The following is a 260444-nucleotide window of genomic DNA, read 5'->3' as shown; positions in this document are numbered from 1 at the left end:
TGTGTATTCATTCATCTCATACTCACCATCATTTTCTTGTGTATTTACATCCACATATCCTGGAATTTATGTTGAAGCGCAAGAAACCATGGAAACGCAACACTGCCTTAAAGTTTCCTGTAAAAAGGAAATAGGAACAATGTTAGATGTAAAGCTGCAAATTCCCCCAATCTTTTCTTACCAGTGACAGAAATCGAACAAACAGTCGTCGTTTCAGACACGAGTTTCAAAACCAGAAATGAAATACGTCTATACAGACGCAGACTATTGATTAATGATTATTCAATAATAATAATTGTTGCTTGAGAACACAGTCAGTGCATGTTTTTCATTGCAGTAAAACACCATATGAAATGGGTGTAACAGCAGTGTGTGATTTGATCTTGTGTTAATTATCACCTTTGTTCTGCCTGCACCTGAAACCTGTGGTCCAGAGCCCAGACCTTTTTACACATTGTAGGTATAACTAGGTATAACCGCCTGTCCCTCTGACCACACAGCCCTGCCTGTGTTCACCTGCTTCTTCATTTTCTGACCCTACCTGAGAGAGACGACGACGCCCACACACACACACACACACACACACACACACACCATCTCACACCTCAGGAATCCAAAGCTTCTGCCAGCTTTGGAATGTGAACATCCAAACCAGTCAGGTGGGATGCATTCTGACTGACGTGTCACACAGCTCAGCATGCACACGCACACACACACACATAGCCCCCCTTCAGCCACACCCCAGCACCTTTACATGTAAATCTCTTGCAGCATAGTTGCATACAGATGAGCTCGTCTTCCACTCAGATCCAAACTGTGCCCTAATGCTAAAATAACACACACCTAACGTTAATCAGCCAACACCTCCTCAGTGTTAAAGCCATGAACAGACACTCCCAAAGATTATTTGGGTTTTAAAGTGCAACAACAACAACAAAGCTGCAGCAGTAAGAGTCACACAGTTCAGAAAAAAACAACTGCGCAACAACCTATTCCAAACAGACATGCACAATGCATGTATTCATTTAAATATACAGAGAGAAAGAGAGAGAGCTGTGTTATCACATCACTGGTATTTCCGAGGACGTGGTGTCACTGCTGCTGCACACGCATCCTTGCTTTCTAAAGAAATGGAAACGAGTCACATGACTGCGTGGGGACGCCAGGCTCTGTGCTGCAGCAAAGCAGAAATGAACAGCGAGTGACAAACAACCAAAATATTTTAAAAAAATAATAATGAATTAGAGCCGTGTGGCGAATACATGTATGTATGGGTGTATCCTGCTACACAGGGTGTGAGTCTCATGACAGGGTTTGTTTTCACAGCGCCCAGTTGGGACAGCAGTGACACCTCTGCTCATTAGCAATATGTGAAATACATTGTCATGTCCCTTTTTTAATTTTTTGTTTGAATTTTCCTTATTTTGTTCAAGGCCAGAAAGTTGGGCCACAAATTATATAAAAAAGCATACTGTTTATGTTAAGATGGGACTTCACATAAACATAATGGAAGAGGGAGATCTATGTCTGGTTTGTTCAGGTCTCCATCGAGGTCCATATTTGGTTTTCGGCCAAAGCAGTAATTCAAAGTATAAAATTAATGTAATTTGGTTATTATGACTGACCCAAAAACAGACTTAAAATCCACAATATATTCAGATTCAGATGTGCAGCTTCCTTGTCCATACACACATATGCAGGTTCTACAAACACCACACAAACAGAAAAAGTGCTTAAATGTCAAGAGACAAGTCACATCAATAAACCAATAAACAATAATAACCCAATAAATAAAAGATTCCAAATGTTAAAATATTGAAGTTGACCATTATTTAAAAGAAGTACACAGACCTTATTTCATATGAAGGAACAAGAGGACATGTGCGTTTGATGGACACCAGCGCCTAAGAAAAGCCCAGGCAGAGACGTCTCCTCCTCACTGACTCTCTTCAGCTGTGTCAGGCTCGATGAGATGGATCTGCCTGTTAAACACCTGTAAACCTGGAGACAGCCAGGAGAACAGGTTAGGCCACATCAGCACCGCCTCTCTGAGTGCCAACTTTTCTCCTCACAACAAGACACACACACACACACACACACACCTTGACCAACCACAAAATGTGTCACATTGAGCACCCGAAACTTGACAAGGAGAGAGAGAGAGAGGGAGAGAGCGAGAGGGAGAGACATAGCAGAGAGAAACACACCACTCCTTAACAGGACTAACCAGGTTTACAAAGAAACAAATGCGTAGCAACAATGTCTCACACAAAAAAACTCATCCCTTACATTAACTCAACATGACAGGCCGTGGTACATGACCTTCAGTTTATTTTGTCACCGCTGTGAGATTACAGGACCACAGATTTGCCTGATTTGCTCGTTTAAATTCATAAAAGGATTTAATATTTTTGATATTCCACTAGTTTCTCACTAGTTTATATTCATTTGTGGATTTTTAGTCAGTCTGTCCTGCAAATCAATCACCACAGTTAAACAATAAAGTTAGACATGATAATCATGGTTCATGTTTCTGCCACTGAGATGGCCTGTACCTCAGTGGTGGGGGGGTCAGTCAACAGCTTTGGAATCAAGTCTGAGCTTTCTAGTGAGAACAATCCTGCTGTAAATGGTCTGTATTTTGTATGTAGAGATTTTCTCACTCAAAGCTGCTTTACACAACAGTTTGTCTTTCGTACGCATTGACAAGCTGCTGGCACAGCTGTCAGGAGCACTGTGGGGTTAAGTGTCTTGCCCAAGGACACATTGGCATGCAGTACCACTGAGCCACCACTGCAAATCATTCAACACCAAAGTTATGACAACAATAAAGTCAGACATGATAATCATGGTTCATGTATCTACCCCTGAGATTTTCATACCTCAGTGATGTTGGTGTCAGTCAACAGCTTGGGAATCAAGAAGCTATAAAAGTGTGGACCTGTCACAATCAATCAGGTAAAATACAGTGACTGTGGCATGGGCAAGAGGAGAAGGATCCACAGAAACTTTAGATGACAAAATGTGCTTCTATGATCCCTGACAAACACACTGGTTTCATACAGATGACACAAGGCAATCTCTCCAATCTGCTCATTTACGGACATTTATTTTATTGTGTAGATTCTCCAACTTTGCTTTGTTAGGTTTCTTTGCAGAGTAAGTTGTTGCTTGTGCATGAGTAGCTGAAGCAGGGGTCTCAAACCCAGGTGACCTGGGGGTCAATGAACTTCTACTCTGGTCAGGAGGGGAACGGTCAAGTGAAAAAAGTCCAACAATCCACATGAGGATCATGGAGCCTCTGGAGCCAATCCCAGCGTACACCCTCACATTCACACCTCCCTTCAGTTAGAGTATCCAGTTCACCTCTGCATGTTTTTGGATTGTGGGAGGAAATGGGAGAATGCAGAGAAATCCCACTCACACATTCAAACTCCACACAGAAAAGCCCTTGGTGGGACTGGGTCATAAACCTTGGGCTTCCTGCTGTCAGGCAGCAGTGCTAGCCACTACTCCACCATGTGGCCCGGATATCATGATATTCCACCATCACAGTAACAATATTCATGGTGATATGAAGTAAAAGTGTTTCTTCTGATGATGATAGTTGACAGTAAAACATATCTGTGATGCAAACTGATTCCATAAGTGACAGAAAGAGAATATAAAGAATATAACCAAAAATTAAATTAAATTTACAGAGCGAGTCCTCTTTCCACTGGAAGTTTCCTTTTTAAAATTTGTAATTTGTATGTCCTCTTTTTTTTAAATCACATCCGTTACTGAGTAAAAAAAATCTTGGCCTGAATTAAAGGTGAATTGGCACTAATTAAGGTCCCTGAGTGAGTGACATTTGTGACCTTTGACCCATTTTGACTGACACATTGTCAGTCAGTCATCATCTACCGCTTTATCCTCTGCCAGAGGGTAGCGGGGGATGCTGTGCCAATCTCAGCTACATCGGGCGATAGGCGGGGTCACACACAGATAGAGACAAACAACCATTCACTCTCACACTCACTCCTAAGGTCAATTTGGAGTGTCCAATTTACCTATCCCCACATTGCATGTTTTTGGACTGTGGGAGGAAGCCGGAGAACCCGGAGAGAACCCACGCACACACGGGGAGAACATGCAAACTCCATGCAGAAAGGCCCTTGTTCCAACCGGGGCTCGAACCCGGGTCTTCTCGCTGCAAGGCGAGAGTGCTAACCACTACAGCACCGTGTGGCCCCCTGACACATTGTGTGTTTACATATTTTATTTTGTCAGCACTTTCATTTGTAAAGGTTTGCCTTTAATTAAAAACAATTCCTGTGAGGTTTGTGTCCCCTTGTCCTTTTTGCACGACACAAGAAAGAACCCCAACCTTGTTAAAAAAGTAACTAAGTAACTTGTGCACTCTCTCTCTCTCTCTCTGTCTCTCTCTCTGCGCTGTGATTGCTTTCAGTCTCACAGGTTTATGCTCTCTTAAACAAATCATGCAAAAAACAAGTATTCTGCATGCTTTCATTTTAAAATGGCCTTTAACAGAAAACAAACAAGCCCTTGTCTGCAGTCAGTGTTGGAGTCTGAGTCACCAGTGGCCACGCTGAGTCACTTGTGTATTTAAATGACATGCTGATTCATACGTCACCACATTCCTGCATTTATATGACAGCTGCTTACACAGGTTTTAAATGGCTCGGATTTGACTAACATATGTTGACGGTACAGTGTGGAACCTGGAACCTAGCAACGCTCCACCAACCAAAACATCAAATTCTTCCTTCTTCCCATTTCACCGATTAAAGTCTAGTGTACTGTCGCGATGTGTGAGGTCTAATTTGTGTGGTCTGTGATTTAACAGTGTTTCGGTTTCATGTAAACAAGAACATAACAGGAGGTGGGGATACAATTATACAAACACTGGGCTCTTTAATGGAGCACAATATGGCAGTAATGCAATAAATACTACCTCTGCGAGGTAAACAAGCATTTGCACTGTGTCAGAGATGTGTTGCTTTAACCCTATGGTAAGACTCTAATGTATAGTGTTGGTGAACTGAATTCTCTTATAAGGCATCTCAGTTATTTGGGAGATGTCAGACACTCTGCATACCAGGCTATGTGTCACGACCCAACCCATCCCACCAATTAATACAATGTGAGGGTGATACAGGAGTGATTGGGGAGGGTGTTGTCAGTGAACAACAATGGCTTAACAATGAGCAACAGAAACTACACTCAAAGTTTTCAGAATGAGGAGAAGCGATTCAATTCTCGTCTGCTTTTACGTAGATGTGCTGATTTCCAGCATGAAGCAGGCAACAGAGCTCTGTACTGATATTTCAGCAACTGAATAGTCAAACATGGCCCCTCCAAAAGTAACAAGAGACAAATCAATAATACTGTCAAAGTCCCATTTATCATTTTTGGAATGTAGTTCAAAGGGATGTGGTTCAAATCTAGCACGCAATGGCACACCCATCATGTAAAATGACGCAACATGTTTCTGTCAGATTCAACATACAACACATCGCTTTGGAATACCAGTGGACCAGTTTATGGTATTTACAATAGATTGAAAACAAGTTTGGTTAGCATAGCTGCACCCATGCTAGCTTTATAGGGGTAACATTAGTTTCTTTGGATTCAGGTAACCTTTAAAATTGTCTTTGTTTGACGTGTGCGCCTGTAAAATCTCCAGTTTAACGGCCAGATAACGCTTAACTTTGACTCTACCCCTCTACCTCAGCAAGTACACCAGGCACACTACACCAGTCTTGTATAAAGTACTCGAAAGCGATACTTGAGCAAAAGTACAAGTATCTTACCAGAAAATGTCTTTGGTAGAAGTTAAACTCACCGTTTACAATATTACTTGAGTAAAAGTCTTAAAGTACCTGACATTTACTGTACTTAAGTATCAAAAGTAATTTTCTGATATGAAATGAACTTAAGTATTAAAAGTAAAAGTTAACAAAGTGAGCAATTACAACCCATTAATTGTGGCTTCTTAACAATAAAAGCATAATAATAGGTACAGGAGAACAACTTCAAACAAATGAATGGCGACAAACTTTCTCTCTCTCAACCTCCCTGTGTCTGCTTGTATTTTCAAAACTTTTGTAGAGTTTGTGGAGGTTTTGGAGTCTCTGGAGCTTCTAGACGTCCAGAGTGTACAACAGAAACCCAGAGACCCGCAGACCAGAACCTCGGTGTCAGACACGATAAACAACAAGTCGCTGGTGTGTTTTAAGTCCACTTGGAGCCGAAATCTGCGGCTAGCAGCTGAGCGGCTAACAGCTGGTGCTGCTAAAAACAACTAGCGACAACAAACTGGCATTACATCATCAACTCAACTTTTATTTTGTAGTAACGAAGATGGTTAAGGAAATGTATCGGAGTAAAAGTACACATTTTATTTTGGAAATGTAGTGGAGTAAAAGTAAACGTCAGAAATATAAATAACGAAGTAAAGTACAGATATGTGAAAATTCTACTTAAGTACAGTAACAAAGTATTTGTACTTCGTTACATTACAGCACTGCACTACACGTAAATGTGAATGCACAAAATGGAGGGGTAGAGCTCGTGGTGCGTTCCATTTGTAGTCGGAATTTGGAATCTCTAGGGTTATGTGTAAGGAGCGGCCCCTGAACTCAGATTTCCAGCATAGTTGTCATATTTGTTTCACAGAAAATCGGTCATACACATAGTACTGTTGAATGTTTTTATCTGTAACCATGTAGAGCAGGGCTCTTCAACGTCTCTCAGGCCAAGGAACCAACACTGATGGAGAGATGGAGCAGGGACCAGCTACTATATGGTATAAAATTGTTTTTTTAACTAAACTGGGCCTAGTGTCATGTGTAAACATACCTTGGTGACATGATACCAATGCTAATATCAACAATGTCTGTCAATTGTCATTTGCGTCTCAACTAAAACCCTATACTGTACACTCCCACTTCCAGCTTCCTAGTTCCAATGTAAATGGGACAGTTTCCCCTTAACCTTGGCCCTTAACCTTAGCCCTACCCCTCTACCTCAACAAGAATCAAGGACACACTACACCTTCACTTGAGCACACAAGATAGAGGTAGGTCTATGTGGTACAGGCTCCGGAGGAAATGAAATGGAAATGATCAGAAAGTCTTACAACCTGATGACATCAAATCTACACTAGACACTAAGTGTACACTATCTACACTATATTTTGATGAGTTTGTTTTACTTTGAAAACTGCTCACTCTCACACACCAAAGTCCATTGAGAATATTGCTGGCAGAGAAAAAATAAATACTCTTCATAATGATTATGTATGAAATTAATTTACAAAGACAAAGACTAAGCATATTTTCACTACAGTTTTAGTTTATTTAGTTTTATAAACACACAATTCAGTTTCAGTTAACGAAAATGTTTAGTCAGTTTTGGTTATTTTGTCAGTTTTGGTTCACTATAATGACCTCGGAGCATGCATGACAGGTTCCAAGCACAGAGGCCGTGCACAGGACGGTCAGTTCTGACTCCTCAACAAACCTGAGCTATCACTGTAACCCTACAAAGCTCAACATCACTGTTGCACCACCAACCCCACCCCCCACCCCCACCCCCAGGCTGCAGCCTCACAGAGAGAGACAACTCTGTAGGAATCCTATTGATATGTATGTTTCCACATGTCCAATGATAGGTAAATGAATTCGGACAATTTGTGGGTACAGTTTCTGTCCTGCCAGTTCTGTTGGCAGATGGTTTTAGTTGACGTGGAAGAATGTACCGTCATAACCTCACTGACTGCTTCATGTAGCATTTGCAGGACCGATTGTAAGTAGGGGAAATATCTGTGATATAATGTGGCCTTCATACACCTTTATTCTCTTTATTCTCTCTGACCTTCCATCACATCCTCAGGACAAAGTATTAGATCAGTTTTCCCAAACATACAGTGATAATTACGTGGTGAAATGTTGAGTCTGTCAAGACTGATCCAAATATCACCTATCAACCCCGAGGACAACACAGGATAAGACTTGACTTCATTAAATAACGTTTAACATGATTTAATTCCATGTTTTCTGTGGTAGAGCGAGTCGTCTTTCAACTGGAAGGTCATTGGTTCAATTCCCAGCTCCACTAGCATTTTTTCCAGATACTGACTCTCTCCAACACATGCAGATAGGTTTATTGGACTCAAAATTGATTGTAGGCGTGAATGTTAGTGTGAATGATTGTTTGTTTCCGGACAGTCAAACTGTGATAGGCTGGTCCAGAATTTTAACTAATTCAGTCACAAATAACCTAATTCAGAGGTGGGTTGAGGACACATGTAACCACATTCCTGAGCATGAATGCAATTCATCCTCAGTTAACATCCTTAGCTAACGGCCTTAGCTAACATCCTCAGCTAACATCCTCAGCTAACGTACTTAGCTAAAGTCCTCAGCTAACGTCCTCAGTTAACGTCCTCAGCTAACGTCCTTATCTAACGTCCTCAGCTAACGTCCTTATCTAACGTCCTCAGCTTACGTCCTCAGCTAACGTTTTCAGCTAACGTCCTCAGCTAACGTCCTTAGCTAACGTCCTTAGCTAAAGTCCTCATCTAACGTCCTCTGACCCTCAGTTTTTATTTTTCACTATACATTTATTTATTTACAGCTACCAATACAACATTAGCAGCGGTCATCCTATAGTTTCACTTTCTTAAGAAAATCTTATTTCAAGTTACAGCAGCATATAGAGCTTTGTGTCGCTCAGTTTCCTCTCATCACTTTTATATCTCTCTTTCTCACTCACACACACATGCCGACATGAGTCAGACTTGTTAAAAGCCTAATTTAGTTCTCACACAGTGACATGACACATAAATTACATAAATAATGGGCTGGGGAAGCCAGATCCAGTGTCATGTGGTCACAGGAGATACATCCAGGATGCATTTAAATGTCAGATGTGAACAGTCATGGATTTCCACATGTGTTTGGTTTAGTGAGGGTGTTAACGTTCTTTTGCTAAAACATGTACTGTGTTATGAATGTGAAACTAAAGCCACTGAATCTAAATTAGTTGAATGGAAGGACGTATTGGGCAGGAGGATTTAACTTCATGTGCATCAGTCCAGTTAATTCTGAATATCTAAACTTTGGAAACTACTCATTTAAAAAAGGAACTCATGACTACTGGAGCTAAAAAGACTAAACTGGTGAATTGTAATCCAAAAATCAGAAAAAAGGACATTTAGCAACGTGTTACCATTCACCAGTGTGTACTGTGCTCACTGCAACAAACAATACCAACAGCTGTGAGAGAAAACATCAGCGATAGAGATACGTCTGCCCTGCCCTAATAATAAAATGTTAGGTTAACTTCAAAGGATCATTGAACTTTCTGCCTCACAGGCACAATCTGAACAGAACGACTTAGAAATGATCAAATGAGTTTACATAATGAAAATCTGTAAAATATAACTTTTATTAGGGCATAATTCTCATAAGACAAGTCACAGACAACACTTATGTAATGAGTAGTACAGACATCTTACTTAGAAACATCAAATGTAGATATACAGGCCTACATGTAATCTAATGTTGATGGGCATAAATTGTGTTCTTGTGCCCCAAGAATGATTAAAAAACAAGACACAAAAAAAGGTCAGATATATATATATGCATATATGCAACATGTCAACAAGAACAGAGGCCTGACATGAACTCTCTCTGGAATAATTTGCTCTCAGCTCCTATGGTTCTTTTTTATGATAAATAGATCCTGCCTACTGCAGCAGTAATATTTGGTGGTCAAAGGTCATTGTGTCTTCATCGAATATGTATTATAATGTTGTTGGACATAGATTGTGTTCTGTTACTGTGATAATGACAAAAAACTAATACACAAAAAGGTCAGATGTGGAACCCATATGTGCATATTGTCTCCTTGTTGCATTTACTGTTATCTGAAATGACCGGGGCTTAGCTGATATCTTTAAATAAAATGTTTATTTCCCAGGATTCCTGGGAAAATTGTCTCATTTTCCTAATTTTTGGGAAAATATTGATCCCTAATCAGGACCCAAGGGCACAGGAATAAAGGATGGAATGAGTTAAAGTGACTCATTCAAACAGTTGCATGTACCAGTTTTATTAGTTAATTAGAAACATTGTGATTTAAATGATATTGCAGTGTCATCTGCATAGCAACATTTTGACCAAACCCAGTATGAAGCACAAGTACAGACACTTCTTGCAGGTGTAAATAGAGACAAAGGTGTGATAGAAGCTGATGAAGGAGTGGCCCTGAGACTGTTGCAGACGCCCTGCACCGCTCTGTCTGCTGCCTGCAGTTCACAGAAATCAGCCAGGTGTTCGCGCTGCGAGCCAGAGGTTGCAGGTGATTTTTGTTCATACACGTCTGTTAGCCGAGGGCAGCCATTTCTACAATCAGAGAGAAAACTCTCCGATTTATGTTTCATTTACTGCCTCCGCATCACGTCTCAACTTGTGCCTTTTAATGAATACCTGTGAAACTGTATCGGGCTCCGTCGCATACACACACACACACACACACACACACCTGCTCCACTGTTACAACAGCACACATGTTGTTCGCATGAGTCAACTTTGCTGGTATGTTGTGGCTTTTGCAGCAGAGGATGTTATTGTCCAGCCATTGAGCCTCCTCCTCCTCCTACTCCTCCTCCTCCTCCTAACAAAGCTGCTTAAACTGAAATACGTTGTTTATCCACAGTGACCTGCAGCCTCTTGTTTACTCCATACTTGTCTTGTGCACTTGTCTCTGTTGATGGGTGAGCGCTCAGACGCCGTCTTTCCAGTTGTTGCGTCGCAGTGGTCCTCGCCGTGAGGAAAGGCATGTGGAGCATGTGGAGGAAAGAGAGCTTTCAAGCACTGAAACTGTCGCCGCTTCATTCATCCCTTCATTCAGGCCCTGAAAGTGTGCCAAGGGTCACATGCCTCCTGTTTGGTTTTCTTGTGACTAATTCTGAAACGCAGCAGTGCATCTAACACACTGCTGTGCACAGGAAACACGTGGGGGATATTTCAGTGTGTTTCTGATGCTGTGGTGATGATATCGTGGTGCTCTTACTCAGTAACATGGGCCCAAACACAGGTGGGGCCACCATGGAAACACAATAAGACTCATACTGTCAACACATGTGTGAAATACAGTTCAGTCAATCAAAAAACAGTCTGTGAGTCTGTGTGTTCACACTGATCATAATTCAGATATGTTGCCTGACCAAATTACACGCAATGCAAGGAATGCAAAGGTGTGCTACACGCGATAGATGCTGTGAACACCCAATAAAACAGTCAGAGCGATGAACATCAGTCAGAGTGTCGGAGATGGTGAGGCTGCCTGAAACAAGAAGAGGAGATAAAACACAAAGATGGGCTATTTTTGTAGTTATTGTTGAGGGAATCGTTGCTACTAAGGTTCTGTAGAACAGTGAAGAAGGCCCTGGAATCTGTGACAATGGAAAAGACAGACAGACAGACATTTGGAAAGGCTGGGGCGGTTCGTCCATAGAGGGCGCTAGGGCGAAGAAGAAGATAGGAATCATCTAAACATTTAAATAAACAAGCTACACATTATACAGTCCTCCCGACTACCGTGTGTAATCTGCATTTAAATGTAGTTTAAAAACGTTCTCTCACTCATTTCTTACTCTCACAAATCTTTACCATAGACTCTCACTTTAGTGGTGCATGCACACAGGAACGCCCTTCCAATGCAAAAGATAGTGCTCCAAAGAGTTTTAGAGGCCACATATGAATGGCAGCCAGTCGTGCACTGTTTTTACCACATCACTCACCACAGGTCTGTGATGACTTTGTCAAGGGGAACAGAGGCAACCTCAAGACTAAAGACCTTTAATGATATTTCATCAGAATCATCTGATTGACTGAATAATCTGCTCTCAGCGTAAACATTGTGGTTTTACACCAGAATCTGATTTGCTTCTTACTGGCAAGAAATGAACACAATAGTTCTGTGGCTCTGTGTTTATAATAAATAACATTCAATATTCAAATTCATTGTGTCTTCATAAAGCGTCTCGTTTTTAATAAATCATGTGTTAATGTGCAAATGATGGCAAATTTTCAAACATGAAACAAATTTGTTTTTAAATGTGTAACTACCACTTATTTCTAATGCGATTTCCAGTTAATAATAATGTTATAGTGTGGTAATAAGGAGATGACATTACCATCATTCCATGTTGTTTCCAAAGTAAGACCCAGGTAATATTCACTTGGCACATAGCATTATTATAAACTACCATTATTGTCATATTTTCACACGAAAATGTTTAGGATCAAAATATGGAAATGACCATTTTATATTTTATTTTAAGGTAAATATTGATATTATGTTTAATACAAGAACTTGTTACCTGGTTGTTAAGTTTCTGTTTTAAAGTTTAAAGTTGTGTCATCATAAATACTAGATTCCCTCCAAAGTCATACATGGCCTTGATGTTTTACATTAAATCCATCACAATGCAAATGCCACCGTATATACTGTATATACTGTATATACTGTGCAGTGACAACGTTTTGAACAAGGTACATACATATGTGACCAGCTCCACAGAAAAGACCTGTAGCTACCAGGACAGGAAAGGCAACATGTGTAGACAGACAGCAGAGATAACAGCTGAGAGATTGGACAGGCAGATGACAGAAGAATTTACAATGATCACTTTGTCTCATAAAGACATAAGGAAATTTGTTTTGTAACACATATTTTCAGTTCATTAAAAAAAAAAAAAAATGAATTTGTCAGTTGAAGACACAGAGAGCAGCTGTCGACTCAATTCTGAGAAGTTATGAAGTCAAAAAATAACATTTAAAATACAAAATAATCTGAGCTGACATAGGGCGATAGGCGGGGTCACACCCTGGACAGTGCACCTTTCTACATGTGTATGTATATACGTATATATATATATGTATATATATATATATATACATATGCATGAAAAATATATTAATCTTAATTGTGAGTATGATGTTTGGTTTATTTTAATAAATAACTTTTTTTTTTAAAAAGAGTAGATAGAGTAAATATTTGTGAAAACATTTGTTTATTTATAGAAATTATGTTAATGTTATTACCAGAGCTGAATCAGTATCACCAGTCGCTGAAAGGGTAATTCCAACACGCAGAATTCTGCTAAATATTTTTTATATAATCTACTCAATCTTAAACACCCATGATCTTCTGTGGAAAGGAAATTCCACCTGTGGCCTGGTTGGTTAAATGAACCACAACCTGAACTCACACACTAACACACACACACACACCTACACACACACACACACACACATACACACAGTGTTGCTCAACAGCTTGATCAGCAAACCCTGATGAAGATGATTATTCCTACAGTGAGTTGTGTGAGGGATATTCATGACTCTTGGTCAGTTTTCATTCAGTCATATTTATCATAATCATAGAGCCATTGCTTGTTGTTGTTCAGACTGAGCTGGTGTCGTAATATATATTAATAATAATAATAATAATTGTGTTCATTCCTTGCCAGTAAGCAGCCAATCAGAGCCTGGTGTGAACCACCAGAGCAGATTATTGCAGAGATCATTTCTGTCATTCATGATTTACCGCTTTATCCACATGGGCACATACCATCCATCCACTCTCACACCTGTGTAAAAAAAATAGTGTGAATGTGTGAACATTCACCATCACCATGTGTGTGTGTGTGTGTGAAAAAATGACTACTTCCTAAGAAATGAGAGACGGAACTTCAATTGTGAAACCTCCAAAATGGCAATTTTGCAACCGTACACTCAGAAGCGTCACCTGCAACCAGGCTCTTATTGGACAACACCAGCTGTCAATCACAGGCGCATCATTTACAAAGTTGACATCATCTGTTGAAGAAAACCTGGAGCTAACAACTGACAGCTTTAGATTATCATGTTTAAGCTCATTTTCCAGTAGATGTCCATTCAAGCTGACTTTTGTTTGCAACCAGTGCAGTTGACCCCTAGTGGCTATTCAATGAATTGTGGCATGTGGCATGTGGCATGTGCATGGATGTATAACCAGGGCCTTAAGGCACAACCTATCCCTGCACACATGAGTGTAAGTACAGAGGAGCTGTGGAACAATGTGGCAAAACAGCTGTTCGGGTTACAGTTCCATAGAGCTGTCTGTCAGCATAGTAGTGACCAGTGAAAGTATTACACAAGTGAATTGTAAGAAATGTAAGAATTTATTTGTTACTTCATATAACAATCCTGAAGTATTCCTTTAAAATGTCCCTTATGGAGAAGCTTTATTACAGAAACTCTGGTAGGAAAAAAAATCCCGAAGAGCGATACTGTGAGAGATTCTTTTTGGATCGTCTTCAATGTGACATTGTTTTAACGAAACCAAAAAAAAGAAAAGCTTCAGTCGGAGCGACTGTTCTCTGCCATGTGATCATGTCATATGTTCAGAGAGGGGAATGTTGTGGAGCCGCATTCTTGGCACGCTGTTGTGCAGAGCACAGATTTCATGTCGTACTGTTCACACAGACCTTTAAAGGGCTAGTATGTGATGGAGCAGGATTTAATCAGGGTCACAGAGTCACTTACACCTCAGAGGGTTTACAGTGGACAAATCTTACAAGAAATCAATCCCCATCTTCCTGTGTCATGTGACTTCGCCATGGAAGAATTGTTATGTATTGTTGTTGTTGTGGCGTTATAATTTCATAATAACCTTTCAACATAATGTTGATCAAATTAACTTGAGACAGAGAGGGAAAGACAACTTGTCTGGGCGCCGTGGTACAACTGCACACAGGTCCCTGTGCCACGTCTGTGGAAAGTAGCTTTGCGTACATGTCAACAGGGGTTTGTGTGTTCATGTGTGTCATTGTGTATTGTCTGTGCAGACTCACAATAGCAGTGTGGACCACAGTGGAAACTGGCAAATGACCAAATTTACGTTACCCAAACCCTATTGGACAGGAAGAGTATGACGTGGCCCTCAGGTGGACACATCACTATAGCACCAGCTATACAACTGCTTATGCTGCAAAGAAACCCCTCTTCAGTAATGGCCTAGATTCCTGCGTACTGCTGCTTTAATTGCAGTCAAGCAATTAATTGTGGAACACAACAGTCAACCATTGCCAAAAATAACTGTCATGTCTTTAATTATCAAAGATCTTTTTTCTCACTGGTCTGAAGAGGCTGGGAATCGTCTCGCTTATAATGTTGAATATCATCTTCATACACATGCCTGGTCTGTCACTGTTATATTTCTTTATTTCACAAGATCGAATAATAAATGAAGCAGATAATCATGTCATTGTCTCTTCAATGAAGAAACATACCTGTGCCATTACCATAGCAGCCAGTGAGGCCACTGCCCCTTGAGCAATAATGAGGCAGTGTGTTTGAAAAGTGACTTAGGTATTTCTGGTATCTGGATCAGCTCAGGTATTCTGGCCCACAGCGACATTGTGCAACAATCACAGGAATACAATTCCCAACATAACACTTCCATCTTCTTTGAGGACACATGTAGACTGGGGCAATTATCACTGTCATTAAATATAGAACCAGAGGAAGCACTTCCATTGAAGTTCAACATTCATTCTATTGCAAAATAGACAATCATGTTTCTGGATTACTGTAAAATATCATATCTTCTGTATCCAGGTTGAGGCAGTGAGTCATTGTGCTCTCCTTATGGATCAATCATAACAGAGACCTTCATTGTCTGAGTCTTTATATTTATTTAATTTGAGTTAATGATGTCAAACCTCTGCCAAGGTTGCTCTGGTTCCCACAGTCAGGTTATCAATTGTTCTGAATGCTCATCAATCTTTTTTTCCTTGGGCCATAACCTACAGTTCATCTTCAGAAAATGTCATCAAAATCATTCAATGATTACATTTGTGTACTTTAATAATTCCTGTATGGCAGTGGTCAGCAATTGGTGGTCCACGGACCAAAACTGGTCGGTCAGCATCAGTATTTGGCCTTGGAGATGATTTCACAGTTCTGATTATTTAAAAGGTTTCACACAGAATTCAGAGCTGTCATTCTCCAAAAAAAAAGAACTATAACAAGTTGGTAATTGAAGACAATGTCCACATTATTACCAGGTGACTATTGTTAATTAAGACAGCTCACCAAAATGGGTTTTTGTCTTGTTATTTTGTCTTTCTTATTTTAGAAGGAAAAAAGTTCTGTAGGAAAATGTCTGGTTTTGTCTGATGAATATTGATGATATATTTTGTCCTGATATTCAAAGGTTTAGAAAACATTTGTCCCTAGGTCAAACATAGTTGTCGACCCCTGTTGTAGGGACATTCCTCTCTGCATTCAACCATCCTCTACTAGGAACCTTCCTAGAATTAGGAGCAGTGGGGGACTGGATACCTTGCTCAGGGGTATCCTGTTTGGTCACTGCAGCAATGACAAAAATGTGACTGTGGATACATAATAATGATGTAACTTTTTGTTATGAACATTCAATATATATTGTATATATTAAAAAAAGAAATAATGGATAGAGGCTTCTGTAGTGCTGTCAAACGATTAAAATATTAATCGCATTAATGTCATAGTTAACTCGCAATTAATCGCACATTTGTATCTATTGATTTATTTTTTGTCCCATTATTTTTTTCTCATTTTAATGCTTTAGTTCTTCCTCTTATTGTGAGAGCCGCACAATAATAAGAGAGGCTGTGTATCACCTGCAGTGTGAATAAAGAGCCGTTCTTCAACGCAGAAGAGTCCCGTGGTCTAATGTGTCCACTCAAAACCTCAAAAACGTTAGCCTACGACTCTCTCAGGCGGGCTCGCGTGCCTGTTGTTTTGTTTCCCGTCTAGATAGATCCAGTGTGGTGTTGTAGTTTTTCTTACGTTACTAGTTGTTGCAACAGCATATGAAAAAACGACAAAGTTTGCTAGGCCAAAAAGAACATTAATCTTGTGATAAAAAAATGTACGCCAATAAAATGGGTTTGTGTTTACGCCGTTAATAACGCGTTTAACTGACAGCACGGATTCTTCTTGAATACAATGTTCTTGTAAATGTTCAATCATAAATGCATATAATAATAAGGGTAGGTGTCCCCACACAGGACAGCTCTGCCGAGTGTGCTTCCATTCCCTTTGCATTTGACCAGTTCATTATTTAAAGAAAATGTCAGTTTAGACAGACATTTCCAACAAGAAAAGGAAGTGTGTATACCACTTCCTGTCCTGCACCAAAGTCCATAAAGAAGTAGAAGTGTGTCATGTGTCCCTGTGAGCGAAAATCACTGATTTTTCTCTATGGACCTTTGGTGTGGGGGAGTGAGCAGTTTACTTGAGATTCAAGTCAGAAAAAGGCTCAGATAAAGTTTCAGACATATTCAGAGACTTTTTATTATTATTTTATTGTTGAGTTGTTGATTTTCATTGTGTCCCCACTGGCAGCCATGTTGTCAGTCTGTCTGAAGGGGGCACTCACGCTTCATTTCATTCAGCCTCACTTCAAAAAAATACTGTGTAATACCTTTAATACTGTTAAAATGGCACTACTTAAGATTGTCCTCAGAGCGATTTAAGATAATGATCGGTGAAATCTTATCAGTTGACATTAAAAAGCCTTTGCTCACCACGACAAAGATATTCATCGCAACAAGCCGTCAGTCTTCTGTTCACATTCCTCCGCTCGCATGCAGGTCGTGCTTTTTAAGTAAACACTCAAGCATGCATTGCACATTCTTTGTTGCATTACACTACGTGACATGAAGCCAAACAATGTACAAAGTTACACAAACACACACACACACACACACACTTGTGTGTAATATAGTAAACCAGAGACTGAACGGCGGTGACACTCGGATCAGACGACAGGTGACTTTATTTAAAAATAACACATTAAGAAACAAAAGTGGATGAGAAATCTGTCGACATACATGGTATGTTAAAAAGCTTCACTCCCACACAGACAGTTGTGTGAAACATTCAAAGAATCCATCAGCAGCTGCTGATTAAGTTCATGTCTGTTGTTGCGCTGACCAGCATGTCTTTGACTGGAGACATGGGCTTTGGCGTTCCTTCCTTACAGCTCGTTATCTTGTGGTTATCTCTGAAAAACAAAGGATCAACAAATGTTTCATCAACACTGAGTTTACATAAGCATACAGGTCCTGGTTTGATTGAGTCTATATCTTTAAATGGTTGCTGTCAATACAAAAACAGCTCATAATCAACTTTCAGTATAGAAATAAACAGTATTCACACCAGCCCTTCGAAATTTAATCCTATTCCGTTTGCTCGGAAAGTCCGGTTCATTTGGGGAGGTGTGACTGTGCAACTGAACTCTGATCTGCACCAAAGAAGTGAACTCTGGTCCGTCTGAAAACATAGGAAAACGTGCGTGTGTGTGGAATGAAAGCTGGGAGAAATGTGTGAGTCCATTGTTGCAGTGTATATGTGTCGTATGTTCACATAAAACGATAGGATTTGCTGTAGCTCCATGTTTTCCTCTTATGTGGAGGAAACAGAAGTTGTCCTGCATTAACCGACAGACGAGCGAGTTTTCTTGTTTGTTGTCGTATTGTCTTCTCCTTCAGTAATTCTTGATGCAGCGCCGCCTCAGGCGAGGAGGGGAATACGTTATTCAAAAGGTTTGGGTTGCATCACTGAAGTATGAAAGCAAACACTGAATGTTGTAACCCCCGAGTCCCCAATCGTACCGAGTCCAGCGGAGACAAATAGGTGTGAAAACGACCTAAGTGTGCCTGAAGACCTGCGCTGGTCATTATAATGATGTACTTCTTGGATTTGTTTTGTGTAAGTTAAGTGTTTTTTGTTCTCTTGTACTTTTTGAAGCTGAAGTTCTTCCAGAGGCCGCTGATGGTGGACTGGACACAAGGGCTGTTCTCATTATTAGGGGAGGAGACCTTCTTCCCTGATCCCACAGATTTCTTCCTCAGCCCGCTGGCTCTGGCTGGACCCAACGTCAACACCTTTGCTGCTCGGTCTTGGCTCTTGGACTCTAGTTTGGACAGACCAGAAACCTCCAGGCACAAAGAAAATGTTTGGATTAAACCACATATGAGTCATATGAACTTCATTCATAATCAACTGTAATTCTGACCTCTGTGTGTCTAGTGCATTAGGATCAAACTATGAAAATGTCAGTAAATATAAATTGAGTAAGAATGTAAGTTTACAAATTATTGTTCTCAGAAACTTAGGCTTTGTGTTACTATATTTTGGCTATTAACCGACTGCCCAGGTGTGCGGGCGTGTGTGTGTGTGTGAGGTTTATATTAGGTATCTAAACCCAGATAAATCCCCACGTCTGATTGGCTGTGACTCACCTTTGATCCTAGACTGGCAGCTCTTTTATCCAAGTGTGTGGGACGACTCTGCTGTGCCTCAGAATTCATTTCCTGAGGAAGCACAGGAAACACACACATGTAAGAACACAAAGCCAAGCTGCCTAAACGGCTTTCTGCACACATACTCATAAACAATGAATCTCTGAGGATAATGATGATGTATGTGTGTGTGTATGTGAAGGCTGATATGACTACATGAGCATGTATTTATAAACATAAGGGAGATGTGTACACACGGATGTGAGGTCTTTCTTCTGGGAGGAGGGGAAGCTATAGGTGGAAACTTCCTCCTCTTGGTAGGACGAGTCATATGGTTGGGACTGGGAGAAGTAGGCACTGTCCTGAGAAGGAGGGGAGTCTGGAAGGTTGTCCTGCGAGTTTCCATTAGTGGTGGATGGACATGAGGGTGTGTGCGTCTTTGGAGAGGAGGGAAAACTCTCTTTTTTATACTGAAATTGTTGGAGGGCAAAGAGTCCTGAGGTTGACTTGGGCGTGTTTGATCGTTCTGTAGAAGCAGAGCTGCTGGAACAGTGGAACAATCTGAGGCCCCGACTGGCTGAACCTGGGGACGTGCGGGGTGATGGAGGGGGGCTGGGGGTTTCCACAGATGGAAGATCAGGACCATCACTGTCATTGTTCGGAGTGCTGGGAGAGTTCTTATCCTCCGTGGTACTGACAGATGTGGACTCTACACCGTGACTCAAGTCCTCCTGAGCACAAGCCTTAGTGCTCTGACTGGCTGACGAGCCGGAGCTGCTGAAGAATCTACATGTGGGGACAAACACAGCTATTAGCCTTAATAATAGCGTGAGCCTTAAAACGATAGGTCAGGTTCTTTGACGTGTGGTTGTAGTAGTAGGTACTGACATATACAGTATGACGCTTTTCCAATATACAGTTCTAGCACTACTCGGCTCGACTCGTCTCAACTGTGACTTCCGACACAAGAATCAAACCGAACTGAAGATCAGTTAAAAAGAGTTAAAAATCACGCAAACATGCGTTCATCGAGTGCGGCGTATTTAGCGGCAGCATTGCCCGAAAGCCAGCGATCGTGAGCCAAATCACAACCCGTTCAGTCGTATTTCAGATCAGTGACTGTGTCAGACGGAGTCTGTGCTCCGGTCACGCAGGAAGTACTGAACGGTTTTGTGAACACATCAACAAATCTATTATGTTTATCTATGGTGACCCTGCCCACTTTGAGGAGGTACTATGAAATTATGGAAAAAGATGAGCAGTGCTAAAACTGTATAATGGAAAAGGGCCAACAGTGCTAAGTATGTACTGAGAACCAGCCTGAGACATTGAGGCTTGTAAAAATATAAAAATGTAACCAAGTACAAAAAAAACCAACAAATGACTGGAACTTCACAAAAGACTCACATAAAAGACACATACAAGCTTATGTCGAGGATATTTTAAGAATATGTGTAGTGCTTTATTTCACGGCTAGACGGTATTTTCCAATAACACATTTGCAAATCGCTCACTTCCTGCACCAAAGCCCACAGAGAAAATCAGCAATTTAACGTCATAGCACACAGAAGTGGTTGATCAACTGCTGCCTCCATCATTAAGTTCAAATGTGTTATTTTGTGATTTCTGTGTTAAAACTCACAAACTAAAACTGCTGATTTTCTCTATGGACTTTGGTCCTGGAGGGTGAGCAATATAGTATTACAAACTTAAGCGGGCACCGTTCTTATAAGTTGAGCCTTTTTATAAAAGTGGCTAAAATCATTTTTATTTTAACAGTCATGTTTTCAGAGAGAGCGATTATTCGTGTCTTGGTCTGGTTCTCAGTGCAGGGGGCTCACACCGCTGAGCAGGGCATTCAACCACACTTTAAAACCACCACTACCTCTGTGGTGACCACGGGGTGAAGAAAAACAAGCATTAGATGGTGGTTGAATGTGTGCAATGTCACCTGCTACATGTGGCCTGGTCGTCCTCCTCGGCTTCCTGGTTCCTCCTCTGCAGCAGCGTGGCAAAGCGGTTGCGTGGTTTGGAGTGACAGGTTACTTTGGCTCTGTTAGGCTGCTGGTCAGTCTTAAATCGTTTCTGTGAGGATGAAGACGATGAGGAGGAGGAGGAGGAGGAGTACTGCTGCAACATGTTCAGCTCTGATACACCAGGGTCTATGGGAGAAAAGTACAGTGTGCTAATGATTAAAAAAAAAATAAACATACGCACATTATAATATTGTATGTTTATTTCTTTTTGGCATAAAAGGTTTTTTTCATGATATGTTAAACATACTGTAGCTACATTCTCTAAAATTGTTCTGTATTATCCACCTCAGGGTTCAACAAATGATCAATTAAAACAACTTTCAATCCAATACTCCTTTATTTACGTAATCAATTCATTGGTTTATATTTTGTTTTATTTATCAGCTTCTTAAGTCAAATCAAGTCAACTTTATTGTCAATTTCTGCTGTACATTCATGCCATACAGAGGAATCAAAATAGCTACAGTGTTGTACAACAACGTAGAAAAATAAACAGTATGTACATTATAAACATTATGGACATTATCTTGTGGAATATATATGCATAGAGCAGCAGTATATCAGAATCTTTTTTTTACTTTTCTGCAAAACAGAAAGCATTTTCATTTACAGTTAATTGTTTTTTTAAGAAACATATTGACTGATTAACCAATAGCTGCTATAATCCTAATAGAATTAGTCATTTTGTGACTTCAGTTTTTGAAATCTTTCATTCACATTTACACAAGTCAGTGGTTCTTTTCAAACTTTTTTCTGAAGGTCTTTACAAGCCACTGGCACACACATGCCCCCGTCTCCCAACAAGTTTATGTGTAATTCTGCTAATAATTACTAACCAACCAACAAATATATAGGACTGAAACACAACCTCATTGGTGGTTGTGTCAAATATTAAAGTAATATTTAAAATATTATTTGATAAAATCTTTCAAAGCAAAAGTAAAATCTAGTTACATAAAAAAAAGACATGTTTTCAGTTTTCTTGATTAGTTGTGTGGTCGATAACATTTTGAAAAATATTGATCAGTGTTTCCCAAACCTGGAGATGATTTTACCAAATGTTTTACGTTCACAAATCATAATTAATTAGCTTTCATTATTTCTTTGTTATACAGAGCAAAGAAATTTTTTTTAAGCAAAAAAAACCCAGAACAAATCTGGGATTCATTTAATAGTCGATTAGTTTTTGCAGCCTTAGTTTGTGGTGTGTTTATTATCTACTGAGAAGGTAAAACTGTGCGTGTGTGTGTGTGTGTGTGTGTGTGTGTGTGTGTGTGTGTGTGTGTATCAGATTACATTACAGATGACATGAGCTCACCTTCTCTTGCTCTTTTCACCTGCAGCTCTCTGCAGGGCAGCCTCAGACCTTCCAGGCTGACGACTCTCTCCTTCCCCCTGGTGGTGGATGGTCTGTCTGGAGACTCATGAGAACAGGACGGGGCAGCAGGGGCCGGTTTGGAGCCGACACGCCAGATACTTGGCGCAGATGGCGCAGATGACGCTGGTGAATCATTCCAGCCCCGACTGCGATGCTTAGACTGCTGACAAGAACATCATTGTAAATAAATGCAAAAATTATTTGGATCACTGGGATTCTTTTAAGTGCTTATGAATGGTCACCTGTGGAATAGGTTTGTCTGGGTTGAAGTTGTCAATCCTCTCCATCGTGTTGATGTCAAGGTTTCCCAAGGCCATCTGAAAGCCTTTGTCATCTCCAACATTACTGAGTTCAACACAGTCAAGGGTAGAACTGCGATACATAGATCTTGAACAGGACAGTTAGGGTTTTTTTGTGTGGTTGAATGAGGTACTGACACATAGCTGGCAACTTGTGTTGTCCTCCGTCGGTGACAACACAAGGAAAAACTGATTTTAGCCACAAAAGCCACAAAAAGGTTAACTTAACAAAAGTGCTTACATAAAAAATTATGCTGGCTTACGTCAACGATATCTAGAGAATACATTTACTGCTTTATCACACTGTTGGAGGCCTTTTCAACAAGAAAGTGAAGTTTTTGTCTCTTTGACTCCCTGCACCAAAATACATAAAATGACTTATCAAACTTAAGCTTCCAATCAGAAAAGACCATCTAACGTTGAGATAGAGTAGCAAATACTGCATGGTCTTAAAATAACGACTTAATCTGTCTTAGATTTTATTAAGCAAGCTTTTTGTTTTTAAGTGGCTAAAGTCTCTTTTGCTTTGTGCAGCCATGTTTTCACTGAGAGTGTGCCTGCCTGTGCCGGGTTGGTTCTCGGTGCAGGGGGCACACACAGAGCAGGTAGCTCCCACTATGTGTCAGTACCTCAACACAACCCCACTACACTAAAAAACACCAGATGTGGGGTTCTACATTTTGCTAATTTTAAAATCAGAGGTGACAGTCACACTTTATCAGGTGTGACTCAGATCAGGAGGATACAGTCCAGCATAGGTGAGAGTAGCCGGGTCAATGTGCTCCGCGTACGGGTTGAGGGGTACGACCTTCCTCCTGATGGGATCGAAGACCAGCTGGTAGAGGAAGGTGTTGTTGGCTCGTATGAAGCCTTCAATGTAATCTTCAGGAATGACTAGGTTTGATTTCAGGTACTGACCCATTTTTCTGATCACCTGACACAGAGAATTTTAAAAATTCAGAAACACTTACGTGTGGTTTTAAATACATACCTACTGTATACATTCATAGCATTTTTTAATATTGTTTATTACCTGTACTGTCTTTGCTGTTGTGACAACATAAATGTCACCACTGTGGGACTAATAAGGAGCATCTTGTCTATAAAGATTTAAAATGAATGCACATTTGGTTTCTAAAACAACAACATTTGTCCATTTATCTTTAATTGCACCACACATGACACACATGCTGACACACAAACACAGAGACATCCAGTCAGACTGGTTAAAAACATTTGGTCTTTGCAGACAGAATTGTTGTTCCTGTGTACAAATGAATTTTAATTATGAATGGCTCTATTGCCATGTTGTTTGATCCCACCGTTTGAAGCACCTGTAGAAGTCAAAGGACAAAAAAGGATTATCCTCAGTTGGTCTCACCTTGAGGATATCAGGGTCTGTGGCGAGCCGAAGCAGCTTGCAGGCCTTTCCTAGGCCGATGCCGTACAGGGAGGCCAGATAGTCGCAGCCAGAGAGGATGCACATGTATCGAAACTTCTCCTCTGTGAAGATGTTCCCCAGGCTGCGACAGCGGCCCAGGTTACTTTGGTCTATTTCCAAACCATTGCCCTGCTTGTCCATTTTGAGGATCACCTATGATTGTGATACAAACAGATGAGTTGGGTAAATGATTTTTGTTTGTTTAACACATGGTTTGCTGCATATCAGTGACTATAATTAACCATGTTTCTCTCACTCCCGCTGATTCACCAGCAACCAAGTAACACCACTCTTCTATACACAACCTATGCAATCATGTTTCCCCTCTGTCCAGTCCAGGCTGTAAGTAATTAGACCTTCTTCACATATCTTTGGACCTCATGTTGAGATTTTCAGTGAAAAGCCACAGTTTGAGCCACTGAAAATAAACAATAATGTATAAAAATGCTCATAATTCCTCAGTGGTCAATGCGATTCTTCAATTACTCAAGTTAAAGCTGAAAGTCCACGCTTCGTCACATCTTGTTTCATTTCAAATTCATTGTGGTGGTGTACAGAGACAAAATGACATGTGTGTCTTAGTCAGCTCCCACTCCAGTCATTTCATTAGGTGTTCTGTGTAAAATGGCTGCATAAAGACATACAACTTAAATAATCTGATTTAAATAAAGACAAGTGTCCATTATTTTGAGTCAATTTGAATGAAGCTCAGAGCTCGTAGAACAAAATCACTGCAACTGTCCAAGTACTTACGCTGTGAAATGTACGTATAGTTAATACTGACAGTACTGTGTATATTGAGCAGGAAGTGTACTGTGTATGTGGGTCTGAGGATTCCTACCTTTTTACAGCCAAACGCCAACAGGTCAGAATCTTCCGTGATGACAGCCTGTGCTAAACCAGATTTGGTGAGGTAAGCTAACTGAGCATCAGCTTCATATGGAGCCACCAGGCAGTCCACGCCCTTAGCCCTGGCAGTCTGGTGTGAAACGTAAACAAATAACAACAAGGCAATCAGAGAGGGCAGACTTCACACACACACACGCAGACACAGACAGAGCCACGAAAAACAATACTTCATTCCCACCCCGTGTGTTGAAGTAAAGTAAGCAAGTGTCACACATACACACCTCACACATAACTGTGTATTCACTTACTGTATTAAAACCGTGAGTGAGTGAGTGAGTGAGTGAGTTGGTCTCAGATCCAGGTAAAAATGACAAACAGCATTGAGGCTCACCTTAATGAGATTATGAGCCATGGCTGGTGTGATGTTCACACATCGGTTAAAACAGTCTCTGGCCTCTGATAATTTGCCTTCCCGCAGCAGCTGTCTGCCTTTTTGGAGGTTAGTTTCTCTGCGCCTGAAAGGAAGAAGAGAATTATCGTGTGTTCCATTTGTAGTTGGAGGTTTCCACGGTAAAAGGTACTGAGCATGGATTTCCCTGTCAGGCTTATCCTGTAATTCTGATACAAGCTGCTTCTATTCCATTGCAATATACTTCTTACTATGAGGAGTTACCATCCCATGACTGTGAATTTTGAGATCAGCTTAGCTTTTCCTCTACAGTTTCCCAGCTTAAAGCTCTTTCCTGAACAGGAATGCACCTTGAACTCCAGATTTCTAACTCAAACACGTTGAACCGTTTCCCAAAGACATGTTTCCACGCAGTTTGTGTGTGCAAAATACCACGTAGAGCATTGTACTTCTAACAATGGCTAGCCCCACATACGTTTCTGTTTCCGACTTCTCAACTGGAACACAGTAAACTCCAACACACGTGGAACATAGCATTAATAAAACAGTCAGTCAAAAACAAACAAGGAGAGACAAATAATTGGCAACACAGTTAGCAGCAAATAGAAGATCAGGACAACTCTGATGCTGTTGTTGAGAATTATTAAATGCCTTAGGGTCATTAGTGTTGACTATGATGGAGGTTTGTGGGACAGTGTTTTGCCTTGTTCTTTTTTTTAATCTCACCTGTCTGCACGTCTGTACTTCCTCTCTACACCTTCATACTCACAGTGTTGTTTTGCTGCTGTTTAGGAATGCGGTACTTCAAAACAATCCAAGCATTGTCTGAGCGTGTTTCTGACCAGGTATGAAACACACTGGCTTATTGTGTTTGCCGCAGCCTCGAAGGATTGCTCGTAAATTAATCATAATGTAGCTGCACTTTCTCTGCTGCTGCAACAATCTGCAGACATTTATTTATTTTCATTATCCTTTTCCTCAATGGTGGCTCCAAGTGCTTATCAAGAACAAGATCAAAGATTCCTTTAGTGTTACATGTCATTAGGCTTGGACAGAAGAATAACATTCTTGAGCTCGGAGCCAAGTTTCAGCTCCTCGTCACAGCAGCAATGACAGGGTTTCTGCAGGTTTCTACAGGTTCAAGTTAAAGAGATAGTTCAGGTTTTTTTGTGGTGTGGTTGTGTGGGGTACTGACACATTACCATTCTGGCCATAACTGAGAAGCCTTTTGTTGTGTTTATATATAAACACAACTTATAACTTGAAAATGTAAACAATGTGAGACTCACATTTTATATGCCATACTATCTGCATTTAGTAAAACAATGTGAGACTGCATTTCATATGTATATTAATCTAGATTATCCCCAGAACAAGTGAATTTAGAATATGAGGACATTTTTATATTCATGTTTGAGGCCCCGCCTGCAACACCTCTAATGCCCACTTTTTATGACGCACTGGTCTATTCGGTTTTCTCTAGACTTGTAGAAACACAACACAGTATACCACACATGCTATACAGTGGGTATTTAGTGCTGGTTTGAGAAATCCCATTCTGTGCTGACATCCTTGATTTATATCATGACATATATCGACATCAGATTCTATAAAAAAAGCATATTGTGATTTTTTTGTCCCGTATCGCTTCTAGGATATGTTGGGTCAAAATGTCCAAAGCATGTCATGTAGAAGTACTCACTCTCTGCGAGACTTTTCCACTTCTTTTTTAGACGGTAGGTTGCGGCCGTCAAACACCAGCACTGGTTTGACTCCAAAAGCCAACAGCATGTCCACTAATTTCATGCAGTACCACACATACCTGGGTTTGGGAAGAATTATAATTTCCAGTATCAGATGGGGACATTCATAGACTCAGATTACAGGACAGAAACATATCTTCTCATTCATTTAAAATAATGAACATGCTCACTGGTCAGTTGGTTCCCCTTTGGCGAGTTTCTCAGCACAGGAAAAAGCTCCTTTGTGCAGCCAACAGTATGTGTCCACAGCCACTGTCTGGCCTCTGAACTTTTTCACACTGATGGGCTCTGATGCATCTTTAAGGAACTGAAGAAGTCCAGAGATTCCCATTTCAGCTGCAGCTCCAGATAACACCACACCTGTGAAAGAATTAAGAAAATAAGACTAATTTTAAGAACATATAATAATCACAATTCTTATATTGACTTAAATTTGCATTAAAATATACAGCAGGTACAAAAAACTGAGCTAAAGAACTACAGAAGTGTGACAAACATAAAGTTAAGACTGAAATTACATGACAAGTAAATAAATCATGCTAATATCTATTTCTTTGCTCAGTATAACAAATAAATCATTAAAACTGATTAATTTTGAAAACTAAAGATTTGGGAACATCATCATTTCCACGTTTGGTAAACACTGATCAACATTTAGACAAAACTACGCAAGAGAAAATAATGCCAGATTCGTCGATTATGAAATGAATCGTTAGTTGCAGCTCTAAAATAAAAATAAAAATAATGACAGCTAATTCCTTAAATGTCTGGGTACACGTTGGTTCACAGGAAGAGATCAATCATCGTTCTTATCAGTAACCCCTGGAATGAAACAGAAAACAAAGGTATGTATCCGGCTGTAATGTAATGATGTAATCATATATGCTGTAAAAAACAAAACCCGGCAATGAGTGTTTAGGCTAGTTTAAGGCTACAATGTGGATGTGAAAGCAGCTCTTCGTTGTTAATGGACAGTTGTCACACTCATTAATAAGACCGAATAAGAATTCATTAAATTGAATTAGATACACTTTATTTGCGTCTGGCACAAGACAGGCCCAACATCTAACCGCTAACAGTTGTCTACAGTTAAGATTTTTCTGAAACTAAATTAATTATTGGGGAACAACTTACGCCGAATTTACTATTTAACCTTAATTGAGATGTCAAAATCATCTACTTGGATTTCAAGCCTTTTAACGTTAATTACCAAGCAGTTTGATGTTAAATTGTTATGTTTCAATATAGGATTCTGTATGTAGAATAGATACAGAGGTACCCGTATCGACAGCTTACACTAATGTTTTTTTACAGTGGAATACACAATTTCGTACTCTTATAAACAGCTATCAGCTAAAGCAGCTTCTATATGACAGACTTCGACTGTAGAAAGAACACCGTCTTCTTTCGTGTAACGCAAAGAAACGAAAGCTGCACACAGTGGTTGTAATATAGGTCACTTTACAGAGGCAACATAGCAAACGTCAAAAAACACACAAAGTGAGTCAAAACTTACGTATTTTACCCACGTTGATTTATCCACACTGCGGGGAAATTGCCAACAAAAATGCTGCAGTACATTTAGATTTAGCGGCAAACGGAGTGATTCAGTATAACCTGCTGGTATTGGTCAACTTGGCAGAGGGGGCGGGATTAAGTAGTCTTCTTCTACTGTCGTTTTGTGTTGCTGGCACAAAAACAACTTTTAAAAGAATTGCTGCCACCTACTGGAAGGAAGAGACGGCAGCGGAGGGGGAATGGACAGGATTCAAAATTCAAGATTTCTTTATTGTCATGTGCTAAATAACAATGAAACATACCAGTAATAAAAACATTTTTTTGAATGTGTTCATTTATACTTAATAGTGAAAATCAATCCTATTAATAGTGGAACACAAATCAGAGATTTAGGCAAAAAGTAGGCAGAAGTATGGGAAGATTTTAGCGCACATTGTACGCTGTGGGGGAAAAAAGACACAGATGTAAATGGGTTGGTGGTGGAAGAAGTCGTTGAGAGCGAGGGTCTACCTAATTACCTAAATGAAACAGTAGGTATTAGCATTTTCTGATCTAGTCAACATTTGGGAGTGATCACTATCCCATAATAATCTAAGTAGGTAAAATACAGGTGTCAGGATCCCACGATGGAAATTAGGCAAATAAATAGCACTTTATAATAAGGATACATTAATTAACATTTGTATATAATGTTAATGTGGTTAATTCATGTTTAAATCAAACATTTAATTGGGTTATTCAGGTTAAATAATGTATGAATTCATACACTATTTAAGGATTTTTAAAGCTACTGGTAACATCAGTTTACACAGTAACCGTTAACTGTTTAAGGTAAGTACTGAATAAGCATTACTTAATTATAACTAAGCATTTATTAACTATTGTTAACCTTTATTAATGCTCCTTGCGACCCTTATTGTAAAGTGGCTGGGTAACCATTAATCATGTTTGTTTGTAAGTCTATTTTTATCCTCTCTGTCAGGATCCACTCCATAGACTTTCTGTCAAACCTACATTATTAATTGTAATAAATGCAAAGAACAAAGAAAATAATTAAGAAAACCTTCATGTCACTTTGTAAATATTCTGTGTCAGACATCAGAGGAAGTTCAGAGACAGTTTAAAAATCCAATCCAATCCAATCCACTTTGTTTATAGAGCACATTTAAGAACAACACAGTTGCCCAAGATACTGTACAATAACATTAAAATGACACAAAACACAGGTAAAAATTAATAAACAGCTGATAATTGTATTTATTGGTAAGTACAAAAGAACAAACATAGTGGTTTCAAAAACAACACAACAAATATAACATCCATAGAGGGTTATTGTGTTACAAAGTTGTAGAATTGTAATAAATTAATTGTTTTAAATTTTTTTCTTAGGGCTTCTTAATTTTGAGATTGTGTTGAGGTATACGACGTCCTGATGAGATTTTTTAAAAGTGCTATGTCTGGGCAATGTCTTTGAATAAGCAAATGAATTGTTTATTATTCGATAGTTTACCTACTAATGTATTTGCCAGATTTGTATTGCGAAATAAAGTTATTTCAAAAACTACTGGCCACAGAACCCGGAATTAAACACGGAAGCTGGACGCGTCGGCAGACATTTTTCCCTTCAGTATCCTGTTGTTATTATCCACCCATGGCAGCAGCAGCAGCAGCAGACGGAATGACAACACAATGACAGTTTGAAGTGCTTGTTTTAATGCAATTTCTCTCTGGACCCGAGGCAGTGACAGTAGATTAAGAATGCAGTTCCCTCCCAACAATGGAGACTTCACGTTCGTCTCCTCGACAGAGGCTGAAGGTAGGCTAAAACAATGCTAATGCTAAGACAACACCGCAGCTAGCAGGCCTGAAAGCAGCTAAACACGGTTTACGTGTCTGCTTTTGAGTCATGATGGAGCTCGAAGGTTTCAGGATATAAACACAGTCGGTCAGCAAGAATAACACTACTTAGTGTTGTTATTCAAAGCAGCCGTGGTGTGTGTTATTATAGAAATCACATATTAATAGCCAACATGTTTGACTTGATATTGTGACGAGGTGCTTTAATAGTAAAATAGAAAAGTTTATTTTTTTTTAGTAGTTTAGTAGTTTAGTAGTGTGTTTCATAGGGCATTTTATAAACAGTCTTTTATTAGTACAGATAAGGTTAAAAACAGACGTGGCACAGTTTTATTTACATATTTACGCGAACAGGCAAAGGTCATGAGATGTGTACCAATGTTTAAAGTAAACATGATTGATATGGGAAAACATCAACAATCAACAAACAATCGTTCTTTGTGTTCCTTTTAATGTGATTCAGAATAGCTGAAAAAGAAGATTAGCAAAATCGTGTTTAAAAAGTTTACACAGCAATAGTTCATTATTTTGTTTTGCCTCCCTCTGCATCAGTAACAGCTTTCAGTCTTTGGGGAACTACAATCAACATTCTGACATTTTTGGGCCAAACAACTATTGATTTAATTGAGAAAATAGTCAAGAGATTAATGGTCGTAAAAAGAATTAGTTACTTAAAGTTTGTAGCCAGATTTTTAATAAAGAGAAGTATCTATTTATTGTGGTCTATTAAAGTCAGGGCCAATTATCTATGATTGAGTCTGACTTTTAGGAATTAAGTTTGGTTCAATTTCAGTTGCACTAACTTGTTTACATTTATTTTAAAAGTCTGGTTTAAGTCAGACCAACACAATCATTTATTTTTTCTAATTTCATGTACATATTAAACATGGTAATGTCAAATGACCTCACACAATGCTGCTTAAGCTTATCTAGCTCCACATGACTTTCTCTGTGTTTCTCAGTACAGTTGTCTTTTTATCCCTTGTCACCTTCTAACATTCCTGAGCTGCACACAGGAAACACAGCCAGAATACGGACTAAAGTGCAGATAAATTATTAAAATGTGATGAATGAATTTTCTTTACAGAACTCAGCGGCACCATATCGGCCCCAGACATCAAACTAAACATGCAAAGTGATGGCAGTAAAGACCCATATGCCACCACTTTCCTGAGGCAACGAGGCTATGGATGGCTGCTGGAGGTGGAGGAGGACGACAGCGAGGAGATCAAACCTCTTCTGTGAGTCAGTGTTCCAGAGCTTTGGTTTTTCTTTACAAACCTGACTTGGTTTGTTGTTTCATGTAACTAAGGATGTTTAGAATAATTTTTTGAAATAGAAAAATCCATGTCTTCTTCTTTTGTGTAAGAAAAGCTACCATTATTTGCTGTGTATTAATGGGAGTCTCTCCTCCTGTGAGCTTATTGAGCACCAAATTTAATTTAAGTATGGTTATAATTAATATAATATAATATATATACTGTATTCATGTAGTGTTTCCTGTAGGATGTTTTTAGCAGTGGGGACAGGACTGAAAAAAGTTTGTTTATTCACATCAGGCATGATGTGAATAGGCAATATGAATGGGGGAGGGTCTTAAAATAATAATAACATTGGGTCTTAAATAATAATAACATTGTGGTCATAACATCCATAACCTTCTCTGAGGCCAGTCCATCTTATTTTTTAGGTGTGATTGAGCACAGGTATTTATCAGTGATGTAGTGTTGTCTACTGTAGTGAGTATGCCGCCCCCTAGTTACCTAGTTACACTTTAATAGCCTAGCTGTTTAAAAGTTGAGAAAAAGACTATCAAACTGATGTCGGTATCAGTAGATGCTCAAGGTTGTGATACATGTATAGGTCAGGACAAGACAAATGGTATCGCATCATCCCTAATTCATGCAAAAGGTCTAAACAGTTGTGTTGGGAATGTTATGGACATTTCTTTCAGAAGAGAATATGATGCAGAAAATTGAATTCTTCTTGTTGCTGTTTTATACAGCTCTTATGTAAAAATGATTTAAATCCAACCAGTCTGTATGTAAGACTTTAGTCATCATCATAGCATATGTGTGTGTTGGAGCAGGGAGGAGTTGGACATCGACCTGAAGGACATCTACTACAAGATCCGCTGTGTGCTGATGCCAGTGCCATCACTGGGCTATAACCGGCAGGTGGTCAGAGACAACCCAGACTTCTGGGGCCCACTGGCCGTAGTGCTGCTCTTCTCCATGATATCCATCTATGGCCAGTTCAGGGTGAGCAGAACCTAAAAAAGTATAGCTGTGTTTTCAAAATTGCCATTAACAATACTAAATATCAGGACTCTTCAGAATGAAGTCATGCATCCAACTGTGCTGCAAATGTTTCATAATAAAAGGCAAGGCAAGTTTATTTTTATAGTGCCATTCTTACACAAGGCAATTCATTGTGCTTTACAGAAGCAAGTAAATACATTGGAAATTAAAACAAAATCAATAAAAAAAAAAAATCAAGTATAGAAATAAAAAAAATGTAAAACATTAAAAAAATTGAAATCAAGCACAAGAATTTTTCATCTGTTCTGTGTTTGCCCTCCCTTATTTGTCCTTGATGTGGTCACGGGCAGGCCAAGTGGAAAGGGAACTTGGCTTGTAGCTTGGCCGGTTCAAGTCCCCACCAGGTCAAAAGGGTAACCCAAGGTACCCAACCCCATTGCTATCGGGTGCAACTCAGTGTGGCTGCCCACTGCTCCTAATTTTAGGATGGGTCAAATGCAGAGAAATAATAATTTCCCTAAGGGGATTAATAAAGTATATGTGAAAAGGAAATAAGTCACAGGGCTTACACTCCCTCTCAGCTCAAGACTCGACAAGTGCTCTTAACCTGTACTTCCCATTTCATCTAATCAGTGCACCTTTAAGTCAGAGAAACACTGAAAAGACAAAGCATCATAAAAGCCTTTTAGACAAAAATAAATGGATTCAGGAAAGTGAAACTGAAACACAGTGCTTTTGCTTTGAAATGGCTACTGTTGGTGACACTGGATACAGATACAGTGGTCCAAAATAATTGTTTCCTGCTCAGGCAAACCGTGAAACCCTGCATTCCATTTATTTATTTATTTTTATTTATTTTTATTTTGGAGCTCTCTGTATACATACATACATACATACATACATACATACATATCAAAAGAAATATATGGGTTCAAAACTTGCATTAATTTTTATCTAAAAAAAAAAAGTCTCTTTCGAGAGCTGTCCCTTTCATTTTACCTGAAGTGATAAACTGAACAAACAAAACAATGTCACACATATTTATTCATCTTTGAAGATACTTTTCTTATATATACACTTCTTATACATACAGTTTCTGTAAGAGGTGACTAGTAATGATGGTAACATCAAATTGGGTCTCCGTGTCTGATTGAATAAAAATAAATCTCAACTGTTCACATGATAGATGATATTGATGGTATACGTTTATCACAGTTGATGCTGGACTTATTTTTCAGGTTGTGTCTTGGATTATCACCATCTGGATATTTGGCTCACTGACCATCTTCCTGCTGGCCCGTGTTCTTGGTGGTGAGGTAAGTGCAGCCTCTCTAAATATCCTCACACCTGACTGTTAACATGTTATTGTACAACATCAACATTTTTTGTTTTTTCTTTTTTGTCAGGTGTCATACGGCCAGGTTCTTGGAGTGATTGGATATTCCCTTCTTCCTCTCATCGTCATAGCTCCTCTGCTTTTGGTGATCAGGGTGTTTGAAATTGTCTCTACACTAATCAAAGTGAGTCAAAGACCACACAGTAGTAGTGAAGAGAGATAATGATGTTGATGAATGATGTTGATGGGATGGCTCATTTGCCCTATTGTTGTAAATGCTAGTGTGACATGGAGCTTCCCTCCTGTCTGCCAGTTGTTAGCTGAAGAGCAGAGGAGGTTGCAACCAGAAGCAAAGCTTCCTTCGATCTTGGATTTTTTTTCTGTGTGTTCCACAACTGAATCAAACCAGAAAACACTTAAATCAATTATAAACGTCTTAATATGTATTTGTCTATGATATAAATAGTAAATTGTAGTCCTATGTGTTGCTCCTTCACCCCCCTCTCCATATATCCACTAAATGTGGTTTTTCTGTTTTTTTTTTTCCCCCCCAAATACTTTAAAGTGTAACTAAACCCTAAACCACCTTTTTCATATGTAGACCAGTGTATTTAGTGTAAAGTATCGAAATTACAAATCATAAAATTGAATCATTCAGATATTGCCATTGGCTTTCTTTGTCTACTCTTTCATCACATTTTTATCTAATCAGCACCAGGCTTGTTGTCCCAGGCTCCTCCCCCTTCATAAATGCCCGAACCTGTTGCTTCGATTGAGAGGCTGGTCTCACTGAGCATCTCATGCAGCTGCAACTCAGTGTCAGATTTCACTACCAGACCACACCCCCTGCACTTCTCCCCCCCTCTCTCCCTCCCTCTCTCAGCCCATTTTTGACATTTTTCAAAATCAGGTATTTGGTGGAGTTAGCCTCAGAAGATGGGTTTTAAGTTTAAATGTGTTATTTTGTGACGCTGCTGTGTGAAATTCTTTCTTTGATTTTCTTTAAGGACAGGAGACAAAACCTTACAAACTTTATTTTACAGTTATATTGGCTGTTTAACAGATAAAGCAGGGAACTTGTGCATAAAATGGTGTAGACTGAAGCTAACAGTACATTGTCTTGCTTTTATGTTGCAGCTGTTGGGAGTCTTCTGGGCTGCTTACAGCGCTGCGTCACTGCTTGTCGGAGATGAGTTCAAAACCAAGAAGCCTCTTCTCATATACCCAATTTTCCTTTTGTACATCTACTTCCTTTCACTTTATACCGGTGTGTGACTGGATGAATTGGAACTGTGGACCTTCAAATGGACAGTGACTCTGGGACATTGGGGTAAAATGTCAAACAATGGAACCGGGATTTTTAAAAAACAAACAAACCTTTATTTCCTTCTTTTTTTAAATTCCAGATGACGGGGTGCTGGGAATATATATAATATATATATATCAATGTATATAGATTTGTCCCTTTTTGTCTTTGGTCAATAAAATGCTTATGTTATTACAGCATCAACTTTGGTATGCTAATCTCTCACTCATCTCTGTCCTGCATTTGTTTTAGTAGTTGTAAAACTGAAAATAATCACAGAGCTACGTATTAATGTCATGGTTTATTGTTTGCTTTCTCACAGTCATGTTGCCAAATATTTATGTTTATGTTCATGATAAAGAAAGAGAATGTGAACAAAGGCAGAACTACATGCACAGATTGTTGAGGATAATGTTCTTTACTGTTACGTGTACTGTAATGAACCATTAATGAGAAATGTCCATCAATGCTTTTCTTTCTTAATTTTCCTAATTCAGAAGCCGATGAACTGGGGCAGTTAGAGTGACATGAACTAGGGATGCACGATATCAGTATTGGCTGATAATGGTTTTGAAATATGTTATCAGACATCCGCAAGCACGCCATGCTCCCCGATTTGAATAATGACAAAAGCAGTAGGCTGAAAAAGCTCCTCCCTTCTTGACTTCTATGCTGGCGCCCTCTACAGTTATTATTTTTTGTGTTTATTTATCTTGCACAAGAAAGAAAAATGTATTTCAACATCTGCTGTGACGTGAGCATGCAAAATATGGTGTTAATTTCACAACGGAACAGACTAAATGACCTCGTATACTGTATATCGGTATTGGTTATCAGTCCAAGCACTCCCAATATGTCAGATATTGGCAAAAAGTCCAATATCGTGCATCACTAATTTATGAACCAACCATCTGCTAAATGTGGTACCTTGTTTCCCTAATTCTTGTTTGTCTCTGGTTCCATCTAGAAGTATATAATCAGTTGTTCAAAAATGACAGTAAATGTGTAGTCTGGTATTTACTGACTCATTCCTGCAACACAGATACACATGCTAACACTGTGTTGAGAAAGTGTTGAGTTGGTCTCAGTCGGCTGGATTCACTCAGAATGTCATTAAAAATAATGTTTTGCACACACACACACACATACTGTCTATAGTTTTGGCGCTAATGCTCAGTAATAGCATGTAGCATTAGCATGCTTCATGGAAATGCTGTGTATGTTTTAATTCTCTCATGCTGATTTCAACTTTCAGTGTATACAGCTATGTGAAATACAAATGTTAGCATACCAACATGGTTATTAGTCATAATTTGAACCTGTTATATTAATAACACTTAAATATGGAGTTCTGTATTTTCCAAGGCTGCTTTAAATGTAGATTGTTCCTCATGCTAGGTTTGTTTAGCCAAGAAATTACTATAAGGAAATGGATATACTATAAGTTTAGAGGTGTCCAAGAAAAAAATATAGCTTTGACAGTTTTATCAATAGCACCAACATGTCAAGATGGAAGGATGAAGAGTGACTTATAACCACACAGTTCAACCGCAGTTCACTATGCATCACACGAGAAGTAGCAAAAAAACACAAGATATGAAGTGAATATATCAAATCACTCACAACAAAAATTAAAAGTTACAATGCTCTTTAAGCAGCTTATGTAGGGTCTTTTTAGATTTGACTTATTAATATGGAACAAAAACGGTTGCACTTCTAGATCCTGTCAACAACCTTCATTGGCGATAAGGGGCCTAGAGTCCAAAACCTGATTGAAACACCTGAATTCAATGACAGGTGTGGACAAATAGTCTATGTTCAATTAATGAATCACATCTTGTTTAAACATAAAAATGTACTGAGTGCTTGAAACCTGAAATGATGACAGTGTGAGAGGCTGAAAGAAGATGCAAATTAAAGGTTTTTTTTGTCACCTATTAAGGATTTACGGTAAGTAGTAAACTATGGATATCACTATTGAAGGTTGAGTTGACTTTTGCTTCGTTCCATTCACATTGGAAGTCAGAGGTCGGAAGTGGGAGTGAGGTCACCCCCGAGTTCACCGTGTTTCGATTGAGATTTTGGAAAGAAACGTATGGATGCCAATACCAGTCAATAACAACCCTCTTTGTGGTGTTTTGTGCATAAACAGTGTAGCAACATGTCTATGGTTAAGAATTAAGCAGCCGTTTTTGAATCCTATGATGGGTTTGTTGAGGTTGCTCCAAGTTTTGGAGTTCGAAATCCGAGTTAAGGGGGCGTTCCTGTTAAAGAAACACCCCCTGACCCCCTGAATTCCAGGTTCTGGCTACAACTGGAAATCACCAGTGGTGTGCACAGACATTTGGAAGGGCAGGGGCAAAAATGAAAAGGGCACTTATGGCGCACCAGTGGGACAGGCACCACTAGTACAGTATATCATTTCCCACATTCTCACACAGATCTACAGGGACATCATCACTGAGGTGGTCATTTTCTATACAGCACTGAGTATAATTTCCTCTAAGGAAATCCATTGGGACACTGTCATGTCAGGAGCAGAAGTTGTGATCCTCACTGTGCATGCCACTGGATCTCTATTTCCTGTGTCACCTCTAATCCAAGAAGTCTCTAATCCAAGAAAGTCTACAGTGACATTTGGAGAACAATGACGTGTATGAATGACAATCTACACACACTTTAACAACAGATGATGATGCATTCAAAGTATGTCTTTGAGTTCCTCCTTTGAGTTTTGGCGCTGTATCACCGCCCACAGTTAACTTTCTCCACCTGTGACCTAAGGCTTCATTCCCTTTGTGTGCTGCATGGGAGAAGAGTGTGATGCAACAGAGGAAGATATGTGTTTGGTATGCAGACTGTCAGGTCTGAGCAGACTTGATTTTCTCAGGTGGATGTGATAACACAGCTGGAATTAGGGATGGGCATGCTATTTGAATATTGTAGAGAATATTTGTCAAAAAATATGGTTTGACAAATAAGCACTAGTGAAAGTAATGCAGGGTTCACTGTATGTTGAGCTATGTGGAGCAGTTAATGAGATGCATTCAAAGACCCTGGTCAATTCCCTCACTTCTGCAAAGACACATGCAGTCAGTCCATTGATGAAATTCTTGCTTCTGCTGCCTCCTTGTGGTAGTAGATGAACCACAAATTAGGAAGTCACTGGAATGCACTGAAAAAAATTGGAAAGAAATTTCCAGTGCATTTTTAATATAATAACACAATCGCATGATCAACTTTTTCGCAATCAAACAAATAATTGAGTATTCTTGCTCAATTTAGGCCGAGGCTAAAAACCAGGGGTGGCCGCGCTTACACCGTCAGAGCGCCTCGGCTTTGGAACGGCCTGCCCGAGGACATAAGGCTTGCGAACTCAGTATCATCTTTTAAATCTCTTCTTAAAACTCATTTTTATAGACTTGCTTTTATGTGATGCCGTCTTTATCTTTTGATCTCTTTTTATTTATCTCTTTTTATCTAGAGTGTTAACCAGTGTTTATCCTTTCATCTCACTGCTTTCTTCCTTTCTGTGTATTTTTATTATGTATGTAAAAGCACTTTGTATATTGCTGTTTTTAAAGGTGTTATACAAATAAAGCTTTACTTACTTACTACTACTACTTACTTACTTACTTATTCTACCTGGAATATGAACTACTTACTATATAAGTACTTATATTTATATACATAAAACACCTTATTTATTTTTTTTATTAATCATAGTTAGTCAAAAAGTTGGATACATGTATAGACATTTACAGTAAGATAAAAGACATTTCCCATCAAAAACTCATAAGTGACAAAAATTCAATGCTATGTGTTGGTTTATTATCTGCTGCCAAGCAACGAAATTTCGTTGCCAGTTTTCACTGCTGTGTATTCTGTGCAATGACAATAAAAGGAAGTCTAAGTCTAAGTCTAAGTCTAACTAGCATGTAGTATGTACCCACAGAGCAATTCTGTTCTCCTGGGACTAAGAGAGGAACTGAGAGACCACATATCACATATTCATTACATCTGCCACAAACATTCCCTCAGACTCATGGATGCCCTGATTACAAACTGGATTTTAACCTTGTGAGATAGGGGAGAGTACTAACACTGAGCAGCCTTGACAGAGGTCTACTTTCTCTATTTGATCAATAATTTCATAATAACCTCTCAGCATAACGTCAACAGAGTGATCTGTGAGAGAGACCGACACTTGTGTAACTCCTCTGGTTTGTGTTTACGGCCTTTGCTCATTCTGTTCCATCATGCGAGGCTGTGACCAATCACAGTGCAGTTCAGAGAAAGACGGGGTGCTCCTATTGGCTGTTCCACTGCATCTGCTTTGCATACAGATCTCTTTGTGCAATAATGAGCTTTCCATTTAAGTGTGATTAACAGTGTTTGTATGTGGCACCACTCATCTTGGAATCCCATGTCAGGGTTGATGAGGTTGCTTTGAGTTCCCGAGATAGTAATCCATTTCAATTTCATAATTATTTGGAATTATTTATGATTGACAGAGGTTTCCTTTATGTGTCTGCATTTTGATGGGGGCGCCCCCTATTGACGAGCTGCCACTGGTAAACTCACCTAACAGCACACGCTACAGTGATGTAACCAGTGTATTCTTCTATAACCTTTTCACAATTGTTTACAAAAACATCATCTTTCTAACAGATATTTTCTCCTCTGGTTAAACACATGTATTACAACCATTGAGAAACAGCACAATGAAAGCTACCGTGTGTGAAAAACACTTAATATATCAACAGTTTATACAGTTAGAAATGCCATTTATCCCAAACTACAGGCATATACTGTAGTGGCTTTATTATGTACAAGTGAATCTGTGTATCATTCGTTCAGTCGATTTTCATAATGAAAGGAAACATGAAAAAATGGTTCGTGAGAAAGGTGTTTCCATAAAACATCTTGTGCAATTTAAGATTTCAGACTTCAGACTTAAGGGGACCTGTTGCAGTGAGAATCTGAGATAAAGAGATTGCCTGAGGTCATTTGTGATATAATACTGGAGAACCTGCTGATTACGCTGTCTGAGACCTCACAGGAAGTAACAATAGAGGTTTCATGATTATTTCCTTTTAATGTCAGAAAAAAGCATGAACTCATCACACACTGCAATACTAGATGTTTGAAAACACTGCCACCTTATGGACAGAGCTAGAAATAACAAGACTAGTTCACTCACTAACTCACTCACTCACTCACTCACTCACTCACTCACTCACTCACTCATCTTCTACTGCTTTATCCTCCACATGGGGGTTGAGGGGGACGCAGGTGCCAATCTCAGTTGACATAGGGCAAAGGGCCAAGTGTCCAATTTACCACTATTGCACAAACTATTAAGAAAAGCAAAACAACTTTTTTTGTTTGTTGTTGTTTTAAATATTTTTTTAATTAAATGAGTAATTAATATTAAGTTCATTTGAACAATGCATGTGTGTGTGTGTGTGTTCTTTTGATTGAGGACATTTTGGGAAAGTGAGGACATTTTTGCTGGTTGTCATATCTTTAAAGGGCTTTTTCAGGGTTAATTCGGTTTAGGTTGATTTAAAGGTTAGGATTAGGCTAAGATTTAGCAGAAGACACTTAGTTGTGAGGATTGAGGTTAGAGGAAGAGTTGAAACCATTAGTTTACAAACACTATATAAAAAGACACATATGCTTTTTTTCTCACTGTCTGACATGAAATCAGACAATCACTTTTCCTGTTTTAGGTCCGTTAGGATTACCAAAATTATTTCTATTTGCTAAATGCCAAAATAATGAGAGAAGGAGTTTTTTAGACAATTTTTTATTACTTTCTTCAAAGTCAGAAGTTTACATACACTGAGATTATTAAGCCTTTAAACAATTTTGGAAAGCCCAAATGAAGATGTCATGTCTTTGGAAGCTTCTGATAGGTTTATTGACAACATTTGAGTTAATTAGAGACACACCTGTGGAAGTATTTTAAGGCAAACCTGAAACACACTGCTTCTTTGTGTAACATCATGGGAAATTCAAAGGAATCAGCCAAGATATCAGGAAGAGAATTGTGGACTTGCACAAGTCTGGTTCATCCTTGGGTGCAATTTCCAGATGCCTGAAGGTGCCACGTTCATCTGTTCAAACAATTATACATAAGTATAAACACCATGGGAATGTCCAGCCATCATACCGCTCAGGAAGGACACGGGTTCTGTGTCCCAGAGATAAACGTGCTTTGGTCCGAAATGTGCATATGAACCCAATAACAAAAGCAAAAGACATTGTGAAGATGCTGGCTGAAGCTGGTAAGAGTGTGTCATTATCCACAGTGAAACGAGTACTCTACCGACATGGGCTGAAAGGCCACTCTGCCAGGAAGAAGCCATTACTCCAAAAGAAACATAAAAAAGACAGATTACAGTTTGCAAATGCACACAGGGACAAAGACCTTAATATTTGGAGACATGTCCTGTGGTCTGACGAAACTAAAATTGAACTGTTTGGCCATAATGACCATCATTACATTTGGAGGAAAAAGGGGGAAGCTTGCAAGCCTGAGAACACCATCCCAACTGTGAAATACGGGGGTGGCAGCATCATGTTGTGGGGTTGTTTTGCTGCAGGAGGGACTGGTGCACTTCACCAAATAGATGGCATCATGAGGGAAGAACATTATGTGGAAATATTGAAGCAGCATCTCAAGACATCAGCCAGGAAGTTGAAGCTGAATTAGGTACTTCATGTGTCTGGTATAATTCATACAGTATGTTTAATGTTAATTTGGTTAGTAAAATTATTGCAGATCTGCTGCATCTGTACCTGGATATGAACATTTACCATCAGGATGAAGATATGGTATAGGATAAATCGGTAGATAATGGATGGATGGATTTCTTTAAGTTTAGGATGCCTTTGATGAGTTTTTAATGATGCTTCATTGTTTTCTTGTTGCATAATTTTTGACATAGTGGTGATGGGATTTATAAACTCTTGTCAAAAGCAAGCTCCCTCTTGAGGCAAAAGTTTCAGTCAAGCAGCTGATTATGGATTACTGTAAAGCAGTTGGTGTAGTGGTTAGCACTCTTGCCTTTGCAGCAAGAAGAGCCGGGTTCAAGCCCCAGTTGGAACAAGGGTCTTTCTGCATAGAGTTTGCATGTTCTCCCCGTGTGTGTGGGTCTTTGCCGGGTTCTGTCCAGAGTGTACCCTGCCTATCGCTCTATCAGCTGAGATTGGCGCGACCCTCCTGTGAAGGATAAAGCGGTAGCAAATGGATGGATTACACTGCATGTGGTGCGTCCTTCCCTTATCCCTCCTCAATTTTCTTCAATTATTCATGAACATAGCTACATTTCTTTATAAATCTCTCTTCAATAATTTGGATAAGTTAGTCCTATGATTTGTTTGGGGTAAGATCTTTTGGCCTCAGTCTTGCTGCACATATACAAAATGCTGCTGCTTGTCTTTGGACAGGTGCACATAAATAAGAGTGCATATATTTTTATTGTTTCTTTTGTATTTTGAGCTTTTCTTTTAATTATTTTTACTTATTTTAATGTTGTTTGTTGTTTGCCTGTAGTATGTGCAAACACTAACCATGCTCTGTAGCCCATACTATACTGTATTTTATGGTTATCATCATGTTAAAGGGAGTGCTTCAAATACTTGTCCATAGAAATGGATCAAAGTCATTGCATTTACCACCAAAGCAAGAAAAGATGGCTGATCATTTTCAAATGGAAGGACAAAGGAAAATGTGGGCTACAGAGGTGGGTACTTTTTGATGGTTTGATCCTGATTTTGTGCCTAAAAAAATTAAAAATATTTTTTGTTTCTTTAAGTCAAGCAGTCACCATCACTATTGCTATTTCACAGGTAACTCAACAATAATTTAAATACATTTCTAAGGAGTTTTTAAGCATACATTTCATTTATAGTTTAATATTTCTGAGGGAAATTTTTCCTTTTCGATAATCTATGACCATGAGCATTCTATATGATGAACCAGCGGCATTGTGTTTACCATTTATTGTTGCATTATTTTGTGCAAGAAATATGGTCCATATTACTATTTTGTGATTTAGGTGTAAGTGTGCTATTGACATTGTTTCCCGTTAGCTGGGTAAGTGGAATGTTTTCTACTTCATAATGTTAGTTGTCTGTGGAACAAATAAAATGAATCTGTAATTAAAATCTTCACTATAGTAATAGTGTGATTGCCAAATGACACATATTGCTGTGAGAAATATATAGTCTGTTTTTCAGTTTTAGGGTTAAAATATAACTAGAATGCGTACATTTCCACATACGATGTAGCTGGGAATGAGTATGTGTGTGTACATTTCTTCACGTTAAGTCATGCTGTTGCCTTTGATCTGTGCGTGATCTATCTGCATTAGATTTGCCCTCTCAATTCATTTTCTATTTTAAGACAAATTGCAGTAAACATTTTTTTAAAGTTTAAAACTCAGAAAAAAAATAGTCGTTAAAGTATGAATTGTTGAAATCGGCTAGGAGATTTTGACTTCATTATAATAATAATAATAATGATGAAGATGATAATAGTCAAGTTGCTATTCTAGTCTGTAAGCGTTAAATACAGAAATCGACTGTGTGGAGTAATGATTTAAAGTGTGTAGTAACTCGTCAGGAAGAATTGCGACCTCTCTTGCTGTCTTTGTTGCAGAGATATTCTGTGTTCCCATTATTTTGACCACGCGTTAATTCTCAGTTGTACTTGTTGTTATCGCGAGAAGTGGCGTGGAGATACGCTCGCTGCGTCTACCTATCGACAGCCCAGCCTGGAATTCCTTAGTGCTGATGGTGAATAGCCACCGCTGCGGTGACGGGCGGAGGAGAAGCAGCCGCAGAAGGAGTCAGGGGTGGCTGAAGAGCGATAGATCGGATTCGGTCTTTCAGATTTGACAGTATTACGTGTATCGTCGGATCATTATAAACCCCAGGGAGGAAGGGAAAGGAAAAATAAGGAAAGATGGCGGCCGCGGCCTCGCCGGGCTCCGGCTCGTCCACCTCCTCAGACTGGATTGTACTGAGAGACGGCTGCCTGCGCTGCGACGAGGAGGGCCTGCGAAGCCTTTCCTACCACCCGGCCCTCAACGCTATCTTGGCCGTTACCAGCCGCGGAAGCATCAAAGTTATTGACGGCACTTCGGGGGCCATTCTCCAGGCTTCAGCGCTACACAGTAAGCACCGGAGCCCACTGTCAAGCACTGACACCCAATAGTTTCAGTTGTGACAAACCAGCCGCTGGCTGTCAACACACTCAAAAACACGACACACGCCGAGTCTGCAGGCCCAGAGCTAGTTCAGCTGTTTGTCCGCCACTATTGCGTTAGTTAGTCTGCTCTGCGTATGGATAGTAACAATACATCCGTCAGATGTTGAAGTGTGTAATTGAGTGATGCTTGAGCGCTTCTGTTTGCTAATGTTTACCACTGCTGCTACATGACATATCCAATATATAAGCTAACAGTAAGCTAGTTAACTTAGCACAATGCTAGTTCGCCGGGAAACCTTCCCGGTCAGTTATCTGTTATTCTAGTGGTCAGTCACGACAGCGTTACGTTGTTGGTAGTGCACAGATAAATTGGACATTTTAAGCACCACGCATGCTGCTGTTTAGTTAAATGTAACATATCGTGACAGCGTGAACCGATGTGGTAACACCGGAGCTAGCTAACTAGCTAGCGGCTCCTGTAGTGACTTAATTCGAGCGCTCCGTCTGTCATTTGGAAGTACGGGTGCGATGCTGAAAGTAAGGTGACATGCTGATGCAGAGGTGCTGTCGTGGTGTTCTTGTACTCTTAATATGGTTAATTCAGTAATTCAAGTGAGCAGCGTGACACTTGTGTTGTATGTCAACACAATGTTATGTCACAACGTAGTGACAGGACATTAGAGTTTCTGTAAAAGACAGGAAGTAGCTTCTCAAGCTGTTCTCGACTCTCACAGCATCGATCATGGTCCTGTTACAACTAGTAGTGTAGTAATAGTGTTTATTGAAACTGCCTTCCGAAGCAATATTGGCCATTTCACTAAATTTGTAAACACAAATGTAAACTACCCAGCTCTCTTTACATTTCAACAATTGTATTTAAAAAAAAATCCTGAACATCACCTTAAAAAATCTAACACTATCTTCTTTGGATAATAACCTTTATTCCCAATTTAGCCTTTACTTTTTGAGTTATGCTGCTCACAAACTGACAAACACGGCTAAAAACACAACTTCCTTAGTGGAGGTTATAACAAGGGATGGTTTTTTGTGTCTGATTTTAGACCAATGTCACATCTTTGGACTATCAACCAATACCAATAAAAGGGTTGGGCATTTCTAGCAAACATGAGTTGCTATTCCTTTTTTTTTAGCTAAAAGGAATAGCTGTAGTTATTGCTATTCAGTGGTATTGTTTTTGGAATTTTCTAAACCCCAATGATGAGAGCTAGTTAAAGTAATGCAGAGTTCACATTGTGTTAAGCTAACAGGAGCAGCTATCAAGATGCATACACAGACCCTGGTAAATGTTGTCACTTTTGCAGGATCTACAGCGTGTTGAGCTTAGAGGAGCAGCTTCAAGATGTAGTCAAGAAACCTCATCTCACAACTTCTCCAAACACACATGCAGTACACTTACTACCTTGTGGTAATAGGTGCACCACAAATTAGGTAGTCGTTGGAGTAGAAATATTGGTTTTTTATAAATGCAATCATTGATAAAACATTTATTTTGTGTCTTTAAATAAACACTAACTGATCTACTTTTCATAAACAAGCAAATATCGAATGATTGAATGGTCATTCCCATTCCTAAACCATATTATTTTGATTGTCTCTTATAAACAACTATGTTGTGAATAAGACAGTTATGCTGATGCATATATCCAAGCAATTAGTAGCCAAACTATATGGTGGACTTTTGCAGCTCGCTCACTCGTATCCTTGTCATGGCGGTGGTGGCGTACATTTCTCTTTACAGCATGTTGCCGTGTGAAGCATTTGTGACATATTTTGGGTTCATGGATCATATCAGATTTAGCTGTTTCTTCCTCCAGTATCTGATCTAGTGATCAGACTCTCTGTGTTACTGTTTGCTGAGTATAGTATCAGCTCGTCCTTGGTAATAACATGACACCTTTAACCATGTTCTAAGAAGGCACTTTAGCAAGTGTACTTTGTAATCTGCTGGGGTAGCAATAATATGGCTGATGACTGGAACACAATCAATAAATTGATCAGGGAGACATGACCCACTATTGGCTTGACTCCAGACATCACAGAGCATAGAATCAGGAAGACCCTCCACAGCAGTGTGTCATAACATGATCATCCTTCATACAGTTTATTTTTTAAGAGGATCCTTTCGCCCCATTGCCCCTGTGCTGTGTTTCAGCCAGTCATTTGTACATGCAGCATTTCAACTTTTCTTTATGAGCAATGATTCATTGTATTGTCCTGTTTTTATGTTTTGCCATGCATGTGTATGATGGCAAACCTGTTTTTCCTGCTGGGGATAAATAAAGTTGATGCTTTCACACTCTTAAATTTGTGTGAGCAGCTGATGTGTAGACCTTGTGGAGGAAGTTTCACACTGACCATTATCAGTAAATTAAACTAACACCGACCATGGTTTTGTTGCAGTTTTTCTTTCTCCATATGAAGCATCAATGGTGATCATGGCTAACTTCACAACTAGAGCTCTAGTTTCTTTCAGTATGGGTGTTGACTGTAAACAGTATTACTACACTACACTCTCATACACAACAGTGCTATGTTACACTTTGAATAAAGTGCAAAACATTTCAAGCTTTTTTGAAAGTATGATTTTTAAAAAAGTAAGATGCATCTTTGATTGATGAAAACACTTTCAACATGTACATTACTAATGTATCTGTGCAGTGAAGCCACTTCTCTGGAAACTCTCATCCTCCATCATTGCTCTTTTTCAGTATGTCTCTACAGCATTGTGTCAGTTTACTTTTCATTTCGGTACTCTACAATGTTCTGGTCAAGGTGATTTCCAGATGTGGCACTTTGCTGTCTCAGAATCTGTTAAATTGTACATGGCTTCTCCAGGTAAAAAAACCTCATTATAGGATATTTACTATTCTCTGTACATTACTGCAAATGCTGCTCAAATATAAATCTGTCAGTCAGAGAAAGTTTGCTGTGTGTGCTCCACTTCCTCTTCCCACTGTGCTCTCAAATTAAAGCAACTTGGTCTGTCAAATAACACTTTAGTATGGGAAAAGTTAAACTGATTCTGACTGCATCAGAAAAAAACATTTATATGTTATTACTCAAGTAACAAATTATATAAAATATACATTGCATATAATTTTTAAATTCTAGAGATGGTGGTGCATTCAGATGCAGTGGCACCACTGTGTTTCCTATAATGATGCACCAACCACAATACCAAACTGACATTGTTGCAACCCCAGTTTTACTACCACACTGTACAACAAACTCGGTACCTTCGTCACATGCTTTGAAACAAGCAAAAACATTGTGACAAATGTTAATTTCAGAAGAAAGGTGAGTGAGCAGGCTGTCATGTAGCTAAACCACTTCTTTACATGTTTGTTTAACAAGTGGTTTGATACTGGAGCGTTTATGTTTATATTCTATACAAACACTGACGAACAGCAACATTTGGGGTCTCTGCACCCCTCTGCAGTGAGTAGACCAGTATGGGTGTGTGGTATTGCATTTAGGAGAGGACAGAACTCGACCATTATACATGGACTTGCATACATGCTGTACAAACATTGAACTGAAAAGCGATGTTTGCTGTCTTTGGTCCCCACAAACGCAAGTAGACCAGTATGAGTGCATGAGAGTGTACAGCGGCTCCCGCCCAGCATTTCAGAGCAGAGAATGTTGCTGAATTTTACATGATTTGAACAACCTTTTAAATCATTATTGTTAGTTAAACATTTTCCTATTGGATGACAAAGTCAAAAGAGATATTTTTTTTATCACTTTACATGGTCTTTAAGGTTTTTTTGAGGTGTCGTATGAGGTACCAACAAACAAAATGTCTGTCCTGATTGTACTGGGCGCAACCCCTGTGTGAGAACCCCACTGAGACACTGAGGCTAGATCTCACAGAAAACAGGGCTGCCAGCAGGAACACAAGGAAACACTACTTTTTTTTTATTACATGTAACAAAAGACTCACCTAATAAAATCTATGTTAGCTTTAGTCTGTGGTATCTTTAAGGAAATGTTTGCTGCTTAACTTGCGTTGGACAACCGTTTTCATTTGGAAACTGAAGTTTCTGTCGCTTTTTGTGTTGTAAACAGCTGCTGCTGTTTGTGTTAGAGGTGGCTAGTCATGTCAGTCTTGTTAAAGCTTACCATCTGTGTTTATATTGGTCCCACGAAAGCCTTGCTGTCTTGACCACCAGGGTGGTGCTTTTGCTGAAAAACTGTTCATTGATTTACAATTAGGGATGCAACTATTAACTGTGGTTAAAAACATTAGGTTACTTTTATGTAACCATAACTGCACAGCCCAAGTTCCACTTTCAAAACTGACATTTTAGTTAAATTCTTTTCTATGAACAGCAGTAGCACGGTGATGAAAATGACACGTTACTGCAGGTGGAACTTAAGTCTGATGAATCAGCTTAGGGTGCTGTGCGGCAACAAGATCAATAGTGTAACTGTGAACTACTGTGGACACTGGTAAAGTGACACAGTATGGGCAGCCCATGTCTAAGAGGAAAGGAACAGTGGACAAATGTAACACCTAATAGAATTTTGAATTTCCAAGAGATGTTTGGTAAATTCATTAAAATGTATTTATTTAAATCATATTCAAAGAAATCCTTGCTTGAAATTTTTTTGCTTATTTGACCCCAAAAAAATCTCCCTCAAAGCTTTGACAGTCACTGATTTATGGTGTCCAATTAGTCTCATCCCCAATTTACATGTTTTTGTACTGTGGGAAGAAGTAGGAGCACTGTGTGACCTACTTGACCTTCTGCTGTAAGGCGTTAATGGTAACCACTGCATCACTATGTAGCCCATTTTACTATCCATATCTATAATGATATTTACAACACAAAGGAACTGTGTTATTCCACATTCAATGCAGAGAACAGCATTAAACCAAAAGCACCTTATAGGCATCTTGCTCTTGCTGTGCCGTTATGACGATGACCAAGCAAGACATGCTAGGGACATTAGAGTTGTCTGTTCTGTTGCCCCTTTATATAGAACAAATGTTTGGATTTGATTTACTTGGTGCAAGATATGAGGTGAAACACAATGAGTAACTGAGGTTACCCTAAAGTACCACACTGAACCAAAGATTAATGTAACATGTCATGTTTTTTCAGACAGGAATTAATTGCCAGCCTTTCCTCCTTCAAAGCGCCTGACACTGTGCTCTGTTCTTCTCTGTGTCTCTTCCAGCTAAACCTGGTGGTCGTGTCAGGTGTCAGTACTTCCCTGCAGTGGACAAGGTGCTTTTTGTGGATGACTATGCAGTGGGATGCAGGAAGGACCTGAATGGCATCTTGCTCCTAGACACAGCTCTCCAGCCTCCAGTGACCAAGCCGGAGGATATGGTTCAGCTTGAGCTGCCGGTCACAGAGGTAAGAGGAGAGCCACACTCAGTACACTTAGATGATATTAGAAAAAAGTAGGGCTGTAAAGTCCCGGCCGACTGGTCGGTTAATCAGTCGATACGTTCTGGTTAGACTCAAATTCTGATAAGTCGACTTTTTGCCGTGTTAATTTCATACAGTCTTTGGTTCATTTGATTTCACCTGGAGGAATGTACCAAGTACCAAGTGCTAATGGTGGTGTTTTCAGAGCATCCACAGATCACAGCATGTCTTCAGAAAACACCCCCCTTGTTTTCAGTATTTTGGATTAGCCCAACCCACAGGAGACGGAAAGACTACAGAAAGTCCAGTGGTTTTATTTAATGTTGAGCTACAGTCAGTCCTCCTCTAACATCCATGTCAAAGACATCGGCAGTGTGGCAGGATTTTACAAAAATAGATGGCGATAAAAATGTCAAATGCAAAGTTTGCCAGCAACAGTTTGTATATCACAGCTCGACTACAAACATATCATATAAAAACGGTAAGCTAACTTGTCTTTGTTATGTTGCTCCGTCTGTTTTGAGTACATGAACATATCAGAATTGGCATATTTCAGTGTTTTAGTCCTCCTCGACTAGTCGATTTTGAGTCGAAATTTCAGGGCTTCAGTCGACCATGAATTTCTTTGGTTGATTACAGCCCTAGAAAAAAGCCAATTATTGTGTTAGTCTGACTAAAACTGGACTTTTAAAATGCATATCTATACATTAGTATGACTGAACTTGTATTAAATCGTATCTGTCAGAGTTTAGAGATCTAAACTGCGACTCCTAATTGCATGATCGGTGTATAATTGAAGGTATACATTTCATGCAGTATTTTCCCTACTGTTATATTAGGGGGATGCACACAAACAGTGTAACAATGTTGGTTAAATAGTAAACAGTACTGTGTGTACAACTGATTTACTGTGAAGCAAATATGACAGAACTGCTATAAACAGTGAAAGTATCAGTGTTTTAATGGTGGCAGCCGTCTTGGAATCCTGTGTTAGGGTTCCTACCATCCATTTTTAAGTTAATGGATGGTAGGAAGACTTGGAATGACATACTAACAGCTAGCCCCATGCCAAACTGGAAACTGCCTTATACTAACAAGCTGAAAGCTGGTGTATCACCACCTAGTGGAGCGGAGGCAGAATCAATGAATCGATTCCCCTCCAGTGTTTGTAAACACGGACAAGGACAGTTGTCCAACAGGGACACCACAGGAAGCACCTTATCAATGGTTAATGTCACCTGATACTGTTTGTGATTTGTGTTTGACCTGGATAGATGTGTAAGCCTTTTGTTCTGCAACCAGTGTGTCCAATGAAATTCAAGTTAAAGCCCTATGATTCCAGTCATTGAGCTGGTGACAATAATCCATGCTCATTCACTGCAGTTTGATAACTGCACTAGTAATTATAACATTTACAAAAGAACCAATGTTTCCCCAAATAATTAAATCATTCTATGATTGTAGCGTAAGAAGAGGCAAGCAGCAACACACACAACAGACCAGAAGTTATCATTTCTTATGTTATTATGAAAATTGTTAAGAAGAATTGCTATTTTGTGCTTGCTCTCTTCATTCAGCCTATAGGTCTCTCAACCACTGCACTGTTCTCTCTCTTTTCATTGAGCTTTTTAAAAATGTAATGACTTTGTTATAAGTTTTAATAAATCAATAAGCCTTTGAAAATATTTTTGAAATGTGGAATCTATGGTCTTCTTTCGGCTTCTCCCTTTAAGGGTCACCACAGCAGATCATCTGCCTCCATCTTGTCCTCTCTCTTGTGTCCTCTTCTGTTAATACAACTGTCCTCATGTCCTCCTTCATAACGTCCATGAACCTTCTCTGTGGTTGTCCTCTTTTCCTCCTGCCCGGTAGCTCCATCTTCAACATCCTTTGTCCAGTATAATCACTATCCCTCCTCTGCATGTGACCAAACCATCGCAACCTTACCTCTCTTACTTCATTTCCAATCTGTTCAACCTGAGCTGTGCCTTGAATATGCTAATTTCTAAACCTGTCCATCCTGGTCACTCTCAAGGAAAATCTCAACATCTTCAGCTCTGCCAGCTCTTCACGTCCTCTCTTTTAGACAGTGTAGTCTCTAATTCATACAGCGTAACAGGTCTCACTGCTTGTGAGTCTAGTTGAATCTTGTAGAAAGAAAAAAACTTCCTGTCCACATCTTGGAACAAAGTTTTAACTGAATGTCTGTGTTTGTGTCTGTCTTTCAGGCCCAGCAGATGTTGTCAGCCTGTCAGGAAAAGATTGACGTGTCCAACACAGAGGGCTATGAACTCTTTATCACTCAGCTCAAAGAAGGCCTGAAGAATACCTCACACGAGACGGCAGCCAATCACAAAGTGGCCAAGGTTAGTGTGACTGCGGTTTACGGCTGCTCCTACTGTATTTTACTGTTGCACACTGTATCAACAGTTGTCTACCATTAGTTCAAATATTTGGTATGTCATCATGAAGAATGTGGGAATTTGAAGTGCATCTCACCCTGTGGTTATATAGAGTGTTTGAATCATTTGTTGTACTTATTCTCTTCTCCCTCAGCGTTGTTACTTTTCTCTATTATGATTTAGCCTAAATATTTTAGGGTACTGTACCCAGTTTGAATAACCACAGGTCAAGGACTGGGGTACCTATGAGCAAGGTACCCAATTCCCATTGCTCTCCAGTGATTGGGTTAGTTGGATTCTCTAAAATGACCCAATCCCAAGCCCAGAAAAATGGGAGGGTTGCGTCAGGAAGGGCATCCGGCGTAAGCTCTGTATTTTTTAACTCAAAACCAAACCAAATCTGTCATTAAATAAGTATGTTGTTGTCAATATGGGTATATGTTGAATTATTATTGACACTGAGCTTGTGATTATTAAAATTAGTGGTACTGACTACATTTTGGAGGTCACATGCCTTAAAAACAATGTTTTTTTGGTCAGGATTAATTTATTTATTCTGACACAAATTAATGGGATAAATGTTGTATAACCTGACCAGTTGGGGGAGTCAAACAGCATGTAATGTGGTGATTGTGTTTTTGCTGGATGATGACTGAACTACATTATACAGTATTTTAGTGATTTTAAGACACTGGGCCCTATCTTCTTTATTTAACCTGTAAAAACAAGACACACCAAATATTATACAATATTTATTGTCAAAATTAAACAACAATCTCTTGAATAAAGATGGGAAATAACCTCAATATATTCTAGTCCTTGGCATTAAGTAGAGTTGAAAGCAGATTTAGTTTGGTCTATAGGACTATTGCCTGGGTATTATTACTGCAAATACTTACAATACTACAGTAATAGATGCCATATGCATGTTTATAGCTGCAGATATTAGACCATAGCCTACTCAGCTAGAGAAGAAAATCCACATTATTGTATTCATCCATTTTTTTAAGTTATTGTGTCTCTTTACATTGGCTGCTTCACTATTTATGGAACAAATAATGATGAAAGAGTAATTTGACTTTGTTACTGGTAAAAACACGTAAAAGATGCTAATACCTGTGCAATGTTGCTGAAAGTAAGTAGTAGTTATTTATAATATAAATATTTCTTTCCCTCCACAAAAAACAACAAAACGTGACTGTGTTACAAAGGAGAATTTTGAGCATGGTACCTTATTTAAAACTGCCACTGTTCTGTCAATCCACTATAGCTTCAGCATGGTTGTGTCTCTTTCTCTTTGATATCTTCAAATCCATGTCTCCTCTTTTAGTGGGCAACAGTGACCTTCCATCTCCCCCACCATGTGTTGAAGCTGGTAGCCAGCGCCATCGTCAGTGAGCTGAAGAAAATCAACCAGAACATAGCTGCCTTGTCTGTGGCCTCATCCATCTTGGACAGGCTCTCCTATCTCTTGTCAAGTGCCAGGCCTGAGCTTGGGGTTGGACCTGGACGCTCTGTAGATAGGTGAGCAAGCAAAACTGACCTCACACATATCAAGGTCCCTGCTCTTCTGTTCATGTTTCTTAAAGGTCACATCTGGAATTTGTTTTCCGAAACTTTTCTTAATCTTATTTGTTGAAATCCTCTTCACGTCCTAAAAGCCATCAATAAATAAAGTTGCCTGAAACAGCTCATGCAATAACCTCAAAGTCTCCTTCATACTCAAACAAACTCAGGCTTTGTGAACCCACTGAAGAACACGATTCCCACTGATTCTGCCTTGTGGTGTTTTTTTCACCGCTGCATGAGTTGTGATGTTGCAAACCCACGGTGAATCTGTTGCAGTGTTACTATTTTGTATGTTTTACCTATTTTGTGACCTTCAGAAGTGATAGCACAGTTACCCACATTCACTGATTGGTTATTATCAGCCCCAACATGGCGCTTACTTATAGTTTAAATTTCACCTGGTTGATGGTCTGATTAAAATAAAAAAATAAAAACTCGCTCTTAAGTTTTACCTTTGTTGTTTCCCATTAGTAATACTCTCCAAAATGACACAAGCGACTGCAGAGGATAGAATTGGCCTATTGTTTGCACCTACGTGTCCATGCCCAGTGAATCTCAATGGTCACATCATATACGTTTTTTTGGTTTATTGATTGGATGCAGATTACTACTGAGATTAAGCTACAATGTTTGTCTGGGTGCAGATTGTTTTTTGTCTGTAAATGGCATTTTTTTTTAAAACAGTTACAGTGACATTTGCTCCTTTTAAAATTATAGCAATACTGAGGAAAGAAAATAAGGAATACAATTAAGTAATAATAATAAATAAATAAATTATCCAGCGTAATCTTAGTGCCGATTCCAGGTTTAATGGCAGGGTTTGTGCCAGGAAGGGCTTCAAGTGTAAAAATCTGTCAAATCAAATATGTGTGGATTTGACCCCTGGAGAGGGAGAAGAATTACAAGAAATATGTGCTTAGGAAGAGGTATAACCTTATGAGTTCTATAACAATAAATATGACTGACTGAGTAATTAAAAAAGAAGTGTGAATGTAATGTATATACAGAAAAACTGAAGTAAAGTGAACTGAAACATAAACTGTTCAAAGCTGTCCAACTGACATTTATCATTATCATGATAAACGGAATAATTGCACATGATTTATTGCACTTGGATTATTATAACAAGGGTTATTGCAGTCAGTTAAGAGTGTTTGACACCCGGAGGGATGAATTAAACAGTCTGATGGCAGGAATGATTTCCTGTGGTACCCATAAATGGTGGAATATGTACTGCTGTGTTTACGTTTCATTATTAAAAGTGTTCTAAAACGTGATCAACTATATGACAGGCTTGTTCAGAATCAGATGATTATCACGGGTTGTCTGACACGATTTTCTTCTCATACATTCCTATAGCAGCATGGTGCATTAAAACCAGTGGAAGCTCAAAGAGAATAGGTTTTCTTTCACTGCAGAGAGCGGGATGCCGATTGGATAGTTGCTGTTTGGTGTTTATAAATAACTGGGCCTGAAATGAGCTTCCCCTGTTTCAAGGACCAGCAACTGCTGCTGCTCTGTACTGCATCATGTTGGACTGAGTCGGTCACTGAATGTGCTTCTGTGTTGGACAAGCACATCATTGAGGGGGTGGGAGGTGGTTTCCAGGATAGCTACATTTTTTATTTTTTTAAAACAGATGAACTGACAGCATGTTAAATCTGAAAATATGTTGTTTTAACAATGAGGTGTTTTCTGCTCTGCAGATCGTTGATGTACAGTGAGGCCAACAGGAGGGAGACCTTTACATCGTGGCCACATGCTGGTTACAGGTGGGCTCAGCCTGACCCAATGGCTCAAGCAGGTTTTTACCACCAGGTAAGTGAGGCCTGTCTGACTTACCCCACCTCCCCAACGGCATTTTATTTTCTATATAGCACCAGATCACAACAGTAGTCATTTAAGGTTACCTTTCCTACAGAACAGGTCTATAATTTGTCCTTTTATTAAACAAACTAAACACCTTTATAGGGCTGTAAAGTCCCAGTCGACTGGTCGATTAATCAGTCGATACGTTCTGGTTCGACTCAAATTCTGATAAGTCCACTTTTTGCCGTGTTCATTTCTCACAGTCTATGGTTAATTTGATTTCAACTGGAGGAATATACCAGGTGCTAATGGGGGTGTTTTCAGAGAACACTCCCCTTGTTTTCAGTATTTTGGATTACCCCAACCCACAGGAGACAGAAAGACTACAGAATGTCCAGTGGTTTTATTTAATGTTGAGCTACAGTCAGTCCTCCTCTAACATCCATGTCAAAGACAACGGCAGTGTGGCAGCATTTTACAAAAATAGGTGGCGATTTAAAAAAAAAAAAAAAAAAAAAAAAAAAAAGTCAAATGCAAAGTTTGCCAGCAACAGTTGTATATCACAGCTCGACTACAAACATATCATATATAAAAACGGTAATCAAACTTGTCTTTGTTATGTTGCTCCGTCTCTTTTGAGTACATGATCATATCTGAATTGGCATATTTCAGTGTTTTAGTCTAATAATCATTGATTTGTTTTATAACTGCAGGCACACTTGCCCGCAACAACGGCAGCGATCTGTTTGTGTCTCAGCCGCGAAGCTGAGCTCCTATGTTCAGTGTCGCTCTGTCAAATCATCTAAATATTCCTCAACAGTTGATATCGCACTGATATCAATGTAGTATGGTATAGTGTATAGCAGGGGTCGGCAACCTTTGTGACATGGAGTGCCAGTTTGAAATTTTCTCCTGCTCCAGGTCCAAGTAACACACACACTCAGTTGCGTCGCTTGAGCACTCACACACTCGGATTCGCCGCTACATCTCTCTCGCTCGACCACTCACGCAAGCGCGTGCACGCACACACACACACACACACACACACACACACACACACACACACACACACACACACACACACACACAGCTGCATCCCTAAAGGACACACATTCAACTGTACCTCTCTCTCACTGGAGAACTCATTCATGCTCATGCATAAAAAAATACCATTGTATACTGTAAAACGTTGATAATTTGAAAAAAATACCGCAATATAATTTTTTGGTTAGCACTAACTATTTGGTAACTAAATAGTTAACCCGCCCCCCCAACAAAAAAAGAGTTGTAAACCCAGGGGAAACGTTTGCTCTCACACACGTTCACAATATTTAATAATGCATGCAGTCGGAGGGCTACATGTTGGAACAGTACAAAATGATGGTGTTTCTGGCAACTGGTATCAAATAGTAAGTAACCATGGCGATGATGACTCTTGTTCAAAGTTCTTCATTGTCATGGCTACAATCCGGAGTTGTTCTAAGTTTAGAGAATTGGAGAGTAAAAGAGGGGAGAGAGAGTCCTCAAACTGTTTATATCCTTTCTGGTATGTGAAGTCACCGTAGTTCCCTGATACTTGGGGAAATGAGAGTGAGTTCTGTTTGTGCTCTTTTTCAATCCACAGTCTCACCATTAGATAGCACAAGTTTTTACTTGAACCTCATCTCCTGGCTAAGTCTACTGTTTTGACTGGTCAAATTGATTTGCTTAATTATTAATTAATGTAGGATTTCAACCTTCAAATAATATCTCCATGATTATTAACAGGGTGAATGTCACCTCTGTCAATGCCTGAGCAGGTCTGCTTCGCCTGAGTAGGCACTATGTAACTTCTGATTTCAGGTCCATGCCACAAAAAGAACTTCTCTGTTATTGTGTACTTCTCTGTTAAGGTGGAGGAGTTTCATTTTGAACTTAAAAACTTGTTTGAGTTCAAAACATACAGCCTTGTTTGTCAGACTGTTTGAAATGATTCCAGCATGGACTAACAGAGGCTGGTCTGAGCACAGCTTGGCCTTAGATAGGCCCATTTTGAAGATCTGAATGTCTTGAAGGAATAATGTGTTCGATAATATTAATTTTGACTTGATGTCTGTAAAAAGTGACATCCCTAATGTGAATGAATAGTGAGGGTCACCTCTGATTTATTAATCAATTCATATGCAAGAGTTGTAATTGTGAGTGTCAGTGAACCTGCCATCTTTCCACAGCCTGCCTCAACAGGGGACGACAGAGCCATGTGTTTCACCTGCAGTGTGTGTCTGGTCTGTTGGGAACCTACAGATGAGCCATGGCAAGTCATGTGATTTATTGTGCCATACTGCTGCAAGTGTAGTGCAATAAATATGTATAGTATATAGCTGCAAGTGTTTAATGTGTTACCATTCTATACATGTCTGTAACACCTCACCGTTCTCCGCTAAATCCAGGTCAGAACACGAGAGACATTCTCCGAACTGTCCATTTGTAAAGGGTGAGCACACACAGAACGTTCCACTGTCAGTGACACTAGCGACCAGCCCCGCCCACTTTCCCAACAGCCCCGACAGTTCAGACAAGATCGCCTGCTATGGCTTTGGGAGCTGCCCGCAGTTCCTCGCTGCCGCTACTAAGAGGGGCAAGATGTGCATCTGGGACGTCTCCAAAATGATGACGGTAAGATCACTTAACTGTAGATGCATGAAAAAAAGTGTCATGTGTCATAGTGTGTCACATACAAAGATGCTGGTGTCGGGTGTCAAAATTTGAGTTGACCCCAGATTAAAGTGTGTGATTGTGTGTGTTCAACAGGTGCACTTGAAGTTTGATATCAACCCATACGACCCTGCCATTCTGAGGCAGCTGATCCTGTGTGGTGGTGAGCAAAGCCAGCAGACGCTGACAGAGTCTCGGAGACCAACTCTGGCCTGGTTGGAGGAGTCTTCTTCCTGCTCTGACCTGCCCAAGCTAGAGGGAGACAGGTGAAATACACACGATCACAATCACACTCGCAGCCAGTATACACGTCAGAAGTGTGATTCAGCGTGAATCTGCACTTTTGGTGTCTCTCTGTCCAAACAGTGATTTGTTTGCTTTGATAAAGGTGTCACTAATAAATTGTCCTTACAATGTGACTCTTAAAAGGATATGTATTGTTGAATGGTGTTTGTATGAGGCACTTATTAATATATATAGTCAGCTCTGACTGTGCTTTTCACACTCCCTGGGTTGAGAACCAGTCCTAGACATGGCTCAATCACATTAAAACATATTTATCTGGAGCTTGTGTGTACAGCTGATCACAGGAGAGAACACGGGGTGGCGTGGGTTCCTTGTGACCTTGGATTTGGAAACGTCCCGGAGTCAAAGGATCGTTTATCAAATGGCTACAGCAAAAACAGTGCGGGTGATTGCATCATACTGTGGCCCAGTCACTCAATCACTCACTCTGTGGGAAAGTTATGATAAAAATAATAGTTCACTGTATTTATATTGCACTTTTTTTTGTTCCAACGGGCTTAACAATCAAATCAAACCTAATCAAATAATTCAGGGCATTGAGAAAAGAAAGAAAGAACCAAAGATGTGCAGCATCTGCCTCGACTGGTTGGGGTGAAGAAATGGGGGACAGATGAAGAGGTTTACAATGACATAGTAAACAAGGATGAAAAGGATCAAATAATAGGCAATGCCATAAGTAAGTTAAAGTAGGCTAAGCTTTGTACATTAAAACCAAAAGTGTAAGTAAGAAATGGGGACAGAGGAGAGATGGGGGACAACAAGGGGGGTGAGAGAAGAGTGAAGGAGCAACAGAATAGAGACAAGAGGACAGTGGATTAGAACACATAGGAATGACACAGAAAAAGGGTAGGACAATGGAACGATTAAATAAGTAAGTTAACATAACATAAGAGAATACAAATGACCAATTGTAGGCTGGTACAGAAAAACAAATAAGGTTAAAGGTAAAAAAAAATTGTAAAATGTTTGACGGAGTAGAAGTGGGGGACAAAAAGGGGGAGGAGAGAAAAAGATGTAAGTCTTTGCTTGTCATTTCATTTTACTCATGTTCTTCTTTTCCTCTAGCGATGACCAGTTGGAGGATTCAGATAGTGAAGAGCATTCCCGTTCAGAGTCAGTAACAGGTATGAGCCCCTGCTATTTTAACTGTGTAATGTAATATTTGGTGGTTCACTATCACCATCACTAAGGTGTGAAAACTCTGACCCATTTTCTCCCACTTCTCTTCCAGGCCAGCCATCTCAGTGGGAGAGCATGGATGTGAGTCTAGGGGTGACGGCGCTGAGTGTTGTCCAGCAGCCAGAGAAGCTCCAGTGGGAGGTGGTTGCAAGTGTGTTAGAGGATACGGTCAAGGACCTGGAGGAGCTGGGAGCCAACCCCTCACTTAACCAGACCAAGGCCCACAGCCAGGCCAAAGCAAAGGACAAGGTCACTGACCACCACAACATTCCCTTCCCCTGCCTGTTAGCTGGAGGCCTGCTCAGCTATCGCTCAGCATCCAGCACCCCGATGGCTGGACCCCCACCCACAGCTCCATCCACAACCCGCAGGACCACAGATGGATCTTTAAGAACTCAGGGCCCTGAGCCCTTCCACTCTGGGCCTGTACAGGACCAGGGTCCAATGGACATAGAGAACAACAATCCTCAGACTGCAGCTGTGCAGCAAGGCTTCTCTAATCTAACAGGTTCTCAAACTCCCAGCCCCTCTTCTCTGCAGGCTATACACAGGACTATACCCGTGCTGCTGCTGTACAGCATCAGAGAGGTGGATGACAAGTCCTCAGGGCAGGTGTTTGCCCAAATGAACAACCTTATGAGCAAGGGGCTTCACGAGGAGGGCTTCACTGTTCCACAGATAATAGAGATGGAGTTTGACACGCACGAGCAGCTTCTTCTCCAGGATCCCCCAATCACCTATATTCAGCAGTTTGCTGATGCAGCAAATAATCTGGCAGGGTTAGATGGTCATGCGGACAAATGGAGCACACTGGCTGCATCTAGCGTCTCCAGCCCACCCCGACCTGGAGCACTGGTGCAGTGCTTGAGACTGCCCAAACAGCTGGAGGACGAGAATCTTTATGTGGACTCGATCACTCCCTGTTGGGACAGTGTGCACCTTCTGGTCATCTTGCAGCCGTGTGGTGCTGAATCTCTTAGTGCCACCAACCAGGTGGAGGCGCTCAACAATCTCAATCGCCTGCACTCAGCGCTCTGCAGTCAGCGCAAAGGTGAACTCTTACACCCAGTGGCCAATGGGTTAGAAGGCCACCACCCAGGGGAGTCTCTGCCTCAGACACCCCTTATTCTTCCACCAGGAGACCAGCAGCAGCAGAGGTCCTCCAGTGGAGGGAGTGGAGGGGGCTATCTTGCACTCTACAAGCTCAACTACTCCACCCGTATCGTCACCTTGGATGAGGACCCTGTAAAGGTGCAGCAGATCTGGGACCCCTGTGATGCAATCACCTCTCATATACTGCTTCCTCCAGATGTGCTGGACAGCAGGGAAGATGAGAGTGAAGAAGCCTCTGATGAAGCTCTCCCCTCAGCTCCCAAAAATGGCTTGTCTAGGTTTGGAACGGGCTCTGCAGGTTCTGCTGGCTCTGGAACTGGGACTGCATGTGGAGCAGCCACAACCAGCAGCAGTGCTACTGTCACCAATCCTGCCACCTCCGCCTCCAGCCCCAAAGACTGCAGTCGGTTAGAGGTGGCAGGTCTTGGACACCTGGTGGTGACCACACGAGCTGGGTACATTATGATACTGGACCTGTCCACGTTGGAGGTCCTGGCCAAGGTGGAGCCGCCTAAGAAAGAGGGGTCGGCAGAGGAAACGGACCCCTTTGTTTCAGTTACCTATTGCTCTGGGACCGATCGCCTTTGTGCCTGCACCAAAGGTAGGTGACTTATTCCTGGGCCTGTTTACCTGTAGACAACAACACTCATGACTCTTAAATAGACAGGTCAGCTTTGACTTGACTATTGACTATTTTCTCGATTCATCTCGAGATGTTCTGGTACGATTTTTTTCCCTCCCGATGTGCTGTGTGTATCGGCCGCTACCGAGTATGGATACCAGTGTGTTAGAAAATATCATATCACGCCTGCATGATTGTGATATGATCATCATTGTGGTAAGGCCTGGCTCAGGTTAAACCCTCTGTAAAACATGAATGAATACAGCAAATGGAAACCATTTTTTTTTTTTTTTTTAAATAGAACACTATAAAACAGTAGTGCAACTTAACTAAATAAATCTAGGAATAATTATAAAAAAAAATTGTGCAGCCACAACATTGTAAAATAAAAAAGGCGTTTAAATAGATTGTAAATAGTAGTGAAACAGCAAATTAACTGAAATAAATTCCTTTGATAAAACTTAAAAGTGACGCAACAATATTTTGAAATAAAAGGCAGGCATTTAAATGTTTAAATAGAACGTTATAAAAAAGTTGTGTGACATTAAACTTAGCAAAGACATGGGGCACACGTCGGAGCTCCAAATGCCCCTGGTAAAGAGTGCCTGCACGTCTTTCAGCATACATGGAATTAAACGTGACATGTCTTCAAATATTTGATTAAGTTGCTGGTGTTGCTGCCCCTCCAAATTGCTTCTTTGCACATGTTGCATGTCGCAGTCTTACTGGTGGGAGCATCCAGTGTGAAATACTGCCAAACCGCCAACGTGATGAGCTAACGTTAGCTCCTTGTCTACAGGTGTCAGATGATCAATTCTTCTTCACGGCTCTAAAAAAGCAGCTGCCAATGGCAGCACAGCGCAACTGTTTTAAGAGTGGTGAAGAAGAACTGTGTCAGAACTAACGGAGCTCTAATAAATTACGTGGTATCGGATCAGTGCCTGGGCTCCGGTACTCGCCGATACTGATGCCAGCATTTTCGGCAGTATCGGAGGCATTTCCGAAACTGGTATCAGAATCTGATCAACTCCAGATTCATCATTTGGTTCGTAAAATGTCAGAAAATGTTGATCAGTGTTTACCACTGATTTTGTCGATGGAGTTTGGTGCGGGTGAGCAATTACAAAGCAACACAAACTTAGTTGGAAAATGCTGTCTAACTGCGATTTAAAGGTAACATAGAGTGAGCCTTTTAATACTTCAGTGACTCCAGGAAGATATTCTGCAGGTTTTAATTTTTTCTCTGCTCTCCTCTGAAGGTGGAGAACTTCATTTCCTTCAAATTGGAGGTGTGTGTGACGATGGAGACGATGGAGACATGTTTATTGATGGCCCCCTTTCTAAAGGGGCTGAACTGCTGCTTGAGGGAGCCAAGCCTTCCTCCAACCCTTCTAGCCCAGGGATCACAGGTACAACTCGCACAAGACACTCATGTCATGTATTCTTTACATGGAGTTCAATGCATCACACAACCGTTCACTCGCCCAACTGTGCAGGAGTGGACCTCCTGGTGGACCAACCACTGACTACAGAGAGCCTGATGTCGCTGGTCGAGCTGACGCGCTTCGAAACCCTGACCCCCCGTTTCTCAGCCACAGTACCGCCATGTTGGGTGGAGGTGCAACAGGAGCAGCAGCAGCGGCGCCACCCGCAGCACCTTCACCAGCAACACCATGGAGATGCAGCCCAGCACACACGCACCTGGAAGCTTCAGAGTGATAGGTAACATTTTTTAGTAGTGGGGAGGGTGTGGGTCACATAAAGACTGAAGAAAAACAAAATAAAAAGCCCCTTGAATTGAACATCGTAGCAGTTGGTGATGTGATTTGTATTCTCTCTGCAGCTCCAGCTGGGACGAGCATTTGTTTGAGCTTGTGCTCCCGAAAGCCTGTATGGTGGGCCATGTGGATTTCAAGTTTGTGCTGAATAACAACATCGTGAACATTCCTCAGATCCAGGTCACTTTACTGAAGAACAAAGCTCCTGGGCTGGGCAAAGTCAATGGTGAGGACACTCCTGTGTGTCATCTGTTCCCTTAAATGAAAATATGTATATGAAACTGTAGATTGTTCTCTTCATCACACTGTTTAAACAGAGATTTCCTCCTACGTTTAAAAGAAATGAGGAGAACCTGTGTTTGAATGTTATTTCTCCTGTCTTTAACAGAGACGTCAGTGGACAGACAGATCTCTTTCCCCCTCTCTAATGTGCTCCATGCAAATGGGGAAAAGAATGGCCAGCCTGCACTGCATGACTTTGCAGAGGACATTCAGTTTATGGACATAGAGGAGACATCAGGTAAAGATTGCAGTCTGTTCACTTTAGATCAGATTAGATTAGGGATGGGCATCTCAAGCAAAAATGCTACAGGATTAATTGTTGAATATTCAAAACTCCAACGCATGAGATCCAGTGAAAATAATGCAGGGTTTGTATGTTGAGCTAAGAGGAACAGCTTTGAGATGCATTCAAGTAACCTTGTAAATGTCATCACTTCTGCAAACACAAATACAGTCCACTGACCAAATATATGACATGGCTGTCTGCAGGGACACAAGTAAAAACAGATTTCAGCCAGTTAACAAAAGGCTCATGGAATGAAAATATATGCCTGCTTAACTGCACACTATCTAAAGATCATACTGACCACTTATCACATGAGGGCACACAGTTGTTTGATAAGTTTCTGTAACTAACGTAACGTCACAAAATAACAAATTTGAAATTCCTGGTGAAGTTAACAGTGGATCGACAAATCCTTTGTGCTACCATGTTGGAGTGTGAGCAGCAGTTTACAATTCCACAAAAACTTGAGTCTTCAGTTTTTTTTTCCTATAGACATAATTCCCATAAAGTATTCCTTGTAATTTCAGCAAGTAGATTTTTGATTATCAGCATTCAGTAGTACCTTCTTTATATTTAATGTATTGGGCATAGTGTGGACATCATGCATTTAGATCAGATCCAGTGACTTGTAAGAGACCAGAATGCACCTCAGCTGACATAGGGCAAAAGGCGGGGTACACCCTGGACAATAAGAGTGTCCAATTTACCTAATCCCCATATTGCATGTTTTTGGACTGTGAGAGGCAACTGGAGAACCTGGAGATAACCATGCACACACAGGGAGAACATGCAAACTCCAGGCAGAAAACGTATTGAACCAATTAGGATAAAATAGTTTCTCTGTGTGGATTGCGTTTCTGTTTGATAACCGTTTCAGTTATATTTGGCTGTCCATTGTGTTTTATATCTGCATGATTTGCCTGATGTGGATACATAGCAAAACAAATCATTTAGTCAGTGGTAGAAGTTCGCTTCTCATGTTCCCAGTAATCTACAATTTGAGATTTGTGATAGACTATGACAGAACCCATCTGACTGACACGAAGCCTTGAAGCAAATGTTCAGCCAGGTCTTTATTTAACAGATGACTTTGTCATTTTGTTTTTCATAACAAACAGCCCAGTGTTCAGTGGATCTGGTGATCTAAAATCTTCACTGAAGTTTTTTGTGATGCTGCAATTTATTAATTATAAGATAATTCAAGCACAGCTTGACTCAATGTTCCCAAAAAAAAAAATGAATGATTTTACAACTACTAACTAGAAAACAACGGCCTACTTTTAATTTCATTCTCTCTTTCAGGACAGAAGTTTTATAAAGTGTTAAATGTGTATTTTTGTCGTAGGCTCCATGTTGTGTCCATTTCTAGAGGATCACAAGGAGGACATCCTATGTGGTCCCGTGTGGCTGGCCAGTGGCCTGGACCTCTCTGGTCATGCAGGCATGCTGAGCCTCACCAGCCCCAAACTGGTCAAAGGTTAGTGTACTTGTATCTTCACATGTGTGTGAGAGTAGCTGTCACAGCTTAGCAGGTAGATGATGTTCACAATCATCCAAGTAGTTCAGTGTTGTGTTGTTCCCCTGTCCCCTGCAGGCATGGCAGGAGGGAAGTACCGCTCATTCCTGGTTCACATTAAAGCAGTGAGTGATAAGAGTATGGAGGAGAATCCCAGGCCTTTGGTTCGAATGCCCAGTGCCAAGCCTCAGGGCACCAAAGGCCACTCGCTGTCCACCCTGCTGCAACGGGCACAGGCCTCCAAGGTATACATTCACACACTGTAGTTTTGTGGTGTTGTTTCATGTGTGGTTTTGAATGCAGCAATATGTCTTCAAAAAGCCAAAATGATCACATTCCTCTGCTGGTCAGTGACTGTCACAGGCTACCTGTAGCTGCCTGAATATCACACACAACTGAGCTCACCTACAGTCAGAGCAGCTTCTGGATACCCACACACACTATTGGGGAATGAGTTGTCAAAAGCTATTGGAGCAGGGGCGTTCCTCTTTTCACCTCCTCTCTAACAGCACACTTGTAACATCATGTAACATCAACAGCATGTATTATTTTTAGTGAAGCCACTGTAATTGACTTTTAGACTTGTTAGTTATAGTAATTGTAATATAATGTAAACATTTTATTTTAAGTCAGTTTTAGTTCACAAAAAAATATTTTTTAAATTATAAAATATTAAAATTTTATTTTAGGATAAAATGACCTGTCAATAACCTGACAAATGACAGCTCATATAAGTAATAAAATGATTATTCTGCCATTAATTTCAGTGTTGTATAGGAATGTTAAACAGAGTCAGTAGTTATGTTTACGTGGACACAAGTATTTAGAATAAAAGCCTGGTCATGTAAATATGTTCATCTGAAAACTTGATGTGCTTCAGCCGGAAACAAATTTCATTCCAACTGAGGAGGCGGTATATGCCCATCGTCATTCTGACTGGTTTTCATATAAAACAGTTGCCAAATATTAGATTTTTTTTACTCATTATTAACAAAAAAATAAGATGTAGCCCATCAACTCAAAAAATACCAACAGCACCAAAACAAAATGGTGGAGGTGGGGGTGGTCAGAGTTGTAATTGTCCCTCAACTTAATTAATCTTGTGTGCATTTGTTTCCACATGATGTGTCATTGTTCCTCTCCATCCATCTCCAGGACCTGTTTACTCCAGCTTTTCTTAAATGTCCTTAAACTAGGCTGATTTCTTTAAAATGTCTTATCAATTGTTTATTTCTATGCGCTAATGGGTGGTTGTTTCACATCTAACCATTTTTTTGTAATTTGTGTAAATGCAGATATTTATTGCCTTTCTTTGTTATTTCTGATGGAATTATACCCAAGTATAAAGATTGGCTCTTTCGGCATTTTTAAGTGAAGCTTTTTTATAATCTTATTCTTTGACATTTCTTCTAAACGTTTTTCAACACTGGGAAAAAATACAATATATGATTTTCTGCGTGTTCTGCAGTATTAATCTAGTTATTCTAGTACTGATTCACTCACTGGTTAATTCTTGATGTGTGTGTAGGAGAAGGTTTCTACAGTGAAAACCGAGACACCGACTCCTTCAAAGAAAGTGGAGAACATGCGCGGCTGTGACCTGCTGCAAGAAGTTTCAGTCACAATCAGAAGGTTCAAAAAGACGTCGATACCCAAAGAAAGGTCCGATCACTGATCACTTATGTGACATAAAATTATTTTGTTTCTACTGCACACACTGTGGAACTAACTGTCTCTGTGGTGCCGTGCTTTTCAGGGTCCAACGCTGTGCCACGCTGCAGTTCCCAGACTTTCATGAGAAGCTGCTGGACGGGCTGTGTCGGCATTTAGAAGGCAGTCTGGCCTCTGAACATAACCAGAGCCTTATCTTGGACATCCTCTGCTGGCTTGCTGGGGTTTTCTCCAACGGACCCTGCAGGTAAAATGGAGCAACACAGAGTATCATCCAGGACTTGCATTGCTTCCACTTTTAATGTTCTATGTAGATGAATAACATAAATGTTCATCTATCTAGCTTAAGGGAAGGAAAGGAGGGGCTGCTGGCAAAAACCCGGACACGGCTAACGGATATTGTGCGGGTGTGTTTCTTTGAGGCCGGTCGGAGCATAGCACACAAGTGTGCTCGCTTTCTTGCACTTTGTATCAGGCAAGTAACACAATGGATTTCAGCAGTGATGCTTTACAACCCTGAAACTTCTCTTTAACCCACACCTGTAATTTGCAAAGTTTGAAATGTGTGCAATTAATAAAATGAATCATAATGTAATGAGAACTGTGGTTTATGTCTCGCTGCAGCAATGGAAAAGGAGACCCAAATCAACAGGGCTTCAGCGTGAGTCTGCTCAAGTCTCTGCTCGACAATATGCCTTACTTGCCTGCAGCAGCAACAGGTGGTAAGTAACCGAACAGCAAAACGCACAGCACCTTTGCTTCCTTTATTTTTCCTCCATGACTCTACTGTTTTCATTTTAGTTGTAGACAAAGAAGGTTTTTCATTGAGTTCCATAGTAGTTGTGCCGTTCTGTGTGCTGTGGATTCTAGGGATGCACAATGCTGATATATCGGTAGTGCTTGCGCCGATAACCGATATAGATATATGTACATTTGTACGTAACTGCAGAGGTCATTTAGTCTCTTCTGTAGTGAAATTAACCTAATGTTCCATACTCATGTCACAGCAGATGTACATTTTCTTCATTTTACATAATAAATAATGGTTGGAGAGTACACCAGCATAGAAGTCAATGAGGTAATGTGTTGCGTGTTTACTGATATCCAAAAACACGTTTTAAAGCCAATAACAGCTGATAATACACATAATATCATGCATCATAAAGAATGATCTACACTTTTCCACAATGTATCTCCAACTGTAGAACTCATCATCCCTCTGTGTGGTAAACTTTTAAGAATTTCTGGAATCATATCTGCTCGTCTGTCTTGAGAAGAACTTTAGTTAACTGTCCCCAAGTGACTTAGATTTAGTCCTGAACATTGTTTGGAATAATTGGTAAGAAACCAAATCATCAAATGTCAAAACATGGGATTTTTGTAACCTGCATATGTGCAAATGAGTAAATATTTAACAGTCATCCCAGATACCATATCACAATATGACAATATCCTAAATCTAAGACCATATCTTGTCTCATGTGACAATATAGATATAATCTCGATATATTTTGCCAAGCTCTATATAAAGAGACAATTGGTCAACATCAAAGTTTTCAGTATCTCCATTTCACTTTCAGCAGCATAGAAAAGTTCTCAGAGCAAAATACATTTGTATCATCTTTAAAAATGACAGAATGTTGCATCTCGGCAACATGACACGAGTTTCAGACAAATCACTTCATGTCTGGTAGTCCACAGATGACCTCCCTAAATCCGGACACACGATCTTTAATCTGTTTTCCACATAATTCTTCATTTAAAAGGAAGTGACACATGTAAAGAAAGCTCCACGTCTCCCTGTCCTGTCTGCTTTCAGGCTCTGTGTTCTGGTACTTTGTGCTGTTGAACTATGTGAAGGAGGAGGACTTGGCGGGCTGCAGCACTGCCTGCGCCTCTCTGCTCACTGCCATCTCTCGGCAGTTGCAGGACCGCCTCACTCCACTGGAGGCACTGCTGCAGACCAGGTATCTCAACAATTAGAATTTCAAGAAGAGTGGCATGTCTGCTCTGTAGATCCATTGACATATTTTTCATAATGATGTTGTGGGAGGCTTCTAATAAGACAATATTCAATGTCTCTGCAGGTATGGACTGTACAGCTCTCCATTTGACCCAGTGCTCTTTGACCTGGAGGTCAGTGGTTCCTCTTGTAAGAATGCCTTCAACAGCAGCATCGGGGTCCAGTCGGATGAGATTGACCTTTCTGACATCTTGTCAGGTATGAATGTTATTATGCAGATTTTTAAACGATGCTCACTGTTGACATATTTCCGTAGTTTATAACTATGTCCTTATGATGCATGCAGAGATGTCCCGTTCTTTGCTACACACGCATAACATGGCTTGCACACTGTGGTTTTCTTGTCAACAACGTAAATGTTGTTCTGGGAAGGTGATGACTTGTTGTGCTGTTTATTGATGCACTGTGTAAATAAGAAGAAGTCAAAACTGGAATATGAATTGTTTTAAGTTAAGTTTGGCAGTGAATAAACACGTCCCCTCTCCAAATGTGTTCATTAGGTTACAAAGGATTGGAAGGTAGCCAAAAGACTTGATCAGTGACAGCAGATTTAATTCTGACTTCTTATTTTTTTGCAGATTTCTCAAAAATAATAGCTACATAGTGCCAAGTTACTGAGATGTACTGTTGCCATGCTGTTCAGTGGCAAAGAAAAAACATATGTTTGAAGCATACATCAGCTCAGCTCAGGTGTTCAGGTTTTGTGTTGTGTGTCCTTAAGGAAACGGGAAAGTGAGCAGCTGTGCGGCAGCAGAGGGCAGCTTCACAGCGTTAACTGGACTCCTGGAGGTGGAACCTTTGCACTTTACCTGTATCTCCACCAGTGACGGCACACGTGTGGAACGGGATGATGCAAGCATGTTTACTGGTAAACGATGTCTTCCACTGAACACATTTTTTATTGCTTATGATTTCACTCTTCGCACTGGTCATGGTCTGAACCTGTTCTCTTTGTCCCAGTGAGTACATTTGGCGTGACCCCAACGGTTGGTGGCCTGTCGACAGGACCGGTCGGTGAGGCATCGACAGCTTTGAGTTCAGCGGCCCAGGTGGCGCTCCAGTCTCTATCCCATGCCATGGTGTCAGCGGAGCAGCAGCTGCAGGTCCTGCAGGAGAAACAGCAGCAGCTGCTGAAGCTGCAGCAGCAGGTGAAAGAGAATTTGACACATACTCCTTTTTGCACTACAGGAGGTTATCTATGGAAACATGATGATACTGGGGTTGCTAGATTGGAGGTGTTTTTTAGGGCTGCAATTTAAGATTATTTTCATGACAGTGAATGTTATGTTCTCAATTGAGTAATTGTTTGGTTCATAAAATGTCAGAAAATATTGAAATCTGTTTTTCAAACTTCAAAACGATGATGTTCTCAAATGCCTTGTTTTTCCATAAACCAAAATGATTTAGTTTAATGATTTCTTTGTTAGTATGAAGCAAATGGAGCAGAAAAATATTCATGTTTAAGAGGGTGAAAAATCAGAGAATTTGTAAAAAAATAGTTTCCAAATGTGGGATTTTGTTAACATTGGGTTTGCATTATCACAATAACCATACTTATTAATGATGGTTATAGCTCTTTTCTGTTAAAACATTATCATGATAGAAGAACGTATCCACAACTCTTGGCTGCTAAAGTTTAGGGTATTTCTAGCCTTTGTTTCTCGTGGTGTGTAAGGAGTCTCTATTTGTGTTGACGACAGAAGGCCAAGCTAGAGGCTAAACTGCATCAGACGACCTCTGCAGCCGCTGCCGCCTCGGGAGTGGGACCCATCCACAACTCTGTGCCTTCCAACGCCTCCTCCACTCCCGGTTTCTTCCTTCACCCGTCAGACGTCATTCCCCCAACACCTAAGACCACGCCCCTCTTCATGACCCCTCCTCTCACACCACCAAACGAGGCCGTGTCGGCAGCCTTCAGCGCCGAGTTGGCTCACCTGTTTCCTGGCTCCATGATGGATACTGGGCCTGTCAACCTGGCTGCACACAAGAACTCACAGAAAGCCAAGCCGGTTAGTAATCTGCAGATTGATGCTCGCTTCCTTAGTTTTGCAAGATGGCATATAAAATATTAAACCACAGGAATAAGCCAGCGCACATATTTTTTGAATAATATGAGGTCTCTCTGTGCAGTTTTTCCACATCCACTGTGGCCCAGGCATTAGGGTTATCTTTATTATTATTAATTATCTGCTACTTTACTATGACTACAGCTCCAGTTTCAGTTTCATGTTTGTTTTTGTCCACAAGTCTTTTACTTTGAGACTTAAAGTATTTGCAGGACTACCAGACGCAGAGCTTCATACTTAATCGTCCTGGTATTTAGTTATTAGTATTTAGAGTATACAGACATGTTAAAAATGATATTATTAATTGCCAATTTTATAGGCCCTTTGTAAACAGACATGCCTTGAGGTTGTCATGCACTGTACAAGCATCCAGCCTGGCCTTGTTAGGCTGTTAAGTTCCTTCCTTTTTAACACTGAGAAGTTAAGTTTAGGCAAATTTAGATATGTCTTTGGCTTCCACTGTGATCTCAAATTATGTATCTGTTGGCAGTGTGGTGGTGATTAGGTAGTGAATACCAGAATAAGCCAGTGTTTCTGCAACTTAATTTTTTCCTCTTGTACAATAAAAGTTTAAATATCTTTTTTTTTTTTATTATAATGCTTTTCCTCTTTTCTCTGCAGAGTCCCATTGGCAGTGGTCTGGCTCTGGCCATTTCCCAGGCGTCTCACTTCTTGCAGCCTCCTCCACACCAGTCCATCATCATAGAGCGGATGCATTCTGGTACGTCTCACGACAGTATTTTATATTTATCACCCAGCTGGTAATTGTAAGTATCTACTCACAGCTAAATGTTTGGGAAAGTTGAATTTACATTGTACATAAAATCACGTTGTTACATTTTTTACAATTCATTAAGAAGCACAAAAATAACATTTATCTAAACATGAACTTCTTATATCTCTCCTTTCCTCCCAGGAGCTCGCCGCTTTGTCACGCTGGACTTTGGTCGCCCTGTCCTGCTGACAGATGTCCTGATCCCAACCTGTGGTGACCTGGCCTCTCTGTCCATTGACATCTGGACACTGGGTGAGGAGGTGGACGGCCGCAGGCTGGTGGTTGCCACCGACATCAGCACCCACTCTCTTATCCTTCACGACTTGCTGCCTCCTCCCGTCTGCAGATTTATGAAGGTTAGCAGAATGACTGACATGTCGCTTTTATTCCTCTGTACTTTAAGTAATTTACCACTAATTTTCTTTTTCCTTCAACCACCAGATCACTGTGATTGGTCGCTATGGCAGCACCAATGCTCGGGCAAAGATCCCTCTGGGCTTCTACTATGGTCACACTTACATCCTGCCATGGGAGAGCGAGCTTAAATTGATGCACGATCCCCTGCGGGGAGAGAGTGAGGCGGCCAGTCAGCCAGATGTAGATCAGCACTTGACCATGATGGTGGCGCTGCAGGAGGACATCCAATGCAGGTGAGATGTGGAGTTGGTATATCTGATATATATATATATATTATATATTAGAGCCCGAGCACCGACTGAAATGTGTCAGAGGAGGGACTTGACTTACCAATCCCCCTCCTGTTCCTGTTTACCAGGTACAATCTGGCCTGCCATCGACTGGAGACCCTCCTGCAGAACATCGACCTGCCTCCTCTCAACAGCGCCAACAACGCCCAGTATTTCTTACGAAAACCTGACAAGGTGGTGGAGGAGGACCAGCGTGTTTTCTCAGCCTACCAGGACTGCATCCAGCTACAGCTGCAACTCAACCTAGCTCACCATGCTGTCCAACGTCTACGTGTGTCTCTGGGCGCCAGCCGCCAGTCTCTCCCCACAGCTGGAGCTGTAGAGGCCCAGGAACTGGTTCACAACTCGTCCACAGAGCAGCTAAGGACAATCATCCGATACCTGCTGGACACACTGCTCAGCCTGTTGCACTCTAACAATGGTGAGCAGGGAATGGGTCACTTTAGTCAAACCTGTTAAAGATGGACAATCCTAAATCACACAGCCAACTGATGTTTTAATTCTGTCATACCTGTATGCTTTCAGGCCACTCTGTGCCCTCCGTGCTGCAGAGTACCTTCCATGCTCAGGCCTGTGAGGAGCTCTTCAAGCACCTTTGCATCAGCGGGACGCCTAAAATCCGTCTTCACGCTGGCCTGCTCCTGGTGCAGCTTTGTGGAGGCGAGCGCTGGTGGGGCCAGTTCCTCTCAAATGTCCTGCAGGAGCTGTACAACTCTGAGCAACTGCTTATCTTCCCTCAGGACAGGTAAATGCTGTCCCAGTTCTGACTTTGAAAGATGCAAAACGAGGTACCTGCATGTCAGACCAAAAGTAACATGACGTGTGTCGACCATTTCCCATAGTGAGACACTCACTAATGCTGCTCGGAGAACCTAAAGTTCATAATTTTCTCAATGTTGTTTCATTTACAATAATCTCCATTGCTCTTCGTCTCAGGGTGTTCATGCTCTTGTCCTGCATCGGCCAAAGATCTCTGAGTAACAGTGGTGTGTTGGAGGGTCTCCTCAACCTCCTGGACAACCTGCTCTGTCCTCTGCAGCAGCCACAAGCGGCAATGATGCGCAGGACTGAAGGTAAAGAAGCCATCACTGTTGTAGAACTTGTCAGATCAGTGACATGTTGGACATCTGAAGCTGGGAGTCACGTCTTTGTGACTGTGTGTTTTACTTGCATTGATTTATATTTTTGGCAAATTAAATTACAGGGTTTGTTAATGTGTGTGTGTGTGTGTGTGTTTGTTCCAGGTGTTTTGGATATTCCAATGATCAGCTGGGTGGTTATGCTGGTGTCGAGATTATTGGACTATGTAGCCAGTATAGAAGATGAAGCCTCAGGAAAGAAGCACCTTGGTGGGAAGGACCGGGAGAGAAGTTTGACAGGTAAAATGACAGGATTTCCCTTTTTATTTCAGTGAAACCTGCAAGTCTGGCAGAGTTTGATACAGTAAAGTTTTGTTTATTCCTTGCAACAAGTCATAATCCACAGACATAAAGCACTGACACAGACTGCCTTCTGTCCAATTACACAGACTTTTACACCATAGTCTCACGTCATATCTATGCCAAAGAGACCTTAATAATAATAGTCAGAAGTTAGATTCAGCAGTTAATGTCCTCGATAGCCTTAGTTTGTCTTCCTCAAGGTTTGAACCCAACCATAGCTGCTTCTCCTCAAAGTGCCATAATAACTTGACTTTGTGCCGTCTATGGATATTTGGGCTACATTCTTTTACTGAGTAAATAAATGTGAGACACATACTTAACAAATGCATGACTCCACCATCAGAACTGCTTTTTAAAGTGTTGAATAAAAGGAAAGCATGTCTCATAGTATGCTGCTGAGATTGCATTCAGGTTATAGTTAAATTCTGGACAGTGCATTTGAAATGGTAAAATAATATTTGTAAATATAAGTGAACACATTAGTTTATAATGAAAGAAAGAAATCCCCTTGTCTCTAAATAATCGGTCACTGCATCTGTCTAACAGACAAATAAATAAAAAAGATAAACAATAAAACACTGTGACGCTCCGTAACAGAACCCACTCATCAACCGTCATTATGTCTAATGCAATACTACACAAGCCTGTACCTGTAAACAAAAGCCCAGCAAAATCACAGACTCTCATACTGATGTGCTTCGTTTTTACTTTTTCAATACAAAGTTCTACACTCCATGCGTCACAAAATATAACAAAGCCTTTAAGAGATCAAAAGACGTATAATGAAAGTGAAAAAGTAAAAAGAACATCTCACACGTAGTTACTGCACTGCTCCAGTATTCCACCTTCATTAGCAATCTAATGGAGCCATGCAGTGAGGTTTGATAAGAGTGATTTATTTTATAATGCACATCTTAAATTTAGTTTTATTATGAAAAACAAATATATTTGTTATCACTCGCTGCCTGCCCGAGTTTAGTTCTCACCCGAGAATTTATTATGTACATTTTTTCACTCGCTACCCAGCCTTTTTGCGGGTCACCCGTCAGGTACCCGACCCGGTGCGGGACTCTGGTTAGAGGTTGCTCTTCATTTGTTTATTTGAATAGTTTAAATGTTAGGAGCCTTTGTTTGTTGTTATTGAGCAGTATGCATTTCTCTGCTTTTATAGTTCTAATCTATTTTGAGGGTATGTAGAGGTACAAGTGTGATGTCTAGCAACCTTTTACAAGATCTTGACTGTAATGTGCTTCCCTTCTCGACTACCTTAGTTTTATGCATTCAGCACTTCTATTCGAGGAATTTGAAAACATCTTACTTAAAGGGATAGTGTGGTTGCATGAAGTACGGACAAATCATTTGACTGTGCTTAAATCTATCACTGAAAACACAGCAGCCAGTAGGAACACAAGGAAAGACACATTTTAACAATAGGCTCGCCTAATAAAATCTACACTTAAGTCTACAGTATATAGTATAAACAATATGTTTGTTGTTAGACTTTCCAAAAACAAAATGGTGTTTGTGTCACTTTGTAAAGCACTGTTGCAACGATTGAAGCAGTTACTGAATAAAAACAACGCTGTTAGTAACGCTGTTTAACTGAACTATCCCTTTAATGGTTCAAGTTCAGGTTCATTCACCAGCTTCCAGTGACTGAATGTTGATTTTGTGGCTTCTGTCTTTAAAGGTATTCAGTGGAGCTTCATCAATAATAGCCTACAGTCTCAGAACCCCAGCAGGTCGTCTAAAAGCAGCAGCAGTCTGGACCGACTCTACTCACGCAAGATCCGCAAGCAGCTCGTCCACCACAAACAGGTAAATGTGTCTCACTCCATCACTAGGTTGACTGTCAAATGACAAAATAATACATGAAAGAAAACACTTTCCTCATCTTCGTTTGACATAGTGGCCTCCTCACAGTTCAAGGAGCAGGTGCCTCCGCAGTGCCTTTATTTAATGTGCCCTTTTCATTGTAGCAGTTAAATCTATTGAAAGCAAAACAGAAAGCTTTGGTGGAGCAGATCGAGAAGGAGAAGATCCAGAGCAACAAAGGCTCCTCCTACAAACTGTTGGTTGAGCAGGCCAAGCTCAAACAAGCGACATCTAAGGTGAGTGGCTCATCAAATGCTGCTGCTGCAGCACAAAGCCCACAAAAGGCTCATCTAACAGAGCACAATGTCCCTCCTTTTTCTTTTCCAGCACTTTAAAGACCTGATCCGCCTGCGGCGGACACCTGAATGGCCCCGCTCCACGCTGGACACCGAGTCTCCAACAGCCAAAGAAGCTCCTGAAGTAGAACCTCTGCCCTTCACTCTCTCCCATGAGCGCTGCATCTCTGTGGTGCAGAAGCTGGCCCTCTTCCTCCTCTCCATGGACTTCACCTGCCACGCTGATCTGCTGCTCTTTGTCTGCAAGGTATTAACCTGTCTCTTCTAAATACCGTAAATAAATACCGTAGACTGACTAGACTAACTTTTTTATAATAAATAAATTCTTTCCTTTCCTCCATCAGGTTCTTGCTCGGATAGCCAATGCCACAAGACCCACAATCCACTTGTGTGAGGTGGTGTCCGAGCAGCAGCTGGAGCGACTGCTTCTCCTCCTCGTGGGGACAGATTTTAACCGAGGGGACATCTCTTGGGGCGGAGCATGGGCACAGTATTCCCTCACGTGTATGTTACAGGACATCCTGGCAGGTTTGTGTAGTTCCTTAATCTGTTAGACCCTGATAAACACTGTTGGACTCCTTTAGGTCTTATGGAAGAATATTAAATCTATAGCCGTGCCGTATATCCACTGCAGCAGCTTTCTGCAGGGACCAGGGCCTTAATGGAAGTTTTTGCTTAAGAGTAATTCACGGAAAGTTTAGGAACTTTTGATGTGTCAGAGTTCTCTCTGTGATTAGAGTGTGTCTGTTTACAACAACACAATGTGTTTGTGTGTGTTGTTCAAAAATGAAGATTCCTGTTAGTGACCCTTACTCTGGCGGCATGTTACATATCTCTCTCTCACTCTCTTTTTCCTTCGGTTTATTGAGTTTTAAGTGACACAGGTATTAACAGTATAACCTTGTCAGTATTAGAAACATGTCAAATATAAGATACTGAGAAAAAAATAAAACAAGAAGAAAAAGGTCATCTCAACGTACAAAAAGAATGAGCAACTTTCAGAATCCACCAAAAGTATGTAAGTCACTGAGGGATGGCTCGTCTCTTCATCTCTATTATTTCAAGGAACATTTATTTTCCCTCCGTAATTCTGTCTTTCCAGAAAACTTGCCATAATCAAAGGCCAGAGTCCTTTTATGACTATGAACAAAATTTAAAGAACTTTTAAAAACTGCGATGAAGGGAGCAGCGAATGAGACTGAGCAGAAGAACTTTGATGTGTGTATTTTTTCCTGTTGAGGGCAGTGTTGCACCTCTTGGTGAAAAACGTGCAGGAAATGATTAGAAGAATAAGAAGAGAGGACAAGAAATACATTGCTAAGGAACTCTGAACTCTGGGGGGCAGCATTGCACCTCTCAGTGTACAGCCTGCAGGAAATTATTAGAAGGTAACACAGAGGCAACATTACTGATTCTTACTGCCATAGAACTGTGTGATTGGTGTGAAGAACAAGAAGAGAAAAGACAAAAGTGTCACAACATTGTGAAACAAGCAGGTCCTGTACATATTTCTCTATAAATTCTGGGATGTATGTCCCTCTGTCGCCAGGTTCCAGTGATGCACCTATAGTTTCACTGATTGGTCAGAATAAATGTGGTGACAGTGTCACTCAACCTGGGACAATCATTTTCCAGTGTTTCAAAGAAAATAATGTTGCTGAAGTGATAAACCTGTTGATGTTAGGAGTGAACCTGTAGCCAGTTATGTTGATGGCATTTCATTGTGGATCTGTTAGAACAGTCTATCTCGGGCACACATGTTCAACGTATGGCCCCAGACTGAAAACCAGTCTCATCTGGCCCACAACGTCCTCACAGGTTCCCTTAAGTCTGCTCAAGTGACAGATCAACGCTGTGATATTAGCGGTTGACCGAATCAGAGCTGAGATGAGAAACCGCCTCAGAAACGGATAAGTTGCCTCTGAATGTCTTTGTCTGATATGGGGAGACATGAAGAGATAATGTGCACTGTACAAAGTCAACCATTTATTACGGCCTTCTAGCGTCATAGAAAACAGAGGCTTAATTTTTATGCTTAAGCCTATGATTATATTTTCAGTTTATAACCCGGCTTGTGTCGGGTTATAAACTGCACAATTTTCGCACAATTTTGAAAGCGAATCATGACCCATGGAATCCACACACCTCTAGTGCACATGCTTGATTATAAATGTGGCCTCACACACTATATTCAGTATATTCTGAAGCAAATAATGACATGTCCCTTGTTGTGTCTCAGGAGAAATGCTGTCCCCAGGCTCTCTGGACGTCATGGATGAGGTGGGGGCTGACGAGGCTGGAGCGTCGTCCTCCTCAGCAGGGGCGGAGTCTGATGACTCCCAGCCTCAGGCCACACCCATCCCCCTGGTAGAGAGCATTGACGAGGCCCTGGTGCCTGATATCATCGCAGGTACTACTGGGACTTCCTCAGTATTTCAAAGTGCGTGGGTAGCCCCGTCCTCTCTTCACACTTCCCACAACACCACACAAGATATGCAGCCACTCTTTCCATCATCACAATGTCTCTACCAATTGTCTGGTAAAATCTTCTACCTCTTTTTTTTTTTTAAATAGCTACACATTGTGCTTATTGGAGTCATGTGTTTACTGTAGACTGTGGCATTTGGCAAACATGTTATTTCAAGGAATATTTGTGTTTTGCATTGTGACACTGCTTTCAATACTTGTTTAGTGTAGTGACATGGCATTAAAATTGCCCAGTAAAGTGCTAAAGAAAGGCTTTCTTGCTTGCATATTTTTCTAATGTGCTTGCTTGGCAATATTAAAGCTGTTTTCATTATCCAAAGGTGCTCCACCTCTGTCATCTTTGGAAAAAGATAAAGACATAGACTTTGACTTGCTACAAGACCTGATGGATGTTGATATTGATCCTTTAGATATTGATTTGGAAAAAGATCCACTCGCTGCCAAAGTGTTTAAGGTATGTTTATATTTGTCTTCTTCTTTGTTCTTTGCTCTTCTCCCCTGGTTACGGTCACACATACATGAATGCAGGGAATGGCTGAGGGAATGTATCAAAGTATGTATATAGCTGGACTGTTTGTCCACATGCTAAGCACTATAAGACAGGAAGATTTTACACTTCACACATTCACAGAACAAATCAGGTTTTCTGACAGTCAGGTACCACTTACTTTTGAGTTTGTCGTTTATGGTACTGATGCACATTCCTTACTGTAATCACCAGTATCCTGACTCACTGTTAGCCACAAAGCATCCCTTTCGTGGAACACTAAATAATCTTGTCTGACATCATAATATCCGCATTTCTCTCCTCAGGAAGTGTATGTTTACAGCGTATCCCAACTCCTACACTTGTGTATGTGTGACCAGGCTCTGAGCTGTTTATTACCTGTGTTTGAAAGTAAAGTCAATAAATGCAATCATAGAAAATAATGAGTAAGACTGAAATCACAGTTGTAAAGTTTTAATAGATATTTGTACTAAAAAACATCTTGAAAATGACAATCGTAATAATGTGTTGATAAGGAGGTACTATTACGATAACACCAGGTTATTTTCAAAGTAATATCTTGATAATAGCTTGGTGAGATTAGATTTACTGTAAACTATTACTTGGTGATTGCTATAGAAATAAGATGTTATTATCACAAAATATTACCATGCTTTACCCCATATTGTTACTGTACTGCAATGTAAAGAAAATATTATTAACTGAAAACTGTATTTTCTCATATATATGTATATGTATATATGTGTATATATATGTATATTTATTGTTACGACCAGGCCTAGGGGGGCCTATATTGTGGTAACAATATATATATGTACACTACCGTTCAAAAGTTTGGGGTCACCCAAACAATTTTGTGTTTTCCATCAAAAGTCACACTTATTCACCACCATACGTTGTGAAATGAATAGAAAATAGAGTCAAGACATTGACAAGGTTAGAAATAATGATTTGTATTTGAAATACGATTTTTTTTCCATCAAACTTTGCTTTCGTCAAAGAATCCTCCATTTGCAGCAATTACAGCATTGCAGACCTTTGGCATTCTAGCTGTTAATTTGTTGAGGTAATCTGGAGAAATTGCACCCCACGCTTCCAGAAGCAGCTCCCACAAGTTGGATTGGTTGGATGGGCACTTCTTGCGTACCATACGGTCAAGCTGCTCCCACAACAGCTCAATGGGGTTCAGATCTGGTGACTGCGCTGGCCACTCCATTACCGATAGAATACCAGCTGCCTGCTTCTGCTCTAAATAGTTCTTGCACAATTTGGAGGTGTGTTTAGGGTCATTGTCTTGTTGTAGGATGAAATTGGCTCCAATCAAGCGCTGTCCACTGGGTATGGCATGGCGTTGCAAAATGGAGTGATAGCCTTTCTTATTCAGAATCCCTTTTACCCTGTACAAATCTCCCACCTTACCAGCACCAAAGCAACCCCAGACCATCACATTACCTCCACCATGCTTAACAGATGGCGTCAGGCATTCTTCCAGCATCTTTTCATTTGTTCTGTGTCTCACAAACGTTCGTCTTTGTGATCCAAACACCTCAAACTTGGATTCATCCGTCCACAACACTTTTTTCCAGTCTTCCTCTGTCCAATGTCTGTGTTCTTTTGCCCATCTTAATCTTTTTCTTTTATTGGCCAGTCTCGGATATGGCTTTTTCTTTGCCACTCTGCCCTGAAGCCCAGAATCCCGCAGCCGCCTCTTCACTGTAGATGTTGACACTGGTGTTTTGCGGGTACTATTTAATGAAGATGCCAGTTGGGGACCTGTGAGGCGTCTGTTTCTCAAACTAGAGACTCTAATGTACTTATCTTCTTGCTCAGTTGTGCAACGCGGCCTCCCACTTCTTTTTCTACTCTGGTTAGAGCCTGTTTGTGCTGTCCTCTGAAGGGAGTAGTACACACCGTTGTAGGAAATCTTCAATTTCTTAGCAATTTCTCGCATGGAATAGCCTTCATTTCTAAGAACAAGAATAGACTGTCGAGTTTCAGATGAAAGTTCTCTTTTTCTGGCCATTTTGAGCGTTTAATTGACCCCACAAATGTGATGCTCCAGAAACTCAATCTGCTCAAAGGAAGGTCAGTTTTGTAGCTTCTGTAACGAGCTAAACTGTTTTTAGATGTCTGAACATGATTGCACAAGGGTTTTCTAATCATCAATTAGCCTTCTGAGCCAATGAGCAAACACATTGTACCATTAGAACACTGGAGTGATAGTTGCTGGAAATGGGCCTCCATACACCTATGTAGATATTGCACCAAAAACCAGGCATTTGCAGCTAGAATAGTCATTTACCACATTAGCAATGTATAGAGTGTATTTCTTTAAAGTTAAGACTACTTTAAAGTTATCTTCATTGAAAAGTACAGTGCTTTTCCTTCAAAAATAAGGACATTTCAATGTGACCCCAAACTTTTGAACGGTAGTGTATATATGTCTTAATAGTTTTTTGTAATGGTGCAAAAGCATGAATGAAAAGCTAACAAGGAGCTTTGTTAGTGAAGTGAAAGTCTCTGCTCTTAAACAGTGAGCAACTAAATGTGTATTTCCCATCCCTTCTTCTCATGTGCTCTCAGCCTATAAGTAGCACCTGGTATGATTACTGGGGTGCTGATTATGGCACGTACGGGTACAACCCGTATATTGGTGGGGTTGGTATCCCTGTGGCCAAACCCCCAGTTGCTGCTGAGAAGCCTGGGTCCCAGAGTCTGTCGGTGTCCGTGTCACAGGGTGAGCAAAAGCTGAAACGTGGGCCAAACATACAGTAGAATACCTCAGTATTTGGTTTCTTTGCATATAACATTGGACATTTTTGCCATCGTGTTTTACAGCTCTGGATGCCCGACTCGAAGTGGGCCTTGAGCAGCAGGCAGAACTGATGCTCAAAATGATGGCAACTCTACAGGCTGACTCCATCCTACAAGCCCTGACCTCAAGCTCCACCACAGGTGACCATACAAACACCAAATAACACGAGAGGGATGTTAGAATTTGTTTGCAACACACCTGACATGCACAGGATGTTGTCTGCAGTGTTTCAGTCCCTTTGTTGCTGCAGTTTCTAATATTTGTGTGTGGTTTGCTGTGTGACTTTCAGTGAGCCAGGCCTCCAGTGGCACTGATGACTCCCTCCTGAGGGCCCTCCATGGAGGAGGCTCTCCTCCAGGCAGCAGCCTCATGATCCAGCCCTCGTCCATCCCCATGCTGAGTGCCTGCTTTAACAAGCTCTTCTCCATGCTGCAGGTCCATCACGTACAGGTCAGAACACACTTCTTGAAAAACTTAATGTACATTGATTGAACAATGTTAAAACTGGTTCTAATGTTGTGGCTCATCTGCAAATGAAAGAATGTGTGAATGTCTTTCATGTAAAATGCATTTACATATTAAAATACATATAAGTAAAAGAGAAAAAAAAAGAGAAAATTATTAACCAGCAACAAGTTGAACAAACAACCCGTCCTCAATGTCCTCTGAAAGTTTAATTTCTCTTTAAATTCATTACCTGCTTGTGTCATTTTGAGATCTATTTACAACACAATCTGAAGCCCTGTATCCAATGAAAACATTACAAATGGATTTTAAAAATGAAACCTGGTCTATTCAGTGTTTTTACTCATTTTAATTGTCACAGGAGGTGTCGGCACATGAATGACTTCCACATTTACTTTGTAAACTTAACTCTGTGTCATTGTATAACGTCTGTATAACGGAGGACAAAGTGATTTGGCAAACTTTTAAAACATTCTACCATCTCTCTCTTAGCTGGAGTCTCTGCTGCAGCTGTGGTTAACGCTCAGTCTGAACACGTGTTCTGGCAGCAGTGAAGAGAGCGGCTCCGACATCTTTATGTTCAACGCCAGCCGAGTGCCCACTATCCCGCTCAACCAAGGTCAGGACTCGTCCACACACTCTGGTGAACATGTAGAAGCTGAGTGTTATTGTTCTCACATTGTGTTTTCCTGTGTGTGTCTCCAGCATCCATCAGCAGTTTCCTGACAGTGCTGGCGTGGTATCCCAACACCTCCCTGAGAACTTGGTGTCTGGTGCTGCACTCTCTCACTCTGATGACCAACATGCCAGCCTGTGGTCAGTATCACACTCTCACTGGTTTCCTTCTGTTTATCAGTAGCTGTGATAAACAGGGCTTCTTTCCACGACGACATAGGTCTTCTTTACACCTGGCATTAAAATGCATTTTCTGTGATTAGATTGCAATAGGATAGTGTCTGACCACTTATAAATACAGGTGTAACTACACCCTAGGATGGATTGTTATCAGATCTGTGAAACCACTTCCAGAGGTGGTCCGATGTGTAACCGCTCCACCAACAACTACTGAGCAGAGGTGCTTGCAGCTAACGTGACCACGGCAACAGAAAAGCACACTCTCCTCTGCGATAGTCTGGTTTCCGCTTGTTAAAGTTGACTTCTTCCCCTGCTTCAAAAAGCAAAGAAGAGTCCATACAATAACTCAACTTGATGCGTGGCTAACGTTGTTGCTGATATGGAGATGCATGTTAATACCGGGTGTACGTGCATGTGGTGAACAGCTATCTCATCGCTCTCTGATTACAGAAAATGCAGGTGTAAAGGGGGCCATAGATAAGTCAGCAGGTTGATAAAGTAACAGCTAAAAGGGCATTTCTACTCAATAAAAAATATTATCTATAAATGCACATATTTGCTGACTTCTTGTACATTATTATGCCACTATTAATCACACTAGAGATATGATTAATATTAACCTTTTTATCTTAATAAGGCCTGCAAAGATTCGATTAATGATCGATTACTAAATTAATTAACTTTCTGATATTTTTTTTTTTTTTCTGGTTTCTTTGCTCCATATTAGAAATAAAGAAATAATTGAAACTGAATTTTAGTTTGTGGACAAAAGAATTTGAGATTTCAAGGTCAGGGAAACATTTTTTTTGCAACAAGCAACTAACAGATGAATTGAGAAAATAATTGTGAGTAGGGCTGCAAATAACGATCATTTTCTTTATCGATAAATCTGTCCATTATTTTCTCGATTATCGAGTAGTTGTTTGGTCAATAAAATGTTGTGGTACACTTCAGTCCTCCTTTTCCTCTCAGAGAAACACTTTCTCCTCCATGCATGAGCCTTGTTTTCCATATCTAATCAGGAGGAGGATCAGTCTGTGTCCCTCAGTATGAAATATAATGTTTATTAATCATATCATAGCTGCCATGAATTGAAGTTAAAGAATAGATTTATTGGATGGTATATTACAAGAATAAAAGATCTTAAATCCATCATGAATTGTGCCTCAAGAAATTAGGGCTGACACGTCCAGAGTGACCTTATTTTTTGGTGGTTGTTTAAAATTCAGATTTTGCTACCTAACTGCTCATGGTTCAGTTCATTTTTCATTAGATGAAAGCTTCCCTGAATTAAACATCCAGTGCCTTTTCTCAAAATTTCATTACTACATGTCCAGACAAGGACAAGAGTGATGGATGACCAATGTCAAGAACAATTTTATGTCTCTGTAAGGTGATTTCCAATGTGTAATACCATCACTTAAAGAAACACAAGATGGGAAATTAGAAGAAGTCACACATTGGTGTTGGGACATTGGTGTCTGTATGTATAATTTGCTTAAATGCTTTTGTTTTTTGGCTCTGATGAGTTTTGTGTTTAAACTTCCAGCCTCCAGTAACGGGATGAGCTCTCAGGAAAGCACAGCTCAGCAGATGGTCTCTGATTCCACCCTGGTTCACGTCCTGGTCCGCTTCCTCTCCGGTAGCAGTACCAACGGCACGAGCCAACACACTTCTCAGGTGGGACCCACTGCCACCCAGGCCATGCATGAGTTCCTGAGCCGCCTGCAGGTCCACCTGTCCTCCACCTGTCCACAAATGTTCAGCGAGTTCTTGCTCAAACTTATGCACATCCTGTCCACTGAGAGGTACGTTTTAACTACTGCGGGATCATGTGTGATGTTGTTTGCCATGTATAAGCATATTTAACCATTTTGAAAATAATCAGGACTGGCACTTCAAGGGTTTAATGAAGTGTGGTTGTATGAGGTACTCTGTTATTGGAAACATAGCTGTTATAATGGAAACAAGGAAAACATATTAAGTCAGTTAACAAAAGGCAAGTTTTTTTTGACTCTGTGTTTGACATGTAAAAAGACCTGGGACCAAGGGCCATTGTTTTGAGTTTGCGTGTGTGGGTTTTCTCCAGGTTCTCCGGTTTCCTCCCACAGTCTGAAAACATGCAGAGTTAAATTGAACGCTACAGGTGTGAATGTGAGAGTGAGTGGTTGTCCGTCTCTGTATGTTGGCCCTGTGATAGACTCATGTGGAGGATAAAACTGTAGACAATTAATGAAAGAATGAACATTTGCCATGTTATCTATCCATCTCTGAAGTTTGAATGTCGCTCACTTTCCCCACACACAACTTCATTCTTCTTTATTCTCAACCTCATTCTTTAATCCTTTTGGATTCTTCCTCTCTCTCAAAATGCCTCTCATCTCCTCGTCCTTGTCAGAAAGGGCTGTCTTACTGTGAGATAAATCAATAAAAATATTTTAAGATTATATTAGGCTCAAGCTGGCATAGATTTTATTGGGTGACCCCTTTGTTAAGTGGCCCCTTGTGTTAACATGTTAACACAAGGCATGTTAAGTGGCCCCTTTGTTAACATGTTTTTCCTTGTGTTCCTGCTGGCAGTCGTGTTTTCACCAATAGTGAGCCTCCATATAATAATCTCAGGGTGGGTGTCAGGGAAGGCTGTGCTTGGCACAGCACTTAAAAATAGATAGAATAATAAATCCTCGGAAACTAACCGTTCATTTTGAATCCTCAGGGGTCCGTTCCAGTCAGGCCAGGGTCCTCTGGATGCCCAGGTGAAGCTGCTGGAGTTTACTCTGGAGCAAAACTTCGAGGTGGTGTCAGTGGCCACCATCTCCTCTGTCATCGAGTCCATCACCTTCTTGGTTCATCACTACATCACCTGCTCTGATAAGGTGGTGTCCCGCAGCGGCTCCGACAGCTCCGTCGGCGCCCGCGCTTGTTTCGGTGGCCTGTTCGCCCACGTCATTCGTCCCGGCGATGCCAAGGCTGTCTGTGGTGAGACAACACGAGACCAACTGATGTTCGACCTCCTCAAGCTAGTCAACGTGCTGGTGCAGCTGCCTCTGTCCGGAGACAGAGAGTTCAGCGGGCGGCTGCCGCCCGCCTGTAGTAGTGCAGCTGACAGCAGCGTGTCTGACGAGGAGAAGGTGTGCGGTAGCAAAGAAAGTGCGAGTGGTGGGTCCTCGTCCAGTCAGGGTCCTCCTGCCGGTGTGGCTGACCTGGTGCTAGCCAATCAGCAGATAATGAGCCAAATCTTATCAGCACTGGGCCAGTGCAACAGCAGTGCCATGGCCATGATCATAGGTAAGACAAAGTCACTTTCTGTGCAGAGTTTTAGCTCAGAAGTTTAATTTTCAGCTCATTGTTTTCTGAGGATGAAGCTACACAACTGCTTATCTTTACAGACGGCACTAAAAGGAAATGAATTTGAATTTACATTTATCATGTGTGCACAATCACAACTCCAACTTGACTAGTATGAGCATTTTGCATAATTTGAGGTTTGAACTCACAACGCAGTGGTGTAGTCTATGTGCTACGCAGGTATACGCCTTATACTCACTACAAAAGGACCAGGATTTCTGTATAGCTACTTAAAAATGCACAACAATATTTACCAAGTCTGTGTCACAACCTCACCACCTGACCCTGGTGAAGAGTGTGTCCCATCCCTGAAGAGCTACTTACCAAGTGATCTATCGATGGCTTCACACTATGACTTCAAAAACCAAGTCAGATTACAAATTATTGTCATAATTCAGCTGTCAAAGGTCCACTGTAGAGATGCGGGAAATATTGATTCAGTGAAAATATTGAGATATTCTGCATGGAGATATATCGCTTTTGATTTTAGCATATTATTATTTTTTTTACGATGTTACAAATAAACATTAAACTTTAATGGCTTGCACAAAAAATATCAACATTTCAGTCCACGAGAAGTGCTCACACTCACTAGAGCTGTTGTTTGAATATGGCGCAATATATGATCATGAAAATGCAACATTGTGTCTCGCAATTCCCGCCTTTAATGGTGAGAATGCAGTGTGAAAAATTGAGGATTTCTCCACTAAACCATCTATTTCCAAAGTGTGTCAGGGAACTATGGTGGCCCTCATTTACCAGAAAGAATGTTAACTTTTTTCCTACAACACTGCTGCTTCCTCCTCCTCCTCTGTTGTTTTATATATATTTATTCATTTTGGGAGAACTGTTCTTTTTTGTTTGTCAACTTCAATTGCAAAACACATAGCTGCTTGTGCAGGTGTAGAAATATGGCAACGCAAAATGAAATAAGCAGCCCACAACAAGACTTTCCAAGTGATTTTGACCAGTATCAACCAGTATCGGACTGATACTGAGTATCGTATTGGCTCATCCCTAGACCTGGACCTAGTTTTGTTTTCACTCATGGAATGTTTAGATTTCATCCTAAGAATAATAAAAATCCTATCTGGCTAAACAAGAGAGCCTGAGCACCGGTCAGTGCTTGAACCCTAAATATTTGGGGCATGAGTGTTTGCGTTAAATGACTTGTGCTCTCAGCTGACAGAGCTCTCTGTTCTCCAGGAGCCAGCGGTCTCCACCTGACCAAACATGAGAACTTTCATGGGGGCCTGGATGCCATCTCCGTAGGTGATGGCCTCTTCACCATCCTCACCACCCTCAGCAAGAGGGCCACCTCCGTCCAGGTCATGTTACAGCCCATCCTCACGTACATGGCCTGTGGATACATGGGTCGACAGGTGAGCATCAAACTCTCATGTTAATGCATGTGCCTTGCTCCCCCAAAACATAAATAATCCCAATCTAAATCTACATTGTTTTGTAGGGGTCTCTTTCCACATGTCAGCTGTCGGAGCCTCTTTTGTGGTTCATCCTCCGAGTGTTGGACACCAGTGAGGCTCTCAAGGCCTTCCACGACATGGGTAGGTTCATACACAGTATGTCATTGTGCTTCTTTCTGTAGCGGCGTAAACAAATGACACTTGACTGCAGATTTTACTTTTACAACCTATTTATTGAATGGCTTAAAATGGCTTTTTAAAGGCTGAATGTAAAGTCAAAAATAAAATAAATAAATACTCACTCCTAAATGAATGTAGAGGAATCACTGTGCTATGTGTATGACTGATTTAATGTGGAACAAAATGCAACATAAGTGCTGTTAACAGTCAAAGTAGCAGTGTTTGTATGGTGACATTTTGGAATTCTAATTCTAGCAATGTCACATGACCTCGGAAATTTCCAGGTTCCAACTGCAAATGGAACTGACCATTACTCATGCTGCAATTTGTCTAGCAATCCTACTTACTGCAGCTTTAATAAAGCTCTGTTAACTTCCATTTTTTCCTGACAATAACAGCTACTCTCTGGTTCCTGAATGGAAAACATGTCATGTGAATGTTTCAGCGGTGACATGACACGTCTCATCTCACTCTTAGAAAGCTTACATTTTAACATACTTCAACTTCTTTGTCCCAAACCAGGGGGTGTGCAGTTGATCTGCAACAACATGGTGACCAGCACCCGGGCTATTGTGAACACAGCACGCAGCATGGTGTCCACTATCATGAAGTTCTTGGATTCAGGCCCTGGGAAAGCAGCAGATGGCAACCTCAAAGCCAGAGTGATGACCTCCGAGCCAGACAATGCTGAGGGACTCCACAACTTTGCTCCTCTAGGTGCTTTAACTTACCTCTAGCTTAGTCTATTTCATCCTACAGTAATAAATGACATGAAGTGTTTCTTAATGTGTCCATCCCTTCAATAGGCACCATCACATCCAGTAGCCCCACTGCACAGCCAGCAGAGGTCCTCCTCCAGGCCACTCCCCCCCACCGTCGCGCCCGCTCAGCAGCCTGGTCCTACATCTTCCTGCCAGAGGAAGCCTGGTGTGACCTCACCATTCACCTTCCTGCTGCTGTGCTGCTGAAGGAGCTCCACATTCAGCCACACCTTGCCTCTCTAGCCAGTGAGTAACCAGTATATACACACTACTGCTTGGTGTAAGCAGCACAGTTTGAGACAGGAAAGGAGTTTAGGTGAATCAGGGAAAGTTTTAGATGGATGGATGGATGCACCAAGTAAATGTAAAAACACATAAGTAGTTAAAATGTTGAAAATGATCATGTTTGCTTTATTGGGAGCAGACACTAAGATGTAATGTGATTGTTTATCAGCCACGACACCCGAGTTCCACCACATTTCACTCTGAGCTCACCTCCATCACCAGTGGTTGTGTTGCTCACAAAGCAGTGGAGCTGCAATCTTGCGCAGAGTTCCAAAGAGAACTAGTTGGAGGAAGTTCATACACCAAACTTGTGATTCATTCTAGTAGAGATATACATCATAAAGTGATCATACAGGGAACTGCTATGTAGGAACTGGGTGTAAGGTCCCAACCATAGCTGTCACAGTCAATAATCGGAACACGTTTGTATTTAGAGATGTAATTTTTACTGTCTCCCTTTCTACCAACCAGCCTGCCCGTCGTCTGTCTCTGTGGAAATCAGTGCTGACGGGGTCAACATGCTGCCACTCTCCACACCAGTCATCACCAGTGGCCTGACATACATAAAGATCCAGCTGGTGAAGGCAGAGGTCGCCTCGGCAGTTTGCCTGAGGTTGCACCGGCCTCGGGATGCCAGCACATTGGGTCTGTCTCAGATTAAACTCTTGGGACTCACAGCATTTGGTAACACCTCCTCTGCAACGGTCAACAACCCCTTCCTGCCCTCTGAAGACCAGGTCTCTAAAACCAGGTACCACCGGCTGATCCCAGATTGAAATTCTAACCATTTGTATGACATGTTGGTATTGTTTTCACCTCTTACTTCCTTTTTTTTACTTCTGCCCGTGTAGCATCGGATGGCTGCGTCTTCTGCACCATTGCCTGACGCATGTCAGTGACCTGGAGGCCATGATGGCCAGTGCTGCAGCGCCCACCGCCAACCTGCTGCAGACCTGCGCTGCACTGCTCATGTCACCTTACTGTGGCATGCACTCGCCCAACATCGAAGCCGTGCTGGTGAAGATCGGCTTGCAGTCGACTCGCATTGGATTAAAACTCATCGACATTCTGCTGAGGAACTGTGCTGCCTCTGGCACGGACCCTGCCAGTAAGTTGCACACTGCAGCAGCATTTTGCTCTCAATCTACACAAATGTTGGCATTGTGCTGAGAACCACAAATAATAAATAGTGGTCTGTGGTGGTGACACATTAATACAGCTCCAGCCTCTACACATTGGACACACAAGATATAGAAGAGCCATACAGACACCATTTGTCCACAGTTACAAACTACACGACTTCTTCCGGCAGGTCACATGGCAGCGCCACAGATGCACGTGTTAGGAAGCAACCTCACAGCCTCTGACAGGAGAATATGCAGAAATCACACATTTCAGAATCACAAACGTTACGTTACTGTTTGTGATTTATAATGTCTTCTGGTTATTGTAAAGTAATACTGCTAAAACACACGCCACCTTTTGCCACAGGAGTGTGCTCAAGTGACACAAATAAAACAGTCCTTTCATGCATAGCATAACATATTTTGACCCCTGAAATTAAATATCCAAATACAGATTACTGTATAAACCTAGGAATTCATTTTGAATAACTTAAACAAACAATAACAATCCTGTTACATATGTGAACAAACTAGGTTCCATTCACTTTAACCTCATGCATCATCTCATGAAGAAAGAGAAAACAGCAGTGAGAGTTTGAAGAGTGGATAGAACTGTGAAAGAGAAAGTATGAGCACAGGAGTTAGATAGATAGATAGATAGATAGATAGATAGATAGATAGATAGATAGATACTTTATTCATCTCACAGAGAAATTCACAGTTCAGCTGGCCTCGGAGTTGTCAGTTTGTCAATATCTGCAGCCTGACCATTTATTGTCACCACTTCTTACCTACTAAATATGTGTGTCACTTTATCTCACCATTAGACATTCTATTAATTTCTATATTTAACTTTTGTCTCTGTCTGTATAGATTTGAACAGTCCTCTGCTGTTTGGGCGACTGAATGGTCTCTCTTCAGACTCCACCATTGACATTCTGTACCAGCTGGGCACCACACAGGACTCAGGAACCAAAGACAGGTACACAAACACCCTGATTTTACCTGGACTCAAGCTTAATCTCATTAACGGAACGAGAAACTGTTTTCTTTCAAGGGTATATTCCAGACATACCCCTGTACTGACAGTAAAAAGTATCCCAACACTCTCCTTGACATCTTTTACTCTGACTTTAGATGCTGTCGTCTCTGCTTTTTAGTCCTTGTAATAAGTTATATAACCAAGCGTGCTCTGAATTATAACCCTCCAGGATCCAGGCTCTCCTCCAGTGGGTCCATGACTCTTCACGGGTGGCAGCACACAAAATGAGTGGCCCCACAGGATACACTGGAATACATGGCGCCAGTTCTTCCTCTGCTTCTCTGAGGGAGTATGGCCTCCTCATGCCTTCACCCTCACACCTCCACTGTGTGGCAGCCATTCTGTGGCACAGCTATGAGCTGCCTGTGGACTATGACCTGCCTGCACTGCTCAACAGAGAGCTCTTTGAGTAAGTGCATACAAACAGACACAACACTAAGATCTCACTTCCTCACTCATTACACAAATACGCTTGTATAGCAATTCTCTTAAAAAATGAACAGGAGGATATTGTTCTTAGAGAGTGTGGTCCAGGCCAGGATGCATTTGTGTCCACATGTCACAGAGCACCTTCAAATACGTTCTAAGTGATCAGATTTCAAATGGGTCATCACAGGGTGTAATCCTGTGTAGTTGGAACCAGGAATCTCTGAGGTCATGGGGGCTTTCCTCACACAGGACTCACTAGTGATCTTGGATTTCCATCTTGGAAACTTGGAGCAACCCCCCCCAACCCTGACATGGGATTCCAAGGCTGCCACCATAATAAATACATACATAGCACTTTTGTCGTTCACAAAGCAGTTTTTAATTTAGAACAATAGACATGTTTGTAGAGCATTGTTATCGATTGGTATTGCTAACAATGGCTAGCCCCAGGTAAGTTTGCATTTCTGACTTTTCAACTGGAACGTGGTTCCGCATTTTGATTGAAATGGAACACAGCATTACAGCATGGGATAGATGTTAATACCAGGTCCGAACATGGTCTTTGATGGCAATTAGGGCAACAGTCAACTGTCAAGTATAATCAGTTAATCAAATCTTTTGGATTATTCTATCATCATTTCTCATCCATGAAATTCAATTTTCTTCTGTAAGATGTCAATAAGTATTTCCCCAACTTTATAATGAGGACATCCTTTTTGTCCATGAACTAAAATGTTATGTTAAATCATGTTGAGCTCTCATGAATATAGAATAATACACATCCTTTGTGGCATAAATCGAGTTGATGGGCAAAGAGACTAAAACGAGTTGCCTTTTTCAGCGTCAGTCTCACATTTGAATCAGGACAATTTACAAGAAAGTCGACCTCAATCTTATAATGTTACTCCTCGTCACAATTTTTATTACTACTCAAAGCTGAATGGAAAGTTGAGAATAATTTAAACCCCACAGGAGGATAACTTAAACATGCACACACACACACACACAGTTATTAAATGTTGAGCCTTGTGAAGAACAGTCAGTCATGTATCTCAATGATGTCTCTGAAAAAAATCCTGAGTGTGATGAGGGAAGCAAAGAGCTCCAGCAGACGCAGTCAATCATCTTCTGGGTACAATAAATGTTTTTATTGGTCCATGAGGATTAGCTGAGCTGTTGCTTAGGTTAATTGTCTGGAGCAGCCATACGACCTTGTCTAATGTATTGCCTGCTCACTCTGGGACACAGAGTTGGAACAGCCTGTTTCAAGGTGAGACTTATTCAGCTACAAGCAGCTGTGTGGTAATATTTCATGATATTTTAACTCATGATATGCAGCTCTTAAATATTGTTTATTGAAATATGAATATTAATGAATGTATGAGTGAGTTCACTTGCTTAATTCTTACTTAACATGGCGTCATTGTGCTGTGTTTACATTTTCTTTCTTAAAAGCACTTGAAACATTTGATAATAATATTTACTGAACTTGTAAGAAAAGTTAAAGTTAATTATTCACCGGAGCGCAAACAAGTAATTAATTTAATAATTGATTTATCTGTCAGACAATGTCAGACAATGTTAGAAAAAACTTGATGATGATTAAATGTGTTGTTTTGTCCACAAATCAAAATGATTCAGTTCTAATGATTTTTGTTTTATGAAGCAAAAAAAAAACACACACACACTGAAACCTATTATTTGTTTATCAAAATAGTTTGCATTTAATTTATTAATGGATTAATAATCGATTAATCGTTGCAGCCCTATTCTCCACCTCATTGATCATAAATGTAAAAAAAAATAATAAAATATATATATATATATATATATATATATATATATATATATATATATATATATATATATATATAAAAACAAGGTCTTCAAAGCCTTAAGGATTTTAAATACAAAATCGATTTCAAACTTCTTATGTAAAACCCCCTTAAATATTGCACACTAGTTCTTTTTGTACAGTAAGTTAGTATTATTACTTCCTTATATTATATTACTGCTTAGTATATAGTAATTATTGCTTAGATTCCACAACTTGTCCACTTCAGCCTTTTAAAGGTAAACATCACAAATTGTTGACTAATTGCTGTCGTTTTTTGCTCCTCCCTCCAGGCTGCTGTATAACTGGTCCATGTCATTGCCGTGTAACATAGTGTTGAAAAAGGCTGTGGACAGCCTGCTGTGCTCCATGTGTCACATCCACCCCAGCTACTTCTCCCTGCTCATGTCCTGGATGGGGGTCGTCTCGGTGTCTAATGCCAGCCACTCTCAGGCCCAGCACTGCCGCCTCTCCATGACCGACGACGGCAAAAAGCAGCACGACGCCAACACCAGTGCCTCAGGACTTACAGACGACTCCAAGCAGACGAGATGCCCCACCAATCTGTCGGAGTCACAGCTGACGACACTGGCTGCCGCCTCTCAGTCTCCTGGAGCTATAGAGCAACTGCTGGATTCAGGCCTACCATCGCTCCTAGTTCGCAGCTTGGCCCAGTTCTGTGTTGGCCTCCTGGCCAGCGCTGACCTCCCTCTGCCTGCTGCTCAGGCTGAGCGTAGACACCACCACTACCACTCACCCTCCTCCTCTTCTGCTTCACAAAGTCGGCCGCCTCTGGCTCCAGAGCTGGCCGCACCGGTGCTGCGCTTCCTCATAGAAGTAGGCAACAGTCACGCTATGAAAGACTGGTTAGGTGGGCCCGAGGTCAACCCTCTGTGGACGGCGCTGCTTTTCCTTCTGTGCCACTCTAGTGCCAGTGCTGGCACCAGCGCAGGCTGTCAGCCTCTGAGCTCTGGATCTGCTGCGGCTGCCTCTTCATCCCAGCCACAACATTCCGGGTCACGCTTCTCTCTGGCATCTTCTGGACAAGCTGGAGGTCTGACCACCCAGCAGAGGACGGCTCTGGAGAACGCCACGGTGGCCTTCTTCCTCCAGTGTATCTCCTGCCACCCGAACAACCAGCGGCTCATGGCACAGGTCTCTTTGCGCATACCACCACTTGCTGTGTTTGAGACACATTTTCAGAATTGTTTTTGATCTAGAACACAGCCACAGATTACTTCTATTTCAGTTACTGTTAAGACACACGTGTAGGCTTATTTATCTACAATTTAAGAACCTTGTGACTAGGGATGCGCTGATACCACTTTAATCTTATTATTTTAATCTCTAAACTATTTTGTTTAAGTTTTATAAGTAGTATTCGCCTCTCTTTGACTGTGAACAAACTACATTAGATACTATTGCCAAACATTTACAGTCCCCTGAGGACAATTCCATTATTTTTGTTGTAGAACATTTGGGTTTGACACCTGTTCAGCTCACTTGAAGATACAAAAAGTTGTGTCAGGTGCAGCACTATAGGTGTAGTTTTAAAAATATGAGTACACAAGGGCAGCATCAGAGCCGATACCTGATATTGGTGCATACCTAATTGTGTTCATCAGTCTCTGTTTTCTGGCTTCAGGTTCTCTGTGAGCTCTTCCAGTCTGCACCCCAGCGAGGCAACGTGCCGATCTCTGGAAACATCTCAGGCTTCATTCGACGACTTTTCCTGCAGCTCATGCTTGAGGATGAGAAAGTCACTGTCTTCCTCCAGTCTCCCTGTCCGGTGGGTGACTCTTTTAAACCCATTCACGAGCAGTTCTCTTGATGCGTGGATTGTTTTGTTGTGGGTCATGTGCTCATGTTTACTTGTGTTTAGTAGAAATTTCCCAACTTCAACTTCTGTTTTTTGATACATTTATGGGGATGTTGTTTGTCATGAACAATGTCCACCTCACTCGGAAATGTAATTCATCTTCACTTTCAAGTTTTTTTTGACATGATAAATCTCATTTCCAGAAACCTCTAGATGATGAATAACATCCTCAGAAATCCAAATGAAATCATATTATCGCATTATTTTTCTCGCATACTTGACTGACTATAAGTTAACACAATTATAAAACTGCACCAGTCCTTAATGACTGACGCAGCCACAAGGGGGCAGTGCGGCAATACGAAATGTTGGTGCTCTGTTGTTGCCGTTAATGCTATATTTTCTGTGCTGTAGAAATCAGTCGGAACTAATATAAGACAAGTTAGTCACTGCTTACAAGTATGTATGTTTTTTTTTGCTTCAGATCAGATAATATAGATGATATTGATTCATATCTGCAGATCAGATTAACTGATTGTGGGCTGCACCCAAAGTTAATTTTCATTATTGATTAATTAACGTTTTCTACTTTTTGCAGTCATTTTGGTCAGTAAAATGTCAAAGAATTGTTGATCACTCTCAAAATGACGATTATCTCAAAACGCAAAGAAAACAGAACATATTCGCTTTTAAGAAGCTAACTATCAAACCATGGTGATTAACTTGATAATCAATGCATAATTGATTCATTTTGTTGACTAATTTTTGTCCCATAACGATTGTTCTCAGTTATACAAAGGACGCATCAATGCCACAAGCCACATGATCCAACATCCCATGTATGGAGCAGGCCACAAGTACCGCACCCTCCACCTGCCCATCTCCACCACACTGGCTGAAGTACTGGACCGGGTGTCCGGTAAGTTTCTACACATTGTTTCTCATATTATTGAGCATGTTAGCTCATGTGCAACCACGAATTGTGTCAATTGTGTCATTGCGCTGTGTTTACGTCTTTCTGCAACTCCTGTGACTGTATACAAGCGGCATGCTATGATATCATTTTTCCATTTTCATGGTATACGACAGTATTTTTTATGCATAAGCATTAATGAGTGCTCCAGGAAGATTGTGTGTGTGTGTGTGTGTGTGTGTGCCCCAGCTGAGCGAGAGGTCGAGTGATCATCCTGGGTTTCCACTGAATGCGTCTCCATCAAGGCACTGGCAGTGATAAGCATCCAGTTTAGCCGAGTGGCACGTCTGAGTGTGCGTCTGTGGACATAACTACATGCATTCTCTCAGACGTGTTTTATGCTCAGGTGCTGGAGTAATTTACTACTACTACCACAGTCACACATATACCCGCACTTACATATAATTGTTTGTTTAATTCAAACGGCCATCAATCTCGGTTAGAGACACCCTCGGTAACTCATTGTGGTACACCTATATTCATGTATGGTGGGTTCCATTTACATCGGAATTTGGAACTGGGAGCCATGTGACCCCCGAATTCTCTACATTTCAGCTAAAAAGTCGGAAACGCAACACCAGTTAATAACAATGCTGTACGTGGTGTTCTGCACACACAAACAGGTTATGGTTAAACCTCACCGTGTATGTTCTGATTTATTGTGAAATAAATACCACAGAAGTGCTATTAACTGTGACAGTTGCTCCAAGTTGCAGAGTTGGAAATCTGAATGGAACGCCACATTATCTTAGCCTAGCAGTTAGCTTAGCAGTGACGGCAACTCGCCCTCCCTCTCATTCCGTCCATGAAGTCAAAGATAGCTGTGAAAGTGAACAATATAAACTCCTCATAGCCACTGTTACACAATGTCACATCGAAGGAGGATATTAGAGAGGGAGGAGTGGAACACTTGTCACGTGGACAAGGAGGAGCAGACGTTTAGTTCTCTCTGAGATTACTTGCATTTACATAGAGCTGAAAGATGACTGTATTATGGCAAATAGGAGATGTGTCCAGCAAAAGGCAGCATCACTTTACATGATGCAAATACAACAAATAAAAACTGGGCTGTGACCACACAGTACTCGCTGTCTCCATGACAACAACTTGTCGAAATCACTTACACCAAGATGGGAGCCCTGGTGAGAGAAAAAAACAAGATTGAAAGTGAACTTTTTCTGCTGGAGTTCAGTTTTTGATTTGGACTCATAAAACAAACAAACACTTCTATTAGTGTTATAAACTTGTGGGCGCACAGAAATCTAAATAATACATCCACACAGAAACCCACTATTGAATGTGAACCCGCAAGTGTTGGCAATGAATTACAAGTAGATTTTCCTCAATTCAAACGGGTCACGACTCAAACACTGTGCTATAACTCCTAAACAACTAAATCCTAGTTATGGAATGATTAGAAATGTGATGAGCATTTGGCTCTAATTGTGTCTTTTAAACTGGAAAATGGTGCTTCTTCTGCATTGTTTTTAAAGGACGGCTCCATGGAAATGAGCTTTGTTAGTTGTTAATATGGACAAATAAAACATCAGTAAATAGATAAAAAAATAAAAAAAGGGATTAGGTTGAAATTAGTTGTTTGCCTTCTGATGCTGTGAGCTGCAGTTTTACATATAAGTGTGTGGTGGCCTGTGTTCATGATTAATGGCTATTGTGACCTTGAACAACTGATAGAAGGCCTGATACATTACTGCTTTTGTGTGTGTGTGTGTTTTAGTGACCATGCTATTACTAATGTTGTAGGGACATTAGTGTTTACATAGTCATAATGGGACTCATCTTCTCATGGCCAAACACAGGAACTCTCTCTAGAGTCCGGCAACATTCATACTTATATCATATATCATGACTAATTGTGAAATATGAAAAAGATCCAAAAAATAATATTTGTGGTGTATCTGTCATCACAAGCAAGTGATGAAATTTACCATGGTCTTTGAATGCATCTCATTAGCTGCCCCTGTTAGCTCAACACACTGAACCCGGAATTACTCTGACTTGCTCTCATGCGCTGGACTTTAGAATATTAGACAATTAATACCATTGAATATTCAAATGCTCTTTTTGCTGGAAATGCTCATCCCTGTTTCATACTTTTCAAATAAAAATGATCTGTGTACAAATGAGTATTTCAGCTTCACATCAGAATTAATCAGCAAGGATTTTTTTTTAAATTAGATTGACAAAGAGGTAAAACTGAAACGGAAAATACATCTCACAGAGCTAGATTGTTGAGTCGTGACTAATAAGAGCCTGTCAAGCAGTGAATGCAGGTACATCTGAATGCATTGTTTTTAAACTTTTTCCATTTTTGGGATTGTAATACCCTGAGGTGGTGCTGACACCAGGCATATTTGGAGCAGAGTTGATGTGTTTTTAAAAATCATATAATAATAAAGAAAAGAGGAAAGTGCTGAGTCAGCATTACCAGCTAATAAAAAATGGAGCAGTAGGATGTAATCCAAGTCTCACAGAGTTGTGCGTGCGTGTGTGTGGGGGTGTGTGTATGAGAGAGAGCGCGATTCTCCGCAATTTCCTCAAGAATTATCCACTTTTAACGAAACAGGTTTTGGAATAAAATCTCACTCATTAGATCACTGGCACTGATTTATTTTGTGTTTTGTTCGTCCACACAGACACACCCAGCATTACAGCCAAGCTGATCAATGAGCAGAAGGAGGACAAGGAGAAGAAGAACCACGAGGAGAGGGAGAAGATGAAAGCAGACAGTGGCTTCCAGGACAACTACAGTGTTGTTGTGGCCTCAGGTACTCATCCCGGCTAGTCACGATGCAATTGAAGGAAACATTCATTAATACAGATAGTTCCCTCATTAATTTTCCTAAGTCACAGTGAGTGTTGTTTTGGTCCTCAACACAGAGGAAGCAAGAGCATGCAAGAGCAAGCATTTTCAAAAAAGAAAAATAAGAATTTCAAAGCAAGGTTTATCAAAGCTTCCCAATTAAAACTTTTTTTTTTAATTTGACAAATAAACAACAGATGCTGTGACAGTTGCATTTGCTGGGACATAAAACAAAATGTCCACTTATTTGTCATTAACAGTGAAATTGTGACGGCAGATGTCAGTTGAACAGATAAAAGAGAAAACTACACAGGTTTTAACAACAAAGTCTGATTTCAGGCATTGGGCTGTACAAGTCCATATGTGGACAAAGAATAAAAGTAGGGACGCACTGATCCGCTTTTCCACCTCCGGTATCTGAGGTTTAGAATACCAATGCTGAAAAACAGCACGGAATTTTCATAACAAATGGTATTTCTGGGATCATTCTTTTGTGCAAGGCTACAGCAGACTTGACTTAAACATTTCCTGTTTTTTAAAAACATATAAACAGATAAAAATGTACTGAATGGCTTATTTATTTAATAAATGTGCACCAGTACAGCAATCTTAAATAAACCAATAGCTTCACAAGCTTGATTGACATTCAAAATAAACAGTCAGTTCTTTGTTGATGGTTTAGTTTAGTACAAAAATGATTTTAACATCCAACACAAAAGCAGCTGAATAAACCAATAGCTTCTAGATAGAAGTCTCTCATTCACAACGAGATGCAGTGTATGTGCAACGCAGCCAAGGCTACGCACTCTCATGTTCTCCATCGCCTTTGTCCCGCAGAATCACATGAACTTTGCTCAAAGGAATTTGCCACTTGTCAAACATTCCATTAGGGTAACTGCAATCGCATCATTGGTGTGTGACCCACGGAAGTTTCACAATCAGAATCTGCTTTATTGGCCAAGTATGTGAACACATACAAGGAATTTGACTCCGGTTTTATCCTTAGCACACGCTGTGCAGTAAAACATGAACATACATAAACATCAACATAACATAACATACATTCAACTGGAAAGAACAAGGACAACAAAGAACAATAATCTAAAAAGAGTGGTATAAGTGAATATATATATATATATATATATTACAGTATTTACAGGAAGAGAATATAAAGTGCAAAATAGTGAATAAATATAAACTCTGTTGGTAGTTAATGACACTGGGTGGCTGATCAAGTGTTCCATCAGTCGTGTGAAAAAGTTGTGTTTGAAAAGAATGTTTGCTCCTTTGTCTTGCTGTTAGTCAGCCTTTTATAACTAGAATCTGAAATGTGTGTCCCTTTTGTAAACCTCTCACTCAATAGGTTCAGGTGACTTTATTTATACCCTGTAGCAGTAAAAAGGAGAAAGACATCCATAGTACACACAGACCTTGAAACTGCTTAAAACCACAAAACACATGGACACAGACAAGTACACACAAGTATTATAACAGAATAAAAAGTCAGCCATCCAATAAGTAAGTAAAGAAACAATAAACAAATAAATTACTAAGATTTAAAAAAGCAATTGCAGCAGGATTGAAGCTGTTTCTACATATATATATATACAGTCAACAGAGAAAGGTTCAGAAGGTCCTTTCTTCTTCTCCTCCTCCTCCATCTTTGCTCCTGTGACCCAACAAGCTATAAACCAAGACTGGCTTTCAAGACACTGTGTTACAGCGTAAAAAACCCCAAAACAATCCCTGTTTCAGATTAGGAATGACGGGATACCACTTTTAAATGTCCGATAGCAATTTCAATCAGATCCAGTCATTTTAGGCCTTTAAAACATGGAGCTCTTACCAACACAGTTGAGCCATTTCAAGCCATTTTAAAGACATAATTCCCCAACTCTATAAAAAAGTATCCCATAAAGAAGAAATAAGCAGCCCACAACATGACTCGGCTAAAATGCTGATGCTGTTTTATTTACATTTTTAAAGCCTGTGCATAGTGAAGCATGTCATATGTAGGATTTTTGGATGGTATCTGATTTTACATTATTGCAGGCCCGATATCTGACAACTATTGGACCAATACTGAGTATCATATTTCAGCTAAAACCACATTGACTTTGTGTGTAATCTCATTGGGCAGAATTAACCTCTGACCTAGATACACAGTCTGTGACATTGGGCAGGTGATAAATGTGAGCTACTGTGGGATGTCCTTTGACATCTTGAGAATCATTGGTCTATTATTTTTAGCGTCTAATTCCAATTTCATGTTTTCATGACGACGTTTCCCATCAGGCTTGAAGTCTCAATCCAAACGGGCTCTTTCTACCCCTCCCCGACCTCCTTCAAGGAGGGGTCGTGTCATGAGTGACAAGCTGACTGCTTCATCCGGTGTGGACCCATCAGCCAAAACCATCAGTGTGCCTGTCTTCCACCTCTACCACAAGCTGCTTCCAGGTACGACACAAGCAAAGTTAACACGCGTGTGTGTGTGTGTGTGTGTGTGTGTGTGTGTGTGGTGTTTGTTTGCTGTCAAAACACACAGCAGAGACAGGTTTCTCCAAAAAAAGTGATATTTTCTGTTTGCCCTGTCTCAGGTCAACCCCTTCCACCCGAGATGACCCTGGCTCAGCTGCTCACGCTCCTGTACGACCGCAAGCAGCCACAAGGCTACCAGTCCATCAACCTGACGGTCAAACTGGGCTCTAAGGTCATCTCTGACCCTGGCCTTTCCAAGACTGACTCCTTCAAGAGGCTGCGCACTGAGAAAGGTACACATGGTAAACATGGAATTCAACTCGATTCTAAGATTTCAAACCTGACTTCCTGTCATCTATAACCTCTGTATTTAACCCATCCTTTTTACACACATGCCACAGTGGCCAGCACTTATTTGCTCCCAGGAACAATGGGGGATTGGGTGCCTTGGCACTTCACACGATTTGATATGGAACCTTCCGGTTATGAGCCCAGTTTCTTTCTTCTTGGCCATGGGTTGCCTCAAAATGCCATGATTTGAATCTTTTTGCTATTTTGTGTATTTCATTTCATAAAATATCCATTTATTTTTAGATTGAACTGCAGCATGTAATATGCACAGTCCAAACATACACCTGTTTTATACCAGTTATGTTGCGTATGACATATATTTATAACACACTGTGCACTGTGCTATCCAGTGAGATAATACAATGTGTACTGTTGTAAAGGACCTTTATTCAGTTCATGTTGTTCATGGGAGCATAGTGCTGACCCTCGTAAAGCCAGAACAGCACGACCAGTCCACTTTAATGTGTGATTCTGCTGGCTGGTGCGTCTGGTCGAGGTCACATTCATTTTTAACATCACTGTCTTGTTTTAAATATCTCAGCACTCTTGAAACCTGACCTGTTCAGATACCTGTTGTCCATCAGTCATGTCCTATTCACAGTCCATGACTTTCAATTACAGATGTTTGAGCGATTCAGGAGCACAGATGATGTACTTTGAGATGTTTTTTTTTGTCTTTTGCAAGAAATATGGTACAACCACATCACGATTAAAGCAGATAGTATTTCAGAGATTTAATGGATTAATATTCAGTTGAATTCAGTTTTATTTGTATATGACCAAATCACAACATACATTATCTCAAGGCTCTGTACATAGTAGGGCTGAAACTTTTACAATATTACAGGGTTCTCACCAGGATTTTTTTCACAGCATAGGGGAGGACTTAGTGCGGCACAGCAAGCACCCCATGCCTAAGTATTGTAGGGGGTCCCGGGGCATTCCCCCCTGGAAAATTGTGAAATTTATAACCCTCTGTAACACTATTTCTGCATTTCAAGGGCCACATTTTATGAAGTAAAGCTATAATTTCGACGGCACCGATTCAAAAAAAAAAAAAAAAGAAGAAGAAAAAACAACAGAAAAGCCCCCCCTAGGCGTCAGTGGAGAGAAAAAGACTCCCTTTTAACAGGAAGAAAAAACTCTGACAGAACCATACTCAAAGATGTGCAACACCTGCCTCGACTGGTTGGGGTGAAAGGGGAGGAGAGGTGGGGGAGAGACCAGGAGCAGATGTAAAACAGTTGAATCAGGTTATCAGTTTAAACAGGACAGTTCTGAATCAGTGATGACATGTTTATAGAACTACACTGTCATTTGGACAAGCAACAGCAGAGATTGTTGATAAAGAATTATACTGATATCAACTTTAATTATAGCATGATAATAATAATAGTGATATATGATTGATGATGATGAGGTTGGGGAAAGAGAGAGAGAGAGAAGACAGACACAAACTAGGGAGAGAAAGAACAAGGTTAATGGCATATAAACTGTGTTATGTTCATGTATGCGTCTTGGCTGCATTGTGTGACTGCTGCATCAAGCTCCTTTGTTGAGTGTTCACCCCTAAAATAGCTTTAAAAATATTATAATCACCTTTTCCATCTATCCAGATTCTGCCTAGACACTAAAACTACTGATAGGTGTTACTGAACTGAAATACGGCTGAGTGGTCTGGGATTCGGCTCACAATCCTCAGCTTTCAGTAGTTGACGGAGTACACCAGACTCCTTGCTAAATTTTGGAGGTTAACGCATGTATTCAGGATTTGAAGCCTTTTAACTGATCTACAGTTGAGTATTGTACAGTTTGATTCTTTTGTTGGACGTCGCTCTCTGACCAATCTCTGGCCGGCAGTCTGGTGTCACATCTCGCTAGAGCAGGTGCCATGAAAGCACTGGGTACCAGGTAATATCCCTAATGGAGAAGTAGAACTGAGTAGAGTCGAGCCGAGCCGAGCCAAGCCATGCTATGCTAGAACTGTATAATGGAAAAGTGCCATTACAGTGTCAGATTATCGTTATAGTGTTTGAACTATGTGTTATTTGGGCCCTGGAATTAAAAACATGATGGAACACAGCAGTGATGTGAGCTAGAGCAGCTGTTTCTCCTCCTGACTGAAACTACTCCCATCATGTCTCAATTCCCTGACAAGCAGCCCCTCCTTTACCTCTCAGATCAATCTCTGCTGTCCAGGAAACCTTTTTTCCTGGACCGGAGGCGATACTGCAGCAACATACTCCTGATTATTTTGCTGAAACATTTCCTTTTTACTCGCTGCTGAAGCTCTCAGCAGGTAGAAACATACACAGGGTCCGGTCCTTTGCATGTATATGCAAACACAACTATTTTGTTTTTCTTTTGAAGGCGTCGGTGTCCTTCCGACAAATAGCTCCTGGCACTTGCCTTAGTTGTCTGGAGGAATTCTTCTGTGCAAACGCGAGAGCTCACATATTCAGTCATTTACTTTTCCTTGGATTTAAAAGCCTGTTACAAGTGCCGTGTCATTATCTCTTTGGAAAACTGCCAAATGATCCCCTCGTCCTTAAAAACAATCTTGTCGCTAATCTCTGTTCGAAACCTTTTATAAACCATCCCGGCGTCTGTTGAATTCATCACCGCGAGAACGAAGTGCAGAGAGCAATAAATCATCCACCTGATTTCTCCATTAGATGATGAGTGGCTTTTTGGAAGATGACCTATCAATCGTCCAGAGCCTTATGTAATTATGAAAGAGAGAGGCCGTGCCGTCATAGTATAGTGATGGTGGATGGGAGATGTTTTTGTTTTTATCCTTCATCTCATCAGTCTGACTTAAGCAAGGACATCCTGACAAGGTTTATTTTTTCCATTCCCTTTTTGATGTTCACAAATCCTGTCTGAGTGAAATGGTCAACCTAAGCAGCAAACATAAAGGCTTGTGGAGATTGGAAGATGACCATATGGCCTTCCTTTTGCCCATTCAGCAGTAGATGTTCTGTTTTAACGGATTTAAAGTAACACACAGTTGGATTTGCACTCTGGTTCCCCCCACAGTTGGTAAATTTGAGTAGGTGATAATCTTGGAGACATTATTTGAACATTATAGATGAACCTTTATAGTCACCCAGTGGAATAAAGACACTGAATTATAGTCCCAGTCCCAGTGAACTTACTGCAGGTCCTCTCTTTGCTCTCCTTGCAGTGGATCACTGTGACACCCTGAACAGCTGTCCTGAGGATGAACCAATGATGGCCAGTGAGGAATGTCTGGACGCTGCCACCGATGAGTCCCTGTTGGAGACCAACCCTATCCAGTCACCACTGCAGGTCTTTGCGGGCATGGGCGGCCTGGCCCTCATTGCAGAGAGGCTGCCGATGCTCTACCCTGATGTCATACAGCAGGTGAGCGCCACTGTCAAGTAGGGGTAGAAATCTAATGTGGTTTAAAGGGATAGTTCTGTGGGGAAATGTTGTATCAGGTAATACTACTACACATGCTGGTGAAAGGATTTTTATTTGGCTGAAAGAGAAGATGAAAATAGTTTAGTTTGAATAGTTGTTTGTCGTCTACCCCAGAATGAGCCTTTTATATTTAAAGCAGGAGCCAGATCAGCTCTACAGAGGTCCACCATGTTTTTACAATATCCCATAATGGACAAACCTTTGAATAGCTCTAAAACACTTTGAAGGGAAGAGTGAAGTGAGGGATATTCAGCTGCAACATGCGACTTTACACACTGTATCTTAAACATACGGCTCACTTAGAAAAATGTACGCCCACTTACAGTAAGTCTATATGTTACACATGTGTAAGATATCACATACAAATGAACCATTGAGATCAGGAAAAGCATTAAAAGGGATAGTGGGTGGAGCTTGAGCAGAAATTGTTTTGTCAAACGTCTATTCAAGGTTAAAACTGACCTTCCCTCACTTTGATATTGTGCTAAAATGGCTCTGACGGCTGCCAAATGGCTTTCGCCTTGATTTATTAAGGGTGAAATTGTACTTTCACTTTATATCTGGGATATATTTGTCATTGTCTGTCTTACTAAGCCAATGAAGTGGAAAACCTTTTGGAAATAGTATTTTGCATTCACAGTGAGTTAAATAAATAGTCTCTGTTGCACTTCATACTGCTGCAGAGTTCCTCAGAGTGAGTTCTTACAGTCAATGTCTGATAGTCACAGCTCTCACCCTGCTGCAATGGTTGTTCTCAGGTCAGTGCTCCAGTGGTGCCTTCAGCCACACAGGAGAAGCCCAAAGACAGTGACCAGTTTGAGTGGGTAACCATCGAGCAGTCGGGTGAACTGGTGTATGAGGCTCCAGAATCCATCGCCACCGAGCCGCCACCCATCAATAAGCAGCAGTCCCAGTCATCCTCGTCGTCCTCGTCCTCAGTGCAGACCATGTCACCCATTCCTGCCCACTCTCTGGCGGCTTTTGGTCTGTTCTTGCGCCTGCCCGGTTATGCAGAGGTCCTGCTGAAGGAGAGGAAGCACGCGCAGTGTCTGCTGCGCCTGGTGTTGGGAGTCACAGACGATGGAGAGGGCAGTAAGTGTGGAAGCACACACAACACAGTTGCCAATACTGAAGTCATTACACAAATGCCACACATGCACATTATGTTTATTAGAGATGTCAAAAGAAAATCCACTCGTGTAAAAATCATTATTATCCTCAAAGATTCTAAATAAATTCAAAACATTCAAAATTCAATTTCCCCTCACTGCCGTAAACAAGAACACACTGTTGTGCAACAGTGAGCAATGCATTAGCAATCTAGCTTGGCTCAGCGTTAGCGGTGTTGGCATGGAGCAGCAAGCGTGTCCCGGGGAGGAAGGCCCTTGTGTCTCGACCCACACAATATAGAAGCTGTGCAAGTTTTTCAGTAAACATGACAAATGTTTACATGATTTTACAAACACTTTACTCTGATTTCATGACGGCACGTCTTCTTAGCACACAGAAGCAGAATGGACCCTCAAATTAGCAGCTCTAAGTCCTGAATCAAAAAATACTCCGAATCGGAAATCTAAAATCTATTTATAACCTAGTCTTGAATCTTCACACCTCTAATATATAATCTAGAAATAAGAAAACAAGTTAGTAACATTTAATATATATTCTAACTAATCCTTTTTTTGGCTAGAAATGTTTGTAACTCCAGAATATACTACTACTACTAGTGATCGTCGCGGCAAACGTGAATGAAATGAATAACGTGATTCTACTTCTCCTCTCAGGTCACATACTGCAGTCTCCATCAGCCAACGTGCTGCCCACCCTGCCGTTCCACGTGCTGCGTGCACTGTTCAGCAGCACTCCTCTCACCACTGACGACGGTGTGCTGTTGCGACGCATGGCTCTGGAGATCGGAGCCATCCACCTCATCCTGGCCTGTCTGTCTGCGCTCAGCCACCACGCCCCCCGCAACCCCAATGCGAGCACCAGTGTCTCTGAGGTATGAGACACTCTCACACACACATACAGTTATTTCAGTATTCATAAAGACCTTCACTTGACCATGGCTGTTTCCTCACTCTCAGCTGAGCTCTTTAAAGATGAAAACATTTGCCATATTGGCCCCTGAAGTGCATACTTGTCCTCAGTGTTTGATTTTGTCATAAACTTGATTTAAAAGAGAAAAACAAGGGCAAAAGTACAGAAACAAGCACTCTCTCTGTCCTCTGTTGAGTGACAGACAGTAGAAGCAGCAGTATTTCACGCTTGTTCCATTGTCTGACAATATAACCAGAAAATAAGTGAATGAGAACAACTTTATGAGGAAATCAGTTGTATTAAAATGCCATATATGTGCACAGAGAGAATGAGAGAAGAAATTAGAGAGATAAGTGACTTCTCATGTAGTGTTAAGCAGGCTACTTTCCAACGTAAGTAGTGAGATTGAGAGTGAGATGCACACAGACCACAGGGAAGAGAGACACCCTTGAAATGAGAAAGGAATGAAAAGTATTACATGTTCATTTGAACTGCTTCTTATTTCTAATGTTGTTAGCTTAATGCATATAATAACCATAAACATGGCTTAATTAGCATTACGGCTACTTTATTTTGCAACTTTTAAACAAATCAAATGTAGTTCAAAGGTCTTGACAGGTTGATTAAAAAACAAAAACCACATGGGAAATATAACGTAACCAATAAAATGTACTTAAATAGTAAAACCATAAAAAATATTAAAATATATGGATTTAAATATAAACAATACAATATAGATACAGCCGAGCAAATAAATATAAAAATGAATGAATAGAGTAAATATGAACCATCATTTATAATAGTAACACACTATATATAGGTATTTTTGCAATGATTTAGATTTTTATCGTAAACTGAGTTGCACAGTGATTTACTGAAAATATAAAAATATCTTTAGACAAAGTACAGGAGAGAAAGTTGAGTTGAGAAATGCCCAAACAAACATTGTAACATCAGTTGGTCGTGCTAATGAAGTGCTACACTGTAATCTGTGGGTGTGTTTGCGTTATTCTCTGATAAATGTGTCATACTTTCTAAGAATGTAAGAGATTATTTCATAGATAAGTTATAGCCATAGACTGCACATCTTTTAAATCTGGGGGGACACGAGGGGAATAAACGTAGGAGCAATCTGGAAAAATGTATGACTTGTCTGTTATACTGTAGCTGCTGAAAATGTCCTGGTAAAGAATTATTTTGTTCTTTTCAGTGTACTAAATCGTTAGTTCAGTACTTCCTGTAATGACCGGCAGAATAAGATCAGCAATAACAATCACCAAATGTATGTGCACTGCTGCTTTAACATTATTTTTTATATATATTTAAACATTAACTTTTTTTAATGAACAAGTGCACATTTCAAAGTTTGAAGTCCTGAAACAACTGATTGTTCAATTTCTTTTGAACCACTTGAGAATCTTCACTAATTCCTTTCTGCAAATACAGTTCAAATGATAAATTGACTTGGTTAAGCACTTAAAGGATAGTTAGGATAGTTCAGGTTTCTTCCTGAGGTCCTGACACATAACGCTGACTGTATTGCCATGAATTATATCAGGTGGTGTGGCTAAAATCTTTTTTCCCCGTGTCCCCACAAGCAGCCATGTTATAAACCTTTTATATTCTTGTATGTATGAAAATATGAAAATATACGGTTTATTAGAAAACTGTGATGGGCCTAATCAGTGTGACAAATTAGACTGGTGGGCTGCCGCAGTCTGGATAATTGATGGGAAACACTACTTTTGCATCTCCCAGTGAGCCTCTGATAAATAGCTTCATTATTCTGCCTGAATGATAAGTGCCAAATGAGAGCTCCGTAGAAAAATGGGACAGTGCCAGAAACACATTGACAGCTTCAGAGTGAGAAGTAAGGGAAGGGAATCATTATGAAGAGATTTATTTGAGAAGTCGCTTGACTGTTTTTTCACCCCAACAGATAACTTACTCCCAAATGATACGGGGTCTTTGACAGCGCTTTGCATCATGTGCATCTGCGCAATATCATAGCCCATGATTTCCGAAAATTATAGCTGAAACAATTAATCGATTATTAATCGATTACTAAATTAATCGACAACTATTTTGATTATCGATTCAGCTTCGCGGCTGAGACACAAATAGATCGCTGCCGTTGTGACAGGCGAGTGCGCCTGCAGCAAATTTTTACCTTTTTTAAAAAAAAAAAAAAAAAAATAGCAGTATTTCTGCTTTCACTCTGCTTTCTGTATTGGAGTTTTTTTTTTTTTTAAAGAAAAAGAGGAAGTGAAGGGAAATCCATGTCTAATCTATTGTTCTAATACTATATAATGTATCCTTTTTGTATCTGCATCGACAGCCACAGATGTCCAGTTGTCATGGTGCGGGGACCAGTGAGGAGCAGCAGTTGTACTGGGCTAAAGGAACTGGATTTGGCACTGGATCCACCGCCTCGGGCTGGGACGTAGAGCAGGCTCTCACAAAACAGCGGTTAGAAGAGGAACATGTCACGTGTCTGCTTCAGGTAAGGCCTTCTCATCAGTGTGTGTTACCTTTGCCAAGAACATTATGTTTTTGGCTCTGTTTGTCTATGAGTAGTTGCATTAAAAATGTGTATGACATTTTCTGGGGATGTAGTTCTTGGCCCAAGGAAGAGTTAATTCAGGATATTTAGTTTTTAAACAATACTTCAGAGGCCTTGGTAGGGACACAGAAGGAGTGGTGAAGCCGCTGGGGGGGGGGTCAGCTCACTGTGAACCACGGGAGCCCAAGGATAGTGTCAGCAGTGGCAGTGGCAGTTGAAGTAAATTCTCTTTCTGATTTTCATGAAAAACACGAATTGCCCTAAACAACAAATTTGAATTTCCTCTATAAACTTGTGATATTGTTTATTGTCATAGAAACTAGGAATAAACTACAGTGCACTAGAGCTAATGAAAATAATGCAAGGTTCACACTATGTTGAACTTCGAGGAGCAGCTAATGTGATGCATTCAAAGTCTCTGGTAAATTTCCTCACTTATGCAGGATCTACAGTGTGTTGAGCTTAAAGGAGCAGCATCAAGATGCATTCAAGAAACCTTGTAAATTTTCATCACTTCTGCAAACACATCAGTCCACTGACCACATTCAAGATTCAAGAGATTCAAGAGTTCTTTATTGTCATACCAACACACATTAAGACATGAGGTCAGAATGAAATTGCAGTCCCTCCAGAACCCGGTCAGCCCAGCAATAAAGGAAAGAAAGAAGAACCAACAGTTTAACTTAACAAAATCTAAATTAAAAAAGATTAAAACTTTAAACCTCTGGAGGTAAGGTGCTGTGCAAAAATTGGTGCAAAGGTGGCATACAGTACTTGGGGCTTTCTTACTGTTGCTGCCACCTCATGGCAGTGAATGCACCAACATTTTGGTAATTTTTGGAATCCTTGTATTCAGTGATAAAATGTCTTTCAGTTTTGAATTTCTAAAAAAATAATACAAATAGTCACATTAACTGGTTGTATTTTTGTAATCAAACCAATAATTGAATATCTTTGCTAATACCTAAAATAAACTATTCAATTTTAAGAAATCAGAGAATACTGATTTGTCAATAATGAAAACAGTTTGATTAGTTTACTAGTTGAAATAATAGTTTCCAAATAACAGTCCTAAATTTTGAGCATGAAGTTAAAAGTTGGATCATAGGGAGTTAGCAGTTTGATGCTCATGAAGATGGGGATGCCACAGCATGGTCAGTGCAAAGCTGGTCATCTGAACTGTGTACCATGTCAATGTAAATGTGTTGAATTGGTTATGCATCTTATTTCTCCATACCCCTTTTCTAAATTCACTATAGGTCTTGGCGAGCTACATCAACCCAGCGGGCTCCTGTAGCTGCCCCAGTGCTGATGCATCTTCAGCAGACAGCAGAGGCCACAACACCTCAGCACTGCCTGCAGTTCTGCAGGAGTTACTGAGCCAGTCCTGCCTCATTCCTGCCATGTCCTCTTACCTACGCAATGACTCAGGTAGGCTCCCTGTTTTTATTTTTCTAAAAGACAGGACATACACTTAAGTTACAAATATAACGCAGGTCACAAGACCAACAGGTGACCTCAGGTATGTGACAGTTATAACAACATAAAAAACTTGTCAAGTCATTACACTGAAAAGAACAAGTGCATTGGCTCAGGTATCAGACCTCCCTTATCATTACAGTGCTTAGATTGTTCTGGAACAGAGACTGTACTTTACTGTGTCACTGAAGGTTCAGCCTCGAAATTGTGTTTCATTAGCCAATCAGAAAAACCTTTAGGTTGAATGAGAGGATCTGAACACTTTCAGGGCTGATCAACGGACACTATCAGCTTGAAGAAAATCTGAATGACTGATCACTGATCACAAATCTGGACAGATATAGGACCACAAAAGATTTAACTCGGGCTTTACAAGACACATTCATGAACTAACGTGACTCACATTGTCACATTAGCGTGCAAACAAATTCAGGACATGGGAGATGGAGATGTTTGACAGCATCTGTCAGAGGTCATGTTGAAAGGGGATTTATTGGTAATATGAGAAGAAAACAAAAAAACAGGAATCCTATTCTGCACAATGTGACATGCACACACGCACACACACACACAAACAGAGAGCTATTCTTCTCAGGACACTGTATTATTTGGACAGCAAAAAAAGAGGAGCTTTATCCTGAACCTTAACCAGTTAATACCTTATTCAACCATAATTCAAGTCTTGCCTCTACATTACATTACATGTCATTTAGCAGACGCTTTTATCCAAAGCGACTTACAATGGAATTGAGTACAATCAGCCAGGGTTGGAGTCGAACTTGCGACCATTGCGTCCATGATGTCTTTCGCACACAGGGCACCGGTCTTAACCACTGAGCCACTCCACCCTCTAAACTCTAAACCTCTAAACTTAACCAGTTCCTCAGAAATGAAGTTCTGCCTCATTAGGACCAGGTTTTAGTCTCCAAGGTCATTGTTTATGCCAGTAAAACGTCCTAAAGAGGTAACAAATACAGAATTTGATGTACAACATATCAGAGCCGCGGGTGTGGAACACAGCAGCTGTTATGGTAGAGAATGTTTTGCATGATTCCATGGGATGTGCTTGTGAGTGCTCTAATCCTCACTGTGCTGTTGATATATGGATTTCTGTTCATGCTGGATTTGCTGCCTTTGATGATGAGACAGTAGGCGATGATTCCTTTGATCTTGATCATGTCGGTGATGAAGAAACACCAGATGGAGCTACAACATCTGAAATTGTGTCTCACCCATGAAGTCTCATTGACGTCCAAGTGGTTTACAATGAGCCAAAACCTGGATATAGGAGACCCTACCCTCAGGATTTGGTTTTCAAGAACGAAATAGTGCCCTCACTTTGATTAGCTCTTCTTCATTTAAGGAGTGTCCGCTTAGAGTCTGTCCAAGATCATTTTGGAACACCAATAAAACGGTTCTAATAAGATGTGAGTACACGGTGGAACAGCACCTATTAAATGCTGGAAAGTGTCTTTGCGTAACAGTGAAACTTTCGTCGCGACTGTGCTTGATCCCTGTCATATAGATCATTACTTGGATATGGGGAGTGCATCGAGAAATGACCCAGGTTGTGTTGGATAGGGAGAAGCTGCACTGTGCACTGTCCTCTCGTGCACTGCCCATGCTCTACTCGTGCACTGTCCGTGTGCCGTCCACTTGTGCGCTGTCTGCTGTGCCGTACACTGTGCCACTGTGTCACTTTGGTGCATCCCTAGTAATTTCATAGATTATCACACATGTATATACTTTAGGGGTGGGCGATATGACCTAAAATTAATATCACGGTATTTTTCATCTTTTGAACGGTGATGGTATAATATCACGGTATTACTTTTTTTGGTAGGTTTTGGGAGGAGTACATATTTTTTAATAATATTCTAATCTGATATTTGTAGTTTTTTTTCCTTTCTGATCCGGTCCCCAGAGGAATCACGGCTAAACAGAAAATACAAACAGAAAAGGACGTGACAAATTTTCTGAATATGAAATGTTAGGTTTACATAGTGTAACTTACCAATAGCGTTGTGCAGTCTGTGTCCAAAACATGCGAGTCTCGTATATTTATTAATTATCAGAGCGCGTACCATGTTTGCACCGCTGTCAGTTGTCATGCACATCAGACGCGCTTCATCCAAGCACCAGTCAGAAAGTGCGTCCTTCAGGGAAGAAGGTGGTCTGGAGGCATCTGCTGCGCAACTTCCAGTCATTGTCAATGAAGTGGATGGTGAGGCTAATGTATGGCTCAGTAGTCCGGCTGGACCATAAATCAGTAGTGGCCGAGTAGGCGTCAAGGTGGCGAATTTCGTTCATTACTCTGTCCCGTACCTCCGTGTACAGCTCTGGCAAGTGCTCGTTACGCTAATTTAATGGCCACTCCCCTTTTACCACCGAATATGTTTTACTTTTTTATTTGCAACAAGATATACAGTATATAAGGACAGATATTCAGACCACTGAGTGTTTGAAGAAAATGTAATGCATTATTATTTAGAATTAGGAGATTATTGGCGCTCAATTGATTTATCACGGTATTGACGGTATTGCAAAATCCATATCATGGCGCCATGTCACACCGGTGCTGACTATGACACCGGTATACCGCCCACCCCTAATATACTTTATTAAACATTAAGTCAAAGAATACCAGACATCGTCTTAAATTAAAGGTAACATTTGTGTTGAGGGCTAGACTAAGTCAATTCCTGTGGAATAGCTTCAGAAGGTCTAAATATCAACATTAAAAGACTGTTTGTTATATACACATCAGTTGGAATACTCGCAAAAGAACATGCATATGGAAGAGCAGTAAATATTATGCATTCAATAATTTATGAATGATTTTCCATTGAAATCAGCAGTATAGTAATGCAGTTTCCATCCGTCTTACCTGATTTCCTCTGCTGTATTTCAGTCGAACAGCACACACAGGCCTTTAGTCACTTGTATATTAGCCAATGATTTGCTGTATTCAATAGTTTTTACCAAACCTAGTCCATGTTTATTTTTCTTTAAAGTAACTTGATGTGTGAATGAGTGTGTCAATGCAGGAGCAGGAAAGACATAACATTTTGTATGGTGGTTCAGATGTGGCCTCAAGGTTGACATGTGTGATACAGCGTTCATCAAGATTAGTAAGGCAAGATTCTTTCAGGGGAAAATCATTTTGTTGTTAGGGTAAGTATAAATCTGCTACAGCGATCCAATGGTGAAATCCTAATGCAGTCATTACCCAGGCAACCAGTAAGTTGAGTTCTGTTTGATCGTAAGCCTTTCACTGTTGAGTTTGTGTGGCACAGATTTTATACAGGAACAGACACGAGGGTTTCCACACAAGTCCTCATAAGCTCGCATTACCGTTGTGTGCCGTCTCTTATCAGCCTGGAGCCAGTTAAAGCTGAGTGGGTACTGTCTCTTTCTGCCTATTGCTCTGCTGCTGGGTGTTTTCAGTTTGTACGAGTATCTCAGTGTGTGCATGATGTGTGCTAATGTGCCCCTGGTCTCATAATTAACTAACAGCTGATTAAAAAACAACACTGAGTGTTATAATTGTTCCTCATTATCAGGCCAATGCCTCTGACACGCATGTGTGTGTCTGCTTGCTCTGTTGGACCCATTGGGCTAATGATGATACGTTGTCCTTAAAAATCTATGATTTGATTCATTACAAATAATATGATACTGTGCTAACTAAAATAGTTTAGTATAAAGCAGTGTCGGGCACCTGGTGACCCGTGGGTCTTTGATTTATCTTATATAAGATGTAAAGTGACCTTGATGTTGTTTGAAAGGTGCTTACAAATGAAATGTGTTATTATTATTCAAAGAGCAGTTTTAAGACACTAGTAACATTCTATGGCAACTTCAACCTTTTTTTTAACCAACACATCTCTTAAATGAATAAGAGAGAAAAAGATATTGGCCCAAATTTAATTGCCGACTCCTACGATAAAGTATTGAAATTATACATGTTGTGAAAAAAACTGCCTCCCTGGTAAGACATCAGCTAAAATATTCAAATTTTGCCATTGGCTTTCTTAGTCCACTCTTAAGTGTCAGTGATTAAGAGGCTTGTCTCATACCTCACACAGCTGCAACTTGCTGTCAGATTTAACTACCAGACCACACCCCCTGAACTGCTCCCCACTCTCCCTCCTCTCCCTCACTCAGCTCTTGAGCTTCAGAAGAGAAGGTTTATTTACCCTTTAATAATTTGCAGCCCACACATACAGTACATACGCAGACATAGTTTCTTTGCTTAATTTGGCTGATAAAAAACAAAACAGCATGTGGTAATGAAGAAACAGTGTCAACATTACAGTCTGCACCTAAGAGCACGTATAGAAAATCTTGGCCAAAATGTTTAAACATTGACTTTGGCCTACATCTAAATCTCTATATTGGCCCAAATGTGAAGAGGATAGGGCTTACAAGTATTGGTCGGTCAGCACCTGTTTAACAGAAAGAATGCAAATTCTATCCAGAGAAAAGCCACATATGCAACAGTGAGAACAAGCAATCTCCACTGTAAAAGACTCCTGCCAGAACTGGGATTCAAACCAAGAACCTTCTCACTGTTAAGCAACAGTGTTATTCAGAGTCTTTCCATTGCCCTCCTGTACCTGCTAGTATTAGTTAGGGCTGTCACTTTTTTCCAAAAATCTACTTATAACGAAATTATAATGACCTGTAATTTGTTTAAATAAATTCAAGGTAGAAAACCTGTACCTGCCACTGGATTCTATTACTGAAAATCAAGTATTTTTGGATTGTTTAGTTGGAGACCAAAATAATAGAACATAATCAATAACAATAATACATTTAAATCGACAAACGTGGAGTTATTGTGCCCCATGGTAGTTCCAGGAAGCAGCTTTAACAAATAGAAATGAAATCAGTTATTTTAATGATAAATTGTCATGTAATTCCCTTATAGAGGAAAAAAACTGAACTAATATATTAAAAATAAGCTTTGTTAGCCATATTCTACAGTGCATTAAGTCACTAGGATCATTAAAGACCAACCCACTCCTCATCATTTCACTGCTTCAAATCTGTAAAGCTTTGAAGGTCTCAAAAGAGTTTTCAGAGAACTTGGAAGCACTGAACAAACCAGGTCACTATCATACAACATTTATGATTCTTACTTCAACTTTAAATCTTTGAATATTAATTGTTTTTATTGTAAATTGCCTTTTTTTTCTACCAATGTTTCTGATGTGCTGATGTCACACAATTTTACATACAAAGTCAATGCATAGACACTAGTAGGCACAAATAGTGTGACAGGTTTTTGCGTCGTTTGCTTGGGTCACAAATGTAGTATTAGGTGTAGATGCTCGCGAAAGACGCGTATGCAGCAAGCCTCTGTCGGCCTCTGTGTGTAACTAACTCGGTGGCACAACGGTAGAGCGTCTGACTCCAGATCAGAAGATTGCGTATTCAAACCACGTCAGGGTCAAAATTCTTGGGCCTCCGTTACTCATATTTCAAGTAAGTGCGGACACACAGAACCACCAAAAACAATACTTCACTCCCACTCTTCTTCTTCGTGGAGTGAAGTAATAAGCAATTGGTGGCAGAATGTGCAGCCTTCCTCATGCGAGTACACAAGAGAACCGAGGAGCTTTACGGTTAACACTGCTTGAGGGTATAATTAGCACTGGCGAACATGCATGTGTCTAGATGTGATTCAGTTCATTGCAGCTCATAATCATAGTCTTACCTTGTCTACAAGCATGCATGCCTTTATTTCCCCTGCGACCCCCCCCTGCCCCAGAGCCCCTTGGCCCCATCAGCCTCACACACATTGCTTCACATGAATCATTAGTGTCGTGGCAAAGCCTTCTGCGATACATTACAGTTTCCCTCCATCGCCTGGTACTCCATCATGGGGACATGGCTATTAGTGAGAGATGATACCTTTGACTGTCGGCACAGCACAAATTTCTCTTAATTGAAGAGTGAATTGCACATTTGCTTGGCACATGAATGGTTTCCACTGCCTTCCCATCCCTCCAATAACACATCTAATGTGAGGTGTTGTTTCAGTTGTCATATTTATCATTACACCCTTTCCATCCTAAACCCCATCCAAGATGGACCAAAGACAATTTAGGCTGCATTAAGCTCATTAATATTGAGTGGGACAATATTTTGGAGGGTAATCTAAACATGACTGGCTTGATGCAGGGCGTTTTGTTGACAATTTTGGTTTTTTTTCGTGTGGATGAAGACATTTCCTGGAACGATGCTGTGTTTACAGAAAACCTTTTCAAAACAACGAAGAAAAAGTGTTTAACCTCATGCACAGAAAATTTGTTACCGTATAAATGCACACTGATAAACATTTACTTTTACAATTTTACTGAGTTGCTCCACGACCAACACTCGGTTCTATGTTTGCGTATGCTCTCAAAATTATGCAGTGAATTTGCCATTGGGTTTGTCATTGTGGCTGCATCACTCCTCTTCATTTCCATTTCTGTTTTCAGACAATAAGAGCGTCAGTAAAGCTCAAAATGACAATAGTTGAACTCCCTTTATACTGTTTGGCTGTTGCTTGCAGTAGGGATGTAGATTGCTTGAACTAGCTTTAACTAGTTGTGACAACAAAAATGAAACCATAAAGATTATCACTCAAAAGCCTGTACCTTCACCTTTTGTATGTAAAAGAATAACAACCCCACCCACGGATCCCGCATGTAACATTTCACACACACTCCTTGGATTCTTGCACAGATGAGGCTTGGGGCTATCCTTCATAATGTGCTCTGATGTTTATTGTTCAAATGTGTCATGTTGCACAATACATCGTGACATTTTATTCAAATATTCATTTTTTTTTTTAAATTTATTTCTTTTTTGAAAAAGCCTTTGTAATACAGGAAAAGGTTTGCTGTCATTACTCCCAAATCAAAATTAACAAATATACAAATCAGCTTGAGAAGCTGGGCAGAGGTACAGCCAAAGAAATAACTAAATAAATAATATGACATATATCTTGTTCTCCCAGTTTCTTGACTGTCTCACTGTAACAGCATCCTCCCACTCCCCACCCTCTTTTTGTTCTCATTTCAGATTTTTTTAAATAAGATTTAATTGTTGTAGCTGTTATTATTGAAAGGAGATGACAGTACACAAAGCTTGTCCAAAGCCACACTTCTGGTGGAAGCACACTTTTTTTGACAGGAGCCCTGAAGCAAGACAATTTTGGCCCCAAAGACTGATTGAATTTGGTGTCCAACTGTGTTTCCAGAGTGGTGTCCCACTGTAGTCACAGATCCTGCTCTGAAACATGAACATGTTGCCTAAAAGCTCTTCCTGAAAAGTAGCAATTACTGTCCCGTCAGCTTGAAAATTGAGTATAAAATAAATGGAAAAACATCAGTGTTGTGTCCCCCAGGGCTGTGTTGTTTGGCTCATCTTTCCAGTGAATCCAACAAAGGGGAAGTTTGTATTTCCTGTCAGGCCACATGTGGGTCAGTACTGGCTGGGGGCTCGCTAGTGTCTGTCCGGTTTCGCCCCACTCTTGTCAGATCCTCTAGCCCTTTGTTATCTCCCAGACTCATATCTTTGACTTGGAAATATGGCTTCATTGTCTTCATCCTTAGCCAGACAATCCATTCCACTCTTCCTCCTCTCTTTGGGGAAGATGTTCATGTCAGATTTCTCTTTCTAATTAACCTCCACTGCTTATCAGATTTGTCTCTTCAGAGTGTTGTATAGATGTAAACAAAAACAATAACAAAGAGATTGAGGAATGTGCCTATGATGCCTAACATGGCCAAGATGGACTCTTCCTGCTCCTCCTTAACCTCCAGTGCCTGCACATCCTCAAGGGTGATGACTGTGGTGCCCATGTTCCTGATGCTCACCTATCCTGGCAAGTGGACACTTATCTGTAAAGAAGGAAATTGTGGAGACAAACATTTAAAAAAAAAAAGAAAAAGAAAGAAATACAACAGATTTTTGATGGAAAAAACATTGCAAGCTGTTTTCAGAGCTTGGTGTTGTTTGTGTCGTCATCCTCCAAGTCCAAGCTCCTCAACAACAGAGAACATGACACCAGTCCTCAAACTTGGATTAGCTGTGATGGAAACTGTTGACATTGCCAGCACTGACTCATGAGTGGCATTCTCATATGCTAAAATAAGCATTATTTAACGCTGTCATATAGATCCACCTCTTACCCACCCAATTCTTTTATTTGGCTCTTAATGACTAACTGCCCCCACCACTCCTCTTGCAAATAGATGTTTCCAGTGTAATTTCTACCTCAAAACGTAAGGACAAGGAGCTGGAGATGTGACAACATCTTTATTTTGTTCCAGGGCCAAATGTTAATACAGTGGGTATCATATTCATAGCCTTTAAATATAAATATCAACAACATAACAGCCCCCACCCACCAAGAAGAACAAAAAAACAATGGGGTATAAAAGAAAGTAAGAAAGTGGCTTACCCTAAGGCGTCTAAGGTGTAAGTCAACATCGTCCAGCATGCTTTTTTGGATCGTCACTGGAAAACTCTGGAATGCTACATGTGCAGCCCTGGGGTAGAAAGGGGGAGAGAGGCTGCCTGTGTAACCACAGTCCCCCCCCTACCTCTGAGTGACAGGAAAAGGAATGGAAGGCAGTTGCATTCAGCGACGTTTCCAAGGAAAACCTGCCTGTGTCACTTCTACAGTCCCCCAGTCTACAGCTCCACCCGACAGGTTCCAAAACCCACCACTCCCAGTCTCCTTTTTAAATAAGTTCACCCTAAAGATGTTGTTGTTGTTGTTGTTGTTGTTGTTGTTGTTGTTGTTGTTTTAATCAGCTGGTTTGCATTGTTGCTGCTAAAGCGTTAGCAGCTTCCATTTAGGGGGTGAGGAAAAGCCCTCTCTCCATTCGCCCCCTCCCACCTCCCCACCTCTCCTCCCATCCTCCCATTTCTGCTGCGTCCTTCCAGTTCCCTGCCACTGCTTTGCCTAAATTCTTCTTCCACCTCCTTCCCCACTCAATCACTAAATCCACACACACACCCTCCCTTCGTAGCTCCCCCAATTCTTCCCTCGGAACTCTCTGGTGAACAGTGCAATTACTGCCTTTTAAAAACAGCCCATGTAAACACCATGTACATTTGTGTCCTGGTGAAACGCCGCCTCTGCTGAGTGTGGTAAGACAAAGCCTCCCAGTGTAAGTCAAGTTTGACAGGTGATATTCCAGAAGAGGAGGAAAAAGCTGTAAAATTCCATGGAGGACACGTCTGTGACAGGCGGAGGCAGCCGAAGTAGAGCCCGGCAGTCACTGTGGCAATATGGATCTGCACCGCCTACCCCCCAGTGATAGCGGCGTTTCGGTAGAGCTCCAACACCAGTCAGTCTCCGTGGCAGTACAGTGCATTGCATAACCGAGCAGAATGATGGGCGAGAGAGGATGGATCCTGACGGCCGTGGCAATGAAGGAGAAGGAGCATGAGAATTGGAGAGAGAGGGGGAGAGAGAGAGATTCAGGGAGGGAGAATTAGAAAAGGAGGAGGGAGGGGGAAGCGACATCGCTCCTGCTTGCTGTTGTCTCCTCCTCTCCCGCTGCTGTGCAGGCTGTTTAAGTGTTCAAACACACACACATGTTATTCTGGCACACCAGTGGGAGGGGTGGAGAAGAAATGGGAAACAATAGGAGGCAGCGGTGGAAATAAAGATTGGTTAAGGCTGGGTGGATGACAAAGAGGCAGTTGAATGATAAGGGGGGGTACGTACTTGCTATTTGACTGCCATCTCCAAAGCCTTTAGAGCTGTTTGAGCTCTCCATTTTCTCTTAACTTCCTCCCACACTTCCACTTCCTGCTGTATCCTCCACATAGCTGTTTTTTGATCATCTACATCACTTCCTATGTTGGGGCCAAGTTTAGCTACTTATGACGAGCTTCCTCCAGCTCCACAGCACCGTGCTGAAGTTAATAAATGTGGAAAACTGCATTTTCCTTTCCAGTCACATCGGTCAGCACAGTTGGACTGCAGTTGTAAATGTATGTCAACAGGCATCTGACCCAGTCTGCTCATTTCTCCAAGCGTTATGACTCATTCTCCCTCCTTCACTCTCCTTCTCTCCCACTCACATCATCTTAATCCCCTTTTATTTTCATTCAGGTGGCTTCCAAAAATGTCCTCTGTGGGCCACTACTGCCACGTAATACCTTTTATGTACAAATACAGGGCCACACCTGCTGGACTTTATTTTTTGTCTTTGTAGTGCATTCATAAACAGACCTCAGAATTGTTAAACAGCACCTGCATTATGCCGTGATTTGGATCATCATTTTTTTCTTTTTCTTTTAGTAGTTTGTTTTTTGGCCAACAAACAAAAATGGCACCGAATTGTTACCCACAGCCAATGTCCCCTAATCCCAGGGCTAACTATAGTGTGCTTTTTAACGCTTCATTTAACAGCACTTTCTCAACATCTAAGAATAGAGGCTGCTCTGTCAGAGAGGTAATCCTCTTATTTTATTTATAGTCCTGTATTTCAGCTGTGATGTAATTTATCTTGCATTAACATTAGCTGCCCGACTGCTCCTACAGTCCTTTCAGATTTAATGATTATTGGCTTTTTTCTTTAGTTTTTTTGTATTTATCTTTAATGAATTATAAAGCTGTTTTCAGACATGATCTCTGGAGAATGCCCAGACACTCAGGAGTTTCCAGTTCAAATATTACGAATGCAGCAGGTGTTTCGTCTAGGTCAGTCTACAGCAGGAGAGTCTTTGGAGCATTCAGTTTGCAGGATGGTGTTTGGGTTGGACTATTAGCTTTCTGTTAGTTATTAGGAGTTTCTCCAGCTTTGCTCACTCAGACACCCACCTAAGGTTAGACTAGGGAGCTAGCAGGAGAATTTCTTGAGAGTTTTGACATTTGACATTGTGTGACATTTTTGTGACATTTGAGTTTATCATTTTCTGAGAATTGCTGGACTTCTGTTCATGCCTGAAAGCAACAGGCTTCATCTATACTATAATGGGATTCAGAATGAATCTGCATCTACTAACTAAGTTTTGTTTTTAAAGATAAATGACTGAAAAGTAGAACAATGTGGTGAAACTTTTTGCGGACACGTCTGGCAAAGAGCCCAACTTCAGAAATCTCTTATAAAAAGTTTAAAGAGGACATAGCCCGGTAGTGCCAATTAGCGCTGCATATTTGTGTGTATCTGCGTCATCACCTTGTTTATGAAGCTCTAAAAGTCCATAACAATCAGTTCAGCCACTGCTGAGAGCGCAGGGTTTGATTGTTTTCCTGAGCTCTACAAAGCGGAACGCCACTTCAGTTGACTAGTTACGTCACTGGCGTATTTCACCACTCCTCTAAACAGCGATGCCTCCTAGTCCGGACACTAGAATCCGGGCACATCCGGTGACGGAATTACAACCGTAGAAGAAGAACTACTCTTGTTGTAGCTGCTGAGCTATATACAACCGATACGCTCAGAGGCTACAACGAGAGTAGTTCTTCTTCTGCGGTTGAAAATAGCAATATAAAGCAGGACACAGCACCAAACTTCACCTAAAGGAAGCAGCAGTGCCAACAATACGTATATTCCAATTTTTACAAACCGTAAAACCGTCTTTCTGTGCTTGTTCTGTCGTTTAACATTAGCGATAGACGGCTTCAGGCTAAGCTACACGCTACGCTCGTTTCATTTGCATCTGTTTAACATCTCGGTAACCACAACGTTATCCAAGCTACAGGCGTCCTGCAGCAGTCTTTGCGATGGAGGTGGTTCACTTGTCACAGTGTCTAGGGATTACGGCATTACTCAATGTTTTGATAATTGCTTACATTTACATTGGCTCGTTTGTAGCGACTAGGATGTTTGACCATAAAAAAGACTAAATGTTTGTAAGTACACCTCCATATCTCACATATAAGTGAGATAGGACCATGCTATGGCCTCTTTAACCTTTTGTTTACAGCCAACGTGGCGCCCACCGAAGAGCAGTTATTTTCTGATTTGACTGTTTCTTCCATTTTAAGTGACTTGCTCCTCGGACTGCCTCTGGACAAAAAGTGGGGGCATTGCTCTTATTTGGTTGTAGGTCTATACAATTGCGTACAATTGATCCATCTTTTTTGGTCATGCCTCTTTCCAGACTCAGAGCCAGGCAATCATTGTTTGTAAAGGTCTCGTTTTTTTCATATAAAAACCCAGCTGCAGAGTTTTAAAATGAGAACGGAGCCTGCAGCATTTTCCAGTTTTTGGATCTCTAAATTGCTGGGATATTTTGGACCCAAAGCATATCTGGAGCAGAATTTATGTTTTTTTGTTTGAATTGTATCTATAAAGCCTCAGACCGATTTTGGGTAAAATGACTAAATCCACTTGACCAGCAGATGATTGGATAACCTCCCATACCAGCCAGTCATTGAGATGGTTGCATCGCTGATTGTCTATGCATCTTATTGGGCCAGCCTAACACTGTCAACCATGCCCTTCAGGCAGATCAATAATGTACAGTTTCACTGTTGCAGTAATCTTGACCTCAGGGCTAACACAACAGAATGATGGGAGGTCAGTAAAACGGCAGTGCTACAACATTCTTCTTTCCTCCATCTCATCGCTGACCCTGTTTTCAGGTTACTACCTGCTGAGGTCAATACCAGTAGCCTAATTTTAAAGAATTTATAGGGAATATAGGGAATTTCAAATATAGATAAAATAAATGATGTATGACAGATGTGGTTTGTGTCTGATCTATCTATATATTCTTGTACAGTATATATAACCCAGTTAAGATATTCGCAAAACAAAGATACTTGGTGTTACGAAAGGATTCTTACTGCCATTGGCGATGGTGTCTCAGTGGTAGAGTGAGTCTTCTTTCAACCAGGAAGGTTATGGCTTTGATTCCTGGCACCACAAGTCTACATGCTGACGTGTCCTTGAGCGAGTCACTTAACCCCACGTTGCTCCTGACGGCTGTGCCAGCAGCATGAGACGTTATAGAAAATGTGCTGCATATAGTTGTGCTGTATGAAAGTGTGATTGCATTGGTGTGAATGGGAATGGCAAAACTGTAGCGTAAAGCAGCTTTGAACGACTGTATATAAATAATAAATAAATAGTAAATGCAGTCTCTGTTCCTTCTGTCCTTTGAAATGGCACAGAGGTTCAGGTCACATTCTTTTGTGGTTGTTCGACATCTGTCTTGCTTTGATGCACCTTATCTACGTTGTCCACAGAGACAGTGTGTGTTGGCAAAGACATCTCAGTGTCGTCCTATTTCAGAAACACTCTCCTCTGTTCAACTCGTCTAAAGGGGTCAGGAAGACCTGACATTGTGCGGCGATGAGCTTGAGTCAGAGTATTAACCACCCACACAGTATGACCCACAAAACCAACGCTTTTGTCCCCCCGGGAATGCAACAGACACCTGCCCCCTGTAGCAGCCACCAGCTCACGCACCCGATCTCCTGTTCACCCATGAGTTGAGGCTCTGTCGTAAGCCATTTAATGCTTCATAGCTTTGATTTTTTTTTTTATTATTATTATTGAGCATCACAGTAAACCAGTGGGTTTGTGGAGCATGTGGGTTTAAAGAAGACCAATGACTGTCATATCTTGTTTCCTCAGTTGGTTTGTTATTGCAGCACTGGGTTGGGTATGTTATTAAAGAGACATTGTTGTTTTTGATAACAACCCAGCAAAAAAAAGTCTAGCGTAGCCACTTCACTCTAGATATAGATGGCAAGCAAACGATTTACACTTACTAGCCCCACAGTAACAGGACCAGGTCAGCCTCGATTGAGTTTCCCTCCACTAGTGGAGCAAAAGCGAACACCTGCAACTGAAACCCAGACCAATATTTTCCCTTGTCAAGCCTCTTATTCTATCAATCTGTTTAACCCTCTTCAGTTTGTGTGCTGCCTCTGCCATGGTGTCCACTTGATGAACAGTTCCACCTGTGTAACTTTGTTGGAAACATTATTTGAAGAGTGAAATCCTACATTGTGTTGCTTTAAGGCTCTCAACCAGGATGAGAGTGCTTTCTTTAAGTGTTTTAGATATTTAGGAACATTTAATGACGAAATATCGTCCAGGAGCAAAACAGTGGGAAGTGCATGGTGGTATTTTTGTCTGAAAAGAGCAAACCAATTTCCAAAAGTGAGATGCATCTTCCTCGTCCAATGTATGTATTAAGTACATATTGGTGATATGTTTGCACAAAACATAATGGCAATCTCTCGTGTAGATTGTTTTAGTTTGGACCAAATCATTCTGATCTGTGTGCGTTTGACATTGGGAATGATTACTTAAATAATAAATAGCCCTGTGATTTATTGTTAACGTAAAAACTATTGGTTTTAGAAGATTAAATGTGAATACAATTTAAACCCAACTTATATTTATGGCCGCCTAATGCAAGCAGCAGTGAAGCTGTTTCTGAAATGATTATAGTCGTGCATTATAGTCTATATGTTCAGATACTCTATGAACACATTTACATCACTGATGAATGCAGGACGGCCTCTCTGTTGTTTGATCACACACCCACACACTATAGCTGCAGCAGCCAATTAAGGGCAATTATCAAGTGTGTTCTATGCACAGCCAGCCTCATTATAAATGGGCCATTGTCCCACGAGTTAAATTATGAGCAGCTCTGAAATGATTAGTGTGTTTTCACTCGGAGGCAGAAAAGCTTTATTTGACCAGGGGTGTTTTATATTGTATTCATTAAGAGGGAAGGTATTGTGGTTTTCTGAAGCATTTGAATTCCTGTGGTGACATTTAGGTTTTTTAAATAATCTCTTATTTTCTCTCAAATATGGATAAGGACAGTGCTCTGGCTCGATGTTCAGTAATTAAAGTGTCTAAACAAGTTTCCTTTCCCTTTCCTGTCCCCCATGTGGATGCCCTCTCCTGCATTCTACACTCCGAGTAAAATACCAAACGTCAGTCTGTCAGCTGTAATTGCAGCAGTCTTCACAGCCTACGTTAGGGTTGTAAAGTAGTGACTAAATTGGATGGAAAGTAAGGCAGGAGACACAAGTGGACAACAGGGTTTAGGGGTTAATTAGAATTTCTCAGTTTGACATTTGATAATGGTGCAGAATTGTGTCTGGTTGATTATCACAATTATTTCCATATTTTAACTTTGACCGTGCAGTTTTAATATGAGATGACATTGTACACTCAAAGTTAACAAAGGAAAACTTAAATTATTTAAAAGGTACAGAATGTATTTTTTGTTTTTATTTGATATGAGACTCAAAACACACATTTCAAAAGTTTTGGGTGGGCAGTGCTTCCAAGTAGGTCTGTAAGGCTAAAATCTATGTCAACCCAAATGTAAGCTATCTTAAAAATATGTTTGCTACTTCATCACAGCCTGTGTCAAAACAAAATACAATACAAAACAAAATACTAGCCGCTGGGGGCCGGGGCAGCTGCTGGGGGCCGCGCTCTCTTGACTCAGCGTAGGGCAAATGTCGGTAAGGGAAAAACTTGATTTTTTACAACTAAGTGGAAAACCCAGGGAGGGAAGCACAATGTTTAAAAATACTACTGCTATTCTAGCAATACAAAGCCACATACAAATCGGTGAAGTATTCCTTTAACATCCCATACTCAAAATCATTTTGAATATGACATGATTGCATTGTTGTATAAGCCAGTTCCAGTCCATTTCTTGGCTCAGTTTATGACTTAAGATGTCCACTGAGACTTTGTGTGCACACCTTCTGAATCTAAATCTACAGGTTGATCTTACACTCTGAGCTTAATGTGTACTATATACCTCTTCATATCAGAGAGTGGGTTTGTGTTTCGGGATGATTCAGATGCAACTCCCTGACACACTATTCCAGCAAGGCACTTGAATGGGAAACTAGGTCAGGCTACATGGGTGAACAGGGAGACATTAGAGTCCTTCAATGGCACCTTTATTCAAGCTGGCCTTCCACATGCCACGTTAACTCATTGCAGACACTTGAGTTTACATCTACAGGCCTTATCGTGATCTATTTATCAGCACAAGCTTCCAACACGGCAGTGCACAGTACCCTTCTCTGAAAGCCTCCCAGAAGGCCCTAAATCACAGCAAGAGAAGGCCTCGCTCTTCATAGCACCGTGATGACTCCAGGTCAGCACTACCTAGATTGTCATAACTGTGATGGATGTCCTGCCTCTTTGTGCTGCTGCTCATCTTGTGGCAGAGAACATGCTCAGATTTCTTTCTTTTAACTGTTGCCTCTGTAACACTCTTCTGGCCTCCAACTGGTGATGGACTTTCTTGGATTTTGAGGGAAGTGTAATAATAGGGCTGGCCAAAAACACGATTACAATAAAGTCTCACATCTGTTGATATCAATATTTGCAGCAATAAAACGTCATAAAATTTAAGATTTAAGTTATGCTCCCGAGTGAAAGTTGAAGAAAGCAGTTGATAGTGTTTTTAAATAATTCTTTATGGACAGAAAGGGGGAAAAAACATTTTTAACTGAGACACATTTCTCACTTATGAATTATTTTGTTCAATCACTTTTTTGTTTTTAAATATCCTTATAAACAAGGAAGTTAGTATGTCACCATGGAAGTCATATTACTACACTGAAGAAATTATATGGATATTTACTAAACTGTATCTGTGATAATCTGATCCTTTTAATTAGAATAGATAAACATTTAGTTGGCTCTTTTTTGAAAAATGTAATTTGTTTTGATTTGTTAGTCTCTCTTGGCTGCAGCTCAGGAATAAAGAAGTAGTTTTTAATGTTCTATACAAGGAATAAACCTCGTCTGGTTAAAAAAGGTAACTTGAAGAATTACCAGGCAATGTGTATAAAAATATTTCACCAAACTTTCAAGGTAATCCATCTAATAATTGATGAGAAGTTTACCCTTAAAATAGTCAACCATGTAGTAGTCAGGGATCATTGAAATTGGATTACATAAAATAAATACCATATCAATCTAACCAGAAAGACAAGCCCATTGTAAATAATAAAGATTATAATTAAGCTTCAAATAACTGTAAAATATTAAGTCAGTTTCAAAACACCCTCATAAGTAATCAAACAAAGTCTTTGGTCACTGCAGTGACTGAGTTTCAGAATTTGAATAGCTTCTCTTGGGGTGGTGAATGTTTGAATGAAAATTGCAAAGTTAAAAAACAAAATTTAAAAAAATTATTCATTCCATTCCTACCAATTTGTCCTCCACATGAGGGTCACATACTGTCATTATCCTCTTCATGTTTGTAAAATAAGGCAATATGGCCACCAAAACAATGATCAAATTACAAAAATCTGAAAGGAATGAAGGGTAAAGACTGCATTTAATTTAATTTTAGTTTTGTCAATGACACTCAGTCGTCTGTGTCCTTCCTCTCCTTTGTTTGATGTGATTTCAAAAGTGATTTAAAAGGCATGTGTTTAAACAGTGTTGGTGATGTCCAGCCCCTTACTTTTTAATCTCTTTCTCTCCAGTCTGTGTGGCATTTATTATCCACAGTGGGAAGGAAAAACAAGTGTGACATTGGTTTGAGAGGAGGAGGCATTCTGATGAGTCATGGGTGTTGTATCTAGAAAGGATTGGGATTTTTTTTTATGCTATGTGCCATCCACTGATACTGGTAAAAGGATTTGAGAACAGATTAATTCCTGGGAAGGTCAGTGTTGTGCAGATGGAGGTGGGAGTAGTCGAAAGCCAGGAATTTCAATATAAATGTAAAACAGTCGGCGACACACGCACACAAACAAGAGCTGTTGTGTTTATTTTGAAGCTAACACTTGAGGGCAAGCACATGTACCTCCACACACACTAAATAGACCCTCTCAGAAAACAACACGGCTTTACACGGTCACTCTGTTGATCATCAGCTCACAGTCTGAAAGCCATTTTGTTTGATTGGCTTCTGTGCAAGTGCTTTTTGATGACAAGTGACAAACCATGGCTGAAAATTAACCCAGCCCTGAGTTTTTATAATGATTATTAACTGTCTGTGCTCAGCTACGATGTGGGATCCTGCCCCTGGCAATTGAAGAAGGACGATTCTGCTCTCTTCCATTTGGAAGTAGAGTGTGTTGTATGTTTGATCTGGAAGAAGGAGAACATTTATTTAAATGTTTTAGGTTTAGTTAGCATATTTGACATTTCATCAGCACAGGTCTTAATGTTGAAAATATCTGGGTTTATTTACTGGTCTCATGGTTCTGTTGGACCACCAGTCCACCGCTTTCGTCATGGCTCAAATATCTAGCACTGCAGTACTGATCATCATTTATGTTTCCACTTAATCAACAAGTTTGGCACAAAAACACCATGAATTGTTACACGTGGTGATTCCATTTGTCTGTAATGTTTGATTTGTTGTCTGTACGATGTGTTTTTCACACTGACGTAAAAACATATGGTTAGCACATCTTTCCTACTTTGGCATCTGTATGTTTTTTTTCACTAAAACAATTTTCAGTGATGTAGAGCTAAGATATACGTTAGGAATTAAAATCACCTGGCAGCATGTATGGCGAACTGCCGACCCTTGGATTATCTCTTAAGAATGAAATATATTCATTTAAATCTTATTTAAAAAGACTGAGTCTGAACTATCTCTAGGTCGTCTTCAAACTAAAGATTTGTGGTAATGTGATGCCTGATGATAAACTCATGCGTTTCCTCACACTCGTGTACCTCTTCTCTGCAGTTCTGGATATGGCGCGCCATGTGCCTTTATATCGGGCGCTACTGGAGCTGCTGAGAGCCATTTCCACTTGCACAGCCCTGGTTCCTCTGCTGCTGCCTCTGTCTGGAGACCCAGGCCAGGATGAGGAGGAGGAGGATGAAGAACACTCTGAGGGACAGACCTCTGTCGGGATGCTGCTGGCCAAAATGAAGACATGTGTGGACACGTACACCAATCGCCTCAGGTAAGATGAAGCATTGAAAACTTAATGGGGGTTTGTGAAACGGAAATTCAAAAATAGATGATGATTGTGTTTGTTTGAATAATAATGTTTTAGGATCACAAAAGCACTTGTGTGTGACAGATGACTCAAGGCAATCTCTGCATCTCTGAATCTCCCTGCTGCTTGATTGTCTTCCTTTCTGACCTTCTTTTCTACTTTTAGATGTGTTTTTTGTTTGTTTTGTTTGTTCAGGATTAGCAATTATTCTACTAATCTAATTGAATAATTAATTGCGATTATTCTTAAAGATATTGTGAATAGGGATGGGCATGAGCATTCAGTCAGTCAGTCATCATCTACCGCTTTATCCTCTGCCAGAGGGTCGCGGGGGGTGCTGTGCCAATCTCAGCTACATCGGGCGATAGGCGGGGTACACCCTGGACAGTTCGCCAGTCCATCGCAGGGCCACACACAGATAGAGACAAACAACCATTCACTCTCACACTCACTCCTATGGTCAATTTAGAGTGTTCAATTTACCTATCCCCACATTGCATGTTTTTGGACTGTGGGAGGAAGCCGGAGAACCCGGAGAGAACCCACGCACACACGGGGAGAACATGCAAACTCCATGCAGAAAGGCCCTTGTTCCAACCGGGGCTCGAACCCGGGTCTTCTCGCTGCAAGGCGAGAGTGCTAACCACTACACCACCGTGTGGCCCGGCATGAGCATTCGATTTACTTAATCATAAAAAGTTAGTCTGCTAATAACTATTTGTATTGTATTAAAAAGGTAGTAATCAAATGTTCTTGTTATTCTAACTTGTGGTATATCTGTTACCACAAGGCAGCAAACATGTAGTTAGTTGACTTCACGTGTTTTTGCAGAAAATTACTAGCTTTTTTGAATGCATCTTTAAGCTGCTCCTCAAGCTGTAGATCCCGCAGAAGTGATCGAATTCAACTGGGTCTTTGAATGCATCCTGTTAGCTGCTCCTGTTAGATCAACACGCTATGAACCCTGCATTACTTTCACTAGCACTCATGTGCTGGAGTTAAGAATATTCTAATATTGGACAAATAATCCTGTGTGTGTGAGAGAGAGAGAGAGAGAGAGAGATACATTCAAGCATTACCTTTTTTAATTGGCATAAAAATAGAACAATTAAAATGCTCTCACTCTGAACTGCCCTCTGATTAGTCAAAGCCTTCCACAATGAGACAGATTTTTTTTTTTTTTATAGCCTGTAAACAGAGCCCAGGTCATTTCATTTGCATTACTCTGAAACATTATTATGGTATCATTGAAATATAACACCAAAAGACTACTAGTTTTAGTTTTTAAGAAAAATCAAGAATCTTGTTTTATTTAAAATTTAAAAAACAAAACACTCAAACTGATTAATCGATTATCAAAATAATTATTTTTTTAATCGAATAATCGCTTAAGCCCGGTGACTACCATACCCTCAATACTTTGTTTTAAGCATAAAAAGTCCCTTCATCCTTCACTGTCCTCCTCTCTGTCATACTGATGAAGTGGGAATCTTTAATGTCTACATCCCTGTTCCCACTTAGCATTGAAAACCAGCCTGGATGATGTGAATGTAATGTAGCCCAAGAGGCATGGAGGGAGGCATTGAGATTCACACTTATCCTCTTTCGTGGGTGGTCAGGGACATGTGGAGAATGTGGCATGTGTTTTATTATGACATAACAAGGATTTGGTCTCGGAAGATAAAAACCCTCTGTGCTGTGCATTCACTTCCGAACCATAAACTCACAGTTGCACTCCCAATCTGACATACATGTAGCACCAAAACAAATGTGACCACAATATCGACACACAAGTGAGTTCACCTCCCTCACAGCTTCTTGACCACATGCTATCTACTTAGGTTTGTATGTGTATGTGTACTCTCTACATTCATTTATACATACTGCACATGTCAAAGTGGCTTTTTATGAATGATGCATCTGAGGGTATTTTCAGACCATGCACATCATGAATGATGCAACAGCCGTAGTGTGACTGCACAGATCATTCAAGGTACAACTGGAAATAAAGCATATATAGTTCCTGATAAGTCAGTGAGACAGCAACTGTTAAATAAACTTACCCCCACCCCAACACACACACACACACACACATGCAAGTATGTTACATGCTAATGTCACTATGCTCATACAGAAACAAAGCTTATATGCTTATGTTAACACTTCTGCTCACCCATACTGTTGGTTTAGGCCTTTTCCACACAAAAACAGAATTTTCTTGTATAATATCTTTATCTTTTCCGTTTTTAAAACATTTTCCGTAAACATGGTATCATTTCAGGAAACCCCCAAAACCACTCTTAACGTCACAGTACATATGCCAGGTGTGCGCATGGTGCTGTAACATTGCTACAGAAATGCACCAAAAATGGTGAAGGAGACATTCAGCTTGCATTACAATATTTCCACTTTCCAAACACAAGAAGAGGAAGATGGCAAAAGAGAATGCAAGAGCAAGCAAGATGTCGGGCTATGGCATCATCATTTTTCCAAAGTATCATTGATTGTCTCCACGAAAGTGCAAGGGTGGCATTTTGCGATTTTCCCACTCTGGGACCCATTTTCCCGAAAATAGCTTTTCTGTGCTCCCAAAACGCTGGTTCTGTGTGGATAAAAAGATAAAAAAGAAAACAATTTAAGTGGCTCCTCCAAGTGTGGACACGGCATGTGTTCTCAATGTGCATGTGCCACAGTCTGTCCTACTAGGCTTGATCATGCAGTGAATTTGTGGCCTCTCAAAAAGACATGTTATGATTGGTTCTTGCAAAATGATTCCGACATACTTGATATTGTGATTTCACACATCGTTAAAACAACAACAGATACTATCATAGACGATATATATCGCACACCCCTATGTGATGGACTGGCGACCTGTCCAGGGTGTACCCGCCTATTGCCCTATGTCAGCTGGGATTGGCACAGCTCCCCCCGTAACCCTCCTGTACAGGATAAAGCAGTAGAAGATGGATGGGTGGTTCTTCATGTTGCACTTTTCCTCTTGAAAGTACCACCACCACCAAGGACAATTTGTATAGCTCTGCTCAGTAACAATAAACTCAAACAGAATGGAGCTGCCTTCAAAATCCTCTACCCCTACGTAGTACTAGGACGACTGTATGTCTCCACAAAAAGACTTTAATCTTAGGCTTTAAGCATGTACAGTATGTTTGCCATGTTCGGGGCAATACATTGAGCATGTTTGCAGGCTATCACTTGCTAATTGGAAATGAACGCATGGCTGACACTGACTGGAGTGTCATTATTTTTACAGTTATTGACTCATAAATCATTGAATAAATACCAGGGCATTAATCTGGCACCTACACACACTGGGCAATAAAGTGCTTACTTACAAAGTTGACCAATTGGAAGAAAAAAAAAACCCCAACATAATTGATTTACAGGTTTGGAAGCTTAATGCAAACTGCGGAGATAATGCAAATGTGCTTCTTCAGCAAGGAGTATTTTTTGTAATTGATTAATCTGTCAATTATTTTCTTGAATAATCGAGTAACTGTCAGACAATGTTGATCGGTATTTTCAAACCTGGAGATGATGATGTTCTCAAATGTCTTCTTTTGTCCACAAACCAAAGTGATTCAGTTTTTCATGATTTATTTGTTCTATGGCGCAAAGAAACCAGAAAAAGAAAACACATTTAAGAAGCTGAAGAATCAGAGAGCTTGTTTTAATTATTAGAAAACACCTAAAGTGATAAGTCAATTGACTATTTTGATTTTTTTGTAATTATAAAAAATATATAAATCAATAACCCCCTAATATCTGCTCTATGTTAAGCTTTTTTTCTGTTATAATTTCAGTTCCTAAATAGACATTTTTTGTTTTTACAGTTGTGATTTCCTCTGTAAAGTAGGAAAAGCAGTTTATTACAAAATAATCACTTAAGCCAATATAAAATGCAAAAACAACAACAGTGAGTTCACAAAAATACAGAATAAGGTTTTATTTCCAGTGTGGAGGTGACAGTATAAACACATAGGCAGCCAGATGGGACAACTTAAAGGATTAATTCTAGTCCAAATGATATGAATGTCTAAGATAACTAAGTTTATTATTATACCATTGTATTGCAACTCTTTGTTTTATCAGCAAACTACATCAGAAAATAGAAAGCGTTACCTTTTACACAGTCAAAAATGTTACGCAGTCGCATTTTGATGCCATAAAGCATTCCTCTATTTTCCTCATGGTATACAGTATCACCATGACTCATTAAAAAATAACATCATAGGCCTCGCCTCAGGAGGATTGCCAGAATGAGTAACATTAAATAAAAAAGTAACAATAAATATCAACGGCACCAATGACGCAAAGCGTTGTCTATTGGTTTATTTTTAGGACCTATCAACATATATCATTAGGCAGAGAACATTTATTTTTATATTTTTACAACCTACGGGCACTTCACTCTCTCTGCTCCTGCTTGCTGTGCCAACGGAAACTCACTCACTCATTGTCTACTACTTTATCCTTCACATGAGGGTTGCAGGAGAGCTGGAGCCAATCCCAGCTCACATAGGACGACATGTCCATCACAAGGCTGACATACAGAGACGAACAACCATTTACTCTATCACTCGCAGCTATATTAAATTTAAAGTGTCCACTCAACCATAACCGGCATGTGTTAGATATGATAGATCATAGATCAAAGTGCCTCTGTACGCAATTGGACAGACTGGATGACGTATGCAGAACGATGGAAAACATGTTTTCTAGAAGCGATAGGGATCTAGTAATGGTGTCTAACCACTTTTAACCTGGGGGAGCTCCATGGAGCAATTTGCTTAAAATGAAAGCAACAAAACAAATCAAAGACGGCTGCTTTTCAGTGGTCGCCATGTTGGATGTATACAAAAGCTGCTCCGACGTCGCTTCTCTCGTTATCACGTTAAGCCTTTGTCTACTATGCCATGGATTTGTGATAGGTTCCCTTTTTTTGGAGATTCTGAAGTTGGCCAAAAAGGCATCCTCGCAGAGTGAAATCAAAATGCTGGCAGACTCAGCTGCGTTCACCCAGGCTAGTGTTATACTAGAGAAACTGAAAAATCACCTATTGAAAAAGGTTGCCAGAAAACTGATACTATGGCTATTTTTAGACACCAATACCTTACCTTATTATCATATTATTTCCCAACCTTAATAGTGACCAAATATATATTTGTGTGTTCTAGGTCAAAGAAAGATAAGAGTAAAGGCATGATGAAGACAGAAAGCTCAGATCCAGAGCCCGAGGGTTTGACTCTGCTGGTGCCGGACATCCAGAGGACAGCTGAGATAGTCTACACCGCTACCACCAGCCTCCGGCAGGCCAATCAGGGTATGTATGCACATGTGGTCTTATCAACACACACTGTAGCAGCTCATTTCATATTCTCTCCACTGTTTGATTTATATCGCAGCCTGACCACTCTTGGTCAAGGGAGTATGTAATGACATGAGTAGATGGTCTGATATGATCCATAATACCATTATGTCCAACTTGAGCCTAGTTTCATTTAAACTGTGTTTGACCAGAATATGAAAATGTATCATGCATATAAAACAATTCCTTATCATATGTGAAGCTCTGCACCTTAAAAGCCTGACAACCAGACATTTTCAGCTTTATCTGAACATTTTCACCAGGTCCCAGGTTTCTCTGTCTCACCATTTTTCACCCACACCTTCATGTCTACGCTCTCGAAGTCCTGCCCTCCTTGGTACAAGGACATGAAATTGGGCCTCTAAGTTTAGCTTACCACAAAAGTCCCTCAGCTGTGAATGACTAAACACGTCCATCTAAATCAATGGTGCCATCGTCCTGCTTTTGAAAGTTGAACTTGACCCACCTGGCCAGCCAGAGTTTTTGTTAAATTATGGATATCTACACGTGTTATGGCGCTTTTCAACTATACAGTTGTAATATTGCTTGACTTGATTAAGTTATTTTAAATATAATTTTGTCATTTCCATGTATTTGTATATATATGATTATCAATTCAATAGCCTTTAAAACCAGGAAAAGTCAGGACAGATACCTCATCACAATATGAGATTATCCAAAATCTAAAACCGTATCTTGTCTCATGTCACAATATAGATATAATATTGACGTATAGCACAGCCCTAATGAGAAGAACAGAGTCATTTGCACTTCAAATCGACAATCACGATATTATCTATATTATGGACGACATATCTTGCCCACGTCGACCTGAAACACATTTCAATGTGATAACCATGGCTCTTGAAGCCATCAATGGACTGTGCACTCCTCATGTCCTGGTTCTAAAAGAGTCCCATCTCTTCTAAAGCTCTGTGGAGAAGATGGACAGTCTCTTCAAGCTTTATCACAAGATTCAGACATTGACGAATCGTAAAGGGCGAAGTACAGATGTCTTAACTTGTTTTTGTACACGGGTACACACAGAGAGAGAGAGAGAGAAAGAACATTCTTCTTGTGAGCCATTAGTCACCTTAAAGAAGTCGTGCCATCACTGTCCTCTGCATGATGAATCATTACACCCTCCCGCTTTACCTTGCTGCTACATAGTACACAGTATTAATTATCCCCCACCAGCCCATTTCCTACAGCTCCTTCCAGAGAATTTTTATGCTCCTTCCACATAAACGACCATCATAGTGATCACTTAGGTGGGGAGCTGGCCATTAGATGTGGTGGAAGAGTCATGCGGGGTTGGGGATACGTATAAAGATCAATGTCGCGTCACCTCTCGTAGAAAAAATCCATATGATAAAGGCCTCGGGAATCACATATCATGCAGGGGTGTACAGTGTGGAGCTTGCAACATTAGGGCCGTGACAGATGTATAATCGTTTAATTAGTGCCGAGGCTTTAAGAAACATCTCTGAGAGAAGCCTTGATCACACAGGAGCAGGACAGTATTGATTTAGCAGGAGAAGTATTCCTCTGAAGTATTGATATACTTGTCCTAAAGGAACAGGCCACATTAATGATGATCTCAACAATCATTCTGTTTGATGTATACCTCCAAGGTTGGATTTTACATCTGTTATTTTAAACCATGGCAATACATTTTTGATCTGGCAAAGACTGATTTGCCAGATGCAGAAGAATTTTTTTTGTTTGTTTTTTACTGTAGTTGACTGGGCCCCTGTGCCAAGAACATGCCTGAAACAGGTCGTCTCACTCTCACTGATATGTGGGACACAAGGTTAAAAAACTGATTTAAGCCTGTTAACAAAATGCACATGTCATAAAGGTCCAGCCATCTGGGAAACATACATTTCTTCTCATAACAGTCATGATTCCAGTGTTTATTTGAAGTATTTTTGAGTATATTTTTTAAGTATATTTGAGTCCAATCTTATTTGGTCACAGGAAGACACATCCAGGACACAGTTTAATGCCAGGTTCTGACACAACCACACTTTCCAACCTATGGTCAGACCCTGGCTTCGATAGTGGTCAACAGCTGTGCTGCCATTTTCCACAGCCATGTTTGGTACTGTAGCACACCTAGCACAAATGTTTGGTTAATGGCTGTATGTACTACTTTAAGGGTCACCTTAAATGAGCTAAACATGGTTTTCTCCTGATGATTGATAAGAAAAACAACAGTTTAAAGATAGTGAGAGTCGTGCAGTCCAGAGTGTGTTTTGCGATGTATTTGGTTAACCTCAAACTTAGCAAAGGCTTCCTGCTGCTGCCACCTTGATATACGTGCAACTAATTAGGTAGTCATGAGGTCATTGAAGTATGGAATTCCCCAAATTCTTTTTACCAGTGCTGTATTGCTGTATACTGTAAATAGTTTGGGCAAATATTCTTGGAGCATCATGACATTGATTGACATTTTTTTCATTGTTTTTGTCCTTGGGGAGTGGGTGCTAATGGTCAATTAATGGCCTTTAAAATCCACATTGCTTGACCTCCAGTCAAAAAGTCTCACCTCTCTAAAGGGTAGGTCAGGTAGGAGCTAATGGCTGTCAATCAGTATGTCAACACACTTCTAGATCTCATCTGGTCTTCTGTTGTGCACGTCAGTCTTTCCACGGTTCCTGATAAAGGTTGTGAATGGGGGAAAAAACAAACTAAAACATGTTTGATGTAGAACTGTCATAACAGTATTTTCACAGCTTGTTACGATTGTCATATTAGGCTTTTCTGGTGCTTCACATCTGTGTGTGCATGTGTGTACACAGTCAGCATGTCTCTTTGATAAAGGTCAGTGCATTGGTTGCCTGCTCAGGTTAGCCTTTCTGGATTTTCACAAGGAAAGCAGATGCTCCACTGTCACTGTCACAATTTCAACGTGGTTCAAACCATTCTCTGTTTTCACCCTGGTCTTTCTGATATTTTGCCCCCATCCTAAATCCCCTCCCTTATTAGAGAGGAAGCTGGTGGAGTCTTCAAGGAAGGCGTCATGTCGGCCAAAGCCCCTCTCCATCCTGCGCTCACTGGAGGAAAAATATGTAGCTGTCATGAAGAAGCTGCAGTTTGGTGAGTTTATACTGTATATTAACTGTGTGCACACACATTTTTCTCTTCTTCCCGCCTCTCCCATTTTAGGGGTCGCCATTTTAGATCGTCCGCATATTTGATTTGTATACAGTTCATGCCTTTGCACATAAAACATGGCTCGATGTCAACAAAAACTTTCTGTAATCCACCATTCCTCTGAAGAATTTCTTCTTCTCACTATAAACACGTCATGTTAATTAATAGAAAGTCAGATTCTTAATCCTTCAAAAGCTCTTTGATGTAGTGAGTAGTCATGGGACCTAATTATGATTCAGTGTAGTATTGTGATAATTGTAAAATATAGGCTTCAAACTAAAAATGTCTCTAAAACTAACTTTACCTTATATTTTGGTAAGAACTTTGAAAAACAATCAATTTTCCCCATCCATCCATTTACTACTGGCTGTGAGGCAACAATGCTAGCCACTTCACAATCATTTTCCCCGTTCATGATCTATTAAAAAATCTTAGATTGTCCAATCCCTAGTTGTGAGGAACAGCCTGTATGTCCTTACAATTCCAATTTGTCCCCATATGATGGCTTTGAGCCAAAATTTGACCACACATCCGTAAAGACACACACACACTCAAAGACCTTGTCTGATATCATCCATAATACTCTGAAAGGGAAGCAGACTCGGGCTACATTCCCTTTCTGCTCATCCCTTTTGACTTGTCCATCACTCTCCACTCAGCCATGTCATGATTAATTACACTAGTTTTGCTGTGCTGCAATTGATTTTTGTTAGCAGCTTGATGTCTGAAGTAATTTCAAGTGACTTGAGTGTAAACAATATTGCTCCAGCAGAAGACAGAGACAGCTAGACTAAACCATGGCAGTAAAAAATAATGCCATTACCAGGGACCAGTTGAGAGTAAATTACCAGCAAACAGACCTGAAAATATTTTCATAGCTTTAACACTTACGACCAAAGTACAACTGGAGATCTTTTGAATACGAGCTAACAGGACTGAAAAGCTTCAGATATAAACTAAAAATACTTTTTGTTCAATGAGAAGTGATCTTAAATTAAGCAACATTGTTGTTTTTCAGTAACACAAACTGAAACACAAGTATTCAAGCTGAAATTAAATCCTGTAATCATTATCAGTTTAATAGTGCATTCCATTTGTAGCCGGAACTCGGAATTTCTGAGGTCATCGGGCGTTCCTTACACAGAAACATTCCCCTCGGGAAAATGCTTCGTCCTTTACAGTCGATTGTACACATAGTACTGTTGGTAGCAATTTGTTTAGCCTAAGAAGCATTTGAACCCATGCTTTTTTATTGACGCACCTTTGGAACAAGTTATATTATTATAGTTGGTTATGATAAGTGGGTGACATTTATGAACATCCTCTCCTGTCTTTGTCTCCGTCCAGACACCTTTGAAATGGTTTCAGAGGATGAGGACGGGAAGCTCATGTTCAAGGTGAACTACCACTACATGTCTCAGGTGAAGAACGCCAGCGATACTAACAGCGCAGCACGATCCCGCCGCCTCGCCCAGGAAGCAGTCACCCTGTCCACCTCTCTGCCCCTGTCATCCTCGTCCAGTGTCTTTGTCCGCTGTGATGAGGAGAGGCTGGACATCATGAAGGTAAATTATTGTGTGTTTAGGCTCTGTGTGTGTGTCTGTCTGTTTGTTTGTGTTTCCGCACTTGCCAATTTGACCAGCAGAGGCCAAATTGTGTAAATGGGGTGAAGTCTGCCATCTCTGCTTGCCTTGTTAAGCCATGGTAGACCTTTTTATGTGGCGTACACCAGACAACACTTGGTTTTGATGACTGTTGTGCTGTCCAGCTACATTCACATTGAGTGCACCATTAAGGATATTACAGGAAAACGTGCAACGCTAATGCAGAGGAAAATTTTATGTCAATTGCACCTGCTGACGCAAATTTAGTGATGAATGATAAAGTGGTAGAGGGATGGAGAGAGAAGGTTAGTGTATCATTTTAACCACTAAGCCTATGTCCACAAAACTGGTCCAGGGCCTGTGGGCCCTAGTCAGCCCTAACTATAAGATTTGTTTTTGTGTTCTCCAAAATGTCAAAACACCAAACTCTGCACAAAAAACAGGAAGTGGATTTCACTGGAGAATAAAGGCTCTGGCCCCCCGTTCTGATTTTGGAGATTTCAGTAGCTACAAGTAACTTGACATTCTGAGAGTGCTATGAGCTCTGTATGTTATAACGGTGCCTGAGCATTTTTAGCTTTTCTAGGTGCGGAGTAGGATTTTTAGTTCGACTGTTTTTTGTTATTTTCTAACAGGAAGCCAGTGCAGAGAAGTCTATTCAGGCATAATCATTTCTCTTTCCTTAGTCCCTGTCAGTACATGAACTGTGGCATTCTGGGCCAGCTGGAGTGCCTTTAGGTACTTATTAATGCAGCCTGACAATAAAAATAGGCAGGTGAAAGTAGGCATTTGTGCAATGTGGGAGTCATAGGACACATTTTGATCAATGCTTTTCTGAGGTGTTTGTTTTGTAGGACAATAAATATGCATCATTGGCGTCATTTGCTTCAGGTGAACTTGAGCCCAAACTTGACCTAGTGGACTAGCTTGATAATATGTTTGCATCACACATTTGTTGGTTTGTTGGCTGCTGGTTAACGGATTTTAAAAATCGCTATGCATTTTGTGTGAACTCACCATCAATCTTACAAGAAAGGCATTATGAAGCTGAGGGGGATAGAACTGTCCTGTTTGTATGTGGAAGATTAATAGAAAGGACCAGTTGGACTTCATTAATACTGAATGAGTCCTTACATTTTGTTGTCTTGCATAAGGCTGTTTTGTAATGTGTTACTCTGTATTACTGCTCGTCATTGACTCACTGCTTCAGTGACATTTAACAAACGGCCATCAGCCCTCAAGTTGATTAACGGCTAAATCTCCTCTCCTAAATGTCAAAATCCTTGTCTGCTTAGCTTAGTTTTGGCAAAAGAGTGCTCTGAATAAGGTAGTAATGTACTGCCAACAAGGTTGCAGTGTGAATAGAAACACCAAAGCACATCTCTGCACAAAAATATCAGTGCAACAAATATGTTTTTATGTTTTTTTTATCATTAGATCCTCAACCACTGATAGGTACGCAAAGATGATGATGGTGACCATGACAGAATAGAACATACTATGCTGTACTTAAAACCTGTTGTGTTCATAAAGTGAAGAAGTGTTGATCCTGTAGCACAAGTTAAATTATCATAATCTACCAAAATTAACTCCCATTCCCATAAGAAATGTATGGCCCAAGTTGCAGCATCGGCAGAAAGGTACAGTGGCTGGTGAGCTACAAATCTGTCTGAGGAAGGTCGGTGCTATTAACTATATTATTGAAATGACTAAAAACTATATCTATTTTAGATTTTCATGTGAAATATTTGTTTTTCTTCATTCACCATGATACCATTCGTCATGATAACAGAAATTCACGATTAACTTATTTTTCGAGCTTTTTTTATCACCATGAGGGATAATATCGTATATTGTCCCGTCGCTAGGCAGCTAGAATTTTTTTGGCCTGTGAGAATGCAACCCTATCGCCAGTCATAATAGATTCAAATTAAATGATGATGGAAAATTATGTGTAGGGTTATTCTTGTCTATCTTTTGTGTTGCTATTTACAGCTTTTGACATTTATCTGCAGAAATTAATACTAAACATGAAATGTCTCAACAAAGCAAATGAATATGTTTTGTGTCATTTGAAAAAGATACAGATAAGGAAAACTTTATTCATCTCCAAAGGGCAATTCAAGTTTCTACAGTCCACTAACAACAAAAAGGGAAATAGTATGGCATATTGAAATCTCCTACTCACATTGGCAAGGCAGAACAAGAATATTTCAAGAATAAAACCGTTTGAAATAAGAATGAATAATGAATAAAATATGAAAAGAAGCCAGTTACATTCAAATGTGTCTAACGTGACGGTGCAAAATGTATTCATTCTAAAAAAAGAAGTGGCTACTTTGCAGCTTAATTGCAGAAGGAATGAATGACTTAAGAGAAGCAGTTTGTCCTGACAATTTCATTAAAAACTCCCCAGACAGGATATGATGGTGATTAATTATACATTTTTGCCTTATGGAGGACACGTTTCTCCCACAGAGAGTTGAAGTCACTCTTTTGTACTCTAATGATTCTGGAGCAGACCTTTACGAAATTCATGACAGAGGGCTTCTGTCCTTCACAGTTAAACAGCTCATCAACAACATGAATGAAAAAGTTAGCAACCCTCTCCATGGTAAATGGTCTGTATTCATATAGTACTTTTCTTGAATTGATGACCACTCAAAGCTGCTTGCCATTCATCCATTCAGAGCCATTCACTCACATTCACAGTGCATCTAAGAGCAATGCTTTTTCTATCACACATCTTTTATATCCATTTGTACACTCCCGGGACAGTCGTCAGGAGCTATTTTGGTTTTAGCATCCTGCCCAAGCACACAATAGCATGTAGACTAGCCTTGACTGCTGGTTGAAAAACGAATATGATAAGTAATAAAAGAACCCGGATGTATCTACAGATGGGAGATGTAAAGTCCACAGGCAGGAATGATTTCCTGTGCCGTTCAGTGGTGCATCTTGGTGGAATCAGTCTCACTGAACAAGCTTCTGTAGCTGACCAGCACGTCATAGAGCGGATGAAGGTTGTTGTCCAGTATTGTCCTTAACTTGGACCACATTCTCCTCTCCGACAGCACCGTTAGAGAGTCCAACTCCACCCCCACGACGTTACTGGTTTTGCGGATCATTTTGTTAAGTCTGTTTGCATCAGTGACCCTCCGCCTGCTGCCCTAGCATGCAACAGCATAGAGGATCACACTGGCCACAACAGACTCGTAAAAAATCCTGAGCATTGTCCGGCAGATGTTGAATGACCTAAGCTGCCTCAGGAAATAGAGATGTAGATGGTGTGTGTATTTTTTTGTCCAATCCAGTTAGTTGTCGTTGTGGACTCCCAGGTATTTGTAGTCCTTGACCACATCCACATCAACCCCCTGAATGAAAAGAGGGGTCACTGATGTCTTGGACCTCCTGAAGTCCACAATCAGTTCCTTTGTCTTCGTCACGTTAAGCTGCAGATGGTTCTGCATGCACCACGTGACAAAGTCAGATTTTTTTTTTCTTTTTCTTTTATTTTTTGTGCGTTACATTGCCATTAAAAATTTAATTTCAATTAAAAAGTGCATTTGTATGTAAAAGTTACTGTTAAAAAAAGGTCTGAAGTTCTGACTACAAATGAAACACCAGTAGCCTTTAGCCTACATTATATAAGTATAGATTTGGTTTACATGTGAGGAATGAATGGTGATTGGTTTAGATACACTTGTCTTAAAACTAATTAAGTGTGTGTGTATGTTTGATTAATGAGCGTATTTCATCTTGTGGATAATTAAATTGGATTTAGCTACAAATGCCTTGAGTTCTGTAGATTAAACAGATCTATTTCTCTGGTTAATTCTAACCTTCAGTCTCTTTGTTAATTACACTTTTCTGCCTTTGTAGTAGCTGAAAGCGTTGGCAACAGTAGTATTTTTTTCTTTACCCTTTGAACCATGTAGTAATTCATGTTTACTGATATCAGTGTGTGTTTCTTTAATTAAGCCTCTTTTCGTGTGTAATTAATAACTGCCTATTCTCAGGCTGTTTGTTTTCTAATCCTGCTATTCTGTGTTTCCAGGTTCTCATCACAGGTCCAGCTGACACTCCGTACGCCAATGGCTGCTTCGAGTTTGATGTGTACTTTCCCCAAGACTATCCCAACTCTCCCCCACTGGTCAACCTAGAGACTACAGGTGGACATAGTGTGCGCTTCAACCCTAACCTCTACAATGACGGCAAAGTAAGATGCTTCATGATTTTCATAAATTATGACTTTTAGAATAAGGGATGCCATTTTCGACCATATGTTTGACACCGTTATTACTGCACATATACACCAACATAATGCAATTTCTAGTAGAGGTGGGAATTACAAGGTAAATGGGGGTAAAATACGATAAATATTGTATGATATACTTGACCCTCAATAATAATTATTTTACCACTTAAGTTCTGTTCACATTACCCTTATTTTTTGTCATGAGCACTGCCAAAATAAGTCACGAAAAAGTGATTATATCTTGACTGGGGGATAATATTGAATCTGTATACTGTCCCAGCCCTACAATCTAGTCTCCTTTATATCCTATTATCCTACATCAAAAGGTGAGGTTTGATCGGGAATGGTGTGCTTTGACTTTTCTAAGTGTTGAGTAACCATGGCGACAAAAAAGGGTATTTCCACATACACATGAATGGAAACGGTCAAAAAAATCATCACAACCCAGCCCACTTTGGAGCCTCACAGTGTCGTCATACTTTAATGTAGAGACGTGGTTGAAACTTTCAATGGTTTTTTAAACCATCACAGTTTAAGTTTTATTCCTTTTTTTTTTTGTCATTTTCAGATTTTATAGACTGTATTGCGACTCTAGCATAGGTCCATGAAAATAATGACAAAAGTCTTACACAAATTTTTCTCCTGGCCACAATTTCCAACCTACACGTTGCTATGGTTGTTGTCTAACTCTGTGTGTTGTTAAGACGAGGGTGATCGAAAATGTTATTTTCTCAGTCAATTCACACCCGTTTTTCACAAATTTAAAAATCCTCCTGACACTCACAAACCAACAATTTAATCTGTATCATTAACTGTTTTTGAAATATGTCAACTTTAAAACACGCTGCTTCCTCTATTTTTCACAGAACCAGGTGTTGAAAAGTTTTAAAGGTTAATTCCACAAAAATACTACTTTGGTTAAGTACTTAATGTTTTAAAGGTTAATTTCAACCAAATGTAATGATGTATAAATGCTTAAAGTTTTAAAGGTTGATTCCACAAAAATACTAATTTGTCTAAATTAGCCCAAATGTTACTCCAGTGATACTCCATTACCAGCTCAAGTCATCTGGCATAATCCAAACTGTGCCTGTTCTGGCATTTCTGGTATTTGTTTAAAATTGATAATATTAGAAATCAAATGTGTTTTTAATTAGCATAAAACAGAAAACATAGCTTGGGTTTGGGTTAACCAGCATGGTAAAAAAAAACATGCCCGATTGTCCATCACGCCTTTTATTGTCTGTCATAGTTTTTAATTTAAACTTGACAGTTGAAAATGGACGTCTCTAGGGTCTTCCATCACACATTTTTGAATATGTATAGCTCTTCCTCCCCACCCTTTCCATCGAGGCACTTGGGTCAAGGTGCTGAAGCTCACCCAATTTGCTGCACCTCATTATGCAGCTGCTGAAAGGCCACATGTATTTCCATAATGGGTGCAGACAATTCCTATTAGAAATAACTGGGACTTCTCTCATCAGTGGCAGAGTTAGTGGGAAGCAAGCCACCATGCAGTGATGAGGGAATAATGTTTGGTGTAATGGAGGAAAAAGAACGCTAGATGCATCCTAACAACCTAGTTTCTCTGGGTAGTTAAAATTCCGCTGCAGGTTTTTTTGTCTGTAGGGAATGTAACAGGTTCTCTTTTAAACATTTGCCTTTGTCCCCAAAAGCTATTTTACACTTTACAGTCTTGAGTGCCGACAGACATTATGTCAACTCCCCAGAGGACCTTACTCTTTCAAACTTGGTGTTAAAACATCTATCCTCTATGATTCCATAACATCTGGATAGCACTAAGTACGACCATTCACACCATTAAAAAGCATCCTTGATGTGTTTCCTGTGACCATGTGAGGTCAGATCTGGCTTCAACTGCCCTTTATTCAAATATCCATGCTAATAGGAGCCTAAAACATCTTCTTGCTTCCAGAAGCTTTCTCTTTTGACCAAAACTGGATATGTGTGCAGATTTTACACAAAGGGTCCATGCAGAAGTGGGTGTGTGGCAGAATTTACGTCAAGTGGACCTCTGTGCACGTGCAAACAGGGTGGATGTCGTGACTCGGTAGCTTTACATGGACACAAGTAATCGAAATAAAAGTTTGTAATGTAAACATGCCAATTCAAAAACTCTGATCTGATACAGCCCATTCAGAAACAAATTTAATTCCGAACAAGAGGGTTGATTTATACCGAGCGTCATTCAGATCGGTGTTCATATAAACAGTCGATCCGATCATGACTTCCTGGTTTAGTGCTATCACGTTTCTGATCCATGTAAACGTGACGTATTTCCTGTTTGTTACTGCTGTATTTTCATTCCAAAAAAGAATAATGATCAGACACAAAAGTCAGAGATGAGTAAGAGGAGGAAAATGAGACCAGTAATGGACAGTGAGGGGACAAGCAGCCTTTGTTTACTACAGAAGCGGAGGTCAAGCTTATATCAAAATAGTCCATTCTGACTGAACGCTCGATTTATGTTTACACACACCACAATCAGATAATTCAGTATTGCGTCCATGTAAATCTTTTTGGAATTAAGAAATTTTGCATATGTAAACATAGCTACTATGCCTCAGTTTTGTTTGGTGCCGGCTTAGCAATGTAATGCAATCTATAGGGTCTAACAAAATGATCACAACCCAGGCCATTTTGGAGCCTCTCGGAACTTTTTTTTTTTTTGTTTGTTTGTTTTTTTTTGCAAAATTGCAGTTTCATTTCAATTGTTAACCAATTTTTTGCTCGGTAGCAGCTGGTTTCCCCCTCTAAGTGGTCGTCCACGTCTAGCCCAAAACTTTGAGTAGGCAGGTTGTATGTGTCAGATGATGGCTTCAGGTAGGACAATAAATTAGAATAGTATAGAATGCTGGATCAGTTACAGATGCATGCCAGACCACACCTAAGCAGACTCTTAAGTAATATCCGCAGTCATTATAGGCAACCTGCAGTTCCTGCATGCTGGATTTCTCAAAGTGAATCTACATATGGGCTCTATCAAGACAAGTACAATTATGCATTTTATTTTACTACAGACAAATAACTAATACATGGAAAACACAGATATTTGTCTCCTTTGGTTCTGCATATTACAACAACATGTTCCTTTTTGCTGGACTTGATCTAACTGTTTGTTCTTGTGTGTGTTTGTGTGCAGGTGTGTTTAAGTATCCTCAACACATGGCACGGGAGACCAGAGGAGAAATGGAACCCTCAGACCTCAAGCTTTTTACAGGTAAGCTGGTGATTCTCTATCATGATGGAGGCACCTGTCAAAATGGATCAGTGGGGCTGTTGCCTGAGTCTTTGTGTCACAGGCTGTAGTTTATCACAGCACCATCATTACACCGCCACAGGCGCCAAATTAATGGCCCTGTTTTGACAGCTGACATGAAGGATCCTTTTTAAAGTCAAGTTATCATTTTTGCTTCAGTGACGGTGTGTCGATGTTAATCAAACCAAACACAAACCAATATCATTGGAACCTCCAGGTTAGGCCTGTGCACTCGCATCACTCATCTCAAAGTCAGAATCAGTTGGCTTCAGTTGCAGTTTTAGCCCTGATGCTTTCTGTTTTTGCTCTTTGATTTTAGGAGACTGGATTCACTCTTATTCTTTCTTTTTCTATTTATCTCTGTTCTTCTGTGTATTTGAAAGAAAAACTTCACATTTATTTTAGGTTTGAGACTCAGCTGATGTTACAAACCTTAAAAAGTGCTTGACTGTGGTCCTTTGGACCTAAACTGTAAAGCAGTGGAATAAAAGAAGATATTGTAAGTCTGACTTGAGGTGGATCTCTGTAAATCCTGATCCATTATACCTTCAATATTTTGAAAAAGTAATGTTTTGTTGTGCACCTCCTGAAGCAAACGTATCCATCAGCTTTATTCCTGCTCTTTGTAAACCAAGTTGTTGTAGAGCTGCTGTTTCAATAATACTTTTTCATGTGTTATTTATGGGTAAAGGAATATTTGTGCTAACCAAGGGATTATTTGTGCTAACCAAGCTTTTTGTTAAGCTATTTATTAGTGTTGTTATCATCTAAAACCTTCAGGGGCTGGCGATAGATAATGAGCAGCATTAGGGGACCACTGGGTATCCAAAGAGGTGAACAGTCTTAACGCATAAACACGCTCTTTCATGAACAAAAAATCTGAAACACACTCCTCCCTATAATTTGGTTGTTTGCAGCACACACACACACACACACTTGCATTCTATATGTATTGATCCAACCACAAGGAAGCCAGAGGGTCCTTTTTTATATTTTCCCTTATTTGCTGGGTTGGAGAGTGCATAGAGATGTCCCTATTGATTATCATTCCAGTTAGTGTGCTGCAGATCAATAATGGAGGGCTAAGAAAGGGAGTGGGTGAATGGGAGACATGAGAGTGGGCTGAATTCAAAGGGATCATCAGCCATGGTCGATATTGGCTCTGAAATGTAGGAACCCAGTTTAAGACTGACAGGTGACAGTTGGAGTTCATTGGTATCCTTGTGATGGAGCATTTTCAAGTTCATCTTCCTCCACCTATGTGGCTGAAGCCAGGAGGCAGGCCTCCAAGCCCACTGTCGTCATTGTTGATAATGTAGTGGCTTGGAACAGACAGAGTGATGCAGGAGGATGTCCTTCGTCTCCTTGAGACAGGACAAGTCATTAATCGGGCTGTTAATAAAGATATATTGGAGGATATATCTTCTACAGGGGCCAAAATATTCAGTCCCTTGTCAGAGTCTCCTACGTGTACACCAGATCCTTTGAGAGACTGTGGAAGTGTCTGCTGGACAGTTTAAAAAGAAATCTCTCCAAATTTAGGGATGGGCATAAGTATCCAAATTAATATTTTTTATCCTAATATATTAAAAAATATTTTCATAAAATGATATTTTATCGATTACATTTATAAAAACAAATATTTCTACTTGAATCATTGACTAATTTGTGCTTCTTTTATCACAAGGTGGCTGCAAAAGCCAGCAGTTAGTGGACTTCATGTGTTTTTGCAGAAGTGATGAAATGTCAGAGGTTTCTTGAATGCATCTTGAAGCTGCTCTTCTAGTGATTAAATTTAGCAGGGTCTTTGAATGCAGTGGAGTTTAGAATATTCAATGTATAATACCATTGAGTATTCAAAAAGCATTTTTGCTATAAATGTCCACTCCTAATCATATTGTAGTTTTTATGTCAGTGTGAACCCACTGTTCACTGTTTTTATCATTAAACCTGATCCAGCTTCTTATCCTGTGTGTTATCTTTTAAAGGATAGCTCTGTTTTATTGTAGAAGTGGTTATATGAGGTATTGACACATTATCAACACTGACTCACTGAGGGCACTGCTGTTTCTGTGACTGATAATCTGGCAGAAGAGAGAACAGATCTCCATTTAATGAAATCTATGCCTTCTTAAGTCTATGATATCTTAACAATGCATTTGCCACTTTTTCTCTTTTAGAGAGTATTGGCTAGGCTGGAAACTGATGTTTATAAACACAGAGAAAATCAGTAATTTTTACAGACTTTCCAAACGATGCACCTCCAGTAAATCCTTTGTATGGGAAAGTGAGTTGTTTGCAAACTTCAGTTTCCAGCAGGAAAAGACTGTGAGATAAAGCACAGAATATTGTTTTAGGGTTTTCCCTAATCAACTTGTCCTATGTTTTAAAATCAAAGGGTGGAACATTCATAATGGATTTTGTTTTATTAAAAACATAGTGGCCATCCTGAACATTTTCAACAGTTAAATTGCCTCTCCTCTCCCCTCCTCTCCCCTCCCTTCCTCTCCTCTCCTGTCATTCATCAATCTGCTGTAGGTGCTAGTGTCAGTGCAGTCCCTCATCCTGGTGGCTGAGCCTTACTTCAATGAACCAGGGTATGAGCGCTCTCGTGGGACTCCCAGCGGAACCCAGAGCTCACGGGAATACGATGGCAACATCCGACAGGCCAGCGTCAAATGGGCAATGCTGGAGCAGATGCGTAACCCCTCACCATGCTTCAAAGAGGTAGGAATCACTGCAATTTCAAATAATGGCACTTACTCACCTACTCAGACCCTTGTGTAGTGTATGTCATTGTCAGTGATGCACAGTGAAGTTCATGGCTGGTAAGGCACTGACTCATTTAGAGTCAGATTTACAAATATATGAACACAGAATAAGTAGCTTATTCACTATTCAGTTGGCAACATGCACATTGACTATTGATTATGTTTCATATATCACATCATCTGATATCTCATATTCATTTTACTGAATTAACTCTGTAGAGCCATGGGTGGTGCTGGTTGTCATTTTGTGAAGCAAACTGTCCTCTACTACATTTTCATCATCTTTCATCTGAGTTGGGTGATTTTGCACTCTGCTACTGATAATTCAGCATTTATCTTTAGAAATCTTCAGAGCAAAGCACTCCCAAAAATAAAAGCACTGTTTTCAGATCCACTGTAGGTTTTTTTCAAATTTGGTTTGGGATGTTTGGCAAGACAAAGATCATTCACTCGTCAATACACAGCCAGTGCTGCTTGAAATACTGTGAGATTTGAAGGTGAAATATTAGTCTTGCACAGCAGACTGTGTTTGATACGTGACATCATTCAGCCAGTCTGTGAAATGGACCGTTGGACCAAGAGAAACTGTGGGGACACAGTACGACTTGGCAATGCCACACGGTTGAGCAGTCTCACACATACGCACACAGAAATTCAATTAAGCTTGGTGAGATATCCCTCTTTGGTGAGATATCTACTTTACTCACCACTGGCCTTTTAGCACTTTTAAGTCTTGAGCTGAGACAAACATCAACACAGTGAAAAACCACTTACCATAAAGAAAATGGGTCAAGCAGTCACCCAACCCAACTTTAATAAAGTTCTAGGTTGACAAATCCTCTGAAAAGTAAAAAAATAATAATTATGGAATGTGAGGTTTAACAGTTTCATATGTTAACTAGAGCAGTAAACGCATCTGACTCAGTCAACTAATTGTATAATTGGTTAGCTGGTTTGAATGTTTTTTTTTTATAATTCTCTCATTTTTCTGCGAACTGTACAATTCTGGTTTGTGGAGAAAACATGACTTTTCATCACAGCCTTAATTACAAGACATTGCCTTATTCTCCATTAGCATGACTGTCGTTGGGCATGGGGAAGCAGTTAGTTGCAGTAACGTAAAGTCGCCACTGCACACACCTGCCAAGTTTGAAGCATGTCAGGTGAACCGTTATTTTTATTGAAATGAAGAAATTATGAAAAATTAAGTGTATGTAGCCTTCAGGTAGCAACTATTTGAAAACAACAATAGTTGTACACTTTTGTAATGTTTCCCAGTTTAGTTTGGGGGGGGGGGGGGGGGGTTAAATGCACAAACTAAAAAAGCACTGAAGAACAGTCTAATGGAGACCCACACACTTATTTAATAGCTTGTGTTGACTTATTATTATTAAGAATATTATTAACATGCAAATAGAAAGACATAAGAAGTGCGCACAAAGGCTCATCTCAGCAATGTTTTTTTTGTCAAAGTTAAATCAGTCTAGAATGAAAAAGTACTGCTTTTGTCCACATAAGCCTCTCATTTGTGGACAGCTGGCTAATGATAGCTCACAAACCAAGAGCTCACATCAGTGTGCTTTGGCTGTGCTTTTTTAAAGCTCCTTTGTTACTGCTCAAAAAACTCTATCTTCCTTTTGTCTACAGTGGGGGTAGATAAAATCCACATTCACTCCTGGGACTCATTTTTCTGCCATAGGTACATGTATTTATTTATCAGTGCAAACATGACAACTGGATGAGTAGTGTCATTTGGCCCCTATGTGACGACTGCTACTACAGGAAATGCTGGGTAAAAAGGGTTTAATCTGCTACTTTAAAAGCTTGGGGCACATATCCAGTTAATAAGGATTAATAGATTAATTTGATTTAATATAGAGCTGTTTATTAAAGGAAACACATCTTTAAACAGTTTAGTGAGGATGGGATCTAACTGACAGGTGGATGGTTTGGATGAGGATACGAATGACTGTCTAACTGTACACGTGGTGCTTCTAAAGCTCTCGTGCTAAACATTGATTCAGTATGACTAGGAGGGAGGAGATGATCAATTTTTTTAGCTTTATGTAGGACTTTTTTGTCTCTCCAGGCTACATGAAATTCCTCTTGATTTAGTGGAACACTGTTTTCTTTCTAATCTACGTATAGGCATTTTTGCTAAAGCTAACAAGGTGAAGCACACATTTACGCCATGTGATGTTAAACCAGTTTTTTGTTCATGGGTATTGAGCATAGTGTTGCAGGGACGCATACGTTGAGCATTTGCACTTCAAGATTCAGTTGCAACTGAGCAGTGTTAAATGTGTTTTAGTTTCAGTTAAGTTTAAGTTAAGTTATTTTCTCCTATTATTATTATTATTATTATTAGAAGGGGGAATTGTGATGCATCTGAAAAGAGTTTTCTCCCACCTCTAACCATCTGCTGACCCTGGTTCTGAAGATGCAGCTTCATCTGCTGACATGGCAGCCCCCACTGCAGCTTCAACTGATGCTTCTTGACACCGTCACTGTCAAGTCTCTCAGTCGCCTAAGCACATCCTGTCACACCTCATGACACTGCGTCTTCAGCACTTTGGATCTTGACACAGAAATGTGGCACTTCCATTAGTGGGAAGGAGAAGTATCCTGACCCTGACCCATCTCAGAGCTTTATGTTCTTTAGATCACAGCACTGTTTGTTTTTAGAAAAACCCACAACCCTCATTACATGTGTGGTTTCCACACTGCCAATCCTTCCAGGTGTTTAAAGTCTGTCTTTTAACATGACTGAAAGTCAATAGAGCTTCTCAGTTTGTTGTACAAGATGTCCTCCATGTAAGTTGCTTGGCCCCAGTTTTCTTGTCAGTTGGATTTTCCTGTTCAACCTCGTCAGAAGCCTTCCTATCCACCTTTGCTATTTCTCCTGCTCTCTGACTGTTGATGAATAACAGTTTGGTCTCTTAGCTGGCAGCAGTTTTACTCTTCTCTGACCCTGTCAACAAGTTCTGTGTTTATCCATCATGTTGACCTCATTGTGAACAGTGCTGCAGCTAGAAGATGTGTCGCGAAGCAGCACAAGCTTTAACATGAGTACATCTCTTAAAAATACAAAGTATTAGAATCCAAAATCATCTGTATTATCTCCTAGTATAGACCTTATTTTTGGCTGAAACATGTAAGTCGACCTCTGTCCGTTATTGTTTTTGCAAGACCAGTTGAACATTTCCGCTCAGTGGTTCGGTAGCTTAAAGCAGAAGGAACAACTTCTACAGATAACATGACCTCTAGAAAAACAGGTATCGTAAGGCTGGGCTTGCTATAACAGATAGGTTGGTTTAAGCCAAAGGCTTTAACAGTCCCTGATCAAGTCCTTGAATTAAGAAAAGTTATCGAAATGTCAGTTGGAAATAAACCTACAGAACATCATACAGATACAGAGAAGTGGCTACACTATGAAAGTGCCAAGGTTATTCTTCAGGATTTCAGAGAGTCACAATTAATATATTTGTGTCACCTTTAAAACGTAAAAAATGGTGTGAGCTGGTTATGGTCCTCACGTGTCTCTACTATACTTAACTGTGGAGTTAATCATTCCCTCAAAACGAAATAATTTGACTCTAGCGTGACAGTAAAGTCCACTTACTGTCATGCTCCAATGGTTTTCGATCACATTGTCATCAGTGGCTAGAGTAAGTGCTGCTGTCATAGAAGAGTTCAAACTCATTTTGTTTGCAGCGCGTAGAGTTGCAAAGGTCACAAATGAACTCTTTAAAGTCCTTGGAAATGAAATGGAAAGTTTGATGTGGTTGACGGCTTCCGAACAAGCCAGTAAGTGAAGTTGATTCTATTTTGTCCAACTCTGTAGAATGGTGACAAAACTGAGCTTATTTGATTTGGCCTTTTCATCAGTCTCTTTCAGTCCTCTACCTCCTATACGTCCTATAGCTTATACAGAGAGAGAGAAAATATCAATAATCACATCAAGAGTTCATGATCAGAATTTGGTGTGTTTGTAACGTGTGTCAGAGAGAGAACTCTGTGCTATTTATAGAAGGAGAGTGCAGGCTTCAATTATACAGTAGCAGATTGTCAGGTGGAATTAAGGACAATGGGGGCTGCATGTTAAAATATGGATAATTATGTGTGTGACTGTGTGTGTGTGAAAGCGAGACAGAATGTCAGGACACTTGTAAATGTACATGTTTGAGTAAAGAGAGGACCTCTCTGTGTGGGTGTGGTTAGTACACTGTGTATTCCTGTGATTGAAAGGAAACACAACGTTGTCCGTACGGCTGTACACAACTAAGAATGTAGTCATCCGAATGAAAGTTGACGGTTCAGTACAAACATTCAACTTGTCGTTCCGTTTTTTTCCCCATACACACCATCTGACAATCAGAACGTCGACTGCCTTGTGTTCCATCAGCATCAGTAAAAACATTCAGTGGAGCATATTTTTAAGCATTTAAAATTAAATTTAAATCAGAAGGAACAAATTAAAGTAGACATTATCATTTTTGAGTTTCATCCACAGTTTAATGAAATACTAATATTTTGGGATCGCAGCTCACTGTCCTGAGCTTTACCAAATTGCTCCCTGTTTGAGGTTTCTTTGCAGTGTAGGCAGTTGTTACCAGTGCTCGAGTAGCAATCGTTTCATCAAAGAGACCTGTATTCTGAGTAATTGTAGTAAGATGGCCAGTGAACTGCCTGTGATTCATCAAAGCCTCCTGAGAAAGGACAGAATGAGCAAAAGCTGTTAACAAAATGTAGAAGAGGAGTAAAAGTCACTTGATTCACGTGATGCTGAAATGTTATTATGGAATTATTAATCTGTAGCATCAAAAAATAATTCTGCCTGTTGTCCACAGAATTTACAGTGAGTCCTGTTAACCATAATCTTTAGCTTTAAAACTGATTTGAAAACGACCCTTTCTGTTCCATCAGATGTCCCAGCTTATGGAGTGTGTACTTCCTGTTAGTTAGAACACTGCGGGGTCAGTCTGTGCTCAGTCCCTCCCAGAAGGATTCGCTTTGCGGCTCTACCTCCTTGTTTTTGAAGAGAGGGAGCAGATGCCTCGCAGCAGCTGTGGTGCAACAGACTGGTTCCTCTTTTAGGGCTGCATTAATGCATAATTGCAACATGTGACCCGTGCAACAAACCCCTTGCATCGATTCCCAGGATGGATGGCTGGTTAACGTGCCTGAACACAGAATCATGTCATCCTCACTGAATATCATATGCATCCATGACTTAGCTTAATGTGTGAGCAATGATTTCTGCAGCGTGATTGTTTCCAGAACAAACCGCTCTCTACAGTCACCAGCCATCTGTAATAAATCAGGCTTCTACTCTTCCATATGCAGTGTCTTCCAAATATTGGTAGTGAAACTTACTTTGCTTCATTTGCTCCATAACCACCTCTGTCACTGTGTTCAATTCCACCATTACTGTAGCCTGGGTGAACCCAGATGAATCTGCCAACAATTTGATATCACTCCAATCACAAACACCTCCGTGCTCTAGAGGCAGGCTCAACACGATGACGACAGAGAAGCCACTTCTGGCAGCTTTTGTATACATCCAACATGGCCGCCACCAAAGAGCAGCTGTCTTTCGACTCGCCAAAGGTCGTAAGATGCCGTTACTAGACAGCCATCGCTCTAAGAAAACTACAACAAGCACGTTTGTCCGCACGTCGTCCGTTGCTCTGCATACACCCGGATCATTGGTCTGATTGGTTGTGGGTCAATCCAATTATGTTTAGAGGTGGAGATCTATGTCCGTTTGCCACGCCTCTTGGAATTGGGAGGTGACTAGACCCTCTCGCACCCGTACTCATACAATCTGGCATTAGCTGGATACCATTACTGTGTACACAGTGATGGCACAATCTATATCTACTGATACAATATCAGTCCATTACAGTCATTTTATCATAATTCTCCAACTGTGTAACAAATATTCTTCCAACAACCTGCAACATGCAAAAGTAAAAATGCATTATCTCACTTTTTTATCTGTCCATTATCTGACCCAGTGTTTATGACCAGTGTCGGACCAGCTCATCACTACCCAGTGGTGTCTCTACATGTTTCCACAGCTTTCTTTAGCTTCTACTGAAATGACTGAAGCTGCCTCTAATAGCTAACGTCCACGTCTCTATTCTCAAATCCGCAGTTTTCTCTGTTAATTGTAGATGCGGGCGACGAGATAAATGACCCTCTTTCCATTTTCAAATATCACCACTGCTGTCCCCCATTTGGTTTAGGACCACAGGATCAGGGTCAGTGTCACGTCTAGACCGTCTGATTGATAGTTGTGAGGAAAATAGTGGGTCAGTTTGAGAGGAGGAGGCTGTGGAGATGTGTGCAAGTAGCACTGGAGGTTAAATCCACCTCCATATATTCTTGTTCCGACATCTGGAGGCCGTGTTCATGTGGATTGAGTTTTGCACGCGATGAACCATTTATGGCAGCACAGTGATATCGTTGCTCACATTTATCTCAGTCACACAATCACAACAGAAGCTGTTCCCATGTGGAACTGTATCGTTCCATTCAGTCACAAATGACTATTATTTTTATTGTTATAATTATTGATTGGTTTCAGTGAGGCATATCCATCTTGGTGTGACCCAGCAGCGAGTTTAGGGTGGTAATTCTTCTCAAGTGCATGTGCAATTCTTTTCCACAAGATGTTTGGCAAATTCCTCTGAGCTTCTGCTCCGTTTTGACTGATTATGTGATCTCTGCTCATCTGTCGGCTCCACATTCGTTTGTTTCAATGTGCATCAATATGTTTGGCTGATTTCATCATCAAAAATATGAGTTTAATAATAACAAAATATACAAAAATTGCTTTATTTTAAAATGAGCAACAATTGGGTCTGTCTCTACAGTCAGCATCTTGTGTCTGCACCACTATATGCACCATATTTTTAATATTCAAAATGATGTTTAATCTTAATATTAAACACATCAAACATTATTTTTTCATCCAAAGGTTGATGCATTCAAAGTTTCAAGTGCTTGGCCACATTTATCAAGTTTCTGACAACGGAAATGTGTGCACATAAATTAATAGTGTGGTTCATTAAATAATAGTCGGCCAATGCTGATTATTATTTTCTTTTTAAACGGCAAATTTGCCCAGGATCACATCTGTATGAATATTTATTAATTGTTACAATGAGATCCGATGTCTTTACTCTTTAGCTGTTGCATGCAGCTTAGATTTGACCTGCTCATACCTTCTGTTTGTTGTGCTTTGGACATCAGAGTTGGACAAATTCACGTTTCAGTCATGGAGCAGCTCGGGGTTCTTAAGGCCAGTACCTGAGGCCCTGACTCACAAATGATGAAATACAGAAAGCCAAGAATAAGAAACTGTAACGACTGCATGATTCACTCGTGCCCTTGACCCTTGCCTGGGTCAAACGTTTCCACACATCCATTCTTTCACTCTTCTTCCCTCCTCAGTTGCCCGGTAGTATAATGAGTGGGACAGCATTACTTCAAAGGTCAATGAGTGTATGTGGCAGCCATGGCTTTCCATCATGGTGCTTCATCATCTGTGGGCTCTCTGTGTGTGTGTGTGTGTGTGTGTGTGTGTGTGTGTGCGCGATTGCACATGCATAAAGACCTAGTCCTCCTTAAAGGTCATTTGTCAAGGCGCTCTTATCCACCATATGCTCCATGAGCGGAGATGGTTTTGCATGTAGAGCTTACTTCCACGCTGTGATCAATGACCGTGTCCAAACACCACATGTGAAACAACAGCCTCTGCCACGTGAAAACCCTCACTAGCTTGATTCTCGCTTGCCCTTGCATATGAGAAAGAAGGTCGGTCTTTGTTTACAGAGTAAATTTAACACTTTGTTTATTATGCACTAGTACAAGTTTCATCGCTCTGGCGTTACTCCTCCGTGAGCCCACCCTCATGTAGCTAAGACCCTTGTCAAGTACTCCATTTTTGGTATATTTGTTCTAAAGACTATACCCTTGCACAAACATACTAATTGGTAGTATAATCAATGTCTGCCAATTCACTCCCCTAAATGTTACACACCTGACTTCTGAAGTCTGAAACATGGAGAGATTGTCTCTGAGTTGAGAGCAGTAGCACACCTCCCTGGATGGCCTTTAAGCAGCTGAGGAAGGTGGGAGATTGAAGGGGAGGAACAATCGGCGGAGGAGGAGATGGGGAAAGTAACAAGAAAGATGGAATGAAGATGGAGTGTGCAGAGGGAGATGTAGAAGGAAGAGAGCGATTACTAAACCGTTCAGAGCCCCCTAAACCTCCCCCCTTTGTGGCCTCTTGCCCCTCCCCTCCCCTCCCCTCTTCTCTCCTGGTAAGCAGCAAATCAGCAGTCGCCATAATAACTAATTCAATCCCTCCACCAGCAGAGCAGCAGCTACAGACACATCCACCACAGTGCTCACTGCATACTGATGACTTCGCCCTGGCGACTGTTGCTAGGATGTTGACTAGAGGGATGGGAAAGCAGGCCAACTTGTGTGGATGATTGACGTCATCCATTAAACGGGTGTAGTGTAGACATCATGTCAGAGAATGACTTAAACACCTTTGATAAGAACCGGCTCCTCAGTAATGGAGACATGCGGAGAGATTTTGCCGATGGGTCACGTCACAGAAGAGGGATTTGTATGCTGCCTACATAATAGATATCTAGATAATAGATAAACAGTAGAGGGAGTGACTGATGAGCCCACCTGCTTCAAGGTTCATACACAGTTCTTGTTTTTGCCAGTGAGTGGATTTAAAGTGAACCTGAAATTTGAACTGATCATCTACTAAAATAACTGATCACTGATAACTCATTACAAAGGTTTTTATTAAAATAGGGAGAATCACTAGAAAAGTAGTTGTTGAGTTTTATCCACTGGTTGCGGGTCAACCCATGGTCTAGTGGAAGGGAACTGGGAATTGGAGGTTGCCGGGTCAAATCCCTGTCAGTTCAAGGGCTGGTGTTTCCAGCCTCAAATGCTATTTGACTATTCAGTGTTATTATTCAAATATTAAAAAAAATAATGCAGGCTTCACATGTGTTGAGCTAATGGGAGCAGCTTTAAGATGCATTCAAGGAACCTCGTAAATTTGATATAAAGTCCACAAACTTAATGCTTCCTGCTACTGCTACCTTGTGGTAATAGATGCCGCACACATGTACAAAGATTTGGGTTTTATAAATGCAATTATTGAAAAAAATATTTGTTTTGTATCTTATGTTATGAAGAGTTACAGTAACTGATCGACTTTATAATCGAGTATTGAATACTTGCGCTCATCTCTACACAACACATCACACAAAACAAGTAACAAATCACAAACATGGTTCACACACAAAGAACTGTTGTGCTTTAGCTTCAGATATACTTTAATAAGAGATCTTTCACTTTTGTTTCTTGTTGTGGAAAATGAGTATTGGTTATTATCTCTCTTCTCTGTGGTTGCTGTGCTTGACACTGTGTGTTTGTCATGTTTTTGCAGGTGATCCACAAACATTTCTACTTGAAGCGAATAGAGATCATGTCTCAGTGTGAGGAGTGGATCGCTGACATCCAGCAGTACAGCAGCGACAAGAGGGTCGGCCGCACCATGTCCCACCACGCTGCTGCGCTCAAGGTAACGCTATCATATGTACCCAGTGAAGTCTCAGACTGTGTGACTGTGAGAAGCTTCAGGAAACATCTACAGTGTTCATCAGCGTTGCTTTAATATATATCATTTTATTCCATTTTTAGTGCAATTTGTTTGCAATATAAGTCGAAAATGTGGCTGAGCTTTACCACATGAGATGCTCCCTGTGATTTAAACGGCTCAAATGATGTGATATAATTTAAGATTGTGTTTGTCACTTTGTCTCAACAACAGTGAGTCTGGTGTGGATCAGACTCACTGTTGATGTGCTGTGATGTAAATGAGCTGATTAATAATTTGACTGTGTGTGTGTGTGTGTGTGTGTGTGTGTGTGTGACCTGCAGAGACACACAGCTCAGCTGAGGGAGGAGTTCCTGAAGCTGCCGTGTCCCGACGGCCTGGAGCCCGACTGCGACGAGTTCTCAGAGAAGAGCGCCGCCCTCCTTCTCAAAGAGCTGCCCAGTCACGACGCAGAGAAGCCGGGCAGCAGCCAGGACAGCCACTGCAGTGACGGACAGCTATGAAGTCCACACCTCCTCCCTCCCTCCCTCCCTCCCTGCCCCCTCCCTCCCATCACCTCCCACCCATCATTGCTCTTGAAAAGACTCGATGGCGTGTGACCACAAAGCTACCACTTTGTCAATATTTGTATGTAAAGATCCAATGGCAGAAAAAAAAAGCCTAGAAGGAGGGGACGCGGGGGGGGAAAGGGACGACGACGAGACGAACTCTGAACTATGCCACACCCACATTGAAAACAGTCAACAAAAACTTTTATTTACCTGTAAAAGAGTGTAAACATTTTGTGCTTTTTTTCCCAATTGTGAAATAACCACTGATTGGTATGTTATTAAACTTGTTTATGTATACATATTGGAAGAGGAAAAATGACAGATTATATAAGGGAAGCTACCTTTAGAGAAGAATGTTTACTGAATGTTCATTTCCTGTTTTTGTTTTTGTTTTTATTTTTGACTGTTGGCGACCAGACTGGTCATTCTTTAAGGAAACGATATTTAAAAAAAAAAAACAAGAGACAAAAGAAAAGACGAGTAACAGAACCTGCGATAAAAGCCCCACTGCTTCTTTTGATTTTCCTCCACCATCACATCCACCTGAATAAAATCTGACCTGGACATTCTTCATGTTCTGTTCTCCACATTAAAAAAAGCATCATGCTCTGGATAAACAAACTGTTCTCCATCCACATGACTGTAGATCATGAGACTGTGCGTCAGAACCACATCACAAGTGTGCGTTGAAGGCTTGTGCACGTGTGTGTGTGTGTGTGTGTGCACGTGTGTAACAATCCCAGCCCAGTGAGATACACAGCTGTGATGTGCCTTTTGATCTACACCATATCACCAAATACTCCCACAGAGAACCTTGACTCATGACTTTGCTATTTCTACAAAAACATCATAATTCTGCTCCGTCTGATCTAAAAAAAAAAACTGCTTAGTCTTTTTTTAATTATTCTGTTGAACTCCAGTGAACAAAAAAAAAATGCACTTTCTATTTTGCTCACTCCTTAGAACAGTCACATTCTCCTTTTGCTAGGACATTAAATGGAGCTTGAAAGTACAGAGTGAGTGTGGGAATGTTTATTTTTTTTCTGCCAGACGCGGCTGAGAAAAGGAAAATCAAGGAGGCGCTGAACACCTGAGCAAAGATGAGGAAGACTGCACAGTCAAATTATAATCTAATATTCTCATACGTCACTATGACTCTTCATGTGTGAATGTTCTGGTTTGTTTTCAGACGTGAGAGAAATCATGATTTTATCTTTTTTACAATGTTCCTTAAATAACCTCAGAAAAGATCTGACTTTCAAACATCCAGCTGTTGGTTTTAAAAGCCCGTTGAGTTGATGTAGAGTATCAAAGGTGAAGCGCATGAAATGGAAACAACACACGGCACAGGGTCAACTATTCAGAAATACTTTGCTAATAATTAGACGATTATCAAAACAAATGGACAACAAATGAGGACACAAGGGACAGGACAGGATGGAAGCAGATGATCCGCTTAAAAATTATTTTAATTAAAAAAAAAACAAAAGCTGTTAAATTAATTTAAAGGTCCAGTGTGTAAGAACTTGTGACGTCTAATGGTGAATCTGCAACAAATGGTCGACTTCTCTGCTCGCCGCTGTCACGACCTGATCTGTTACCGGAGGTGTGACGACTTCCTGTTAGCACCGGTGTATCAAGACAGTTGTGGATGACTATTAAAACTAAACATTTGTATTTTATTTTATAAGAGTAAAGACTACTGAGCTTTTTTGTATTGCCAAGCATCATGGGCAAAAGGTTTACACAGGAAGTAAGTGGTAACCAAAGTCAGTGGTTTTATTTTGAAAGGAAGTGGTGCTATGTAAGACTGGCTGCGTGACTGTTGTGTATGAAGGAAATAAAGTCCGGCCAGTTGGTAACTGCTTCATGCAAGAAGAGTCTGTGTCTTCTTTTGTTTTGAGTTGCACTCGAGCGCTCGGTGACGCGACGAAAACATCAAAATGTTGTATTCAAACATTTTCTAAGAATAACTAAGAAATAAAGGTAATATAACTTTATTTTATTGTAAAATCCCTGAACCTGCTGTAAATATCTTTGACAGGAAGTGGTCACACTTCACACACGTCAGGTAACCCAAGTCAGGTAATGACAGCTCCTCTCTTTCTCCAGCGGAACTACAGTGGCCTTTACGTCAGTTTTTAAGACCCACACCCACCCATACAAGAAAGCCCCGCCCACATTTAATTCATTTTCACCTGTGAATTCATTATGTACAGTGGCCTCCTATAGTATTAGAACAGTGAGGCCAGTTCCTTTATTTTTGCCATAGACTGAAAACATTTGGGTTTGACATCAGAACATTTCAGCTTTTATTTCCAGGTATTGACATATTCCAGGTATCCGCCCTAATGTGTTTCACCTTTTTTTTCCTTTCACAATTGACTCATGTTTGAACTCTGCATGTACACTGGTTAGTACTTGGGGAGAAAACCCAAAGGGTGTGCTTGCCTACTGAGCTGAAAATGGTTAGTAGGCTCTTATTTTGTAGGAAGTCGCGCATCGACAAGCCAAATAGGATTCGCAAGCGAAACGTTTGGATTTGCAAAAATGAATTGTTGCAAATGATCAAAAAGTGATCAGTTTTGTTTTTGAATTCATTCTGTTTGGTCGCACATGAAACACACAACATTAACTCCGTCATCTGTCCACATATCTGATTCATATCTGATTTTTCCCACACACAGATGAGGCCTGAATCCATGTGCCCGCTCACATTGTCATGGGTTTGTCTCAGATCGGATCAGAATTGGGTCTCTTGCACCACGCAGTGTAAATGCAGCAGTTGCTGTTTTGTTGTTTGCTCATGCTCTGGTTCCTGGTTGTGTTCCCCACATTTTTGGGTTTGGGTTTTTCTTTGCCTTTTTTATTTGTTGTTGCTGTTATTATTTTTATGAAATACTACATTATGGGTCATTATTCACACCGTGACATAGTATATGTGGAATGTCCTGAGTTTCTTCGGTTGTGTTCTCACATGAGCTCACCCACACTTTTATACTAGGGCGCTGGCAGGGGGCATCTGTGGAGAATGTGCGGAGCAACTTGTGTTGAGGGCATTTGTGTTCTCTCTCAGACAATCTCCAGAGAATGTCCATACGTCAGAGTGAAAGCAGCTATCCACCACATGAGGCTCATGGGGAGCTGACAGAGGGGGAGCAGCAGGAGAGATGAACAACCATTCACTCACACATTCACACCTACCATTCATTTAGACACCATGGGGAGAACGCGCAACAATACAAGCCACTACACCGCCATGTGGCCACAAAGTCATTCAATATAATGTTATCCACCTTACACTGACATATAATCATATGATGTGCACCAAAGTCCATAAAAAAGCATTTAAAAAAAATAGCTGGCTAATTGTTTTATTATTATTATTATTATTATTATTGTTATTGTTATTATTATTATTGTTATTGTTGTTGTATATGATAATAATAATATATAATAATAATAATAATAATAATAATTATTATTATTATTAATAATAATAATAGTAATAATAATAACGATGATAATAATAATAATAACAATAATAATGATGTTGATAATAAAGAAACACTTGCTGTTGTGCTTAAATAATGAAAGTTTATGTAAAAGATGTTTTGAAAAGTAACAATAAAATATCCTTTCATATATATGTATATACACATATATGTATATATATACATATATGTATATACATATATGTATATATATTGTGAATTGTATTGTGTGTTTTAAAGGCATTACAGTAACACTTTAATATCTGTTCAATAAATAATGGACACTAAAAAGTTTATAATTAATGAGCTGCAGTTCTTTTTAAAAAGCAGAGTCTGGCCGACACGTGCCAGTCGGCAGTGTGATACAACATGTACAAACATAGACTGAGCACAATTACCAAAGTTAACTAAACAAACCAGAAAGTAAAAAAGAAATAAAATGAGATAAATATGAAATAAAAAACTATATAAAAAAATAAAAAACAGTTCACAAACAATCGAGGCTTGTTTTGTTTTGATATTTTTTCATTAAAAATTGATATTTAACTAATTCATGAAGGCACAAAATACTAGTTTTGCATTAATAAACCTGGAAAAGTGTTTTTATTGGTAAAAAAAAAAAAAGGTTACATTCTATTCTATTCTGGGTGATGGTGGAAATTTTTCACATGACCACTTTTCCAAGGATCCCCCCCCCCAAAAAAAAAGATGTTTAAAACACTGTTCAAGTGTTTAGGTGTTTAGTCAGTGCGATGAGTGCGATGTCCGACGCAAGAAAATTCCTGAATACCTGCGTTAATCTCCCACATTTAGCAAAGGAAAGGTCTAAAATCTCAGTTGAGTGACTGTCAGGTGGAGTCCGTGCTCCACTGAACCATCTGTGAACAAATCTTTTAAATGAACTGATTCTAATGATTCAGTTACAGCGTTACAAGTCACTAGTTTGTGTTTGAGCCCTCGAGTTGGAAATGGAATGTACAAAAATATTTTTGAAAAATATTATTTTTTTATGGAGACAAATCATTTGGAAAACATTTAATGACACTGTATTATTAACGAGGATTCAACCTCATGGCACGTGCACGGTCGCAGTCTGATCTGCGCACCATCCTCTCTTCCTTGATCTTCCCCGATCCGTTTTCCCACAATGCAACGCGCATCTGTCATGGCTGCTCACTGACGCCGCTTGCGCCACATGGGTGGAAATAAACAGTCCGTTTGTGATTGAGAGACATCGACTTGGCACTTCAATACAGCGATTAATCGGCGGCGGCAGTTAGCGGGACCTGCGGAGGCACGTTAGCGGCACGTTAGCTCAGCAGCAGCAGCGGAGGTGATGCCGCTGAACGTGGAGATCCCGGTGCTCCGGGGCTTTTTAACAGACACTGAGGCGGTGGAATGGAAGCAGAGTGTTTACTGTGCTGCAGGTGAGTTTACGACCTCTATTTTATTATTATTATTATTATTATTGTTATTATTAGCGCTATTATTTCACCTGGTATCTATAATTGAGTACCGGCACGGGCAGGTTGTGTATCCCGCTGCCCGGGCAGCTGCTGCCCGTCGCTCGCGTTGTTGCGCAGCGGTGTAAGCGACACCGGGTCCGCCCGCAGTTTTCAACACAGCCTCACTTTCTAAGTTTTCTAAGCTTTTGTTCAAACTTAAACCAGCTGTGCTTCGAATTGTCATGAGAATGAGCTGCTTTAAACGACATGTCCTCGTGTGTGTGTGTGTGTGTGAGTGAGAGTGAACGTCTTACCAGACTCCATTCAAATGTCTGCTCTATTATTATTTGGTGACATTATTTATGGCGACAGTACACACTTTTTAGAAATGATACTTTAAGAGTTGAGTGTTGTGAATGGCTCTGCTGTTCGGCGCACACAACTACACGTGAATGTATGTTCATGAATAAGAAATGTCAACTCGTAACGTTCGTCAAAGTCGGCTTTGAGTTGGTTGGCTTTTGACCACGGAGTGAACGTGGAGTTAACATGGAGTGAACGTGGAGTTAACATGGAGTGAACGTGGAGTGAACATGGAGTATAAGGAGAGGAGAGTGAGCGTGAGTCCGAGTCCGTGTGTTATGGCTGTAGCTGCGCGCGCTCACACGTCGTCATGTCTCGAGCAGAAGCATTCAGGTTGCCAGGTCTGCGTGACCAAAGCAGCCCCCACATAAGAAACTCATAATTCATCAGTGCCACTTGTCCATCAGCGTTCATATCTTGTCACACGTGTCGCAACATCCGCATGAACGTGGTGAGTAATTCACAGACCTGGTTTCCATAGAGATGTGTCACAAAGACAAGCATGTGTGTGTGTGTGTGTGTGTGTGTGTGTGTTTATCCACTGCTGTTAAAGGTGCAGTGTGTAACACTGAGGCGATTCTATTGGCAGAAGTTGAATAGAAGCATGTTTGTATCAATGTACAATTGCTTTAAAATCAAAATAACTGGGTTTTCGCTGCCTTGGCATATATCTTCATACTTATGGCAAGGGGATGAAGTGTGCCATCTTGTGTTTCTGTGTTTGTACAGCAGCCTCAACATGCTGTTCATGATGGGATGCAGAAGCTTAATCCTTAAATGTGTCCTGCAATGTGAGGGCACAACATGTCCAAAACATGCACACAATTCGACACTCTAAATTGACCACAGGTGTGTGAGTGGGTGCTGCATCGTTGTGCGCCTCCTACTGGATCTAGTCAGTGAGTTTTTTTGGTTTGTTTTTTCAGACAATAGTAAGTTTTCCTTTACCTGGTTAACCTGCTGGACCTGAACGTCTAGAACTAGCATGAGACACAGAGGTTTGTCTCATGCTACAACAACAATAACAATAATAATAATAGTGAAAACTAGAGATGGCCGAGACCAATTATTAGTAGTCAAGGTGGCCGATAACCGTTATTTTGAGCCGATATTCATTTGCAGTAAAAGTGAAAATAGTGGCGTCAAAATCTTGAATAATACAAAAACACTTTGTTTAAATGCCTTAATAAACAGCTTTTCAGATTTGCAACATGTTAAGGGTTTTTTTTAATCTTAGACAATCGACGTCTTTGTTTTAAAATTCTAACAAAAAGTGCATGAAGCTCCCAGGCTCAGCAGCATGTCTTATAAAGTTAAATGAAAACTTAAACAAATAAATAGCTCCTTTAGAGTTTTCTACAGTAAATGCAGTTTTCCAAAATTCAATATAACTGTAATGTTATTTTATCTTTCACTTATCTTTTGTTTTAAGTTCAAACAAAAACAAAAAGTGCAGGGAGATCCCAGGGTCAGCAGCATCTCTTATAAAGTTAACTGAAATTTTAAATAAATAAATGCATACAATCTGATGATTTTCATCAGGCAGAAATGAGTTGACTTAGTCGGGATGTTTATTACAATCTCAGGTCTCCGCTTTATTTCGAGTGAAGGTTTCAGTAAAAAGTGTCCCTGAAAGAAAAACTGGTGGAAGCAGGAGGGTGAAAAACATCATTACGGCATAGTATTGTAATTTGCAGTTAATGTGTATGGCCACATTGTGTCATAGGTGTCAAGTATGGATATTTTAATGAGTTTTCAAACTCATTCAACAGTGAATGAGTTTAGGGAAAAACACAGGCACTCAAATGCTGCTACTCGGGTCTAGTGAAAAGTAACTCGAGTGCAATAAATTAGGGCTGCAATTAAGGATTATTTTGTTCATTGATTAATCTGTCAAGTATTTGACCACCCCGGGCGGTCAAAGGCATTCTTACTGAAACGGGTGCACCTGTGTGGTATAACTACGATAACTCTAGTGGAGGCTTGTGTAGTTAGAGAACTTGTTTAGATTATTTAAAGAAACATTCAAACCGATTATCAGAATAGTTGACTATTAATATAGTAATCAGTTACAAATCGATTAATCCCCACAATGAATACTTTTCTAAAGCAAAACTGACTCTACAGTCACTCCATATATCCTGTAGCACTCACACAAGACTGGATGAACAGGACTGTCGCAGAGGAAGGATGGCGAGACTATATGGTGAAAGTAATGCCTGCTTTTATTTGAATATTTCATGAAGTGAAGACCAGTTCTCGTATGTTTTGATAAGGAAGTTATTTTAGATTAAATACACTGTATGTGTTTGTTAATTCTGTGACAGAAAGTGTATCATTTATCACTAAACCTAAACCATGAGAGTCGGACTGTGTTCAGTTGGGATGAGCCGATACGATACTCGGTCTCGGTCTGATACTGGTCAGAATCAGTGGATCGGATATCTGACAGATGCAAAAGTGCTGTACATGGCATGCTTCACTACTCAAGGATGTGATGTCGGTATCGGACACTAAAAAAGTGAGGTTGACTCATCCCGTGTTCAAAGGGAAGCCTTTTGGTTTCTTTCCAGAACAGTTTTTCTACAGTGGGAAGGACAGACAATAAAAGTAAGAATTAAAGCCACATTAATGGTATTGGTTCAGTTCTAATGTGAAGAAATTGCCATGCTGAGATCCACCTGATCCTTAATGGTGGATCCATATTTCTGCATAGCCCTGCATGCTTCTGCAAATTCTATTAACATTTGGCTTCTTGACTGCAGCTCATTTGCTGAAACCTTTATGAATTATAGACTAGTTTAAGGGCCTCTGCCTTGTTTTCTATAATTGCTGCCATTTCCTGGGCAGGCCTGAAGGGTGGCTAAAATGCCATTAGACGTGTGGCCATAGCTCAGCTTTTAATTTTCCCCCTCATAAAGCCACAGCCCTCCTGTCTTCTCCCCGTCCGCTACCTCCTTTCTCCCTGAGTTTCATTAGATCAGCAGAGCTCCTTTACAACACCATTTGCACTGCAATTATTTATGAAAGCCATGGGTGCCTTTAAGGGATCACATGACCACAGCCTGAAGGTGTGCCTGAGTGGGCCACAAACCTGGTTTCGTGTCAGAATCCGAGCATAATGAGACTCTGTTGAGGCCGATAGACCTCGTATATGTGCGCACAGTGATGGAGGCAGGAATTATGGCTGCACACTATTGTTAAGTACTTCCTGTGGGGTTATGTATAGAGTAAGTGCTCTCATGTGATGTGTCATGTGATTCATGAGGTGTACAGAAGTGTGAAAGGAGGCAGGGAATACGGAACACTTAGGCCTCTGATTGGTGATCTATCAATGGTTGAAGGGTTGATGGTAAATAGTTATATTCAGTTTCACTTTGTTAGTTCACCATTGTTGTTTCTCATTCGTAACCTCTTCTGAAACTAACTTTATGTTTACACTGGTATGTGCATAAACAGAGTACCCTAAGGGTCACATGATGTATCTTTTCAGGTGTGTCAGTAGTGTGATGGACATTAGAGGTTATTTATGTACCTCACAATTTGATTCATTTACGATTCTGAAGGTAACAAATGTGATTATATAATTGCATTGTAATGGGAATATTGTGAAATATTTTTTAGCATATCTTACTGACTTTGGAAAGTTTCAGTCCACTCGATGGTGCCAAGTTCTCACTCTCACTAGAGCCGTTGTGTGAGTATATCGCAATATATGATTTTGCCAATACCCAGTATTTTTGCAATATTATGATAATATCATACCTTGACTTAAATATTTTGCTAATATTGTCTTGTGGAAATTCCCACCGCTATTAAATGCTCAATTGTATTTACTTGCAATGGCATTAATACTGTACAATTTTTTTTAAGAAAACTTCAATGACTAACTATTAAAATATTTAATCGCACATTTGTATCTATTCTAAATGTCCCTTGATTTCTTTGTGTCCCATTATTTTTTCTCATTTTAATGCTTTTATCAACATAGAAAAGTGGATCAGCTTGCTTTATTGATACAATATCTCTGTCACGCTGCATATTTGGAGTTCTTCCTCTTATTGTGAGAGCCGCACAATAATAAGAGAGGCTGTGTCTCACCTGCAGTGTGTGAATAAAGAGCCGTTCAACGCAGACAGAGTCCCGTGGTTTAATGTGTTGTTGCCGTAACGGGCTAATCCGAGCTAAAGGAGCTAGCGGTCTTCGGTGGTCTCCTACGGTTGGGGGGGTCTGCCAGCTTGGTTGGTAACACTGCATACATCATTACTTGGATGTGGGGAGTGCGTGGAGAAATGATCCCGGCTGCCATGTCTGCAGTGGTGGACATTTTTCCACGTGTGACAGTAAACCTCACAGACACATGTGTGAATTCCCTGAAGGAGTGCGTTAACACCGTCTAACTTCATGTTTCAGATGCAGGCTCTCTGCTGGACTCCTTAATGACTGGGGACTTTGAGGCCGTTCTGCTGAGTCCTCAGGTGTCGGCTGTACTCAACGGTGATGGCAGTTGCTGTGATGGGGAGAACATTGACGCGTACCTGCAGAGGCGGCTCTCACTCTACCTGACTGGTGGACCTGAGGATGACCAGACTAACAGGTACACAGGAAATCAGTCACACAGTTTGGCCTGTAATCTTTTTCCCTGCAGCTGGACTGTTGTGCCGTGTCCATGAGGATGCACTGTCAGCGCAGCCCGTATTCAAGATACATGATGGATACATGGATACTTGGAGCGCTGGTGGCTCCGAGCACAGCTAACGAGAAAGCGGCAACAAAATTCCTCTGCATTCGTTGGTTTTCCGCTTATTAAAGACGACTTCTTCCCCTGCTTCAAAAAGCAAAGAGGAGTCCATACAATAGTGTGACTTCACTTGCAGCTGACATTGTTGTTGATATGGCGACACACGGGATGTGACGCTGTAGTCTGCTGCTGGAAATCTTTGCAAAGGGAGAGGGGGAGGTGACCGTGATCAGATGGCAATCAGATCTTGATGTGGACACTGGAGACTAGGGGTGTCACGATCTCCATTGTCAATCGAATACTGATTGAAGCGCATCACGATCTACAGTGGAATCACGGGTTTGTAGAGTTGTGACACCCCTACCAGAGACGCATCTAAAGCTGTATGTTTAATACCAATAAATACCAATTCTATTAGTAGTAATAGAATGAAATGCTTGTTCATTGTGTGAACAGTTGCGTGCCCCCTTCTCTTCTTTCTATAATATTATATAATATTACAGTGTGCCTGACCATGGATTGTAATCTACTGTAAATTGTGATTATTTCTTGTGCTATGCAAAAGAAATTAGATTAGTTTAGATTATTATATTATTATAGGTTCTGTTTTGGCTGCATTTGTCTGGCTGACTGTGAGCAGCATAACTCAAAAAGTAAAGGACTTATTTTAATGTCATTTTATGAGGATGTAGTTTATGGCCCTTGGTGGTGATAAGGATCCAAGTTTAGGATTTATTTGTGGAATATATTAGCACCTGCTGTGCTGGAAGTTTGCACTCTTTTTGTGTAAACATTGAGGTTTATAATACAATAATTGAACAATTAAAATGAACAGAAAGCAAAAACCATGAATCACATGATGTACAGTACCAGTCAAAGGTTTGGACATACCTTCTAATTCAATGTTTTTTTCTTTATTTCTTTGTCTCTCCTGATGCAGGGAGCTGACTGTGATGGCTCTGGCCGTGTCTTGCCTTCACCTGTTTGCTCAAAGTAACTGGACTGGTCCTCCAGTATCCATCCATGTCTCTGACTTCCTGCCCGTTGCCCTGCTCTCCTCTCAGGTAGGAACCCACCTCATCTGGTTCTCCTGCTTTTATATTGTATTTGATTTTGAGCCTGCTTTTAAGGCATAGTTGAGAGATGTCTTTGTTGTATGAGGTAGTTTGTTTTCTCAGTGAATTCTCAGTATCTCAGCTCTTTTTTTGGTCAAATAGCACCATCAAGTCCACATTTTCACACAGCAGAGTGTGGAATCATGTACTGTGGTATTTGGAAATGTAGTAGAATAGACTTAATGACATGCCGTAAGATGCACAGCCTGCTAAACTAAATAATCAGACAAGAGGAGTGAACTTATAAGCTGATGTGCAGGTGTTTTACTTCACATCTTCTGTGACTGAGTCCTCACTTTGTGAGCCACACAGTCCTGCTGTCTGCACTTTCCTCCGCTTTCTTCTCTCAGTCCTTTGTCATCTAAAGTGTAAACTTAAATTCTTAAATTAAATTCTATTTGATTTTCTATTTTTGCCATGATTTGATAAATTCTTGATCTATTTCTTCTCTCTTTGTTGAGTGTAGTCAAGGATCACTGGTTTATGTTTAATTCTCATTTCGGTTGTCTACACGCTTTCATCACTCATCATTTGTACCACACCAAGGCCTTATTGTCACATTTAAATCATTTATTAACAATATGAGTGTAACAGTAACCAGGCAATTGTAAGATAACATTGTAGTAAGATGTGACCTACATCGTGACGTTGTTTCCATCAATATTCAACTTACAATTGAGATAGTGGCACCCCTATATAACAGTATCCAAGTGTTTTATTTTAAAGTAAGACAATGTAGTATTTGCTCTCTGGTTCCCCCCAATATCAAATATATGTCGAGGTAGCGTAAAATATTCAGTAAAATCCAGTAAATATCCAGTAAAATATTCTCCATTTAGCCTTTCCCGGAGTGTTTTCACCATCCTGGCACTCAACATCTATCCACCACCTTCATTCTCTCTGAAAACAGCTGGTGAAGAGACGAGCTGTCTGACATAGTGCCTGTTGTATATGTCTAAGGATGTATATAATTAGTCTGTTAACCCTGACATGTATATTTGTGACTCAGGAGCCTAAAACCTTGGATCTCCACTCAAGCCTGCTCCTGGATGGAGAGTCTGTGTACAGTCTGGTTGCCAACCCCTTCCTCCTCCTGCTGGCTGGGGTTATTCTCACCAAGTGCTCGTCCATGATGGACAGCCTCCAGGTAATAATGTGCTTCTTTAACAATCTCAATGCTTTCCTGTTAGTTCAGCCACAGGAAGTAAATATGGTTACTTCCAGGTACCAACCCAACAACCCTAACCTCAAAATGATATTGACTAATGGTGCTGGACTGCCAAGCTCGTCCACTGCACCTTGACCTAACATCTCTCACCACGCACCTATGGGACACTACTAACTGTAAATAACGTCTGTTTTTTCCCGGTTTTTCAATCTCGTACAATCATGCTGATTTAACCGTGGGAATTTAAAATGGTGATTGGGATTAAAATCTCTCTGGAGAGCAATTGTTGTGCTGAGTAATGTCATGATGTTGATGTTTTGCATCAGCGGTCGCACAACTCTGACAACAGTGCACATGTGAACATGTGTGAACGTGGCATTGTGCCTTTTTTTCTGCTGTTTGGTGATTTAGTGTTAATTTTGCTCTTTAAATGCTAATGAGGAACAGGGGAAATCATTAACGGTGCTGTTTGCCACCCCCCCCCCCCCCACACACACACACACACACAATACCCTCAGTGTGTGTGACTGAGGGTATTGATTCAGCGAGACAGACAATTAAGCCTCCATGTAACCATGCAACAAAGGTCATCTACCATTGGAAATGAGGCAGGTGTTATCCTCACCCACACGCTAATAAGCTCTTCACGTGCTTCACTGCCACTCTCCTCAAGCTGAACAGCAACCCCCCCGTAAAATTTAGAATTTTGAAATTCAGAACTCTCTGAAACACAATTTCCTGCATTTTGAGGTGCACATTTTGTGGAATACAGCCAAGTTTTTGTCTTTGTTACAGCATTATTTTTGTCTTGAGGCTGAGGGGAGGTACTTTACACTGCTTTATTTACAATATATGTTTTATAAGTTAATACTGGCCGTGTGTGGGGTCAGGTGTTAGACTTGGCTGACCCTGATTAAAAAAAAATATATATATATTGTTTTTACAGTTTAGAAATTTCTTATTCCCTGACTACCAGCTTTATTCAATTTTGTTAATCTTTCATATATTCATGCAAGACACAGGATTGGAACAATCAGCAAAGAGGACCTCTATTCTCCCCTGTCCAGCCTCTTATTCTATCACTCTCTTTAACCCTTGCCACGACATCCACTCAGTGAATACTTTCACCTGTGTAACTTTGCGTCTTCGTTTGGGGGGCTGTGACCTATGCCCTAAAGTAGAATGTTGTACGGACACGGAACTAGAACTAGAAGTTCCAAAACCTTTTTAAAAACGACAACACAAAAGATTCTGTGTGTAGACCAGTTAACACTAATTACCATGAGTAAGCAAACTGTTGTCTGCTGTCTCATGATCACATTTTGACATGAAGACATCCTGTACATCATGGGTCTTTATAGCCATTTTATTTATTCCTGTCTGCCTCTGTGTTTTTGTCATAATTCCTGTTGTTAGGCTCATTCTCGTATATATATTTTTTTGAAATAGTTCCTCCTCTGTTTTTTTGTGTAGCTGCTGCCCTGGTGGACCCTTCGCTATGTCCACCTACATCAGCAAATCCTGGAGGCTCGCTCTCCACAGCTCCTCAGCTTGGCCCAAGACAGCATGGACAAAGGTCTGTCACTGTCTGTCAGTTATTAATATTTATTTAATTGAAAGGTTTGTACCAGTCCCAGCAGTCTCAGGATTCTGAGGCTCATGACATCACCCACTTGGCAAGATATTTTTTTATAACTTCATTTATAGATTTTCAATTTATGAAACAAAGAAAAACAAAGATACATATATTACAAACTCATCCCACCCACCAAGGCTCGAGAGACAGACAGACAAAAAAGTAGAGGTAGGTACATAAAATATAGTTCCATACAGTTCCTGTACATCACTTTACACTGCTCAGAATGGGAATATCAAGTAACATTATACCATGAATATCATCATACCATACATAACAGATCCAATTGGCGTTACATCGATATGTAAAGGAGAATGACATGTGATGGATACATTTCCAACAAATTCTGTAAAGGGGGCCCAGGTTTTAATAAATCTGTCGCATAAATTACTCCGATTACATCTCAACTTGTCTAATGGGATCAACGAGAATACCTCTTTGACCCCGTGTCTGAAGGAGGGAGGATTCACAGACTTCCAGTGCAAAAGAATTGCTACAGTGTTTGCGTGAGGGACAGCAAATTGTTCTTCTGATGGGAACACACCCAAAATAGCAACTGTTGCATCGGAATTCTCTGTTCTGTTACAAATGGAGGAGATTGCTTCAAAGACAAAATCCAGAAGTTATGAAGTGAATTGCAAGACGAGAACATACGACCTAATTTAGCTGGACTGTGGCTACACCTCGGACACACAGGATTGGTTTCTCGGGTGAATAATGCAACTGACGCACAATTTTAAAATGAGAAAGGCCATGTCTTATGCATAAAGAGGTGGGATGTAGGCGTTTTAAACTATGCTGCCATGTCTCGTCAAACGGTGCAACACCCAGGTCCTCGTATCATATTTTAAGAGTGTTCTTGACAACTGGGTACATTTTCAAAAAAAAACCAGATTAGAGACATGCCAGAAACAAATTGGTAAATGAAAGGAACAACGTCAGCAGTCAAATGATCCAGGTCTACCTGACCAGATCAAGGAAGTTAGGAAGAACATAGATGACATACTGTTAGGAGAGGTGGAAAGGAAAGCAAGGTTTAGTAAACATGAGGGAGGGGCCTAGAGCCACTAAAAACCGAGCAAGACGTATAAGGAAACAGCGAGCATTATCTAATATACATAAAATAAGGGATCTATAGACAATAAATATCTGTATGAACCAGAAGAAATAGAAAGGGTTTGAGGAATATTATAGTAACTTGTATTTGCATGCTATTTCTGTGGATAGAGAGCACCTGACAGAATTCTTAGACAGACAGGTGCAAAACAGAATGAGATGTCATCTTCAGAAATAACAATAGAAGACATGGTAAAGTCTATTAGTCAGGCAAAATCAGGGCCTCATTTTCTAAAACTTTCTAAAAGGAGTTAACCCCGTTGTTACGTGACTCATTCAATTATATGAGCTGTACTCTCAGGTCGGGCAAGACTCCTCCCTCATGGAATGAGGCCATTATCTCCATTATTCCAAAGGAAGGTAAAGATATAGAATATTGTGGCAATTACAGACCCACGAGGACCACAAACTCTACACCTCCATTATAGCCAAGAGGTTAGAGACATTTATGCAGGATCTGATTGATGATGTGGGTTTATAAAATAAAGATAATATTAGAAAGAGTTAACATATTATAGCATTGGTGCAATGATGAGTTTTTTGCAAGATGGAAAAATATAGAACTGGGTACGACAGACATGGAGGTATGAAATTTAACAGCACACAAAGGACTAGATTAGACTAAAAGGACTAAAGATTAGATGGCCGGCTGGACGTGATAACTAACACTACAGTAGAAACATGGAATACAGTAGTTGAAAGATATAAATTGGAGAAGGAGATAAAGATGTTGAGTTGGTTTGCGTTTGGCTCCAGGTTTATGCCGGAGAAAAGAGCTGAAAGAGCAAATAACAGAAGAAGAGTGGTTCATTATGTGTAAATCTCAGTGCACGGCCTCTAGCTCCAGGGTTTGGAGGGAGTTTAATTGGAAAAACATCGTCAGATTATTTTTTATAACCCCAAAAATCAGGAAAGAACTGGTGTATAAACAACAGCCATGCTGGAGAGCGTGTGAACACGTTAATGCCGATCACACACACATATTCTGGTCTTGCCAAAAATTAAAAGGGTACAGGGATCAATTATGGCAGAGTCTACTTAAGGTTCCTGGACCTAAGTGATGGGACTCACATCTGTATGTTTGTTTATATAATATATACACACATTATGTGTACTTTTTCTCTATGCTGTCTCATAAAGTATATTATACTGTGTATAAACACAGTGCTCATCCGAGGTGCGTTCTCATCCACAGGTAATACTGTAAATAAAAGAGAGCCACACTCGATCACAATGACGTTGACAGAAGTGTTTCTGTTGAACAATAATTTCAGAAATTAAACTGTTTACATTGACAAACAGCTACGTAACATTATTACATTGTAGATAAAGAATGGAAAGTCTGAGCGTTTGGAGCGGAGTGTTTATTTCATCCCACTCTACTGTCCGACTGCTGTATGTCATTCATACACCAACACTAGCAGCACATCAAATTAATTTAAATGAATTATGGGTCATTATAAATTAGTTTGAACTGAATTTTTGCAAAAAAGGGACACTGCTAACGTATGTGTGTCTATATGCGTAACTTGTGATACTCACTATATCTCACTGTGCTTGTATGTTCTATGAATATTAATCATCAAAACAAAAAAAATAAAAGTCTGACGGGATGATGAATCGTGTGGAGGAAACCACACAACATCTGTGTACAATAGTGTTGGCACTGTGAGACGGGAAGCTGCTGACACTGTTGTGTTACATGTCACGCCTCTGCTTCCACAACACCATCCTGCTGTCTAAAATCACACACTGGGGCACCATCACGCTGCTTTTGTTTTGCTCAGTGTAAACAAGTGAAGGCAACATAATGAAGTGTGGCTTACACAGCCTCAGTCATACATTTTCATTCATTTTCATTAAATTAGACAAATACAAGGCATACAAAATACAATTTAAACATAGATATAGATAAGCAATATTCTAAGAAAAATAGAATTCTGTGTTAAATTGTAAAAATGATTAATATTTAATTAATTTATAAAAATACACAGGGCCAAAGTGTTTAATTTCAGGAATTGAAAACCCAGAACACATTAAATTGATTGTCCATTTTAGGGGCTCCAAAATAATAGGACAAACTGAAATTATGTATCAAAATGCTTATAATTCCTCAGTGGTTAATGTCTGAGTGTTAATCCACACTTAAATCACATCTTTATTGTCTCATTTCAGAGGCAAAATGACACAGTGTGTGACTTTGTCTGAATGTGTATGTACCTTACTGTATATTAACATACCCGGTGTCTATATATATATAAAGAAGAAAATAAATGGTGAAACAAAATGGAAAGGAAAAAAAAAGCACCTGTAGTCTACATACTGATGTGTCCTTAGACATTTAAAGCCAAGTTTCACTCAAAGGAGGAGAGTGCTTCTAAGAACAACCCAAACATAATGACCCAGGGTCATAACAAGGCCTCTAAAGCCTCTTTCACACTAAAAGTAGTGGTTATACCTGGGATTTGTGAACCATCTAAAAAAGACGGTGATAAATACCATTTGCATTACCAGTGGTTTCCCTGTGGTGTTAATTCACCCATGCATCAACAAGTCAGAAACAAAATTAACATCAGCATTAACACTCGATGGTTACTAGTCTGAATTAGACATGGCCTGATATCGCCTTTTTGCATCTAATCATTGCAGAAATCGCAACCTTGAGCATGTACGATACCAATATCAGTCCAGTACAGTCCAATCAACTGAGCTGGTAATGCAACGTGCATTTACTACCGAGCTATAACCTGCCATTTTAAATTTAATGCTTCAACTGCATGGCTGCAGACATTTCTCTGTACACCTTGATAGATAATTGGATATTGGATGTGATCTGTATCTGTACTGACACATCATTACAAAGAACTGTGATAGTTTCTTTCTCATTATCATACACATTAAGCCTGAGTTAACTCAGCCAACGCGTTTTCTGACCATCTTCTCATATTGCTCTGTTTTCATATAGTGGCTCTTTGTTGGCTGATTTGTTAGCGGTTTCTTTTTTTCCAGTGCTCAAATGCCAGTCTCTGATGTCGGAGCAGAAAAATTTGGCGATCCAGTTTAACCTGGAGTGCGTCTACACCAATCTGACCTACTATGAGTACCAGCCAGCCAAGGATCACATCAATAAGGCACAGGAGCTCTCTGGACTGAATATCAACATGACGGGTATGTGTACGGAAGCACGCGCTCCTGGAGAGTAGACGGGGTGCGGCTGTTATGTGGAGTACCGATCCGCTGAAACACATGCCTGAATTGAGGGTAACAACCGATGTGTGTTCAAGGTGCCCTTGGCAAGCGGACCCGTTTCCAGCAGAAGTACTTGGCTCAGCTCATCCTTGAGGTAAAGAGAAAGCACGACCAGACCAACAAGATGGACAATGAGGCCAGTCCCACTCCCACACCTCAGTCCTGCTTACCCAAGGTATGAGCTTCTGTCATCCTCTTTCAATCTTAATGTCAACTTTGAACCTTTTGTTGTTCAGTTCAGTAACTGTAAAGCTGCACAGTTAGAGATGGCATGATACAACGTATTCATGTCCAATACTGATATCGCTAACTCCACTGTCTACTCATACAGATATTAGTCAATTTAGACCTTTTAAACTATGAAGCTGTTAACATTTTTTTTAGCTATATCAAAAACATTTCAAAGGCATAATGTATCTGCTATTTCCTTCTTTCGGTCATGACCCATCACTCATGACTGTAAATGTAGGTACAAAGGTCGAACTATTAGATCAAGAGCTTTGGCTTTTTGGCTCAGCTCCTTCGTTCCTTCGCTCAGCACCATTGTCGTCACAATGGTGCAGTAGAGTGAACCAAATACCCCTCCCGCTGCTCCAGTTCACCTCGCTTCATGCACTGTAACATCAGTTAAAAGTGTAAAACATGCGACCATCGCTTTAAATCAAGATGCTAACTGCAGTGTGGTGATTGGCGATCAGTTCCTGATATGAAGTTACCACTCTACAAGCAGAATCCGTCGTCTCTGGGTTCCCATCACTCCGTCTTCTACTATCACTCAGAGTGTGTTTTATAGCAGTGATCCACCTCTGCTGTCCTCAGGGTCTTTGATGATCCAGTGACTGTTTCATCTTCCTGGCTGAAGAGACAAGTTGCCTGACATTTTTCCAGATATACAGTATATGCTGCCGGTTATACTGTGTGTATATATATATATATATATATATATATATATATATATACATATATATGTATATATGTATATATATATATATATATATATGTATATATATATATATATATATGTATATATATATATATGTATATATGTATATATATATATATATATATATGTATATATATATATATATATATATATGTATATATATATGTATATATATATATCTCTAATGACATTAGGTTGCCTGCTGAAATGGCGTTGCTGTGGTTGCGTGACGACAGCTCTCGGATCTCAGTAGAGTAGACACAGCACAGATAGAATGAAAGTTTAGATATTGACCTGTACAGCTAAATGAAGCCTGGTTTTGCACGTCACTCCCTGTTGGAAGCTCCTCCTCCTGGTGAAAGGTGTGTGCGTGTGCGTGTGAACTATCAACAACTTACAAAGCACTTTTGTTGTGATAACACAACAATCATTCAACTCTAAACGCTGTGTAGTGTGAACTATGCTTCAGTGGCCAGCAGGTCAGACTGTGGTTCTACTGGGTTAGTTCTGTGCAATAAAGGATAAATAAGGTGTTTGCATGCAGCTTCTAGTCTCATGGTTTTGGACCAGCTCCAGTGCTTTTTACTGTGCTTATACCACCAATTCCTTTATTACTGGAGGAGGGGGAGAGTAAATGGTCTCAGTCAAGACTGCCATTAACCAGAGCTCACTGGCTTCCCATCTAAAATGGATAAAAGGAAAGCAGACAAGGTGTGAGCTGGAACTTTTCATCAGTGGCCAATCAGAACCACTGCCAGCAGGGAAGATTGGGCCATTACTGTTCTGTGGGTCTGACTGGACTGAGAATTGTTGTAATACTTCAATGAAACCAGGTCTGAACCACTGTTCTTAAAAATTAAGGATTGGGATTAAGTGGAGCCTATTTGCATCAATACATGTGTGCCAAGAAGACCAGAGAAATAATCTTAAATGTGGGGGATTTAGTGCCTCAGCTCTGAATGCTTCTTATTTGGATTAATAGTTTGATCTCTAGCTCCTTGTGTTTATATTTTACGCCTAATCCACACGGAAACAGAACTTTTCCCTTTTTATTTCTTTTTTTAAAAAGTTTTCTTTAAACACAGCATCGTTCCAAGAAATGAACCCCCTAAAACGACTCTAAGTTTTGTAGTACATATGCCAGTCCTGGAGTATTTGATTATTTGTTTGATGTGATTATAAAAAGTTGATCAGTTAATGATTTTATGCTTTAAAACAAACTTTCCTACTGTGACGATTACTAAATCTGTGGGGCATTTATTATCACAAGGTGGCAGCAGCAGCAAGTGTTTAGTGGACTTCATGTTAGTTTGCAGAAGTGATGACATTGAAGAGGTTTCTTGAAAGCATCTTGAAGCTGCTCAACACTCTATAGATATCTATAGAAACTTACTGGGGTCTATGAATGCATCTCGTTTGCTGCTCCTGCGCAACATGCTGAGCCCTGACTTACTTGCACTGGAGTTTCACATATTTGAATGTTCTGTGAATAATATTGAATATTCATGAAGCATTTTTGCTAGCAATGCCCATCCTTATTCGGTATATGTCATATTTAGTTAGTAGTGGTTTATTGCTGCTGCATGTGCCCATGAATGTTACTCCACATATGTTTCTGTGCTTACAGGACCACATTCTCGGTGACGACACAGTGCTGGACCAGATCAATTTAGCAGAGCCGGATCAGTATGATCTGCCAGACCTCACTGCAGAGGAACAGGCCGTCATCCTGGGGATCTGGTAAGTCTTTGACCATCTCGGCACTGTTTCTGCAGCTGCTCTGTAATGGAGTTTGTTTAAGGTGGAAACGGACAGTTACATTAGTCTAATCTACCAGTAACCTCAATTGAAAAGCAGTTGATGGTCTCACAGAAGATTTATTATCAGGTCATTTGACACATGGGACATTTCCTCTAAAGCCATAAGACTTATGAACCATGTGGCTCAGTCTGCCTCTGTATGTGTCATATTCAGGAGTCATTGTACCTGATGCGACCTTTTCCCACGGTCAAATCATATTATTTGTTGATCTAAATTGGATTGGGGAATGTTCAGCTGGGATTGGCAACAGCGATCCGAACTTTCATCGTTCAGATGAAGCTCATGAATCAGGTTTTGAAACGCTATGTATTTTCTTTGTGTTTTGATGCACCCAGACATGGCAGGCTTTCTTTTTTCTTATTTTCCTCCACATGCAAGGCATAGCAAAGCTGCTGTGAGGGAAATTAGGTGATGCTGTGATCCCTTGTCTTTGTTTTTATTTATTGTGTCGTGCAGTAATTCAGTATGCAGTGAGGCTGCAGCAACTTCACTCATCTCTGCATCTGCTTAGTTTTGGTTGCTTAGTAACGACTGATCCCACAGGACAGCAGAGCAACACCCAGACTGCATGTTCTGGCTTCTTCTATGATATTAGACTCTACTCATTCACCGTGGACAGATAAACTGGTTCAAACACAGTATATGATGTGGTCAGAGTGTAATGCAGTGACTTTGATGGTGTCAGCTAAACTTTCAAACATTCATGTGCTTCGTATTTTAATGACTCCTTATTGTTAGTGCCAATTAAAGCCCATCCCAGGAAGTGATTACCTTTTATTAACATTTAGCTTCAGGCTTAAAATTCAGGAGTAGTGGAGAATTGAGGTCCCAGTGCTCATATATAGTCGGACTTTGACCTTGTTTGGGCCGCCTTTTCTCCCTCTGTAGAATCTCCGTTGAACTGAATACATTTAGCCTTTATCCAAGACAAATGTTACAGCTCAAACTGCAACTGTTCCATATTTGACAAATTCAATCATTTTAGCTTTAAACTTTGGTGTCAGTCAAACAAATCATTCTCATCTTGAGGTCTGCAGATTAAATATAGCCTGCACTGTTCTCTGCTGACCTTAAAAATGGCAGTTTGACAAAAAAAAGAGAATTTAGCTCAAGGGTTAAAAGTTTAAATTGTTTCTGGATCTTTCAGTGCGTGATTATATTGTTGGTCTTATACGGAAGACTACTCCTCCACTTCATGTCCACCTACACCTGCAACCATGCACGTATTGGACAGTACTAGCTCTCGGTAACATTGTTCCATTTGACTCTAAATGATCCGATCATGTACAAAATGGACATCATACAGGAAATGTTTTTAAGAGTCCAGCCAACATCTCCATGTGGCCCCATAAGGGTTGTATAATAGGGATGGGCAGGATTGGTTTATTGATCATCATTATTATTATTTGATTGATTATCACTGTATTTACTGTGTTGTGTTGTAGCACTGACTTCATGAAGAATAACCCTGTCCACAAACTGACTGAAGAGGAACTTCTAGCCTTTACATCGGTGAGTCACTGTTTGTTTGATCTGTGATTAGTATTTTATTTCTTTATGTCACTTAAATATTCTGATAATGTAAACAGACAGTAATATTAAACGACTTACACCAAGTTAGTTCATAGGTAAATAACTAAATACATCCTTACTTTATGATAACTGTAATGTTCACAATTTGTTAAATGTATTGTGGTGTTTAACAGTACCTGTTCTACATTTTCACATCATTATTGTCAATGTTACCATTATGGTTGAAGCATAATGTTCAAAACATGGAAAAACAAACATCCTTGAAAGAACTGCTCTCATGGTTGTAAACTCAGAAAAGTCAGAAGTCAGAGCTTCAGGGAGGGACTGTTGTGCTGCTGCTGTAGTGTTGTGTCAGTCGTGAACGTAGGCTACACACAGAGAGGGGAGTCTGTCAGGGCATGGGAGTGATTCACGTTCAGTGGATGCAAGAATTGTAAAGCTGCTATCAAATCAGGGGTCCCATGACCTGTTAAGATGTTTTTGATTGAAATAGCCTTTGATTTCAGTAAATATGACCTTTACTACTTATAAAATATTTTGAAACTATGTTGTGTGTAACTATTTTTGAAAAAAAACTACTGTTATCATTGGGAGGTTTGAACGGTCGATGACTAGAAAATCATGCTGACTGTCATTTGCATCGACTATTAAGGAAAATCAGAGAAAAATCTAATTTGCATAATAATTTGGAACGCAGTGTACGTAGGAAGCCATAGTTACAAGAAATTAATACTTGCCAAAAAATATTCATGTCAATCTCTCTCCTGCCTGCTTTCACTCTTTGCCAGATACAAGTTGGGTTATTAAAAAGGAGTAAGGTGTAAGAGAGCAAATGAAAATACAAATTCATAGCTGTTAAACTGATGATTTGGAAGGTTTTCCTTAATAAAGCTGAATCAACAGCAGAATGTTATGCGACATGCATGCAGCCTTTACAAAATAAAACACAAAAAAACACCCACTGTACAGCCAAGCCTATAAACAGTCATCTTTTTGGTTTTAGTTCAAACCCCAGAAGCAGATGCCTCGTGTCTGTCTTTGTATTCATGAGCTCATATTTGGGAATTTTCACATATTGCTTTTGTTTGCTCTGGTCTGAATTATTCGAGCTTGTAAACTTGGAATTTTTCACATTTTGTGCAGTTTCAATGCTCCCACAGAACATTGAAGGCTAGGAAAGGAAGAGCGTCCCATGTTTTAAAACTAGTGCATATTATGTGAGAGAAACATATGACACTTAAAGCTGTAATGTGCAAATGTCAGGGAACAAATATCACCTGTGTAAAAATACACTTATAGAGTTCTACAGTCTTGAGCAGATTGCGAGGTCACACTTTTCCATTATACAGCTCAGCATGACTCGACACGACTTGACTCATTAGTGATAGTTCCTGGTACCTGGTGCTCTGGTGGTTCCAAGCGAGCTTAGCTGATATAAAATGTGACGTCAACAGACTGTTGGCCACTCATTGGCAGAGAGTGTCGTAATTGGAAGAGTCATGAGCACAAAGTAGAAAAAAACGTTAATTTGTTAATCTCCAGCATTTAGGACATTTCTGAAATCTCAATATTTAACTTTAAATTTAAATTTGAGGAGTCTGGTGTGTTTAGCGACAGCACTGCTGAAAGCCGGCAGAAACACCATTCAAATTTATTATCAAATTTAGTTGATGATTAATTTATTAATCAAATAATTATCGATTAGTCATTGCAGCCCTAATTTGAATGTAACTAACCTTAAATGTGTTATTTTAGGATTCACAGATACATAGCACCCCATTGACAAAAAAATGTAGTGATCACTATTATATGATGGGTATTATGATTAAAGGTTTTATGTTCAAATGCAGTTGGGGCGAGGAGATTGGACCTGCACTGGGGTGTGATATGATGTGATGGGGTAATAAGTCCATATCCACACGAACACAGAAACTTCCCTGTAAGATCTTGGGTAATAGTCACAACATGCATGTGTAACCATCCACATTTCAGCTAATGATGCTGTCGGCCTGTGGTCAACATTGTTCCATCTGGCTCTGAGCTTTCTTTGAACAATGAGCTGGCAGCATATGCTGTGTTGTTTCATGAGAAGGGAAAGCTGCTGGCCCTGTGAGCAGGCATCTTCCCAGCCTACATGTAGATCCTGGAATCTGCAGGCTGGTTAGATGGTTGTCACATGTCTGGCTGTCCTCAACAAGATCTGACTTTTGTAGAGCCAATGTAGAGCCAACGTGAAAGTGACTGAAAGTCTAGTCGGTGTATCCACAAAGTTTAAGTGCCTCCTTCAAGTGGTTACTCTCCTCCTCTTAGCCTGCAAACCTATAACACTGTAGTCACAGAGTTGAGTGTTGTTTCCGTTTCCTCTGTCACATCTGACGGTGTTTCCACAGCTAACGGCTCACAGTGCAGTCTTGAGTCTGAATGCTGCTCACGTCTTAGTTTTGATCACCATACCCAGAACCTCAAAACAAAGTGTGTCTCCTCTAACTGGTTTTACAGTGCGGTTGAGGGACACGCTCAGACTTTTCTCTGCATCGTTATCTCTCAAATTAATATTTGCAGATGTAGATCATGGTCTGAATTATTTTGCCTGAGTTTGCTGAAATTACTCGTAATGCAGATGACATTAGAATCCTTTAAGTGCTTTACAGATTCATTGTCTCCTGAGGATGAATTATTCTGGCTTCACCATGATTCTTTATCTACATGAGTGGCATTTTCTTTTCAGAGTGACGTTTGACTCATGTTTCAAACAACAATAACTGCATATGGGCTTCAAATTGGACCATTTTAATGTGCATTCCTTTATAAGTATATACATTAGAATGTACACAACAAATGTGCTTGGCATCGTTCATAATGCATTATAGCATCAATATTAAGATCAGTGGCACTGTCTTAAAGACGGGAGGCAGAGCTGAAGATGCTGAGACTTTTGTTGGGACTGACCAGGATGGACAGGATTAGAAATGAGCGTATTGGAGGGACAGCTCAGGTTGGACAGAGTTTGGAGATGAAGAGAGTCATGGTTGATTTGGTTTGGTCACGTGCAAAGGAGACATAGTGATCATATTTGGACAAAGGATTTTGAAGAGGGAGCTGGTGGGCAAGAGGCAAAGAGGACAACCACAGAGAAGGTCCATTGATGTTGTGAAGAAGGGCACAACGACGGTTGAAGTTACAGAAGAGGACAAGATGGAGGCAGATGTAGAAGAAGAAGAAGAGTGATGGAACCAAATATGGGTTCATGGAATCAGGAAGCCAGGTCTTAAGATTGAGTTTTGGAAAACATTCGGAAATAACGGTTTATATATTTCAAGTATAGTTGGAAACAAGCGAAGCAAAGAAAGCAAATAAAATACAAATGACCAGATCTCGACTATAATCTCCTTTGTTATGCATGAATCATAATTAGAAATGAAATAAGTTACTTGAATTGGTCTGACTGAAGTTCCACTGTAATTTCCACCCTGAATTACATGAAGCTGACTAACCGGTGGTGTGATTGTGTGTGACCCTTTCCCTGCTTCCCCATGTTCCTCTGCAGTGTATACTGTCTCAGCCAAAGTTCTGGGCTGTAGAAGTCACAGCCCTCTGCCTCAGAACCAAACTGGAAAAAGGAAGCTCCCGGCGTGTGGAGAGAGCCATGATGCAAACCCAGGTAAGTCTGTGTCTCTGTGTCTCTCGTGTGAGGTGGGAGGTTGTTTGTGCAGATTCAGTAGAATGTCTCAGAAGCACTGTTTTTTTTTTTTAATCTTTGCTCACGTTATCGCTCTTTTCATACATACAGTGTTCTGAGGCTTGGTTCACACTTGATGCTTGACGTGTGCAACGTTATTGCATGCAGGGTCTGCTGTGTCTCCCCACATGACTAATATGTATTAATTTCTGATTTATATCTGACTTAGATGTAGAGAGAGAGAGAAGGAATTTCCCCTTCACCTGATATAATTATTACAGCTACTTTTTTGGACTGTGGGAGGAAACCGGGGAACACACAGGGATTTGAACCGGCCACCTTTTTACCATGAGGCAACAGTGCGGCCCTGCTGTACTGCACACGTCCAGAAATTGAAGGCACATTTGACAGTTTCTTTATTGACCCAGTGTGAACTGTCCACTTGAACATACTTTATACTTAACAGTATAGACTTGATATATGTCCTCAGTGGAAGTTATGGTTTCTTATTACACTGAATTAATAAAGGCTACATTTCTTGCTTTTATTCCCAAGGCCAGCAGCAGTGAATCATTTCCAGAGAACCGTTCTCACTTCCAGCTCTGGCTGTATTTATGTCGCATGTACTGCCAGCTGCAAAATCCCATGGGATGAGTAATCTCATCTGCACAGATAATTTTATCTGTGTGAACGTCTCAGCCTCGACTTCACAGAACAACACTCCTCGCGAGTCCATTACCAAAGTCAAAAGATGTGCAGAGCTCCCCTTGGCTCACACGCGCCGCCTCTGAGTTATTGAGTAACCTTGTTCTTTTTTTAAAAAACATCCCCGAGCACAAACAAAGCCATTAATCCGCCACAGCTCCAAACATTATTACGGGTGTTGATCAATAACGTCCTTAAATGACTGAACACGAGTGACATTATGAAAATTGCAGCATGAAAGTTGAATGAGTGAAGAGACTCCGAACATTTGGCTGGAAGACGATAGTGAAAGAAAATTAAACGTGGATTTATTTTTCTCCTTCAAATATTTTCCAGCTCGAGGCCGGGTACTGGAGAGGCAAATTGTTAATAATAAATGTAATAAATGTCATTTTCTTAGTTATACTTTATGTAGTTGGAATGATTTTTCTCCAACGGATCCAGGTTTATTAAAAAAACTGAACCACATTCCATATTTTTTCACTCTGCAGGAACAGAAATTGATTTTATACGTTATTGTTCGTTTTCAGGGACTCAAAAATAATAGGACAAACTGAAATCATGAATAAGAGGCTTGTTTTAATGCTTTCTGGCTTTGAGCGTCCTCGTTTGCAGGTCTTTCTGCCTCCAGTTTAGTCTCCACATCAGGTGGATGACTTGGTCACTGAAGAACATTCCATTTCATTCCCCTCTAAAGCTCCTGTGCTGCTTCTGCATTATGTATATTATGCATCTGTAATGTAAAATGCCGGCTGATCAGTTTTTCAGAGTTTGGCTGAATGTGAAGACTTTTTTAGGTATTTTCTAGAGCATTCTAAACCAGCCTTCCTGTTCTTCAGTGTTATACACGATAATTATCAAGCCTGATAAATTGTCAATTTAATTAAACCTGATAATCAGAGTCATGTCTTGGTCCCGTCTGGACGTTTTTCTCGGTGGCTGATTGACGATGACAGTGCCACGTGTTCAGCTGGGAAGTGTAAGGATTGAAATAATGCAGCATTTTTGTATTTAGCTTTGTTTCATAAACTTAAATTGGCGTTTCTCATCAATGCTATGGTAACAGAAACAGACTAATGCCACTGCAGGAGGACTCTCACGGAGAATAAAGATGGTTAAATTGAAATATGCATGGTAAAGCCATACAGACAATACAAGGAGGATTCCTTATAAAAAAAAAAAAAAACACATTCAGGTTTTCACCAGTAGTAGTAGATAACTTTATTATCCCTGTGGGGCAGTTGGCGCTACTTTGTTACTGCACACAGATGACAGACATCGTCCATCAGACAACAACAGACAGCATGAGGAACGTTCTTCTTCGCTGGTTTCACATACTTAAACGTAGAAATATTCCCGGGTGTGTATAAATAACAGTGTTGTTAATAGAGCTGCAACTAACGATTATTTTCATAATCGATTAGTCTGTCGATTATTTTCTCGATTAATTGATGAATCGTTTGGTCCATAAAATATCAGAAAACCATAAAAAATGTTGATCGGTGTTTCATCAAACCTGGAAATGATGATGTTCTCAAATGTTTTTTGTCCACAAACCAAAATGATTGACTTTTAATGATTAATTTGTTATCCAGAGCAAAGACAAGAAGAAAATATTCACATTTAAGAAGCTTAAACAATCAGAAATCTTGTTTTAATCATGAAAAAAGCTTCAAACCGATTAATCGATTATCAAAATAGATGTCGATTAATTAAGTAATCGATTAATAATCGATTCATCGATTAATAATCGATTAATCGTTTCAGCTCTAGTTGTTAATGCAGTAGAAGTTGCTGCACACATTCACTTGCTCCTCCCCTTCTTTTCCAGGCTCTAGTTGACGGCTTCGAAGACAAAAACTGTCCTGTGACCGAGCGCCTTAAAGTCTTCTACTGCTGCCAAGCTCCAACCAGATGGACTCTGCAGGTACAAAAATCATTCATTTAAATTATTTGGTTAATTCATTAGGTATTTTTTGACCAAATCGACCGCTAACTGGTTTGGAAAATGTTGGTGTTGGTGTGCTTGTAAATTCAACACTAAAAATTCAACACTTTTGTTTTAGAGCCTGTCAAGCTGTCCTGTATCACACAGCACATAATATGCCTTTTGTGAGTGAATGGGTGAATGGGCAAAAAGTGCAGTGTAAAGCAGCTTTGAGTGGTCATCAGGACTAGAAAAGTGCTATAGAAAAACAGACCATTTACGATTCACATGTCAGTCAAACTTTATTGATGTCGCACTTTTCATGCAAGGCAATGCAGCTCAGTGTGTTTCACAGGCTAAAGACAGAATCAAAGAATGCAGCTGTTTCCACTGACATGGCTGTTATTAAAGGATAAATGAAAAAGTGATATGCTATCATGGAACTCACAAACAGCCATGAGGGAAAACACTGGAGGGGTTAGGGAGGTAAAAGAGAAATTAAAAACCTAAATTATAACAGATACAATGTAAAAATCAGTACTTAAAATAAATAAAAACAACGAAAGATAAGATAAGCTAAACATGATAAAATATTAAGTGACACTGAAGGGTAGAATTAAATCATTTGTGTTGGAGCCTAAAATTCGGTAAAAAGAATTCAAGCCAAGTAATAAACTGAGTTAAAAAGGAACGTCATAAGTTTGCTTTGAAAAATATGAACATTCACTGCTGCCCTCTAGCCTTTAAGGAGGACGAGGACCATAATAACTGAAAAAGGCCTCAGTTTGTTTTAACTGAATATAATGCTGCTCCTGAAGACCTTTGTGTTCGCCATGGTTTATACCTTGAAAGCAAATCTGATATATAAGTGTGGCTAAGACCATTTAAAAAAGTATAAAAAGTCGAAATTGAGATAAACTCGAAATTATGAGATAAAAAGTCATAATTATGAGATAAAGACATGGACATTTGAGTCTCCCTTAAGAGTTGTTGAAGGACAAAAAGGTGACACCCCTGAATCAATGGGAAAATAAAACATAAAAACATCTCAATGAGATTGCAGAAAATGACACTTTATGACACAGTTTCTGAACCACAGACCATCATAAGATCTGCAAACACAAACATTAGATGCTGCCTTGACTAAAATGGAGTAGAATAAGCAGTAATAGGAAGATTTTGATGTATCCTAGAGATTGAAAGAGGAGTACTGCAAAGATGGAGGGAGCAGTCGGGGAGGAGACACCACCCAGGTGGCATGTAATAACTGATAACAGCAATAAAGCTAAAATTGAAGAGTACCTATTGCTGCCTGGGGACTTGAAAGTGGGTTTAGGAGGAGGATTGCAGCAGCAGCACTGTGATGCATTTCCTCTTCACAGAAGAACCATTCCCTACATTAACAAAGCACTGAAGGCCTTTTTATGTCAGGCTGTGTGTGTGTGTGTGTTTTATCATTGTGTGTTGTAAACTGAATTTTACACCTTTTGGAGTGAGGGGTTCAATACATGCTGTTGGTTTAGCACATTTCAGGCCAATAACTCCACCTCACGCATGGTCGGGTCGGGTGATTGGACGAATGTATCGTGTATCGGCGATGGCCAGTTGTTATTTTGGGGGCTGATTTTGTCGCTCTATCTTGTTAATTTACTGGTCTGACGGCTGGGAGAGAGACTTCACTCCCCATTACATGGTCCAACACTTACACAGGGCAGCGGGTCACTCTTTTCCAATCAATAGATTTCATTATATTCTCTGACATAAGAAATTGTGACCGATTGGAAAATCTAAAATTACGAGGTCAGATGGAGAGCTGATCAGAGCTGCTGCGACTCCACGGTGGACCAACCTGCCTAATGAGTCTAACATTTATACATATTTTGATGGTGGGAGGAAACCCACACAGACTAAGCCAGTGCTAACCTCTAAGCCACTAAAAAAGAGATGGTCCCGGACCACTTGCAACTGAACTCTGCAGCGGGTTCATCACTGGTATGAACTCTATCAGCACCTTTGACTGGAAGTGTAGTATTTACAGCTTCAGCCTCAGTGTTCTCATCTACATCTGCAAGTGAGGAGATGGAAAAACAATGAAGAGCCTGTGATGCACGGAAATGAGAACAGCTCGGCGCGGCGCAGCCAAGTCTGTTAGCATTGTTGACAACTTTAAGAGCCACCATCATGGCTGCTGTGTCTTCCTCTGCAGAAACAACTGGCCAGTCTGCTGATGGACCTCGGCTGCACCAGCTCAGCTCTACTCATGTATGAGAAGCTGGAGCTGTGGGAGGATGCAGTTATCTGCTATGAGAGGCTGGGCCAACATGGCAAGGTAAATAACACACACACACACACACAAACCGTCCCGATTTAAGTTTTCATTGTGCCTGTATATATTTTTGAATCTGGCAGGAAATATGGCTTCATACTGCGCTTTTCTGTTTTTTATGTCCCTCAAACTGTCCACATCACTGTAAAGCTGTGTTCAAGAACAGTTACGTTTGTCATTGATTTTGTCCATAATGGAAAAACAACTAGGCCTGGGTTCAAACAATCCATTTTCCATCTATCTCCCATTTTATTGGAAAATGGATGTTTTTATTTGGAACATCCAATATCTATTGATAAAATCCTTCGATCGATCTCTTAACAAATGACATTTCCTGTGTCCTCTGCACAAATCTTTCAAGACTATCACGATTGTCCATTACTTTGCCATCTAAAGTAGAAAAGCACTTCCTCATGCCACTTTTCAGAAGCTTTGGTGCTGAACTCACAACTGCCTCTGTTTTGACAAAATGTCTGGTGCATTTCTAGGCTGGATATTTTGAACTTCAACAGGTTTTACATTTTGTACTATGACTATTATGACTGGTTATACAGTATTAGATAAAAAGTACATTAATGTAATGACCTTGGGGTAATTTAAACATTAATGTAAACATTAATACATCCCTACCCACAACAGTATTAAAACATTACAGACAACATTTGATCATAGTGTTTCAAATTTGCATCCAGATTGTATCTAGTTTTTCCAAAACTGATTCAGACCACATACAGAGGTAGTTTCAAATGCGTTTCTGATCTGATTTTTCAATTAGAACGTCTTATTCGCTCAGATAGGATCTTAAAGTGTCTGAATGCTTGTGTCCGTCGTGTAGCGTCTCTGTTGCAGCATCGGAAGTGATACACATCCACTTTAGTCAGTGTGTCAGTTTCTGCCGACTGTTTGCATCACATACCGGTTTGGTCGTTTTCTGTTGTTCTGTTGCTCCAGCTGAAAGTATGCAGCTGTTCTATTTTTGCAGAATTCAGCACAAGCAAGACAGGACAACAGTCCTGTCTTAGTTAGATTGATGCATCACGATCCGGTTATTTTCTTCAGGCCATTCAATATGATCGGATGACATTTTTTCATTTTTGTCACAATGCATTCATTAATTGGTTACAATTGGGGTGTGAAGAGGATTTCAAGCAATACAGTAAACAATGTTCCAGAAAATGGTCTCCCACCCTACCTTTAAAAAAAAATGGTTGGATTCAAAGAAAACTATCTATTTACTATTTACTAATACTCTTTGAATATGTTTAGAAACTGTATAAAAACAGCCTCATCCACACGTGATCACTCTGGTATCTTATGATTCTACAGACACAGATAAAGCACCAGGAAACATAATATATAGTACCAAATTAAATGTGACGGTGCAGCATATGCGTCAGTAAAAATTAAACCACATCACATATGGCACAGGTTTAGTGCTGGTAAACAAACACATTGGTTTTGCTGTTGCAGTATATTCTGCATCTTCCACTTCATTTCTGCTGCAGGGAATGATTGTAGTATTTAAAGATTCAGTGGAGCTTTTTCAAAAGTCCTGTTGTGTCACTGCACGCTCACGCCTGCTGATGATCATTCATTTATAATAACCTGTAATGGGTAAATGGTCTGTATTTAAATCATCCCTTTTTTTCTGGTCCTGATGACCACTGAAGCACCACAGTTGAGTAGATTTAGCAAATTTGCTCTTAGCTATGCCTCAAATAATGCCATGGGCACACTTACAACAGGGGTTGTGCAAGCTTCGGATGCCTAGCTTTGCAGACATGAGCTATCTATTCAATCAATCAATCAATCAATCAAACAATCAATCAGACACTATTTTTTATAGCACTTTTCATAAAAAACAATCCAACTCAAAGTGTTTTGCATGATATAAACAAAACAAGGAACCCCACTCCATCCATCAACCACCCCTCCAACATCCTGGAGCTCGTCAGCATGTAGACTAGCCTCCTTCTTAGCTTTTTTTTTTGGTCTGTAGATAAAACTTCTAGTGTCATAGAACTCTACGTGTGAACACACCGCACCGGCCGCCAGACATGAGGTCATGTGAAATCAGTCTGAGGATCTACTCATGTGTACACTCTGTGATCAGAGTCCATTATGACTGTAGCATAAGCTTACAGAGTTAAAGTTCAATGTCTTTGAGCCATGGTTCCCAACCTGGGGTCCAAGCCCCCCCTGGGGCGCCAGAGATCACATGGGGGGGCGCAGAGCTTTGACTGCTCTGAGTTTGTGAGGTTAATATAATTATATTTGTGCATCCCAATCAGACAGTCTACTGTATAATTAGAAGACAGTATCACCCAAATAAAAACTATAATTTCAACCTTTCAATTTATAAAGCTATTTATTACCAACACTTGATCACGTTCCTGTGAGAAACGTAAAAGTACCAAAGACTCACCGGTATCAAAAAAGAAAACAAGGCAATACCTTGGTTTTGATTCAGTGGAAGCACAGTTTTCATCTATACACACTGTGAGAATAGGAACCAAAACCTCCAACTGCTGTTTTTTTTTTTTTTTGTTTCCGGACAGAACAGGCTGTCTGACATTCTTCAGATGTTGTAGACCTTAGATGGTTTACATTTTATTATGTTAGCATTTTCCATTTTTTTTTTCCCCATCCATCCATTTTCTACCACTTTATCCTCCACAGGAGGGTCAGTTGCTGTGCTGTGATAGTCGGGGTCCACCCTGGACTGTTCGCCAGCCATATTTACATTTTGAGTTACTAAAATAATTTCTTCCTTGCGTCCCTGCTGGCAGCCATGTTATATTATTATATACTATTAAGAAATTGTTTAATAGAATTTTAATGTTATAGCCAAAGCCAGCCTAAATAGTGGGACAAGTACCCTATTGCTGCGTTCCATTTCCATTGGAACTTGGAATTGAGAGTGAAGTTCACCATGTTCCAGTTGAGAAGTCATAAATGCAAATGTGTTTCAGGCTAGCCATAGTTAGCTGTTGTTAGCAATACCAGTCTATAACAACGCTGTACATGGTGTTTTTTGCACACAAGCAGCATTACAACATGTTTACTGATATGAAGTGAAACGGTACTTTGTGTACAGCTGATTTATTGTGAAACAAATGCAGAAGTGCTATTGACGGTAAATACAGCAGTGTTTGTATGGAGGCATTCATCTTAGAATCTTATCTCATGGTATGAGTCTCAAAGCATTAGGGGGAGTAATGAAGTGCAACAAGTGGAAATGTGCACATTAGCTCACAATTTACTTGTAATCAAATCTTTTCTGCCGTTGTTCCTCAATCTTCTCTGTGGTGTCTGCAACTCATTTTCTTCCAATCACTCTGTTCAGGATTTTTGTCTGTGTTCGTGTTCAGTCTCACTCCCTCCATGTCATTATTTTCCCCTCTTTTGTTTGTTTGGTTAGGCAGAGGAGATCGTACGCAGGGTGTTGGAAGAGAAGGAGACGCCCACTCTGTATTGCCTACTGGGAGACATCTTAAGGGACCATCAGTACTATGACCGGGCGTGGGAGCTGTCAGGCAAACGCAGTGCCAGAGCCATGCGTTCCAAAGCCCTGCTGCACCTCCACAACAAGGAGTTCCAGCAGTGCACTGACTGCTTTGAGCGGTCGCTGAAGATCAACCACATGCAGGTACAAAGTTAAGCACAGACACTGCTGGGTCATGCTATTTGGTGCATGTACATTTATAATTAAAAAAAAAAAGTTTGGCAAGGATAGCCCATGGCCGAGTGGAAGGGAATTGGGCTTGTAACTGGTGGGTTGTGGGTTTGACTCCCTGCCAGGTCAAGGGCTGGGCTACCTTTGAACAAAGTACCAAACAACCCCATTGCTTCAGAAAGGGAGAGTGTGGAATCTCTGGTAAATCAAATATGCAGATCATCCTAAGTGGCCAACCCAAGAGAGGAAGAAGCTGAAAGGAAAAAATAAATAAATGTAGGGAGTGGAGTTTTGGTTTTACTGTCTGGAATCCATCCATCTTTGACTCTTATAGCACATTCAAAAACATGTATTCCTTTTTCACGTGACAGTAGGGCTGTCAATTATTTTCTCGATTAAACGATTAGATGTTTGGTCCTTTAAGTGTCAAAAAATGTTAATTAGTGTTTCCCAGCTTTGAAGTGATGATGTTTTCTGTCCCAAAATGCCTGGTCGTATAGCTGCACGAAAACGAGCGCTCCCACAGACCCGAGCACTTCCGTTTTTGAGTAAGCTTCTGTTGTCGTTTCTGTCGGCCAAGAGGGGCAAACGCAAATGTTTTGGGACTTGCTGGTGTTTTGGGACTCGCTGGTGTTTTGGGACTTGCCGGCATTTTGGAAATTGTTGGCGTTTTGGGACTCAGTTGTGTTTTGGGACTCACTGGTGTTTTGGGACTCGCCGGCGTTTTGGGACTTGCTGGTGTTTTGGGAATCCGCAGCGTTTGTGAATATGCAGCTCGTTTGTCCTTGTTAGTCGAGGAGGTAGCAGCCTATTTAGCCCAATGTTGTAGTCCTTAGTCATATGGCAGATCTTGGTGTTTTTGCCCATATCCAATAATACATTTTAAAGCCAATATCTGCTGATACCGATATTGTGCCAATAAAATCAGGCATCCCTAATTAGAAATCTTGCTACTTATGGTGTGTTTCCACCGGCTTTACTCGGCTCGGTGTGGCACAGCACATAGTACCTGGTACCAGCTACTTTTTTAGTACCTGCTCGGGCGAGGTTCCAAGCATAGTGAGTAGGTACTACAGCAGACCTGGGCATCTTACGGCCCGCGGGCCACATACGGCCCTTTGGGCTTCCCTGTCCGGCCCACGGTATGTCAGTCATAAACACAGATGGACAACACTGCACTACACCACAGTAGTATAGTATAATAGTATTCATTATATAGTGTAGTAATTTGATATTTTTAATACAGTTGGTTAGTAATTGTGTTTATTGTGTGTTTGTATGCTGCCCAATTTACACAAAAACAATACAATTTACTGCTTTTTTAGATAAAAGAGATAACATTTAATTAAAATTAATTCAAAATTGCCCACTACAGTATGTGAGTGTGAGAGTAAATGATTGTTTGTCTCTATGTTGGCCTGTGATGGACTGGTGACCTGACCAGGGTGTACCTCATCCTCATGTGGTGGATACATTGGTGGAAGATGGATAGATGAATGTATAGCTGCACACTTGATTGAATTTAAATAAGCTTTTAAACAATTTAATGCACATATTTAGCACTCTGTTCACTTTTATTGTTTTACCCACATTTGTGTGTGTGTGTGTGTGTTGGACAGCTTGGTGTATGTTTTTCCCTCGGCTGTGCCTACTTGGCTCTGCAGAACTATGAGGGAGCTGCGAAGGCTTTCAGGAGGTGTGTGGGACTAGAGCCAGATGTAAGTATCTACAAACAACACATGCCCACACACAAACACACACACAGGTTTGTTTGTGTGTCTATTCTTGTTGGGACACTTCCCGGAACCTTGACTACCACAAGTTTATGCCTAACCCTCTTGACAAAGTCACTGTTCACACCTAAATTGGTAAATTGGTTACAAGCACATGTACACACTCATACCAAACAAAATGTCACTGTCTACTGTAAATCATACAGCAAAGACACACACACATCACTTAGCAGAATCCACATCAATGGACCCAACATTAAAGCTACAGTAGGTAGGGTAGCTAGAAAAGACAACATGACAATATAATGGCAGAGCTTCTAAAATTGAGAAACTACATTTTTTTATGTCACCTTGTACACACATCACCTGGTTGGCACATTGTTTATTTGAACATTAAATTTTACACATTTTTGTTTTCAAATTTGAAATATTCTTGAAATATTCAAAAGCAGAATAAGCTGTTTGGCATTCATCGTTGCAACCCACACCATCAACTCTGCTGCTCATCCCACAAATGAGTCACCATTCAAAAGGGAAATAAACAGTCTTTCCAACGGTGTAAGATTTATTGCCAAAAAGCATTGTCCTTATTTTTAAGTTTATTTAGCACAGGCTGTCAACAGGGTCCAGAGGAGTTGTAAAAGTGTGGTTATCTTTCTTAGATCCCCTGATTTACATTGTACAAGATTATCATGGATTTAATTAGAATGCCAAAAACCCTCCTGCATCCTGTAAACTTGACCTAACTTAACTTTGTTTTCTTCCTCTCAGAATGCAGAGGCGTGGAACAACCTCTCTACAGCTTACATCCGCCTCAAAAAGAAGTGAGTAGAGTGTAAATGTGGCCCACTGTATGATAAACAAGTAAGAAAACATAGTTTAAAATAACAAACTCAAATCTCCAAAGATGGTATGCTTGACCGGTCGAGAAAACTCTGTCGTGGTTATATTGTAATATCTGGTTAATATCAGAACGTTGTCATACCAGCAAACGTTCTGATATTAACCAGATTAATAACACTTGAATACTCTGAATAACCCAAATTAGATAAGACTCGGAATAAGAAAATATCAGATAAAGAAACACAAGTCAGTTCATGTGAGTGCTGTGTATTTAAGTATGGACTGTTAAATACAAAGAAAGTGAGTGAGAGGGCACACAGCACATATTCTATTCAACTTGCTCAGTCCACTCTCTCGTCTCCTTGACTTTGAATGAGCAGGAGCTGTTTTTTAAATTATGGATGGGTCGGGGTTTGGCCAGAGGTCGGGTTCACTGGCCACTGGTCAAATTCAAATGCAGAGGATTCATATTTTTAACACTCACAATTCCAATACTGTCCACTGTCAAAGTTTGGACCTGGATCAAGTACATAGTCCATTCCATAGTTTTCTTTTGGGTCTGAGTTACTTATAGCTGTGAATTGTTGATGTTCACACAGTCATGTCCTCATGGGCTCTGAGAATACGGAGGTACTCGGTGAGTGAGTCAGTTTCTCTCAACCTCATGTGCTTTCAGGCCTGAAATTGAAAAACAAAGCAAGAAAGCTTTTATTAAAACCTAGTTGGCACTTTTTAACTTGAAAAGGAGTGTGTTTGTGTGTGTGCCTGCGTGCGTGCGTGCGTGAGTGAGATGTGTGTAATGTGTGTAGTAGGGTATGAGGATGCATTTAGATTCAAACCTGTCTTTGTGAGGACATTTTGACTGGTCCTCACAACTAAAGGCTTTTTGAAAGTTGAGACTTGATTTTTATTAATTGGGTTTAGGTTACTGTTAGAGGTGTGAATCTTTCATAATCTCACTGTTATGACCAGACTTAAGGGAAAACCTGATCACAACATGATCCCAACTCCCAAGAAACCACCAGCAAAACAGCAAAACAAAACCATTTTAAAGGTTTCTTAAAAACAAGCACAAAATGTCTGTTGGCAGTCTGGCTGTGAGTGGTTTGAGGATGTTCAGGCCTCTTATACAGATTCCTCCTGTGCAGGACCAATCAGCTCCGAGGATCCACCTAGACTCACACATATCATTCACTCAAAACATGCACACCTGCAACCCATCTCACAATTAGGGCTGAATGAGTATTCGATCAATTACCAAATAAATCCTCAGCTACTTTGATAATCGACCAAAGTTTTTTTTGATTCTTCAGCTTCTTTAATGGAAGTGTTTTTTTTGCTCCACATCACAAAGAAATCATTTAAACTGATGCATTTTGGTTTGTGGACAAAACAAGATAATGGAGAACATCCAAATTTCCAGATTTGTTAAAAAACTGATCAACATTCTGACAGTTCTTGATTAAATCGAGAAAATAATCAACAGTTCATCCGTCTTCTACCGCTTTATCCTCCACTTGAGGGTTGTGGGTGGTGCTGTGCCAGTCTCAGCTGACATAGGGCCATAGTTGAGGTACACCCTGGATGGTTTGCCAGTCCATCACAGGGACACAACCATTCACTCTCACACTCACCCATCTTTGAATGCATTGAATGAATCTTGTTTCTCATGTGCTGGAGTTAAGAATATTTGAATATTCTATGAATACTACTATTGAATCTTTGCATAACATTTTTGCTAGAAATGCCCATCCCTGTTATTCAGTTGTGATGGTTTGATAAGGGCCCAGGGATTGATTGTGTCTATGGCTGTCCTCAATAAGAAGTCTGTACAAGAATGTGTGTGTATGTTTTCTATCAGCCAATCCCATTTCCACTTTATTACAGTTAATCCCATTGGTATCAGCACATTAATTCTCTTGTGTAAATCCACTCTTTTATCGTTATTTACTTTGTTCCTTGTTCTTTCTCTTTGCATCGCCCTCATCTGCAGAGACAAAGCTTTTTGTACACTACAGGAAGCCCTGAAGTGTAACTACGAACACTGGCAGATCTGGGAGAACTTCATCGTAGTGAGCACTGACATTGGGGACTTTGGTGAAGCCATCAAAGCATACCACCGTCTGATGGACCTCAAGGAAAACTACAAGGACATCCAGGTAAGGGACTGGGCTTAAAAGTCCATTTTGCAATACTTGAGTGTGAAGCGTTGGCATAGTTCAGCCCACATGTCAGGCCAAAACAAATGTAATGACGGCTAATGCCAGTAAGATGTTCTACTTGGTCACCAACGAAAAGATACACCCAACAAAATAAAAAACTAGGTCTCCATCAGAAATGCCAGACCCAAATGAAGGGTCTAATTTCCCTCCTTTTCTGAAGCTTTTTTTAAGCTAAACAAACAAAAATCCCCCCCCCCCAAAAAACTTAATTTTCTTAATTATGCTGGTCTGAGTTTTTTATTTTTTTTATTTTCCCTGTTTAATTTAGTTTTTTTTGCTTTTCATGCTGTACTCACAAGTGCTAACATGCTAACGACATTTTGACTGCAGTTGTTGGTAACACTGTCCAACAAAAATTCCATGGACAGAACAACCTCATCTTTTTTTTCCAACTAAATCTGAGGTTTTCGATTTTTACAGAATATGCAAGTTGAAAGAAGCCACACGAAGCTTCAAATAACAGTATTGGGGGTCTTAAAACCATAAACTTTGTATATGAATTAGCGTTGTTTATCGCTGTGAACCGATTCCAAGTTGGGTGTGGTGATTTTTCGGCCAATCATCTGCGAGTCATAGAGGATACACATTGCTCCTCACTGTTACTGCTGCTTCGAGAAGCTGTGTGTGTTTTCGTCATTGAAGGAAGATGAACTAAATAGACAAGTGACAACGATCTCACTTCTGCTTTACTACGGAAGAAGCAGCTGCAAAATGTAGCCGCAAACTTTCTCCAGAGCTTATGAACAGCAAACGGATGGATTCTTTAGTGGCCGAAAGACAGTGACAGGACATAATTGGAATAATTGGACACATTGAGGCGACATGCTGGACATTGTCTTTTAATAATCCATTGTGCGTTTCAGAACGTTATGTGGCTTCATTGTTATTAGCTAGCTCAGTATTGTTGTTTTAAAATGTAAATGATGTGCACATCGAAACTTGTGTTCGATCAGATGATCGTATTATGAGCTGTGAGCATCTGCTATTAATATGAATAACAAAACAACCTGATGTGCTTGAATAATGTGTGAATGACAGCTTTGGGTATGAAGTACTGACTGTGATGCTAACGATTTAGCAACTATGAGAGTAAGCACATCACTGATCCATCCACACTACACCACCGAGCCATTTAATGTATTTTATTTGATATTAGAAATCTTCCAACCTTGATCCTTCTAACTCTTAAGTATATTACCCTTCGTGTTTTTCATTTTTATGAAATTTATATTCATATTTCATTTTTATTTTTCTCTGGGAACCCTCTGGGACCTCTTCATAGAACCCTCTGGGTCCCTAGACCTGCTATTGATAACCATCGTTGAAACTACTGCAATGGTTTCTGTCCTGTGGGCTAAAAGATATCAGATGTCACTGACAGCTCAGACCAGGAGGGGGTTGGACTATGTAAATGTGACAATACTATCACTTGGCCCCCAGAAGGTGTAAATCTTTTGGGCTAAAATTCTCCCTAAACCAGTTTGAGGAGTCCTTCAAATACTATATGTTCAGATTTCCATGTGTTAGACATTTATGGAAAGCTTAGACACACTTTCAGAATCTGTAAATTAACTCAAAATGCCCTTCAAGAGACTTGTTCCTGGTTTCCTGGCACGTGATTTTACGGGCCGGCAGTTATGCTGCATAAATTGAAGCCTTCTTCATGTTCCAAATGTAAATTGTGGCAGTGGGCGAGTGGGTCCGATCACAGGCTGCAGACAGGTACAAATTGTCATTGGAACGCAAGGCATAGTGGCTTTTGGTTCTCTGAAGAAAAGTGTATAAATAAGCAGGAACCAAGCCAAGAAGAGCCTTATAAACAGAGTCATCCAGTTTATTTTGTTCACTCAGGTAGGGGTACCTCAAAATCTGAGGGCCCCTCCTGCAAGACTATAAAGTAGCTGCTGTGATTGTACTATGGGATGGTCTGAAGCCTGACTGATTTTTCTGAAAATCTTATTGTCTGTTTTTAGCTGTTCAGATTTAAGAGATTCAAACACATCGTCCATAACAGACAGTCTGGAGATGGGACGATAATTATTCAAATCACTAGGGTCTCCACTCTTTAACAGAGGGAGAACCAGAGCAGATTTCCATGTACTGGGTATGGTATTGGAGACTAAGCTAAAAATAGAGGCAATTGGCTCAATATTCAACAGCAATTTTCAGAAAATAAGGCACCATCTTATCTGAACCGGAAGATATTTTGCTGTCTAAATTCACAGCCACCAGCCAGAGGTGAAACTGGTGATCACACAGCACAAACTTACACACAGCTGTCACGTTGTCTGTCTGCTAACTAAAGTAAGAAAGTTACCTCATATATTTTTGTTTAAATGAACTTATTTCCTTTTGATTTTACCAATTGAAGCGATATTTTCAACCATTTTCTTTTTTACAGTGTAGTTCTATGGTCTCTTTGGAAATGAATTAAACTAGTATTTATAAGAGAATGTATAAAAGTGATTTATCATTAATAGTTGGTGACTAGTTTATAGTAACACTATACAAACTGTTTCTTTGAATATCAAAAGAATGAAACCTGCTCTGTTTGCAGCTCTTTGAAGCAAACTGTGAAAGTAAAAAAACAGCGTGAGTAAAATATGTGACGTCCTCGGAAGTTATATGTAGGAATATAACCTTTCTATTGGCAGAGTCATTTATAGCAAAAAGAAAAGCGACCCTTAATTCATGTCTGTATACATACACACCCACCAATACGCTCAACGTAAGCGATGAACCATCAGCTTTGAATAAATGTAGCAAATGAGCCAATTCATTCTCTCCGTCGGCCCTGTAGGGATTTAAATCTTGCTGTTTTGTTATCTGTTATCTTTAACGAAGTCGTCTTTCAACCCTGTGAGAACAGTTAGAATCACAATTCTGTTGCAGAGATATTATATGTGGTTTTGGCTGAATACTAAAACTCGTTTTTAATGTTTTTCAGGATAATTGCTCAGGACTTTTTTACGCTGTATTTGTTTTTTCTATTTGCTGTGCCCCTGTTTTGGGCAGTAATTCTCCCAGCAGCACGTTCATTTATTCTGGTTGTGTTTCTCATCAATAAAGCTCCTAGACTGCAAATCAGAAAAAGGTCAGCAGCAGCCTCCATTCAACACATCCCTGAGTAAATTGAATGTTGCTTTGCTGTAATCTTTATTTATTTTGTGAGGGAGATTGTGCTTGGTTGTTGTTTGGTTTAGTGTATGTCTTTTGTTTTATTTATTTATTTTATTTATAATTTATTTGCTTAACAACATCCTTTGTTAATCCTTTGTATAAGTGAATTTAATTTGTTTGTTTGTCATTGTGTTGAACACGTAGCTCTTTTGTCAGCCAATTTAGTCGACATGGTGACTTTCAAATAACAGTAGGGCTGAAATCGATAAATAATCAATTGATAATGAATCTGTTTGAGGGTTTTTTCATTATTGAGACAAGCTTTCTGATTTTTCAGCTTCTTAAATGTGTTTCTTTGATCCGTGCAGCAAAACAAACATGGACATGACTCACTGTACTGTAGGCTACTCGTCCAATATGGCACTGCTGCGTCTTTGAAGTGGGTGCATCGTTGTCTTTGGAAAGTTGTAGCGGGATCATGTCAATTGTACCCGGATACAAAAATGCTATTTTTTGATTGGCTGTTACATTTCTTAATTGATTGGCTGCTGCGTGGCAGGAAACCCTCTCGATAAGTACATACATGTATAGACCATGTACTCTTCAGATACAAGTAGCTCTGTTCATCTAACATCTCCATGTAAACTTCACTCTGCAATCTCAGTGATCAGAAGCACGTTCCTCACATGACTCCTCTCTTTCGCTTCTTTATTGAAAGCTAAGTCATGCAGCAGATTAATAAATAAATCATTTCCTGTGGTGAAACAAACGATGTGATGTAAGCTTGAATGTGGCGTTTTTCTCTTGGCAGATTCTACAGGTGCTGGTCAGAGCGGTGGTTGGAAACCTGATAGACAGTCAGGGAGAACCGGCAGAAAAGCAGCGGTCCAAACTGAAGGAGCTCCTGGGTCGAGTCACCTCCCGCCACAGCAGCGACGCTGAGATATGGCGACAGTATGCCCTGCTGTACGGTGACGGCCACAGCTCCAACACTGAGGACAACGACAAGGTCAGTGCCACGAGACGAACGTCTCTTCACTGTGAATGTTGTAAACAACTGAGGCTGAGAATCAAAGCGGCTCACCTTAACGTCTGGTTAGGAAGGTAGTGGTGAACTGCACGGCTCCTACGGTGTGCTGTTCAAATAGGTTTTATAGATTCTCAAGAAACCATCAGATTGATAATTAACCTTTTGGATGTAAAAGGAGTGGAACTGATGCCTGATGTCTTTATTCTTGAAAGCTTGAATTAGTTTTCTTCACTATGGCCCTTATACATAATAATAATAATAATAATAATAATTATACATAATCGGGACGGCTGTGCTGGCAGCGTGTGAACGTATGAAAGATGAGTGATATTAAGTGAATGGGTGAATGCAAAACTCTAGTGTAAAGCAGCGTTGAGTGGTCATCAAGACTAAAGAAGTGTTATATTTTACTATTAGAGTGATGAAAATGTGGGTTTTTCAGAAAAAGGGAATCAGTGATGTGAATAAAAACTAAATGGAACTTGATCGACATGGTGAGAAATGATGGAGTGAATGTTGTGAGCGTTGACATATTTTGACCACGGATGAACAAATGAATTTGATGAGTTGTGTCGTCAGCGGGAACACTGAGTAGAAATGAAAACAGTGTCTTTGTGTTTCTCTGTGTGGATTCGTAGGCTCTGCAGTTCTTAGCGAAGTCTCATCGCTGTGAGGTTCAGACTGGCGGCTGGGAGAACGTACCAAGTCTCTTCAAGGAGGTAATGGACAGATCCATTCACATGGGAGAAGGTGAGAGAACCACACACACAATCATCATCAACACACACACACACACACACACACACACACAGCAGGCATCATATCTCATATCTCATAACTCCTGAGTCTCCTTTGTTGAGGCCACGTGCTGATACACAGAGAGAGTTTATTCAAAATACACCGAAGTGCAACAACAAAAACCCCGGGTCGTTTGGCATGCATGTGTTTTTTATTTCTCATGGGATTAAAGGTTTGCGTTCAAACTGTTTTTATGTGTTCAAACACGATTTATGTGATGCTGCCTATCTTGCCCCGGTCTCGCTTGGAGAAGAGGTTTTTAAATCTCTCAGTGGGTTTTACCTGGGACCACACAGTTGGTGTAGTGGTTAGCACTCTTGCCTTTGGAGGCCCTCCAGTGTGGGGTAGATAAGATAAGATAGTCCTTTATTTGTCCCGCAGTGGGGAAATTTGCATTGTTACAGCAGCAAGACAGTAAAGATAAAGATAATAAGCAATAATAAACATGCATTACCAAAAAGAAAATAACATACTCAGATATTAACACTTAGGCTATAAAACTTAGTTAAAGATAGAATGTTGAATGTACATTATAGACAGCACAATATACACAATATGGACTTGAAATTTACAGTATAAATATGTATAGGTTTGTATAATTTACAGTATATTCCACATGGAAGGGAGGAATGAGGAGCCTGGTAATGTGTGGTCTACTGCGAGCAGTGCTTGTTGTACAGTCTAACAGCTGCAGGAAGGAAAGGACCTGCGATACCGCTCCTTCAGACATGTAGGATGTTTCAGTCTGTTACTGAAGGAGCTGCCAAGTGCTGTGATGGTGTCCTGCAGGGGGTGGGAGAGATTGTCCATCAGAGATGATAGCTTGGTAGCCATTCTCCTCTCTCCCACCACCGCCACTGGGTCAAGGACACATCCAAGGACAGAGCTGGCTTTTTTACTCAGTCTGTCCAGCCTCTTCCTCTCCGCAGCTGGGATTCTACTGCCCCAGCAGACCACTCCATAAAAAAATGGCTGATGCCACTACCGAGTCATAGAAGGTCTTAAGGAGTTCTCCCTGCACCCCGAAAGACCTTAGTGTCCTCAACAGGTAGAGTCTGCTCTGACCCTTCCTGTAGAGCGCAGCAGCATGATGATGGGTAGGGGGCATGACCTTCTCTGCCATTTTGGTGACCCTCCGGAGCTCCTTCCTGTGAGGATGTTCTCCATGGTGGAGCGGTAGAAGGACACAAGCCTATAAGAGAGAGTTGTCTCTTAATCCCACTGTACTTTCCACAGATGTTTTATCGCAGTCAGACACAGCACAGCACGGAATTTTCCGTCAGATGTGAGTCTTGGAGAAAGTATTGTTGGTGATAGTATTATGTCAGCTGACCTCTGACCTCCACCCTCCTCCTCCTTTTCCTTTTCCTCTTCATGTTTAACTTTCACACATGCACCAACATTCCAACACGTCATGTAACTTGTGCAGCATGTGAGGGCGGAGCTACGCTGTGTGTGTGAGTGTGTCTGTTTGTGTTTGAGAATTTGCCATAAAACAATATCATTTCAAATCCTCCTCTGTACTGAACTAAATACCAGTGCTCTTCATTATAAAGCCACACAGCTGTGTCTGTCCTGCAAATATTTCACAAGAAAAACTTTGTTTAAAAAAGTCCATTCCAGTGCGTTAACTATAAACAGACATATCACAGTTTAGCTTGTTTAAACTGACGTCACAGATCCTTTTCTCTCTATGGCCGATATATTATATATATTATATTTTTATCTCTCCCTCTGTCTCCCTCCCTCCCTCACTATAAAACCTGCATTTTATTTTCCTGTCTGGTTTCCATCAACAACATTATTCCTAATCACCAGTTGTAGTGTAGTGGACTGTGCACCTGTATGTAGGTATGTGAACTATTCATTGCTTTGGTACAAACATCTGTCTTTTGTCTGCAGTCACGTTCAGCACACAGATCACATGATAAACACCCGGATGACAACATTCTTTTGGCTTCTCCCTCTCTTTGGGTCGCCACAGCAGATGATCCTCCCAGAGAAAGAGGGAGAGCGAGAGCAGGACTGTAGCTAAGCTGTGAGGGCAAAACTACCTCATTTCTGAGGAGCTGGTTCAGTTTCTGGCTAATTGTCTGTTCCTTTTGTCGGGATAAGTCTTTGTTTAGATTGCTCAAATATATGGAAGTCGATGCGGAGTCCTGTGCAAACCTTCAGAGCAGAGAATGTTGTTAGTAAGTTCAATACTTCAATACTATCTTTCATTATAAGACGTGACAGGTTCAGTATCAGCTCCTTTCAACTAGTCGTTCAGTTTAGGAAAATTCAGATTAAACATCACTGTCTTATTATTGTGTTATTGGCCGATTACAGAAGCCTACGATCTTTTTTCAGTCGGTTATCTCGAGATCACAGAATAACCACTTCATGATCATGGGAGAACGAGGCAACAGACTGACTTATCAGCTCGGCTTCCTTGTTAATAAGGGTCCACAGGGCAAGATATAGGCAGCATCACATAAATCGCATTTGAATACATAACAGTTTGAAACCAAACTTTTATTCCCACATTCAAAATACTAATAATTAAACTTCAGACAAAAAGTGCTGGTGACATCCTAGAGAAATAAAACACCGTGATATAAAAACAGCTAAAGGATCTTTTCTCTGGATCTCTGTCTTTCAGTGACCATCAGTTGCAGTGAGAAGAAGACAAATCCAGCTGAAGCTCTGCAGATGCTCTCCTCCACCAGGCTGAGTCTACGCAGTGTAGCCACCAAAGCTAAGGTAAAGTGACTGCACGACACACGACGTCTTTGCCGTGATTCATGTCTGGAAATTTACTGTCGTCACCAAAATAATTGCTATTCATATTATTATTGTGACAAATGTAAATGATGTTTGAAAATATTAGTCGCGTACTTAAATGTGAAGGGCTTTCCATCTGTATTCTACATTTTCTGATCTGTATCCGTTAGCTTTGAGAAAATATGCACAAATATTGGATGAATTAATGTTAAAGAAATGTGTTGCTATCATTGTGAAAAAAATGTTAACATGTTGTAACAAACATGTTACTAAAGTTATAAACGGCAAAAGTTCCAGTGTTATAGGGCGGAGCTTTGATAGGAGTGGGTGGGACATATCTGATGCATTGTTCCAGTCATATGGCACTTTTCCATTATTCATTTCTCGCACTACTCGACTCTACTCGGTTTGGTATCAGTCATGTCCTTTCCATGACTTCATAGCTCCTCCTTAATGTGGGCGGAGTCGTCATGGCACAACTGCACGAAACTGCTGTGACGTGGTTTTATATGCGTCACAAACACACAAACTCGTGCCGGTCGAAGCAGTTGTTTTTCGGTGTAACTGAATCATTAGAATCAGTTCATTAAAAAGGTTTGTTCACCAGGTTGTGATTCGGCTCACGATCACCAGCTTTCTGCAGTGTTGTCTCTAAATACACCACACTCTGTTAAATATTGGGATTATAGAGATGTCCATTGCTAAGTGTTGGAGATGAACAGTTTTGATTATTATTATGATTATTGATGGCGCAAGAAGTGCTGTCAGTTAAACATGTTATTAACGGCGTTAACACAAACCCATTTTAACGACGTCAATTTTTTTATCGAGAGGTTGTTCTTTTTGGCCTCGCAAACTTTGTAGTTTTTTTCACATACTGTTGCAACCATAGATATATATAAAGGTAAACTTATAAATATATTTATAAATATGCAGTGTCATAATAACTACATCTCTGACGTTTATAACAAGCCAAACCGGTTGAAAATCGGTAGATAATTCAGCAAGTTATCGTTATGTGGTACATTAAATAGTCCATGTACCACTACAAGGTCAAGGTCAAATTTAATTATAATGCACATTTACAACAACCGTTGCTGCCCAAAGTGCTGTACACTGGCAATACAAAATGTCAACAAATTTAAAATACATAGTTAAGTTACAAACAATAGCAATAACAACAACCACAAAATAAAAATAAAATCCTGCTCAGCTTGTGCTGAAGGCCCTTGTAAACAAATGGGTCTTCAAAAGAGATTTAGAAACATTCAAAGACTGAGCTGTTTTAACGCTCAAGGGAAGACTGTTCCAAAGTGTGGGCGCCGCAACAGCAAAAGCACGGTCACCCCTCGATTTCATTCGTGATCTCGGTACAACTAGCAATGAATCCTGTAGCTCACTGGGAGCCAGTGCAAGGAGGCCAGAACAGGAGTTATATGCTCATATTTCCATGAGCCAGTGAGCAAGCGTGCGGCAGCATTCTCTCTATGGCGATGGATGGAGGCCTGGTCTAAATCATAGAATAGCGAGTTACAGTCGTCCAACCGACATAAGGGCATGGACTACACGCTCTAGATCAGCGTGTGGTAGGTAAGGCTTGACTTTACTGAAAAGGCGTAACTGGTAAAAGCCTACTTTTACAACCGAACTAATCTGCTGATCCAACTTGAAGGAGCTGTCAATAATCACACCCAGATTTCTGACTGATCGAAAAATCAAAAGGATTTCCAAACCCCCTCCTTTACCCCCTCCCAACCCCGCTCCTTTAGTGTGGGCGCTATCTGTATTTGGTTTTAAAGGCAAATAGACTTGAACATCATCAGCAAAACAGTGAAACAAAATATTGTGTTTTTGAAAAATGGACCCTAGGGGCAGCAAATACAAAGAAAATAATAACGGGCCTAAAATAGAGCCTTGGGGCACTCCACAGCTAAGAGGGGCCACCCTCGAGCTAAAAGGGCCCAAGTGGACAGAGAAAGAGTGGCCCTCAAGATACGACTTGAACCATTGTAAGGCTGTGCCTTTGATGCCCACACAGTCCTCACAGTGTCGAGAAAGCAAAATTTGGTGATCCACAGTGTCAAAAGCTGCGGATAAATATAAAAGCAGAGAAAGTGGAAAAACCAGAGTCAACCGATAAAAGAAGATCATTAAAAACGCTTAAAAATGCTGTTTCAGCACTTGTTATGGGTGAGCGAGCTGACTGATGGCCGCCCTGTGCGGACATTCGACACTCCACCTTAAAACATCTAGCCTTTATATATATATATATATATATATATATATATATATATATATATATATATATATATCTCTATGTTGCAACCATAGATAGCTAGACAACTAGTAACGTTAGAGAAACTCACCACACTGGCTCTAGCTAGACCGGAAATAAAACAGGCACGCGAGCCGCCCAGAGAGTCGTAGGCTAACGTTACGTTTTGAGTGGATGGCGAGCGCTGTGCACTTCTCCGTATCCAACGCAGCCTGGATCATTTCTCCACGCACTCCCCACATCCAAGTAATGATGTATGCAGTGTTACCAACCAAGCTGGCAGACCCCCGAACCGTAGTAAGGAGACCACCGAAGACCGCTAGCTCCTTTAGCTCGTCACTTTATTCACACACTGCAGGTGATACACAGCCTCTCTTATTATTGTGTGGCTCTCACAATAAGAGGAAGAACTCCAAATATGCAGTGTGACAGAGATATTGTCTCAATAAGAAAAAACATTAAATATTTGAGTCATTTGACAGCACTAGTTACGATACAACAACAAAGAAGGAGCATGTCCATCCCTAACCAGCTGACCAGTCTTCAACATTTGATTTCATCTTCAAACGAACCAAAAACACCGCAGTGAAATGACTGATGCAAATGTAAATCCATCCTTTTCCTGCACCAATAAACGAACAGCAAACACGGGTTTAGTCCAGGACCTTGTCAGCATAATCTGTCAGGAGTTGTATAGTTTCGTCTTCTGTCATTGTAAAAAAACATGACTGTGGCTTGTTAGATGATAATCTAATGTATGCTCAACAACAATAGGCTCTGCATGAGTAATATAGCAGTGATAATATGGTTGAAAGAATGTAAATATGAATGTGTAAACCCTCCTGCTCTCCTTGTAAGGTGCCTGCAGTGATGGTGAAGCTTTATTAAATGTCACAGCATAAATGCTGCTTGTGTGCGACTGTATAAAACATCCATTTAGAGCTGCTCACACTGTGTGATGGTGTTAGAATGAGAAGAGAAGAGTCAACAGTCTCTCCTCCCTTAGTCTAGTAATGTGTGATCATTTCCCCCACAAAAGTTTTTTTTTTTTATGGTTTTTCTTCATTTAGTGTGAGGGTCTAAGGATAGAAGGTGTCACCTGCTCTAAGCTGGGCTATAAAAAATAACATTGACTTAACATGACAATGTCTGGACATCAGTGCAACGCCACAATGTTGTGTTGTGCTTTTCTTGTTTCCTGCAGCAAATGCACACAGACGTGGCCACGGGTCAGATCCACGATGAGCTGCAGGATGGCGTAGCTGCTGTGGAGCGACTCATCACAGAGCTGCAGACGCTGAGTGCAAAGCTGCGTGACCAATCACAGTGATCTTCCTCCAGACACGAGAGCACTGCAGCTGTGAAGCCTCCCTGCTCTAAACCAACCACAATCTCTGGATTATTAAACTAGAATGTAAAGTCACTCAGTCGGTCATCAGGATGTTTTTGTATTTTTATGTCCACATTGGAAAGAAAACAACGACTGTAAGACGGCGTTTCTCAAACTTTCTCAGTCCAAGGACCATTTAACCCTTAAAGAACCACTCACGGACCACCTAACTCGAAATATCCCAGTCAGCGGTGTCGCAAACCGGGTCCACTGCACTGCTCAAGTCAGACAATGCCACAAAAACATAGGCTACTAGCAGTGCTTCATTTGTAAATCATAAGGTGCCGGAACGCAAAGTATTATGACAGCGCAGGGATGACGAGACGGGCACAGTTCCCAGAGTGCTGAACAACAACATGCAAATGCTGTGGGACTCACAAGCCTCAATTTAAAATAATATCCATGGTATAAATGTTTTGACAATACTTTACAATGATTAAATGCCCTTTCATATTAATTTCAATGTCGTTCATAATTAATTTGCATATCATTTCAAAGATCAAAGTACAAAGTGAAAATAAATGGATGTGTAATGTGAATACAGGTGATAGTAAATATGAGGAAGCAAAATGTGTGAGAAAGTGTGTTAATGGATGAACAGAAATTGAATTTAGACATAAAAGCCCCTTTTATTTGTTTTCATTTATAACTTTAACCTTAAAACTGTTTAATTAATGAATGCATTGACATATGTACAGTATATGAAAGCATTTCACTGCTTTCTCTTCCCCATCTCTTGACGCTACTGTTGAGGCTTTTGAAATCATGTGGACAGAACGCAGTTCAGTTGCGAGGCGAGCAATGAATATATGTTCGATATATATATATACATATGTGTATAAATATGTGTGTATATACACATATATATACATATATGTGTGTGTGTATATATATATACACATATGTGTGTGTATATGTGTGTGTGTATATATACATATATGTATACATACAGTATATGTGTGCATATATATACATATGTGTGTATATATATATATACACATATGTGTGTGTATATATGTGTGTGTATATATATATATACATATATGTACACATATATGTGTGTGTGTATATATATATATACACACATATATGTATATATATGTGTGTGTATATATATATATACATATATGTATACATATGTGTGTGTGTATATATATACACATATGTGTGCATATATATACATGTGTGTGTGTATATATATATATATGTGTGTAAATATATATACACATATATATATATATTTATGTGTGTGTGTATATATATATATATATATATGTGTGTATATATACATATATATGAACAGCTGTATCCCACAAAACACTGCCACTGGTCATCTGCATTTGTTTTGCCCTGATAGACAGTGAGTAGACGGTGAGTGATGCGTTGTCACTTTTCAGCTCCTGTGTAGTGAACAGCAGCATTAGTGTCTTTACACACGGGGGAATCTCTCCTCTGATTTTCTTGACTGTGCTAACCAGGCTCGTTTTCTTGGCTTGTAATGTTTTTGCCAACTCAAGTGAAGTAAAGAAGTTATCTTTAGTGATGTCGCTGCCCTTATCTGTGTAAGGCTCCACCAATACCAACACCCCACTGTCTCCGAGCCTCTGAACTGGCCTCCGCGTGTCGTCTCTTCCCAGGTATGGCACGACATTCACTACATATTTAGTGTCGGCATCAGCAGCGAGCCGGAACTTGATGCCAAATTTCTGTGGTTTGCTGAAGATGTAATGGATGAAGCTGCATCTTGCCTTTGTGGGATAGAGCTGTTCATCCACAGTAATGTTGACACCGGCTTTTCAGTGCATCAACAGATCTCCAACTCTCTCAAATGACGTTAAATCTTAATAAACAACATGAAATTCTTGGGGTTTGTTCTGTGGATTTTATTTTTCTACATTATTTTTAAAATTTTATAGTATTATAATTTTTTTTTTCTTATGTTATACTTCTTAGGTACCATGTCGGCCCAAATAAGTCTCGGAACGCAGGCCAAAGCCCAGAGGTTAACCCCTGGTTACTAGTTGATTTGATATTGAAAACAGACAAAACTGAGCTTTAAATTTTAAGAGATGATCCTTGCTTTTTCACCTTGCGGACCACTAGGGGTCACTCACTGACCACCAGTGGTCCGCGCACCACGCTTTGAGAAAGGCTGCTGTAAGACATCAAAGGGACAAAAATAAGACTTTTATTAATTGGTGTTTTATTGACTGTTGTGGAATCTCTGTTCTGTTGCTGCAACAAGTAATCGAGAATTCATCGATTACTGAGTTGATCACCAACTATCATCATTTTTGGGACCAAATTAATTAAGAGAATCAATTTGAATGTGCTCTGGTTTTTTGCTTCTCTATGACACGATAATCTAAATGATTATTATGAAATTAAAAATCATTATTTTGAGGTTTGGAAACATTTTATGACAGCAGTCTAACGTGGCTCCCCGGGTGCAGATAAGTGCTGTCCACTGCTCCTGCGCCTAGTTTGTGTGTGTGTTCACTCCTGGTTTGTGATAAGGATGAGTTAAATGCAAGAGGCCAAATTCACTGTCACTAAGTGTGTGTGCAAAAATGAGTCATTCCAATACTTGGTCAGTAATTGTTAAAAGGTCGTAAACCTGTTCCAGAGCTTGTGAGAAGAACAGCAAAGGATTAAATCACATAGACCTGTGACAGTGAGATCAAGTGAACATATTCTTAAACTGTCATAGACTCCAGTTGTAATAGCTTTTATTATTTAAGTGGCTTATGTGTAATTTACTAATTCTCTCATCGGCCTCCTCCTACTCACGTTGGTTCTGGATGAAAGTCGTCTCTGTGCTGGTGACCCCGCCTCCCTCTGAAACGTTGCGTCATCTGTGATTGCACATCACGGCTGCAGCCTCTGCTCAGGGTCGAGTCATGTCACGTCTCTCACCGCAGCTCCAGCACACGGCCTCCACCCTGGGCTGGAGCTGAACATCAGCCTCTTGCCTCTGTTCACCGTTACCTCTGACGTGTTCACCAGGCTTCACCACCTCATCTGTCTCACACAGCGGTAACCATCAAACAACACACACACACACACACACACATAGTCTGCCTCTGTTAGACTCAGTCTTCTTGTTAAAAGTGTAAAACGTTCTCATGCAACCACAATGAGTGCACATGACATCAGACGTGAGACGTGAGAAATGAGCCTGGTGGTGGAGGCATGGAGGCTCATGAGGAATCACTTGTGGGAAATGACCCAGGACTCAGATACATGTTGGTTGCAGAGGAGGAGGAGGAGGAGGAAGAGGTGGTGAGGTGGTGGTGGGACGCAGCTGTGATCTGCCACCAGATGTTTTATAGGATGTGTATGTACACAATCCATGCATGCACCATTTCCTCTGGCTAATTAAATCAAGTGTTAACTGCAGACTGGAGGAGGTGAACGTTGCACCAGGTCACATGCGTGAGCTGAGCTCAATCCACCTGAATAACAAACTCTCAGAAGAGACTGATAAAAACCTAATGGATGTTTTTAACGGCCTACAGATGCAGTGAGGATCCTCTTCGTCTGTCTGATGACCAATCTGGTCCCAGTGAATATGAGTGGGTCATGAAATCTTTGCTTATTTTAACCATAAAGGGCCTGAAAATGTACTTTAGTTTAGATCATTTAGATTTTGTGTGTTAAATTTGAAAAGTGAACAGTATAAAACATTTAAAATAACATTTGTTTGAGTCTTTGTTTGAATGTTCAAAAACAGGACAAAAAAATGGAAACTATGTGTAGGTGCTCTTCAAACTCTCTTCTCTCTGGTGACAAAGACACTGATTTTCCGGCTTCCTGCAACAGCGCGAGTGAAATGATCAAAATAACCACACACTGGCTTTGACTTGCGACTTCTCAGCTTTCAGAAACATTTGTAATTTTTCCGATAGCACAAACCATCGTGTAATTACGGTAATGCAAATTGTCTGTGATACACTCTGTGTTAAAGGGTTAATATTAATCTTATTATATTATATCTATCTTCTTCAGCCAGGTGTTGCCATATGACACCACTGTATTTGTTTGCCCTGCGATGCACTGGTGACCCGTCCAGGGTGTGACCCCCACCTTTCCACCTATGTCAGCTGTGACCTGTGGCCCTCATGTGGAGGATAAAGTGTCCACAGTCCTGTAACGATGGCTTTGACGTTGCTGTTAACTCTTACTTGAATAAACCCGACGTTTATTTATTTTCTGTGTTGATAAGAGCATTAAAATGAGAAAAAAGAATGGGACAAAAAGAAATCAAGGTTAGAATAGATAAAAATGACATTAATGTGATTAATCGCGATTAAATATTTTAATCGTTTGACAGCACTAGTGATATTATGATCAAACGTGCGTGTACATACACTCATGTTGGGACATTTAACTCACTGGAAGAAGAGATCTTGCATCCTGGCTAAATAAAGGACAAATAAATAAATAAATACAAATAACTGTGTTGATAATGAGCCTTTACTGCAACACTTCAGACCAGGATTTATCGCTCAGTCTCTTTCTGGTGCCTCTGTAACAATCTTCCCACAATGGCTGCTCAGAAGGACACAGTTGAGACATGTTCACTGGTTGGTTGTCCTGAAACCAACGGAGACACTTGACACTTGTCCTTGAGGCTGATTTTGTGCCAGGTGTGAGATAAGGCCTTAAATATTCATTAAGTGAAAACACTGATCAACACTGATAAGAGCAAGCAGAGAAGACTCCAAGTTGAATTTCAGCCAAATAAAGGTCAGCAAAGAGGTTTACTGATTGTTTCTTTTTCTTCATTAATCATCCACTATCTGCAGGCCAAACAATTGAAATGATTGTACAGGCGTTTTTCCAACTCTTTCCTCTCTGGTGACAAAACTGCTGCAACAGTGTGAGTGAAACTGCCGTAAAAACCACAAGTTGACTTTGTCGTCAAAGAGCAACAGATTGATGCATTTAATGTACAAATGTTGGTGATCTCTCAGTAACAAACTGTCTCCAGCTCCCAACATGAGTGCTAAAAAGATAAACAGCACAAAGTGAACTATACATTTACAGTAAATCTAAGAATCATGTGCAATAATCTGATGTTAAAGTTGTCGAGTCGTCTGAGGTTGAGGTTGTTGTCACAGCTAAATGCTACTGCAACTGATGACCTCACTGATACAAAGGCCAAACCAGCAGCTAAACTGACTTCCTGTTCTTTTCATAGCACCTGCATAAACCATCCTCATTCACAGACATTTGACACCTGTGGCACGTGAACATGTTCCTCCACAAAGGAAACCAAGATAATGGACCTTTGGTGGCCTCCACATACCAGAAATCATTATTTAAAAGAAAAAATATCTTTAATCGAGGACCCATCCGTATGAGGGCCCGTATAGGCCATAATTCCTTTTTTTACCTCACACATACACAATTTTACCTCACACATTCACTTTTTTTAGCTCTCATATTCACTACTTTTGGCTCTCACATACACTTTTTTTAGCTCTCACATACACTTTTTTTTAGCTCTTACATTCACTATTTTTGGCTCTCACATACAATTTTTTAGCTTTTACATTCACTATTTTTGGCTCTCACATACACTTTTTTTTAGCTTTTACATTCACTATTTTTGGCTCTCACATACACTTTTTTTAGCTTTTACATTCACTATTTTTGGCTCTCACATACAATTTTTTAGCTTTTACATTCACTATTTTTGGCTCTCACATACAATTTTTTAGCTTTTACATTCACTATTTTTGGCTCTCACATACACTTTTTTTTAGCTTTTACATTCACTATTTTTGGCTCTCACATACACTTTTTTTAGCTTTTACATTCAATTTTTTTAGCTCTCACATACACTTTTTTTAGCTCTTACATTCACTTTTTTTAGATTTTACATTCACTATTTTTGGCTCTCACATACACTTTTTGTGTGTGTGTGTGTGTGTGTGTGAAGCTTTTTCTTTCCATTCCATCATCAAATTTATGTTCAAGTAATGCTTGTTTTTTTTTGTTTTTTTCTGTGTTCCCTCCCAACATTTTTTATCACCAGCCGCCAGTTGTTTGTCACAACTGTGGTAAAATATGTCACAGTGACGTGCGGTTGTTGACGAGCCAATGATCCCGGTGAACTCTGAAGCTGGACTTCTAATGTACAAACAGCCATGTCATTAGAGCAGGTATAGTAGCCTATGTTAGAGCGGTTTATACAAATATGATGACAATGTTTTATTTTTCAATATATTAGAAATAAACAATAACCCCAACAGTGGTGCTGGTGGAGACCTACATCGCTTTAAAGTTTCTGGAAATTTGTAGTAGAAAAGATCAATTTAGCCCCATCATCCATCTGCAAACTCAGTAACTGTCCCTCAAGCCTCAGCTGTAATGTATGTTTTCTCCGTAACATGCCAACGTATAGAGTTGAGCAACATATTATCATTGTGTCAGTCAGATTTTCCACAAACTCTGCAAAACAACCTGCAAACACAGCTGCGATGATCAGAGTCTAAGAGGACTGTTGCCTTTTAAGGCTTGTTTTTTTTAATTTAATTCAGAACAAAATGTGGTTTTCATGAATGCAAGTCTCCAGTGGTATTTTAACCCTCAACCACAGGATTGAGAGAGAAACAGCTTAATGAGCTCTCAGAAAAGGCATGTGCCACCGCATGTTTTGACACACTAAAGACACTCAGGGCCCAGGATAATTATAGCCCCAATTTTCATTTAACATTCTTGGTGCTTGTGTTAAAGGTGTACTTTTGGTGCAATTTGGAAAATTTGGCAATGGAAACTGTTGGTTTGGATTCGCAAGTTGATCGTCATTCCAGTCTGTTTTACTGATGCAGGGATGTGGGTTTTATTAGACAGAACTTTGTTCCACAACAACAACAACAACAACAACAATAATAACAATAATAATAACAATTGGGAGTGAAGTGACCTACTTTCTTTGTCAGAGGGGTGAAATAATCTAGTGACCCTAGTAACCCTAACCCAGAGTGAGGCTGCAAAATCACCTCACAAATGGCGTGTTTCCACCGGCTCTACTCACCTCGCCACACCACGGTTGAGTTGTGTTTCCACTAGTATGCAGTACCTGGTATCAGGTACTTTTTTTTAGTATGAAAACAGAAATCAAGCCGAATAGTGCTGAACTGTAGATCAGTTCAAACTACTTAACAATCCAAAAAAGTGGCTTAATCTCCAAGAACCACTGATCACGAGCGGCATCACAAACCCTGCCGCTATATTTCAGTCCTGTCTGTGTTCCGGTCATGGAGGAAGTACAGGTCACAAGTCCCCCCGTGTGTGTGTGTGTGTGTGTGTGTGTTAAACAAAGTCACCACAGTTTCACGCAGCTGTGTAGTGATGACTCCGCCCACGTTGCGTAGGTACTCTTTTTGTAGTGCAACCTAAACCGTGCCGAGCCGGGGTGAGGCGAGCTCATAGTGGAAAATGGCCATAACACTCACCTCCCACTTACAAGAGGCGTGACTAACACATGTCAATCAAAATGTCATTGTATGTAATTGGATGGACCTGCAACCAGTCAGACCAATGATCAGGATCACATATGCAGAGTGACAGAAAACACTGTAGTTTTCTATGAGTGATGGCGTCTCACAAAGCAACAGCTGAATCCAAAGACAGTCTCTTCTGTGTCGTCATCATGTTAGGCCTGCCTCTAGCTGCAGCTGATTGGTTAGCATCCTTGTCAGGTGTGTCTGGAGAGTGAAATCAAATCTCTGCTGGGTTCACAGGGGCTGTTGGTGGCTAGACAGAAACATTAAGTCAGAGCTTGTTGAATACAGAATGTGTGTACACCTGTTTTGAACCACGTCCTCCCCCAGCTGCACCCTATATTCCCCCAGAAGGAGAGCTGAAGAAGCAAGCAGGATAGTTACCACTGAAGCTGAGTTTGTGCTCAGTCTCAGCAGACAGACCATCGCTCATGAGCTATCACTTTAACTATGGCCACCAGCACTCTCTCACACACACACACACACACATTAATGTACAGTGTTCTTAGTGAGAACACCCATAATCATCATTAGGGATGGCACAATACCACGTTTTATTGATATCAGTCGTTTTTCATTTTTCACCTTTTAAACTAGGATCAGAACACATTTGTGTCAGATTTTACACTTTAATCTGTCTGTTATCTGACCAATATCAGGCCAATATTGAGGATGTATCATCGGCTCATCCCTAGTCATAATGCATTCCCTATATTATATATATTATGTATATATATATATACATATATATATTTATATATATGTATATATAAATACATATATATATATATATATATATATATATATATATACCCTTATATATATATAATATATAAATATATAAACCATGACCATCACAACTAAAAGCCTATCTACTGTACACCTTTCCTAAAACATTGAGAATGTCTTCTTAATGTCCCTTTCACTTAATGTCCTCACTTCCTGTGGTTTTTAAGTGTTTGTTTCTAACAAAGATGTATGAACAAGCGCACACACGCACACAGATTTCACCGCCTGTGTCTCCACATGTGCAGGTAAAGAATTCATATAAAAATGTCGGGGCTGGAAGTCAGACATAACATCTGGACTTACACCAGTGCACCTGACAGATTGCTACGTGCATGGACTATGTCCAAAACAGATGTGTGTCTGTCTGTTCCCTTTCCTTCCTTGGCAGTGGTGTGCGTACATGTTTTGGGTTGCAGGTGTTTAAGCGGGGAAAAAAGGGCACCTCTATCTTAAGTCATTAAAAAAACGAAGTGTCGACATCTTGTCTGGACGCCTGAGTGCATTAGCCGTTAGCTCAGGGGACACACTGGCTTTCCTTCACTGAGTGACTGACCTCACACAGTAAGTGCTTCGCTTCAGTTTGTTCACCCGAACAACACAACACTACACCGAAGTGTAACCATTGTGGCCTAATTTTTGATATGCATGCAGATTTTAATAGTTTCATTTTAATAATTTAACCCGTTAACATCAAGCGTATCGCAGGCACACCTTGCATTATCCGTGATTACGCGATGGTTTGTGCTATCGGAAAATATTTCATCAGTTTCTGTACGCTGAGAAAAGCTGAGTTGTAAGTCAAAGCCAACATGTGGTTATAACGGTAATTTCACTCACACTGTTGCAGGAAGCTCGCAAATCAGTATCTTTTTCTCCAAAGAGGAGAGAGTTGGAAAAACGCCTGTATATCGTTTCCATTTTTTTGGCCTGTTTTTGGACATTGAGACAAAGACTCAAACAAATGTACAACTACAGTGTTTTTTAAAAAAAAACACTTTATATGGTTTAACTAGTGCTGTCAAACTATTAAAATATTTAATCACGATTAATTCAACTTTTTTCTCATTTTAATGCTCTTATCATCATAGAAAAGTGGATCGGCTGCTTTGTGCCAATGTTTTTTTATTGAGACAATATCTCTGTCACCCTGCATATTTGGAGTTCTTCCTCTTATTGTGAGAGCCGCACAATAATAAGAGAGGCTGTGTATCACCTGCAGTGTGTGAATAAAGAACCGTTCTTCAATGCAGACAGAGTCCCGTGGTTTAATGTGTTGTGCCGTAACGAGCTAATCCGAGCTAAAGGAGCTAGCGGTCTTCGGTGGTCTCCTTAGTACGGTTGGGGGGTCTGCCAGCTTGGTTGGTAACACTGCATACATCATTACTTGGATGTGGGGAGGGCGTGGAGAAATGATCTAGGCTGCGTTGGATACGGAGAGCCCACTTGGAGACGGAGAAGCGCACAGTGCTCGCCATCCACTCAAAACCTAACGTTAGCCTACGACTCTCTGGCCGGCTCGCGTTTCCGGTCTAGCTAGATCCGGTGTGGTGTTGTAGTTTTTCTAAAGTTACTAGTTGTTGCAACAGCATGTAAAAAAAAAACGACAAAGTTTGCTTGGCCAAAAAGTTGTTAGAGCCATTTTTTGGTTTGTGTGTGTTTGTTTATTTTATGTAATACCTGGAAGCCACAGTAGGTGGCGCTCGGTACTGTGGGGTGCAGGAAATTGCTAAATAGAATAGCAGGTAATTACTCAGCAGGTGTGCTGCTTACTGAGGAAGCACACAGTTTCTGACCGGCGTCATTTTGGAATGGCAAACGTGAGCCATTTGTCTGGCATTTGCATTCAAGTTACAGAGTTCATGTTAGCGTCTGCACAGTTAGGCGGAGGTCGCTTATTTGTTAAGAGTGCAAAACCGTGAATAAATGTTTGGTGACAACGCTCACGTGTGTCATTTATTCATTGGATCCGGAAGATGACGCGTCAACGACTACCAAGTACCAGTACAGCAGCCCCTCAGTGGCTTAGGTTTGTGTTGTTGTTTTTATTTTGTTAAAAACAAGTCACTATAAACTTTAATCTCGCGATAAAAAATTGACGCCGTTAAAATGGGTTTGCGTTAACGCTGTTAATAATGTGTTTAACTGACAGCACTAGGTTTAACACATTTTTTGACATTCAAGAGATTTGAATAAAATGAGGTAAATAGCTAAACATGACTGCTCTGAACTCCTGAATTCCTTCATCCTCATTAGACTTCATTCACTACTGTAGCTGCCTTTTTTCTTCTTTTTTTATTTTGTCTCTTTTTGGCATGCTGCACTTGGTAAAATGGCAGAATCAGTGTTGTTTCTGGGGCAGGTGTTTGTGCATGTGCACGTCCTTGTTCCTTGGAAGACGGGAGCTGTATTACGTCTGCTGCAGAGAGGGACACACCATGCACGTACGCAAGCCCACACACTCTGTGTCTGTGTTGATAGTGCAGAACAAAGTGACATTCTCCTGTGTTTGGAAGGTTACCTTCAGGATTTTAATTAAAGCAAGTGGATATTGGTCATATTGTAAAGCCTTCAAGCTGTGCAATAAAGCCAGCTATTCAGCTTAATAGTCTGAAAGAATGTCACATTTAATGGTCATTTCACATTAAGAGGAAAATGAGATTTGTTAAGTCAACCACTTTAGACAAAAAAGAAAATCCTGTAAGTGAGCCAATTTCATGTTAAAGGACGGTGTTTTTGAGGTGTGGTTAGGTGAGGAACTGACACAAGTCTGTGCTGCCTGATGTGTGCGCACCCCCTGCTGGCCCAGAACCAGCATAAGGTCTCATACACATGGAACAAGAACGTTCCATATACGATCTTTTTCTTTTTCAGATCAGATACTGACACAGAAACAGATGAGCTGCGATGTGAAGCTGCAGCTCAGGTTGAATGGTGTGTAGGGACTGCTGACCATGCACTGTACAAACCAATGAGGATCCAAAGCAAGGCATTTTTAAAACTCGAGAGACCCCCAGTTTTTTTTTCACTCATCTTACTCATGGGCCACCACTTTATAATACACTCACACCTATGTCCCTAATAACAAATCTGCGTGTGTGTTTGCATGGGAAGACCATGCAAACTCCACACATAACGTGATTGTCCTTGGGATCTTGGTCAAAGTCATTGTTCTGCATGGAACATCACGTCAACGGCGGAGAGAGACAGTGGACAGTGTCCACAACTCCGCTAGTAATTATGACTCCATGTTTGTTCTGCGTAGGCCTCATCTATGTACATCAAGCAATGCAGGGCATGAAACAGTAGGTGGTGTTGTAACAAACAATGGAAACATTTAAATATAAATATAAACTTGACTTCTTTCTTGTACAAAATTCAAGCAATTGTCTATTTAGGGCGATTGTCAAAAAGCTTCAAGGGCTTTAATTTTTTTTTGACAAATTCACAAACCTTCAAGGATTTCAAGAACCCATAGCAACCCTGACTTTTACACGTTCCTGCATAGGTTCATGCACAGGACACTCTCTGTCTGACATCACAAGTTGTTTGACCCAGCTCTAGTCCAAGGTGGTCATGGCTCCTGTTCTTCTGCCAACTTACCCACACACTCTACTTACCCTCACCTCTAATTATCACTCATCAACCACCTCCTGTAACCACCTGGTTTTCCTTACCAGTCTGTGCCAGTTTGCAGTGCATTGTCAATGTGGTAATATTGTGATGGGCACAATATTACCAGAGAGTTCATCAGTTGTATACAATTGTTATAAATCTCACAGTGTGACATGCATCTAATAAACTTGGCTACGTCAAGTGTTATGCATACAGACTCTATGATGCTGACACCTAATGAATCGTAGCCTATGACGCAAGTCATCAGTTACGATATATAATCAGCTGCAACGCAGGCTTACAACATCATTAGCATGTACCCGTGATAAATGGCAGAAGATGAATAACCCTCTGGAAGTCATTCTGTTTATGTTTGCAGAGAGAAAAAATAAGAGGCAAATGATCCCACCGATCAACATCGTGTTTACATTTAGCATATACATTTACATATTCTACCCAAGTAAAAGTACCACTTTTTTGATAAAGATTTACTTACGTACAAGTAAAAGTACTGGTCTAAAAATGTAATTAAGTTAAAGTAAAAAAGTAACTTGTTTAAAATGTACTTAATAATGAACAAGGTTGGGGTTCTTTCTTGTGTCGTGCAAAAAGGACAAGGGGACACAAATCTCAGGTGAATTGTTTTTAATTAAAGGCAAACCTTTACAAATTGTGCTGACAAAATAAAATATGTAAACACACAATGTATAAGATGAAATGGGTCAAAGGTCACAAATGTCACTCACTCAGGGACCTTAATTAGTGCTAATTCACCTGTTCTTATCATTCACCTGTCCTTATCATTCATTCACCTGTCATCATTCATTCACCTGTCCTCATCATTCACCAGTCCTCATCATTCATTCACCTGTCCTCATCATTCAGTCACCTGTCCTCATCATTCACCAGTCCTCATCATTCATTCACCTGTCCTCATCATTCAGTCACCTGTCCTCATCATTCATTCACCTGTCCTCATCATTCATTTACCTGTCATCATTCATTTATCACCTGTCCTCATCATTCATTCACCTGTCCTCATCATTCAATCACCTGTCCTCATCATTCACTCAGAACCCCAAAACGAAGCTCAGCCAGGCACAATTCCACCAACGGACATGAGCCCAGACCCCATCCAGCCACAGTCAGCGGTTGAGAGGAAGATGGATGGACAAAAGCCTCAAATCCTGTGGCCCAAATCCTGCCAGAAAAAAGAGTGGGGAACCATTGATACAGACCTTGTTTATCTCCTAGAAGGTCAGAAAGGGGGCGTTGAAAGAAAGCTTGAGAAGATGGGAGAAATCATTTACAACTATGGTGCTGAGAGATTCGGAGTGAAAAGCAAGAACCTCAGCGCTCAGAAGAAAACATCAGCCCATCTCAAGTCCAGGAGGCAGAAAGACATTGACTGACTGGTGAAAGAAAGAAGGTGTCTGAGAAAACAGCGGAAGAAGGCCTCAGAAGTAGAAAGGAGAGGAATTTAGGCCCTACAGGGCGACATTAAGCAGCGCCTTGCCACACTGTGAAGAGCAGAACCATTGAGAAAGCAGCATAAGAAGAAAGAGCGAACAAGGACTACCTTCTATAGAGATCCCTACATGTTTGCCAAAGACCTCTTTGCCAAGGAGAAAACCAGGCCTCTGGAAGTACCAGTGAGGGAAATAGAGGAGCACCTGAGAAAGACCTACTCCAACAACCAGAGGCATGTGCCAGCCAACATCCTGGAAGACATGCCACCAATCCAACCCCCTGAGCTCCAGCTGGACACAAGACCCCCTACATGGAGGGAAGTTGAGACCACAATAAAACGGGCAAGAGCAGCATCAGCCATCAGTGGTCTCAAGCAAATAGACAACACTGCTCTCCCAGGAAAGCTGAAGCTCTGGTGCTTTCAGTTCGGACTGCTGCCTTGCCTCATGTGGCCAATTTCCATCTATGAGGTTACCCTATCCCATGCCAATCGGCTGGAGAGGTTGATGAATACACAGGTGAGGAAGTGGCTAGGACTACCCAGATGCCTCAGTAGCATAGGCCTGTACAGTAATGGAGCACTCTCTCTCCCAATCTCAAGACTGGTGGAGGAGTACAAATGCTCCAAAGCAAGGCTTGAAATGACCCTCATAGAATCCCGGGATCCTTTTGTCAAAGGTGCTGCTCCCACTTTAGCAACAGGGAGGAAGGCCAGGTGCAGCAGTGGCACAGGCAAAGACCGCCCTGAGACACCGGGAAATAGTAGGCCAAGTCCAAATTGGCAGAGGGGGACTAGGCTTGGCAGAAACAACACCCACGTGGTAGAAGGCCACTCCAGCAGAACACCGGCACCTGGTGGTAGAGGAGGTGCGCTACCAGGAGGAAGCAGACAGTTGTGCTAAGGCTGTGTCCCAAGCCAAGCAAGGCTGCTGGATGAAGTGGGATGGCGTGGAGAGGAGAAAAATCACCTGGAGCCAGCTGTGGAACATGGAGTCCATGCTGAGCTTTATCATCAGAGCCACATATGATGTCCTGCCCTCCCCAACCAACATACATCTCTGGTTTGGAGAGGATCCGGCCTATCCCCATTTTGCTGCCCCAGCAACCCTCAAACACATCTTGGTGGGTTGCAAGACCGGCCTTTCCCAGGGCAGATACACCTGGCGCCACAACCAAGTGCTGAAGTGCTTGGTGGCTGCACTGGAGGATAAGAGGGTAACCGCCAACGCCATGCCCTTAGAAGCCAAGACTGCCTTATGGCACCCAACATCCTTCGTCCGGGAGGGGGAGAATCAACTGGCCAATCGAGAACCTCCGGTCTCATGTCCACCTAATGCAGCCCGGGACTGGCTAACCAGGCTAACCTTCCCCCCTGAAATTGCAGCAACCAACCTGCGTCCAGACCTGGTCCTTTGGTCCAAAGCCGGCTGATGTGTCTTCATCGCGGAGTTGACAGTCCCTTTGGAGGAAGCCGTTGACGAGGCATTTGAAAGGAAAAGCTGAGATATGCAAACCTGTCAGCTGAAGCAGAGGCCCGGGAGCCTTCAGCATTTCTGGGCGGATCTCATCAACCCCTGGGGCCTTGCCACTGCGGAGTTGTTTAACCACCTCAGTGACCTCTCTCAGGGAGATTGACGATGATCCCCCATCAGCTTCCCTCTCTGCCTCCACCACAGAGGGCGCAGATGTCGGATTCAGGAGTTCCTCAAAGTGTTCCTTCCACCGTCCGGTTACCTCCTCAGTCGAGGTCAACAGTGTCCCATCCTTACTGTACACAGCTTGGATGGTCCCCCGCTTTCCCCTCCTGAGGCCCCGAATGGTTTTCCAGAAACACCTTGGCGCCGACCGATAGTCCTTCTCCATGTCCTCTCCGAACTTCTCCCATACCCGCTGCTTTGCATCTGCCACAGCAGAGGCTGCCACCCTTTGGGTCCGTCGATGCCTTGCAACTGCCTCAGGAGTCCTCTGGGATAACATATCCCGGAAACACTCCTTCTTCAGTCGGACAGCTTCCCTGACCACCACGATGTTCGAGGGTTACCGCCCCTTGAGGCACCTAAAGCCCTGGAGCCACAACTCTCCACTACAACTTTCACAATAGAGTCTTTCGAACACTTCCCATTCAGGTTCAATGTCCCCAGCCTCCACAGGGATACAGGAAAAGCTCCGCCGGAGGTGAGAGTTGAAGGCCTCTCGGAAAGGGGCATCCTCCAGACGTTCCCAGTTCATCCGCACTACACGTTTGGGTTTACCAGGTCTATCCAGAGTCCTCCCCCATCTTCTGACCCAACTTGCCACCAGATAGTGATCAGTTGACAGCTCAGCCCCTCTCTTCACCCGAGTGTCCAGAACATGCGGCCTCAGATCCGATGAAACAATCACAAAATCGATCATCGACCTTCGGCCAAGGACACTCTGGTACCAAGTACACTTATGAGCGTCCTTATGCTCGAACATGGTGTTTGTTATGGATAGTCCATGACTTGCACAGAAATCCAACAACAAACGACCACTCTGATTTAGATCAGGTAGGCCGTTCTTCCCAATCACGCCTCTCCAGGTTTCCCCATCGCTGCCCACGTGCGCGTTGAAATCTCCCAGCAGAACTATGGAGTCCCCCGACGGATCCCCTTGCAGGACTCCATCTAGGGCCTCCAAGAAGGCCGGATACTCCGAGCTGCTGTTCGGTGCATAAGCACAAACAGCAGTCAGGGCTTCCCCCCCCGCAACCCTAAGGCGCAGGGAGGCGACCCTCTCGTCCACCGGGGTAAACTCCAACACAGCGGCGCTCAGCCGGGGGCTTGTGAGTATCCCCACACCCGCCCGGGCGCCTTACACCCTGGGCAACTCCAGAGAAGAATAACTTCCAACCCCTATCCAGAAATGTGGTTCCAGAGCCAAGGCTGTGCGCCCACCAGATCTAATTGGTAGCGCTCCATCTCCCGCACAAGCTCCGGCTCTTTCACCCACAGCGAGGTGACGTTCCACGTCCCCAGAACCAGCTTCTGCCGCCCAGGTCCAGTACGTCGAGACCCCCGACCTTCACTGCCACCCATATGGCAGCGCACCCGACCCCAGTCGATTTCCCTGCAGGTGGTTGGTCCACAGGAGGACAATGAAGAGGCCACAGGACTTGTTCGGGCTGTGCCCGGCCGGGCCCCGTGGTAGACCCGGCCACCAGGCGTTCGCTCACGGGCCCTCTGTCTGGGCCTGGCTCCAGGCGGGGGCCCGGGCTTCCTCCGGGCAGGGTCACTCTCTTCCTCTGTCGTTGTTTCATGAGGTCTTTGAACCATTCTTCGTCAGGCCCCTCCCCTGAGACCAATTTGCCTTGGAAAACCCTACCAGGAGCACTAGGCTCCAGACAACACAGCTCTCAGAATCACAGGGACACTCAAACCTCTCCACCACGATAAGGTGATGGTTCCCGGAGAGGTTCTCAATGTGTATTATGTTTTTGTTTAGTTAAGGACCAAATGCGATACTGCTGTTTTTGTTTTTTGTTTTCTTTATTGCTTGTTTTTTTTCCTTTATGAACTGATTGAACTCTGACCTCTGTGATTTTTAATGTGGGTGTGTACTTGTGCTGTGATTGGTGTCGAATAAATCACCTTGAGTCACGTCGCTGCGTCTACTCTGTCAACAGATATTTTAACACCTAGTCCTAGTAGGCATACTTGTCCTCATCATTCATTCATCTGTCCTCGTCATTCACCTGTCCTCATTATTCATTCACCTGTCCTCATCATTCACCTGTCCTCAACATTCACCTGTCCTCAACATTCACCTGTCCTCATCATTCACTTGTCCTCATCATTCATTCACCTGTCCTCATCATTCACTTGTCCTCATCATTCATTCACCTGTCCTCATCATTCACTTGTCCTCATCATTCATTCACCTGTCCTCATCATTCATTCACCTGTCCTCATCATTCACTTGTCCTCATCATTCACTTGTTCTCATCATTCATTCATCTGTCCTCGTCATTCATTCACTTGTCCTCATCATTCATTCAACTTCCCTCATCATTCATTCACCTGTCCTCATCATTCATTCACTTGTCCTCATCATTCACCTGTCCTCATCATTCATTCACTTCTTCTCATCATTCACCTGTCCTCATCATTCATTCACCTGTCCTCATCATTCACCTGTCCTCATCATTCATTCATCTGTCCTCGTCATTCACCTTTGTTGGCTTCACCCTATTTTACTCTATGTTTCACAAAAACGACTTGAAATCACTGTCATTTAAAGGTGACATCGAATGCTTGTATCACACATATATGTTAGTTATGGAGGTCTACTTACATATATTAACTTGTTTTCATGATTAAAAACCTACTAATCGCTGCAAACGAGCCAATCAAAATAGCTCCTCACTGACACTCTCATCAGCCGCGCTGTTTCAGACCAAAACCACACCCCCAGAATATGGACTGTGTTGTGATTGGCCAGCCAACGAGAGCTTTCCCACTGTCCTGTGATTGGTCAGGTACCTGGAAGTGACGTAATAGATAGGCCAGCTCTCAGATACACAGCTTCCCCTCTGGCACGGTGGATGCTCTGCATCTCAGCAGCTACAAGGAGAGTAGTTCTTCTTCTTCTGCGGTTGAATGTACGCAACCGGATGTGTCCGGACTAGTGCCCGCACCAGGAGGCGCTACGGTGGTGAGAGGAGTGGTGAGGATTTCTGATGACGACATCAAATTAAGGAAGTGCCGATCCGCTTCGCAGAGCCCAGGAAAACAATAAAACCCTATTTTCTCAGCAGTGGCTTAACTGTTGTTCTGAAACTTTAGGGTTTCATAAACGAGGTAATGACGCAGATACACACACAAACGCAGCGTTAATTGGAGCTTCCGGTCTATGTGGGCTTTAAAGTGACTGAACCCAACCTGGGCTGTCCAAGCAGTACGCAAGGGGCTTGGGTTGGGTATCCAGACTCTAGTCTTCAACCTAAAACAACAAAATCTAGCAATGACCAGCATTACAATAAATATAATACATTTGCAGCCCTCTCTTATGTCCTTTTCACACAAAGGTAGTGGTGTTGGTGTTGGGCTTGTAACCAGATAGTCGCTGGTTCAAATCAAGACAGGTCAAGGGCTGGGCTGCTCCTGTGTGCTGCCCACTGCTTCTGTGCCCGTTAAAATCTAATTCTTCTTCTCACTTACAGATATCAAATCCAGTGATTTTGGCCAGTATTAGCTCATTCTTACCAAACACTCAGCAAGTTTCCATGCACAGTTACAGTCGGAGCTCGACTTAACTTAATGGGCCTACTCTCCTTGTTCCAGTAGACAAACACTCATGAGGAATTGACTTATTGCATGAGGTGTATCCGCGTTTATTGTGTGGTAATAAGCCCCCTTTTAGCTTGTTAGTATTAGACGTTTCCCAGTTGACCTAATACGGAAACAACTTTAGCTGGTGGCTAGTTGGTACCATGTTGAGAGCCATATTGTATCTTTCTTCCATTCATTAACCTAAGCGAATACGTTACTTTAGGAAAACAATGATGTCACATTCCCCACCTCTCTCTTGCGCTGTCATTCGTTATCTTGTGTTTGGAGATTGTTTGACAGTCTGCAAAGTTGGCTGCACTGCACATCCACAGCTTGGTCTTGTCTATGACTCTGTTTATGTGTGCTGTATGTGTGTGTCTCTGCCTGCCATACATTTTTATTTTATTTTATTTCTCCTTTATTTAACCAGATAAAAGACCCATTGAGATCAAGATCTCTTTCACAAGGGTGACCTGGCCAAGAAAGGCAGCAGCACACATCATAGTTAAATAAAAACAGGAAGGCAGCAACTACAATACAAACATGGAAATACAAGAGTACAACTAGACAAACATAAAGTGCAAGAGTTGTGGTCACAGTAACAATTTAAGAACATAGGCACTGTTCAATGGATTTCTGTTGTCTGTCTTTTAAGATGGAGCGGAAAGCTCCCAGTGAAATAAAAGCTTGCAATTTAGGAGGGTATTCCAAGCAGCGAAACCGAAAGCTTTTTTTCCCATTTCGGTCCGAACGCGTGGAGCAGACAAGTGCAAAATGTCATTGGAACGTAAGGCGTAACGGCTTCTGGTCCGCTGAAGAAAAGTGCTTAAATAAGTAGGAACCAAGCCGAGAAGAGCCTTATAGACCAGAGTCATCCAGTGTGTGTAGCGTCTTACAGACAGAGAGGACATGGAAGCTTTGGCATACAGTTCACAGTGGTGGGTGAGGCGGCTACAGCCAGTGATGAACCTCAGAGCACAATGATAGACTGGAGTCAAAGACTTTAGGCGACTGTTAGAGGCACACATGTACACAACATCGCCATAGTCAAGTATTGGTAAGAATGTCGCTGATATCAGGACCTTCCTAGCTCTGAGGGATAACAAGACTTGTTTCTATAAAAGAAACCGAGCTTCACCCTTAATTTAGAAACCAAATACAGTTAGATGAAGCTCACTCGTGCGGCAAAATAGTGCATTTCATTTTCGTGAAAAAAAAGTCGCCATGGGTCTGTTAAGTCACTAAATGTTCACACTGAAATGGTACGAAACGGAAAACAAACAGACATTATTTCTCTTTCTCTCGCTTGGCTTTGTTCATTCATTCTCCTTTTATGTTATTATATCTGTAATGTGTACAACGTCTTCTTGTTGTCTTTAGTGTAACGTTCCTGGCATATGTACCACAGTGTTTTGAGCTGTTTTAGGGGGGTTCTGTGTGGATGGAGGTATTTCCTGAAATTTGTTTGCTGTGTTTACGGGGAACCTTTTGACAACGGCAAAGAAAAAGAAAAAGTTTACCTTACGTCTGGTAAAATTCCTCGTCTGTGCACTCTGGTTCATAAAGATAACCTATTGGATTTTCTCTACGTAGTTCATCTTCACATGTTTCATCGGTTTCATAAGTTCACAGGTGAAACGTGGCGACTTGTGACTTGCACGGCTGCACAGCGTAGCGATACGGGCCAGATAATATTGCCAAATTGCATATATCGCGAGTGCTGATAGACCGACTTCCTCGCTGAAAAGCTTTTTCTTTTTTTAAATGTAGAGCTTTTAAACGAAGAGCTCAGAGTGTGGCTGAGTCTGGACATGGATGTGATGTCAGTCATGATCAGTCAGATAATCACGGTGCTGATTGGTTTTTGAGTCACTGTATGAGACAAAGTTTGGAAATGAAAAGAAATGATGTGTCTACTACACGAGTCACACGTCATTTCTTTTCATTTCAAAACTCTGCATTGACTTGTGTCTGGTGTGACTGCAGCATTAGTCCAGCTTTTGTAATTATATATTTTATATTTAAATAAGTAACACTAACTTCTGGTATCTTAAAATGTCCACGAGTTATGTTTAATGATTTAGTAATGACAGACAGACACAAGTGTCTGATGGATAAGTGTAGAACTGGCACTTATTTTTCCCACTTCATTCACTGCTTTAATGTGTCCAAATGAATAGAAGTCAATGTAGAGTTCTAACAAGAATACAGTCTGTGTCAGTCTGTGTGTGGGTGTGGGTGTGGGGGCCTCGGGTTTCTTCCCCCCCCCCTCCCCACCCACCTAGGGCCCCTCAGGAAACCGTTGTTGGGGTTAGCGTTCAGCCTCCCTCCCTCCTGTGTGATGACGTCACGTCTGGAGGCAGGCTGCTCTCTCCGCCGCTGCTCTGCCTCTGACACTGTTCACCTCCAGCGGAGAAACTTTCGGGGAGTTCTTAGACTCTGTGACCGAGGAGAGACTGCAGGCAGCGGCCGAAGTGAAACGCGGCAGCCCCCGGGGACACAGACTGCGGTGCTACAGGAGGACACACTCACTTCTCCGCCTGAGGGAACATTTTTTTCCGTGACATGACTTGTTTTATTTCAAACTTTTCTCACTGAAGCCAGCGCTTTTTTTTCTTCTTTTTTTTCTCTCTTTTTTTCACTTTTAGAGGGAACGTTGGCTTGTGTCGTGTATTTTCGTGTGTTTCTTGTGTCGACATTTACATGAATATGCTCAGGAATACGTGCGTTTGTCTTGCTTTCAGGAAGTGAAAGACTTTTGTTTTTGCGGAGCCCAAATTAACCTGGACACCCCTCCTTCACTCCCTCACTCCTTCTCAAACTTGACTCTGTTCTCTGGAGATATGGCTTGGATTCAATGGGGCCTCTTGTTTGCCTTGGCTGCTATGCTCTCCCCGGTCTGTGTGTCAGTGGAGCAGCGGCAGAGTCATAGCGGCTTCAGGAGGCTGTACGTGCTCCAGCCCGGACCAGGACCAGGACCGGGACAGGGGCAGGGGCCGGGCTCGGGTTCTCCCGGGGCGGACGGCGGGCTGCGCGTCAGCTCCATCACGACGCGTCATGGCGCAGCGGGGCAGCCGCACGCGTACAACGTGGAGCTGAAAGCCAACTTCGGCGGCCAGGTTCGGACCCGCAGGATGGGGAACCAGGCGGCAGCGGTGCCTCTGCCCCAGTTCAGTCAGCAGCAGCAGCAGCAGCAGCTCATGAAGTTGTCTGGGTAAGAAAGGAGAAAAAAGTCAGGTCTGAGGAATGTGAGCTAGTGCGAAAATGAACTTAATGACTTCCTGTCATCATAAACCAAACACACACAGAGATGCACAATTTTACTGGCTTTAAAATTTATTTTACCAGATATCAGCAAACATGAGTAATGAGTATACTATACTACTATATCTATCTATCTATCTATCTATCTATCTATCTATCTATCGATATGTAGGTATCCGTATTGGTATCGGCCTAAGAACTACAGATATATAGACATATCAGATATCAGCAAAATGTCAAATGTTTATCTTTATCTCAGAGATACTCAGAGACCCACTTTTTAAAGATGGAAACTATCAGTGACTCAAATCACAGTATCAGTCATGGCAAGGGCAAATGTCTGCAAAATGTAAAAACTAATCAGCGAATATCATTTTCAAATGATGAAAGAATACTTTTCAAGAGATAATTAGTAAGTAAATTGTTCGTTCCTCAGTATGCCAGTGTTTCTTTTTAGTTTTTTAGGTTAAGGAAAGAATCCCCAGTTCAACCTAAATATTGGAATATGGACCTTGTCGGGTTTTCAGAAAGTTCTGCAGACTTACCTGAGGTGTGGGGTATGTGGGCGAAGTTACCCTAGTCGTGTTTTGGTGAGAGAAGTTACACACTGGAGCTTTAACATTCAGCTTCTGTACTTCAGAGTAAAGTCTCCTGTTCCAGTGTGATGTTGGGCTGGCTAATATATCCATATTATATCTACAGTGTAGCGTGACATGAGACAAGATATGGTCTTAGATTTTTGATATCTTGGTGATAAGGTATCTGTAATGTTTTTTCCTGGTTTTAAAGGCTAATGCATTGATAATAAATTATTATTTTATATTATATTCAATGTATTACATTGAATATAATTATGAAATACAGTGAATATTATATATTTGATCAAAAAAATACATGGAATTTACAAAATTATATTTAAAAAAAGTAACGCCAATTATTTGTGCTATAGCAGAATTTGACCAACACACGTAAATATCCTTCATTTAACATTAAAAAGCCAAATAAATAAACCAGGTATTGTCTGAAACAAAGGCTTACTAAAAATATCTTAAGTCTACAACATTTTAAGATTATGTTTGCCTCTGTATCTCATTAACAAACAAACTGTTTTAAGGGTTGTTTATAAAAAAGTAATATTAACAATATGAATGTAATAATAACAACCAGTAAAAACTTTAATCCAGGGTTTTCCACTACTGAAGTCTGAACACATCTATAGCACTAGTTATTGCTTCATCGCAAGTAGAATTTTAAGGAAATTTTGCTTCAAATAAGGACAGAAGAGTTGTTTGTGTTAACAGAGTTGTTGTTGTTACGTTTCCGTCCTTATGATGCGTACAGAGATGTCCTGTGCTTCGTTACAGCGTTAGCACCGGAAGAGAAGCAGCAAGGGTTTCGAGCCCTTAGTATTTGGTAAAGTGGCCCAAATCACTTTTTATACCTCCATGTGACACCAACATTTAATACTGGTGTGTTTAATTTCACTGGGCCTTCACTTTAGCCTGGCTGAACCCAACAGAGCGAGACAACGATTTAGCTTCGCTCTGCAGACACGTCTGGCAAGGACACCGTTTTGGCCAACGACACAATCTCTTAAAAAAGGAAACCTATGAGAAAGTAGTTTTTCCCCTGACGCGTTAGAGTCAGGCTAAACACAATGTGAATGTATATTCATGTGCATATATATACAGTGTATATATATCTATATATGTATACATGAATGTAAACACAGTGAAGTGATGTCTAACAGCTTTCCAACATGGCGGCAACCGAAGAGCTGCTGTCCTTTGATTTGGCTGTTGCTTCCATTTCAAGCGACTTGCTCCACGAAGCTCCCCCGGGCCAAAGTTGTTAGACGCCATTACTAGATAGCCATCGCTCCTAGGAAACTACAACAAGCACGTTTGCTGACACGTTTTCCATGACTCTGCATTCGTCATCTGGATCATAGGTCTGAGGTTGTAGGTCTATCCAATTGTGTTGTTTTTCACACTTCGTAAAAGTGGGAGGGGACAACACCCTTTCAAGACTAATAGTTAATATCAAATGTGTCTATTCATCATCATGAATAACAGTCATACAGGTGTGGAATTATTGTACATTTTTAGTTTTGTGAAAAACCATTTTCCCCCCTTTGATTACAGATGAGATGATACAATACTCAGAAACTGCATTCACATCACACTAGTCAAAATCACTAGGTAGGATGAAAAAGAAGGATTCATAATCCACTTTGATTCAAAAATCAAGCAAGTTTCATCAAGCAGACTATAATAATGTGGTCTGTTTTGTTTCTGTTACATTGTTTACAGTTGGAGGATTATGTTTCTGAAGGTTGTTTATGCTTAGTTGGTTAATACATCTGCATCAATGTTTTTTAACAGTGTTGTTAAAAAATGACTGTACCAGGCTGATATTGGTATCACTAGGTGCTCGAGAAGAAATAGTAGTATAGAGCCATCTCTGCCTTTCACTAGAGCAGTTAGTGCAGGATTTGGCTGTGATCAGTGTGGGAAGTTTCTGTCTCAGTGGACATTCAGACTGAAAACAGCTCTGTGTGAACACAAAGCAGGAGTCCTGGTTGATGTGGGTGTGTGAACTGCAGTAGAGTGAAAATGCAGCAGAACAACACGAGGTCACCAGGCTGTGTGTGGTCCAGCAGATCAGCCTCAGCTGCTCTGTTACTAGAACATTTTCATGTGCGATTAGTATTACATGTCATTTTAGGAAATACCGTTGTGGCTGTGAACCGCTGTCAACCCGGCGCAACACTCTTATCTCATTACCAGGTTACAGCAGGCTGAAAAGATCAGGCGATGGTGTGTACAGTATTTGTGTTTTTGTGCATAAATAACTTGTTCTCATGGCACAAAATTGTGTGTTTTAGTTGCTCAAGTTACGTATTTATATCCTCACAAGATGGTGCTTGCAGCTCTGCTCATTATGCACCATGTAAGGATAGTAGTGTTAATCAGTGGTTTATGGCCCTCTTGGGCTTTCCTTGACGCATATTGTGTGTCATAGCAGAAAGTGTGGTGGTTTGCAGTAAAACATCATGGCAATAAATGTCCTAATTATATAAGCAAACATGGATGACTCACATTGTAAACATTCCGGCAACTCTGAGGTGAAGTAATTCTCATCAGCATATGAAGAAGACCACACAAATACTCTCTGTTCTGTACTATGATACAGGTCATACCCAGAGCCGGATTAAATAAATGGACTATACGAGGCAGACTGTATTTTTTGGGCCCCCCTCCATCGATGTTATTTATGAATTGAAATCTGAAACTTACCAAAGTTACTAATAAAAGTGAATTCACATTTTACATAGCGTAGTCTTTGGTTACGAGTTGGTTCTTTGTATGCCAAAATAAGTCATGTGTCATATATTAAACAGTCTATCAGACTATTTTTTGATTTTTATTACTGTATTTATACGTTACTACAAGGCTCTATTAAATGCTATTAAATTATCCTTATCTTATCCATTGAGAGTGTCATTGTTAAGGCAGTAGTACCAGTAAATCACCAATAGGTGTCAGCATTGCTATGTAAACAGAGCAAATAAGATAAATGTTGTAAGCTATTGCATTTTGCAGAAAATCTTAATTAAATGTGTTGATTAAATTGAATAGTTTAATAAGTAGTCAAATATACAAAGACCAATAAAATGCAGTAAGAGAAACTGTGCTGTCGTGGTAAAGAGGTTTATTTTCATGGACAAGCATCACCTCTCTTCCATTTTTTGGTATTCAACACTCAGCAGCTCAGCTCCTGGTCTGGACTGTTCAGCAGTTTTCTCCACTGGTCTGGATGTTTCTCTGGATGGTGAACTGTGCAGTGTTGTTTTTGGAAGCCATTCTAGATTTAGTCTTAGTTTTAGTCTTTTGGACTAAAACGCTTATTAGTTTTAGTCACGTTTCAGTCATTTCTATAGTGCAGTGTCACAGTTTGACATGAAATTTCCTCCGCCGGTGGTGCGCCGCGACCGACTCTAGATCGGCTTGGAAGGTGGTTTACAGCGAACCCCCGCCCGGACCTCGCCGCAGACATGTGCACTTGCTGCGGCTTCTCCCGCCCGCCTGCCCCCAGTGCGACTGTCGATCGGAGCAGACTGTCCTCAGTGCGCCCTGACAGCGTCGCGTCATCAGGACGAGGAGCGTAAATCGTCTTGAAATGCGGACCAAGTCATTTTTAGGTTTTGATTGTCCCTCTGTCTGGGCCCCCTGCCAATTGGGCCCTAGGCACGTGCCTAGTTTGCCTTTGGGTTAATCCAGCTCTGGTCATACCAGTGCTGGATTAAGCTGTATGATTGTGTCAGTGCTTTTCACCTGATTTCATTTCACAACTGTTCTCAGCTTCAGTGACCTGAGCCTTTATTCATCAAATATTTAGTAGGGGCTAGCACTGTTGCCTTACATCAAAAAGACCAGGGTTTGCGACTAGGGCTGGGTATCAATCAAAAATTTTCAATACTGGTGCCAATGCCAATACCAATACCTTCATTTCGATACCGGTTTTATAATAGAATTTCTAAAATTTCTAAAAATTACATTCAAATATGGAACACATCCATCCTTAGTTTTTATTTTTCAGTTTTGGCATTTTTAAACTCAATGCAGTCATTTTCACTAAGGATCTCACACAAACGTACAGAGGTAAAATCAATGTCTTATTACTCCCTATTTGACATTAGAACACAAAACATAACAATAACATGATCAGATATTGATTAACTCCGTAGGTACCAAAACTTAGGACCGAAAAACAAGACATGTTTCGATACCGGGTAGTATTGAAGCATTTGGTCAGTACCATAAAAGAACCAAAGTTCAGTACCCAGCCCTATTTGCAAAACAGTCCGATCAAGGGCCTTCCTGTGTGGGGTTTACATGTCATATCCGTGTGTTGTTCTTCTGTGTGTTTGACCTGCGACCTGTCCAGGGTGTACCCCTACCTTTTACCCAATGCCCCTGCCGATGAATGAATGAATTATCTAGTGTCAGTCTCAGGGCTCTGACAGTAAATTTAGTCCCTGCTCAAATGACTGATCAAATGATGCAGTATTGGCTCTGATTGGCAGTGATGTAAACATGTCTCCCAGGTGAGCACTGTAGTTTTGTCTTCTACTGGTGTATTTTGGCAGTTTGGTCACAAAGTCTGCACCATGTCACCATGTGACATTATAATGCATACCATTCTAGCAGCAATCTGGAGTTATACAGTTGCTCCAGAGTGCTCTTTATGGTGATTTCTTCTGTTGTGTTGTGCATGGTTAGTTGTTTATGGCATGTTTGTTAACGTCAAACAGACTCATTGGAGGAAAGAAATTGAAAGACAAACTCCCACAGGCAATGAGAAAGGAATTCATTTTCTTTTTTGAGTGGAATTATCCATGTTTAAAAAATCCAAACATTGTGTGTACATCGCCAAGTCTCTGTTCGCATTAAAATGTGCCACTGAAGCATTCCACGCATGAATACTCAGTGTTCCATTTCATTAATTCCCCCTATTGAAATTCCTCTCTGCATTTTCACTTCTACTAGCCCCTTTTCCACTTGTCTTATAAGCCCAGTAACCATAATTCTAGGAAGGTTCCTAGTAGAGGATGACCTGTCAGGTCTCGAACTGACAACCCTCCAGTTATAAGCCAAGGTCCCTTTCCACTTGGACATAGGCTGTACATAGTATGTCCTGTATTCTTTGAGTGCTGGGTTGTCCGTGTGTGCCATGGTGGACCTCACATCACCTAATGGAAGTGTCCATAGTTAGTCCATAGTCCTCGTCTTTGTTGTACCTTCTGACCAAAAGAAGAGCATTCCACCAACAGGACTGGAAAGCCTTGTGCGGTGTTTTGTGCAGTGAATTTTTGGTACTTTATTTTGGGTACCTTGCTCAGTGGTACCCCAGCCTTTTGACCTGGCAGGGGGTTCAAAGCAGGAGACTTTTGGGTTCCAAGCCCAGTTCCCTTTCCACTTGGCCATGGGCTTCATAAAAGCTGTTTGCATCCTTCTGTAAAAGGGTCTGCACACACCAAAGCTGACATGGGCAGATGATGACATGTCATGGGTGACACCCCTCCAGACGTTAGCTACAGCTTATTACAATTACTGTTACAGTATTACTTGTGCACCCACCTACCAAAATACCAACTTAGCATTAGATGCTATTAATTAATGACTAATTCACCTCAAAGCTTTTATAAGCTTCACATTGTGAAAGGTAGTTTTTATTTTTTCAAGAAAACCGATGATTACCATGAATAAAAAAATGATTGATATATTTTTATAAACTGGAGTGCCTTTATGGACTTTGTCTAAAGATAAGAAGGTTGGTCATTACTCTGAAATGCAGCACTCAGTTATCTGATGGCATTTTCTTATCCAGAGACAAATGTAAAAAATGTGCTTTCAAACTTCAGCTATACTGATTATTCAGCTATACTGTATATTTGGCTTGAAGTTATTATTTTATTCAGTGTTTGGCTGTTCTTGACACAGGTGTTGTTCATTTTGTATTGGAATGAACATACAGTAGTTTAATATTCTGATGTAAAGCACCAAAGAAGTAGAATTTGAGATTTGTAAAATGCATGATGGAATCTTTCATTTCAACTACATTTAAGTCATTTATTTACATAGTATTTTAAATGAGAAGGAAGCAGTGACTCATATCAGTCTAGTGAACCAGACTGAATTGAATCAGATGAGTTGTGAGTTCCTAGGTTGTTCTAGCTTTCCAGCAGCCTGACTCAGTCAAGACCTTTGTCCAAATCACAGTTCTGTAGTAAAACTGTGGTTGCCAGATTCAGTTTGGCTTCAACAAACCTAACTATCCCAATAAACACTCTTCAGGGCAGTAACTTCTGTATCACAGAAAATTCCTGCCTCCCAGTCATATTAAGTATCACAAGGCCAAACCACATCTCATGAGCCCTGTGTTTGGAACGGCATTCAAGTCTGGAAAATATCCGGTGAGGATTTGTGGAGGCCAAAACATCAGATAACTGTGGCGGAACATTTAGATGCTGACGGCCGGGACTTGCCTCAAACCCCCTGAACCCAGTGGACATCAGTGTAAACTACCGTAGTTGTGCGCTGAAGACCTCAAATCAAACCTGACGTGGCCTGTATCTTACCTCTCATATATTCAGAATCAGGCTCCTGTAAAAATCACAAGTGAAGACCAGTGACAGCTTTGCAATAAGTGCATTCCTCCAGTGAGCTGAAGAAACAGTTGATGTTGGCATCCGAGTAAAGGAGATAACTCTTAGTCATCAAGAGTGCGGCCTAATTGAAATAACATGTGTCCTAACGTAAAAAAGAGCCAGAGCAAAGTGAAAGTTGTAGGCTGTAGATCTGTCGGGATCTGCGAGTACAAATCAGCTTTCAACTTTGATATAGAGCAGGAGAATGTTGTGTTTCATTTCATGCCTGAATGTGTGTGTGTTACCCCCCCTTATGTGTCTGTGCTTGATTTCTCTCCACAGGGTGAATGTCTGTGGGGGACAGTGCTGTCATGGCTGGAGTAAAGCTCAGGGGTCGCAGCGCTGCACGAAACGTAAGTGCACATTTTTCAAAACACTGTCTACACATGAATGTATTAATACAGCAACGCACACATCACAACAAGTGTCCCAGGCACCCAAAACATAGGACAGTTCAAGTGTTGTTGTATCAACTACTAACACATTGTCAGTACCACACCATACGGTTCTAAAGGCAATGTTTACGATTCTTAGGTGATTATATAATTGCATCTTAATGCATTATTGTATGTATTGAAAGATCCATCGTTACATATTCATTTGTATTTACTTCCAAAATTGACATATTGACAACAGAGTTTTTAAAGAACTTCATGTTTTCTTAGTTTTGTGGAAGATTTGTTATCATTTGCTCAGTTTTTTGCTGATCGGGAGCAACAGGAGCCGTTTGTTTATGCTCCATGTTGCTTGTGTTAACAAAGTATTTTAGTTTGGTTTCACACAGCGTACATATTGTGTGGCTTTTGCGCAGCTCGCTTCTTTCCCACGCTTCGTAGAAGACACATTTTTCAATGCGACAGCTTTTAATCGAGATTGTGCTGGGTGGATGGTACACTTCAGTGATAGCTCTCCCTCAGCCATCTTTGCTGAGAGTCTACATTTTAACACAACTCCACTGCATAATCTTATTTTTCTTCTCCTTTGGTTGAGGTGCTTTTGAGATGAGTAGTGAGGCTTTTTTAGGTTTGCTGTCTTTCAGTATTTATGATACTTAGCAGCTGCTGGAATGTTGATCTGCTTCACGCTGCATTATTGGGTGGGTGGTGGAGGAGGGTAACATGATTCCTTTATCTCTGATGATCATGCTCATTTCATGTCTTAAAATAGTACATTTCTATATGTTCTATATAAGTGGCTAAAATCAGTTTGTCCTTGTTTCCGTGCAGGCAGCCATGTTTTCATTGTTTTTCAGGCTGTTTCTGGCGAGATGGGTTAGGGCCCACAGAAGGAGTGAGGTTAGGGTTAGGGCTAAAAAACACAGGACTAGGCAGTAAGTTACAGACAATGGCATAAAAATAATAATTAATTTATCAATAAAAATTAAATAAATTGGCATGTCCAAGAGTCTAACGTGGGAGTCAAACCCATGTCGATCACAGGAAACCTCAATGTGGCAAAAGAGTAAAAACCAGGCCAGGGTGACTTGAAAGCTGTCTGCAGAGCAGTGAGACAGGACTGTTTTGAGGCACAGATCTGGGGAAGCCTGCAAACCATTTCTGCTGCTGCTGGTTTCCAGGAGCCACAGTTGTGTCTGTAATTGTTAAAGGAAGAAGTTTGGTTTGGAACAACCAGGACTCTTCCTAGAGCTGAGGCTGCCACACTGAGCAGTGAGGGAGAAGAGCCCTGGTGGAGAGGGGTGACCAAGAACCCAATGGTCAGTCTGGCTGAGCTCCAGAGAGATTTTGTGAAGGTGATCGAAACCTAACTGTGTTAACTATGAACTTAATTCTTGGTGAAATGAACTTGGGATGAAAGTAACCACAAAACGACCCTTTTCAAAAGTGAAATGAATGTTGTTGCTTTGTAAACCAATCTGCACCAAACTCCATAGAGAAAATCGCAGATTTTAAATCACACCACACAGAAGCTGTTGATGCACTTCTGTCTCCAACAGTAAGTTCAAATGTGTTTCTCATGACTGTTTGTTACTTTTGTGTTTGAAATCTTTTATTTAGATTTACCCAAGTGACACACACTTACCAAACAAGACAGCAGTAGCTCCTGTGTCTCAGTGAGCTAGAATTGCGGATTATCTCTATGGATTTAGGTGTGAGAGATTAAGCAGTTTACAAAACAACACAAACTGTATTTTGAGCCTTTAATTGTCCTTGCTGGCAACTACTGTATGTTATTCAATGGTAATATTTGTAGAATATTCAAATTCTATTCTAAATACAGTTCATTGTGCGTTGTGCTATGGTAGCGAGATGCATTCAAAGACCCTGGTAAATTTAATCACTCCTGTGGGATCTACAGTGTGGTGACCTTAGGGACAGTGTAGGTGAATCTTTTTTTTTTTCTTTAAATTATATCAGCGTTTTATCCACACAGAAATGGCATTTTGGGGTAAAAAAAAAATGCATAACTTGTCCCAGAGTTATCAAATCTCAAAGCACCACTCTTGCATTTTTGTGTAGACAACTAATATGCTACTTATATTGGGATAATGATGTCATAATCCCACCTCTCTCTTGCACTTGCATTTGCTGTTGCTTATCTAGCGCTGTGCACAGGCCTGGCATATGTACAGTACTACAGTTTTTTTTACTGTAGAAAACCGTGGAACCAACTGGGGTTAGCTGCCTGAACTAGCCAGCTCACCTAATTTCTTGTACATGTATATCACATTAACTCATAAAAGGCTGCTGTACTCACTTCTCCCTTCAGCACCATACATGACCTACATCAGAGAGCACTAAACCACTTCCAAAACTAATTAAAAACTGTGCAGTCACTGAAACACTGCACATACTAAGGCCCCAGTTACTTGCTAATTACAGTGGGGTTTGCTTTGTGGAGCACTGGCCTTGGATTGAGATTTAATTACAGACTGGACACAAATTAAGAAACAATAAAGACACTCTGAGGACATGAGTAGCTCCTTAGTGTGTAGAGTTAATTTCCCATTTCTCATACACAATTGTTGACTGTGCTTTATTCAGTCAACATCTCATCCTCGCCGCCTGTCTGTTTTCATAGTTAACTGTGCATGTTCTCTTTCATATGCTGTACTCACTAGTCACTTGGGCTTTCTCATCTCACGTGTATACCAGTTTCCATGCAACTGCAAATGCAATTTGTTCTTTACATAAAAATGTTCAGCAAGTATTGGTAAATCCTGCAGCAGTTGTAAGTGTGTGCATATGCATGAGCTAAGATCAAATCTGTCTTAGCATGTATTCCATGAATGAGGCCCAGTGAGATGACTGTTATTATGTCCATCCTATGGGGAAGAGCACGTGTCTCCAAGTGAAGGAAATGCAGATTTAAAGTGGATCATTCCTCTCAGCTCATGTCCATTGGCCCAGATCACTTTCCTGTTTGCACAGACTTGCTAACTTTTTGTTTAAGGGATAAACAACCTCATTTCAGAGCTTTGCCCATCTGTGGGAAAGCCAGTTATTAATTCCTGATATTCCTGAGCCCCGAGCTGTGTCACTGCATTTAAATGCGTGTCAAAAGTTCGATTTTAGTCGGACGAAGACTCCTATTTGGTTTTTAATTAGACTAAAAACGGACTAACATACTTGCATAATGCGATTCATAGTCCAATTACTCCTGCATGTATATGTTTAGTCCAACAGCTTCTTTCTTCGGACAACACAGCAACCACAAGCTCGATCTCTAACACGTGATACACAGCAGGTACGAAACCACTGCACGATCTATCTCACCGTCCTTCTTGCCTTTCACTTTTGTTCGTGATGTGAAGGTCAAAAGGAAACTGATTCAATACCCACTAGCTTACAGAGAGATACAGTGCCACCCATAAAGTCAGAAGTACATGACTGATAAATCAGTTTTCTCCTCGATGAAACTGTGCATGTAAAAGTGCCGACGGAAAATGAGTCCCGCAAAAGTTCACTAACCTGACTCATAGCCCAAGATCTGTGAAAGTTCTTTACTCATTTTCCCTTTTTCTGTCAGTTTGAACAGATTCACACTGACTGGAGTAGTCCTCGTCGTCACATCAGGGTCAGAGGTCACTGTGAGGACGAGATAAACATAACAGTGAGCTGTTTAACCAGCCGATGCAATAGATTTTAACAGGCTAAGCTTTATCACTTATTTTCTATCTTTAGTTAGCTTTTCATTTAGTTACTGTAGCTACTGTATATAGCCATAACATAAAACTACACACTAATTTGTTGTTGTCGGCCTTAGTGGCCTTAATATCTATTTTACAAATATTGCATCGGGCACTATATTAGTATTACTTTTGTTGAAATGGAGCCACACTTTCGACCTTGCTAGCATTTTGAACCCCTTCGTCACAACACACTTACGTGTAGTTAACGACACAGATACACGCGAGCGCGGTCTGTGGGTGTAACCGGATTGTATTCTTCCTGCACGACATAACCACGTGTAACGTTACAGCCAATCACTGGCAGCATTATCAGATCATGATCACGTGATTAACTCCGTAGGTACCGAAACTTGGGACCAAAAAACAAGGCATGTTTTGATACCGGGTACTATCGAAGCATTTTGGTCAGTACCATAAAATAACCAAAGTACCAGGTACTATCACTAATGGAAAAGCAAAAAAAACAACAAAAACAGGTGAAGTCAAATCAAGCCGAGTATTGCCACAACTATATAATGGAAAAGTGCCATAAACTTACAGCTACCGTTGCTGAGTTATACTACATTTTTGAAAGCAAGCCCAACCACTACAATGATTACTGGATAATGAGCAATGCAGTGCAACATCAAATGTAATCATGGCTGCTTATTCTAATTGATTAATGGTAATTGTAAAAAGCCAGGGAAGTTAGAATAAATAAATAAATATTGATCGCAGCATCGTTTGTCGATGTACTTGTCGATACTAACCCTACTAATGGTCTGGTGACGCTGTGTATTATTGCTTAAATTATGAGAAGCACTGATGAGATAGTTCATAAGTGTATATATAAAATGTAGCCTCCATAGCATGAAACAAAGGTGACCTTTCCACTCACCCTCTGACAAATATACACAGTCACAGTGACATCAATGTTTACCCGTCCAATATAGACTGTTCACAAGTATGTGTGTGTTTGTGTGTGTGTGGGAGTGGTTTTTTCAGGCCTGCACTGATGCTCCCTCAGTGACAGACTGTGGGAGAAGTAGCACATTATATCCAATCAGGAGCCAGAACTGACTGTCCTGTCTGCTTGTGGGGTTAAGCTCAGCTGTTTGTTGGCATAAAAAGTCTTCTTCTATATTAATAGGGGTTTAACAATACACAAAAGTTGTAGTTTGGTATACATCTTGATTCTTGATTTTAAGGAAACTAAAGTTTCACTCACTCTCAGAGTTGTTGCCGTAGGGGGACACAAGAGCTTCTGCTGTTCTGGTGTCTTCTTTGGTCAGTTTGTTTCATTTAGATATGTCCAAATGAAGGATTTCAAACACACACATTTGAACTCAATGATTGAGGCAGCAGTGGATCAATTTCATCTGTGTGGGTTTATCTGTACGTTTATATTTCCGTTATAGATTTAAACTTCCCATCTATAGTTTTTGATGAATCAATCTGAATATTTTGTGAATATCTGAACTTTCAAAACTCGCCGGATTTGAACAAAATTTGGTATGCAGGATCAGGCACTCTAAAGTTTCATCTGGAACTGATTTGGAAGATTTCAGAAAATTTCAGATTTGGCGTCAATTTACATCTAACGTGTTTCAGCCCCATTTAACAAGTTCAAATGTGTATATCTCAGTGCTCAGTGATCATAACAGATCAGCATGAATATTGTCATGCTTGAGACCGAGTCGAGACCGAGTCCGTTGGTTTTCAAATACAGTCGAGTCCGAGTCAAGACCGAGTCTTTGAGGAAGCAAGTCCGAGTCAAGACCTTTAGAAGTTTTGTCAGTTTTCATATTCATGATTTAGTATCACCCCAGTTAATAATCAACAGTTAGGCCTACAGACTAAGCTAGATTGGGAATTGTTTAGAGGAGCAGTCTTAACGTCTTAATATGGACTATGCTTTTACTATCATTAAAAACATCCCTACCACATCATCTTCTGCCTATTTTTATAAACTGCTTCAACAGTGCTGCTTTGTCATCAACATGTTAAGCCCACCCTGACTTTTTTTAATCATAGTTAGGACATAACATGAACATTAAAAAATGCGTTGGTCTCGAGGACTTCCTTCTCCTCCCACTGTGGTCCGAGTCCGAGTCAAGACCGAGTCTTTGAAGGAATGAGTCAGAGACGAGTCAGAGAAAGCAGAAATCGGGACTCGATTACTACATCACTGGTAATAGCTAGAAGCAGGAAAGGTTGATACAGATCTGGTGAGTCTTCTGAATCCAGTCGATCAAAGTGTAAAAACTTGTGGCGGTATGTAAAACACAGGTGACGGAAGTCTGCACTATTTGACTGCTCTTGTTTAAAATGCTGTTCACATTAAATATACTCTTTTTTATAATCCAAAGACTATTCTGAACATTCAAACATCTAGTCCGTATTGACCAGATGTAAGTCCAGTGGATGTGGTATATGCATATGGTAATATGCAGCTGACATAGGTTGCCGGTTGGAATCCCAGTTTGACCAAAGGCTTTTCTCTGTGGAGTGTTCATGTTCTTCCCAAGTGTGTGTGGCTTTTCTCCAGTTTCCTCTCACTGTCCAAAAACATGCAGAGTTTAATTGGGCACTAAATTGATGGTAGCTGTGAATGTGAGTGTAATATCAGGTTGTTTGTCTCTGTGTATTTGCTTTCTTTTTAGCAACCACAGAAGACAGCATGTGATTCACCTACATAAAACCCCACTGACTCATGAGAAATGACCAGGAGACATTCCACATCCTGCCCCAGACTGAATGAAGTCAGATGTTGGCGGATTTTTTAATTGTGTAGCAGAATAGTGCTTTGTGAGATGTGCCAAATGTGAACACATCGTGGCTATCTCTTAGACAGTACGTCTTTGTATACCAGAATTGTACAGTTTGTTTTCCTAAAAGAAACTAAGCCAAACTATGCACCGCTCCCTTCATTGGAACTCGATGTAAATGAACTTAAATCATAAAATGTGTCCATCTTGAGTCAGGATCACGTCCTATTGTATCTACTGAGGCATGTTTTAATAGATGTATATCAGTTGATCAAATGCCAGTGCTCTCTTACTGCATGAGTTTTATAGGGCTGGGCTATAATTCAGTAACAATATTTACAGCAGTATAATTTGATTCAATAGAAACATACAAAATGTTGAATAGAACATAGAACTTATGCACTGAGATACTTTTTTGAAATGTTTTACCTCAAATTTGTGAAATATTTTTGTTTAAATTTTACAATGGATTGTTTTCTTTAGCGTCGGAGGTGACCTCCTGCTCTACATCTACGTCTGTGACAAACGGACGTAGATCAAAACACCACTTTATGCAATTTGATAGACTTACATCCAAACAAGTAAAATAAAATTGCTGGCAGATTGTGCACCATGCTATTGGTTTCTTTAATTTTAACTTTGAGTTCTCCATTAATATCATCACTAAAACCCATTCACATGCAGTGACTCTGTCCTATCAGTCTCCTAATATCCATCATTCAACCTTGTCTCACAAATCATACATTCCCACACAACTAAACTGAATTCTCAAATTACATTTCATAAGATTACGTTTGACCCTTAACGCTGTGATGTGATATTTTATTTGTTTTTAGAAAAACTCACATTGTCTTTGCACTAACCTGCTCATTGTGCCTAAAACCCTAGCAACATTTAATTTCCAAAAGCAGAGGAACAGTTATAATGCTATTACATGTAAATGCCTGTTTAGGTTGTATACATTGTAATGTATACTTATTTTAATAAAGCTTTATAAAAAGAAGTAAGGTTTATATATATGTATATGCACACATATATATGCAAGTCCCCTTCTCTGGACAAACCCACACACACACACACAGGAAGAAGATGCTGTAGAAAGGCCCTTGTTCCAACCGGGGCTCAAACCCTGGGTCTTCTTGCTGCAAAGGCAAGAGCACTAACCACTAAACCAACCTGTTAAACCCAAATGAGAGTAGCATACATGTAACCGTAAGAGGGTTGTTTTGGGTTTGAAGACAGGAAATGCCTGGCAACATTGCTGCCCACTGACCAAGCTCATTCCAGCTTATTATTGTATCCATCAACAACACTGTCGGTGGAGGGCTGATGAAAGCAGGTGTTGTAAAAGGGAAGTGCAGTAAATGTCACACAGGCCAAAAGGGGAGAGTCACGTCAATTAAAATGGGTCTGTCTCTGGGTATTGTGTCCGAATGATGCACACACTAACCTCGCGTAACAAGCACAGCAAGGGCGATCTCTCAACAATGGAGGGATTCACCTTACTGTGAGGTTGTATTGTTCACAACTAGTCAATGTCATTGTTCACAGACTTTTCCTTTGATGAGATGTACAGCGTGCTGTTGTTCTCTCAGTCTCATATTTATTGCTGTCCTTGCTTTTCAGTAAAGCTTAAGATGAGTGTAGCCAGTCTCAAAGTTATAACCCTGTACCTGCGTTGTCTTCTGGTTTACAAAAGGAAGACCAGGATGCTAACTCAGGGTTTCTCAGTCTCTATTTTTAACACAAAAAGGACAGTCAGCATCTGTAGACAGACGAAGGATATGTTACACAAGCACTGGCCACTCAAACTTTCCCAACACACACACACAACTGAAATACAGTGGTTCTATCACATCTACAGCCAAATTAGAGACTGCCGCAAACAATGGACTTATTACCCCCAGCTGCCTTGAATCAATTCTCGCTGGAAAGAGCATGTGCGCTCTCATACCAATCCACGTACACCAGACCTGGGCATTTTACGGCCTGTCGGTATGTCAGTTATAAACACAGATGAACAAGTATTTATGTGCGCATGCAATACAACTATGTTGCTTTTATTTTGAAAAGCCTGACGTATGGACGCACGTATCTGCGTCTGTCTGCATAGCGACAGGTGACGCTAGCCAGTTGCCCCTGGCCCCCTAAAAATGTGGGCTCACGTTAAAAAAAGAAAAGTTAATTCCGAATGGCGCGTTTTCAACACATGGACTGCTAAATATTTCTTTACAGGCGTCAAAGGTAAAGCCGTGTGCTTAGTCTGTGGTACACAAGTCGCTGTGTTTAAGGATTACAATCTGAATCGCTACGACGTGACCAAACACCAAGGGAAATACAAGAACTTATCTGATGAAGAGCGCGCAAAGGAGTCGGAGGCACCCGATATAGAAGACAACATTAAGAACGATGTCTGTGGTACTTTTCTTCAAAGTGTCTCGGTTTAAGTTCAGGAGTTATCATTATCTCCCTCCATGTTTATTATCTTACTATTTAACCAGCGAAGCACCATCACTTGTATGTAAACTCATCCGGTGTGATTGCAGCATTAGTGTGTGTGTGTGTGTGTGTGTGTGTGTGTGTAAGCGTGCAGGTGCGCTCTGTGCAGAACTAGACGACAGAAGTATAGTATAATATTATTCATTATATAGTGTAGTCATTTGATATTTTCAATAGAGTTGGTTAGTAATTGTGTTTATTGTGTGTTTGTATGCTGCTAAATTTACACCAAAACAATACAATTTATTGAGTTTTTAGATAAAAGAGATAAAATTAAATTAAAATTTATTCAAAGTTGGCCCGGCCCTCAACAAATATTTTTTTTGTTTCTCATGGGGCCCCTTGGCGAAAATAATTGCCCACCCCTGACGTGCACGATTATGTCACAATCCTCTGCAGGTACAAAAAAAACAACAAAAAAAAACAACATGTTTTAGTGAAATTCTGAACCCATAATAAGCTGTTACATGAGGATACATAATGCAGTGACTGAATGTGTAAATGACAGCAGAGCCAGCGATTGAACACACACCTGGATGCAACACGATATCTGCTGTTACCAACAGTAGACATGATTCACTCTGCACATGTGGTGCGAGTTAAGGTCAGCTGCAGCGCACTCCTGTACGTGACTCATGTTTTACTGAAGACCCTGTGTTTTAATATCTTTGGTCATTACAGAGGAAGTGAAAAACCACACAGTCAGAGAAAGAAAAGGTTGGTTTCTTGGTCAGAGCTGGGTTATGAAATCCTGCTGCGCTGCAGAGCACCTCTCCTGGCGGGCCGTTGACAGCACTGTCAGCCGGACACTGGAGCAACAGAGCTGAGGTTACTGGAGCAGAAATCAGCTGCACTGGCTCCTGCTGCACCAATCTCTGCTGCCATTCTCTAATTATATCACTGTTAGCTGTCAATCATCATAAAGGAATAGTGCAATAGTGAAGTGTAGTTGACAATTAGGCCCAGGGTTAATATCCACCCTGAGAGATCCAATCACAGGCACATATATGTTCAGGTCTGAATTCGTCCTCAGATCTGATCACAACCTGGGGCTATTTGTCGAATATATGACTATTATTAACGCTGAGAGCTAGTAAAAGTAATGCAGGGTTCACAGCTTGTTGAGCTCAGAGGGGCAGCAAACCAGATGCATTCAAAGATCCTGGAAACTTCTCTCAAATGTCATCACTTCTGCAATCACACAAGAGGTCCACTGACGAAATACTGGCTGCTGCTGCCAATTTACGAAACCTTTTTCAATTATTATTATTAGTTTTTTTTAAACATTGTTACGTGTAGTTAAATTATGATGCCTATCTATGCACTTCAATTCTATGTGAGTGCAGCACATGCTACATCAAACCTCAGTCATAAACATGGAGCAACATCATGGAGCGAGTGGAAAAACTCGGGTGTTCGGAAGTATTTTCCAGGTCCAACTCTTGGTAGTTTTGTGTAAAGTATTTGAATTACGTATTTTGTGTTAAAAATGGGTACTGCCTTCTCTGGCTAAACACCTCCCATTACATTTGAATTTTCGTATTAGCTGGCTCTTACCGGGCTGTCGTCACTGTCCCGCTTCTCCGTCACTAACGTCCTCCGTCACTAACGGTCCTCTGTCACTAACCGTCCTCCGTCACTAACCGTCCTCCTCTAGCCACTCCTCCAGAGAAAGAGTCTGCGAGCTCAGCGTGCTCCTGTTTATTTGGTCGGTAGAAATACTGCTCCGTTTGTTGTGTTTACAACATTTACAGTGGATTTCCCACCTATTTAGTTTCTTTCAGATAAGACATTTTATTCGGAATCAGAACCCCACCTTCCCTATTCGTCCCCCAGAAACGCGACTCTTTATTGATGCATTTTTTTTTTTATAAAATTTATTTTATTATTTATGACTTATTTTTTCCTTATTTGTGGATGTACTACAAATACTATTGCTATACTACTACTACTATGTACTATTGCAAGTCCACAAGTATTGCTCTGAAATTATGAAAAATTGGAGGAATGGAAGTCTTTTGTCACATTGCACTGCTGTGTTGTCTTGAAATGGCTTCTAATAAAGAAAGTCAATAAAAAAAGGGGGGAGGGGTATTGGATTTCCATATACATGTCCAATTTACCATTTATTCCATATATTAGTCATTCATATGAAGCTGTCTCTGATTGAACCATTCCATGTAGGTTGGGTTGCTTCCTCCGTATCTAAGTTTCTCAGTATGACTCTCTTGGCAGTGATGGGCACGACCTCTGACCTCTGACCTCTGAGCTTTTTTCCTACTTATTCCCTCGTGTCCTTTGAGACTATTCAGGAGACGTAGTGCAGGGTTAAGTTTGACCTCCATAGCTCTCTGCCAAAGTGAGACTAAGTTGGGGCAGTAGAGAAACGTGTGAAGCCAATGAAGATTAGATTGACTCAATCCCAGCCTCCTCATCTTCACCCGTGTACAGTACAGCTATTCAGTATTATAAACTGAATAAGTTATTTATTTATTATCAGTTTCAGCTGCAGAATTTTATATTGGATTTAGATTTTCATGTTTGAATAACATGTTTAGAAATGACGTCGATTCCTGTTTAGTTAGCGTGTTGTCTAAGTTGCTGCTGGTGCACAATTATTATTATTTTTTTTTTAGAACTCATTCTTTATTTATTTTTAAGGAAAAAAAGAAACTGCAGTGTCAGAGGGATACATGCCTTTTGTTGTGGTATTACAATGTTTTTAACTTCATTCAGAGTCTCCAGTGGCGTCTCTGCAGTGAGATTTATACGTTGTCCATTTGTCCCATTTAGTGTTGAATTCCGTTTGTTGGAGTCTCAGTATATATGTGGGAGTCTATATGTGCCTTCTTGGTCGCAGCCAGAAGTATTTTGACCAAATACTTGTCCTCACACTGTACATTTTCCCTTGTCCACAATTATTTATTTTAATAAATAACAATTCAGTTCATTTATATGTATAAGTTCATTTGTTACATTTTGTTTTATTAAGTTAGGAAAGTAAAGTTTAAGTCGAGCCTGATGTCTTCAGTCTTCAGTTTATTAATTCAACAACAGTCAAATCGGTATCGAGTATTGGCCAATATGCAAAGCCCAGGTATCAGTCAGACTGAAAAAGTCGTATTGGTGCATCCCTAGCAATGACAGGCTGTGATACAAATACAGATTATATCACTAAAAGCAATTATGAGCAGGCTTAAAACAGAGTTTCCCTTCAGGGAACTTGAAGGTGACAGTAACACAGAAGACTGTAGGCGGGACATATGGGATTAATCAGGATGATTTTGCCCTGGAGAGTCCTGAGCATGTGTCAGACAACATCCACCGAGTTACTGAATCAGTGTAAGTGTAAGTGATCGCTTACCTTGTGATGAATGCATCACTGGAGACAAGTCCAAGTGGGTCTACTGCATTATTCAGAATCTCTAGAATGTTGTAACATGACAGAGTTTCTATGGCGTCATTCCTGGCCGGGGGAGAGATATGTGTGTATCTCCCACCCAGAGGATTAGTGAGAGCAGAAGATTCTCAGCAGACACTTTTATCAGAGTTGATCTGAGCTCCAAGGCCCAGCCGTGACTCAGATAATGTGGAATTCAATACCCCACAAATACAGTATATCAATGTCATGTCCTCCAGCCAGTACCTGCTTCTGAATTCAGTGAACATCTGTCCCAGCCTCATGCAAGGTTAGACAGACTGTTGCAGTTACCCATAAGGCCAGAGCAATTTTCTTCTCCTCACTTTGGAATTTAAAGGCATGGAGGCAGTGACACAAAGAAAATCATTATGCTTCTCTACCACATGAACACAGCCACATGCTCTCTCTCTCTCTCTCTCACACACACACACACACAATATTTTCATCATCTCACAGACCACTGGGAGACGTGGGTGTGGGGGCTCTCGAGCATGGTTTGATCAAAAGGGCAAGGACATCAGCATGACTGATCTCTTTCCTGTCCCCAGCTAACAAGTAAATTATAATCACTTAGTCTGTCATCCTTGTCACAGGACATAGCTGACTTATGTAGCTGACTTCAGTCAGCGAGGGAGTGAGGCAGAGAGAAAACTATTCACAGAACAGATGGCAGCCTCTGTTCCTGGCCGTAGCCAGGAGGCTGGGGGGCGAAAAGTTTTTACGCTGGTCGGAAAAGAAAGCAGGAAAACTTCAGAGCAAAGTGGAAAATGAGCTGTGTGCTTGTTTCAAAAATGTTAACATAACTCAGCTCAACAACAACAGTGATGTCACTTTTTGAGGCAATCGCTCCATGGGGGAGGGGTGTAACTCAACTGATAATACGTGTTGAAAGTAGATGCTGCTGGGACGCTGACGTCGCTCTGCTGTCAGCGTCCTGAAATGTGAACAATTCTATGCTATTTCAACTGTAAAGTCATGCCTTGGGGGTATGAGCTAAGTAGTTTTATCCACTTAAGGCCCTATCCACATGCAGAATGGAGAAAGCTAAGAGCAACTAAGAAAATAAAATACAACAGACCTGAACAGACCAAACAATCTTCAGTGAGAGAGAGGTGGGACTTTTGATGTCATAGTTTTCTCAAAACTAAGGGTGACGTTTTGAGACCATGCCACTCTGGGACTCTTTTTTAACCCTTTAACACAGAGCATATCACAGACGACGGCAAGCATACTTTACATTCCCATAATTGCAATTACAGTAAAAGTGTTGTGGTTATTAATAATGAAAGTGGTTATTAATAATAATAATAATAATAATAATAATAATAATAATAATAATAATAATTTAATAATTTCACTCGTGCTGTTGCAGGAAGCCGGCGAATCAGCGTCTTTGTCACCCGAGAGGAGAGAGTTGGAAAAATGCTTGTACATAGTTTCCATTTTTTGGCCTGTTTTTGCACATTGAGACAAAAACTCAAACAAATGTTCCTTCAAATATGTTTTATACTGTTTAAATTTCAAATTGAACATGCAAAATCATTCAAGTGTTCATGTAAAACTACAGTGTCTTTCTTCGTTTTAAATTGTTAATACACTATTTTAACATTCAGTAAATTGTTAAGAACTGCCAGATGTTGAAAGTTATTCTGCAAAAATGGGCAAAAGCACTTAACTCACAGGACATTTTATGGTTTAACATTTATGGTTATGGTTAAAATAAGCAACAAAAAAAAGTCCAGATGGACATTTTGAGGCTTAGGTGTTAAATGGTTAACTCTCCCAAAATGGCACTAATGTGTGGAGAAAAATGCAATACAATAAAAAACTCAAGCGGATTCGCCGAGACTTGCTTTCGTATGGACAGCCCCTTAGTTACAGTACTCTCCAAAAAGTAGGTGCAGCATTTGTAACCAAACACAGTAAAGCTATGAAGTCCATGCGTGAATACAACCAGAATATCCAAGACATATGTATTTAGTGTGACGTCCCGTACACTTAGCAATAGAACAATAGCATTAATGCCATTGGTAACATGTTTTTACTCATATTGACAAATATCTGTTGTGAAAAAGGTCTATTATGACACGTTTGAGCATTGCATACACATGTTGAATAAGTTTATCTTACTGGAATCTGTCTGATGGTATTCATTCATTCATTCATTCATTCATTCATTCATTCATTTATTAGTTGTCTACCACTGTATCCTCCACATGAGGGTCGTAGGGCTGCTGGAGGGTGACACCCTGGACAGGTCGTCAGTCCATCACAGGACACACACACACTCACTGTGCTGGAAGACACCAGTGCCACTATTCCACCATGTGACCCATATGTGGTATTCAAACTGATATAAATATTTTTCCATTCCTTCTTGAAAGTGCAGGACTGGGAATAGTTTTGTTTTCCAGCAAAATAAAAATTAAAATGTTTATTGTACGTCTCCAGGAAGGAAACAACATGTATTTCACTCACTTACATTGTGACATCATAATGTAAATGAATACATTTTATGGTGAAGACATGTATGTTTAAGTTAAGGTTAGGGTTAAGCCAGTAGTGATTATGGTTAAGGTTAGAGTGATTCTCCAGAAAAGAATATGTCAATGAAATGTCCTCTGAAGTCATGGAAACCGGACTGTGTGTGTGTGTGTTTAGGCAGCCGGAGAGAAGAGGCCCCTCCCTCTTCTTCTCCCTGTGGTCTCTAAGGGTGTGTCACCTCTCCGCTGTGCTTATTCATCTAATTAGTGGCTCAGAGAGTTATGAAAATGATTAATGTACGGAAAAGTAAGTGACTGATGACTGATCGGCTGGCTCAAGCAAAACGTCCCCCTTCTTGTACTGAAACAGAGTCAACTAGAAAAACACTCATCTATACATTCAAAATACATGTTCAAATGTACTGAACGTAAGTTTAAAGGTAACATTGAGTTAAATACATGTTAATGAGTCCAGTAAACTTACAGAGCAGTGAATCTCTTCAGAGGAGGCAGGATGTCAGGATAGAACGGGTCCATAGTCTCATTAGGGCCGGAGCGATACGGACCAAAACTGATATCGCGATATTTTTTGTTCGAATGGCGATATGCGATATTATAGCGATATTTTGAACAAAACGGGTTAGCTAGCTAGCTCACCGGTTGGCCGCTCAGCTGACAGCTGAATCCCGGCGTCCGGAGTGTACAACAGAAACCCGGAGACAGGAGACCAGAAACCCCGAGACCAGAGCCTCGGTGTCAAGATGGTTAAGAAAAATGTACAGATAAGATTAAAAGTACACATTTTATTTAGGAAAATAACAGCACCATTATTCTTTTTAGCCACCAACTGCTCACTCTCCACCTGGAGCGTGTCCGCCACGTTTTCGTTCGCACATACAACATAAAAATAATATATTATATACCGGTATGGCGATATTGTCTTAACTACATATCTCTTTCAAAAATATACCGGTATAACTCTTACTACCGGTATATCGCCCCGCCCTAAGTCACATGATTGTCTGCTTATAATTTAGTTCATTTTAAGTGTATAAAGTTTAAATGGAGGAAAAATACAACTGAAGAGGGAAACCACAGCCATGTGACTGAATGGATTTTCAGAGGCACAGTGTTGTTTCTTGTTTCTTCTTGATAAATTTTGATGGATTCATCAAAGTACTCCACCAATATGTTGTATCTGTGCAAGCATGCACGTGTGTGTGTGTGTGTGTTATAATGGAAACGGCTGTTTGCTGTCTGTGAGGCAACCTTTGTAGTTGATAAATGGAGGCCCCTATCATCATCTCCCTGGGGACAACAGAGCTTTGTGTAATTACAGGGTTTTTACTCCTGCACAGTAGAAGAACACACACACACATAACGCTACACACGCTCTACTATCATTTTGTAGTTTGAATCCACCAAATTCTTGGTGGATATTTGGTATGACACAGTCAGGGTTTGAATCCGAGGTCTGCTTCGTAATCTCACTCTCCAAAGTCCATAGACAAAATCAGTGTTTTCAGGTCAGTAGCTGCTGGTCTACTGTTGCCTTCTTTTCGTAAATTTGTGTCGCTGATATTAATCTGAAGTGTTTTTATCACTAAAAAGTTACAAAATAACACTGTTGAACTTCGGCAGCAGTGGATCAACAAACGTCTGTGTGCTGTGACGTAAAATCAGAGTTTCTCTATAGACTTTGGTGCAGGGGAGTGAGCAGTTAAGTCAGACAATGCTGTCTCATGGTGAGATAAAGCAGCAGACATAGCAGCAGCTGGGGTTGATTGAATTTGGTGAACATTTGAACAACAATTTTTTTAATCGCAAGATTAACGTTCTTTTTGGCTTAGCAAACTTTGCAGTTTTTTTTCACATGCTGTTGCAACAACTAGTAACGTTAGAAAAACTGGATGGGCTCTCCGTATCCAACGCAGCCTGGATAATTTCTCCACGCACTCCCCACATCCAAGTAATGATTAATGCAGTGTTACCAACCAAGCTGGCAGACCCCCCAACCGTACTAAGGAGACCACCGAAGACCGCTAGCTCCTTTAGCTCGGATTAGCTCGTTACAGCAACAACACATTAAACCACGGGACTCTGTCTGCGTTGAAGAACGGCTCTTTATTCACACACTGCAGGTGATACACAGCCTCTCTTATTATTGTGCGGCTCTCACAATAAGAGGAAGAACTCCAAATATGCAGGGTGAGATATCGTCTCAAAAAAGAAAGCCAATCCACTTTTCTATGTTGATAAAAGCATTAAAATGAGAAAAAACAATGGGACAAAAAGAAATCGAGGAACATTTAGAATAGATACAAATGTGCGATTAATCATGATTAAATATTTTAGTCGTTTGACAGCACTAGTTTGTACACATGATTGCATCACAATTTTTTGTGTATCACCTCATTGTCACTCATTATCCAATGTGTCTCCTTTTCTCTCTCCTCTGTCTGGCTTTGGTGTTATAGCCAACTGCAGCCCTCAGTGCCAGAATGGAGGAATGTGCCTCAGGCCTCAGCTCTGTGTCTGTAAGCCTGGCTCTAAAGGGAAGGCATGTGAACAGAAGACGGCATCCACGCAGCCCTTTCCTGCACCACCGGGGAATGAACCCACCACTGCTCACAATAATAATGGATACAATGTGGTGCCCCAGCGGCCCATACCTCAGCAAGTGCCTCCCAGCGGCTACGCTTCTGCGCCCTCACCGGCCAGCAACATGGCTCCTCAGATGAAACTCACTGTCAAGCCGTACCCTCAGCATGTGCGACCACATTACATCCAGCAACACATCCAGCAGCAGTAAGTGCCTCATCACTTTAATTTCACCTGTACATTGTTCAGGGAAATGCAGCTGATCTCACTCTGGGACCAGGTTTTAGATCCA

At 40.6% G+C, this 260444-nt stretch overlaps 5 protein-coding genes across 17 annotated transcripts in view; 4 read left to right on the top strand and 1 right to left on the bottom strand.

Moving 5' to 3' along the window:
• Window positions 1–17868: 17868 nt before the first annotated feature.
• Window positions 17869–29139, bottom strand: exo1 (exonuclease 1). 2 transcript variants are annotated; one of them, XM_058650733.1, is made up of 14 exons: window positions 29046–29139; window positions 27700–27889; window positions 27469–27588; window positions 25749–25872; window positions 25350–25487; window positions 24449–24661; window positions 23814–24001; window positions 23011–23113; window positions 22709–22931; window positions 21306–21516; window positions 19612–20140; window positions 19355–19426; window positions 18852–19048; window positions 17869–18114 (listed from the first exon to the last, which is right to left on the bottom strand). In XM_058650733.1, exons 2-14 carry the CDS (start codon window positions 27858–27860, stop codon window positions 18003–18005), a joined length of 2391 nt encoding a protein of 796 aa, XP_058506716.1. In that variant the 5' UTR covers window positions 27861–27889; window positions 29046–29139; the 3' UTR covers window positions 17869–18002. The 2 variants fall into 2 exon arrangements, with proteins under 2 accessions (XP_058506716.1, XP_058506717.1); XM_058650734.1 differs by having other exon boundaries at window positions 22709–22928.
• A 1545-nt stretch (window positions 29140–30684) lies between these two features.
• yipf4 (Yip1 domain family, member 4) lies at window positions 30685–36947 on the top strand. Its single transcript, XM_058650710.1, has 6 exons — window positions 30685–30863; window positions 31992–32145; window positions 32994–33165; window positions 34404–34481; window positions 34572–34685; window positions 35639–36947. The coding sequence occupies exons 1-6, from the start codon at window positions 30806–30808 to the stop codon at window positions 35774–35776; spliced, it is 714 nt and encodes a 237-aa protein (XP_058506693.1). The 5' UTR covers window positions 30685–30805; the 3' UTR covers window positions 35777–36947.
• A 7627-nt stretch (window positions 36948–44574) lies between these two features.
• On the top strand, window positions 44575–162999 carry birc6 (baculoviral IAP repeat containing 6). 8 transcript variants are annotated; one of them, XM_058651723.1, is made up of 73 exons: window positions 44575–44995; window positions 50236–50417; window positions 52661–52798; window positions 54165–54358; window positions 56110–56221; window positions 58423–58505; window positions 58642–58867; window positions 59003–59172; window positions 60278–60336; window positions 60444–62105; window positions 63386–63535; window positions 63623–63848; window positions 63970–64130; window positions 64293–64424; window positions 65818–65949; window positions 66067–66233; window positions 67517–67650; window positions 67745–67906; window positions 68003–68134; window positions 68284–68381; window positions 69479–69626; window positions 69747–69880; window positions 70404–70550; window positions 70643–70830; window positions 71386–71691; window positions 72370–72469; window positions 72665–72879; window positions 72965–73173; window positions 73299–73651; window positions 73756–73975; window positions 74167–74303; window positions 74475–74609; window positions 76363–76490; window positions 76652–76783; window positions 76875–77090; window positions 77188–77371; window positions 79083–79283; window positions 79651–79784; window positions 82422–82575; window positions 82677–82793; window positions 82943–83103; window positions 83611–83737; window positions 83824–83934; window positions 85523–85781; window positions 86690–87261; window positions 88528–88703; window positions 88790–88886; window positions 89448–89642; window positions 89732–89932; window positions 90443–90722; window positions 90823–91079; window positions 91969–92077; window positions 92307–92546; window positions 94694–95555; window positions 96046–96189; window positions 97009–97138; window positions 99847–99978; window positions 102309–102470; window positions 102611–102784; window positions 106030–106229; window positions 107048–107381; window positions 108074–108291; window positions 110668–110832; window positions 112152–112323; window positions 131053–131275; window positions 136510–136655; window positions 139692–139802; window positions 141207–141424; window positions 145521–145682; window positions 148885–148962; window positions 151540–151728; window positions 161266–161400; window positions 161760–162999. In XM_058651723.1, the coding sequence occupies exons 1-73, from the start codon at window positions 44785–44787 to the stop codon at window positions 161937–161939; spliced, it is 15009 nt and encodes a 5002-aa protein (XP_058507706.1). In that variant the 5' UTR covers window positions 44575–44784; the 3' UTR covers window positions 161940–162999. The 8 variants fall into 8 exon arrangements, with proteins under 8 accessions (XP_058507706.1, XP_058507705.1, XP_058507710.1 ...); XM_058651722.1 differs by having other exon boundaries at window positions 71383–71691; window positions 76655–76783; XM_058651727.1 differs by having other exon boundaries at window positions 71383–71691; window positions 79083–79253; window positions 79741–79784.
• Window positions 163000–166616: 3617 nt separating this feature from the next.
• Window positions 166617–213675, top strand: ttc27 (tetratricopeptide repeat domain 27). Its single transcript, XM_058652205.1, has 20 exons — window positions 166617–166908; window positions 171703–171886; window positions 172971–173094; window positions 174155–174292; window positions 175787–175889; window positions 180075–180233; window positions 180350–180489; window positions 182885–182997; window positions 184524–184590; window positions 188159–188272; window positions 190827–190922; window positions 193129–193251; window positions 196670–196897; window positions 198544–198642; window positions 199429–199481; window positions 201494–201659; window positions 205654–205851; window positions 206511–206622; window positions 209315–209415; window positions 212916–213675. Exons 1-20 carry the CDS (start codon window positions 166818–166820, stop codon window positions 213039–213041), a joined length of 2535 nt encoding a protein of 844 aa, XP_058508188.1. The 5' UTR covers window positions 166617–166817; the 3' UTR covers window positions 213042–213675.
• Window positions 213676–234136: 20461 nt separating this feature from the next.
• ltbp1 (latent transforming growth factor beta binding protein 1) overlaps window positions 234137–260444 on the top strand; it is a 115668-nt gene continuing 89360 nt past the window's right edge. For 4 of the 5 annotated variants that reach the window (XM_058651264.1, XM_058651267.1, XM_058651265.1 and 1 more), the window contains exons 1-3: window positions 234137–234988; window positions 242534–242604; window positions 260029–260359. In XM_058651264.1, coding sequence (XP_058507247.1) covers window positions 234618–234988; window positions 242534–242604; window positions 260029–260359 — 773 coding nt within the window. In that variant the 5' untranslated portion in view covers window positions 234137–234617. The remainder of the gene's footprint in view (window positions 234989–242533; window positions 242605–260028; window positions 260360–260444) is intronic. The other variant, XM_058651266.1, reaches the window with a different exon arrangement.

This window comes from Solea solea, chromosome 15, assembly GCF_958295425.1.
Source record: "Solea solea chromosome 15, fSolSol10.1, whole genome shotgun sequence".
NCBI lineage: Eukaryota > Metazoa > Chordata > Actinopteri > Pleuronectiformes > Soleidae > Solea > Solea solea.
The sequence above is the reverse complement of the archived record's forward strand: the minus strand, read 5'-3'. Positions and strand labels throughout refer to the sequence as shown.

What these genes read in the sequence shown, in the direction of transcription:
- birc6 (XM_058651720.1), top strand. Translation starts at nt 44,785, where the DNA reads ATGGCGGCCGCGGCCTCGCCGGGCTCCGGCTCGTCCACCTCCTCAGAC. An exon ending in CCTTTGTGCCTGCACCAAAG is followed by an intron (nt 62,106 to 63,385) that starts GTAGGTGACTTA and finishes TCTCCTCTGAAG; the next exon opens with GTGGAGAACTTCATTTCCTT. An exon ending in AGACCTCAAGCTTTTTACAG is followed by an intron (nt 148,963 to 151,539) that starts GTAAGCTGGTGA and finishes AATCTGCTGTAG; the next exon opens with GTGCTAGTGTCAGTGCAGTC.
- exo1 (XM_058650733.1), bottom strand. Translation starts at nt 27,860, where the DNA reads ATGGGAATCTCTGGACTTCTTCAGTTCCTTAAAGATGCATCAGAGCCC. An exon ending in GGTGAAAAGAGCAAGAGAAG is followed by an intron (nt 21,517 to 22,708) that starts GTGAGCTCATGT and finishes TTTCTCCCATAG; the next exon opens with ACCCTGGTGTATCAGAGCTG. An exon ending in AAGAACTTCAGCTTCAAAAA is followed by an intron (nt 18,115 to 18,851) that starts GTACAAGAGAAC and finishes TTTGTTTTTCAG; the next exon opens with AGATAACCACAAGATAACGA.
- ttc27 (XM_058652205.1), top strand. Translation starts at nt 166,818, where the DNA reads ATGCCGCTGAACGTGGAGATCCCGGTGCTCCGGGGCTTTTTAACAGAC. An exon ending in GTGTGGGACTAGAGCCAGAT is followed by an intron (nt 198,643 to 199,428) that starts GTAAGTATCTAC and finishes TCTTCCTCTCAG; the next exon opens with AATGCAGAGGCGTGGAACAA. An exon ending in ATCCATTCACATGGGAGAAG is followed by an intron (nt 206,623 to 209,314) that starts GTGAGAGAACCA and finishes TCTGTCTTTCAG; the next exon opens with TGACCATCAGTTGCAGTGAG.
- yipf4 (XM_058650710.1), top strand. Translation starts at nt 30,806, where the DNA reads ATGCAGTTCCCTCCCAACAATGGAGACTTCACGTTCGTCTCCTCGACA. An exon ending in CTCCTCGACAGAGGCTGAAG is followed by an intron (nt 30,864 to 31,991) that starts GTAGGCTAAAAC and finishes TTTTCTTTACAG; the next exon opens with AACTCAGCGGCACCATATCG. An exon ending in GAGGAGATCAAACCTCTTCT is followed by an intron (nt 32,146 to 32,993) that starts GTGAGTCAGTGT and finishes GTGTTGGAGCAG; the next exon opens with GGAGGAGTTGGACATCGACC.